The sequence below is a fragment of the Seriola dumerili genome, unplaced genomic scaffold, assembly GCF_002260705.1.
Source record: "Seriola dumerili isolate Sdu_G_001 unplaced genomic scaffold, Sdu_1.0 BDQW01000017.1, whole genome shotgun sequence".
Lineage (NCBI taxonomy): Eukaryota > Metazoa > Chordata > Actinopteri > Carangiformes > Carangidae > Seriola > Seriola dumerili.
The window spans coordinates 4381486-4646539 of NW_019174272.1; the positions used below are offsets into that span (position 1 = coordinate 4381486).

General features: G+C 40.2%; 17 protein-coding genes and 2 long non-coding RNA genes across 32 annotated transcripts in view; 9 read left to right on the forward strand and 10 right to left on the reverse strand.

The window, feature by feature from the left end:
* Positions 1–3108: 3108 nt before the first annotated feature.
* On the forward strand, positions 3109–9064 carry egr3 (early growth response 3). Its single transcript, XM_022756393.1, has 2 exons — positions 3109–3585; positions 6348–9064. The coding sequence occupies exons 1-2, from the start codon at positions 3432–3434 to the stop codon at positions 7424–7426; spliced, it is 1233 nt and encodes a 410-aa protein (XP_022612114.1). The 5' UTR covers positions 3109–3431; the 3' UTR covers positions 7427–9064.
* A 3380-nt stretch (positions 9065–12444) lies between these two features.
* bin3 (bridging integrator 3) lies at positions 12445–41097 on the forward strand. The gene is made up of 9 exons (XM_022759037.1): positions 12445–12536; positions 19076–19124; positions 20170–20210; positions 24818–24879; positions 26544–26680; positions 31151–31191; positions 35858–35999; positions 37080–37214; positions 39619–41097. Exons 1-9 carry the CDS (start codon positions 12529–12531, stop codon positions 39763–39765), a joined length of 762 nt encoding a protein of 253 aa, XP_022614758.1. The 5' UTR covers positions 12445–12528; the 3' UTR covers positions 39766–41097.
* Positions 41098–41559: 462 nt separating this feature from the next.
* Positions 41560–52635, reverse strand: LOC111231784 (long-chain-fatty-acid--CoA ligase 1-like). Its single transcript, XM_022759025.1, has 20 exons — positions 52555–52635; positions 48245–48495; positions 48020–48134; positions 47722–47786; positions 47541–47642; positions 46833–46932; positions 45671–45849; positions 45523–45555; positions 45265–45316; positions 45035–45108; positions 44636–44713; positions 44418–44552; positions 44165–44299; positions 43495–43663; positions 43296–43384; positions 43093–43209; positions 42854–42997; positions 42645–42746; positions 42480–42551; positions 41560–42371 (listed from the first exon to the last, which is right to left on the reverse strand). The coding sequence occupies exons 2-20, from the start codon at positions 48491–48493 to the stop codon at positions 42231–42233; spliced, it is 2151 nt and encodes a 716-aa protein (XP_022614746.1). The 5' UTR covers positions 48494–48495; positions 52555–52635; the 3' UTR covers positions 41560–42230.
* A 1042-nt stretch (positions 52636–53677) lies between these two features.
* On the reverse strand, positions 53678–58976 carry LOC111227168 (cGMP-dependent protein kinase 1-like). The gene is made up of 16 exons (XM_022752592.1): positions 58921–58976; positions 57229–57334; positions 56899–56962; positions 56574–56651; positions 56283–56374; positions 56058–56123; positions 55849–55926; positions 55652–55748; positions 55418–55557; positions 55219–55308; positions 54862–55003; positions 54594–54757; positions 54371–54493; positions 54017–54079; positions 53866–53932; positions 53678–53761 (listed from the first exon to the last, which is right to left on the reverse strand). Exons 1-16 carry the CDS (start codon positions 58973–58975, stop codon positions 53678–53680), a joined length of 1509 nt encoding a protein of 502 aa, XP_022608313.1. The 5' UTR covers position 58976.
* Positions 58977–58978: 2 nt separating this feature from the next.
* On the reverse strand, positions 58979–60020 carry LOC111227179 (cGMP-dependent protein kinase 1-like; the record flags this gene model as incomplete). Its single annotated transcript, XM_022752604.1, has 3 exons — positions 59953–60020; positions 59574–59740; positions 58979–59034 (listed from the first exon to the last, which is right to left on the reverse strand). Coding segments are annotated over exons 1-3 (258 nt in total), but the record flags the coding sequence as incomplete, so codon positions are not given.
* A 2268-nt stretch (positions 60021–62288) lies between these two features.
* Positions 62289–65983, forward strand: LOC111230038 (ubiquitin-like protein 4A). Its single transcript, XM_022756579.1, has 4 exons — positions 62289–62480; positions 63679–63784; positions 63903–64111; positions 65357–65983. The coding sequence occupies exons 1-4, from the start codon at positions 62433–62435 to the stop codon at positions 65462–65464; spliced, it is 471 nt and encodes a 156-aa protein (XP_022612300.1). The 5' UTR covers positions 62289–62432; the 3' UTR covers positions 65465–65983.
* Positions 65984–66269: 286 nt separating this feature from the next.
* Positions 66270–73776, forward strand: LOC111227186 (dynamin-1-like protein). Of its 2 annotated transcripts, XM_022752616.1 has the most exons (18): positions 66270–66415; positions 67005–67131; positions 67332–67473; positions 67776–67814; positions 68041–68087; positions 68188–68259; positions 68353–68439; positions 68616–68778; positions 69330–69450; positions 69630–69968; positions 70386–70506; positions 70693–70848; positions 70957–71046; positions 71152–71250; positions 71443–71559; positions 71648–71757; positions 71885–72044; positions 72178–73776. In XM_022752616.1, the coding sequence occupies exons 2-18, from the start codon at positions 67030–67032 to the stop codon at positions 72232–72234; spliced, it is 2022 nt and encodes a 673-aa protein (XP_022608337.1). In that variant the 5' UTR covers positions 66270–66415; positions 67005–67029; the 3' UTR covers positions 72235–73776. The 2 variants fall into 2 exon arrangements, with proteins under 2 accessions (XP_022608337.1, XP_022608344.1); XM_022752623.1 differs by lacking the exon at positions 67776–67814.
* Positions 73777–74812: 1036 nt separating this feature from the next.
* On the forward strand, positions 74813–87122 carry disp3 (dispatched RND transporter family member 3). The gene is made up of 22 exons (XM_022755679.1): positions 74813–74876; positions 75115–75216; positions 79378–80382; positions 80493–80712; positions 80842–80978; positions 81105–81239; positions 81819–81979; positions 82155–82294; positions 82414–82505; positions 82628–82792; positions 83131–83292; positions 83383–83529; positions 83619–83755; positions 83873–84045; positions 84139–84269; positions 84582–84766; positions 84885–85011; positions 85513–85658; positions 85759–85918; positions 86022–86135; positions 86252–86424; positions 86598–87122. Exons 3-22 carry the CDS (start codon positions 79386–79388, stop codon positions 86952–86954), a joined length of 4059 nt encoding a protein of 1352 aa, XP_022611400.1. The 5' UTR covers positions 74813–74876; positions 75115–75216; positions 79378–79385; the 3' UTR covers positions 86955–87122.
* Positions 87123–100049: 12927 nt separating this feature from the next.
* LOC111227713 (bone morphogenetic protein 1-like) lies at positions 100050–130664 on the reverse strand. The gene is made up of 20 exons (XM_022753377.1): positions 130433–130664; positions 122114–122227; positions 118854–118979; positions 118122–118239; positions 116486–116664; positions 115892–115997; positions 110694–110818; positions 108914–109029; positions 108040–108142; positions 107525–107641; positions 107012–107157; positions 106739–106934; positions 106378–106503; positions 105169–105329; positions 104804–104984; positions 104555–104680; positions 104226–104353; positions 103550–103763; positions 102942–103192; positions 100050–101521 (listed from the first exon to the last, which is right to left on the reverse strand). Exons 1-20 carry the CDS (start codon positions 130575–130577, stop codon positions 101387–101389), a joined length of 2913 nt encoding a protein of 970 aa, XP_022609098.1. The 5' UTR covers positions 130578–130664; the 3' UTR covers positions 100050–101386.
* A 2263-nt stretch (positions 130665–132927) lies between these two features.
* On the reverse strand, positions 132928–134405 carry LOC111227821. The gene is made up of 2 exons (XR_002665359.1): positions 134305–134405; positions 132928–133622 (listed from the first exon to the last, which is right to left on the reverse strand). It is a non-coding gene; the product is annotated as an uncharacterized LOC111227821 (long non-coding RNA).
* Positions 134406–134712: 307 nt separating this feature from the next.
* Positions 134713–146099, reverse strand: kansl3 (KAT8 regulatory NSL complex subunit 3). 4 transcript variants are annotated; one of them, XM_022753510.1, is made up of 20 exons: positions 145996–146099; positions 144383–144658; positions 144026–144196; positions 143789–143879; positions 142455–142640; positions 142205–142333; positions 141967–142083; positions 141771–141869; positions 141224–141295; positions 141025–141099; positions 140732–140889; positions 140585–140648; positions 140251–140439; positions 138527–138683; positions 138075–138152; positions 137546–137725; positions 137001–137088; positions 136661–136788; positions 136153–136259; positions 134713–135540 (listed from the first exon to the last, which is right to left on the reverse strand). In XM_022753510.1, the coding sequence occupies exons 1-20, from the start codon at positions 146037–146039 to the stop codon at positions 135304–135306; spliced, it is 2646 nt and encodes an 881-aa protein (XP_022609231.1). In that variant the 5' UTR covers positions 146040–146099; the 3' UTR covers positions 134713–135303. The 4 variants fall into 4 exon arrangements, with proteins under 4 accessions (XP_022609231.1, XP_022609248.1, XP_022609239.1 ...); XM_022753527.1 differs by having other exon boundaries at positions 145876–146079; XM_022753518.1 differs by lacking the exon at positions 138075–138152 and having other exon boundaries at positions 145996–146098.
* Positions 146100–148970: 2871 nt separating this feature from the next.
* On the forward strand, positions 148971–151091 carry LOC111229483 (beta-microseminoprotein-like). Its single transcript, XM_022755819.1, has 4 exons — positions 148971–149084; positions 150451–150532; positions 150695–150803; positions 150906–151091. The coding sequence occupies exons 1-4, from the start codon at positions 148980–148982 to the stop codon at positions 151033–151035; spliced, it is 426 nt and encodes a 141-aa protein (XP_022611540.1). The 5' UTR covers positions 148971–148979; the 3' UTR covers positions 151036–151091.
* Positions 151092–154145: 3054 nt separating this feature from the next.
* LOC111227202 (anthrax toxin receptor 1-like) lies at positions 154146–175976 on the forward strand. Its single transcript, XM_022752636.1, has 18 exons — positions 154146–154303; positions 157074–157145; positions 157253–157324; positions 157910–157991; positions 158184–158217; positions 158920–158999; positions 159677–159745; positions 160353–160433; positions 161323–161383; positions 161896–161994; positions 165328–165397; positions 165509–165587; positions 165951–166046; positions 167618–167659; positions 169174–169269; positions 169549–169716; positions 170505–170585; positions 174745–175976. Exons 1-18 carry the CDS (start codon positions 154146–154148, stop codon positions 175168–175170), a joined length of 1866 nt encoding a protein of 621 aa, XP_022608357.1. The 3' UTR covers positions 175171–175976.
* A 4783-nt stretch (positions 175977–180759) lies between these two features.
* Positions 180760–195910, reverse strand: LOC111227996 (glutamine--fructose-6-phosphate aminotransferase [isomerizing] 1). The gene is made up of 19 exons (XM_022753765.1): positions 195823–195910; positions 193611–193718; positions 192976–193083; positions 192724–192849; positions 192505–192563; positions 192280–192414; positions 192132–192193; positions 191969–192048; positions 191743–191851; positions 191430–191593; positions 189440–189535; positions 188903–189000; positions 188588–188708; positions 188095–188252; positions 185373–185487; positions 184801–184928; positions 184506–184673; positions 183860–184021; positions 180760–182709 (listed from the first exon to the last, which is right to left on the reverse strand). Exons 1-19 carry the CDS (start codon positions 195827–195829, stop codon positions 182665–182667), a joined length of 2049 nt encoding a protein of 682 aa, XP_022609486.1. The 5' UTR covers positions 195830–195910; the 3' UTR covers positions 180760–182664.
* A 954-nt stretch (positions 195911–196864) lies between these two features.
* On the reverse strand, positions 196865–201070 carry nfu1 (NFU1 iron-sulfur cluster scaffold). The gene is made up of 8 exons (XM_022754318.1): positions 200980–201070; positions 199362–199462; positions 199124–199259; positions 198456–198522; positions 198244–198361; positions 198095–198158; positions 197822–197996; positions 196865–197270 (listed from the first exon to the last, which is right to left on the reverse strand). The coding sequence occupies exons 1-8, from the start codon at positions 201036–201038 to the stop codon at positions 197232–197234; spliced, it is 759 nt and encodes a 252-aa protein (XP_022610039.1). The 5' UTR covers positions 201039–201070; the 3' UTR covers positions 196865–197231.
* Positions 201071–201110: 40 nt separating this feature from the next.
* Positions 201111–203865, forward strand: cunh9orf78 (chromosome unknown C9orf78 homolog). The gene is made up of 9 exons (XM_022754393.1): positions 201111–201265; positions 201445–201504; positions 201610–201661; positions 201761–201831; positions 201966–202043; positions 202411–202608; positions 202733–202869; positions 202963–203067; positions 203297–203865. The coding sequence occupies exons 1-9, from the start codon at positions 201189–201191 to the stop codon at positions 203392–203394; spliced, it is 876 nt and encodes a 291-aa protein (XP_022610114.1). The 5' UTR covers positions 201111–201188; the 3' UTR covers positions 203395–203865.
* Positions 203764–207789, reverse strand: med22 (mediator complex subunit 22). 3 transcript variants are annotated; one of them, XM_022754404.1, is made up of 5 exons: positions 207698–207789; positions 207294–207450; positions 207054–207134; positions 206049–206257; positions 203764–204594 (listed from the first exon to the last, which is right to left on the reverse strand). In XM_022754404.1, the coding sequence occupies exons 2-5, from the start codon at positions 207414–207416 to the stop codon at positions 204402–204404; spliced, it is 606 nt and encodes a 201-aa protein (XP_022610125.1). In that variant the 5' UTR covers positions 207417–207450; positions 207698–207789; the 3' UTR covers positions 203764–204401. The 3 variants fall into 3 exon arrangements, with proteins under 3 accessions (XP_022610125.1, XP_022610136.1, XP_022610147.1); XM_022754415.1 differs by having other exon boundaries at positions 207294–207461; positions 207698–207781; XM_022754426.1 differs by lacking the exon at positions 203764–204594 and having other exon boundaries at positions 204963–206257.
* Positions 207790–208293: 504 nt separating this feature from the next.
* On the reverse strand, positions 208294–231012 carry LOC111228449 (AP2-associated protein kinase 1-like). 7 transcript variants are annotated; one of them, XM_022754330.1, is made up of 21 exons: positions 230159–231012; positions 226136–226254; positions 225393–225501; positions 224802–224944; positions 224525–224646; positions 224362–224443; positions 224116–224248; positions 223886–223989; positions 223358–223437; positions 223110–223273; positions 222038–222228; positions 220804–221025; positions 220065–220252; positions 219584–219777; positions 219416–219484; positions 219139–219228; positions 217332–217436; positions 216989–217090; positions 216191–216361; positions 215732–215821; positions 208294–210950 (listed from the first exon to the last, which is right to left on the reverse strand). In XM_022754330.1, exons 1-21 carry the CDS (start codon positions 230316–230318, stop codon positions 210103–210105), a joined length of 3486 nt encoding a protein of 1161 aa, XP_022610051.1. In that variant the 5' UTR covers positions 230319–231012; the 3' UTR covers positions 208294–210102. The 7 variants fall into 7 exon arrangements, with proteins under 7 accessions (XP_022610051.1, XP_022610059.1, XP_022610068.1 ...); XM_022754338.1 differs by lacking the exon at positions 220804–221025; XM_022754380.1 differs by lacking the exons at positions 208294–210950; positions 220804–221025 and adding an exon at positions 215039–215150.
* Positions 231013–255817: 24805 nt separating this feature from the next.
* Positions 255818–265054, forward strand: part of LOC111231452 — a 13172-nt gene continuing 3935 nt past the window's right edge. Inside the window, exons 1-3 of one of the 2 annotated variants that reach the window (XR_002665499.1) lie at positions 255818–255901; positions 256303–256414; positions 258158–258344. This is a non-coding gene — a long non-coding RNA (uncharacterized LOC111231452). Of the gene's footprint in view, positions 255902–256302; positions 256415–258157; positions 258345–265054 lie in introns of those variants that run through there. The other variant, XR_002665500.1, reaches the window with a different exon arrangement.

The following is a 265054-nucleotide window of genomic DNA, read 5'->3' on the forward strand; positions in this document are numbered from 1 at the left end:
ATTTCTCATGTCTTGCTGTAAGCGCTGGAAGCTACACAATCATAATAACAATAGAAAAAGTGATGTAAAATAATGGATGTAAAGTCACTGTTGGTATAATTAGGAACACGTTATCTTTATAGCTCTTTAACCAACAGCAAGGAACAACAACAATTTTAGCCTTCCCCATGAAGCTTGGAAAAAACAAAACTAATTTGACTATACATCCACAGTGCCTGGGCAGTTTTCCACGGTGCTTTAAAATGAGCTGATGCTTCCATGGAATCCCCATATGCAAAGGAGCCGGGACACTGCAGTCAAAGAGCTCTATCGCCGCAAGCCATCAACAAACACTGCAGGCCTGCCCCATGTGACCCAGTTCACAGTCGAGGAAATAAGCCTGCAACAGGTAGGTGTTCCAGATGGGCTGGCCAACTTTCCAACCACAGAGCCACACAAACGCTTCCCCCGAGCAGAGACACTATAGTACAGTCAGTCCTCAGCCTGTCCTGAGGGGATCCTCTCATTGGTTTGGAGCCATAATCACGACAGTTGAGACAGCATTTTCCACGGATCTCCCACTGCATTGATCAACCTGTCCAACTTCATAGTGTGGACAAAATAACAGGAACAACAGACAATATAACACAATCTGATGCAATAATCCTGAAATAAATACCTTTGTTTTTTAAGCTTCTAATATTCTTTATGTTTAAACTGTAATTTACGAGGGCATAGGTCATGGCATTGTTTTGCATTATATTGTACTGTCAGGCGTTCCTGTTATCTAGTTTGGATTTAGCACACACAATCAATGCAGAAAAATAAGGTATGTGCTATAAGCAGACTGGTTTCAGAGGATATTTCACCATTTAACAGTGGAATATTCATTTGTTTCTGAAGCAGTTTGTGTGACAGAAATGAAACTTTTAATATTCTGACCATAACAGTTGTGTCCCTTCTAAATTATGTTTTGTATCTTTACATGAATTTATGTTGTAAATACATATATGTAGCACAACATTAAGAGCCTCTTATAAAACACATACATAAAACTGAATTTTAGACAGATTTGAAAGTCACTGTGTCACAAGCTACTGTATACACAGGGACAAAAATATTCACATACATATAAAATCACTGAATCAGTGTTTGAATAAGGCCCAGTATTAGCTGTACATACAGTATGCAGATAGACACTGTGCAACTTTTAGCCTCAACTCTGACAACACAAACACAAGACATGACAATTTTAACTTGTGTTGCCTTTTGACCTGCACTTATGTGCAAAAAATGATGCAGAGAACAGGCTAAAGGAGTGAGTCAGTATGAGGCAGAGGATGAAGTCGACATAAAAAATCTATCTTTGGTCAGACAAAAGAGATGTTGTTCAACTTTGAATCAAGTCCATCAGGAACATTGTTGTGTATTTCTCTGATTCAAGAGACAAGACTGGGAGAAAGGCACCCTGAGAGGACTCTGCTCTGCCCGCTGGTGTGACTGCTACTCTTAAAACACACACAGACATACACACAGAGGACTTGCCTGTGGTAATGAGACACACAAGATCACTGGCTGCTCTGTTTGTCTAAGCCCCCTAAACACCGAGCATGATTCAGACTAATTCTCCCACACACTCTGTTTACACTTCTGGTTCATTGAGGTACTATTAATTTCTCAGGTCTGAATATTCAGGCACTGACATTTCATTCAGTATTTTCTGTGGATTTCGCAAAAGCCTGTGTTTTATATTGCCACATCTTCGGCAGAAAATAGAAAATGTTCTTACCAAAACTAAGCAAAAGGAGTTCAGTGGGAGTGCAAAAGCTAATAAATATGATGTGATAGTGAGATACATGTGAGATCAGTAAGTGACCCCAGAGGCTTTCAGTCTTTCTTGGATTTCTGTGTAATAAAACAAATTACAAGGCGTTTTTTTTTTCAAATCGTTTTAAGGCAACCAGAGGTATTTTTTCACAAGTTGGTAAATTAGTGAAAAGCGAGCCATGACGCTTTGTCCACTGTCATCTCTTTAAACGTCTGTGGCTTCCGATCACTTTTCCACTACCACTTCACCCGGAACTCACATGTCCAAATAGAGACATGAAGGGGCGGGGCCGGACACTGCCTTATTTGGAGTTTCCACTTAAGCGATCAAGTTGAGTTCCAAGTCAAAGCAAGCCTCTGGATTTACTAAGCCCTTGCAATATTTACAAGCGATTAAGTCCGTCAATTAGTGTCTTTGTAAGACCGTATTGCTGCATGAAAAGGGGGAGTTTGAACCGGTGTTCTGCAATATACAGGACACAAGGTGTGTGTGTGTGTGTATGTGTGTGTGTGTCTGTGTGTGTGTGTGTGTGTGTCTGTGTGTGTGTCTCTCTCTGTGGTGTGTGTGTGTCTGTGTGTGTGTGTGTGTGTGTGTGTGTGTGTGTGTGTGTGTGTGTGTGTGTTCACCAAGAGCCAAGAACAAAATCAAAGCACTTGGGCTGCAAATTCATTTTTCTATCTGAGCTTCTTTGGAAAAAAGAAGCTTGAGTGTAAAGCCAAAAAATAAATATATTCCAATACCGAGTCAGTAATGGTGGACTATTAACAAACAGTATGTGGGCCTAACTTATGAAATAAAGTAGTCTGTTTTATGAGTAACACCCCCTGTAGCCACAATACACTCTCCTCACTCGCCCTCACACACACACACACACACACACACACACACACACACACACACACACACACACACACACACACACACACAGCCGCATAAAGAGCTTGCAATGTACCTGTTAGTCTATTAAAGACACCATAATGCCTGACAATAATAAAGATAACGCGCTGTTCAATCACTATAATGTTTTCCACAATGACAGAGAGAAAGGAGAACCCCCGGCTCATCCCGAAGAAGGACACAGCTGGAGGTGACATGTGGATTTTTGTAAACTTTGTAGCTACCTATCTGTCGGAGCCTTTTGCCTCCACAGTAGTTTCCACCGACTGACGCGCGGAGAGCCTGGTGCTGGGCGCTCTGTCCATATATGGTCATCTACGTCACGCAAATGTTCCATCCCCCTATTTAATACAGGCAGACTGGAGTCCCCTATCCAGCTCCAATAGAGCAAGTAGAGCCGCTCTTGTGCAACCAACACCACCACCTCCTCCATTGATTCACAGACTTCAAATTCCCCCACAAGCAGCCCATCAGCTTCCACAGTGATCAGATTAATAACAACAATAGCCTGTGATCACACAGGAGGAGATAACCGGCGCTGCTCGTCCTCCGCGGGATACTTGGATAGCTACAGCAACAGGATCCATCCCTGCTCCTCTCTGCTGTCTTTTTTCACGTCTGATCTACACCTGTGTTTTCCACTTTGAGAACACCCGCTGTTTTTTTGTGTAACTACTTGGATACCTGCGCGTTGTCCTTTATAAATGTCGGACTGAATATAACTGCTATGACAGGGAAACTAGCGGACAAGCTCCCTCTTACCATGAGCAGTTTAATAAACACGATCCCTGACAGTCTCTACCCAGAAGAGGACATCCCGACGTCTATGAATATTTTCACCAGTACGGAATCTATTAACCACTATTCACAGATGAACACAGGTAAGATTTTACTCTACTTTCGGTGTGTGTGTGTGTGTGTGCGTGTGTGTTTTGATTAAAGTGGTTCAAACTGCGTTGTGCGCGGAAGGCAACAGTTGTCTTGGGGCTTGGAGCACCTGTTTGCGCTCTGGCTGTTGCGCACAAAGGCAGATTCCCGTCCTGAATACTTTTTCGGGGTCAGGTGTAACACACCCCACTGTGAATTAGATACACATTTGAAATAGGGAACTTTCAATTCGGCCGTAAGATTTTTTTTCTATTTCTTTTTTCTTTTGTCCGTAGCCGAAATGTCAGGATTTCAAACACAACGCGAAAAGGGGCAACTGTAGGCTACTCGTTTCAAAACTTAAAAACAAAAACATGGGCATAGGATATTGCATTTAAGCAAACCTGCTGTATTTATAGTGATTCTGATTCTCCAAAGCTGAGGCGTATTTGAGGAAATGTCTGTGATGTGACTGGTTGTGGAAAAAGGCTGTTTTACGCACTGATCATTAAAACGCAAACGGCCAGTGATTTAAACTGAAATATGTGGAAATGTATCTAATTAAAAGGGTTCAACTACTAATGTAATTTATTAATCTAACATCTATCGCAATGACGGCTCAACTTCTTTAGACAATGACTTTCATTCACAACTCTATTAACATGTCACAGATTGGATTTTTGTAGGCGTGTGTAGCTGTTTTTTTTTCCTATATGAAACATGATTAGACGCCAGGCCGGTGAACCATCTTATATTGAGTAAAAAGCGAGGCCGGAGGTATTGATAGATTTATTGCTTAGTCCAGAACATGTATTTCTGATGAATTCAGACGCCATCATGAAGCTGACTTGTTGGTTCGGCTCAGTGTTGTAGATTGGCATTAAATCAATTACTAATTGTCTAGACTCACCTTCAGAGGTGATGGGTCAATGCTTCTCGAAAAACTCTAAATCTTTAGTTTCCTGATGTGGCTGAGAAGATCAGCACGTGATGCAGTGAACAAAGATTCACGTTCACCTTGTTGAGCTTTGTTCAGTTTTTATGTTTCAGTTTTTTTTGTTCACAAATTAAAACAACACCTGGGTTTGAATTAAAACCCGAAATATTCCCCCTGATTTAGCGAAGAAGTGTGCGTTTAAATGATCTCAGCGCCAGCTCTTAATAAAATAAACAGTATAGGCTATAATTATTTTTTACCTATACGTATATATAGAGTCTCGATTAATTAAATATAAGCGACTTTTAAGTTTATGACATACATGTGTTATATTTCATTTTTCTATAAACATGGCAATTAAATGTATATTATGTGACCCCTGACAGGAGATATTTAAACAAACGGGATGAATATGGGGGAAAAAAAGATGCTGCAGAGTACAACTGTGTGTTGCTGTTTTAATTATATCTGCTCTTGGTGAATTTCACATTAAAAACAGAATATATATATATACAATTTTTTCTGCACATATGCTTTTTTTGGAAATAGTCACTGATATATTTTTGTTAAAAGTACCATGCTGTGATTTAACAGGTGGAGCAGGTGTGTGCTGGTCTCCTCAGTACTGAAGTATAAGAAAAGAGTGATGACTTTATTTCAGGCCCCTCATTCTGTTTAAATATCACACTACTCAGATGACCTCCAAAAGACTAAAGATTCAGACTAAAATGCATTCATGTCAGCTCTGACTTCTTTTCTTCATGTCATACACATAAACAAAATTATGTCATTGTGAATCATTGCTTGTGTGTTGAACAGTATTGTGCCATATACATAATTTTGGTTTTGTTTGTTTCATTATAATTTGCCTTTAACCAAATTCCAGCAGGCTGTAATTAGTGGGAGTGAATATATAAGCACCCTTGTGTATGAATTCCTGCAAATGAAAAGTGACGTCTATTTTAACTTATGTAAGAATTCTTATCAAATGTCTCACATTTAACCTTCAGAGCATGATCAGCACATAAATGTATCTCCGTTAAACACATCTGCACTTGATGCTTTTTATGGCGTCTTTGGAATAAGTTATAAGTGTGTGTGTGTGTGTGTGTGTGTGTGTGTGTGTGTGTGTGTGTGTGTGTGTGTGTGTGTGTGTGTGCGTGCGTGCGTTCGTGCGTGTATGTGTGTGTGTTTGGTGAGAAATGTAGGATCCTGTAGAAGTATAATATCAGGTAAATTTGTTAAGCTAACTAAAGCAGAGATTGGATTGACACTTAAATTTTTTCCCCCGTTATTTGCAGATGTTCTTTGCTGCAAATGTGTTTTGAATCCTTGAGCATGATAGATGTGGCGTCTGCCTTATAATCCTCCCCGCTGTAAAGAAATCAGATCTTGCCATTCAGTTTGGCTGTACTCCTGAGGGACACAATGACTGGATCAAAGGGGGTGTTTAGGTCTTGATTTTTGAGAGCTTGTGGGATCTGAGAGAGAGAGAGAGACACCACTGTCTCAGATGCAGCAGTCACTCACTTAACTTACAGGTCTGACAGCGCTCACATTTCTTTATGAACTGTGTTGGACTTCTTGTATTTTTGATCTCTTGTTGGCACACTATTGACAGAAATATGCAAAAGAGCTGAATTTTGGACAAACCCAGGACTGTCACTGCAACTTCACATAGGTTGACAAAGTGAATTTTCTAGACTTTTTTTCATAACTTGTGCCACATGATCACTTTTACAGGCTTTTCTTCTCAACTGAATGCATTTCATATTCATGTTTGAACAACCACGTGGATGATTTGTTCATGATATCTGTTTTTTTATTTGCTTTATGTAGATAATATCATGGATCTGGGCATGGGAAGCGAGAAAGCAACCGCAGAGATTCAGTATGGATCCAGCTTCCAGTCCAACCGCAGCGGGCAGACTGTCACCTATCTGGGGAAGTTTGCCTTTGACACTCCTCCGTCAGGTGGCATTGGTGGCTCTGGCTGGTGCTCTGATAACAATATCATAAGTCTCGTCAGTGCAGGGATCCTGGGTGTTTCTCCATCACCCGGCACGGTAACAACGCAGACATCATCCTCCGCAGCCAGCATGGGCGGACAGACGTCAGATATGGAACAGGTATATGGTCCACCATTGCCTGCCTATTCCACATGCAGTGACCTGTACCAGGATCAGGTCTCCTTCCACCACAGCCCTGCCACCAGCACGGCTCTAGCCTACCCTGGCAATGACTATCACTCCACATCCAAAGCCTCCATGGATGGCAGCCTTTTCTCCATGATCCCTGACTACAACCTTTTCCATCATCAAGGGGAAGTTGGTGTGATGGAGCACAAGCCCTTCCAGACCATGGACCCTATCCGAGTCAACCCTCCACCCATCACACCCCTGGAGACCATCAGAGCGTTCAAAGACAAGCAGCAAATTCACCCAGGTTTCATCGGCGGGCAGCAGCACCCTCCTCAGCACCACCCACCACCACAGACTCTCACCCTGAAACCCATCCGACCACGGAAGTACCCCAACCGTCCCAGCAAAACCCCTGTCCATGAACGGCCGCATGCCTGTCCGGCAGAGAACTGTGACAGACGCTTCTCACGCTCAGACGAGCTCACACGTCACCTTCGCATCCACACAGGTCACAAACCCTTCCAGTGCCGAATATGCATGCGCTCCTTCAGCCGGAGTGACCACCTGACCACACACATCCGCACACACACGGGCGAGAAACCCTTCTCCTGTGAGTTCTGTGGACGCAAGTTTGCCAGAAGTGACGAGCGAAAGAGACACGCAAAGGTTCACCTGAAACAGAAGGACAAGAAGCCAGCTGACAAGAGCAGTGGGGCAGCTGGGAGCCACAGCTCGCCACCCAGCTCCTGTGGGGGGCCAACAGTGGGAACATCATGACCGTCACTACGTGCACTTGGACTGAACCCTCACCATGCCCCATAAAGAGACTTAGGAAGAAGGGATCACGTCCACTATGAGATAAATAGGTGACTTTTTTTCCTCTCTTTTACATCCCCTGCTCCTTTCGGTTGTAGTCCTTCTATTTTGAGATGGATGCCTTTAGTTTAATTAAGAGGGGAAAGGCTGCTACGCCCTTCTCTTTCAAGCAACTCAGAGCCTCAGCTACTGTAACACAGTGCCAACACAAAGAAGGGCACCTTGGCACATTCTGTCCAAAAGGCCACTGTGTATCTATATCTTTATCTATACTTTTAGGGTGGATACACTTTTGTAAATTTTACTGAGAATTTCTAAATTGGACGGAAGCCAGAATCCATCATAAGGGTCGAAACACACAATTATAATGGAGCTTAGCTAAAAGATGAGCTGTCTGGGATGTATGCATTAATTTTATTAGGCTGTTTAAAAGTGCAATTGGTTATATTTGTGTACTGTCATGGATACCTTATTAGTGGCACTTGACTGTCTTTCTGTTGTTTTTGTTGAGGTGTAGTGTTTTTTTTATTTTCTATTTGAATGTTGTTTTCTGAAAAAGAATGTGCCAAATGTAATGTGGTGATACAGCCAACCTGGTTCATATTATTGTGCCTGACATTTGCCAAACATAAAAGTGATATCAGCTTAGCACACACGTTGAGTTCAAGGATTCAAAGATCAGATTCAAACACCGTATCTTAGATTTAGATTTACCTGAACAGTTTGGTTAAATCTAGATAATGACAGAATGGGTCACACAAAGCAAACCAATGTCTTGTCCTGTTACCTGTACTTATAAAAGGAAACATGCCTGCAGCAATCAATGCCTTTGCCAATACTTATTTATTTGTAGTCACTGAGAGACACTGTGTATATTTGTTGCCTTTTTATATGGTGGCTTTTGTGGTGTTACCAGATATAATTTCTGTTGCTTTTTTTTGAAAAGCTCACCAATACTGTTCATTCTTTCAGTTTTCTTGAGTTCTGCAATTATATGCAATATATTCATGACATGTGTCACCAACCCATAAATCAAATTATCTAAGAGCACAGTTAGACAGAGTGAACTACTTAAATAAATGACACTGGGTTGAAAACCAGGAGTATATGAAAGCAAAGATGAATAAGGAAAAAGATGAATGAGGCCCCATGTCTGTGCTTCACAGTGTAAAAAGACTCAACTACTTGTTTAAATCAACAAAAGATGAGCAACATATGGTAGAAGAAAAATTAAAATTTCCAAATCCATGTTTACATCTTTTCTAATACAGAGAGACTGAGACTGAGTTGTAAACTAAGGACTTGTTTTTGTACAGTACAAATATGTATGCAGGTAGCTATAGTAGAAGTTTCACTTTTGTACTCAAATGTCAAATGCACCATAACTCAGTATTAAATTGTGCATATATGTGCATGCCTTCATGCACACTATGTAAATACAAATGTCTGCATAAACAAGAACTTTCAATTGACTGAATGCTTGTGCGGAATGTGTAAAGCTTTTAGTAATGTAGTTATAATACAAATATTTTGTTGTCATAGGTCATTGCAAAAATTTTTGTAGCACTAAAATAGTGCCAAATATGGTGTGTTATCTTCCATTTAAAAAGAAAGAATAATAGCATTTGCACCATCTGTACGCTTTAAAGTGGTAACTGGTTTAAGGAAGCACTAATGTGTTCTCTGAATAAATTACAAGATTTTTTACATTTCGTGTATCTCCATTATAGTTGCAATCAATTATTTCAATTAACACATCTTCCCCATTGTATAGAAAACAACGGTTGTTTCTCAGTAGATGTTCTCAGAGACTAAGTGATTGAATCCTTTCTTAAGCAAAATACACTACAGGGCACCGCAAATATTTTTCACATGTGGCTCCTTACTGATCTTTGTGCTGACAGAAGGGAATGCCTCATTTATCATTCAATGAGGCACTCTGTATAGGCTCATCTCTGCCATTGGCATCTCTTGGGTCTTAAGTGTATTATAATTATATTGACAACAATTTTGATAAAACTTTTCTTTATCTCCAAAATGTTGTTTTGCTTTACCTCTATAAAACCAGAAAGTTTTGTTTTTCAAGACTGTCTTATGGTTTTGAGGAGAAAAAAGTAATAACTGAGATATTAACATTGCATTTTCATCTCGTACTCTTTTGGTCAAAAACTGATTAAAAATAAGAAAAATGAATGAACAAGACTAATAATATATTGAGGTATGTACTTCTGTCAAGGCTAGCACAAAACACAGATGGCAAAAATATTGTTAGGGACCACACCAAACTCATTTGCATTTATTCCATTACTGTTTAAGGAGCAATAGCCTTGTCAATGTAGTCAAATAATTTCAGATTCTATTACAATCTTTAAAGTCTTTAACCCTGCTTTTAAAAGAAACATTCTTCTCTCCATCTAGTTTGACAGAGAGTATTTATGGTTATTGGCTGTGCTCTCTGACTATTAAGAAGTGTATTGTGTACGTGAGTTAAAGAATTTATATAAATATTGTTATCTGCTAGGATAAAAATATTGTACCGGTCAGCAGACACGGCAATAAAGAGAATATCGACTGACAAATGCAAAGGCCAAAAGAGAGGTTCAGAAAAGCAGTGCCACAGAGAACACAGTGCATACAGAAATGAGTTTCCAAGGCCATGCTTTCCCTTTCCTGTAACAACCAGTTTTCACTGCTGTGCTTCCTGGCAAGTGTCCACTTATTTTCCAATTAATTTGGCCTCAGAGAGTCTTTTCTCAACTCATCTACATGGTTAAATGAACAAACCTCCTAGCACTTTTACAGATAGTTTAAAAGTTCACACACCCTGCAATATCTAACTGTAAATCAATAGTTTTGTATAAGAAAAAATACATCATTTTATTGCATAGATGGTCATTGACAAATGAAAGTTTTCTGAGCTTATCCCAATAAAATGCAACTGAAATGAAAACCGTAACTTATCAAACACTTGAAATGTGAACTTTTTACACATTACATTACATAGCATTATTTCGGATCCCAGGTAATTACCTCTAAAACATTAGATTGGGATTAGCCAGGTTAAATCTTGCAATGAGTGGTGGCCTCTATCTTTAACGTCCTTAAGATGTGCATGGAGTCAGAACAAAATAATATTTGTAGTAGATGAGGTAATAAGAAAAACAAAATGTTTATCTTTATAATGTTTACCTAGAATAATTTGCTGTTAGACACTTATCATTATAGACTCGATCATTTTGACTTTATTTGACCAAAAATTATGCTCTTGTGTGCTCTAGATTTGACACTTTGCTGGTGAGAATGTTTTTTTTTTTTTTTGTTAAATTATAGCAGGTTATGTAGAATGTGGCCTCCTTTAAGAGAAAACTGTGTTTATGTTGCTTTGTGTTAAGGATTGATGCAGAGTAAGGCGGAGACTACACCAAACTATTTCCACGTCTAAATGAAGCCATGTAATTACAACTTTGCAAACTCAATATTTCATCAGTCATATCATCTGACTCTGTCACTTTTCTTCTGTGACATTTTTGTAATGGACGGATAGATTTTGTAAAATTTGTATGATCCCATTCCCTCAATATAGTTTGGTGGTTGAACAACAATACAGGATGTTCCTCTGAACAATAATCCTTCTGTTAAATGTATGAATGCTATAGATATATGTCAGTGACTTGTTAAACAAACTCAAAAAACACCCCCTCCTAATAATGCTTCTCAAAGAATTATTTATTTTTATGTTTTTTATGTTTTACTGTCCAAAAGTGGGCAGCTGAACGCTCTGAAATTGGAATTTGCCTCATCCTCGTTCTCTGCTCCATGTTGGATCTGAGCCAACATCAGCAGCCATCTTTGTGCCAAACTGGGTTGCAGGGTTGGCTGATCAAAAACAATACGTGATGAGAACTCCACAGGAGCAACAAATCATAAATGTGACCTCAGTCTGCTTGCAGTTGAAGGCAGCCTTGTGCTAATGTTTGTGTTTAACTGTTTAATTTAGTCTCCGTGAAGTTGGCCTTGGGCAAGGCAATAGGCTCGGGCTCACTCATGACACAATAAAAATTACAGGATTTCAAAAAAAAGAAAAAAGAAAAAAAAAGGACAACTCACGTTTGAAAAGATTTCAATAATGTGTAGATATTATAGGCTACTCATGTCATCTTATGGACTACAGTGTGGCTTCAGGGATTTTGTGGTCTTCAACAGTGACACTATGGTGTTCAGATGGAGTCAATACTCACTGTTTTCTGTTGTGTTGTGTTTCCTTTTCATTACAGTATATCCTCATGTTTGCATGTGCACGGAAATGTTCCGAAGTGCTACCTTCAGATGCTGTCGGTGGCGCTCATTTCTTTATTATGCATGAAAATAAAAGTCACATTGGGTGAAATGGGATAAATCTAACAACAACTCAAGACAGACAATTGGAAACACACACTGGGATAACTGTTCTGTTGGCTTTTTTTTCATTTTCTATTTTTATTTTTTTAAGAAAACAAGGGGTCTTGTTTAAAATGTTGTGGATGTCTTTAGCCTATTTCATGTTTTTATTACCTTATAATAAGGTCCTTTTATGATGAGCTGAATATTGAAATGAATTTTACTATATCCTTGTGATGGGGAGATGTACTCCCCTGTTTACTTGGCACTTCAGTTTGTTGTAATGCAATTGTTTTGTTATTTCTATGTAAGTACTTGAATAAAGAAAAATATCACTTGCCTTCAGTTTACTTGGGTCCCCGCGTGCACGCGCTCGATCGCACGCCCGTGCGCGTACCCAACACAAACACACAAGCAAAATGAAACCAATAAACATTATTTACGAACGTTTTAAGAAAACGTTTTACACGTGAGCATTCACCGTCTGGTATTATTACATTAGCACATGATAGTAACTATTCACTTTGCTCGTTTCTGATAAAGAAAAAAAAACTCCTGAGAGGAAACACGAACTGCTAAGCTCCGGACTTCCTGTTCAATGCTCTACAGTTGACTGGTAGAAAGGGATGAGGTCCTCGGAAGATAATAAAACAACCCTATGAAACCGGAATAAAAGTTCACTCAAAATGAGCTGGTATGTATTCTGGTTACATCATTAAATTAAGGTACTAGCAAGATAGAAAAATATAATTTGAAAACGACACATTCATAATAACCTAAAACTGACGGCTCGTCGTCCGGGCTCCGACTATTTCCCGGAAGCGCTACACAAACAGTAATAGAACAGGAGTTAGCGCTAGCTTGTTAAACTCACGGATGACGAAAAAAACATGTACATACTTTTCAGACATACTCGTTTTATAACATTTCACATGTTGATACTTTGCCCAAAAGTGGTGTGTGTTTTATGAAACAAAGCAAAGCGGTTGCAAAGCGACCGTTGTTGCAAACTTCGACCTGTTTGGTAAAGTCTTCAGCCATCAGTGGCTAAGCTAGTCAACGATAGTTAGGTTGGAAGGCTGAAAACATTAATGAAGTCATCTCCAGAAATAAAATTAGCTACTAGCTGCTTGTTTATACTGTTTGGCTATAGCTAGGTTTATTATAGAAACACAATATAGTTAAATGTCAGGTCAGCAGGGTCAGCAGTGAAGCCATTTAAAGGGAAATGAAGTTGACAGCAGTCAGTTGTCTCTGGCTAACGTTAGCATTTTTGAGAAGCACTTCTGTACCACTGAGGACGATTTCTGTTATTATGTCTACTCCTGTTCGGACATAGTTTTGATGTGGTGGCGTTGTATGGTCTATCATCTATGTATGTAGCATACAGTAATGAAGAATTGATAGTATTTCCTTGAATATAGGTAGATGTTTACTGCGACAGATCTGTGGGTTTCATCAGGTATATTCTTGGACACCCATTTATTTAAATGTGTAAAGAAATGGCTTTCTTCCTTCCTTATACATGCCTTAAGTTTGGGCTAATAAGCCACATGTTTGAAGTTACTTACTGCTAATGTCAGGTTTTAAGGGCACAGTTGACATAGTTATGTCTGCAGACCCTGACTCTGACCTGTGTTTACTTGGAAGCACCTGTATTATTTATCAGTGTAGCCCGACAACTAAAGTCACTTTAATCAGTATTACAGTGGAGACAATTAGTCAATGGAACAACTAGATGACACACAAAATCAATTGCAAAAAATATTGATGACCAATTATTTATTTTTCAAACAAAAATGCCAATCATTCTCTGATTCCAGCTTCTCAAATGTGAGAATTTGATGCTTTTCTTTTTCTTAAGTAATAATTTGGTCCAACTGGTTGGACAAAGCAATCAATTTCAAGATGTCACCTTTTGTTCTGATAGGCAGTTTTCACCATTTTGGTTGTTATTTCATAAAAATTAATAGAGAAAATAATTGGAAGATTATCCAATAATGATAATAATAGTTTCAAATCTAATCAGCAAGGAATATGAAAATGATTATCAGTTAATTGTGCAATATATATATATACACACACACACAGTACATACTTGGGTCCCTTTGAAGATTTGGACAGTGTTTACTGTCAGAAGACAATGAAATTAACTAAAGTAAATGACAACAAGTGGAGTGAACAGTTGGTCTTATGACATAGTCTGCATGGATGAGCTGCACATTTATTAACTGAGTCCTTGAGTCTTGTAGTCAGAGATCTTCCTTCTCGCTTGCAACCTCCCTGAAAAGTGAACAACAGCAAATGAGGCTGTGCCATCATTTTCAGCCAAATGGCAACAGGAAAAAAAGTATTTGTTCACAACAGAATATGTTTTGTGCATTTCTGATTCGTGACTTCTCTCAGACAAGGTATGTTTATTTAGATAATGTTTCAACATGGCACAATATGTAGCAATTAGCTTTACAGGCCTACATCAGCATTAGTTCTGACTCTAGCCGAGTTTTCCCTGGAGACAAAGAAAAACTCCCAAAACCTTCGCTTGTAAGAAAAACTTTGCTCAAGGGTGTCTGAGAGTTTATTTATCATTGGCTCCACTGTTTCTCCTCATTTTGACTCTTTGTGTAAATAGCTAAAGTCTTAGACTGTAACAATTGTACATACATCTGTACATTGTATTCTTTACTGTGGTAGGACTGTATTGTCTTGTCTTCTTTGGCAACAGGTTGTTTCATGTTTCCTGGGAAAGATTTGTTTTCTGTCACTGGGAAACAGGTTTCCCACCAGGTCCAACAAGGTGTGTAACCTATTCCCGTGTCACATAGGGAGTGAAGTGTCATTGTCTTTGATAGCGTGTGTTAAGTGTTGATGAGTTGGGACCTTTTGGTTATTTGACAAAAATGTATGCAAAAAGATAGCCACTGTTACTGACAGTAATAGTTAATTTGGTATATCTTCCTGTCATTTTAGGCTTTCGAGCTATGCAGGCAATGAAGCTGGGCTTGGTCTCTACTACAACATCTAGGAAGTTTGCAACCCAACAGCCACGATAGTTGTATTCTGTCTTTTCCTTTGGACAGTACGTTTTGAATTTCACTCTATTACTAAGGATTCAGCTATAACTATAATTGATTTATTTTTTAAGTATAGGAAAGTTTGTCATACCAGTCCTCAATTGTGCATGGCTGTTGAGTTTAAAAAGAGGTCTGCGTAAAGTCAGTGCTTGTTTCTAACTATTCATGAATGCAGTTCAAGAGGAAATGACAAACTCCTTCAATACGCCTGTGTATGTGCATTAACTGGCTTTATAATAGGTTACACATTCATAGTGTCATTTTCAAGGAAGACCGTAATCAAGTAAGCAAGATGGCGTCACTCAGTTCAGTCAGACAGTAAATAGCTGGCAAGGGATGCTTCCACCAGCACGCACTGCCAAACACAAGGTCAAGAGTGGGGTGCTCGACCAATGAAAAGAGTCTTTTATGGGCTCTGCTGACTGATGCATTCCAGCATGGCCTGCACACTTGCTTCTATGACGTGAGAGCTTTGACTTTGGGGTCATCATCAGAACAATTCCACTTCCCAACATCTTCAACCAGCCTTCTGTGCTCCATGGAATATCCAAGGTCGAATGATGCACTACCCCTCTAATGGCATACACATTGGCAGTTTTAGTGAAAAGCCATTGGTTCTTCCAGTCAGTGCATAATGTGTCCAGGATAGAAAAGACTGTTATGTCTTTGTTCATGCCTACGTGCTTGCTTGATGGCAGTGACGTGCAGCCTATTAAAGCAAAGATCAGATAGCTCTGTAAATGCAAGTTGACCAACTTGTTGATAATGACAGCAAATGTGTAACAGAGCAGTTTTTTTATGCATCTTGGACTCAAGTGGGCATTGATTGAATATTACCATTTACCTCTCAAGTTACTGTGATTCTCTAAAAAAAATCTAATTCCCGAAAACTTACATATTTATATATCTCTTGAGTTATTTGTTGGTATTTACTTGAGTCAATGGTTAAGTGACTATTTAGATTCAAGTACTGTAACATTTAGAATATCAGCAGATTATATCAATCAAATTGTCCAAAATATTGAGTAGAAAGTACCAGGCCAGTGTTCAGCTGAACTACCCCACACCTGTCATCACTGGGCTTAGATTTCTTTTCATAAAAATTTGGACTTCAGTTTGTATAAAACACATGTTTTCTGTCTTGTGGCCGGATCTCTGCCATGTCAGACACTAGTTCTGGGTTCACAGGACCTGATTTACCAATGTTTCTAAATGTGACAGCCCCTACAAAAATATTGCTGTGTGAAGAAACATTAGAAATGATTCTCACAGTGACTACCATCCTCCCTCTTTCTCGTTCTCTCCCTCCGGTTGCCTGCTACATTTTCCCTCTCCCTCCCTGAAGCACACTTCACTCCATGTGTTTGCCAGTTCTCATGAGCAATTGAAGAGACTGACCGCTTTCCTTTGGCTCTTTGTAGAAGTGGATATAATCTGAATCTATAACATTAAGGACTCTCTTCAGCATTTTTTTCCAAGCAAATATAGCCTTTGGTACATTAAAGGGAAAATCCACCCTTATATAGTTACACTTTGAGTGACTCTCTTGATGTCATCGTGAAACAAATCCTTTCAGGGCTAGCTCTGCCAAAATGTAGCAAAAGAGAACATTGAAAGCAAAAAAATAAATATATATATTTAAATATATGTTTCATAATGCATTGAAGGCTGCTTGGAACACTGCAATGTTTATCCATAATGCTTCAATTGGGTATTAGCTGTGGATGTCATGATTTTCTCCCCGACACACCCACCAAATGAGAGGAAACGGCAAAAGCTGTTGCTGTGCAATGGTGGTAGAAAACCAATTGTCCATCCAGAGGGAAACAAATAGTAAAATGCAAAATTGCAAAATCACTTTGGATGCACTGCTGTTGCTCTCCAAAGACCAAATCGATAGTGAAGTGATAATGTACTCGGCAGTTGTCTTTAAATACAAAAAAATTGGCTGCTTTAGCACTGTGCAGCCGCTATGTTTCCTCTTTTTACTTAGGAGTTCTGTTATATTCCCATAAATTTCCGTTATAAATTTGGTTATTGTTACAATGGACACGCACACACTGCTGTTTTACATATTTGTTAGTAAAGCTTTATTTATTCAGCAATTTCACTCAGCAAAATCACTGTCAGTAATATGTCTCATCTTGTAAAACAGATCTTGATTTTAAGATTACTGACAGTATATATCATAATAAGACAGTCACACAAAGCCATCATCACACACAGTCACATTAAAACAATCACAAATATTAGCAAAAAAGCATTTAATGCCCCTCAGGTGAGTGAGTGTCATTCACTAGAATGAGTTCTTTCTAGGGGTACTGTGCACTGGTATCTATTAGTATATATGAGTCATGCATGTAGTAGTGTGTATTTGTAGTTTATACCGGAATTGCTGTTTCATCATTCGCAATCACTGCAAAATGATGTGGTCATAAGGAGAAGGTGATCACCCACTGTGAAAGTGTTAATGGGATATATACTCAATACGAGAAACTAGTGTTAAGTCAGGCAAGTCATAAACTTTTGGTGATTATTTGTCTGACCAGACTGAATTGATTCTGAAGTAGTTGTTTTCAGACTTAAATCTCACTGATAACCGCTCTTGCAAGATGGAGTCTGACTGTGTGAGGCTGCTGGTTCTCCTTATTTTAGCTTTGGGAGAACACAACCTAAGTTTACATCCAAAGAATTTTCCATTCAGTTATGCTGCTGTTGTGTTTTGGAAAAAGAATTCCCAAAAATTTCAAAGACAGATATGTACGTACGTGTTGTATTTAATGTGACGTTATAGTGTACTAATCAGGTAATCATAGAAAGGTGAGTCACATTCGATGGAGCTGAGTAAGTTCTGTGGTTATTTTCCGTGATGGCTCACCAAGAAGATGACACAGAGGGTGAAACTACTTTCCTGAGCCAAAAGCAACAAAATGTTCTTAGGCATTTGTAATAGGCTCAGATTTGGATGACTTGAGTTTGTCTTCAAATCTTCTTTGAAAGCAAGGTCAAGACTATTGATATGTTATACAACCTAAAGAACAGAAACAACACAGAGCCACCAAATCAAATGAAATCTATATTCCTGAGCCACTGGTGAAACCTGTTATTTATTTATTTATTTATTTATTTGTTCTTCTTTCTGTTGTTTTTTTTTTTTTTAAACTAGATTAATATTGCCGTTATTTGACCACGTTGAGTTTTGTGATTGAGCTGTCATCAAAAGGATCTTCCCCACACATCAGTAGCATTCCCTGGTTGCACAACGAGGCCCTACATCACACCCTCTCTTTTCCATCTCATTATTCTACACACCTTTCTTTTGACGCAGCTGCTGCCTCACCCTGCCTGTCAGCAGCAACTGTCCATCATATAGCTTAGATTTCAGGCCATTAGTGCCACATCAATGACAACTTGCAGCCAAGCACATTGGCAAGGCAGTGTTTTCTGTCTCATGGATTCTCAAGGCACTCTGATGCTCTGTAGCAACTTATTAAGGCATAGGCAAGGGTTTGAAATGGGGATAAAAGATTGTTTTAACTAAGAGGGAACAGGTCTCGTTTTCTTTTACCAAAACTATAGTTGCGATCTCTGTGTGTTTTTCTTTCAAGAGTGAGGAAAAGTTTGTATTTCATTCTGAAAATTAGGTGCAACTACTGCAGTTACACTAAACCTCATGGCATGTTTTGATGTTTATCTTTTACAGGAAAGTCAGTGTCCTGGTTGTATCCTGCTAAGTCCCTATATATGATGGTGTCTACCTGACACTTTGAAATAGGTTTACTATTTTCCTTATATGCAGTATAGCGAGTTCATCTGTGTTTGAATGTGGGCTAGGGTCATGCAGGAAACCCACATTGAGAAGAAACGACAACCGCTTCTGTTTATTGATATCCGCTTGCAATTGGAGCCAGATTTTTCAGTGATGATGTGAAGTAAATGTACATGGCTTTTATTGCATACTTGAGAGGAGCAGGCATTAACAGCTTCACATTGTCTTTTTCAATGATCTTAGAGGCGCTTGCTCCCCTTAGGACCTGTAATGACCTCTAGTCAGCCATTGTGCAACCAATGACCATCTAAGCATTCATTAATTTCAGCTTTTAGGTAGTCATTTGCCAGTTGCGTATGTCACCTACCATTTCTTTTTGTGCCATTTCAGGATTCCCTTCAAGATTGGACAACCAAAGAAGCAGATTGTCTCTAAAACTGTAAGTCACGAGACCAAACATACACTCAATTCACTCATTCACTCATCACCGAAAAAGATTTAGGGCAGAAATTTCAAACAAGTGTGTGTAACTTTTAAAAGCTTGCTCTAATGGAGCATTTGTAAAAAGATGCTTTTGTGAAAGTCTCTAGTTGTTAAGCTTCATGAATGATATACAACATGAATAGTAGTCTGAATAATGTCATCAGTGTGCCACAGTCAAAAGGGGGCAGAGGTGGTTACCTTGAAGTGACAATGAGTGGGTGCTCTCCTTGCTGGAGAAAACCACTTCCACTGTAATAGGTCTGTGGCCCGGCAGTCACTGTCAGACTGTTTCCAGCTTCCTGTGCCATCCTAAGCAAAAACCAGGGAGTGGGTTAGAGGAAGCCCAGTTAGATGACCCGCTAGTGACAAAGTGTCAACTGCCTCCCTCAGAGTTTTGGCCTCTGTGTTTAAATCCAGGAACCCACAGAACCACAAGACAGGAACTCCTGTGGTGTCTGTAACCAGCTTGACATATTTTAGAGACATGGTTGGACAAGCTGTCATAGCCCTTGTTCACTCTGGGAACTTGATATATTTCACCTGCATTTCAGCCACTGGAACCCATCTCCAGCTATAGTTTTAGTTATTGTTTATACCCCTCAAAAAGTCCCAGAGAAAGGACATGACTCAGTAACTTTTCAAGTAAAGATAGTAGTATGTGTGGTCAGTGGTCAGCCTTGTGACTACAACAGCTTATATGCAGAATTTATTCAGACTACAAACCCGCAGTGGTTGTTGTGGGTATGTATTAGGTATGTATCTTAGACTATGTGATAACTACGTGATTACCATGTTCATTTGCCTTATCATTCTTCAGATAATGTGGAAATATAATCCGAAAATTTCTCCCCAAATCAGTGACAGACTTACATATTCTCAGGCTCCGTGTTTATTGTTATTTGCTTATTGTGTGTCCATGCCTATTGATTAATAATTTTCTTTAATTAAACAAATAAGATGAACATACATGTTAAATAATGAATTTACTTTTTGTTTTTTAGGTTGAAAGAGACTTTGAGCGTGAATATGACAAACTCCAAAAGTAAGTTTTACATTTTGAACCAAGTTTATAATGTAATAAATATGATTATTAATATTACTAATATACTACTACCACTTGTATGTTGGAGGTCCATGTATGCATGTGTGTAAAACTTTTGACGTCAGTTTGGTGAAACATGATTTCTCCTACACTATATCTGTGCCCACATAATGCATTTTCAAATTTTTCTCAGAGGTCTCCTTGTGCCAAAAATTAATTAATATTCTATTTTTAGCTTTTTTAGAGGTAAAATGAAACAAGAGAAATAGTCTAATGAAAAGTGTTTTTATATAAAACTGAAATTGTAGTATAATAGATTTCTGTAACTTCTACTATGATGGGTATTTACTAGCCTGGTGCTGTGTTAAGAACAATGTGGGTTGCATGTTGCAATTTCCCCTTGTATTCCTTTGTTAAGTATTACAATAAGAAGTATAAAAGAAGTAAGAAGTATGTACCCCCAACAATGCAATAAAGATGTTGAAACATTGGGAGATCTTTTCACAAATGTATGTATGTTGATCCAAAATTAGGTTGTTGTAGTTGTTGTTGTTGTTGTTGTTGTTGTTGTTGTTGTTGTTGTTGTTGTTGTTGTTGTTGTTGTTGTTGTTGTTGTTGTTGTTGTTGTTGTTGTTGTTGTTGTTGTTGTTGTTGTTGTTGTTGTTGTGTGGTGTGCAATTGCTGTATAATTTTACCTACGATGTTGGTATTTTGGCTTTACATGTTTACAAAGCACTCTGAGAAACTCACACTTAACTTGCTCCTCATTGTACGGTACAGTTTCTTTGTCCCACACAATGTGTCAATCCCTGCTGTGTTTGGTCACTTTTTTTTCTCAACGTTGAACTGTGAAAGAACCCGCATTTGAGCTATGGTGGAAATTAGAAATTGGGAAAGAGAGCTTACTTTCCATCTGATATTTCTCTCAACCTTGGATAAACCTAGCTTTAAACTAAAAGTTATAATCTTACGAAATTTCCTGTAATTGTATCATTAGTGTTCACAAATTCAGAAAAAGCTTAAATGTCCAAGTATTTGATTAATTTGCACACAGTCATTCTCAAAGCTCTTTATGGGTAACTAAGACACCTAAAATAAAAAGTAAATACATCAGCTGTTAACTATTTAACAACCCTATTTGAAATAAGCAACATCAGTGTTTCCTTGAAACAAATGTGAGAGGGTTTCAGAGCATTTAAAAACCCAAGGCCTAAAAACTCAGTACATCCGGGCCTTGTCTTACTGTGAGGCAGAGGTTATAGAAACTCCCCGAGGGCCCTGCAGAATGAGTGGGAGCACTATTTTCCTCTCAGGTTTTGTTGAGTAGGAGGGCCCTTTATCGGGAAGGTGTGGTGCCAATAGACCTTATAGATGAGTCAGAGCAGCAGGCATGTACAGACATTTAGGTTCTCCACCCTAGAGATCCACATCAATGCATCATGGTCTATCTGTGGCCCAAATATACTTGGTAGGCCTAAACCATGAGACCTGCTTTTGCATTCTGTCCACCTAACTAAAGACATGAGGTGTAATTTGTCTTGTGTGTATTGGTCATATTGAATCTAAAACAAATATAATAACCATGAGCTACACTTAGCTCATAGAAACACACAAAACAAAAACATGCAATTAGTATGTGACAAGTCACAGACTGAATGCTAACCGTCTCTTTGACCATCAGTTTATTTGCCTATTGGGGGTATCCAACCAACTATTCTGATTGATGCACACATGCCAGGTTGTGTAAATATTGCAGTGGTCAGATTAATTGTACCGAAACAAAAGAACTCTAGGTAGTAAATAGGTTTACGCAAGGTCTGGTATAATTTTTTTGGTTTTAGCCGTGATTTACATGGAACTATAGTGCCTGACTCAGTTCTTGTGTGAATGGCATTAACCAGGTATTTACCCAAAAGGGAGAATGTGGTGTGAGCAGTCAAACATGGTTGAATGCCTGTTCATTATCTAGTGTCATACAAAGGCTTTGTGTGTGAAAGTCATGTAAAATGCTGAAGGGTCTTTCCAGTTTTCAATAGGCTATGTGGATAGATGATTGTGGCTGCACAGGCCCAACATTAGGGCACTGGAGCAAGGAGCAGCAGCTGTTCCACTATGTCGCTCTATTAGCACCTTTTGGAAAGAGACTCCAGGCTCACCTGGCACTTATCCAGAATGGCTCTTTCACTGTCAGTGCTGACAGAAGATACAACAGCATTGTGTAATCTATTTTGAAGTAGGAGGTACTATCCGGAACATGAGTTTCACATGCACAAACAAGCTCTACAAGACCACATCACGAGTGTATAGGCATTGGTCTCAGAGCATGTTAGTTTGTTTACATAGTGAGATGCTTTCACCCACTATCCTGAAAAAAACGATGTCCATGACTGGCAAGGTTTTACTGTTATACTGTTATTTTCCTCATCTCATATTTGCCTCCTTTCATTACTCTCAAGTGTTAATTGTGTCAGCCAATTTACAAGACACTATTTTTGTTTCAGTTTGTTTTACATGATGGCCTCCATTAATTATACTGGCATTCAGAATTGCGTTCAAAACAAAGTCTAGTTATGTAGTATGATTTCTCAACCGCTTCTGCTTGCTGCCATCACAAAGCCAGAAATGACAAAAGTGGCCACATATCAGTATTTCCAGATGTTTATAACAATGTCAGAAGCAATTTTCTAGTTGCAGGTGTGATTCAGAACAGAATTGTAATATGATAGCTGCATGGAAATATTGTCTTTTAGGTCAGCTTTTAAATGCTCTTTCAAACAATACAAAAAAACTGTTCCGAAATCTTCACATTCAGCTTATTGTCCTGGTCTACATGCACACTGAAAAATGTATTCACTGAGAAACCTATGAAAACAGGAAGGAGCCCTCTAATTATTAGATACTGACTAAATCCTGCCTGAAGTATTGCTGATAATATTGACTATAATGTGTGTAGCATCTGTTGCAATTAGAAATGACTATTTCTGAATATCTGAAATGTAAGTGTACAGTTTGATTACTTTAGAGGAAGGCTAATATAGCGTATGAGAACCAGTTACATCTAATTGGTGAGAGGGATACAAGAAGTTACTGTGGAGATTGTTCTGACAGAATGTTTTTTTCCTGTGGCGTGAACAATAAGGGATGAAGTTACATCATTTACTGCAAATGACATTTTTGGAACAACCTCCATCTGGTCGGTGGCGATTCAGTATAAAATCCTAAAAAACGTCAAGGAAAACAAAAGCATGTAGACGACAAGTTATGATAGAAAATAATTAATGATTTTTATTTACCCTTGGACCCTACATCCTCAGAGTCTGCTTGCACTTTGTTATGGAAACAAACACAAATAAATGAAATTGCAAAAACAGATCATGATCTAAAATCAAACCTGCTATATGTCCAGTCTGACATATGGTTAATACCACTAAATGTTTTTAGGTTTTTACCACTGAGCTTTCCAGGACTCCATGTACTATTTTGTGACATGTATGAAATGCCTATTGTTATGATTGAAGTTTAGAAATGGCTGGCATTTAGTTATTTTGCTTCTAAACTCTTGGGGGAATGCTGCACAAGTTATTTGGGGTAATTTTATGATAACAAAGTATGTTGTCCATTGTTATTAGATAAGTAATAATAATAACTAATACTGATTTGAGGTGCATTATGATTTTGACAACCTACTGCTTGGGTTTAACAGTGTTAACAGCGAGTGTCAGGGCAGCAGAGAAACAGTCACATTTATGTTTGGTTCATGCACCTATGGCAATATTGGAGTAACCTTCTGTTTGTTTTCCACTGCAACAATATATATATAAAAAAAGAAACTCTGCATTTGGAGGCAGCTTACTTTCATTTTTGGTTTTCAGTTCTCAAATAGACATATGTGTGATACCAATGTTGTTTCCTCTTGTGGCCAGTGGCCATAGTGCCCCCACCAGAAGTCCTATGGGATTACACATCTATTGTCTTCCTAGTTAATATAATCCCTCAAAGCAATGATGGAAATGAAACCCCACCACATTCCCCTTTTCAACAAACCAGGAGAAGTGATATGAAAGCAGTCTCAGGGGACGTTCTAAACCCCTCATTTGCCTTAATTGATATAATGAATGGCATGTGTTTTCAGCCTCCATAGTCTGGTAATTGCCATTTTTAACACCCATCAATGGAATATGTGCAGTGGAATGATTGAAGACATTAATGCTTTTGAGCGCAAATGTAGTTGACAGCAACAAGAAGTATTCCCTGTATTGTTAATTAGCTAACAGATGTTATAATAACATTTTATGTGGAATCAATGAAATGTGTAATTCCTTCTTGAACCATGTTTTTATACACTCATTTCCTTTTCTAGGTTTTTGGTTTGGTGCTTTCTTTGTCCATGTCAACATGTCTTGAGTGAATTAAATAGAATTTGAATTATGTATAGATTATTTGTAATTATGTACTTTTTTCACAGTTTTTCCTATTCTGTTTCTGTCTAATGCAAGTGTTTGTTATACATTTCAGTTCATATTTCGCATTGCTGTCAGTACTACTGATGCCTTACTGTATTACAAAACCAGAAGCCGGCTGATAATCATTCCTCTTTTGTCCTACAGGCTGGAGGATCAGACAAAAAAGCTTCACAAGGACATGAAGAAAAGCACTGAGGCTGATTTAGGTGTGTTCTGCCACCAACCTATGTGTTACCGCCTGGTGTGCCATTGATCTCCACTTGTTCACCAACATACTTGATGTTGCATGGCAGGTTTTTTCAGGGCCAGAAAGATGTGAAGTTGTCCTGGTTTGTTTGGTTGTGCGTCAGCTCTCCGAAATGAGACAACTGACAATTGAGAGGAGAGACTGCAAGCATTTGCCTTAATCTTCTTTTATAGGTTTTTCTAAGCTAACATTTTTCTAACAACATATCTTTTTGTGCAATGTTCAGTTAGGGCTCGATTTGTCTACCATCTCTGCCTACATTTATTCATGCATTTTTCGGCCACAGAAACCATGTTTACCTACTTTTTATTTGCTTATTTGTTGGTTTTGGAGTTGTGTATTTAGGAAGTAGCACTAGACATGGCCTGTGGTAAGTAGTCAGTTGTGGGGGTGGAGGAGCGGGGACGGATGGAGGAGCGAGAGGCTTCTTCATTTCCTCTCCTTTGTGCTCTGGAATATGGATGTCTGCATCATCAAAGTGTCATAGCTGTCAGGCCCTCATTATCGTTAATGGATTCCATCTGTCACACAGGTCCTGTCTCCACCAACTGCTACCAAACAAAGAACTGGACCTACTCTGCATGTCAGCACTACGTTTAATACACTGCTTTCTATATTGGCCACCATTTATCAAGTCAATAGCGGTGATATGCAAAAGTCTATTGAACTCACTTACAATTAGCTGGTGAGGGACAAAAATATCTTTTAAGGGCAGCTCCTGTTCACAATTTCAATTAGGCTAAGTAAAAAAGTGGCAGGTAGGCAGGCAGATAACTGCTTTTCATACTGAGAACTTATTTATCTTTTATCAGGCCCAGGTGATGACAAAGGACACAAGTTTCACTTATTTGCACACCACTACTACAAATGATAAAATCGCTACCCTCATGTCACCTTTTGATTTTCATAACCTTAAAATCAACATGTCTCTCAGTCATGTCAGACAAGGTCAAATCAAGCAATTTGTTACTTGTCAAAAAAAAAGAGATGCAGAAACACTATACAACAATAATTGATTGGTTGAAAATTGGTCTTGAGAGAATCCCAACGGAGTGTGAAAAGAGACCAATGATTGTTCTAGATCTCCATGAAGCCCATTTTCACCACAGCCTCTCCTCTCAGCTTGTGTCTCCTCAGTGCAGCTCATTTATTTTGACAGTGAAGCCATAATCTGATATGTGCTCTGTGTCTAAACAAAGTGGCATGAGTGCAGATTAACAGTAATTGGTGCTGTCAGTGTAGAAACATTGCAAAGATTCTTGGTGCACTGGTGAATATTCAACACGGCAGGCAGCCCCACCACCCCCTCAGATTTTTACAATGGGGGCAGCACTGTGCCATTCTGCTTTTGCTCTTTATTTCTTTCCCAAAAGCTCACTTTTGAAGACCCTACCACATAGAAACACATATACTGATGAAACGCTTAAAGCCTTAGTGTAATCCACAGAAATTGCCCCCATGGTTTAAGAAAAATGTAAAAATCTGGCTTTTAATTGGATTAGGATGTGTAGATGAGGACATTTTCAGAAACATTTAAATGGGCTGTAATTAACATGACAGTCTTTTCACAAAGTTATTTAAGTTTTAACAGAATCCTCTGCTTTGTGTGTGTGTGTTTGTCAGCCATGTCCAAAGCGGCGGTGAAGATCTCTGCTGACCTGCTGAGTAACCCGCTGTGTGAGCAGGACCAGGCCTTCCTGGAGTCCATGACTGCTTTAGATACAGCCATGAAAAGAATGGATTCCTTCAACCAGGAGAAGGTCAGACTCGTTCCCACAGTCTTCCACTCTTAAAATATTTAGTGTGGTATCTCACTCTTTTACTGTCTTTCTTTACTTTGTTTTCTCAGCACTTGCCATGGGTATTAGATTGGTATCAGAGGAAATGTCTTTCCTCAGACATACAAAGTAGGAAACTAGATGAGTTTTTGTTGAAAATGCATGTTTTCGTATTTGTCAATATTGTGCAGCCTGTGGACTAAAAACTATCCGTATGTCTTTCCTTCTGCTGCTTTTCAAAAGCATCTGTGGCATCATCCTCTATAAGCTCAAGCTACTGGTTATCAGCTGTGAAAACTGATGCATTTGTGACTCACTGGTGTCTAAAATAACTCATACAATGGAAAGGCCTTTTCTCAACAGGAAAATATCCCCTACCACAAAATCCACACAAGTAACTCTGTTCACAGCCTGTGTAGTGGACAAGTCTATTGTATTGCTTACATTTCTAGTTGAAACAAACATTTGGTTTCAGTTGAGTTTTAGTTTGACAATGATGGTTCACACCAAATAATCTGGAAAGGTTGTAGCAAAACGTTTGTTGTTAGAGCAACTGCAACCATCTTGAATTTATACTTCCATCACTCCTCAAATCCCACCTGCAGCATTGCATTTCTGTTGGTAACACTTGATGAAAGAAGAAGCAGGGAATCACCTAAGTTTCAGACCATGCCAACAGACTGGCAGGCAGACCCAACACGGCCAGCCATAAAACACGGTCCATCACATCCTTCACCTACATTTCCTCTGTTGTTGCATGTTTTGTGTATTTTGATATGTAGAGTATTTGTTGATTTGGAGAGTGTTTCTTGTAATGTTTGTGCTTTTCACTCTTGTATTTTGTCCTAAGGGGCAACCATAGATATGCAGGCATTTCTTTACAGAACTGTAACAAGTACAGCATACTGTTGTCCGCTCTCACATAGCTGTACTTTGTTAAGATCTCTTCTTTGGCTGTCAGGCCTCCTCAGATTATTTGCCGGGTGCACTTCGGTTTTTGATTAGAATCATTGCCACAGGTAGTTATAATGTGAATCATAGTGGCACCGCATGTGTGCATCCTCAAGGCACTACGCTGTGAAGGGTAGACTTTTAAAGAGGGAAAAAATACAGGAGTGAACACAGGAGATCACACTAAGGCATATACCGATTGACTTTTTTCCATCTGTGTTTTCTTGACTCATTGCCCTGCTGTTAGGTGTTCTGGGCTTTTCACATTTGTTGCCTTAAAATATTCCTCTTTCTCTTCACATTTTGTTGTGAACCAGAATGATTTCATAACCTTTTCCTCAACAGCATTCTAACAAGGTGGAGAAAATGAATACCTTTGTAAAAAAGAAAAAAGAAAAGTGGTCGTTTTTTTTATTCCATAGTAAAATTCTAGTGTAGTATCTCAGGAATGGCAAACCATCTGGAAATGTACATATTAGGTTGAGAAGAGTCGATTTATATTTTCTGTGAAACCTCATGAACTAGACTCAATTTCCATAGAAAATCAAACCATGACCTTTTCACCAGTATATGTGAGTGAAGCAGTGTCCATGGTATCTCACAGAAGTGTTTTGAAGTCCTCTTTTGAAATGAGCTTATTGTCAAACTAAGTAGTGCAAGTAAGAATCCGAATGAGTCTCACCACAAAGGAAGTTGAATACTATGTTTGTATTTTAGGCACAATGTTCTGTCAAGAACCTTCTTTCTACTTTGATAGAAAGTGACTCAAATGTCACACAGAGTAGGAAGATTATTGTATTGATTATAAAATATACTAAACATGTGAGAAGAAGTTTTGAGTAACTGTACTGTAGAAGTCACTTTTGTTTCTTTCCTTTCCTCTTCAGCTTTAACATACCAGTCTTTCAGACTGGCTTTGCTCACAACTCATCAAATTTTACAGGAGCCATTTTGAGTGACCAGACAAAGTAGAATGTGGGTTGGACTGAGCGTGTGGGTTTGTGACCCCGGGTGCGTATGTTCCAGGACTTGGCTTGGTCGAGTGCCCAGGAGAGCACTCCTGCCAGTTTGACTGTTTTCAGGATAGAGCAAGTTTTACATTCTTCAGATTTTATACAATATCAAATTTGTTTTTTTTATCTCATTTTCACTCTCATTGAATTTGGAAATGAAGAGAAATTTTAACCAGTGCTGCCTTGCACATTTGACTGTCAATGGAAATGTTGGGTACACTAAATCCTCCTCTTTCTTACCACATAATTTGAAGACCATAGTTTGACGGTTGACAGCATCAAAGTCCTCCTTTTTCCTCCTGGTTATTGTTGTCATCTTCATCTCAGGCCAGGCTGTCCTCAGTACCCTAACCAACTCAGTCATCTCTCATTTTAATGTGATTTTGTAGTAGTAGTAGCAAAAGACACAACTTGTTTATATAGTGTATAGTAGTGGATCTGTTTTCTGGCTCCATGGTGTGTAGTTTTCCTGTTTGGCTCTGTGACTGGGATGTGTTTGACAGTGATTCAGCCAGGCACTTTGATCCCAGCACAGTTTCTCACTTGTGGAGGACAACAGTCACCAACTGTATTGACGTGGTTGTATTTTTTTTTAACATACTTTGATCCAGAGTGGATTTTGACAGCTAGGTCACACCTGATTTTCTCTGCACTTCTTTCAGTCTTTCTAAATAAAAATCCTTGTGCTTGAACACAATGCTCAGTTCCAGGGTTGGGCTGTGTTGTGTGGCTCCTTTTGCAGAGTGGCTAAAAGTGAGCTCAAGGCAAAATAGTGAGTGTGCGCACTTTTTGGTCAGTGTGCTATGTGGAATATCACCAAGGGCTTGCTAGGTGTTTAAAATCCAGCACAGCTCACTCAAACACTACTCGAGCTTCTCCCTTCAAGCCGACTGTTGATTCTGACGGCACCAACAGCAAACCCTATTGCTCCAGCAAAACAGACACAAAAGCTTCCACCCTTTGCTCTTCTCCGTGTTGAGACGAGATGTTCTGCCGCAGGGCTCACAAGTGAGAGAGCCAGCAGATAAAACGTGCAGCGATAATGAAGGCAGCAGTGGCCCAGGTCTGTGTGTTTATTTCTGGGGCTGAGGAGGGCGCACAGACCCGCCGGCACACTGCTGCCGAAGCTGAGCCCCAGTGTAGATGGCGGCAGCACAGTAGAGGATGCTCCGTTTGGAGGGATATTGATTTCCTCTGCGATCTGTGTGTATTTTTGGGAGGCCTGTGTGCCGGGATGGCCTCTGCCCCGTGACTCACTGATGGAGACTGCTGCTTGAGCGCCAGCCTCAGGCTCTGCAGGGCCTCCAAGGAATAGCTCCCCCCCTCTCTGTGGGAAGGGGCAGAGGGTAGAGGGCACCAGCATGCTTAAGCAAATCTGCCGCTGTTGTTCTCCCTCCTCGCTGCATGCTCTCACCTTAGAAGCAGCAGCGCAGCTCAAGTCGTGGAGAGGGGGGGGGTGGTAGTGTGAATATGTAAAACAAAGAATATGTGAATTCCCATGTATATATATTTGTTATTGGTTCTCTGTTTTCCCTCAAACCACAATCAACCATTTTGTACTTGGAAATCTGCCCGTGTGAAGCAGTGAGTGTTGCTGTATGTTCTCATAGATGGTCAGGGCATTTTTTTACAAAGCACAGCTGCGATCTTGCTTCCTTGTTGTTGTGTGATTGACTGTCCTTCCAATAGCAAGTGAACATATGATTAGTGGAGCTTCTCACTGTTCTCATGCAGCTGTCACTTCACATCTCGCTGCTTTAAATTCTCCTTTGCTGCTCTTAGCATTTACTCTTCACTTGACTCGATTGCCTGGTTAACTTCGCATTCTGTTATGCTAGGAGATCCAGTAGTAAAAGTCATTTTGAATCTGCAATGTAAATGATGCTGGAAACTTTATTAATTGTGTGCCAACTTCTGTCAATGAGACTTGGTGCCGGGGCTGGAGGCCTCAAGATGAGATGTTCATTTACTTCCATTTAACACCCCCCTTCCCCTCTTTCCCTCCCCTGTCAGTTCTGGCAACCAGAAGGAGAATGCAGGAAAATATAAACTGTTATTGTTAAAATGTTTGTTTGCAAAGAACTTTCATCTTGTAAGGCAGCCCACCCTCCACAGGATTTGAAATCAGTTGGGCTTTGCTTTCATGTCCGTCCCCTGACAGTTCCATCCTTTTGTATCGCAAGCTCAATGAATATTCAGGGGTTTCTCCTCAGGGCTTGTGTACAATAAAAGAGTCAACGTCATGAAAGTTTCTTTGCAAACCCCCCTCCCCTTTTTTTCTTGAGTACTCTGTTTGAAATAAACACGATTGTTGATGTTTGTGCAGTGGCATTACTTTGCAGCTAATGAGCGAGAGATGTAGAAGCTGTTTTGTTCGTGGTTTAATTTTGATGTAACTCAATTTGACAGTGAATAACAATTCATAATGTCTCCTCCTTAATATATAGGGGCTGATTGCTTACATTAACAATTGTTCTTTTCATTACAGGTCAACCAGATCCAGAAGACCGTTATTGACCCTCTGAAAAAGTAAGTGTCCATTTTGATTTCTCATCCTCTTGAATTGTTTTCTTACTACTGTATTTTAAAGGTTGACTTTAAATGGTCTCTACACCAGACCAAAATCAAATAGCTGTCAATAAGTTTAACATTTGTTTGGACTAGATGCATTGCAAAATCACAGGAAAGTCTTGTAAAAGCAATTTAGTTTAGTTTTGTGGCTTAATATTCCTGATGTGGTAAATACATATGACACTCTGGGCAGACTAAGTCCAGTGCCCCATAACATTTTTATTATTTGACCTTGCTCTGCTCTTCGCACCAGTAGGGTGGAAAGTACAGCTGCAGTGCATGACCACAGGAAGGCCTGCAGTGTAGTAATACAGATTGTAAAAATGAACTGTGGAGTGAGCTGTGCTGCTGCGGTGGTAGTGTGTCTGGAAGAAAGTTTATTTGGTTCTCATTCCTAATACTCGCCCCCATTGAGCAGCCAGTGAGTGCTATTCCATTCCTTAAGCCTCACTTTTTCTAACACGCACACACGTGCACACACACACGCACACACACACACACACACACACGCACCACACCACACCACACCACACATAGTGTGCACACGTACATGCAAAGCAGAGGTACTGGAGGGAGTGGTTGGACTATCCCACCCGTCTTCCGGAGCGCTTGTTAAGGTTTTGCTTCCTCCACCCGGCTCCTCCCAGGAGATTAAACATATGCTTTGTAAGAGAACACTGCATATGTTTCTTTTGAAAGTTTATGTTGAACTTTCTTACCCATAAACTTGTCATTTTTTCAAGTAATCAATGTGAACAGATTCCTCTGTAAAACATGAAGAGGTTAGGTCAGTGTCTGTGTTTGTGTGTGTGTTAAGCCCTCTCTTCCTTGTGTGCTATGGTGGCGGAGCAATGACAGGATGGAATGGTTCTAATTTCCTCTTCCTGGTGGGCGGCAGGCGGACGTGTGGGCAGGCTCAGAATATGGCAAAGGGCCCAGCTTCCTGGGCCCAGAGCCGTGGATTGGTTGAGGAGGAGAGCTGTCTCAGGACAGTGCACACTCTCACACAAACATACATACAGATACACAAACACCAACCCAGATTTTGGAGGGGGCACGGTCTCACAAAGATGGTATTTTAGACCATAAAGTTAGGCATTTACATGATTCTGAAATAGAGCAGAGGAAGTAAGTTCATAAATGAGTTTTAAAGCCAAGCTAAACTGACCTCATCATTAACTTTTTTCCCCTCCTTTAAAATACAGCACTATTATTTGTTAGTTTATCAAAGTGTCTTGTATAGAAAACTGAAACACAAAAGCTACTGTACTTTAAAGCTTCCATTAAGATTCCATTAGTCCTTCACTAATGAATATTTTTCATTTACTTAGTCTCAAAATACTCTATTGGTGATCTTGTGTCATTCTAAGGAAAATTAGAGAAAGAACGTTAATGTTAATGGAAGACCTTGAATGGGTTTTGTGTGTGTGTATGTGTGTTCAGTACATGATTGAAGTGTCCAAGTGTGATTGCTATTTAAAATTTTGGCATCCATCCTTAATACTTAGTGTGGTAAAATGTACTATAAACACATGAAAAAGACCCCCCCCCCCCATCTATTTCTCTCTCTCAGGCCCAGACGTGAATTTCATCCACTCAGCGGGGTCACTGAATGACATCACTGTGTTTATGTGAGGGGAGGGGAGTGCGTGGGCATTGTGGAATTTGTGTTATCTAGGCCTCCTAACCTAGCCCTTTCTGCTCGATTGCTCTTTTGGGTGAGACAGAAGTCAAGCCTGTTTTGAGACCTCTGCCCTGGGTTCAGCTATGGCTGGACAAGCTACCTTCACCCCTCTCGATCAGAGGGAGACCCTGCCCCTGGAGCAGGTTGTGAGGCCTGAAGCTGACAGTTGTATCTCGCCTTAGCTGTGGGGCTTGGTGTAATTTTGGGGTGGGAGCACTGATTCAATTTGTTGTTAAATTTTGGAATCAAAGTTTTTCTTTGTAGCCAGGATGTTTGTTATGAAGTTATCTATCTTTTTTCCCGTCTTATCTGGTGTATCGTGTATCCAGGCTGCGTGAGTTGTCGGAGTTTTGATCAACAAAGCACAAGGCAAGTTGCAGCAGATCAGACTCCTTCTGCTGAGACAAAGGAGGTTCGGCATGTACGTCACACGCACACACACGTTCCCATGGCCCACTGCTCTTAAACCATTTATACAACAGGTGGTAGTTATTTTAAATTCACAGCAAGCATATTTGAACAAGACTTGCCACATGATGTAAACTTGTCTGACTCTCTTAAGTCTTCATCTCAGACTGTGACACATTGGAGGTGGTTATTTGCACATAAACAATTCCCTTTCCTATATTTTTAGTGGTTTGCTGTGTGTGTTTTGCAGTAGTGGGTTATGTGACAGTGATAGTCAAGAGGAACAGCCAGCCTCCTAGACTGAGGGTGTCTAGACCAGACTTGGGCTTGGCTGACGGGTCAGACTGGCCTGTCTGTGGATTGGCAGCTGCTCATAAACACACTCTCTGGTCCAGATGCTATTTCTATTCAGCCTGTTTACCACACCCTGACCTGTCACATGGACAGTGGTGTGCCCTTGGCCCCCGTGCAGCCCTCAACCAGCATAAGACCTCATTCAGGCGAGGCTAACCGCAAATTCAGAACTAGATGACTGACCGGTAGCTGTCCAGCCAAGGCCAGGACATCGAGGGAAACGTCCAGTGTCTGGACTGTTATAGACCAAACTATCATTGCAAAGGATGTATAGTCACTTTCAACCACGGTCATATTCTGTTGCATATTTTTTGTGTGGGAGCATTTGACACAGCTGAGTCACTGTAACTTGTAGAGCCCTGAATGTAACAGTGAGACATCAGCATCCAGCATGGAAAGGACAGGAATGGGTTAACAAGCAATTGGCTTTGTGTCTAGCTCTTCCTGATTCTTCCACACCAGGAGAGCAGTGGCCCTTGAGTCTCTCAGTGTGCTGAAACATGGCAGTTGCTGGCAGTGTTGTGCCACTTTAGAGGAGTACACCGTCATGATGTGTCAAGAGGAAATTGCATCGTTCTGTCAGGTGAAATATGCAGGTGAGAATGTGATCAGCCTTTGTGTCGTCTGAAAGTTGGCTTGCTGCTGCGCTGTCAACAGCCAATAGGATTGTGCTGGAGAGCAGTCATGCCTAGGGGGCAGTTACATAATCCCTTGGCACTTGAAGTATGTGTACACTGGAGCAGATAGTAGACTTGAGGATCGGCATCCACCCCTGCCATAAACTGGGCCAAAGTGGTATTTTATAAATAGTGGTAGAGCGTGGGCCGTGGGGCTGGGCTGAGCTGAGCTGAGCTCTGTGATGTCACTCAAACGCTACAAGACCACTCCTTGCTTAACTTCCTGTCGGAAACAAGCCCTGCTTGTCTGAGGCTGAGCCTCAGTTCACATCATTTTCTACCCCCCGCCCCCACTCTCTGGTAAGGTGCACAGGCAGACACAACTGTAATCTAGGATTTCACAATCAGTCCACAGGTTCTCAGTGGCTCCCTCATCTGCTGCAGGGAGCAGGGCACGGGTTGGCATGGAGAGGAACGTAAACCATGAAGCCCACACATTTTGTGGCTAATAACACTATAGGCAGAGACACACATTAAAACTATTGTAGTAGTGTGCCTACACACTTGATGAAATGCTTTAAATGAGTCATTCAAAAAAGCTGCATCTGACTCTTCATTACAATTGTTTTTATTTCTGACTCACTTTTAGCAGACACCTGTGTGAATAATATTGTGGCCTGCATTATAAAAACACTGCCACTGGTTTGTGTTTACATGTCAGAAAGGCCAAAACTTAGTTTCTTAATTGTCATTGTCATTATGCTTATTTTGCTTGCTATTCATTTGTTAAAGACTGCTGGGATTTTAATAACAGCTTTCTGGTGTCTTAGTTCCCCTTCACACTGTGCTGTATTATTTGTTGTATATTGTTTGTCTTTTAAAACTAATGAAAACAAAACAGAACTACCTCAGTTTAAAGAAATAATATTGGGCACTTACTGCATACTATATACTAATGCTGCATACATTCGAAGATACTTTAATCTTTTTATTAAATATTATTAGGTTGAATATAATACTGTATTACAGTATTCCTGCTTCCCATTAAAAGCAGCCACAAAACCAGTGCAACAAGTCCCAGGATGAAGCTCAGACTCCTGTTGCTAAGTTACAGATGAATGTTTTCCTATTTTTAGTGCTGAAGACTAGGATTCTCGTTGCAAGAATATATTTTCATTTGGAATATGATAATTGTCACAAAATGAATTGTTTCATGCCATTTTGAACTACAGTAATTAGATAATAGATTAGAGGAAGCTTAATGCAGAGCTGTCCTCTGGGGTTTGAGAGTACCTCTACAATAAGATGTTGAGGAGAGGGATTTTATTAATTCATAATGACTGCTATTAAGATGGGATGCAATGCAGAATGCATGCCTACATATTTCATAGAGCAAGGAAAGCTGTTTTAATGATTTCAGTAATTTTGGTTTCTTTGATAGTCTTATTTTTTTCCTAACCATTTGAGTGCTCTGAAGTGTGTGTGTGTGTGTGTGTGTGTGTGTTACTTTGTGTCTTGTTTGTATCAGAGATGTCTAAGGTTGTCTTTACCTGTCTTGCAGGTACAGTGGCGTCTTCCCCAGCCTCAACATGGCAGTGAAACGTCGGGAACAGGCACTGCAGGACTACAAACGGCTGCAGTCCAAAGTGGAGAAGTATGAAGAGAAAGAAAAAACCGGGCCCGTTATGGTCAAACTACATCAGGTACTGTGGTTTAAAGCTTGGATCGGTGCACGTGTTGGTCCACTCGAATGCTCCCTCTATCTGCAGAGGAGCAAAGTTCACTTGCTCTTACATGTTGCACGTATTGTGAATTGAGCACAATAAGTGGAAAAAGACAAATGCTGACTGGATATGAACAAAAATAGTTGAGCACATGCATACTGTACATGTGCGCTCCTTCACCCACGCAAGCTACCAGGCTCTCAAGTAGTGCCTTTTCAAAAAGGCAGTGCTGCACATCTACAGGCACGTAATTGAGAATTGTAGACACACACTCATACGCACACACACCATGAGGCCAATACAGAAGCGTACACATTCACAGATAGCACTGCAGTGTTGCCTATGCTATTGCCTCTAACACATCCTCACATGGTGAGCCACCCACACACATTGAGAAAAGCACTGTCAGGGGAACAAAGCCTTGAAGAGGCCCCTACATCCCTGCCCTTTGAATCCCAGTGCACTTAAAGAAATGATCTTGACAAAACACTCGTATGCCATTTCAACTGGCATGTGTAAAGAAAACCAACTAAGGTGAAGAGACCATACCATTATGCAGCAGATAAACAATATGTTGTAGTTTGAATGTAGCAACTCCCCCCTTCCCCTTAATAAAAAATTCTCACCCTCTCACACATATTCATTGTGCATTCCATAACTCCATGCCTACAGTAGACTACCCACTAATACATTCACACACAGATCAGTGGTGCTGGAGTCCACTCACAGCCAAGTCTGCCCACATTACCCACTCCTCCTCACTGTTGTCGTGATTACAGCCTTTTTTTTGCACTGCTTCTTCGTGGGAATTAGGCAAATATCATTCTGAACAATAAGAAAAAGGACACTAATGATGGCTCAGTGCTGAATTTACTTACAACTAACTTGTTTTTCTCCAGTGTTTAGCTCCTTGTACCTTGTGGAAGAATTGTCAATGTGTAGTGTGAATCATAACATGAACTGACATGAGTGAAAAGAGGGATGATCTGTAAAGTCAAAACTTAATAGTGACCACTGGTGACCTGTTCTTTTATTTCCTCTCTCCCCTCCACACCCCAGGCCAGAGAAGAGCTCCGACCAGTCAGGGAAGACTTCGAGGCCAAAAACAAGCAGCTGCTGGATGAGATGCCCAAGTTCTACCACAGCCGCATCGACTACTTCCAGCCCAGCTTTGAGGCTCTCATCCGGGCGCAGGTTAGTTACCCCCCTCCCTGGAGATGAACACACAATGAGGCGCTCACGCATGCAGGCGCACACACCCACCCCAAAGTGTGCTGTTACGCCCTGTGAGCACTGGTTAAACAGTGGATAAAGTGTTTGATGGAAGGGAGTGTGTAATCCTGGCAGTCTGTCTCCCTCCACGCTGTCCTAATGTGATTAACCCCCAATGACGGCCCACACTACTGTGTTTAGCCCAGGAAGGCCTCATTTGTCTGGCTCCACTGCTGCCCTGCAAGCCTTCCTCTAACCTGAAGCTTCTCTTAAAGCAGCTGGGTGTCTCAAGTTAGCGCCACCATGTCCCCCTCCCCCACCCCAGACCTGCCTGGCCATGTCATTTCCTCCTCGGGACAGCCACTGGCACACTCCTAATTAGTAAACTAGATTATCCCAGACCTAATGACAATTATGGAGGTTCTATGATGTACTTTGAACTTAAAATTAGCAAACGGAGCTATTAACTATAACCAACATAAAATATTTCCACAAATCTAAGCTCAGATCTTTCTCTTTTGAGGTTGCATCACATTTTTACCTTTTACCTGAGTTTGTATGTTGCAAGCGCTCCTATTAGTCACACTAGCTATTTACATCATCATCTTTATTCATGTAGCTCACGCACATGAATGAGCGTTTATACACACCACACACACACACACACACACACACACACACACACACACACACACACACACACACACACACACACACACACACACACACACACACACACAGCCACACGTGGGTGGCCAGTGGACCAGTGGACCTTATCCCCAGCCCTGCTGCATGTGATCGGTTTCATCCTCCACTCCCTTCTCTCCCAGCCGCTTGTTGCTGTTCAGCTCCCAGCGGCAGCAGGAAAAGGCACAAAGGCTGCCTTTGTTGTGAGCCTTCAGCTTCACTACCACAAGTCCTGTCCAGCGACTGTCAATGGGACACACAGCCTGACCTGTCCACCTGTACAGATGTTGATGAATTGAGACATTGTCTTGATATTTTTTCCCCCCTCAATTTTGAATTCTCTGTTGCATGTGTTCATTTTAAAAAATACTTAAAAGATTACTTTCTTTGTCTATTTTTTCCAGTTGATTCTCTTTGTCTCCAGAAACAGTGGTCATTCATTCTTTAAGGACTTACTGGACTTACTTATTTTTGTAGGTGTAACCTCTGTATAAACATTAAGTAGCTGGGACTATGGTATGTTAAAATGCTTAGACAGAAGTCATGTAAATTAAAGCTCTGCTTTACCCAAAGGCTGTTTTTTGTATTGTAGGTGGTCACAGTTGTGTGAGGCTGCGTTTACTCCTCGTGGTGACTCAACTAATTGGAATAGTAGTGTGTCTTCGCTACAGAAGGCACCCAGACACTGATCTGGTGTACATTATCATCACTGGTCATATGAACATTTCCGATGGCCATTTCAACAAGCCACTTTTGGTATAAAAAAAAAAAAAAAAATATCCGCTTTACCCCCACAAACCACAGTAACCCAATACTTATGGCCCACTCATGTGGCTTAGGTGGCAAATATTGGTATAAACATACAAAGGTCTTTCAGACTGAGAACTTAAATAAAGGTTTAAAAAACTTGACTTTTTTCCCTTTGGCTGACAGTGTCAAATGCTACTCTTTACAGAGGGAGATAAATGTTATTCCTATTTAAGAGATTTTTACTTCATTTCCAACTTGACCTAGCCCTCATTCTGCTGTGACCCTTAGCAAACACTGGTATCTTGGTTGGTCTTGCTGTTTCGGCCTACAATAGGACACACATGCAATTTCTGAGAAGCCAGCGATGCCCCCTTAAGAGCATGGTATCGTATCCATCGTTGTGTGAATAAATATTGAGATGTGTGTGTGGGTTTCAAGGGGTTGTATTTCCCAGTACTTTTATTCTCTGCCTACTCTTCTGGAGTCTTGTAATGTGATTAAAGTCTATTAATCATCAAAGCAACTCTCTAGGGAGCCTGACTCATGAACTAAGGGGAAGAAGCAGGGGTGGGAAGTGTCAAAAAAGCTTTCAGTGAACACTCTCTATCTCTTGTTCAGATCGGGAGAGAAAAGCAGGGTCACTACCCACTGAAGTGCTGGGTTTTTGGGGCTTTGTTGGAGTTGTTTGATATCTGTGGGCTCCCTCTTCTCCTCTCGAATCAGTTCTCATTAGCAAGGTTGAAGAGGTATGAGACCAGCAGCTTCAGACTTGTTTAAGTAAAAGCAAGGTTAGATTGTGCAATGGAGCAGTTTGGACATGAATTTGGAGTTTTTCCTGAGAAGCATCTAAGAAAGGTCTGTGGATTGACAATGTCTTTACATCAGAGGACAGACAGGACTATTTTTTCTGGTATGACAGCTTTTTCCTTTTTCCTTCCTGCCCCCTCAGGTGGTCTATTTCACCGAAATGTACAAGATCTTCAGCGAGTTAACAGACCAGATCGACCAGGCAGGGTTGACTGATGAGCAGAGGGAGAGGGAGACCGAGGCCAAGCTCAGCGAGTTGCGTGCACTGTCCATTGTCGCCGACGACTGAGGGAGGAAAGCCGAAAACCGGGAAGGGCTCCTTTCATGCCTCTCTGAATGGATTGCACTCTTTTCAGGCTCCTCCGCGCAGTTCAAACGGACAGCAATGGCCTTAACCTGATTATCAGTTTGTTTCCTTGCGGCCTCATCACCCCCCCATTCCTCTTGCACTAAACTCCCATGTTTCATTCTCTGTACAAAAACTCTCTGCAACTCAGAGCAGCTAAAATGCCACATTAACAAAGCCATCAGCCAAGTGCAACATTATAAGCCAATATGTTTTTTTTTTGTTTTTTTTTTTTAGTAAAGGAATCAAACAGCTCTCGTCAGAACTAATTAACAAGGTTACACTTCTTGGTTTCAGTCTATAAGCATTTCTTTCTAAAGTAGGAAACGAGCAAGGAAATGTTTTTATTCATTTCTGCTTTGTTACCTACAAACTGTGAAACATCGTTTTTATTGCCCGACTTTGAAATTACAAACACTACAGAGTGAATGTTATGTAAGGTACTGTAGGTTAACGGCAAGAAAATATATTTCTGTATTCTGGCCTTTGTTGGTTATCTCTAAGTTTAGCTCTGTGCCATGGTGTGTGAGGGCTTTTGATGGGGATTTACAGGATGCTACTGGTAACATGACCTGTGCATTATCTGCCTACATTGTCCTGACTGTGGATGTAACATGAAAACTAAGTTGTGTGAAGTGAGATTGTGCCTGTGCAGCAGTGTTGAAACATCGACCACTCGGGCTGCGGAGAAAACAAGTCGCCATTGAAATCAAATTGCTGTCCAAAACAAAGGCTGGTGCTCCCTCTAGTGGGAAATACCGATCATGACACACAATTTCCTTTTATTCACACCATCCATCCTTTGTTCTATTGTTGGTGGTTCAGTTCATCTGTTAGCAAAGAACCTCACACATTGTTGGCAGTCTAGAGAAAGTCCTTTCTCTGTTCCCTGTTCACCAGGGTTGGAAGCCAAATGTTTCTGGCTTTCCTTGATTTTGGACCAAATCATACTGTCATTGCACTCCTTTGTTTCCACCTTTATCATCAGGGACAGCTTCAGTATGATGACCATGCTCTGGTTAATGGGGCTATATGGTAACATACACACACTGATTGCTCCCATATCACATAAGTGGATTTTTGGTGATGTCATACCAAGAAGTTGACTATTTATTCTTCAACAGTCCTGTTTTGATTGTGTAATTATTTCTTTGTGTCCTGCAACGTGTAACTGTTAGAGTTACATGGAAAAAAAGTGTATTAATGAAGGTGTTTTTCTAAATGAGTAAGTTGTAGTACAGGTTGATTTTTTTTTTTTTTTTTTTTTTTTTTTTTTTAACATAACTAAATGAATACTTTAACATTAGTGTTGGTTTTTTTAGATTTTAAATGTATTAATACCAGAATCTGTTAAAAGACAGTTTTTTCAGCTGTCGTCTCAATGTATACTCAATCATGAAATAAATTAACGGTGACAATAGCAACCATGTCTACAATCTGCATTGTTAACCTGTTACTTTTATATTGTTGCCTTGATTACTTGATGTTTGATTATCCACTGCATATCTCTCAGGGTGAGTGCAGGAGTCGTGTCCGAGTGCCTTGCAGGGAATCAAATGTGCTGTAATTTAATCACACAAGAGTTATCAGTTACTAATCTTTATTTCTGTTCAGTTTTGCTTTACTGGAATTAGTCAGTAGTGTCCGGTCGACAAATCTCAATATAAGCAGTATTTACAGTACAGTCTCCTCTTTTTTTTTTTCTTCTTTTTTTTCTTTTTTTTTTTTTTACACAAATCATTGCTGGTTGAAATCCTCATTAGTTGCAATGGTTTAACATCAGGTGAAGGATTACATGCTCACACTGGCTTAGGAAATCTTCCAGAACCAATTAGAAAAATATGACCATCGAGCTAGGATCCAGGATGTTCATGAAATGCTTACATGTTGACCCATCAACCCTTAAAATACACACCTACAATTAATGCAAGTTCTAACGGCCTCACAAGTAGTTTCCCTTTAAAATTCCTTGCTTGGGAAAAGAACAGGGCAGTGTAAATAAAATATCTAACTTAGTGTCTGTGCAGATTGCTTCCTAATAACGTCTGTGATTCTTCTCTCTACAGCTACACAATAATTTACATAACAGTAAAATCTCCCATTGAATCAACATTGAATTAGTGACAAGGACAACATAGAGAGAAATAAAATGGTTTGGGCCCATTCTGTGTTATTTTTCATGTGAAGAGTTAATGTATTACACATATGTGGACGGAAGTGGATGTAAATTAAAACTTCTTTGAAGCAAAATACCAATATTCCAAAATATATCCAATTGTATATTTTAGATGAGGCACTGCTGGACGTTAATTTAATTTTTTCTCCCCCAGGTTCCCGCACTTATTTTTTTCCCTTATTGTACACCAGTAACCCTTGGGTGTTGTGTGTGAATTACTGAGTAGAGTCTTTTAAATGGTTGTTTTACTGTACATGCTTGATATCTGTTCCTGAAAGACTCTACGGATGTCGGCACGTCTACTTTTCAGGGTGGGTGTGAGGAGGCCGTTGGCGACACTGAACGTCTCTGGATGCAAGTGAAGGTCCTTCACCTGAAAGGAAGAAGGAGAAAGGAGAAGATATGACACACAACCACAATGAAAGTCAGTATTGGGAGGTTTGTAGCTTCTGAATTTTAACCGTCAGCAGAGATTGCTCACTTGTTCAAATGACTTCAGCCCTGCTTCTTTCCCCACAGCTTTCATGTCCTCTAATACTGCATTCTTTACATCCTGTAGGAAGACAGATAGCCAAGTACATCTTTTAGAATCCATACAGTAGTGTGAAGTAGTGATATTAAAGAGATGTTTGGAGATTTGACATACAGGATTCTGGCACAGCTCCTCATAGGACCCCACAAATCCCCGCTCTTTAGCCCAGTCAACAAACACCTCAGGGTCAGGCACGACTATGCCTATGAGATAAGACTGGTAACAGGAAATACAAGAGAAAAATCGATTATTTAACTTGCGCTGCGGCAGATGTTTTGTATATAGATAAAATGAATAGGAATCACATCATATTAGCATTGTACCTGTAAACTATCTCCATGCACGAACACCTGGAGCACAGGAACACAACGCATGTAGACGTTTTCTATCTTCTCCGGAGCGATGTACTCTCCCTGGGACAACTTGAAGATGTGCTTCTTTCTGTCAATGATGCGTAGTGTCCCGTTCTGATGGAAGAGAAATACAAACACAGACATTTGCTCACTTACAAGAAACAATATATGTGTTTATATGTCACTCTGATTATACTGTCTAATCTTACTGGAAGCCACTGGCCCACATCCCCGCTGTGGAGCCAGCCGTCGCTGTCTAGGGCGTCAGCTGTCCTTTCCGGGTCCCTCAAGTAGCCTCTGAACACACTGGGGCCACGGATGCAGATCTGATGCAGGATAAAGCCGTGAGAAGTGTCAGCAGGAAGCACATTGTCTGGTAATATGTGTAGCATGACCACATGTTTAGACTCACCTCTCCCTCTCCATTCTTTGCATAGTATTTCATGTCAGGAATGTCAACCAGCTTCACCATGGCGCAGGGTAAAGGAGCACCAACGTGACCTAACAGACACACAAACATACCTGCTGAGGACAGGAGGAACCAGCACGGGCACAAACGCACAAGCAACCGAGAGAGAGAAAAAAAAAAAGGTAACACATCAGTTTCTTACCTGCGCTCCAGTCTCCCGGCATAGAGAAAGTGCAGCCTGCAGTGCACTCTGTCTGACCATAACCCTCAAATATCAGACAGCCCAGAGTGGCTCTGAGGAAGGACAGCACTGTGGGGGAGATGGGTGCTGAAGCGGTCAGAGCAAAGCGTAGATTACCTCCTAAACTGGCCTGAAACAGAGGTAGTGCAGGCAGTATTTGTGTAAAATATCTCAAACACTATCATATTGTGCTAATTTCCATTTTAACCATTTTCAACTTCGGTCATATTTCCCATCTGCATTGACAATACCGAGCCAGAATCTTTCAGCTCTTGTTTGCCTGTGTGCGCACTTCTCCAATACACTCCCACAGGGCCAATATGCTCTGCGTGATTTTGGCACTCGTTGCTGGAATAGTTGTGCTTCTCTTGTAAAGTTTGGATACAAATTTGTTCTCTGTTTGAAGGGCTGCCGGTACCACTGTGTTAACTACTACAAAACATAAATAGTTAAATCCTGATTTACAGAAAAGATGTCAATTAAGACTGAAAATCAATGTCCAGTAGGTCTTTACTAGGGACACATATGAATGTACAGCACTGCAAAGCAATGGAAAACAAAAAAACTCAATTGCAACAACATGGGAAAATATGATTCAGGCAGAAATAAAATGGAGCTTGCAGAAACTGACCTGAATCCTGTTGAACACCAGTTTGTCCCAAAGACTGTTGTTACGTACAACCCCGCTGCTGAGCTCCGCCTGCTTTCTCCTCACGGCGTAGTGAAGCAAAGCGCGTCGCAACGGAGACGTCACAGAACCCAGGATCTTTACAGGAATCAGTGAAAATGGACATAAACATAAAGCCAGGTTTAAAATATAACCGACCAAGAGTTATCCCCTCTAAGTGCCGTTTAAATGACAAGATGTGGATATATTCGCCGACCTTGTCATAGATGCGATTGAGTAATCGAGGCACAACAGGAAAGAAGGTGGGTTTGAGAGTTTTAATGTCATCCATAAGAAGAGAAATGTCCCCTTGGTAGAATCCTACTCTGGCCCCATGGCAGAACATAGAGACCTGTTGCAGAAATAGACTTAATTTAGGGTTTACACATAAACACACACTAGAAAAAAAAATATATATCTGAGAAGATCAACTACCTGAATCATCCTCTCAAACATGTGGGCAAGCGGCAGGTACGAGATCGACACATCCTCTTGCTGGATCACAAACGAACCCTGAGAGGAAACGAGACATAAAAATGAGCAAAGCACCAGGGAGAGATAAAGTTCAGGCAGCAGCATACGGTAAAGCCTCGCAGGCAATCAAACATGCTGTATGGCTTTTCCAGCAGCAGTTAAGATAGCTGAATCTTTATACGGGGGCAATTAGTTAAAGTACCTTGCAGCGACAGGGGCAATCAAACACCCAATTAATCATACCATTAGACACAGCAGGGAGAGGGACAGCTTTGAGATACAGAGACACAAGCAGATGGGAAGTGATGCAAGCTATGAGGCTGTTCTCAATTAGACAAGGAGGTGGAAGTGTAGACAGACCTCCAGGATCTTAATGACAGAGGAAGTGTTGGAGGCGATGTTGCCGTGGGTGATCATGGCTCCCTTGGGCTTCCCTGGATAAATAAACAAGACATTATTGCAGTGCTCTGCACAGCAAAGGAAACTATAGCGGTGCCACAATGAGAGGTTGTTAGTGGGCACTGAAGGACACTTCTCTAATGATGTGAGTGAAGGATAATTATGGAGAGACTTATGAGATCAGACGATACCTGTGGTTCCACTGGTGAAGCAAACCACGGCCAGATCCTGGGGCTGGGGCGGCTACAGCAGGCAGCAATAAAATATGAGAATATGACAACGGGCTTCCTCCACTCTTAATTTAAGCCCTGTTTACAAGTGAATGTTAATGATATCTTATGGGACAGGAGCAACAATAAAACTGTCAACCTAGCATTTAGAGGGGGATTAGGTATTTACTGGAACCAGTTTGATGCGGTGACACAGCAGCTGAGAGACGATAAACTCACCACAGGATCTTTGAGGTTCTGCCTTCCCAGGTCCTACGATGTGGACAAAGATGAGTCACTCATATCAATTTACACATCAGCATTGATTAAAGGGGAGAAATTTAAATGAGTCTGCATTATAGGGATTTAGTCTTTCCACCCTGCTCACCATGAGCTGCTCCAGTTTCAAAACCTCCACCTCGCTGGCCTTCGCCCTCTCCACAAAGGCTTCACTGAAGTTGTTAAAGAGAACCAGGCAGGAGAGCTTCGGCGTCACGCCTTTCTCCTTGTTCTCTAACAGAGACGCTGCCTTCTCCTCCCGGTCACAGATCACCAGAGAGATCTCCGCTGAGAATGCACCACGACACACAGATGGGATAAACTTTACTGACCCCATGCAGGAAAAATCAAGTGTGATTGCAGCAGAGGTACAAGAGCTTATATGTTGATTTGAATAGTATATACATTATTAAATACCTTTTACTACTATCTATCTACTATATATAAATTAAATATGAAGAAAATTTAAATAAAAAAGCTACTAAATACTATATACAGTAATTATGGAAGGTAAGTAAGTACATTTACTCAAGAATTACACTTGTATGCATCACTTTCTCCTACTTTGTTTTTACTCCACTCAGACACTGTGTATCTGACTGCCATGCTATTTTCTGTGATTTTGTAAATTTGAAAAGAAAAGATTATAAATTTGAATACATTGTTAAAGATTAAATCAGTGGTTCATAACCTTTTTGGGTTTTATTCCCTTACAAAAAAGTGTCTGAGAATTGAGCAGTTGAGAGAAGTTTAAAAAAAGAATGTGAATTAGTTTTTTGCAGAACCAGCATATTTACTTCATTATTCAAGGACATTTAGCTCTTAATAGTGTTCTTTAGAGTACTGTGAAATCAGGACTTCTTTTTGTAATTAAATAATTTACAAATACTTGACCTTAAGTAAAGAGTCTGAGAACATAATGCACATGTAACTATCTCCTATAGTTTTTTAGATCATATACTGTATTTGCTATATGTCAGTTACACATACAGTACCAGTCAAACGTTTGGACACACTTTCCCATTCACTTAAGTATGTCAAAACTTTTGATTGGTACTGTCTGGTAATAGTCTCTAGAACAATATTGTGTGAGAGGGGTCACTGTGCATTAACCACCACAATGGTCTTTCACACAATCAAATCTGATTTGATACAGGAGGCTGGAGGACACACCAATAATGACCACATTTATATTTTGTGCACTGTTCCTTTAAATATTGATAAAATCTCATCAACATTGTTTTTTTTTTTTTACATGAAGGTTTTCTCACCCAGGTTGAGTATGTGGACCATGGCCTCCAGCCCCAGGGTGTCATAGAGAGGCACCACCGCCATGGAGTAAGTGTAGCAGGCCAGTTCTGAGATTATCCACTGTCACCAGCAGAGGGAGACAGAGCAGGACTGTTAGACTCATTTCCAAACTTCACCCATCACTGTGTACTTGCCGAGTCAGATATCTAAACATTAGACACTACATTACACGCATTTCATATTTACAAAACAAATAAAACCACATAAAAAAAACACCACCCAGTGTGTAGATCGGTCTGATCATAAAATTGTGTTTCACCTTCAGACTACACGGGAATGCCAAAAAAAGGCCTTGCCTAATGGATATGATAAAAATGAATTTGGGAGCAGACATGTTCCAATATTAGCTGCCCTGGAGACCCACTTTCACCACCAGCACTTTGCTCTCAATACGAATAGAGGAAAACACACTTTCAGGACAAAGACAAACACAAATCATATTTTAAATGTGAAAACTCATTAAAAAAAAAAAGAAGAAAAATTAAGTTTTAACCTGGTGAAATATTATTTTGAATTATAGGGCTGTTGAGAGGTTTAAGGATCAATAATCTTGATCAGAGGCAAGAACAGTTTGTGTCTTAGAAGTTATCTAACCGACTCTAAAGCTCACAGGTGATCCACCAGTGCGGGAACACATTTTATACTACAAGACAGTGATGAGTTCATACCTCTGGTCTGTTTTGTGCAAATATCCCGACAAACTGCTGCGGGTTCGGCTGGCAGCCTTTAGCCAACAGCCCAGAGCCCAGCACCTGCGCCTGCTCCGCCACCTGAAGGATCGGAGACACACAGAGTCACATAACAGAAAAGCGTGACGGCCGGAGGATCAAAAATACTAAAATGTCAGACCTCAGTGTAGGAGATCCACTGGTAGGGCTGGCCCGGCTTCCTGAAGCCAAGGCACGGGCCATTTCCTGAAGGACACAAGACAGCAGTGTCACACCAGTGCAAACATATGTACGATTTATAGCATGGTGTCTGTGATAGCTTTCTTTTTTTTTTTAACTAGGGACCAAGAACAAGTTTTACTTATGATACATCAGTAAATTATATTTGGTTGTATAGATATTCATTTTGTGCTGTTGCTTGGAATCCTTTTAGAGGGTTGAATGAAATGTGTTGTAATAGAGGTGCCAGGTGTCATCACCTGAGATCTTCAGGCCTCTCTGGAACATGTCATAAGCCGTCTTGGTGTCATCATAGTAAAACTCCAGCAGTGAGTCATCTTTAAGAAGAGCCGATCTCCTACAGCTTGGATCTCCCTACGACAAACGCCACCATCAAACACCTTAAAACACTTCTTCCATAATGATGCATGCCATTTATACAAGTTTAAACACAATCATACCAGTGGTGACCATGATCCACTCACATTTACGGCTACAGACTGGGCTTGCAGATCACAGGGAGGACGCATGGGTCGAGGACGGGTCACCAGCCAGTACGCAGTGAGAGAGGCCAGGGCTCCTAAACCCAGCAGAGAGGAGGACGACAGAGACAGGGAGGACAGGGAGAAGGAGGACAGAGGCAGAGACGGCAGAAGACTCCAGAAGTCCTCTGATTCAGAACCTTTGAGACCCGCACTGGAGCGAAGTGACCGTAACCACTCCTGGAAATGCATAGCTGAGGGAAGAGGACAGGAAAAAAAATACCCAGTGAAACAGAGGAAAATTACACGGTGCATTCACATCACAAACATTTCTTTGTGCAGCATCTCCTGCACGAAGCACCGCAACAGTAAACACGTGGCAGGCAACAGATTCAGGGCCCAGCTCATTTTTAAAATACACTTTTCTTGCTGAAGCATTTTTAATCATGTTTTATAATGTGGACAGTGTTTGTGTTATTTTACTGACAAATTCATTACTTTGCCCCCCCACCCCCACCCCCCACCCCACTCCTGCACGAAGCACCGCAACAGTAAACACGTGGCAGGCAACAGATTCAGGGCCCAGCTCATTTTTAAAATACACTTTTCTTGCTGAAGCATTTTTAATCATGTTTTATAATGTGGACAGTGTTTGTGTTATTTTACTGACAAATTCATTACTTTGCCCCCCCACCCCCACCCCACCCCCCACTCTATCACAGTAAACCCTGTTCATACACTACAATCTACTTTAAACACAGAACGCAACCAAAAAGAAAAATGTAAATAAAAACATCACTCCACTTGTGAAAGTGTAAAATAGCAGTCTGAAGAGTCTGGTTAAAAGACTGAATCACATTGGATCACAGGCTTGGTACCGCACACGGAGAGAGAGGAAGAGAAGAAAAGGCCTGAGCTGTTCAAAGGAGGGTGGTGGATGGGGGGAGTGGAGAGACACCAGGAAGTAATAATGATTGGCTTAACAGAAACAGGCACCGAGGTTACTCTAAGGCATGTTGTGCCACTCTTTCATCCAACAGGGAGCGAGAGACTCGGGGTGCGTACAGTAGCGAGGGGCTGGTGGTGAGATAGGGTGAGGGGAAGGACTGGGTAAGTCCACCCCCATGAGCCCCTGCCAGAGACTTTATTGTTCATATCAAAACTGAATGAAAGAGGGACAAATAGGGAGGGGAAGGGCAATTTGAGAGCTGTGTCTACCCTCCAAACAAACTCTGACAGTGTTTGCTCACGTGCAAACTGTAAAACTACACTTCACCCTGAAACTGCTCATTTCACCCCCTCCAACAAACCACTTCGTCTTCCACCAAGCGAGGAATTCACCTCACTCCTTTCCAACATCCATTCCCCTCCCCAAACACCCCTCAACCTCTCACCCACTTTCTCCCCCAGTACCCAATAGGAAAGGGGATAAAGAGTGATATCATACCCCTCCCTCCTCTTTAACGGGGCTGATCCTGAACTGCCTCCCTTCCCTGCATGGGCAAAGCGATGCCACACTTGTCTTCAGATGATTTATAATCTACTTTAAGCATCAATTTATGTGAGTTAAAGCTGCTCAGTTGCCACTTTTCACCTACGGGAGTAACAAAGCAGCTGGTGATCCCCTTGAGTCATTTCACTAAGTAAATAAATGGAAAGCAAAGGGCTTTATGAAATGTGACACATCCAAATAAATGACAGTCAGCCGCGAAGAGAGCTTCCTGTAGCCCCTTTCTGTCTCTCTCCACTGCTCCCTCCTCTCTCACTCCCATTCATAATGGCTATTGTCAAAGCCCAGACTGAGACCATTGTGCTCCCAGCTTTTACTCCCTGGAAGACATGAGACAAAAGAAAATGGCACACACATGTGAAAATATACCGAAGGGAAACAAATGCACCTTCACAGCCTGTGCCAATCTCACTGGGAGAGAGAAACCTGAATGTTCCAGCAGTTCACACCTGACTTTATATTAACAGTGAAGACTGCATAGCAGGACACACGATCAAGTGAAGTAGATTAAATTTATGTTTGGTGCAAATGATGTAAATATGGAAATAAACTGACATCCTGCCACAGAGTGAACAGAAAAAGCCATAAAACATCAGAATGCAGGTTCACAGGGAGACAGCAGGCATGTAAGAGAGAGCCTGAGGCAGTCTGCACGTCTGTACACATTTACTGCTGCTGACAAGCTGAGACAGAGCTGAGAGCACAAGGGATATTCAGAGCTACAGTATAGTGTGTGATAAAAACAAGAGAGACACAAACAAATACAGAAACCAGAAACTGGTTTTGAGAAAGGAATCTGGTGAGAAATCAAGGTGTCAAACATTATTTGGGAACTGTATTTTGGGAACCTTCTCATAAAGTGAGCTATGATGGGTGAAAAATTAAATTAATAACATAAAAAAAAGGGAGATTAAATTAAATTAATTAAAGTGTTTATAATCTAATTTTAAAAGTATTAATAGTAAAACATTGTCTTGGATAAAATCAGGGCTTAAATATAGGCTATAAATTATGAGTTGATGTTTTGCATTATAAGTTTTTGGTATGTTTTTATAAAGAAGTATAATGTCAGTGTTGTCTGAAATATATTTTGGCAACATCTGTCAGATAAAGTCTTCTTGTATAAACAAATAAAAAGGAGCCAGTGCAGAGAGTTTCAAAGTGGAGGAAAGTGAACTCAATTTCTTGTTCTATTTGAAATTCTGGCAGCCAGACTCTGTTCGTTTTAAATTATTTTAAAGGCTTTATGGTCGAACCTCGCAGCATGAAAGAGCAGTCAATGTTGCTTTTAAGAAATGGAAGCAGAGAGTTTTTCTTTTCACAGGCAGACAGAAAAGCACTAACATTAGTGATGTTCTTTAAGTGAGAGAGTGCTGTTTCTGACACCTTCCTGTTATATTAAACTTTAGAATATATATTTGGTCTAATAGTATTTTCCCCACAAAGCAAAGATCCAACGCAGAATGATTGCCTGAATGAGAAGAAGCTCTGTACAGTAGACTACAGGGCTTCTGTGTTGATGGGAGCAATGCTGGGGAATGCTTCCCCCTGACCCAGATAACTACAGGAGGTGACACGAAAGGGGGGTGACAGTGTTTTGTACCCACACCACCAGCAGCAGCAGCAGTAGCAATGAACTCTGCACACTTTCCATGTGCCCGAAGTAGTGAATGGTCCGATCAAGGGGAGATGAGGAGAGAGTTACAGGGAGGACACGTGAGGCTGGCCGGGCAGTGGGGGGAAACCAGCAAAAGAGAAAGAATGAGACTGAGGGGTGTTTTCCGGCTGTGATTCCCAAATGAAGCGTGAAGAACACAGACACACACTTGGTCACAATGACGTTTTTCTTGTTGAGGAGGAAGGACGTGAAGAATGAATGAGAAAGACCACGCATCCTGCACGTAGGAATCACCTTCACTTTCCACAAGCCGGCACCGAGTCTGCCACCAGTCAGGATTCTCACAGACAATGAAATATTTGTGCATTTTTTTCTGCAGCTTCAAGTTTTCAGTTTCATGTAACTAAGCAGAACCAGGTCCAAACATCACTATGCAGGGGTAATCTTCCAATGTTTAGCTGAGTACCACACCTCACAGGTCACTTTTGAATCAGTGAGTGTTTTTGTGCACCAGGGCAGATCTTCCAGCCGTGCACAGCAGGGCACACACGCCTTAGTCATACCATACTCTGTAACTGTCAAACACTCATAGTAGATACCAGAGAGCTGGAATCTGGCCATATGGACAACTTCAAGCATGTTGCATGGCCCAAAATATCTAGACATGCAAAAAAAAAAAAAAAAAAAAGCTTGGCTTGGCAACATACCACAGCACTGTGCTTAAGTTGACAGTTACACATTAGTTCACTCCAGTCCTTTCAAAGAATTTGAAAGCACACTGCAAATATATCTACAAAACTTACGGTATGTGTATCATGAAGTGATTCTACAAACAATGCAGTAAGACAGAAGCACCATGAGGTCATTATAAGTTATAGCTTCAGTTGAGCAAAGGCAAACTGCACAAAAAGCTCATATAGAGCAGCTATTATTGTGAAGAATCACTTGTCTGTTTCTCATCAATGGATCACTGAAAACTCCATGCAACAGTTTGTTAACAGGTTGATTCACCTTCAATGTGTTCCTCAGACTTCAGCAAACTCTCAACTCGTAGCCTGAGAGCCTCAGCGGGCTGCAGTAAAACTTTTCTCCTTTTTAGATCGGAATCTAAAGTCTTCGGGGGTTGAGCGGGACAGACTGAAAAAGAGCCAATAAACAAAGACAGAAAAACCAAACGGAACTTACCTCAGAAAATCTCAAACCTCAATTTTTTCCTCAGATTGCACTCCTAAATCGCTACTTCATCAGCAGATCCATCGAAATCTGTTCACACGTCAAGCTAGAGACTGTACGTCATCATATCCTGTGAAAACCTTCAAAATAAAAGCGAGACTGATGGCAGCATTGTGCGCGTCAGAATTAAGTTTGAAGTTAAGTTTAAAGCGGAAATGTTCATCTAGAAATTTGGAAAAGTGGAATAATTATGTTACATTAGTACCCCACATGCAATTTCAAGCGTTATAGCAAAACATGGAAATCTTAGAGGGGAGCAGAACTGATTAAAGGGGAAAATACAACGAGTTAAAACAGACTATATATTGTGATAAAACCTTTGTGTGCCTCTTTTGGTATTTCCTCTTATTATTTGTCGTTTACTGTTAGACTTTATTTAGCTAAAAGGCAAAGCAGTTATGAAGCATCTCCATCAAGCCACACTATTCATCAAATCACAGTTTGTCACATTCTTTATAACAACTTGAGTTTCCAATCATATTTTCCTCCTAATCAATTAATGTCAATATAAAGTCATTCTGCTGTGTTGTTCTCAATAGGGTAACGTTTTGACATTTTCTAAGCGTTAATTCAGTTACTTTAATTTGAAGGTAATGTCACATAACTTCCTGTATTTGTTTTTGTCCCTTTCTGTGGCTTGATGCTTTTCTGCAAGACTCTGACGTCACTTCTTAATTGTATGCATGCATTTGGGGGAGAGATCAAATAATGACAGAATAATAGCAGAGTCCCAAAGAAGTGAAAGTCACGGTGAGGCTGCAGTTCGAAGAGGAAAGCAACAGTCTGATGCAGCTTATGTGTTTATTGAGTTACATTCATCTGCAGTGACATTACTGAACTCCTATCATTATAAATCTAAATCGAGATTCTACATCAAAAACAGTCTCAGCTCAACGCAGTAGGCAGCCTGGGTCATTTATCAAACAATATATGCAGTTACTGATACAGTGGAAAATATTTCTTGTGTGAAAATATAATTCATTCTTGATGGTAGTAAGACTGAGAGCAGTGAATTATTTATGAGGGCTAAACCTGAAAATGATGAAGTATTGTCCCCCAGCTCACAGCTGATAGCTCAGAAATCATCCCAGTTTGTGCACAGCTCCACTGGGTCCTCAGTGTAATGACCACATGCACTGCTGTCCAAAGGATGATTAACCTGAAAGACAGTGTAACAGGAAAAAATGTAATACATCCTCTCATTGAGTTATTACAAAAATGATAGCCTAATAATAATAATAAGCCAAATTTAAAGTGTCTTACTTTGGGAATAACTGGTGGGTTTAATGTTCTTTTACAAAGTCCGTCCCAGTCGAATCCTTCAAACCATCTAATGAAAACAGAGAATCACAACCTGTAAATCCATGTTTTCCAGCACACAGTGTTTTCCAGTGTAATAAATCTGTCGCCTTACTTGTGCATCTGAATGTCCTTGGCCCCATTTCTCAGAGTGCCCAGTCTCTCCGAGGGATTGCTCCTTGGTGATGGAGAGCGAAAGAGAACACCCAAATAAATAAACTATGAATTAATAATCAGATTCTGTCATTCAAAAAGTGGTGTCAAAGCACAGGTCATGTCCAATACACCTGCAGTATTTCCAGTATCTGTATGTGTGTGTTTTGGGCTGGAAGAGAGGTAATATATCACACAGAGGTGTGTGGCTGGAGAATGGTTTTTATCTCTGAAGAAGCATTACAAAATAACGAGACAAGTGTCATTAACTTTCACATCATAATTCATGATGTCTAGTGGCTCATATTTACAACACCTGCACAGTTTCTTTATGAGACTGGAGGCACTTTTGCTGATGTTTTTCGGGAAGTCGATCTGATCGATGCCGCAAATGGTTGCAGTGAGAATCTTCAGAGGGTCAGAGCCACTGAATGGCAGTCTGCAGATGACAACATGAACCTATCATTATCACTTTAATCTACAAGTCAAGACATGAGCCTAAAAAGTTCTGCCTGACTGCACAAAACTGTAAAACTTACCCACCGCTCAGTAGTTCAAACAGAAATACGCCTAGGGACCAGAAGTCTGTAGATACACTGTGACCTTTGTTCAAGATGATCTCAGGTGCGATATAGCCCAGTGTACCGCAGAATGTCCAGGTTTTCTTACCCACCTCAACCTTCTTTAGACATCTGGAGCCAATCTACAAAGAGCAGGTATTGGTACATTTACAGTAACTTTTGGTAAAAAAAAAATTCAATAGAATACTCAAAATGTGGATTTAAGTTTGTGACCAATAGTAAATACCAGTTTGGCATAACCATGCTCATCCAGAACAATATTTTCAGGTTTGATGTCTCTATAGATGACACCTCGGCCGTGAAGAAAGGTCAGTGCCTCAACAACACAAGCTATGTAGAACCTGGTGCTGCATTCATCCAAATATCCCCTGAAACAGTACGAGAAGTGCTGACTTAAACATCACAGCAAACAAAACTAATGTATGATGCAAACAGATGTGAAACATCAGACACTGGTCAGTCTTAATATTGAACTGTGATGAAAGCTTAGCTCAAAACACAGTGGTAGGGTTATAAATATTTTATCAGTGTGATGACAAAAAGTGCTTTGAATCTTAATTTCCTTTAGTCCAAAAACACTTACTTATCTTTAAGTAGACTGCATAAATCCCCACCAAGACAAGCCTCTGTCAAACTGTACAGGCACTCAGGGTCTCTAAAGATTTTATGTAGCCTGTAATCATTAAAAATACAGAAACATGCTAAAGATCTTTTTTTTTTTATCATTAACATATTATGTAATCAAACCAATCCTAATTAGATAACTGTTGAAGAATGGGCACCTGACTATGAATGGACAATAAGCCTCCATTAGGATGCGCCCTTCTCTCAGGACGTGCTCTTGCTGACCATTGTTGAGGATCAGCTTCTTCTTGAGGACCTTCATGGCAAAAAGACATTTGATGTTGCTCTTTAGTTGTACCTGGCAGAGGTGAAAATCAATAGATTACATTACAGAAACATGGAATCTCAAGTAGGCTGCAGCACAGGAATCACAGGGTAATATCAACCCTTACCAGGTCTACGTGACCAAACTCCCCAGCTGCCAGAGTGCAAATAATGTTGAAATCACTTAAGGTGGAAGATGAAAGGACAGCACAATCCTTGTCTGACCTGCTCACAAGAAGAAAACAGGGTGAGATGATATCTTGTGTTTTCTATGAGTGCAAATAACAACAATTCTTGTAGAAATTAGAATCGTAATGCTCCTCACTCGACTTTGGATTCATGGCTTTGCGGCACCTCATGGCTGCAGTCAAAAACAAACCCATCAATGATGTCTTTGAAGGTCCTGAAACACAGAAGCATGAGATTCTCCAAATCTCTGAATAAGCACAACAATTTACGAGCAAATTAGTGCAGCAACTGAAACAGTTACATTTTCAATGTCGTTAATCTTATAAAAACAAAACATCCACTTACTGTCTGTCTATTACCAAGCAAGTAACTGCACCAGCAGCAACTACATTCACAGTCTGAACGTCCTCTCTAAAGACAAGGGTCATGAGAAAATCAAAACGTCAAATATCAAAGCAGAGCACACAATGAAAAAAGAAATGAAATTGCTGTTTTCATAAAAGTTGCTGAAAACTATGCATCATTTTCTTTACAGCCTCTTACGAAAGTGCATTACTTCCTTCCTCTTACCCCCACAGAGCTTTTTCTCCAAACCAGTGTCTCTCAGTGAGCTTAGAGAGGACTATCTCTTCATGCCCTGGCTTCATTTCTGTCACTTTCACCTGGCAAATCCATAAGAGAAGTAATGAAAAAGAGGGAGCCTAATGGTGAGAGAGCAATGTAGGAAACCGCCAAAGTCAATTATCACCATCATAAAGCAATTTCTAACGCTGTGCTGACATTTTGTCCTCCACATTCTAAATCTTTTACCCTGAAAGCCTCGTTTTATCTGTGCAGCAAGCAAAGAGCACAAAACTTTACCTGGCCTTTGCTAATGATATAAAAGGTGTCTCCTGTGGCCCCTTGTCGAATGATGTAGTCTCCTTCATTGTAGTGTGTCTATGGAAAACAAAGGACTGATAAAGGAGCAAACAGTGGAAGAGGATGAAAAGAGAGGAAGTAAAAGAACCAGCTCTCTTACAGACATAGAGATGGAAATAGAAAATGCAGAGGGACCGCCTGTAAACAACCGTGTTTACACACGTTCCGTCTGTCTGCAAACATAATCTACCCGCTGTTTTCTGTTTGAAGGATGAGTGATGTTTACACAAAACCATGCTTCAGATTTTAAGAACTTAATCTGTACCTCCTCCATGAGATCAGACATTTTCATGATAGCATCCTCTGGCAATGACTGCAGGAAGGGAACGCTGCAGACACACAGGTACAAAGGAGCGAAAGGCTTAGTTATCATCCACGATGACAGGTTTGCAAAGGGTTTGATTTAATTTTTACATTACACTAAAACATGTCCTGCACGTTGATATTGCACATGACATTAAGGCAATGCTAATGCTCCCTGCATGCAGCATCGTGGTGACTTGCAAACAATATGACCCTTGTGATGTTGTGGTGAAGGCATTAGAATACAAAGCGGCTTTCCATGTCAAATCAAGTGTGCCGTTCTGACATTCACCTGCTAAGGAGCTCCATTGAATGAGAAAGGCTGTTGAGACCAGTCTGCATAAGTATGGTCTGGTAGCTCTTGCTGTCAATAACCCACAGCTTGCTGTCCGTTTGTGCTGCAGATCAAAATACAGAGGTAGAGAAAGTGACAAAGGTTGTGTCAGTGACACTGGAGCTCAGGTGGAGCCATAATCAAGAGGAAGGTATTGAAACAGCTCTAAGTGGCATGTGTAGTGAGTGTGATGGATATGGATGTACAATGCAGGTTCATCAGCTGCAGCCTAAAGAGCAGACAGTATAAGCAGGTCGGAACTTCATTAGAAATGCTCACCAGGTAAAATGAAAAGAAGTGTGAGCGCTTATTTTCCTTACAAAAGACTTTTAATATAAATCTAATCTGGTTTCCTTAGCTGTAATTACCCTCTTTCTCTATAATAGAGCTTGAAAAAGTTATTATAAATTAATAATGACCCATATTGATTGGTTCACTGAAGCTTCCTGCAAACGGAAGTAAATGTCCTCTAGACAGTCTAATTAGATCCACCATCTGATAATATGGTGCAGGCTTTATATCTCAGTTCCCCCATTTGGATATACCCCATCGATTTTCACTTGAGCACCACATGACACACAATTCATCATCATGGCTTTTTATATGCTTCTGAATCCTGTGCAGACTATCTTTAAAAATTAAAATTCTAGTCTCAAAGGAGGATTTTCTGACATCTTCTTCAGTATATCCTTTGCCACCCTGAACTTCCATGACCTGATGAGGACACCCTGTTTTCACCGGCACCTTTATCACTGTCACAGTGAGAGAGACCACATGAAAAGGAAAAGCCTTATTGATGGTCTCAGATGGCAAGAATGAAAAAAAAAAGTAATTTCAGGTCACGACAGAGATGAACACAGTGGGTCCTGAGCAGAGCAAAAGGAAAGGGCTGACAGAAATGGATATGGAACAAAAGACAACAGACTGCCGACATGAGCTGAACATTGTGTGAGATATATAGTGTAGAACAGTGCATTGGAAAGGCTGACTGCTCGCAAGATAAAGAAAGCAGCATAAACAGAATGAGATGCTTAGAGCCCAAACAAGGTAAATAGACAGATTTTTCAATTTAAACTAATTCTGGCTGTTTCCACAGACTGTTCATTTGTGAAACCAGGTCAGACGCATGTGACGATGGCTGCAAAAGTTTTCCCACAGGACTCTGTGATCAGACGCTGGAAGGAAATGATAGCACGCTTTCTATTTTCTAAGGAATATCACAAATTCTTACACCAGAAATGAATATTTGACAGGTTATGATCGAACCACGAGAAGAGTGAATTGAATGCAAATGAGCTCTGAAAACATTATTTGTAAATGTTTGTGAAAATTCAGTTAATGCATGCTAGATTTCAGGGAGGGGATGTGGCAGTCAGACAGAAAATGTTTTAAATTCCCCACATCTCTGAGAAAACCGTTTGAAGCTGTGGTGTTGTCTAAGATTTCAAAAGGTCTTTGATTTTAAATTCAACAGACGTCTTCTGTCTAAGACCACTGCCAGAAATCTGCCTGCTTGTGACAGTCTTTAAAACAAGAATTTTTTTATATGCCGACCAAATCAAAACGAATCACAGTAAAACTCCATCAGTGTTTTGGTGTGACAGTTATATGCAAATATAAAAGCAAGAAGCCAGCACATTGCTTTGATACCTGAGACAGAGTAGGTGTGGATGCAGTTATAGAGGAGAGCCAGCTCTCCAAACATGTCCTGTGGCTCGATTGTAAGCAGCTTCTGTCCATCTTTTGTCACCTCCAGCCTCCCCTCTGTTAATGAACACACAGTCAGTGAAGAAATATAGCACGTACAATACATAGAAGTGTTAGGTGCATGTTTTTTCGTGTCAGAAAATAAAGAGGGACTGTCAAGAACCATCCACATCATCCAAATAGGGGGCAGCCGCCCTCTGTTAGTTGTCACATTACAAATGCTACCAAGATTCCAGAGGACAATCGAGCACCGATGAACTCTGCAACCAAAGAAAAGCAGAACCTTTTTTTCTCCTATCTCTTCAGGCTTAAGTTGACATTTCAACACAAAACATCAATGTAGGTCACTTGTTATTCCCCAAAGTGCCTCCTCTTTTTCCTCGCTCAACCATGCAATTGTCACATCATTGTGCTTGAAAGTAGTGTCAGATAATCTAATCAAATTGTGAGCCAGCAGTAAAACTGATAGGCCAAAATATGATAAAATCTATCATTTCATCTGACCGTCCTTAAGCACCTGTCATCTCAAGGAAGTCTTAATAAATACCCTCTCAAGTATGATTAATGTTAGCAGTTGTAAGAAGAAAATGATTTACCTTCTAAAACATAAGCCTGAGCCCCGCTGGTCCCCTCCTGGATGACATAGCAGCCTTGATTGATGGTGGTGGGATACATGCAGGCTATGATGGCTCTGATTTCTCCTTCGTCGTGGTTCTTCAACAATTCATTTTTCAAAAACGCTGCCTGAATCAACCTCTGAGACCTGAGGGCATGAAAGCAGGATACTGATGTAACATTTAAAGGCATTTAAGGGCCTTTAATTCTGTGTCATAGGCTGCAGTGACTGAAAATGATTTGGAAATATTTATTGATTCTGAGTCATGCAGAAAGCAATTGGGGGAGGCTTGAACACTTGAGAGACTGATTTTTTCAGTTAGAGCAGGTGGGAGCTGAGAGAACACTGTGTGCTCTTACTCGTGGCTTTTGTCACAGCTTCTTTGTGAAACCATGGCAAGAGTCACCGGGTCCAGACTGAAGGGCTCAGAAATGACTGTCCTCCTTTTGGCTCTCTGCTTGTCCTCAAACTGAGCTGAACAAGCTACAGGACAGAGAAAATACACACATGCAATAAGTCAAAAATGTAGCTCAGGTTTAGGGCTTGTGCTCTAAACTCTAAAACATGACATATAAAAGCAGCATGTTCTGTACCTGCACTGACTGCAGAGGGTCCTGGGAGGGAGACTGTGGCCCTGTAGCGATCCAGTTCTTCCTGTAGTCTCCGAATGAGTTCATCCTTTGTATCCAACTCCAGCTCTAACTCATCTATTAGTGTGTCCCTCTGGCGGAGCTCCTCAATCTTTAATTGGAGGGCAAATTGGAGGTCCCGAAGTGTACCCATTATCTGCAAATACCAGTTGTCAAGACAGCAAATTATATCTCTTTCTACACACACACATTCACATGGCATACAATACTGTACATAGAGAGAGTGGGTCCAACTACAACAACAAGATTTCTCTCTGATTTTGCTGCTCAGCTGACTCAAGGATTGACAGTTCTTCTCTAATTAATTCCTGTGATTACTTATATTAATATTAATAAAGATAGATAGATAGATAGATAGATAGATAGATAGATAGATAGATAGATACTTTATGTATCCCCTAGGGGAAATTCATGTGTCCATTAGCTCACTGTTTATAATAATAATAATAATAAAAAATGTGATAGATAGATAGATAGATAGATAGATAGATAGATAGATAGATAGATAGATAGATAGATAGTCTAATCCAATGACACAGTTTCCCATGCAATAAAAAAGAAGACTACATTCTTCCTTTGCACTATGAGCTTGCAGTCCTTACAGTGGTTGATTTGATTTACAAGGTTATTGTACATGTGCAAATGCATTATAGTAACAGTGCAGTCAGTGTATTTGTCTCTTGGTCTTTATCTCCCACATCTTAATGAAAAAAAGAATTCAAGGACACTTGGCACATTTACGAGAAAATAAAGGACAAGAAAGTAGAAGTACTATGGTATTACAAGAGATAAAACTCTGATTAAAAAAGGTCAGTACAAACTCAGTATTGAATCCCAAACACAAGTCCAAACAGAAATGAAATATAGATGTTTTCATTTTGAGTCGCAGGCGCACCCGTAGCTGCATGCACTGGTAAATAGCTTTTGTGATACATGAATGAATTGGTAAAATCTGACAACAGCGTGTTATATCATGCATCTGTATTTACAAACTGTGTACTAGTCCTGCTAAATATCAAGCCGTACTGTACTTCACATCACACACAGACATCACTTACCACCTCTAGGCTGTGGGGCGTTGTGGAAGTCTTCCTCACTTGTCCTGAATAGGTCTGCTCTTGTTAAGAAGCAGACAGCCCATTCGACAGGTGCAGATCTCACCTCCCTCCCCTGTCGAAGATGCGCCTCTCTCGCTCGGGGCTGACCGGGGCTGGGCGTAGACAGCAGGCAATCACATGACCGAGACAGTGGAGACCATCCGGGAGGGTGTAATGAGGAAATGCATGGACTGGATCCCAACTGGGTCAGAGGGTCTGTAGAGTATTTCCGAGCCCTGGGGAAATAGGTGGGTCTCTGGCAAACTGAGCGATGAACATTAATCATTTTGCTCCCGTGTGTCTAGAACATGAGAAAGAGATGAAAGTCTGGCTATGTGCATTGATCAGACAGTAAAGTGGCCTATGCTGGTTAACAGCTGTAGCCTATATTGTAACATTTGTTTTCTCAATGGCCGACACTTACATGATGATATATATGTTAATAAAAACACGTTATTACAAAATAACGTCTAAACTGTGTTCAGGAACAATGACAGTGTTTTCTCATTATAGTTTTTTTATACTAGTTGTGACTATAGTTAGTGGCCATAATAAGTGATTTTAATTTTGATAACAAGCTATAGTCACATTGGCTGATTATCCAATTGTGAATGTAAATAGTTAAAGGGAAATAAGTCAGCCTATAAACTGTGTAGCACGAAATAGAAATCAAAATGCAACTTAGAATTTGTAATCACAACAATGATAATATTACTGATAACTACAATGATTGTATGTTTTTAAATGTCTGCCCTTATCGCTTCTAGATTCATCTTCCTCTTTCCTATTTATATTTAATTATTGTCTAATTAATGGATTATTCACCATCTCTTTGTTTATTTGGGTGGAATTATCCTCCACGGAGGGTAGTCCTTAATGGCCGTACCACACCCGAACAGTAGGTGGGAGTAGTTCTCCCTGAGAGCCGCAGCAGGCTGTCCGCAGCTGCCGGAGAAGAAGATGGGCCGTTGACAAGAGAAGAACTGCTGTAGCTATCTTGAGCTAGTTAAGTAACGTTACTTGGGCAGCGTTTGTCGTTAAATCTTAAACGTATTGCTGAGTGGTTGTGTTTTTTTTGGGCCTTCGTCGAAAATGATCCTTACCGTGAAACCACTTCAAGGAAAAGAGTGCAGTGTACAGGTGAGTTAAGCACCACAGAGCTAGCTAACTGCTAAATGTTAGCTCGCTAGCTTAATTCGCAACATTAGCCTTTACAAGGAGCCTAGCTAGTTAGCGGTGGTCCTGTCACATGCTGAGCTACCTTGAATTAACTAACCCCTCATATACTGCTCGGGCCTAAATTATTATCATTATTGAATATAAAGCCTGTTAAATTAGGTTGTTATGTTTCACACATTGTCTCTTAAATTGAGGTTTTGAACAGACGCATCGTCGTCTAGGTATGAATTGATGTTACTGTGGCTCGCCTGTTGGGCACGATACCTGCAACGATTTAGACGTTTTGTGGTCCTCTCTCTCCTCTAACATGGGTTACCACTTTCACACACACAGGCTGAGTGAGATTTCTGTAAGTCCTTATTTGGTAGTACTTGTTGGAGAGAGAAAACGCTTGCCTAATGCGTCTGTAAAGCAGCGTATTGTGAAAAAAGGTTTTGGTAAGGCCGGCACAGCAGTATAACTAATTATCTTACACGTTTCTAGTGTTATTTGTCCCACTCTCAACAGTGATGTTATTTGCACACTGTAGACTAGTCCTAGCCCCAGTTTGTGCCTCTCATGTTTTGATGTGATAACGTTACTGTAAGGGGCACAAACTGGGGTCACATATGCGTAGAAACACTGACAGTAAAGGAGCTGAGCGAACTTTATCATATAGCATGTGAGTGTAGAGACCAATAGTTTGTAATATTATCAGATAGTATGAGTATTTGATGTGTGTGTGTGTGTGTCTGTTTGTGTGAAGTATTCGTCAAACTGGACTAAATTTGTCTTCAGTGGAAGACAAGTTACTCTTAAAGCTTATTTTAAACTGGGTCAGTGATTAAGATAATGCCATGTTCCTCCAAGTGCTGCTCTGAAAGTAAAAAAGTGCCTGCCCACACTCTAACATGCTGGTTACATGGTAAGTGAACCAGCTGTTATTTATTTATTTATTTATTTATTTTTTACTGGAAGAATTTACCAAGGTGAGAAAGAGAGAGAGAGAGAGAATTTCTCATTAATCGTTGGTTTTATGCAAAGGTAATGCAAAATAAGAATTTCAGATTAGCTACACTCCTCTGCAGTTTGAATACTCTTCAGCTAAATGGAAAGTGAGACTGCTTGGTGCATTTTGATCACAGACAGTGACTACATCATCATTTTTTTGATCTTCCAGGTGACTGAAGATGAAAAAGTCTCCACAGTGAAGGAACTTGTGTCTGAACGTCTCAACATACCAGCAAACCAACAGCGGTTGCTCTATAAAGGGAAAGCACTTGCAGGTAGATTTGCCAACTGTCAAATGTTTCATAACCTCTGTACATAACTGTAATTGCTTGATCCATCAATATATTTTCTACATGAATCAAATGTTAAAATGTTTAACATTGCTTTCCTCAGACGAACACAGACTGAGTGATTACTCCATTGGGCCAGAGGCTAAATTGAATCTGGTAATCCGTCCACTGGGGGAGAGGACTGGAGCTTCAGGAACAGCTGCCAGCAGCAGCAGCGGCACACATGGAGGAGTGTGGCAGAGTGTTTCCACCATACTTGCTAGACACTTTAGTCCAGCAGATGCAGCAAAAGTCCATGAACAGCTTATTAAGGTATTTAAATGCAGCATCTTTGCTGCATCATTTAATATGATCAAAGCTAAATTTGTGCTTGCCCATTTTGAGTTGTGGATATGTACACTTGCTGAACAGCTACAACTAGTGGAGGCTGGAGACTAAAATTATTAATGACTAATGCATCAAATGCAGCTTTAAAGGGCTTAGATCCATTTATGAATGGTTAATGAATGTGTGGATGTGAAGGCAAGATAATAATTTGATATTTATTGGAAATTTGAGAATATTAATATTTGACAGTCTTTTTCAGTTTACATCTAGTCTTTTTCCTCTTGCTTTTATAAGTGCGGCACGTCAATTTCAAGACTGGATCCTCTCAAGTCCTCATTTTCAGTCATAATAGATCACAATAGACTAACAAGGACAGTTTCATTTTATGTCTCATCCAAACATGGACAAGAAGTGCAGTCCTATATGTCCAAATTCAGAGGAAACGGAAAGTTTACCCTTTTAAGCCTGTGTCCCACAATCTGATGTGTGGTGGTCATTTGTTTAAAAGTGTTAGGCAAGCCTCATCAAGCCATAACAATGGGATTCAGCATGTTCAAATGTCATTTTTACCAGATATTTCAGTTGAGGGAGTGATGTATCACTGGACTAGACCAGAAGAAGAACACAATTTCCATAACCCACTGCAAGGTATAAATAAGGAAAGCAGCCAGCCAACATAAAATTGTACAATGTGCAATTCCTTTTATGGACCCTGTGAAGTTATATGGATATCTTCCATTGACAGTTGTCCATGATGTATTGAAATGAATCCCCAGCTCTTACTGCTTCCCACCAAGTTGCTTAGAGCCTCTCATTAATGCACCAACAGTTTGCTCTCTGTGAGAGGAGACCCTCTCATTTTGGAAGGAAGCACAGGTAGATGGATCCAGCTCCTAGTTTAGGATGTATCACAAGACTTGACATGTTGGGTTAATGTGACGGAGCTCTGTGCGGTTAACATTACCTCAAATTCTTGAAATACTTATCTTTTGTTGTCATTTGTAGCCGCCATTGTATGAAATTACCTGATTTGGCTTCAGGTCTGCATTACTCCAGACTAAACAAACTAAAAATTTAAGACATTCAAGAGGGTCATCTTTCCTGTCCTCTGTGCTTCATTTATCATAGAGCAGTATGCCCCCAAATATAATATGCTTAAAATGAGTTCAGTGGAATATTTTTTTCAACCTGCTGTTTCTCAATATTATTATTATTTTGTTTTTCTTCAAGGACTATGAACGTTCACTTCGACAACTTAGCCTGGACGACATTGAGCGCTTAGCAGGAAGACTCCTTCACCCAGACGGCGAGGGCATGGACACCTCATACATGGACTAAGAACACCAAGCTGGAAGTTGCTTTTTGTGATTGTCTTTCAAGGGGTGCTCAGTGTTCTAGATGCATTCAGTGTTTAGAGTGTGAGGCATGGAAAATACAGTATGTGCCTAATCAGTGGCTGAGTGAACACGGATAACACTGACTGTCTCAGCAATAGGGTTCTTTCTTATCCACGACCATAGGACTTGGATAAGACCAAAGGACTTGGATAAGAAAACTTTGCCACTTTGAATTTGTCCTCGTCATTGATTTTGCTGTCATGACACAAGACCTGATCACATAATATTTGTATACAAAGGAATCCATTTATGCTGTTTGTTTCACATGATCTCTGGCTGCTAAAACTCCCAGGGGACACTAACTTCTACTGGAGGGTATTTATTAGTAATGTCTGTGTTCGATGATGACTGGGTGTTTTCTGTAAATCATCCATGTGAAGGTAATATGTGTTTTATCCCATAAATAACTGATGGTCATTGTATGATTTGTAAATATGTTTATATATATACAGACATTAAAACACAGAAAAAAGACTTTGTGTTTCTTCTTGTGTTGTATGATGGTATTTTAAAGGATGTTCAGAAGCTTTTAAAAGAAGTGTTGACTGGGAAGGGATTTCTTTTAGTTCAGAGCATAAAAAGTAGAAGTGGTTAGGAAAAATGAAGGGGTGTTGGTTTCAAGGGGGACTTCACAAGGCGGGACCAAACGATGCCTCGTTTACATGTCGACCAATCAGGTGACAGGAACACTCGTGATTCATATTTTACGACCAATCAAATTGATGGAGAGTAATGTGGGTACCGCCTATGTGGTAAATTCACGGTTATCTCTTGCTGCTAGTTTTGGATTTCAATTCGGTAAAATGCGATGTTTTTGACGCTCGCCTGGTTTTCTTCAAAGTATGAAAGACAGACACATTGGATGAGGAGGGATATTTTGTGCTGAACATCGGTAAGGTCAGAGAGGAGATTCGGTTGCACTAGCTGCTAAGCTAGCGCTACCATAAAGCTAGCACGTCTCTCACTTCCTGCCTTTACCGATTAGCTTCATCCAGCTAACATTATCTGATAATACTAAGCCTTTCGGCCTGTGCTGCTACATCATTTGTTGCCATGTAACTTTGACGGTAGGTCAGTGCCGTGACTTGTAACTGAGAGCCAATCTTCAAGTTGAAATCCATAATTTAGCGTACGAGGATTAGTCATAGTGGTGGTCTAACTGATGCTTAGGCGTTACACCCCTCTCATCAGGACCACTCTCCCTTCGGCGAAGCAATACTGTCTTCTTAGGGGAATAACTTTAACTTATTTATTTTTCATATTTGTCAATTGGAATTGCAATTATTCAACTCAATGTTATGTTGACGTTAGAGTAGATTGTAGCCAACTTCACTGTCACTGGGCTTTTGGGAATAACATTGTCTGTAGCCAGCCTTACTTCTTTAGAGTTATTATAGTTTCATTGTGATTCGACATCATCTGATTTACTTTGCTCTACTTTCTCTTTGTCCATTCATGTTTGTAATGTTTTGTCAATTCAGTAAGTGTCCCCAGTTTATTGGAAGGATGGAAACTCTGATCCCCACCATCAACCGGCTGCAGGAGGTCTTTCTCACAGTGGGCGCAGAGATTATACAGCTGCCTCAGATAGTCGTGGTTGGATCTCAGGTCAGACAAGAAAAAAAACAAACACACACACACACAATGAAAAGCTTCATTATAAACTTAGCCATTATGTGTAACTCTTTGCTGAACTTCACTGCTTTTACTAAAACTCTATGGTCTATTTGAGTTTGAGTTTTTGATTTGATCAGAAATTGAGGATATATTGTCCATTGCTGAATTGGTCTCGTTATGTGCTACAACAGAGCAGTGGAAAGAGCTCTGTGTTGGAGAGCCTGGTTGGACGGGATTTCTTGCCTCGGGGATCGGGAATAGTCACAAGACGACCCCTGGTGTTGCAGCTCGTTAATGTTGCCCCTCTGCAGGAGAGACTGAAGATTGAGAATGGTACCCAAACATTGATGTGTCTTGTTATATCTGTCAGAGTGAAGTTGCCTTAAATATCCTTTTAAGTACACAGTCAAATTTTAGAAGTTCTAATCTGCAGAATATCAGCAGGTTAAAATAGGGCAGCAGGTTTGTTATTTCTGTCTAGGCATGGAGTCTGCTTGCAGTAGTTAATGTGTGATTAGCACTTAGGCATGGCACTTTCACTCACTGTTTGAACTGCTAGCTGCTCCTTGTAGAGCCTTGGTCTGTCTTTGCTAACATGCAGTCTTTCTTCCTCCTCTTCTTCACTACTTTTTCAGGAAATGGGGTAAAACAAAATGCCCAAAACAGCTACCCAGGTCTCTGTATATTTGGTCTGCATGGACTCATCTTTGTTTAGCCTTGTCATTTCTTTTGTGAACTCTAAAACATTTCGTTTGTTCTGATCTTCATCTGTCCAGCATAATATAAGTTCATTTGCAATCTTTTCAGTTTACATTTTTTCTCCCCAAACCCTAATTTTATTGGTACTCTACATTTTGGACGCAACACTGTGAAATTACTTACACTCACTCGTTTGTTCAGGTGTCAAAGCTGAAGAATGGGGTACATTCCTGCACTGCAAGAATCAGGTACATTTTTCTAAGATATTCAAATGATGTGTTTGCTGCCTTTGTCCTCTATTATGTTCAGTGTTTAGTTGATGCATCATTTTCTCACCTTTTTTGACAGATCTTCACAGATTTTCAGGAAATCCGTCGGGAAATTGAAGCAGAGACTGAACGCAGTTCAGGCGACAACAAGGTGAGAAGAAAGCGTTGATGTAAAATTAGTGATGCCTCAAATTTAGCATTACACTGCATTCATGAATTTCTTTCCTCGTTTCACGCCCTCCAGGGAATCAGTCCAGAGCCCATGTATTTGAAGATTTTCTCACCCAAAGTCCTTAATCTGACTCTGGTTGATTTACCTGGAATTACTAAGGTAAACTCAGCCACTTGACAAGGATGTTGATTTTGTTTAATGTTTGCAAACATAGCGACACTAGATCATGATTAATGCTGATTGCATTGCATATCTGAAATCATCACAGATTCACAGATGCCCTGCATCTGTGCTGTGCTGACTATAACATTGGCTACTTATTGTTGTCGTCTCAGGTTCCTGTTGGGGACCAGCCAGAGGACATTGAGGCTCAAGTGCAAGAGATGATCTTGTCCTTCATCTCCAATCCAAACTCCCTCATCCTCTCAGTGTCCCCTGCCAATTCTGACTTGGCCACCTCTGATGCACTGAAATTGGCACGTGAGGTTGATCCAGATGGTAGGACATTTTGTACATAGGCTCTTCTTCGCATTAGATTTCATTTTAATTTTCTCTCCTCTCGAATGGTGTTTATTAAATAACATGCTTCAAGTAGAAGTTTATTTTGAATTATTAAATGTGCAGGAAGAACACATTATACTCAAGTCATTTCAGGCTATTGGACTTGTCAGTCTTACTGTCAACAGCATCCTGGCAGTTAACAGTTGCTTAGAAAATTAATGTTGCTACCACGATCCATTCTGAAGAATGGATTGATCAGTAATGAGAATCTCTGCCTGTGGTAATTATCTGGGAGGTTGGCAGTATGGCCTAGTTATGCCTGTTGTGCACACTGGATGAATAGTCGGATATCTGTATCTGGGCCCAAATTTTCCCCAGCTGGCCTGAAATCCTGTCCCATCCGAGTCTTGTTTCCCATTTCTGTTCTCTTATGTTCCACTGTAAGATTTCACACTGGCTTTGTCAAAGTAAAAAATATTAAACTAGGGGGGTTTGTCTGCTGTCCTTAAAAAATAAATGATCTCATGCTGTGTTTGTTTGTCTGCCAGGTCGTCGAACACTGCTGGTGGTCAGTAAGCTGGACCTGATGGATGCAGGGACAGATGCTCTGGAGGTCCTTTTGGGTCGAGTCATCCCAGTCAGGCTAGGGATTATTGGGGTGGTTAACAGGTTCGAAGCAATAGTAAATCTACTTTTTATGTTTGGTGGTCAAAGCCTGGCTTTCTTTGATTTTACCTATGTAATGTTTTTTGGCTTTTATCGCAAAGTAAGGTGCTATCCTTTTAGTTCCCTTGTTATCAACAACATCTAACTACACTCGCTCTCTCCCTAATTGGTGTTCCTCCTAGGAGCCAGCATGACATCAATACCCAGAAGAGCCTGGAGGACTCAATGAAGGATGAGCAGGCCTTCCTGCAGCGCCACTACCCCTCGCTCGCCTCCCGTGCCGGCTCACACTATCTGGCCAAAACTCTCAGCAGACTTCTCATGCACCACATCCGGGATTGCCTGCCAGATCTCAAAACCCGAGTGACCGTGTTGAGTGCCCAGTACCAGGCAAGGCTCAATAGCTATGGGCAGCCAGTAGAGGACCACAGCGCCACCTTGCTGCAGATTGTCACCAAGTTCGCCAGTGATTACTGCAACACCATTGAAGGAACAGCCAGATACATCCAAACCTCAGAGCTGTAAGTCTGACCTCTCTACAGTAGCAGGAACTTTATTGAATAGTAGCTGCTTTTATGACGTCAGTAGCCTTTGTTTCACAGCGTGATGAGTTGTCTCTAATTTTCTCAGGCTGTCATCTAATTCAATACTTTTGCTGCACAACTCAGCATTTTACTTAAGACGGTTCACAATGTATGTCATGGGGGTAATGTCCTTGGGATAATGTAATCATAAATTAAAGTGGTATCAGCATCTTCTTTTGGCACCTTCATCTCCACAACTCTTTTACCACAAGGCGATTAATTCATGTAAATATGTAGGGAGCAAATATTGACCTTTTTTGGTTGACTGCATTTAATTTTGGAACAATTAACATTGCTGACACACAGCACTGAGAAACAACGTTGATGTGACAGCTGAACCCATCTCTCCTGCAGCTGTGGGGGTGCTCGGATCTGTTACATATTCCATGAGACCTTTGGACGCACTTTGCAATCCATCGACCCCCTCGGGGGACTGACTGAGCTCGATATCCTCACTGCCATCCGCAATGCTACGGTAAACATCTCTTGACTTCTATTTATGTAATTTATTTAATCCAAATTCTGGTCAAGTTCTCTTGTTTATAGGAATAGCAGGTGAATAGTAGAGCTGGTGTGTGTGTGTGTGTGTGTGTGTGTGTGTGTGTGTGTGTGTGTGTGTGTGTGTGTGTGTGTGTGTGTGTGTGAGTGATTTGCCCTGCAGGGTCCACGGCCAGCGCTTTTTGTGCCCGAGGTGTCCTTTGAGTTGCTGGTGAAGCGGCAAATTAAGCGGCTGGAGGAGCCCAGCCTTCGCTGTGTAGAGCTCGTTCATGAAGAGCTGCAGAGGATCATCCAGCACTGTTCCTCCTTCAGCACACAGGTTAGCCAAGAGGCGGTGATGCACTTTACACATCACTGAATTCCTAAAATAGTGCTGCAATAATTATGATAGCACCATGTTAAGAATGTATGTCTTCTTCTTTGCAAGGAGCTTCTGCGATTTCCCAAACTGCATGACTCCATTGTGGAAGTAGTGACTGGATTACTGAGGAAGCGCTTACCAATTACTAATGAAATGGTAATCCACTGCTTGCCGAAAATGATCTTTCATGCTAATTATAATAACCAACAGCCAAGTCATATTAACTCTCTGAGACCTTTTTTCCCACTTTTTTTTCTTTAGGTACACAGTTTAATAGCAATAGAGCTCGCCTACATCAACACAAAGCATCCAGACTTCACAGACGCTGCGCAGGTCTCAGCATCTGTCAACAGTCAGCAGGTAGTTATTTGTCCCTTACAGCAGGTACTCACATTTATCATTTATTGTTCTAGAGTAAACAGCTGAAGTAGTGTTCTGTAAAGCCTTAACCATTATGTTTCACATACAATCCATCTCATAGCTTGTAGTGGAATTCCAGGCTCAGCCAAAATTGCTTTGACCCTCTGACTTCTACGGATTTCTTGCTGTCAGGCAGAGGCCCTTGATGGAGGGAAGCGCTGGAAGAACGAGAAGGTTGCGGAAGAAAAAGTCCCGCCTGCAGGCTTTGGCAGCCCCAGCAAAGGCCAGGCCATTAACCTCCTTGACACAGTGAGTGGTGGGATTAGCAGTAGGACAAAACACTTAGTAGTGAATTCATTGCACACTGTCAACATTTTACTTTGGGTCTCTCTGCCAGGCAGTGCCCGCATCCCGCAAGCTGAGTGCGAGAGAGCAGAGGGACTGTGAGGTCATCCAGCGTCTCATCAAGTGCTACTTCCTCATTGTCCGCAAAAGCATCCAAGACAGGTTCGACTGGAACATATCCAGAGCTCCTTGGGGCACTTTCTCTCCCCATTTCCCCTACTATTTCTACTCTTGAGCTCAGTTGTTGTTATTGATGCTGATTTTCTAACTCGGGGCTGTCTGTCCGCAGTGTGCCCAAGACTGTGATGCACTTCCTGGTGAACTTTGTGAAAGAGCATCTGCAGAGTGAGCTGGTTGGTCAGCTTTATAAACAGCCACTGCTGCAGGAGCTGCTCATTGAGTCACAGGACACGGCACAGCAGCGGACCGAGGTTGCTCAAATGCTTGAGGTAAAATTGGCTGATGCTTTTGTTCTCTGAGTAGGTTCTGAGCAACAAGAAAAGCAAGTGCTTTCTCTTTTTTCTTTTATCTTTAATTTAAGGCCAAGGATATAACTACTATCTCCTCTTATTCCTTTCTCAGGCTCTCAAAAAAGCCAGTAACATCATCTCTGAGATCCGGGAGACTCATCTGTGGTAGCCAGAGGACACGAACAAATTCCCTTGTCATAGAACAGCTTTGAGAGTATGAGAGTGTATGTGAGTTTACAGCACAGAAAGTCTGTTTGTGTGTGTGTGTGTGTGTGTGTGTGTGTGTGTGTGTGTGTGTGTGTGTGTGTGTGTGTGTGTGCTTGCGTGTGTGTGTGTATGTGTGTCTGTAAATGTGTGGCAGTACCACTCTTTTCTCATGGACCAATGACCATAGCACATATAGATTTAAAACAGTACACTGGGGCTGTTGCTTTTCACTGTGAACGTTGTGTAGTGATGGAAATTCATTCAACACTCAGGCTGAAAGTGTTATTGCAAAGGTGAACTATGAAAGACACAGCCGCGAACAAAATGTTTATGCATCATTTTGTGTTGAAAAGTTTGTTGGGTCGTACGATTGATGCTGTAAATGTAAAATGTAAATTATATATGGAGTATTTAAGTTGTTCTCTGGGGTGTTTTTTGGATCTATATGTCTTCACACTGTACAATTTCACACTTTCCAAAACCTGGGCTTCTTCCGAGCCCCTTCAACAGGTGCTAAAAACTATGTTAGATCAGGCGTTCCAACTTTAATCCCCTTTATTGGATCCCTCGCCAGAGATTGAAATTAAGTGGAAAGCCAACTCAGCCAATGCTGATTGCAGTGCAACACTGCACCATGGTTATTTGCAGAAATTACAGGATGAATGCAGGTTGTTTTTCCAGCTCTGCAGTGAAAATCAATATTAGGTTTATTTTTCAGCGTTACATTTACATATCAGCCCATTTATAATGTTTGCTGTTCATGTGAGGATTTTAGGAGCCTCCCACGTAGAGGCAGACAGCTATAGTATGTAGTGTATATATACTATGGTATGAGTGAATTCTTAAAATGTTTTTTTTTTTTAAATGTCAGGAGATAATGTAAAAAGGGTAGATGGTATGATTTAAATGTTTCCATAAGCTTGTTCCACATTACTGACCCGCTCCATACATACAGACCAACTGCCTGCAGGAAAGAGAGACTCAACACGCTTATACCCGCAGCATGAATTTATTTGCAAACTGTGAACTTACATCTCAAGTTAGGCAGAACCATTTCATTGTGTAATATTGCTTGGTATGTGTAAAATTATTCATCTTTTTATCTTTTTCCATCTGCTGATTCTAATGTAGGTTGATGTTCAGGTAGATTCTTCCCCAAATATATCAATCATTTCCATTAGCCAAAACAAATAGTTCTAAAAATGAGGTTTTTCAGGAAGACCTGCTTTAACAGCGCCATCAAACAGTAACTCTGACTTCTTCTGTGTCTTCTTCTTCCAGACAGCCTGTCTTTCTGAAAAGCCTTTGCAAGTTTGCATGTGTGTGTTCAGTATGCACGTGTGGCTGTATGAATGAATGGTTTGTGTATATCATGGACTATTTAAATGTATATTGTTATCATGTTTCAACTGCCTCTGAGTTCTTGCCTGCCAATATTTGTGATACATGTTTACTGAATGAAGTCTGTTCTGATTGGAGGGACTTATTAAACCTTAACAAAGGATACTGAACAGACTTAGTTTGGGTGTTATTGACAACATGCAGTTCTAACAATTCATCATTTATCATAAAATCTGTTTGTTTGTTTCCCACAGCGCTGCAACAATAGATGTGATCATACTTACTCTGCTTCACCTTATTGACTAAAGTGACTAAAAAAGTCTGTTGGTTCAGATAGGTCTATCGCAGCAGCACCAATGGGATAAAGACAAAGTGTCCTGATGGGTGCCAACACCACACACATGCTTGAAGTGACACAAGCTCCAGTCTCCAAACCTCTTGTTTCCTAGATGTTTGACTCTTCACTGCACCAGCTACATAGAGTGAAATTTCGCTTCAGAGCCATCCTCTCCCATTTAGATGATGGATTATTACCTTTTGATGTCGAGGCAATCCAAGTTAAACCTGAACAGAGGCTGAGAAGTGAGGTGATGGATGAGTTGAATGTGCTAGTACGGATAGAGTGCTGGTCATAAATGTTAGATGAGAGTGAGTGAAGGCACTACAGTCCAGGAGAAAGGACTATTGGCACAAGGCAAACATGACAAATCAAATCACCCCACTATAAGTGGTGCTGTACACACATACGAGTCAAACTGCATCCACAGCAGAAAGCAGATGGAGTACGAGCACCATGCTCCAAAATGAAAATGAACCACAAGATAACAAACTCTTACTTCAAGTGATTATTTTAAATTGCCTGCACTTGGTCTCACACTGTAGCCAGTTATTGTGATCACCCTCTTATAACACACCCCACCTCCCCACCAACTGAGACTAGACTAGACCATACCAACTCTGACAGGATGGGAGGGGGCTCGACAGCAGCATCGTGACAAACTGCATAATTTTGGTTTCATAAAAGCAGCTGAATTAAAGTGGAACCAGCTCAAGACACCCTTTGATTCATTTATAAAATCCCTTTATGCTTTCTTGCTTTTCCGCCAGAGGAGCGCGCGCGGTTTCGGGCTGTACTCCCCTCCTCATCTCTCTTCCACCAGTGTACCAGTCAGCAGAGCAGGCTGAACAAAGCCATGGGAGAGAGAGAGAGAGGAGCTTCTGGGAAGAAATGTCTCTCACTGACTCTGTCGCCTGGACAACCGGGTAAGAGAGGAGGGGAGGGAGCGCGAGAGAGAAAGGACCAGGCAGCATAAAAGGAGAGGAAAACAACACATTATTAACTGCTGAGATTAGAGGATTCCTGTAGAGAGTGTGTGTGGGGGGGAGGTTGATTTTTTTGTGTGTCATTCGCTTGTGAGGAGTCCCTTGGTGTCTCTTTCTCCTGATGAGTTATTAAGTATGACAATAAAGCAGTAAATGATTTTTTTTTTCCCCACACCAGAGCACGGAGGAGATGAAATTGCAGAGCACAAGTTCAGCACATTACAAGTGGACCCAGTAGGCCTGAAATCTCCACCTGTAATTCTTGTCTAATCAGCCTCAGGTAAGTCTCCCCTCAATGTTGGAGGCTTTTTCTTTGATATTCTGTCTTTGCCTAATTATATATATTGATACAAATATTAATTATTGAAGGTTGTACAGTGTGCAATTGTCTAGAAAATTAGAAAGAAAGTCAAGAAATTGCTTTTTGAATCAATAAAGGCTCATCTTATGTGCTTGCAGGGAGCTTGGGGAGCAAGCATTGTTCATCAGAGTAACTCTGAAGCAGATAAGTTTTGGAAAACAGGCTTCATTATCTGTTTGAATGTGTTGTTTTCACATTTTGTATTACACTGCCAGACAGCAACTACCTTCAGCATAGTGTGAGGCTTATTTATTCCATTTTTATTCAGCAGAGTGAGAGAAATTGCATGGAATATCCCCAGGATGCTTCACACAGCGTTCACTGAGAGAGAGAGAGCTTTGCGCGTCCTTCGGTGCGAGCAGAAATTCATCGACAATAAGAAAATTAACACTGTTGTTGGGCGCAAATGGATCTTGAGAGTTTGACTTGAACTGTGGACTCCAGCTTCTCAGTGCGAAAAGAATAGAAGGCACGTCCGCTATAAACACACTGCTGAGCGCTCATGCATAAGGAATATATTCATAGAGCAGTAGTGGTGAAATCAATGCCCCTTTAAATGAGCTGGTATGCTGGCTGAGTTTACAGCAGGCTGAATATGTGTGGGGCAGGAGGCAGCATGTGATATCCATATTGGATGAGATGGAGACTAGATAAACTGAGGAGGGTAGTGGTGGTGGTGGTGGTGGTGGTGGTGGTGGTGTTGGGGGGGGGGGTTATTTTTAGCTGCTGTCAGTAATGAAGGTTACAAATCTCTCACCTTTGTGAACAAGACAGAGATGTGGAGGAAAAGCAGCAAGATTGAAGGGAGAAAAAGGGCAAGAGATTGAGGGATGGAGAGTGAAAGGAGGATTGAGAGAGATGATGATGGGTGAGGGGTTCAGGCTCACAGCATGCTGGGATTGCTCGGAGCTCCCACTTCACCTACCTGACACAATCCAGAAATGTAGTGGAGGGTAAAAACGCTGACACTGGTCTTACCCACGTTTTTATCGGAGAGAAAACATATACAGGAAAATTCTGTCTGGCTGAGTTTACAGTTCACCCTCCTTTTTGCTCACAACACGCTGAACACAGCACGTGAGACAGGCCAGACACAGCTATATGCTGCACAACACAGTCCAACAAACAACAAGCCCGCAGGTGTGGCATGACCACCTGGGCTGCACTTGTTTGAAAAAGAAAAAAATGAAAAAAAATGGGAAAAAAAGCTACAAATTCCAAGTCCAAGGTTATCCAATACACAGACACACAGCATCCATAATACAAGACCAGGTTCATTTTTTTCAACCGATTAATACAAGATTTCATACCTCAAAACCTGCAAAATAGATTTTGCTTTGATCGTTCATTTCAGGCCTCTCTGCATTTTTCTGTTTCAACTTTGAGCCTAAAAAACTACGTTACAGACGAAGACACACGTCCTCACTATTAGGAACGGCGTATCTTTAATATAGACTGAGCCATATGGGAGACAGCTTTTATTCCAATTTATACAGAAAGCACAATGCCAAATTAGACTCTATTTTTAATCCACACCTGCGCAGGCTTTAAACCGACTGTGTTCTCCTAATCTTTGCAGAAAAATAGCAGTGTTGAACAATTCTGGCAGCTTGTAAACACATTAGTTATACCAGGCTCTGCACCGCTCGCAGTGCTTTGCAGATGTAGACCGCTCATAATTACTGTACATGAGGTGCAATGTTCTTGGATGCGAAGAAGCGCCCGACTCATCAAGACGAGAGAAAAGGATGTGTCCCTGAGGCCGTGCATCACTGTAGTTATCTTTCCCCCACTGTACCTGTGTGCTGACTGTTGCAAAGTACACAGTAGGTGACTAGAGCTTTAGCATGAAGCACAGAGCTCTGCCTCAGTGTCTTATAAGCACTATGTCTGTCAGTGTCTTCAGTGTCTAATGAGTTCTGTGCTTCTGCAGCGCTAATCAGCCTGTGTTGATGTTGAAATAGACACAGAAATGAAGCTGTGAAGATGTGCTGATAGTCCTCTCATTTAGATTTTCTTCCATGAATATTAAACAGCACAATTTCTTTTCGCAGATGTTTGAGGTGCTGGTCGTTTGTTTGAAGGGTGACGGCTCTGGCGTGTGCGACTTCAGTCATTCCCCAGGCTTTTTCTTGAATTCCTCCTTTCCACTTCTTTCCTCTCGTCATATTTCCATGGCTGTCTGTGTGCCTCCTCTCATCTTCTGTTGATGAGAGTGCCATCATCAAAACAAGCTGGAGAGGCTGAGATGAAATGTAACAGGATTACAATAATCTAATTACCAAAATTAGCAGCTGAGTTTCCATTTCCCTTAAATGCCTGATTATATCTCACACATTTCTTAAAGATTGGTCACATAATTGGTCATACTGCTTCAATAGAAATACGTTTCAAGTGGAAAGGCGACTTGCATTACAGTATTATGGAAAACAACCTAATAATGCTTATTTTAAATAACAGCCCATGATAGGTAAAGATAACCTGCAATACTCTTCAAATGATGCCAGCAAATTGTAACAAATTATTTTCCTTGTTTTTTTGGAAAGAGACAGCACTGTAATTCAAAAGCAGCCTGAAAATAATTAGATGATTTTGATGAAACTGCATATTTTGTTCTCTGTTTTCACACTTTAAAGGTAAAGTACCCAACACCATTGATGAAGTGGTCCTTTAAAAGAGCAGAAAGTTCACATTCACACTGCGTGGGTAGATGCTGGTCAGCTGATCTCCCATTAAAAGGTGCACTGGTGTCCTTGTCTGTGCAGCGAGATGACATGGTAATTAATAAACCCAAGTGTTGTGCAGATTAAAAATTAGCCTCCCTTTCACAGAATATTAGACACAGTGTGGAGCTCTTGGTTTCCAACTCGTCTTCGTCTCTTTCATAAAAGGAAAAAAAATCCACCATAAAACTGGATTAGCGTATATAAGTCCTGTGGACATTGAGAACATTAAAAACTGTCTCTCAGCAAGTGAGCGACCGTAGAGTTTAGACTGTTAATGATGTTGCCATGAACCACATCCATGAGCTGCTCCATTATCAGTGAAATGGAGAATGACTTTGTGGACGCAGTGACCGCACCTGAGGTGATTTTCTGCAGCAGAGATGAGCGCGTTTTCTGCTTTAACACATTGAAATAAAGTTTATTCAGGTGCGAGAGCAAAAACAAAAATCCCATGAATCAACAAACCTCCAGTTAATTCTTAGCTTGAGGGTTTGTCTCTCAAAAGTCTTTCTTCTCTGCTTTCTAACTCTAGGAGCTTTAATCATTTTACAAATATTGATTAAACGGTGTAATTTATGAATTCTTTTTTATGATGAATTTTCACTTCAGCTACAGAGCTGAGTGCAGCTATCTTTTGTCTTACCTGGCTGACCTTGTTCCAAAGAGAACAGATAAATTGCTGCTGTTAGCAGGCTCACTGCCACTTGAATGCAAACTGTCTGCACTATAGTGTGCGTAGAGGAGCGGAAAAAAGTGGGACCTATTGACACTATTAGTCAAAGGCTGCCCATCACAGGAGATAAACCCTCTCTTATTCCTCGACTCTGTCTAATATCTCACTCACTCTTCTTGTCAGTAATTAGAGAAGTGAGATGATTTACTTTGCTGCTGTGCAGACACAGCTTCGTCGATTGCTGATATGTAGAAAGCCACCAGGAGCCTCTCTCCGAGTAATAATGGCTTGCACTTTCTGATAGAGAGAAGAATTTGAATCTCAGCTTTTAGCCTGTCTCACCCCCCAAGCTCTTGTGATCAGCATCTTAAAGCAGGACCCAGCAAACCATTTTCTCTTATAAGCCCTTGAGAAAAAAAGGTTTCCCCCCTTCAATTTTCTCCATATGAGCTGCCAATGGAAGCCCTTCGTTGACAGCTGCTTGAGGACAGACTTAATTCTCATGTCCTTGCTCACTGAGCAAAACTTTGGAAGTTGCCTTGTCCTTCATTTTGCCTGATGCTTATGTCAGCTGCTGGTAGTTCAAACATCCATTGTGAGCTCCTGTTCACCTGCCTGAGGAGAGAAAGTGGTGATACTTTAAGTGAGTGATGATCAAGTGTTGTTATGTGTCCCTGACAGGTGCCAGCATGGATGTGGAGGACGAGCCGCTGCTGTTTCAGACCAGCTGGGGAGGGGAGGAGGAGGAAGAGGAGGAGGGGGAGCAGGAGGAAGAGGATGGGGTAGTACACGCAGCAGGGCAGAGCTGTTTATTTGGGGATGCTGGGATGTGTGGGGTGTGGAGGGTGGTGGGGTGGGTTTACACACAGCCCTGGGCTAGTGGAGTAGTCTTAGGGGTAGTTGTACTGCTGCCGTGTGCCCTGTTTGCCTACATGCTTCTCTACTGCCCTCCTCTGGACATAGACCTCTCCTACAGTGCCTTCGAGGTTCACAGTCACTTCTCTGCCGAGCGCTTTGATGCCCTCACCATTGCTGTGAAGACTCAGCTGGGGTCCTGGGACAGACGTAGGCGAGACTTAGATGACAGCGATTCGGAGGCCCTGCGGGAGCTTCTGCTGGAGAAGCTGGGCACACAGGGAGTGTTCAACAGGACAGATAATGAGGGCATCAGGTCCTCCACTTCTCAAAATGACCCTTTCCAGGCAGGAGATGATCAGAAGAGAGAAGCTGCAGTGCACAGAGATAAAAGGACAGTGCCTGATTTGGGTCAGGAGGAAATGGGGAAGCACAAGAGCTCAAATTACAGAGCGATAGAAAAAGAGGAGAGATATCGGGGTGGAAATTCCACTTTGTCGCTCATTAGGAAGCGCAGGTTTGCTCCTAATTATTACTTACAGAGCCAGGCTCTGTGGAGGATCGAGCTGGTGTTTGTAGCTCAAGGGGAAGGCGATCGCAACATCTTTACCCCAGGACGTCTGCAGACGATTCACCATGTGGAGCGCCTGCTCATGCAGCACCCACAGTTTCATCAATTCTGCTGGAAGCCTATGGAGGTGCTGAGGGATCTGCCACTGGGACCGTCCTACTGCTCCCCACCCAGCTCACTCCTGTCTTACCTCTACCCCAGCGAGAGAGGCGGGAAGATATACTATGATGGCATGGGCCCGGACCTGGCGGATATTCAAGGTGAGTCCACAGTGAGAAAGTTGGGGAAAATTATGATATTCAAGGATTAAGAACTACCTTCAAGAGTCCACCTAACTGTGCTGATTTGCCTTGTATGTATTGTTTTATAGGTTCTCTGAGTCTGGCCATCACCCACCCACAGTTCTACTGGTACGTGGATGAGAGTCTGTCCCCTGAGCATCTCTCCTCCTCTCTCTTACGCAGTGAGATCCACTTCGGAGCTCCTCTGCCATCCTACTACTCCCTGCAGGACCGAGCAGACGAGCAGAGAACACGCTTCAAAAACTTTGTGGTTCAGTATGCAGACATCTTGGCAAAGCAGTCCACCAGGTCAGGTCAAAAAATTACTGCAATATTGACCATTTATTATGGTCATCATCATCATTCCTTTTATAGTCACATTCTTTACATATACTAGACTTTGTTGATGTGATTCTGTATCTGCTTTCCTTGTCCCAGCCAGGTGAAGGTGCTGTATGGGGGGACAGAGCTGTTTGATGATGAGGTGAGACACACCTTTCACAATGACATGATGCTGGCTGTCATCAGTGGAGCCTGCATTACAATACTCGTCTATGTCCTTACCTCCTTTTCTGGTACAGTATGACTATGTTTTGTATTCCATTTGTATTAATTTGTGCCTATCTCATTTTTTCTCTCTGTCATAGCGAACTGTATGTGCTTGCTGATGAGGTCCTTGTTGTTTCCTTGTCTCTGTGTAGTCTTTCTGACCTTCTTTGGGCTGGCCAGCATTGGACTGAGCTGCCTGATGGCTCTTTTCTTATACCATGTTGTCTTTGGCGTGAGGTACCTGGGCATTCTCAATGGAGTGGCAGCCTTTGTTATAATCGGCATTGGTAACGGAAAAGAAATACACCAGATTTATTCTAAAGGCATAGTTGAACATTTTGTGGAAATTCACTTTGTTTCAATGTGTTTTTCTTGCAGAGATTTAGTTAAGAAGGTTGATACCACTCTCACGTCTGTACATCAAATATGAAGCTAAAGCCAGCAGTTGGTTAGCTCATAGGGGGAAACGGGAAACAGCTAGTATGGCTCTGTGCAACAGCAACAAAATCCATCTACCAATATCTCTAAAGCTCCCAGATTAACAGGTTGTATCTTGTTTGATTAATCCGCAGGAAAACAAAAATGTAAAAACAACATATTGTGGTTTTATAATAAGGCTTGTGTTGGACTAATTTTTGGCAGGAACACTAGCTTCCTTAAGTTATGCCATCAATATGAGGCAACCAGCGGAAACTCCAGGAAGGCCAAGAAATAGTCCAGCACATAAAGCTAAGCCAATATATGTAAAGCTACCAGCTGCTGTCTGTAGCTTCATTTCACCATACAGACATGAGAAAAACCTTTTTACAGTGCATTTATCACACTATATAATAAGACGACGCTTTTGTTTTCTCGTCATCTCTCAGGGGTGGATGATGTATTTGTGTTCATCAGCACCTTCAGACAGGCGTCCCATCTGCGTCAGCCGCAGCAGCGAATGATCTACACAATTAAAACCGCTGGCCGTGCTACTTTCCTCACCTCCTTCACCACTGCAGCTGCCTATGCTGCTAACACTTTCTCTCAGGTAATCATAGAAGAAAAATTCAGCTGTTAATAGGATCTGTACAGGAAGTATAAATGACTCCCCTGCTATGGATGAATAGAAGTGCTTCTCTCAGCAGACAGCTATTTTCGTGCGATAAGCACAAATTGAATGTTTCAAGGTCCTTTACACTGTGCTTCGTTTAAATGACACTCAGATCCCAGCTGTGCATGACTTCGGCCTATTCATGGCCCTCATTGTCAGCTGCTGCTGGCTTTGGGTATCCATCCTGATGCCAGCCGCCCTGTGTATCTGGACTCAGTGTGTTGAGCCCCACGAACATGCCTGGATGAATTGGTGAGATGTTACTCTCTTACTTTTGTGTGAGATGTTATTTGTGAATGCTGTGCGACACCTCTGGTGAGTTGTAATCCCTTCAGCTGTCTCTCTGCCTAAACTGCCTCCTCCCTCTGAAGCTGGAAGTTGTTTTCGGGCCTGTCAGCGAGCCACAGCCCTTTGTCAGATGAGGATGATGATGTGGCACTTCTGTCAGTGGAGATGGAGCCAGGTGAGATTATTATCTCCTGAGCATAGAGTGAATGACGGAGGGAGAATGGGAAAGGGAATGAGTCCAGGCTGTAAAACGCTTCTGTCCAGCACCAGTAAAGTCCCTCTGTTTGTCTCGACCAGACTCATGTGACACAGACGGTGATGCAGCCATTTTGTCCCTGTCAGTGGAGACACCTCTGTCCCCTCCAGGACAGCAGCATGTGGGTGTGGTGAGCACAAATCTTCAGTGGGCCCTCAAGCATTTAGTGACAGAACCAGCTGTGGAGCAACGAAAGGCCGTCCTAGGTGAGATTTGATATAAACTGTGAGAACTCAATAGGATTCCGGCAACGGTTAAACTCAATTTATACCTTAAGAAGATCAATGTGGAATTCTGTAATTTGGTGTTCTTAGATATTGTCAGCTGAGCTTTTGATGTATGATTCAGAGTACAGATGATTGAGTATCCTCAATCTTAAATAAGAACTACTGAAGAAAGAGGGGGATTCAGGCTGTCAGAGGAAGAGTAGGCACCTTTCATGAAGTATTCATCTACATCTCAGGAATGACTGTAATTGATCCTTGGTACCACTCCATCAGACCCTCCTCTCTGCCAGTTTATCACTGTCTTCCTGTGTGCGCAGGTGTCTTCCTCCTGATTCTGCTGTTATCTGCTGGGTGCTGCTGCCTCCTAAGGCCGGCCACTCACGCCCCTTTACTGTTCCGCCCAGACACAAACCTCCAGACTCTGCTGGCTCTGAGGAGCAACCTCAGTGGTCAAGGCATCTCCTGCCCCATGTGCTCAGGTGAGACTGTGGCAGTGATGAAAAACTACTCACCAGTTAAACTTAGAGATCCAAAACAAATATCTGAAATGTTTGACCTATGTCCTGCAGGTGTGTTCATGGAGAAGCCCCACTCTTTGTACACCCACACTTCTTTATCATCATTTAAGTTTTCTACACATCAGCAGACCCCAAGCTTAACAACCTCCGCTGCTCCTCGGAACTCGGTAAAATCAAATTCAGGCACCAACCAAACAGGTAAAACATCCAGCACATACAAATCCTCCTCATCCTTATTTAAAGCGTATTCCATGACTTTGAAATATTGCACTTGGTGTTGTTTTTAGGCTCTATGCTGACAGTGTACATATCAAAGCTGGACCTTGGAGCCTCTACAACCCTTTACCGTTTCTCCCTTAACATCAGCACTCCCTCCCCATGGAAACTATGCAGCACGCAGCATGAAGAGGTGTCATCATTTCAGGTTTGGGACCAGAAAAAAGTCATCTTGATGACTTTTTTTTTATAATTAGTTGTAGAGTTGTGTCTCTGATGTGTGCCACTAAAGTGGCTTATAACTAATCTTGTTTTATCTGAATAGGCTTATAATCAGCCCCACAACAATTACACCACCAGAATGACAGTGTGTGTTTCCCATGTGTACCACTCGTACCCCAGCTGGATGATCACATCTGGCTCATGTGAGCTCCATCATGGCTGGACGCCAGAATTTTCCTTTTATGTTACATCGTCTCCACAGCAGCAGAACAGCAGGTGAAATCAAAAAGAAGAAAAATCTGAGCACAATTTAGATGGCCTATCACCTTGTTTTTTATCTGTCACTTAAGCTCTGCTCTCCCCTCTTAGGAGGCTTTACTTTGCACAGCACAGCCTGAGACCTCATCCCAGCCGAGTGTGTGTCAACCCGCCTGGCTGTGGCATCAGTTCTGGGCCTGATGGACCCACACAGGGAGCCTTTTATACTCCTCTTCCCAGTGGTGAGCAAGGCATTATCACAATGTCAGAAAGCATCATTAACATAGAGACAGTTTGTTAGCCCATCAGGAAAACTATTTTTGCACTGCATGTGTCTGCTCAAATGTCTTTTTTTTTATGTCATTTATTCTCAAGTTGAATCTTAAAAATAGAGAAAATGCAATGACACTTTTTTTTTTCTCAAATACACCCTCTTAAAGTTGCAGTCTCTGAATCCACTGGAGGATTTTTCCACAGTACTCCAGTTGTACAGATATTTTTACACTGTATAAATAAATGCCCTAGAGAGATTTCTTTCTGTTCTATTTTAAAAGATCCCTCGTCTGCTGCCAAAACAAAACCATCCAAAACGTTTGGATTCAACCCATGCAGTGGCGGTGTGTGTGGCCACCCAGCGGTGCGTCCCCTGGTCGACACCGGGGCAATGGTTTTTGTTGTGTTTGGGATCCTGGGAGTGAACCGGACTGAACACAAGGACAACCATGTTATTGGTGATATGGTGAGGGTCACACCTGTGTCATTTGCGTATATCTTAACCATCAACAGAAATGATGCAGAGGCAGATTTTTCAAAATGTTTTCTCATGGTGTTGACATGTTGTTTCATTCACTCCAAAGGGCAGCATTATATTGGATCCAGACTTTGATATTTTCCAAGAGATGGGGCATCTCTGCAAAATCTGTAAAGCTGTTAGTGCAAACAAACAACTTGTGAAGCCAGGAGGAGCACAGTGTCTGCCTTCAGGTAACACCCACACATAAATCTGCATGAAATCCTATCACAAGTAATAATATGAACCATATAAAGTTGGAAACACATAGTTGATTGATGGCCAAATAAAATAATCAACAACTACTTTGGCAATTGATTAACTGCTTGAGTCATTTTTACTAAACCCTCAAATGATTTATTATTCTTTTAAACAGTAAATGAATATTTTTGGGTTTTCCACATGACATCTGATGGTGTCATTTTGGGGTTTGGGAAATTGTGTTTTTCACTATTTTCTGATATGTATATCAATACAAATAAAATCATGGCAGATTAATTCACAATGACAATAATCAATAGTTGCAAAGCCGAAACCCTGTTGTAATAACTGGGTAAAATGGCAGCGACACTCAGCAAATTAAATTCTTAACAAAAAGAAAGTAAATAAATGCATAAAAGTCTAATGAAAAAAAATCATACATAGAGGATAAAAGTGCTTTAAAGGTTGTGTTCTTTCTCCTGTTTCTCATTCAGGCAACAAGCTGTCTTCTATTCTGCCTCTGCTCCATCCTGAGTGTCACTCTCTCCCCGAACCCAACCTCCTCCCGGGGCAGTTATCCCATGGAGCGGTGGGAATGCACGGAGGCAAGGTCCGCTGGCTGTCCATGGCCTTTGAGTCTGTAAGTCTCTTCATCTTTCAGCTTTTCATCTTCACATATCAAAGAGCCACACATTTCAGAGCTGGAACGGTCTCTAATGCTCTACGTCTGCTCTCCCAAGACCACATACAAGGGGAAATCCTCCTTTCAGACCTATTCTGACTTCCTTCAGTGGGAGAACTTCATCCAGGAACAACTTGCCAGCCTCCCGCAGACTTCCGCTCTCCAACGAGGTTTCCAGACCTGTGAGCACTGGAAGCAGATCTTCATGGAAATCATAGGCAAGTGAAAGGTGACATTTCCTGTAAAAGAAAGTCTTTTTTTCCTGCAAACTGCAGAGGGATTAAAAATGTGATAAAGCAATGCTCTCTGGTCTGTTTGTAGGTGTGGAGAGTGCCCTCTGGAGTCTGCTACTGTCTCTGGCCATCTGTGTGGCAGCTGTGTCTGTGTTTACTGCACATCCTCTGCTACTGCTGCCAGTACTCATAACCATTCTAGGTAAGAGATGAAGCTGTATGTTCAGACAGGGAAGTGACTTGATTTGAAAAAACATTTTTAAATTGAATATTTAGGCTAGCTTTGGGCTGTAACTATGAGTTTTTGGCCTTCAACAGGAGTGATCTGTCTGGTGGTGGCGGTCATGTATTGGCTGGGCTGGGAGATGGGAGCAGTGGAGGCGATTTCTCTGTCTATACTGGTGGGATCTTCAGTGGATTACTGTCTGCACCTGGTGGAGGGATACCTGCTGGCAGGGGAGACCATGCCCTCCACGCCTGATCATAGCTTGGTATGGGAGTGTAAATTTGTTTTACAGCTCTAATGTATTTTACATTTTCTGTTTACACACATGCTAAAACAAGTTAATGACTAACATTTGGGGTTTAATAACGCGAGGAGAGCTCTGGAGGCTGATGAATAAAGAGGAGCGGCTCGTCCCATTAATCTGTATTTCGTTTGCAGCAACCTCCGGCCGAGAGGCAGAGGCGGACCCTGGAGGCAGTGAACCATGTGGGCGTTGCCATAGTGTCCAGTGCCGTCACCACGGTGATCTCCACAGTCCCTCTCTTCTTCTGTGTCATTGTGCCTTTCGCCAAGTTTGGCCAGATAGTGGCCATTAACACCGCCGTCTCCATTTTGTTCACCCTGACCGTGACTGTGGCCATGTTGGCGTGCATGGCCCCCGCCCACTTCAGCAGACCCCCCGGCGCCGTGCTGAAGGCCAGCCTGGCCGTGATGGCGGCTGCAGCCTTGGGAGCAGCTGTGTGCTGGGTGGGAGGGCAGCTGGGAGTGTTGGCCTGGCTGTCGATCAACACATAAACACAACAGTCCCTCAACTCACACTGATGTCAGGTAGAGGAGTTCCTCTGGATGCAAAATTATGAGAACTATAAGCCGTGTATTTTCCTTCATGTTTAGGAGGAATATCAGATCTGTGAATGATCTTGTACTTTACAGCACAAAGATGTCAGAATCAGCTCCAGCAGTTTGTCATCACAAAATACTTTTTTTTTTCAACTGTATTGATCAGTTGTATTGTATTAGAAAAAAAAAACCTCAGCGCTGGGTATCTCTTCTAAAATGTAGTGTAACTGACTATGTGACTCATAGTAGTGGGTTGACCTTTCTTGGTTGAATTGATGATTCAGTTTGAGGTATTTTTTTTTTGATCTGGTATCACCCTCAGCATAGAGGTGGAGAGGACTGAGTAACGGTTGGGAAACACTGGCTGAGTCATAGTTTTCATTAGTGTAACTTATTGAGTTGTGAAAAGCCACTGACTGTGCTGTGACCTGCTGTTGTGAGCACCAACAGGGCTCTGTGCTCTGACGTCTGTGAAGATTAGTGTTCACATGATTCATGGCCTTGTGAAACATCATATTTGTTTAATTTTTTTTCTGTTTTCTTCATTGCGTATTGAATGTGATTTCCTCAGCCACATTTGAAACACAAGTTATGATGTCCTGCTGTGGCTTGATTAAAAGTTGTCTAAGCCAAATTTATACTGTACACAGTTTTATTAAATGTAACGTGTGATGTAAATGTCTCAGTATGCTGCTCTCACACATTCTGAACTGAACTTTCGATGCTGCCAGCACACACTTGTTCTGAGGAGCTGTGTATGCCAATACTTACCACAAGCTATCATCCTCTTCTCTGACTCTCTCACATGTTTATATCTTAGATCTCAAACTGCTTCTAGGTCTTTTTGTCATCAGCACCAATTGAAAGAGACCTCTTGTCAGCTCCTCAGGTGTACCCTCTGCATGCCCTCCACCACACTTGTGGGCACTCAGTGTAACCCATTCGGCTCTTGCACAGTTTAAGAGCACCACTCAAACACCCATCAACTCTGGCTCCGCTCTACCCCACAGTGAAGGTGAGGGCCATTTGTCAAATCACGTAACACAGTAATGGTTAGGGAGAGGGGACTGACTCAATTGCGGTAAGAGCAGTAAATTTCTGTTTTATGTGTGTATGTGTGTGTGTGTGTTACTTTGGAATGTCAAATAAAGCAGGTGCAGAAAGCTTTGGGTCTTTTCTTTTGTGAAAGCTCAGCACTGTTTCCTTCTGCACTGTTATGTAACGGAGCAGTGGAGCGGGATGAAGGCTTGTCACTGTTTGCTTACAATCACATAATTACTGGGAGAGCTGCAGTAGACAGTGTCACATGTCTGCGTGGCTGTCATTAATTATTCATATGGAACGGCTCAGATTTAACATTGAATAACACTGCATCAATGTTTCATGTTGGTTATTAAACAACAGTAGCTTTCCTGTTCATTATGAAGGAAACAGAGGTATGATGATGTGAGCAAATATTTTGAGTAAAAGCAGAAAAACCTTAGTCGACTTTATTTTGCAGGGCTCCCTGTTTATTATTTTACTGAAGCAGCAGCATGGAGGTAATTTGTTTCAATATTATTTATGTGAACAGATCGACAATCTGTGCGTAAATGTGTCATCTGTAAGTACAAAATGCTTTTCCACAAATACAAAAAAAAATTGACAAATTCAAAAAAATTTCTTGCAATTACAAAACAGATTTGCAAATACACAAATTCTACAAATAAATAAATTATCTGTGAATACATTCAATTAATTTACAATTAAATGAAAATTATTTGTGAATACCTTTCTAACATTTGCAACTTTCAAACAGACATTTGTGACTCAATTTTCTATTTGTGAAGTATAAAGGCATTTGTGGATACTACGTGGATTTCAATTTAAACACACATAGTTTCGAGACTAACTTTCCCCCAGTCTGAGTCAAAATCTACTGGTATCTCTCGGCCACTTTGGAAAACACATGATAATCTGCTGATAACGCATTTTCAACTTTTCGAGGTAAGAGCACATAGTCCTCTAGGCTTGTAATAAGGCGTAAGACTCAATTAAGACTCAATTAACCAAATGTGCATGTCAGTGGACTGCGGGAGGAAGCCAGAGAACCCATGGAAAGAACCCATGCAGACGTGAGGACAACATGCAAACTCCACACTGAAAGGCGCCAGGTTCGGGGTTCAAACCCGGATGCTTCTCACTGTGAGGCGACAGTCCAAACCAATACCTTATTATTTTTTTTATACCTTAAGATACTATGGCAGTTTTTTTATGGCTTACTATAGTATGACTTAATGACTTACTATACTAGGACTTTTTTATGGCTTACTATAATATGACTTTTTATTTCTTACTCCAATATGTCGTTTTTATGACTTACTATAATATGATGTTTTTATGGTTTACTATACTGTGATTTTATTATAACTTTATTATAACTGCCTTAGAATGCTATGAATTTTTATGCCTACTGTACTATGACTTCTTATGCCTCACTATACTATCACATTTTTATTCCTTTCTATAGCATGAATTTTTATGCCTTACAATACTATGACTTTTCATGCTTTACTATGCTATCACGTTTTTTGATGCCTTACAATATTATGACTTTTTTATGATTCACTAAACTATGACTTTTTATGCCTTACTACTATGTCAATTTTATGCCTCACTATACTATGACCTTTTAATGCCTTGTTATCATATGACTTTATGACTCACTATAATATGACTTTTTTATAACTTACTATCTTGTACTTTTTATGCGGCAGCACGGTGATGCGGCTGTTAGAGTTGTCGTCCCACAATGAGAAGGTTATTATTATTATTATTATTATTATACTATGACCTTTTAATGCCTTACTGTACAATGACAATTTTATGACTTTCTATACTATGACAATACTATGACCTTTTAATGCCTTACTATACTGTGACTTTTTTAGGCCTTATTATACTATGATATTTTAATGCCTTACTATACTAAGACTTTTTTTTAGCCTCACTATACTATGACATTTTAATGCCTTAGAATAATATAACTTTTTATGACTTACCATAATATGACTTTTTTATGCCTTACAACTTTATTATGCCTTACTATACAATGACTTTTTATGCCTTACTATATTATGATTTTTATTAGCCTCATTATACTATGACCTTTTAATGCTTAGAATAATATGACTTATTATGACTTAATGAAATATGACTTTTTTATGCCTTAATACTTTATTATGCCTTACTATACAATGACCTTTTAAAGTCTTAATATACTATGACTTTTTTATGCCTCACTATACTATGACATTTTATGCCTTATTATACTATGACCTTTTAATGCCTTACTATACTATGATTTTTTTATGCCTCATTATACTATGACATTTTAATGCCTTACTGTACAATGACATTTTCATGCCATTCTATACTATGAATTTTTTTATGCTTCACTATACTATGATTTTTTTTTATGCCTTATTATACTATGACCTTTGAATGCCTTACTATACTATGGCTTTTTTATGGCTTACTATACTATGACTTCTTTATGCCTTGTTATACTATAACCTTTTAATGCCTTACTATACTATGACTTATTTTAGCCTCACTATACTATGACGTTTTTATGACTTACTATGCCTTATTATACTGTGGTGTTTTTATGCCCTACTATACTATGTCGTTTTTTTTTACTTTTTATGCTTTAGTATATTGTGAATTTTGATTGATCACTTCTTGTTGTCTTGGATAATTCTTCACTAGAGTCTCTCTATACCTCATTTCATGCCTGTTCCGATGCTGCTGCCTGCTCCTGCTGTAACTGACTGCTGTGCTACCATTGTCGATACCACAGACAAAGCAGTATTTGAACCATAAACTAACAATGACATTTTCATGCCTGACTATACTATGGTGTTTTTATGACTTTTTATGATGATTTTTTGACATTTTATGCCATACTATACTATGACGTTTTTTGGCATTTTCATGCCATAGTATACTTTGATGTTTTTTAACATATTTATGCCTTATTATGTCATTCCGTCCCATGCCTTGCCATACTACGACGTTTCTAAGACCTTTTATGCCTTAATATACTATGATGATTTTTTGACATTTTATGCCATACTATACTATGACGTTTTTTGGCATTTTCATGCCATAGTATACTTTGATGTTTTTTAGCATATTTATGCCGTATTTTGTCATTCCGTCCCATGCCTTGCCATACTACGACATTTATATGACCTTTTATGCCTTAATATACTATGATGATTTTTTGACATTTTACGCCATACTATACTATGACGTTTTTTGGCATTTTTATGCCATAGTATACTTTGATGTTTCTTAGCATATTTATGCCTTATTTTGTCATTCCATCCCATGCCTTGCCATACTACGACGTTTCTAAGACCTTTTATGCCTTAATATACTATGATGATTTTTTGACATTTTATGCCATACTATACTATGACGTTTTTTGGCATTTTTGTGCCATACTATATTTTGATGGTTTTTGTCATTATTATGCCTCATTATATAATTTTGTCTCATGCCTCGCCATACTATGACGTTTATATGACCTTTCATGCGTTAATATACTATGATGATTTTTTGACATTTTATGCCATACTATACTATGACGTTTTTTGGCATTTTTGTGCCAAACTATGTTTTGATGTTTTTTGTCATTATTATGCCTTATTATATAATTTTGTCTCATGCCTCGCCATACTATGAGGTTTATATGACCTTTTATGCGTTAATACACTAAGATGATTTTTTAACATTTTATGCCATACTATATTTTGATGTTTTTTGTCATTATTATGCCTTATTATATAATTTTGTCACATGCCTCACCATTCTATGACGTTTTTATCACCTTTTATGCGTTAAAATTTATGATGATTTTTTGACATTTTATGCCATACTATACTATGACGTTTTTTGCTGATTTTATGCCATAGTATACTTTGATGTTTTTAATCACATTTATACCTTATTATGTCATTCCGTCCCATGCCTTGCCATACTACGACGTTTACATGACCTTATATGCCTTAATATACTATGATGATTTTTTGACATTTTACGCCATACTATACTATGATGTTTTTTGGCATTTTTGTGCCATACCATATTTTGATATTTTTTGTCATTATTATGCCTTATTATATAATTTTGTCACATGCCTCGCCATTCTATGACGTTTACATGACCTTTTATGCGTTAATATTTATGATGATTTTTTGACATTTTATGCCATGACGCTTTTTGGCATTTCATGCCATACTATATTTTGATGTTTTTTGTCATTATTATGCCTTATTATATAATTTTGTCCCATGCCTTGCCATACTACGACGTTTACAATACCTTTTATGCCTTAATATACTACGATTATTTTTTGATGTTTTATGCCATACTATACTATGACGTTTTTTGGCATTTTTATGCCATAGTATACTTTGATGTTTTTTAGCATATTTATGCCTTATTTTGTCATTCCGTCCCATGCCTTGCCATACTACGACGTTTATATGACCTTTTATGCCTTAATATACTATGATGATTTTTTGACATTTTATGCCATACTATACTATGACGTTTTTTTGGCATTTTTGTGCCATGCTATATTTTGATGTTTTTTGTCATTATTATGCCTTATTATATAATTTTGTCTCATGCCTCGCCATACTATGAGGTTTATATGACCTTTTATGCGTTAATACACTATGATGATTTTTTGACATTTTATGCCATACTATACTATGACGTTTTTTGGCATTTTCATGCCATAGTATACTTTGATGTTTTTTAGCATATTTATGCCTTATTATGTCATTCCGTCCCATGCCTTGCCATACTACGACGTTTATATGACCTTTTATGCCTTAATATACTATGATGATTTTTTGACATTTTACGTCATACTATACTATGATGTTTTTTGGCATTTTTGTGCCATACTATATTTTGATGTTTTTTGTCATTATTATGCCTTATTATATAATTTTGTCACATGCCTCGCCATTCTATGACGTTTATATGACCTTTTATGCGTTAATATTTATGATGATTTTTTGACATTTTATGCCATACTATACTATGACGTTTTTTGGCATTTTTGTGCCATACTATATTTTGATGTTTTTTGTCATTATTATGCCTTATTATATAATTTTGTCTCATGCCTCGCCATACTATGACGTTTATATGACCTTTTATGCGTTAATATACTATGATGATTTTTTGACATTTTATGCCATACTATACTATGACGTTTTTTGGCATTTTTGTGCCATAGTATACTTTGATGTTTTTTAGCATATTTATCCCTTTTTATGTCATTCCGTCCCATGCTTTGCCATACTATGACGTTTATATGACCTTTTATGCGTTAATATACTATGATGATTTTTTGACATTTTATGCCATACTATACTATGACGTTTTTTGGCATTTTTGTGCCATACTATATTTTGATGTTTTTTGTCATTATTATGCCTTATTATATTATTTTGTCTCATGCCTTGCCATACTATGACCTTTTTATGACCTTTTATGCCTTAATAATCTATGATGATTTTTTGACATTTTATGCCATACTATACTATGACGCTTTTTGGCATTTTTGTGCCATACTATATTTTGATGGTTTTTTATCATTATTATGCCTTACTATATAATTTTGTCTCATGCCTCGCCATACTATGATGTTTATATGACCTTTTATGCGTTAATATACTATGATGATTTTTTGACATTTTATACCATACTATACTATGACGTTTTTTGGCATTTTTGTGCCATAGTATACTTTGATGTTTTTTATGCCATACTATATACTATGACGCTTTTTGGCATTTTTGTGCCATACTATATTTTGATGTTTTTTATCATTATTATGCCTTACTATATAATTTTGTCTCATGCCTCGCCATACTATGACGTTTATATGACCTTTTATGCGTTAATATACTATGATTATTTTTTGACATTTTATGCCATACTATACAATGACATTTTTTGGCATTTTTGTGCCATACTATACTATGACGTTTTTTGGCATTTTCATGCCATAGTATACTTTGATGTTTTTTAGCATATTTATGCCTTTTTATGTCATTCCGTCCCATGCCTTGCCATACTACGACGTTTATATGACCTTTTATGCCTTAATATACTATGATGATTTTTTGACATTTTATGCCATACTATACTATGACGTTTTTTGGCATTTTTGTGCCATAGTATACTTTGATGTTTTTTATGCCATACTATATACTATGACGCTTTTTGGCATTTTTGTGCCATACTATATTTTGATGTTTTTTATCATTATTATGCCTTACTATATAATTTTGTCTCATGCCTCGCCATACTATGACGTTTATATGACCTTTTATGCGTTAATATACTATGATGATTTTTTGACATTTTATACCATACTATACTATGACGTTTTTTGGCATTTTTGTGCCATAGTATACTTTGATGTTTTTTATGCCATACTATATACTATGACGCTTTTTGGCATTTTTGTGCCATACTATATTTTGATGTTTTTTATCATTATTATGCCTTACTATATAATTTTGTCTCATGCCTCGCCATACTATGACGTTTATATGACCTTTTATGCGTTAATATACTATGATTATTTTTTGACATTTTATGCCATACTATACAATGACATTTTTTGGCATTTTTGTGCCATACTATACTATGACGTTTTTTGGCATTTTCATGCCATAGTATACTTTGATGTTTTTTAGCATATTTATGCCTTTTTATGTCATTCCGTCCCATGCCTTGCCATACTACGACGTTTATATGACCTTTTATGCCTTAATATACTATGATTATTTTTTGACATTTTATGCCATACTATACTATGACGTTTTTTGGCATTTTTGTGCCATACTATATTTTGATGTTTTTGTCATTATTATGCCTCACTATATTATTTTGTCCCATGCCTTGCCATACTATGACCTTTTTATGAACTTTTATGCCTTAATATACTATGATGATTTTTTGACGTTTTATGCCATACTATACTATGACGTTATTTTGGCATTTTCATGCCTTACTATATTATCGTATCTCATGCCCAGCCATACTATGACCTTTTCATGACCTTTCATGCGTTAATATACTATGATTATTTTTTGACATTTTATGCCATACTATATACTATGACGTTTTTTGGCATTTTTGTGCCATACTATATTTTGATGTTTTTGTCATTATTATGCCTCACTATATTATTTTGTCTCATGCCTTGCCATACTATGACCTTTTTATGAACTTTTATGCCTTAATATACTATGATGATTTTTTGACGTTTTATGCCATACTATATACTATGACGTTTTTTGGCGTTTTTGTGCCATACTATACTTTGACGTTTTTTTGTCATTATTATGCCTTTTTATGTCATTCCGTCCCATGCCTCGCCATACTACGACGTTTATATGACCTTTTATGCGTTAATACACTATGATGATTTTTTGACATTTTATGCCATACTATACTATGACGTTTTTTGGCATTTTTATGCCATACTATATTTTGATGTTTTTGTCATTATTATGCCTCACTATATTATTTTGTCTCATGCCTTGCCATACTATGACCTTTTTATGAACTTTTATGCCTTAATATACTATGATGATTTTTTGACGTTTTATGCCATACTATATACTATGACGTTTTTTGGCGTTTTTGTGCCATACTATACTTTGACGTTTTTTTGTCATTATTATGCCTTTTTATGTCATTCCGTCCCATGCCTTGCCATACTACGACGTTTATATGACCTTTTATGCCTTAATATACTATGATTATTTTTTGACATTTTATGCCATACTATACTATGACATTTTTTGGCATTTTTGTGCCATAGCATACTTTGATGTTTTTTAGCAAATTTACGCCTAATTATATTATTTCGTCCCATGCCTTGCCATACTATCACGTTTACATTAACTTTTATGCCTTAATATACTATGATGATTTTTTGACGTTTTATGCCATACTATACTATGACGTTATTTTGGCATTTTTATGTCTTACTATATTATTTTGTCTCATGCCTTGCCATACTATGATCTTTTTATGATCTTTCATGCCTTAATATACTATGATGATTTTTTGACGTTTTATGCCATACTATACTATGACGTTTTTTGGCATTTTTGCGCCATACTATACTATGACGTTTTTTTGTCATTATTATGCCTTTTTATGTCATTCCGTCCCATGCCTTGCCATACTACGACGTTTATATGACCTTTTATGCCTTAATATACTATGATGATTTTTTGACGTTTTATGCCATACTATACTATGACGTTTTTTGGCATTTTTGCGCCATACTATACTATGACGTTTTTTTGTCATTATTATGCCTTTTTATGTCATTCCGTCCCATGCCTTGCCATACTACGACGTTTATATGACCTTTTATGCCTTAATATACTATGATGATTTTTTGACGTTTTATGCCATACTATACTATGACGTTATTTTGGCATTTTTATGTCTTACTATATTATCGCGTCTTATGCCCAGCCATACTATGACCTTTTTATGATCTATCATGCCTTAATATACTATGATTATTTTTTGACATTTTATGCCATACTATACTATGACATTTTTTGGCATTTTTGTGCCATACTATATTTTGATGTTTTTTGTCATTATTATGCCTTACTATATTATTTTGTCTCATGCCTTGCCATAGTACGACGTTTATATGATCTTTCATGCCTTAATATACTATGATTATTTTTTGACATTTTATGCCATACTATACTATGATGTTTTTTATGCCATACTATATTATCTTGTCTTATGCTTTGCCATAATATTACGTTTATGACCTTTTATGCCTTATTATACTATGACCTTTTAATGCCTTACTATGCTATGACGTTTTTATGACTTTCTATGCCTTACTATACTGTGGTGTTTTTATGCCTTACTATATTATGTCGTTCTTTTTATATTTTTTATGCCTTACTATACAATAACAGTTTTTATTACTTTTTACGCCTTAGTATGCTATGAGGCTTTTGTGATTTTTTTCTGTTTTAGTATAGTGTGAATTCTGATTGATCTCTTCTTGTTGTTTTGGATAATTCTTCACTAGAGTCTCTTTATACCTCAGTTCATGCCTGTTCCATTGCTGCTGCCTGCTCCTGCTGGAACTGACTGCTGTGCTGCCATTTCCAGCCACCTCACTCACCTGCTGCTCCCATTCAGACAACTCACCTGCTCCATGCCAGCCGTCCACCTCCACACTCCTCCTGCAACAACCCGGACCCTTCCCCCCCAAATCTCCCCCAGAACGCTCTCCCTTACTCACTGAACAATACCCAATAAAGATTTGTTATTACTACACTACTGGTTGTTTCTGTTTCTGAATCTGCACTGGGGACAAAACAGTATTTGAACCATAAAGTAATTACGCCTAATTATATTATTTCGTCCCATGCCTTGCCATACTATCACGTTTATATGACCTTTTATGCCTTAATATACTATGATGATTTTGTGACGTTTTATGCCATACAATACTATGACGTTATTTTGACAGTTTATGCCATACTATACTATGTTGTTTGATGCGTTACCATACTATGACGTTTTCATGACCTTTTATACCTTAATATAATATGATTATTTTTTGACGTTTTATGCCTCCTCCTATGAAATTCTGTGCCTTATTACACTATGACCTTTTAATACCTTACTATGCTATGGCTTTTTTATGCCTCACTATATTATGACTTTTTTATGCCTTATTATACTATGACATTTTATGCCTTATTATACTATGACATTTTATGCCTTATTATTCTATGACCTTTTAATGCCTTAGAATAATATGACTTTTTATAACTTACTACTTTATTATGCCTTACTATACAATGACACTTTTATGCCTTTCTCTACTATGATTTTTTTATGCCTCATTATACTATGACATTTTTATGCCCTACTATACTATGACCTTTTAATGCCTTAGAATAATATGGCTTTTTATGTCTTACCATAGTATGACTTTTTATTTCTTACAATACTATGACTTTTTTAGGCTTTACTATACTAAGACTTTTTATGCCTTAGTATACTATGACTTTTTATGCCTAACTTCATTATTTTTTCATGTCTTAATAATAATAATAATAATAATAATAATAATAATAATAATAATAATAATAATAATGTTTATACTTTTTAGTATGAGGTGTTATACAGCTGTCACTGTAAAAACTATGAATGGGATTTCTATAGAGGTATCTTTGTTATACTGTTTGTCTCACAAATGGACTGAATGATTACAATAAACTCAATGGTAAAGAAATGACACCAGTTAGTAGTTAACATTAGTTTAGCCTACATATTAACAATGAACAATAAAATTGCTATACGTCATTTCTTAACAAAAAAAATATCAACAGCAACAGCACTTCTTGCCGATTATTTTGGGGAAAATAACATCACATAAAAGACTACGTGCTCTTACTTTGAAAAGCTGAAAACGGCGTCGTCAGCAGGTGATCACAAGTAGTCGAGTGATACAAGTAGATTTTTGTTCAGACTGGCGGAAAGTTTGTTTCAAAACTCCGTGTGTGTAAAATTGAAATCCACAAGCGTAGAATTGAGATCCATAAATGTTTTTTCGCTTCACAAATAGAAAATTGATTCACACGTCTGTTTAAAAGTTGTAAATGTTAGGAAGATATTCACGAATTCTTTTCATTTGTATTCAGATATTTATTTATTTTGGAACTTGTTTGTGTATTTGCAAATACGTTTTTTTATTTGCAAGAAATTTTTGTGAATTTGCTAATTTATTTTTTATATTTGTCGAGGGTGTTTTATGTTTACAGACTACACATTTACGCACGGATTGTCGATTTGTTCACACAAAACAATGCTACCTCCATACAGCAGAATCAAATTTATTATGTTGCATTAACATTTCCACTTTCAGTGGAGGGACTTCTTCATTTGTTTATATGTGAAAGTGTTTTTACAGAGATCACATTTTCACCCAGATGCTGTAGAAGGAAATAATGTTCATTATATAGGGTAAAATGTTTCCTGATCCAGAAGGAGTGAAATACAGTCTGCCTTTAGTGGAGCAAAGACACTACTCCTTTCAAACTATGATTGATGGTTTCTGCTTTAATATTGTTATTTCTGCTCATGTCTAAATAGCAGTCACCATTTTCACTCTTGACTAAAATGAGAGAGGACAGATTTCACTATGTTACAGATAAGTGTTGTAAAGGTACCTCAAATTACACAAATCCAAAATATGCTGAATAACCTAAATGATACCCTTCTTGGTACCTGCACCATTCAGGAATCTTTATCATTTATTCATGAATGTAAAACATGTCTTGGTCCTTTTAAAGTGTGTTTACCCAAACTGTTTCTCACCCAAACTGCAGTGTTGTTACATCTGCATGTATTTGGCAGTACGTTATGATAGGTTAAGTGGCACGAGGGCTCCACTTTCAGGTTTACCACGCTGCCAGTTTTCGGTACAGTGATACTACTATGCTCCCTGTGTTTTTATGAAGAAGCATAATAGGATAGTAATGGAATAATTGAGGGAGAGCAAGGTTACATGCAAAAGAATGTATATGTAGAAAGGTGGAAAAGGAAATGCTTTCCTACTGTGGTCTGAAATGACAGGCTCCATCTATAAATACCGAACCACAGATAAGATGAATAATGGATATTTATATTTGGCTTAGATAGTTGTTTGTGTTTGCTGGGTGTCAGGAAAACATCTCAAACACAGACCAGTGTGCCATTTAAGTCCTCGGCTCTGTTACTCCTACACTCATGCAACTCAGTCAACGCAGTGCAGCACATGGTTTTAACTTATACGGCATAAAACAGGTTTCCTGTAATCTGTTAATATTGTGAACAAAGGTCAGACATCAAACAGGTGTGTCAGACTGCTGCAGTTTCACACAACATTACTGCCATTGTGTTGGATGAAAAATAAATGGAGAAAAGGGATGAGTGAGCAACATAGTATATTCAACATAAACCAATGGCTATACATTAGAAGGCAATTATAGGGCTAATTTCAACAGTACCGTTCCACCTTTACATCATATATGTAATTACTATAACAATAAATACCCAGGCTCATTTGGTTCTTGAGAAATACTTCATTGTACCAAGAAAAGGCATTTTCTCTGGAGAGAAATTATTTTACATCAGATCTGTAAATCAACACTGAAACATATCATATCTTTATTACCCCATGTTACAGGGCACACACAATGTTCAAGTATGCCTGAGGAACTAAATGGAGCAATTAACAAAACAAAAAAAACAAAAAAAAAACAATGAAGAATAAGAGAGATAAAATGCATTTAAAAATAAGTGAACTGGCATTGCATTTCACAAAAATTCATAAGCTCATGATTTTGGAACAATTCACTGTAAAGTGCTAACTGGTTTGAGCTGAGAAAAGCACATGTTCCCTTTGAAAGATCATACACATTACTTTATACATGGAGGTACAGTAATAGCCAGTCATCAGGCAAGCAATTACCAACCAGAAGACATGGACCACATTTCATGTATTAGTCCTTTAATAAGATAACTGCTTCCTTAATTTCCTTGTTAATGGTAACAATGAGAATCTTGCCACTGGTTGCCAGGACAATGCCAATTACAAATGCTGGTGTTGTCACTGTACAATTTTCCTTCTTTCCTTGTAATTACATGCAATTGACTGACATACAGTATCAAAATCTCAAGTCAAGTCCTTCTAATCCTTTTACGGATTGGAATCCTTGAACCAAAGGGATAAGAGTGTAAGGAGAGAAGAGCAATTATTGAGGAGTGCAGGAGACCTTCCCATACTCCTCCTCCTCTTCCTCTCCTCCCCCCTGGATATGGTGGGCTGGCCCGACAAAAGCAGGGATCTGTCCAGCTGATGCCTGCCTTCCTGCAGGTCCTGAGAATCCACTGTTTTCCTTTGTGCCTCTTATTAGGAGGCATGTTTTAAAAAAAAAAGAAACAAATGAAAAAAATATCTGGAGGGGACTGGGTCAATAAATTTTCCCCTACTGTCCGCCTAAAGCGGACGTTCACCCTCCCACCCCAATCCTAACCATAAAAAGGTAAAAACAAGGTGTACTGCAGAATGGCTTTACTCCTCACAGTCTGTGGGGGGAGCTAGAGCCCCTAGGAGCTGAGGTGCGGTTGGTGGTCTTGCGGCTGTTCTGTCGTGTCTGATTCATCTTGGTGGCCGAAGGTTTCCGAGCGTCAGGCTGGCGCCTCCCCTGGGGGCCCCTCCGTTTGCCCCTTTGCCCTGCACGGCCCCTTCCGGCCCCCGCTGGTCACTTGCGTGAGTGCAGTGTGTCCTGGAACTTGGTGCTGGTGTAGCGGACGTGAAATCCTTTTTTGTTGATGGTATCGTCAGAGCGGAACTTGATCACAATGGAGTCGCCGGCTGAGTAGATCTCCTCTGGAGGCTGTCAGGACGGACAAAACAACAGATTCATTTGTGGCTGTCACTTTCTGGTTCTTTGACTGCACTTCAATTAAAACTAAATACTTCTCACATGCTGAAACCGGAGTCAAATCAGTGACCATGAGGAATGGCTTCTAACTACAAAGGACAGCTAGTTCTGTAACAGCCAGGGGCCACATAAGGGTTTGTGACCAGGACTGGCCCTTTCCAGCTTTATTCTGATTCAGGCTTTGGCTGCTATTGAAGTGAGGATAAAATATACTCTGATGATTAGTGCCAGGTGCACCACTGCAGAGAGAGCTCTTTTCTTCCCTGAGCAAAACCATATACTGCACAGCAGTTCACATATTTCTACTGTCTTGAGTATAAAGTCAGCCAAACTGTTTCCAGTGAAACAAATGAGGAGTTAACTGTATTATGTGAGCACAGAAAATATGCAACACTTGACCTGGCTGTTTGTCAGAATAGTGGTGTCACATGAATATTAATTCAGAACATCATACTGAAAAATAATTAGTTGGTTGAGGTGCTCTGGCAGCTGCCCTGTGGCTACGAGAAAGACAAGTGCTGCAACGTCAAAGCAGCCAAAGCTTGTGCAACCAAGTGTAGAAACATCAGACTGTTGATTAAAGCTGCCATTCATAACATGAATAATATATCCACTATAGCACATAAGTCTTGGTTTAATGGCAAAGGGATTTAAAACACAAGGAGAAAGTGGCCTGCAAATTTTATTGTAGACCCAGCAATACGTAGTCTACTATTTGACTGAGAAAAGCCCTTGGGCTAAAATTAAGTCTCCCCGCACTATAATGAGTTTTCACCCTACTTTAGGCTGAATTGTGTCAGTTTATTTCGACCTGTTTTATAAAAGGAAACTTGATTGAGAAGCCGTTCCCCGGGGTTCCCAGGGTGTTATGTCCCCTCCAGCGAATGATTCATTGGAACAAGCGTGAGTAAAAGGCCAGAGCTTATTACTGAAGTGTGCAAATGAAATCAAGCTGTTCTCTGACCTGAGGAAACTTGTGTTTCTATTCCCTGCTGCTCTCATTGTTCCAGACTTCGGCTGCAGCCTCAGCATTGGCTGATTAATTTGGAGTTACAACCCAATGCCAGAGATTCTGACAGTCTAGGGAGTGACGGCTTGTGTCGACCTACAGCTGCCTCCACAGCAACACTCCCAAACACGTCAACTTTAACAAAGTGATTAGAGTGTGAGTATGGACCGGAATCAAACGCTGCAGGGCAGTTCACAAAGTCACCCTATTACAAACTGCTGGCAAGGGTTGCTCAACAGCAGCACTAATTCCAAAACTATTGTCTCAACACTCCTGCTGTTATACTGTAAAAATGAAAAAGTGCTGTGACAAGCCAGTTGCAGTTGTCAAAGAAAATAGTGGTTTCTCTAAAAATATTCTCACCCCTGAGCCACAGTAACGTCCCAGCCGTGGAGACTTGGTGTCATCTCCATCAAAGAGCTCCATGTAGTCATAGCCACAGTCTGCCTCCTCCTCAATCTCAAAGGTCTGGAAGATGAGCTCCACGCCGTAGCCTTTCTCTGCTGAGATCACCCATTCACAGTCAGAGGCTCCGGGGTAGTTATTGTCCCCAAACTGGGCATGGGAGAACAGGTCCTTGGTTTTGACTTCAGCCTTAAGATGACCTCCACATTCTGTGGACAGAAAAGTTGGGCCGAGGTGGGTTTTTTTTTTGTAGACAGAGGGCAGAGTAGATAAGAAATAAGACCAGCTGCTGTACTTGTTGGTCTGTGGCTCATTTGTGGTTTACATCGTCATCCAGATACAAAGCATTCTGTAATACACTCTAGTTATATATGAGTCATAATCATTCTCAGACAGGGTGGTTTAACATGCAAAGTTTAACATGTGATTAATTGACCGCAAATGAACTCGATCCCCCAAAAACATGAAGCTTTAGGGATTTTACTGACATCCCTTTTAGGTACTATTGTGCTTTTTATTCAGAAGGAACAGAAACCGAGTACTGTTACAACAACATCCGTTCTTACCTGCAGTGTGGGAAGCTTCAAAACCTTTCTTCTGCACAGAATTATCAGAGAAAAAGCGAATGAACAGCTTGTTGCCACTAGACATGATGGGCTGGGGCTTCTTGGTGCCACAGAAGCGACCCAGACTTGGCGCTTTTCCATCACGCCCATCGTAAATCTCAATGTGGTCATATGTACACTCCAAATGGGCCTCCACATCAAGCTCATTGAAGGCCTGTGACAAAACAAAATGTTGACTGAGTAATGTTTTTTTTTTTTTACTAGAGATCAATAGAAATGTATGGACTCAACCGTTTTAGGCTTCTTTTTAAAATAAAAAGACATTGGTTTCTTTCAGGATTCTCTCAGTGAACAGGCACACTAGAATTTAACAGGAAATATCTGACTAAATGATATTCTCCAATTTTTAGTTTAGAAACAGAGACATGTTTTGATATTATAAGTTGGTACTGATTTTCTTTAAAATAATCTACTGTATGTTACAAAAATGCAAATACTAACAGAAGGGGGAGTTGCACATCATTGTTAGAGACCCATAACAGTTTCTGACATCAGCACAGTAAACACAGATGGCCTTAATAGATTTAACAATTCAATTACACAAATGAGCTACACGCAAATAAATACATGACTGACACGTGAAATTATACACAGGGCAGGAAGAAGTGGCACATACAATTTTAATGCGGTGGCCTGGAGTGGTGGTGAGTGCCCAGGTGCATGCCTTCTTGCTGGGGTATTTATCCGGCCAATTGGGGCTGGTGATGATACCACTCACACTATTCACAGTGTGATCACAGCCAGCTGCAAAAAGACATCACTGATTGAACTCTGTATCATCCTAAAACCGAAGAGGCGAGCGCTTGGACTGCACTTGGAACTGTTTTTGACACAAGACAGCGTGCACACATCAGCCCAAATGGCTGCTCTGATCACAAAAGATAAGTCAAGAACACAGATAATTGTGACACCGTATCAAAGAGACAAACATTTGAAGTGAAATACCTTCTTTACAGTCGTGTTTGTTCTCATGCAGCACAAAGCCACTCCTGCACTGACAGCTGTAGCTCCCAAAGGTGTTAACACACTCATGTTGACAGCCACCGTTCTCCTTAGAGCACTCGTCTTTGTCTGAGGAAGCACAGAGGACACAACCTTGGTGACTGTTCCCTTTGAAGGCTCATAGATTTCAGCCCTGAGTGACAGAATGGAAATACTTGAGATATTCCGATTGAACTCTACCAGAGGACTCACCTGAGAAGAACTGTGCTTTAAAGCCCTTTTTGGACACTGTATTGTCTGATTTGAATTCAATTCGCATGTTGTTGTACTGAGAGGTAATAGCTTCGGGTTTCTCTGCCCCACAGAACTTCCCGTGTAGCCTTGAATCTGCCGAAAGCCCGCTGCGCACCTCCACGTAGTCATACTTACAAACCTGGGCAGAGAAGCAGAGCATGTGAAGAGGCTGGCTGACATTTTATTTGGTTTTAATTATGAGACATAAAGGGGAGGAGGACTTTATTTGCTATGAAAGTGGAAAGATGTGGGGCAGTGACAGAGAGAGAGAGAACACAGAACAAACCCACCCCGTGCCGATTCATAATAACCCCAGTGCTCACGTCATTGCCCTCAGTCTCAAAGACGTCAAAGAGCAGAGTGATGCGGTACTGCGTGGGGGCAACCAGCTGCCAGATGCAGTTCTTGTTTGGAGGGTACTCTCTAGGCCAACCCGGACTGGTGATTGACCCATTCAGCTTGGTGATGAAGCCTCCACAGGCAGCTGTACAGAAAACACAATATGGGAGGTGACAAGGACAAATAGTTAGCTTAATACAGATGCAAATGTGCTGACAGAAAATAAATTATATCACCAGGTTTCAACAGGATCCAAATGTTATATTACAAACCATACAGTTAAAATGAAAGCTCTCCGAAATACCCTTTCTGTGTCCTGAATAAGCCTGATTACTGCCCAACCTGCCTAAGAGGACTAAGGCATGCTTTGTATCAGTTACGCAACACACAACATGTTAGAACAACTGGTGGTACCCGTTCCCGCACCTGACTAATCTTAGCTAAAATGAATGTGCAGTGTTGATCACTGCAGTTAGAAAAGATTGTTAAGTTATTAGATGTGGATGTTATAATAGTTACATAGTAAGGTACTGGTTTGTGACCCATTTTATTTTTTCACAGTAAAGTAAATGCAGTTAAAAAAAAACACAACCTTCTTTGTTGTTTTAATGTGCCATATTTTTACTTTCTTGACAGTATATATATCTTGTATAAGAGCTGATTGCAATGTCGGTGTGAGAATATTGCAAAGATGCATAGGCTCTCTGTCATACCGTTTATGTACCAATGGGATTGTTTATGTGAGTGCCTATGCCATTAAATTTGTTGCGATTACCAGCCGTTCTCTTCAAATCTTATCTGAGCTTGCATTATTTCAATTTAACCTGCTTGTCTTTCACTTTTACAGCTCTACATTTTCTACAACAGCAAAAAGATCTACTGCATAAGCTGAATATTGGTACACATTGCGAAGCTGTAGTGATAGTGGACGTCCTCTAGGGGCGAACAGTGGTTACGTGGTGAACCAGATATTGTACAGCTAGTAGTTGGATCTTAAACAACAACAACATGTAATTTGAGATAAAAATACTTACATTGTTTTGACTCAAATCTTTCAGCACAAGCATCACGGTATCCTTTCTGGCTTTTAGGAATGACTGTACTTATTGTATTTAGGTGGCTAACTGTGTTAAGGGCTTTAGCATGTAAATTACATGGTGAGCAGGGCTGGTAACTTTTCTCCCTGTACTTACCCTCACAGCTGCGCTTGTCAGCAGCCAGCTCGTAGCCTGGGTCACAGGCACACTTGTAGCTGCCTAGTGTGTTGACACAGCGTTGCTCACAGCGACCGTTGTCCGGCTTGGAGCACTCATCCATCTCTGAAAACACAAAGATATGTTGGGACCCTGTTAGACGGCCCCCTGGCTTGACGGCTTACAAGGGAAACCCTCCAAAACAACAGCGCAGGCAAGCGAAGAGGGTCGCAAACAATCCAAAAGTGCAAGTGGAACAAAAATATCTGGAATAAACTGCTGGAATACTTCAAACATCATGACAGACAGAGCAATTGCTGGAAAATTCTCTCCGAAGAGTTTACAACCCTTAACCCCTCACCTTTGAAGAAGTTGGCAGCGAAGCCGGCCTTGTTGACGGAGCCATCTGAAACAAATTTCATCCACAGGTGGTTGGAGCTGGTTTTGATGTCATCTGGCTTGTCGTAGCCACAGAAGCGGCCCAGCAGAGGGCTGTTCTCAGAGTTCCCATCACGCACTTCCAAGTAGTCGTAGGCACAACTGTCATGTCTCTCAATCTGAAGAAGGGTAGACGGTTTGAGGTTAACAAAAAACATGATTTGATTTAATAAATTGCAAAGGACTGGGGTCTTACCTCAAAAGACTGGAAGGTAAGGCCAACATGATAGCCCTGAGCTACAGAAATCTTCCACACACACACTTTGTTGGGCCTGTAGTCATCAGGGTAGTTGGGGGACTGGATCTGGCCATTGTCCTTCTTCACCTCCCCGCCACAGATGGCTGCATATGACAATAAAAAACAATACTGAGCTCCCTCGATAGCAATATCATGAGCACATGCCTCTGAAAAAAAAAGAAATCTCACTGTTCTGATTTACGCAATGTGGATTAGCTGAAATGCCTCCACCTCCAGCTCCCACACACACAAACACACATCATCCTTTTGCATGGTCTGGAAACAATGGAGCTGAATGTGAAGACTGGCCAAAATCTGATTAATGCAGTGTAAAGTGCCTGACACATCAGCAGTAGTGGAGCCAAAAACTGTGGATATTAATGCAGCTCCTAGGCACATTGTTAGATGTGTGACTGGCCATGCGTTCAGTGCTGGAATGGAGTACAGCGAGGTCGTGGAATAGGTGCTTACCCTCATAAACAGCGGAGAAACCTTTTCCCACCCAGTTACTGCTGCTGCGGAACTCAATCCACAGACGGCTGTCGGTAGAGATGATTGGCTCAGGCAGCTTATCACCACAGAAGCGACCTGGGTCACAGGTGGAGACACACACACACACAGACCAAGATTTGATCAATTACACGATGATGATAAGCGAGTGAGAGAAGTGAGAGAAACCATTAAAAAGAGCTAAACTTACAATTGGCATCTTTATTTTAGCATTTAACCTTTGGTAAATTCATATACTGTATGTCCTGGGTTTGATTAGCTGACACTAAAGGACTACTGTAAATTCTTGTCTCAATAGCCCAGAAACAAATTCAACAATAAATCAGACTGGTTTTCTTTTTCATTCGTGACAGCAATTCTGGACCATTGGCTGGAAAAAACAAGATATTTAAGGTGAATTAATTGAGAAAATAATCAATAATGAAATTAATACAGTCATTGTGGCGCTAGGAAAGTGCTGTTCAGTTAAAACTTACCTTTGAGTGGTGCCTTCCTCCAGTATCCATCTCGGATCTCCACATGGTCATACCAACACAAGTGACTTCTGTACAGGTCCATGGAGGTGAAGTTCAGAATGATCTTAAAAACCAAGAAAGAGTGATTATTGACACAATATGGGTCAAAGGTCACATGCTACTAACGCTCAGACAAATAAGAAGTAAGAGAGGCCGCGCTCAGGCCTGGCACTGACTTCTGTCTTGGTTGAAGTTCAAGTGTGAACGCATCCAAGATGCATTGAGGACGCATTTGAGATGAGATCACTCAGGCCACATTTGGAGGTGGTCTGGGCCACATGTGGCCACATTCTTTTAGCAGTGTGAACTCAAATGTGTCCTGGGCCACACTGAAGGACTGCCTACTCAACTGACGTTCTCTGCCACAGTGTAATTAGTCCTGCCACAGTTTCACAATGAACTGAAAATATATTTCAAATGGCTAAAACCTCATTTTATTGTAGAGCTGTGCGCAGTGCATTGATATGCTCAACCCCTCATTGCCTCTCTCTCTCTCTCTCTCTCTCTCTCTCCCTCTCTCTCTCTCTCAGAAACACATTGACAACAGACCTGTCTGTCATAGTCGGATTGACTAAAAACAACAACGCATGCAAGTTTATTGGCATATAGAACAGGAAAGTGAGATCTGATCACAAGTGGTCAATCGGAGAGGCATTTGGAGACACATTCAAATTCCAAGTGTTAACTGACCACTTCTGATCGGATCACTGAAGATGCATGTTAATGCCAGGTCTGAACAGGGCCAGAGTCACCAGAGCTGCATTGGTATATGCAGTCAGTGGTGCTTGTTTTGGGTTGTCTCAAAACTGATCTGGCACTTTCCATATGCTTATACCTTTTCCCCTGGCGTGACTGATATTCTCCAGATGCAGTGCATGTAGGCTGAGTATCCATTGGGGAAGCCAGGAGAGGAGAAGTTCCCGCTGCTGTCCTGCAGACTGTCCCCACATCCTGTGAACAGAAACAAACACACACAGACCGGCATGTAAGATGTGAGCCGTGAGCACGATGTACCACCAATTAGTCTCTGCCTGAAAACAACTAAACCACTAATTCAAGCTATATATACACATCAGCTCTGAAGTAAAATCCCTGAGGTCTTGCTGCAGAGACAAATGCTTGATGCTGGACTTATAACACTGAATGTGAAGTAAAGGGCAGCTGTTTTATGTTCAAAGGCACATCTGCTGATAATATTCACCCACAACCCCACGCCTCACCCCTCCCCTCCCCCACCTACTCCAGATGATGATCACACAAAGGAATAGAGAGTGTGAGACACTTTCTCTGAGCATCCTCTGAAAATAAACCTGGACCACTATAAATAAACCAGCCCTCTGGAGGATGTGATGCATTATGTACGTGTTGCCAGTGAAGAACCACCCTTAGTTTGACTGGCAAAACTAAGTGTGCAAGTGTGTGAAGACTGATTCCAAATACAATATACAGCCTCATGGAACAACTGAGGGAGGCTCCTGCCAAGTGGGGGAGAGATGTGTTTAATTAAGACAGAGAGGAAAAGATAGAGATCCATCTTGGGAACTGTGTATGCATTCATTATTACCTCTGTGTTATCTTTACCTTGGGCTGCATTTAGCAGGAGTAAGGAAAACATCTCCCCCAACTGTTTGCGTTTATTGCTTCCCTCGAGGACTGTGTGTAAGCAATAAAACGAGGAGCCCTGAGCTACGAGTTGTGTGTAATAATGCTTGGCAAAGGTCTGCCAATACTAAACCATTAACAAGCACTCAGGCACACACCGGGGGTGACAAACACTCCCAGGAATGTTGCATGAATGGAAGATCCGTGGCTCTTTAAGGATTTCTTTTTCCAAGAACACGTGGAGAGACTCACTACCTCATCCCCCACAATGTGCGCCACATCATCCAGTCTTCCGCACGAGACAGAGACTGCCGTGAAGAGTGAGACAGAACGCTTTCACAGACACATATAGATCCATTTAAGGTTAAAACTTCCAGCTCTACTCTAAAACCGCACCGGCTGGTCCATCTCTGGTGCCCCATCTCCATGTTTATTCATTGAGCTTAAATGCGAGGCTGACAGCTCAGCTATCCTGGCCTGACCTACAATTAACTGTCTGACATCAAATCTATTCAGCAGAAGGCTGCTCTCGATGTACATCTGTTAATGTTATAAATTCTGTTTAATTCAACAGCATGAAATCCTTTCTCCTCTCTGGAAGCATAAACAAAGTGAGTGGTTCGGAAAAGTGCCAGGCTTACATAACTCTCCTTAGTGTATAGCTGCACAGTTAACACTGTACATGATGTGATGTGTGCGTTGATTCCCAACAATCATTTTAGTCATTGTCCTCTCTAAACCAGCTGTTCTTTTGCTTCTATCTGGGAAAGAGTGATGACAAACTTCCTGTCCCTGGGTAGTGTTTACACTCCACCCAGCTTGGGACTCTTGGACGCTGTAGCCAAGGAACCACACCACATCAATAGTAGATGTTTGGCTGTTTCTACACAGTGTGAGCTGCATCTGGGGAAGGCAGGAGGAGCTGCAGCCTCTCTCTCAGGGCTATGTTGCGCACACATGCAAAAATAGACAGGAAAAACCCATAGCAGACAGGATCTGTCATTTGGACTTACTGGAGCATTTGTAGAGTTTGCGTGCCTGTGCGATATCCCCTTTGCTCAGTCTGGTTCTCTGGCCAATGGGTGGTCGCACTCCGTTCACATCGTAGCGTGGAAGGATGGTGTCCAGGAAGATGCCTCTGTAATTCAGTCAGAGAGACTGATGTTAATGTTGCTTGAAACCCAGATGCACAGAGTCTTGCAAACTAGTCCAACATGCATGCACCCCACAAAACATGTTTGCTCAAGGATTTAGTGACTTACCATCCAAGCAATTCAATCACTGTCAACATTATTATTAATTGTTTCTGACGGATTGAGACTTCTCAATACCATGATGAAAATGAGTACTGCCAGTCTTGACTAAGCCAAACAAAATGTGGTTTTATAAAAAAATAAAAAAATAAAAATACAGAAAATCCAACTGCCAGGCAAGAGGGGCATGGGAGGCTCATATTAAGTTTGGATTAGCGTTTAAAAAGATGTAGACATAGCAATTCAGAAAAACAACATAAAACACTAATGTACATCTGAATAACATACACGAGACTCCTGTAAAACCCACATCTAATAAATGAAGTCAATATTTCTTCCAACTACAAGAGTGCTTGTAATGACGTGGCATCAGTTAAATCAGACAGCATGAAGCCTTCTACCTGCTGTTGACCTGCGCATCAGCATGCACACCCATGTAGACACAAGAGTATTATCATTTAAGATAAATACCCAACAGCTTGTACTCTTACACACAATGGATCATTAAGACCACCTTTCTCACAAACCTCTAATCTCTGAATAAACACTCTTTTAATATGTAACCATTTAGAAAGTGGTTGACACACTGTAACACTCCACCAATCCATCTCTTTTTAATAGGGTACATAAAAGCTGTGATGTTATTTTAAAAATGCACAGTCTTAATTCTCACTCAAGTGTTTTCTTTCTCTATCCCTGGTATTTCGTTTGCCATTTCCTCCACACAACATCTACCGACAGAGCAGCGTGTGTATGTGAAGGTTTTGAAGGTAGTGATTTTTTTGGATCATGTTGTTTAAAAAGTCATTAATTTTTACTCTTTGATTCTTTTAAATCTACTCTTCTGTGGCTAAAATGCAACAGATGGACAGTTGCAGTCAGTTTCAGGTCGGGGTCACACGGTTTGTTTCTGAGGTTAACACTGAAATCATTCTTTGCACGCGTCTGCCCTACAGATGGACCCAAACTAAAAACCTAAGACCTTCTGCAGAGTCACAGAGCGTTCAAAATAAATTGCATGAGCTGTGAAGGTAGGAACGTGAACAACAGCCACATTTCTTGTTTGGCTTCAAAGTCCAAAGACTAAAAAACAATCAGGTAAAGCATCTACATAGCTTTTTTTTTTTTTTAAAAATGGCAGAACACAACAGTTAGTCGAGAACAACTCTTTTCACACTGCTGTCTCACTTGACACTTTGCTAGTTTATCATCTCCATTTTTCTAAGTATTGGCGAGCAATGGCCTGGCTCCCTCGCTGTTCCCATGGTGACATGCCTATCAACGCCAGGCATGTGCAAACAGAGCAAACTGAGCTAACAGTTTAGACTCTGCCTGCCTGTCTGTCTCTGAGCTTCCAGGAGCCCGTATGCTGGCTGTCCGTGAAAAACGCCACTCCAGTCGGTGTCAGACCAGACAAAGGGCACACTGGCAGGTCTCTATTTGAGTTGGCACTACTCCATGCACCAGTCTTGAAAAATATCTCTGGAGCAAAGGAGGGGGCAAGCTGAGTTGTGGGTCGGATAACACACCCCAGACAAAAAGCACGGGGATCAGCCCTGCTTGTCCCCAGGAGACACAGCAAAACATCAAGACAAGCCATGAAATCTTCCGAACAACACCCGCAGCAAAGGCCCTGGCTTCCCACGGTGATTTACTGTAAAACACCGAGCAAACACACTAATAATGGGGTAACACAGAGAGACACTGGCACAGGTAAATCAGCCAATCAGCGCTCAAGAAACAGTGCTTGGAATGACTTGTGGAAAGCTAACAGGAGCCCCTTGTCTACTAATACAAATCTGTGAAACATTCCCCTGCAGTGGCAGCGAGTTCTCTCTCACATCTAAACAGTCTTATAGATCAACACAGTTCCACGAATTAGGACAGCAACAGAGTCGGAGCGTAAACAGAGCGGGGCGGATTACCCGACATAAACATACTTTGGGGCTGGGCTGTTCTATTGTGCAGCAATCTGTACTGCATACCAAATCCAAATCAAGACCTCAGAATGATAACAGCTAAATGGAGATCCTGTGTTTACGTGCTGAGTTGACTAGAATCCCAACAAGATAAACCCATTCATCCAAAACTTAAAAAAAAAAAAAAAAAAAAGCAAACAAAAATTCATCAGTCGCAGTGGACTTTATTCAGGTCACCAAGGTGATCCTGTAAACCCGAAATGAAAGGTTGTTGTTTGTATAAAGTAAAAGAAGTTTTGGAGTATGATGTTATATTTCATACCATATGTTACTTTATGCCTCTCTGTTCCCTCGTGTTCCTGTTGTCCTATACAGTGTTTAACACGAAAATAAAACAAAATCTAATCCTACAAACAAAAGTGCTCTATTTCAGCTCCATTTTGTTCGCAGTGCATTCTTGACCTAAAGTTTGGATGCAGCCAGACAGGCATTTCTGTACATTGGCCTACACCCAGCCACTGCCTCCATTTAGACAAAGATTCCCTCTCTGCTTCCCAGAATCTGTTTGCCGCATGGCAGTTGATTTGTGAAGAGGCCCATACACTGAGAGAGTAACAGCGTATGGGAGAGCTGGTGGTAGGAAAAAAAAAATCCATATACAACTGACACAGAGGGCCAAGCAAGAACAAAAAGACAGCCGACAGCTGGTTCTCATATCAGATTGAGGTAGTAATGATCATAGTCTGGGCTCACTTTTTCTTTTTTTCTTTTTTTGCTTTGACTTACGCGTGCCCAGAGATCACATTACATCCACTCTGACTTACTGAGGGCTGTCAAAACTATTCCTGCTGTAGGTATAACACTGCATATTTCAAGAGACTGCTCCTGCAGCTGTCTTAAAGGTTCCTCCTTATTGTTTATCTATGCAATAGAGGCAAGGGTCAAACCTTAAGTTTTGATACACAAAACTGAAGTCATATCCTGCACACGACAATAGCAGGTAACCATAACATTTACATGACTTAATGTAAAGCCCCGTTGAGGCACTTTACAAAATAATATAATGTACATGGACAGGTTGTGAACAAGCCACTTTGCAATGAGTGTAGTGATGCTTTTGTAATTGCAATGATGACTCAGGCGCTGAATCTGAGTCAACTTCTCCCAAGAGACCTATTTTGGCTTTGCCAGCTTTACCCAGCTGATAAATAACACTTCAAATTAACCACAGCATAAAATGACTAGAGTAAGATCAGTGTTTTTCATAGGGCTATTTCTAGTACGGTTGTTACACCGTGCTACAATACTCCTGTGCAGTGCTGAATGTCAGCACAACATCTGGGAGGGCTTCCTGTTGCATACAACAGGGAGAAACAAATGAGGTCAACAAGCGACAGATTTTAGCGTCATTTTCAGTATGACACATATGCAGTTCTGCTATTACAAACAGAAGTTTATCTGTGCAACATGTTTCCAGTCTCCTACAAATTCAATACCAAATATGGTTTCAGCTGGGCCTCCAAGGTTTATCTATTTATGCCTATTTATTATTTGTGTACTGTCCAAAATCTATGATAAACATATCTAAAATAATGTGATTCTTTTTACTGTGGCTGGGGAGCATTAGCAATTAGGCAAAACTTTACCTTCATGTGTAAGGGGTACATTAATTGAGACGATAAAATTTCCACTACTCCATTTTTAAGCATGTGTAGGTGATTATTAAGGCTTGACCTAAATTATGCTTGGAGTGCAAAAGAAATTTAGTAGAAAGGCTTCTATGATAACACCTGTGTGCTATGAAGGTACTAAAATTCTTTGCAGCATACACCTCGGAAATGAATCTACAAGTCAATGCGGTAGCCTAGGGTGAATATCACGCTACTAATCGTTAAAGCCTCTTCAAAGAGCCTTTAGGAGCATAATGAGGTGGTTCACAACTTTTACAAGACGCTTCACATAGCCTTGAAAGTGGCGCACAGAATTTTTGTTGTGATGAAGCAGGACTACTGTTGCTGGACCAGCTCAGCTCCAGGACCGATGCTGCTTTACTGGGGCTGCTGCTGCAAAAGCAGCAGGAATCGAGGAGAGGAGCCTTAATTTGAACAGGCTGTGGGAAGGAACTGGCATATCGCAGACAAACACTTTCACTATGGCTACAAAGACTTGGCTTTCACGTTAAAGATAAAATCTATAAAATGTGAATCTATTTTACGTTCATAATAATTTTAAAACGCTGCTCAAAACACTGTAAAGTGTAGAGGATAATGTTTTGGATGCCAGAACGAGCAAAACCTACAGTATTAAGCAACAACTCAGCTAAACATGAAATAGACTAGACTTGACCCACTCTTGGTCCTAAAGGGAGAGGCTGACTGGAACTAAACACGTCAGATTTCTTCCTACAAGTTACTTCATAAGCCAAGTGTATCATTTTTGATCCTCAGTGGCCCCAATACAGCAATTTAATCTTAAAAATGACATAATTTACATTAGTACTCATCCAGTCTCCCAGAAGCCCCACGCCCAATTGAATGTGAAACTTTTTTTTAAGTCAAGCCAAAAGAAACTTAGACAAGAGGAAGAGAGTCCTCATTTCCAAATAGAAGCTTTTGTATTAGCTTCTTTATAAAGATCCACTAAAGACCCACCTTCTCTCAAGAAACCAGTTTCTTTAGTAAGAAAACAATTCAGATCCAAGACAGACATTCAAGTGACAGTGAGGCTTTTCAAAACCTGATGTCCTCAGGCTGCATGTTAGTTTTCTAGTGATGTGTTACAAGGGAAAATGGAGTGTTTCATTCTTTCTTCTTCCCAAGCTTTGGGAATCAAGAGACATGACTCAGCAGCGGCAGCAGCCCATATGAACAGACCTGGTGCATCACAGATCTATACAGTCATAAAACACTCTGAACAGAAGTGGAAAAAAGATGACGGATTAAAAGGTTGCATCAGGGTGGAAAACACTCTGGCCTGACTTGATCTATAGCTAGTCTTCATGTCTCGAGCGTATGCAGTGCAACTTGGTTTGGCTCTTACCTGGAGAATGTATTCCTGGCATAGTGCATGATACTGTCAAAGTCATAGACTTCTCCTAAAGAGTCCACCTCCCCTGGCTCCATCTTCAAGAAGTTATACTCCTGTCCTGTGAAAGGAAAAGGGGAAGGGGAAATATGAAGCCAAGTCAGACTGTGAACCCTATTGTATGTATGTCAAAGGTGAATACAGCAGATCTACTCTGTCTGAAAAATGTATCAAACAGTGACACAACAGATACAAATGAACCACTAGTATAAGTGCCAGACACAGCTGGTTTGCCATGGGTTTAACTTACAATGTTTTACAGCCTGTTACAGTCTGTCAAAACAAAAAAAAATAATTTTAAGTTGTTCTGCCGACTGATTGTCATGATTAACTGAGTTTATATGTGGTTTGATAGATATAAAAAGACTTTTTCACAGAAATCTGGAGGAAGATGAAGATGAGTATATATCCTACTAGTGTTTTTTGTGTTTTCACAATCTTAGCCCAGCCCACTCTGTGTGTACAAATATGTGACTTTTATTATTTTCTCTCCCGCTGTGTCTCTCCAACATTATTGCTGAGGGATTGCTGTGAGTCCTGTGCTCCTACCTGGTTGAATGTTGTCCCTGATAATGCTGACATGTTCGTCTCGATCAGGTCGCGTGTGTTCATGCCAGAAGCCAATCACATGACCCAACTCATGCACCACAATGCCAAACTTGTCACAGTTTTTCCCAATGGATATGGCCTGGGGGCCTCCTCCACGGCGACCCACATAGGAACAGCACCTATGAATCAGCAACCAGACACGGAAACACAGAAAAACAGTGTCACCAAAGCCAAAATATAGTGACTAGGCTTATGTTTTTATAAATGAAAAAAAATTACTAACAAGCGAGTGGAAACTAGAGAGGGAGGCCAAAAAAAGTCATGTTTCCGAGGGGAGAAGAAAAGGGAATGTGTCTCTGGCTCTATAAAGTGTACTAGCTCCTATATTTCAACATGCTCTGTATGTATATAATGGAGGTCATGACAAGAACGGCATTATCTCAACAACCTCTGGTCTCTTCTACAGGAGATGTGTACAAGGCGACCCGTCATCCACACCTACAGCAGTGACATTCATTCATCCATCTGCCAATGCAAATGCTGAGAGTGGTGGTGGAAGCTGGCTGACTGCAGCCCTCCATCTCAGCGTGACATGAAAGGTTCAGTGTGGGAGTCTGCAGGACGGGCACACACATCACGGCCCTGTGGGCCAGACAGCCGCTCTCTAATTACTGCCGGCCCAGCCAGGCTCTCCTGAGACACGCCTTGAACTTTGCACAGGACAGATGGGGGTCTGCTGAATATGCAGCAGAGTCAAGCGTTCCCACTGCTAACCGCTGCCGCCTGCGTGGATAATGTCATCCCTGTTGCTCCAGAGGCCAGTTACCAGGCTAAAAATGGCTATCAACAGTTGGCTGGAAAAAGTTGTGTTTCATGAGCTGCTTCCGCTTTCTCTTAAGTTGTTTGTGTTAAATGATCATATCAGTGGGAGAGGTACATTGTGTGTAATGACATAATGCTTCCAGCTTGCGGTCTAAATCTGTGTGAGGTTAAAACATGGGAACTGGGAACATTTTAAGTTTGTGTGTCCCCTGGGAGCCTCTCTAATACCTCTCCTAACATCTCTGACCTCCTTTCCTCAGAATCCTAAATTAATAGGTTGGACTGGTTTGTGCTCCCAACAGCAGCAAATGTTTTAATTTAAAAATATTTCATCATCAAATAAAAGAGCCCTGCACGTTCAAACAGGTTGTCAATAGTCGCTTAGCAACAACAAGAGCCACAACCAGCACTTCCCCTGTGTTTAAGGAGAATTGCTGAGTGGACACTGAGCATAACTTCAGTGGAGTGCGGTAAACAGAGTTATGGAGGGGCTGAGAAAGTCTCTCCCTTGGGTGCAGTTCTGTACACCATGTACAACACAAGTGCTCAGTGAGTGATGCAGTGTGGTGATGAGGCACAGGAAACATTCCTGGCCACTGAATGGCCATCTCTTACAGGACTGGTAGGGGGCTGAAATAACAACTCACACAGAGACTGTGAGAACAGAGAGGATGAACAATGGTGAAAGGCTGCTGAGAAGGAGGCAAGGAAAACTATCAAGGCGTTAAATAATTAGCTGTAGATAACAAAGATCATCAGAGGGTGGTCATTGTTCAGTTCCTTCACGTGGGAGCTAAAAACCCCACTGACTCACCCACATGGTCGGTAGGTGAAGACAATATAGCTCTCCTCCTGCGTCCTCTCAATAAAGGTCACACAGGTGTGCTTCTCCCAGTGCCGCATGGCTTGGCGGAATATAGCCCGCTGGCTGCCTGAATAGGATGACAGAGAGGGTAAGATCAGCGGAGCTAACAAAAACACACTCTAACACACAGCATTTTATAGAAATGGAGAGATGAATAGAAAAGTGGACAGCTGGCAACAGCTTGAAGATGTTCCAGTTGGATAGAGCGTTACTGGAAATAAAGATGAGCAGAAGAAAATGACGTTTTTGACCTTGTTAACCATCATGTACACATTTTGAATAATAATATTCACAAGGTTTCTTAATCTTATTATATGACAATGGCACTATAATGCATTTTATGAAAAAACAGAACGAGTCCCATCATACACACATTTCTAGGTGACTTGACTAGATGACGTATTAGTAGTGTATTTCTTTATATCATTATTTATTTTGAGAAAGTAAAAATTAGTCAAAGATGATGCCCCAGCACTTTATCCTTACCAACATTTCAACAGAAGCAAGACACCATCAACATGTTGTATTCTTGGGATTTTAACTTCATCCAGGAATAATGTTTTAGATTTTTGAGAATTTGTGCCCTTTAAAGGATATAAAGTGAAACTTCTGATTGTGCTACATTACATTTCATGTGACTGTTTTGCTTATAAGGAGGATCAGTAAATCATTGTTACTTACCACTAAAGTTACCACTGATGACATAGGGGATAACACCTTCAGGCCAAACGCGTTCAGGTCTGGAGGTGGCAGCCCTTTTCCTGCGATGTGAGCCTTGCCTATTTTGGCTACTCTGATTGGTTGATCCTGAGCATTTCCAATCAAGACAACAAAAACAACAAGATAAATAATTCACTACATTTCTGGGTCTGACAGAGCAAATGTTTCTACAACTTATGCACAAAGAGCAAATATGCCGTACCTCCGGATACTTGCTCGGATGACAAATGAGGAAATTATTCAAGGTTTGATGCCATTCAGAAATTCTAATAATCATTTCTCATTTAAGAAATTACATTTACTTCCTCAAAGACGCATTTGTTCAAACAGCATTGTTCAAACAGCATTGTTCTTCCTTTTTTGCACAAATGGATTTTATTGAAGCCGAATTCTTTCTTCCTTCAAATTAATTTCAACATTAATGTCACTCAAACAGACATAAATGCAGAGTAACCATGGAGACTAAGCTCCCACCTAACCCTGGTGATTATAATAAGAACCGTCCATATGTGAACCACATATAACACAGTCACTCTACTGTACTTCATTATGTTGCAGAACAAGCGTGTATTAAATTGAGGCAAATATAGATAAAACCTGGTATCACCAACTTCAACTCTCAAAAGTCAGCAATGAGTGTCCAAAGAAAGTATTACTTTACTTTTAATTAGCATCTGATGATCTGCATTAGGTTAACAGGACAATATTTATAATCTAGCTTCTCATGAAGCTAAAATGTCAAACAAACATTTAGATTTTAGTTCTAGACAATCTAATTATGGATTGTATTGCATCCGGAAATAAAGTGATGCTTTAGTGTGTTTTATGCAGCAAAATCCCCTTTCACAAGGAAATATGGTGACCTAGCAAGGCACTTTATCTGATTACATGATATGTTACAACATCATACAAAAATATATCCTTTGTTAAAAAAGCAGAAGTGAATCCATCCCTTGTAAGGAAGATCAGTGAAGCAACTGCAGGAGAGAATACTTTGGCAATCTGATGACTCAGGCTGAGATTTGCTGAAAAAGACCTTTACATTTATGCAGTGTATGAATTTGATGAGTGTGTTGGGAAGACGTCATGATTTTAACAGAGTCATACAATTACAAATTTGTATAAAAAGACAATGTGCTGTCAGACCTTTATATGTTCCTTTATTTCTTTTTTCATTTGATCAAATTGAGAGCGATGGGCAACTCTGATTTGCTATTAGAGCACTGGGAAACTGCTATCAGAGCGCTGGAGGTTTTCTCTCCAGATAAAGCTGCCAACAGCTGATTTCACTCAGTTTCTCATTTTTGGATGAAGGTTTTTGACTTTAATGAAATTCAGCAGAATCCCCATGGTACATTGATGCGTGTCATTGATTCAGGATTCATAAAAACACTGATTTACCAAGTCTGAAGAGTTCAAAACTTCAGTGTCTCAACAACTTCACTTTGAGACATCACCTGGATGACCCTGGTACAGGCCACAAGGCTCAACGCATTGGTCTCCCAATAAAATTGGTCTTTACACTACAAGTCTCACTGTAGAGACAAAAACAAGTACATCTGGTATCAAAACATCCTGTGCACTGCCTCTTGCTCCATAATAACACTCAAAGCTGTGCAACTACAAGTCCTCATCTTTTCTAACTAAATTTAATTAACATGCATGCCACAGTTTGAAGCAAGTTTTTCAGTTTTTTAGTTTTTTGCCGGAACAATGTGTTCTGTAAATTTCAGGCTGCAGGAGTAAATCTTAGCAGCCTGGCGAGATCAATTAGCACGTACACTTGTGCATGTGTTGAGGAAAAGTCTGATAACAGCCAAATCTGCTCAGTTAACTGATAAGGAGTACTGGGGAGACAAAACTTGTGGAAGATGTGTTAATTACAATAATATGATTAAATCTACCATCTTCATTCATAGTTACACAGGGAAGGTTTTTTAGGTTTAAAGGCTTAATCGCTTGTTATTTGGATTGTGTTATTTATTTAACAAAGTGTCCCTGCACTTTGGTATATGTAGGGCATGAAGGTTCACAGACAGGGAAATAAGATAACAGACTAAACTGGTGTTGACAAATGTTTTGGATCCACAAACTGAATTCTTTGGCATGATATCGAATTAATGAAAATTGTGAGTTGAAATACGGATGACCTGTTTAGTAATCAATACTGTTGAATGATTTGTATATACTGAGAAAGAGTGGAGTGGAAGGTGAACAAAAAGAAATTAATATTTTACTCTACTGCGTTGATTCATAACTATATATTCTTGGACATTTAATTGGCTTGTATGTACATCAGACATTTGTTACCTAATACAGCGAAAACAACCATGTGTAAACGTTATCTCAACTACTAATTAGGAGCCTTAGGAAGATACATGGGAGAAAAACATTAGAGAATAAATGCTGCACCCATGCTTAATGTGTTTTTAAAGAATGGTCTTATGTAATACCACTATATTAAAAGTGTTTTTCATTTTGGACACTAGAGTAGCCTTTCTACTGCACAACAATTAGATATGCTGTGACTAACCTGCTCAAGTGGAAAAATGAATATTGAGAGATGAGTGTGTACAGACAGTCTCCTCTTCACTTTCTGCCTCAGAGGTCACCATTTAGTCTGATAATTATTCTTGCCTGGTGGATATTTTAAGAGCAGTTTAAATGTATTTTTAATCCCGCAAAAACATTTCTTTTCCTTAACATGCTCATTAACTCAAGTGGAAAACAGCAAACCGATACCATTCAAGCACAGACAGCAACATGCGCATACTTGTTGGGTCATGCTCACCTATAGTTTATGGGATTGCGAAGCCTATCGCTTCCTGCTGACTCCCAGCTGTTGCTTAAATACTGCCTTTCATTTTAAGAACAACATTTACCCTGACAAAGCCCAGCAATTACTGTTGAACATGGAGATACAGGTGTAGCAATGTGTAGTGATAACATGATAGTTGTGGATATAAACATTTAAAGAGAGCTCAAACACAAAGCTGATGTCAGACAGGTGCTGCTGCTGAGACTCAGTTGAGGATGATAGAGAACAAAATACTGTTGAATATATTTTTTTCCAAAATGAGAGACAAAATGTGGGAACTATGTTAATTTCAGGTGTTTTGTTGCAATTCTATCTACAGTGACAATCCAAAAACACTTCCTCAAAATGATGAATTTTCACCAAAAGTTGTAATGTTTGAAGAAGTGTCTTCTGTTGTTATTACCTGCATCTGTGTGATTGACAGTATGGACAGTTCTCTGAGCCAGATCTATTATTCTGTCTACTTTAAACGACAGCAGGTCCTCCTCATCCAGAGCGATGTCTCCCAGAAAGGCAGCTGAAACAGACAAACAGAGATGGCACATGTCAGACGACATGTAAGGCAATTTCACTATATGGAGCATCAGTCTGTGCCGCCCGGTAGCCTCAAGCTTTTCCTGCAGCTCAGACTGAGATAGGCTGCATAGACGCCCAGTCAAAGCACTAGAGGAAGGCCTAGAGTTTGTAAAACACATATGCACGCAAACACACACACACACACACACACACACACACACACACACACACACACACACACACACACACACACACACACACACACACACACACACAAAATATATATACTTAATTCCTTCCTTGACTCTGTTCTGTTTACCATTTCCTTGCAGTCAAATAGAAACAGAGTTGGGAAACAGCAGTATATCTGTTTGGATAACAGGAAGGCCACTTTGTCTCGACTGCAAACTACAGGATGCAAATGTAAGCAACAAATTGCATATGGCTTGTGAAGGTTCATGCAATGAGGAGAGAGTATGAACTCAGAAACCTGACTGTTGATATGATTAATTGAGCCAAGTTCAGTCCAGATGTTACCAAACAACAAAACTCACACTGTGCTTTGGCGCCCTTGGACAGTTAATGAGAGCTATCAGATATGATACAGTGAGACACTGACACTGCCTCGATGGAGTAATATGGGGCACCTTGAACGAGTAATAGCTCTTTAATGAGGCCAAGGAGAGGGAAAAATAACCAAACAGTCCCACTTTATGAGGAATGTGCTTTATGGGATTCCTTACTAAATGCCCCATTTCTGTGGCGGATAAGCTGGGAGTCCTCTCCGCAGGGACAGGGCGCTCAGTTTTACAGGCTTTTAACACCAGCACGTTTCCAGAATTTATGGCCCGGCTTGTGTGCACGAGTTGGGGGGAGAGGAGGAGGAGGTGGAGCTGCTGGAGGTGATGGGGAGGTTTGGGAGAAGCAGAGATGGGAGACAAAGCAAAGTGGTGGTACCGTGACCCATGTCTGAACAGTAGATGACAACGAGACAGGAAGGGAAGAGAGGAAGAAGGCATATCCCCTCTGCCCACACCGCAACTCTGAATAGAGAAGACAGATGTGGAGCAGAACGAAAATGACAGCCTTCTGGATGTGTGTTCAGAGGTTAGTGTGGTGAGGAGAGACCAACCCTAAAGGATAAGAAGCCGGTAGAACCATTAAAGTATAGAGTTAATGGGAGCGATTTACAGTGGTTGTTTGTCGAAAGTTTGAATCTGTAAATCTTCACTGTGTCACCCCAATACAAGCTACCCTTACTGTGAATTAACATAGGAAAATGTTAGCTTTGAGGCAGTACATACGAAGCTTTGTTCATTTAAGCACACAACAAAAACATACACTGTCTTTTATCTCCTGCACTTGAATTAAAAATTCAACAGAGGACTGAGACAAGAGAGAAAGGGATGAAAAGCTTAATAGAAAAAAAGATAAAAACACTTGGCTCATGTCCTTATTCACCAGAAGAGTATTATTTAAACAATCTGGAGTTGGATTTAGTGGATGAAGGCCAGTCTTCTTCGACTGCAGGTCGTAGAGGATACACAGCAGAGTGACTGTGTTTGGGTTTAGAGGCTAATGACAGCAATAAGCAAAGATGTAGATCACTGCCGGCAAGACTGGGCATGCACAGAGGACAGGTTTAAATTCCAGAGGTCAAAGGGATCCTCTAATTTGTGCCTGCAAAAAACACTAATTCACTCCTACGAAATCCATGAGACACAAAACAGACTACTCACAATCAGCAGTCATACTGACAGCCACTGCCATAAACACCACTGATAAGGGGAAGCTACCAGATGTCGTGCAGTATAGGACGGATGGGCTGACTACAGAAGGACATTTTTCTCTTTTATCGTCTCATTTTTTATTTGATTCCCAGAACTGGCGGAGCATGGAAAAAAAAAAGACAGTACTTGAGCAATTAATTCCAAGTTTCTGTCATATAAGACCATATTCAAAACACTTCTCAAACTGTCTTCTCAAACAATAATTGGGGGACCTTTCTTTTCACATGTAGTGTTAATTTGCACCATATTAGCAGTGTTATGTGCAGGCCGTGACTAAATAACGAGGTGCAGACCCCCCCCCCCCCCCTCCTCCCCTCCTCCCCTGTTGTTCACAGTGGGCTGCGCTCCCTGCCCATGGCTGAGTCCCAATCATCCACCACTGTGCTGGAGACAGGCCGGTTAATCCGCAGTGTCATTGTTCTCAGACAGCAGTGGAGATTGAAGTGAGCAAATGCACAGCCCGGCAGCATTAGCACTCATTTCCCCCGGGCGCAGCAGTTGTCCTGGAGACGCTGTTGCAGGTTTATGGAAAGACTCGCAGGGATTGTGAATTAATCCCTTTGTCTCCTGGCTTTAATTATCCACAGACACATGGTTTTAGGAATCTTTTGTACACAACTCTGTCCTGGGATTGAGGAAAGGTTATGGAGAAAGGTGATAAACTCATCTAGATACCGAGTGCTGTAATGATATTAGGACAATCACAGAGAGACGGGTGTGTTGTGCTGTAGATTAAAGCTCACTGAATGTGGCAGATGGCTAGTGATCACCATAGAGTACAGTGCTGAATCTCTTTCCAAACATTATTCATTACCTAAATGACAACAGCTGCAGTGATGATACTAATATCTACACAGAATAGTTAGGTAATAGCGGCAGGGTTTTTAGTTGCTGTTCTAGCTCTCATGTCCCTTTTTAGTCCGAAAATAACAACAAAAAGTAACCATTTGAGTTTAGGTGAAATTTTATGTGAGCATATTAGACAAACTAATGTGATTAAACTGAATATATGACAGAGATGCTGGATGAAATGTTGGATTGAATAAATTTGAACACTGATAACCTCTCGCCATCACTGAATTTTTTTTTTGTTAATCTAAACCATCATAATCCTTCTCATCTCAGACTGTCCCCCCATCAATCAGTGTATCCAGTCAGATTATACATGAGATCTCAATCAAATTAATCCCATTGATTCGTGTAATGCCCTAGCCTCGACCTCTGCAGTGACAAATATACCACAACTATTCCCATAAATCTCCTTCTGTGAATACCAGACCACGACATCTGCCACTGAAACATGCACAAACATCAATACTAAGCCTATACAGACACTAACACTAGCCTATATTTAGCGGGTCAGCTCCACTACAAGGCCAGTATACTCCTCAATGTGCTTACAGAGACATTTAGACAGCCTTTCCCCATACAAGACCTAATGATGAGGGCTGAGAAAGCCTGGCCAATATGTAAGCCTGGATTGTATCACAATACCCTGGCACCGCCTTTCACAGCCTGTGTTTGGTAACAAACGCTGCATTTGAATTCCAATAGAGGCCAATAGTGTATTGCATTAAGGTGATTACTATCTGATGACAGTGTAAGCATCACTTTTCAGGTTTCCTTCTGTACCAGCCCATTCTGCCTAATGCTGGCTGTAGCCATTGTCCCTCCAGACACTGTGTGTTTAAAACAGCAGAGAAATAAGTAGAAAAGTAGCAAAGGCAGCGCAACATGAATATTGAGACAAACTGTTTCTATGAAGAAGGAAAAAAACGCATAATCCTAACAAAGGAATGGTGAATTGTATTATGCAGGTCTGTTGTCATGTAAATACTGTACCTTTCTCCTCTGTAAAAACAACACCAGTTGTTTCTTCAGCAAACGCTTACCTTGACATTTCCTAACACTGCAATTTGAGCCCAAGGTGGGAGAGAGAGAGAGAGAGAAAAAAATGTCAGCTCATCTGCTCATTTGCAAAAAGGTAACTAAGGTATAATTAGAAGCGAGGTTCTGGAGAAGTCTCCAGCTACAGCCTGAGATTTGAGTGATTATTTTCCAATAAAAGCCTGAGGTCTCATCAGCCATAGCTGATGAAGGCCGAGTTACTGTCACCACATTACAGTTTCAATCTTATTGACAAGATGAGAGCGGCTTCAGCTGCAAAGGGCACACAGCAAGAGACTGCCGCCCCTTTAGCATTTCACACTCCATCAAGCCCATTAGCAGATTGGATTTCCCAGCTCATCCCTGCCACTGATTACTGATATACCCTACTGCCAGTCTAACCACCTCTAATGACTCATCAGCTCACCAGCCATTTGTCTTTTTTAATGTCAATGGCACACAGTGTTTGAGATCCTTAGATAGATGAATAATTCTTTGCCACACTGCAGGGATTTTCACCTTTGACAAAACTTATTTTGAATATGCAGACTTCTTATTTTTGGTTTAGACAGCAGAGTAACACATACTCACACAGTCTGGCGTGAGGAAACAGCAGGTTTTCTCAGAACAGATGTCCAAAGCAAAGTTTAAATGGGTTTGTGGATGGACTAAATCTGGAAGAGATTCAACCCTCAACACTTTCCATAAATAACAGCTATCTGTGGCTGAAGAAAACACCGTATGTATTCACTACAGGTGGAGGGAGCAGAAAAACAGTTCTTCCAGATGAACAGCAACATAGCAGTGATGAATTATTTAGAAAAAACACACTGTGAATAATCAAGAAATGACTGTTAAGCTGCTCATTATTGTAGGCTAATTGGGCATCCTTTGAGCCATTCAAATGAGCTTTCTCCCAGTGCATTTGTTGTTATTTCGGCTCTGAACCCAGACTCTGTATTAATGTAATGCAAGATTAGTTATTACTTAACTCTGACAACAAACATATTGTTCCAACTAATGCACAGAGATTGTGCCAATAGATTGGCTCCCTAATCACCCGAATCCCACAGAGAGAAATGGTAGGGGTCCTGTAACGTATAAAAAAAAAAAAAAAAACACCCAGTGTGGGCTCGGCTATGCAGCCTGAATTCCATGATAAAAGAAAGGCATCTGTTTAAGTGTTGCTTGAAGGCCCAATCATGAAGTACAACAGGCCCATCACATTGCCAGAGCAGGACTGAGGGATGGAGCTGGGTAACGAGTCTCATCTGTTTTGAGCTGCCATGAACAGAACACAAAGATACAAATAAAACCAAACTTTACAATTTTGTGAAAGGATGCAAATTCACAAAAAACCTGGTCTGGGTCAACTTAATGTTAAAAACTCTCCTGGTACACACATGACTGTCTAATGAGTAATTATGATGTAGAAGGTCACAGTAGCTTAAAAAAAAAAAAAAAAAATGTAATCAAAAAGAATCCAGCTGTTGTATTTTACATGACCAAATCAAAGTCAAGGCCCGACAGAGTGGCGAGAGGAATCACATAAGACTCTTTTGACAGCAAAAAATTCTTCAAGGGCAGCAAGCACACTGGGGATAACCTACCAAGCCCCCTCATGAATGGCCTGCACTCACCTCACCTGGGCTGGTGTGGCACAGAGTGACTGGCCTGTGCTCCACCTTGCAGCCGTGCTTTCCCTTGGCACAAGGTGAATGACCTACAGTCTGTGAGAAGTGCTTGAACCAGTCAGAAGAGAGAGCTGGGGGGCCCAGGGAGATGAGAAAACCACTTGCATAAGAGGGGACAAGAGATGAAGGGTGTGTTCAGGTTGCCCTGTCTGCAGCTGAGGCCACAGCATGTACTCTCAATTTGAGCGTGCTCGACCGGTTGACAGACAATGCTGTCACAGGAGTCTGTGGTAGATAAAGATGTCTGCTTCATGAATTAATGTATACGTACACATCAAACCAGTGACTTCTTTCATGATTATAATTTAAGCAGAGAAGACAATGAGCGTGACTGGTTCTCATCCATTTTTCATTTTGAAAATGAGTGGATCTAATCTCAGTGGGTTGTTAGAGTCTTAAATGACTTCCTGGGACGCTGCCAAGTTTGGAGTTCTGCAAACTAAGGAATTTTCCACTGGTTAACTTCCTAAATAGATGGCATTACTTCAGTGTTATTGCACTGCTCACTCCAATCAATGCACATTTCTATCATGTCTGGTATATTGAAGAGTTATTTAATCCTTTGTAAATGTGAATATTTTTGAGGGATTTTTTTTGTTAAACTGGGGAGGAGTAGCGTACATGAGTTGTGGTAAGAAATGAAGAACTCCCTAAGTGCATTTTTATAAAGTACTGAGGAAATGAAATGAAATGGTCACCACTTGGTCAATTAGCCAACTGATTAGCCATCACAAATTAGTTGAGTATGAAAACACATTTCTCCCGTCGTCTTGTTAGTCATAAGTACCTGAATGGGAGTCATTATATTCACTTCCAAGAGAACATCAGAAAAACAATTTTACACTTGTTTCCCCCAATCAACTGCAAAAAAAGACCCTGTCATTGAAACAGTGTTAAGCAAGGACAGCCCTACAGAGGACAAACCTGAAATGCACTCCTCACAGAGCTCCTCTACTGCATTAGAAACTCCACACGGCTGTAAGCATTTTCCTGAGCGGAAGCAGCGTGACACAAAAATGCTGATCTCAAGGCCACAGAAAGCGATCAAATAGAAAAAAAAAATCAATAACCCACAAAACATCTACTCTTTACCTGGGTCTACTGACGCTAGTATGGAGTTGACTATAGTGGAAAATTTAGTCTCTGGTGCATCAACTGAGTGAGGAGGAGTGAGGAGTAAAAGGGAGAGCTGAGAGATCTTGGACATTTTGCTGCTTAGTAGGAAGGAGAAAAGCAGGTGGGTGTTGGAAGAGCTGGAGACTGGGAGGGTTAAGAGAGTAGGAGTTTGTACTTGTGACCGTCTCCCAACCACCTGTCTGCAGACGGTCCCAGAGGAAACCATAAACAAAACTATGCTCTATTCAAATGACACTTAAAATGGGATTTCTAATAATGATAACATCCTCACAGACAAGACAAACACCAGTCATGACTGGGGATTATTGAGTGGGACTGTCCCTGCTGAGACATTTCCACTTATATCAATGATTTCTTGAGAACAGCATAAGAGTAATATAAACACATCGCTGTCAAACCTTCGTCAGTTTAGTTTTCAGCCTTAAGGAGTCATCAGAACACCACGTCAGCATCCTGTAAATTCATCATAATGATGTAAAACAACCTGGTTTGACCACTTGAATGAATCAGTGTAAACAGTGAAGTAAAAACAGGAAGCAACATCTTCACTGACTTGTACTTAGGGCATGGTTCATCTGCAGTCTGACCTCTGTCATGTTTATGTAAACCCACAATACTCCTAAAGAACCATTTTTGCGTCTCCCTTGACACTTCTCCTCTCACTTCTGCAGGGGAATGATGAAGAAAACAGATAGGTGGGTAGTTGAGAGCTGAAGAACTGAATTGTGCTTTATAATCGGCTGCCACATCAGAAATTGTCAAATGCCAAATCAGTTTGTACTTCCAGGACTGTAGAGGTCATTTTGACTCAAGCCAACTCTCTGTATCTGTAACCTGAATACTTTCACCAGATGGAAAACACAATCTGTTCAAACTCCCCCAAAGGGATTTGGCAAGACAGTGAGTTCACAGTACAGAAAAAAAAAAAAAAGATTACAATGACAAGTCTGATATGCTTCGGCCAAATACTGGGAAAATATGCAGGTCTCTCCACAGCAAAAAGAAGCAGACATATTTATACTTTGAGCCATAAAACAACCGCCAACAGAATAATGTGTGCATAATTTCTAAGCTCCACTGTACTCTTCCCTCTCCCCTCCTCCACTTTGTTTTAGTGGCTGTGTGAACAGCCGGTGGAAAAAAAGACTATTTGTGCAGTGACAAAAAAAACAACCAGAAAGGGAGCAGAAGTCTTAAAATCAAAGTGCAGTAATCCTTTGTTTTCCCGGCAGCTCAGACTTTTTTTAATAATAGCTACACAGGAAAAAGCCAGCAGGAACTACATGATCACGTTTTGAAGAATAAAAAGTGCATTTGCCGCAAATAGAAGGCTGTAACTTTTCAACAAGCACTTAAGCCAAAACTTTTTATGTCTCGGGAAATGTATTCAGAGACTCATCCCTTTTTATTTTCATTCTTACAATCCTTGCAGCCACTCTCCGAGCTAGGTTATTCTAGGCGACTGTGTGCTTCAAATGTTTCAAACTGCAGAAACTATGTCACTCAGTATAAAACAAATGCACATTATGTTCTCTCAAACCTTTTAAAAACTACATCCACTACTGTCATTTCTCTAAAAGCGTTTCTGTGGCTGATCTCAGCAAGCTCCACAAACAGATTCGTGGCATGTTTCTACCTCCACATAAATAAGGTAAATCACACAAGCGTACTACAAAAAAAGAAGGGGGGAAATCTCACCAGCTTTGCAGGGATCCTTATAGTCGATCGCCTCTGATGTGGCAGTGGGCTCCACATAGTAGCCTGGATCAATCGCCTCCAAATCGATCGCCAATATCACGCCGAGACAGGACAGAAGGAACAAACATCTCGCCGTGAGATCCATGATTGTGGTGGGGGAAACGGCGAAAAGCGAGGGATAAAGGTAAAGGAAGAGAGAGGGACGAGAGAGGGACAGAGGTAAAGAGAGAGAGAGAAGAGTGAGAGAGAGAGAGAGAGAGAGAGAGGGAGAGAGAGAGAGAGAGAGAGAGAGAGAGAGAGAGGGAGAAAGAGAGGGAGAGAGAGAGAGAAAAAAATGGGAGGTTTTTAGGGGGAAACGAGAAACCTCCGGAGGGCGGGTTTTAAATGCAGCCTCTCTCCGGTGTCTTCTTGGCTCTGGGGGCAGTGATTTCTCTCTCTCAGCCGGAGCTCCAGGCTAGTGCAAGTACTGCCTGAGAAACTTTGATGATATGGCAGCTTCACAGGGGCGGTGAAAATGCCCCTTTATTCGGTGATGCCCGTGTGCATATTTATTGCTCTCTCGTTGGTTCATCAGGGGTCCCTGAGGAGCTTCAGTGGACTAGTTTGGTTCACTGTGTCTTTGTTAAGAATGAAAACTGTGGTGATATATTCCCCTTTGCTGTCTCCACGGCCCTGTTTGCACTAGCAGACCATATTTCAATATTAAATCGACCGGATTAAAGATTGAATCATATTTAGCTCCCTGGGTCAAGGGCTTGTGAAAAATGGAGCCGTTGTTCTCATTTTGTTAAGTACGTAAAATTCAAAAGTTTAAATTAAACTGTACTTAGCTACATGACAATTTCATGTTATTATTTTCCGGATATTTTTACACTTTAAATTCTTAGCTTTCCTTTTTTTTTTAAACACACACGAGCGCACGAGACAACCTAGCAGAAACGCGCACTGCTTACGCACGCACAATTATTCTCACTCTATTCTATCGCTCTATCACAAGCACACGCGCTCACATAAAATAAACAAACAGACTGCGCTTGACCCTAAAAAGGCTTTAACCACATACAAGGAGTCTCGAGCCAGTTGAAGAGATTACAGCGCCACTTGTAGGCAATTTACTGAACTTCATACGCAGAGATTGTAAATCGAAAGGTAGGTATATGTCCTGATAGTCTGTTTGTTTAATAATTTAGTAGTAGTTATTTTCTGGCAGTGCTGTCTCAAGATCGTCATTTAACTAGAATACTCACCTGCGTTTGTAGCCTACATTTATTTATAACATTAATTATATATATAATTGGTGAGTCTTTTTTTCATATTTTCTTTACTTTCTGCTTTTATTTTGTACTTTAAGATATATTGCTGAATGTATACAAATAAACAGTGCCCTGTTTTTGTTTGTTATTGTTTGTTATCAACTCCTGTGAGTATAAACATTGAATGTAGTTAGATCTAGTTTAATGTAGTATATCACCAGTATAAACACTGCAGTGTACAGTATATTCAGTGGCTTATGGTCTTACTTTTTGGCTCCCCCTAAAAGACTAGTAGTAGCCTATATTCAGATACAGAAATCTTACTTCACAAGGTGAAAAATATTCTAACCAATCTCACCCGATTCCATGCACATCAAACTAATTTCTGAAGAAAATAACAAAAACTGAACAGCAGTGGAGATTGGATGGAGAGAGTTCAAATGGACTGCTTGAATATCCACTGGTGATGATGACAGGAGGCTATGCCAGAAGCTCTGTTGTTCTCTGTCTGGCATCAGTTATCCTGTCCCCTCCTTTTACATACAAATTCTGGCTTATATAAGAGGAAAGCGACACACTTCTCTCTTTATCTTATCTGACTGCTGCCTATGTGAGGAATTTAAGGACAGGATGTCTGCTGAGATGAATGGGCTGTATTTATGCTTCTGCTGTAAACACAGGAGTATAACTATCATGCATGAGAGTAATCTCCATTATATTTTGAATAAGAGGAGTCACTCAACTTACTCAATGCTACAAGGGTTGAACACACAGAACCAAGTTTTTAGATTAGCAACTGGGAACAAAGCTGACTAACTTCTGGCAAATCAATTTTTCTTACTTTGGCAGTTTAAAACAAAAAGTCCTAATACAGTGAAGTGATGACACAGCGCAGATGGGAAACACTGCCTTATACAGTAGTTTAGACTATGAGACACAAGGCTATAGAGGAAATGTAGCAAATACCATTCATCATAAATACTGACAGCCATGACCTGTTCATGTATTGCAGCTTTTTGTGTGCATAGTACATATTATTTAAAGTGAGCATTGCACAGGTGCACAGTCAACGCCAGGTATCTTTGATAATATACTGTAGCTTCTGCAATCACATGATTATGACCAATGGTGACCTGAAATGTAGTTCTTACTCAATGTCGTTTTAGGCATATCATAGAGTGAAGTTGTTTGTCATGGTGAAAGAGAGCTGCGACACAAAAAGCAACTATTATGACAAATTACTATAATGATGATGATATAATTACTGTGATAAATAATATCAAAGCAATGACTAACATTCAAATTTAGTTACTTCACAAATACAGGGATATTCAGAAATATCCAGCTGTGACATCAAAATGCTTGACACACATTCATGTTAATCATAGATACTGTAGCAGAGATGGTGGGAAAGGGATTTTAACTTAATATACAATCAAACAGCATTTTGTTGTTGCAATACACTGTTGGTGTATAGTCAGCACCAAGAGTTGCACATCTGTCCTTTTACAGTTGTATTATCACAGTCCAGGGAGGTTGCAGTTTATCCACTTATGATATTACTTCTTCCCTAAAGGATAACATGTGACCATGCTGTGTATCTGGCTGTCAACATTTTCTTATCAAAGTTAAGGATGAAAGAAGAGAGCACAGATTTTGGCGAGTCAATGCTACTCATATGTACACAGAGGTTAAGCATGGTAGCGGCTCATCCACAACCGACAGTGACTCCCAGGCTTTTTTCAAGCATCTCGACAGGAGAGTACTCTGGAGGATGTGAGGCAGGTGTTCTGCTCGTTTTGGCAGCGTGGTGTGTACATCATTACAGGGAGGGTACAGTCTCATCAGCAGGCTGTGGCTCCCAGATGCCTCTGGCACAGCACCAGCTTACATCAGGTGTATCACCACATGGAAACCGTGATCTGAGATTTTCACTGCTGTAAAAGGGCACAGTAAAATTAATTAACTCAAATCTACTTATATTAAAGTCATAAGGAAAAAGAAATGCTTGACATGTACTACACAGTACGTCTTTGGTTGTAGAACTGAGTGAGTATGGTATTTTTCAGTAATAGCGAGAGTATATTTTTAGCCAGATCAGATGAGCATTTTCAGAGGAGCAGCCTCCTTTTGTACAAAGCTTCCTATTAAGACAGATTAAGATAATACTTAACTGAGGAAGTCACTTTTACTCTGCAGTCATGGCAGGTTTTTAATGCAAATTCTTATGATTTCAAAATATGAGAAATGACTACTTAACTTTAACCGTTCTGCCCAAATACTTGTCACTTTAAAATAAGTGGGATCTGAGATGACAGCTGTTCAATAAAACAAGCTCATAGACTACACTTAAATATTGTCATCAGTGTCATTTTAAACAATAAAAAACAAACCAGCTTTTGTTTATTCATTTACAATCCTCAGTATGTGCAGTTATAGCTTATTTGTGTGTCATTTACAATGTATGCTAATTACAAAGACGATTAGGCTATAGAGCAGCTTCTTCATTATCCATTATCCAATACACTAATATGTGCTATCACGTTAGAGATAACAGCAAGTAAGCAAATGAAACGTTCCAAGTAAAATGTGCCCAATAGACACTTTAATGAGACACACCTTGGGCTCATGGGTACGAGCTGGCGTCACAACCTCACCAACTTGGCTGAGAGATCCCACTCTACTCGGCTGCGCTCCTCGAAGTGTCACTGTTATAGAAGTGGGGGCTTTCTGCCCTACTGACAACACACAGACAAAAATGCTCAGCAGTAACAGCTAGACATGCTAATCCCCAAAATACACTAAGATGGACTTGAGCATTTCACTTTGCCACAAAAGTTGTGATGGAATGTTAGAAAAGTTTGCTTTGTGGTTAGAATAGCAAATTAAACACAATAGCAGGGCATTGGACAAGCAACACAATGAGAAATAAAAGTAAATTTGAAGATTTAGTTGGGTGGGGGGTGGGGGGGGTGAGAAATACAACTGATTCACACTAAAAGAAAAAAAATACAGGAGCAATGAAAACATGTTTGATTCCAGTCTTTATTGTAACAACAATAACAGAGCTTGGGTAAGGCCATACTAACTAATACTGTTATTGCTTTTCAACACTTCTCTGGAAGAGGTGAGCATTCATCTTTATGGATATTATAAGCAGGTGATTGAATGGAAGGGTTTGCAAAAATGTTACCACATGAAGAGGCAAACAAAATCAACACAAATATGAAATGACAGCTTGGTTTTGACTTAATTTCACAATGCTTCTGTATGAAATGGTTTCATACATTTATATTTTACATTTTGCATTTTGCATCCATTTCTACGTAAACATTATGTGTCAAACATAAGCTGGGAACTCAAAAATCTGACCTTACATTTCCCGTAAGGTTCTATTTAAACATGAACACAAAACATTGTTGTATGCCGCTGATCTGCCCTAGGATGCTGTATAGCTGCACATCTGACCCCGCAAACGTTACAACAGTTCCAGGCAAACTATCTACAGACAAGTCGACAGAGCTGTCCTCTACGATCCTCTACTGCAACAATCCTCCCTGGCCTACAGACGTCCTGATCTAGTGTTTCCAAAACAAAGGAAGAATGAACCCTGGGCATTCAACGTGGCCGTCGTGTTTTGGCAGTTCGAGACATACCAGCAGTCTGATTGGTGATGTGCGCCAAGCCGGGCAAGCTGCTGGCAAGTTTGGCCAACCCGCCATTAGTGAGCAGCTGGTGGATGGCAGTGGTTTTAGCCACTCCTCCTGCGGTGACCACAGGCACCGCCCGGAGCAGAGTACTGCTGCTGGTACCGACAGAGCTCAGGACCTGACCCTGGGGCTTCCCACAAACCGCCTGGGGATGGAGGAGGAGAAGACAAACAAATAGTTCAGGGTTTCCTCATGTGGATGGATTTTTCCTCCCATCAGTGAGAGTCTGCACATTTTCATTAGGTACACCAAGATAAAACTGCAACGTATTTGTAATATTTAGTCAACCCATATTGATGTAAATGGAGTGGGCAAAATATCTGAAACCACTCTCTAACAACAAAGTCTAACAACACAATTCAACAGTACCACAAGCTACACAAAAATTAAAATAAGGTTGAATCAAGACCTCCTTAAAACACTACACAAAAACTGTGCATTATAACCTTAATGAACTGGGAACATGGACTGGTGTATTTTTTTTTTTTTTTTTTTAGCTAGGTGAACCTAATGAACTGGCAACTGAGTCTGTAAATAAACAGAATTATGTATTTACTGTTGTAGATGTACTGTACAGTATACTGTACAGATACATGATACTGTATCTAATGTTTATTCTCCCATACACACTATTTACAGGCTCCAATCAAACCAGTGTTTCCCCCCGTTTCATTATGAATGGACCTAAAAAAAAAAAAAAAAGCAAAACTTTCATTATAGTCCTTCAAACCTTTATGTAATGTACCATGTAATGTACCTGGGTGCTGCCTGTGTTCGCTGCTGTGGAGGGCAGGCTAGGAGCTTTGGTGATAATCTCCTGAAGACTGAAACTTAGGCCTTGTAGCAGACTGCTGGCGGAAGGCGCTGTATACAAACACAAAGACAATCAATGAAGCTGAAATTCAAGTAAAAACAATACCAAGGACATATTACACAACAAATCCTACTTTTAAAAACTGCTCCCACCCAATCCCACCCACAGGCCTAAACTAGATGGACACACACGCGCGCACAAACACACCATATGAGTCATGTCCAAAGGGTAAGGTTTGGGACAGCAACAGACAGCAATGGCGCAAGAGGTGATCAATGACAATGTTTGCTTAATTATGTTGTCCTCACACACTGTTCTCATCTGGTGTTCAAAACTTTAATCTCACTCTACAAAGCGGTTAGAACTGCACTGTGTTGAGGCTACTGCGCTGAGATTAGCTGCACAGTTGAGAGCGCAAACAGGCGTGCAGGGCAGGACAGGACAGAGATACCTTGGGCAGTAGCCGGAGCTTGCGCCTGGACTGGTGTGGAGGACCCTGACACCATGCAAGGCTGCACGCTGTTGAATGAGCTGGAGCCTGGGGACAGGGCACCAGACACCTCTGAGAGACTACCAGACCTGCAGTGACACACATAACCACCAATCTACTCAGGAGCTACCCCAGCAAGTGCTGTTTGGCCATCACTCAGCTCCCAACTCTTGAGTACACCACTCATCAATCCCTCTGCACCAGTCACACTTTTGTCCAACAGGGTGAGAGTGGGTGTGGGTTAGGGGTTTAAGCGCTCTACACTGAATGTGCCTGTGTGTAGAAAGGCCGGCTAGCTTACCGCTGGCCTGTAAGAAGTCCAGAGAGCTCCTTGGCTCCAGCCACAGTCTGTCCCATTGTCACTGTTAATGGCTTCCCAGAGGCACCCACTGCATGGAGAATATCAGGAGAGTCAGTTATTTCTCTTTGGGGAAAAAGATACATCAAGTGATTGTCTTTGGATGCTGGCTAGTCATGCATGACAGGTACCATCCTTTTCAAGAATTCGTGGTTTTGAAAAGTCCTACTTTCACTTTATATTGCATACCACAAAAAAACACATTGCTCCCATTATCATTCCATAGATAGAGATCTGTATGAATGTGAGCTGCTCAAAAATTCAGACTTTTTCCATCCTGTCTGGCCTGGATTGATTTTATCAAACCACAAGACAACAAAGAAGGACAGACTAGGACAGTATCTGTTTACTCAAACCACTAAAAAAGCCCATACAAGTTTTCTCAATATTTAAAGAAGACAGAATTAATCCACTAAAGTATGTATCAAACTGCTGATTAAACAGTCTCATATGTAGGTAATGAAGTAACAAGGAACCAGGTTTTGTACCTTCCTGTGCAGCAGGGCTGATGGCGCCCCCTGCTGACTCGCTTTGGGAAACAATGGTGACCTTGATCTTGGCTCTCTTGGAGGCTTTGCTTGGCGTGGGACTAGGTGTTTGTCTCCTCTTGCCATGGGACCTCAGTTCATCTCTGTCAAGGCCTTCCATCTGATCGCTGGTCACTGGCACTGCACCACAACACACAAACACACATAAACACAGATACTGAATAGACTGCTGAGGTGATGTAAACCTTGGGGCTCTTATCCTTATGTAACCCTACCATTGATTTTAAGTCTTACATTTTTACAAAACTTTCCATTGTCTTTAATGTAAATCTGCTTTAAAATGAGCTCTGCAATATAAAATTTACTATTCAGAGTTTAAGAAATGTAAAATTCCAAGCATTCTGTTTAGGTGTTTTAGTGCAGTGGAGTGTTTTAGTACGCAACATTCATATAAAATTAGAGCAATGGAAGAAAGGAAAGGAGTGAAAAGAGACAGAGGAAAGAGAAAGGAAGAGGGATAGACACTTACCAAAAATACAAGGAGGGGTGCCAGGAGGAAGATTTTTCCTTACAAGCATGTTTTGTTTCATAAAAGCAGCAAACTGAGCTGGAATGAATTGGAAAAAAAGCCGGAAAGGAAAGTTGTAGGAAGAGAAGAGACAAGAGGATGAGAGGAGAGTATTTCAGTCACGTTGCATCTTGCCCCATCAGATGTCGTGACATGATAATCTCTTAAAAAATATATTTACAATCATTTTTCACATCTCACACACCACCCCCGCCGGCTCAGCTTGCACGGCTTTTGCGAAATTCAGCAGAAGTTGAGGTGAATGACTCATTTAACAAGTTTACATAAACAATTGGGGCAAATGTGAGAGTTGTGTACACAGGTACCAAGACCACTGTGCACATGTAGGTGAACGTGAATGCTCACAGTCTGTTTCCAATGCATACAGAGTTGAGGTGTGGCTGTGAACCAACCTTGAGCCTGTTTGTGAGTGAGAACTGTGCCAGAGCGCTGCATGTGTGTCTTGAGGAGCTGTGTAGCTGTGATCAGACTGGACTTCTGTGCAGGAGACAGACCAGACGTCTTGGGTTTGGGACTAGAAGTGGGACTGCTACAGACACTAGACAGATCCTGTGGACACAGTAAAGAGGGAGATCGCTTGATGAGAAATGATTTGTGTCAGTCACTTCACATATAGACAGCAGAAACCTATTGCTACTATGTGGCGTTTAATTAGTCTTAAAACCCGCACAGATGAAAATCATGTGCAAGCACGTGATGTGAGTGGAACAATCAATCAACAACCAGAAAAATTTCTGCTCCACGTGCACAAATGTTGTCCTGTGAGCATGGGGCTGTGATGAGCGTTTGCAGAATATTTCAGATATTCACAATTTTTCCTGTCTCAATTTTCTTTTCAGATATCACTCTTCCTAGGACAAATGATGTCACTTGCCATTCATGTGTATCGGGCTGTCAATTTCAGATATCCACAGTTACAGCATATTTTTGATATCTAGAATGCAATAGAATTCTTACTGAGAAAAACTCACATTTGAGATATCTACAATCCAATTGCTAAAAGTCATAATTTTAATATCAGATATCCAAAATGAAAAACCATTCCAGATATCCATAGTGTAATTCTGAATATTCAAAAATGCATTATAACTATTAAAAATGGGATCCTGGCTTCTCTCCAAACTGGAGACTATGGGTGTTGAAAGTGACCATTCAAAGGAGTGGCGACATAAGCCACTGTGTCCGTCTCCAAAGTCAACTTGACAAGTGAGCATTGCGTAGTTGCAAGCGTGTAGCGAGGGGTGAGCTTGCCCTGTGCTCACAGGACAACATTTGTGCACACAGAGCAGAAATCCTTCCTCAGGAGGATGGGTTTCTGCTTGTGGATAATGTTCTCTGCATGTCCATCATACACATGCACCTGGGGTTTTTTTGTGCAAGGGCATTGAGACTAATTAAACCCCAAACTGTTAATATTCATGAGATAAGATACTTTAATTTGTACGGTCTAAATGAGGTCTGTATAATAGAATTCCTCCAAAATGCAGTGTACAAAATTATAGATAAATATAAATGAAAACTGAAGAATATGACATTAGCATCACCATGCAGTGAACCAAAGATACAAATACAAAGACATAAAAAAAATAAATAAATAAAATGAAAAAAATAAAAAGATTTCCCATTTTATAAAATAATTTTTCAGTGTGCTTTTGAGACCTTTTCACTGATATAAAGTTGGCATGGCAGAGAGGTAATAAATCCACTCAGTCAAAAAGCCACTTTACAGACTTTAATCCACTACCGACACTCTGCTGTCTGGCAGATAACATTTTTATATTATCTGGCAGATGTGGCATTATTTGCACTCAGAAAAAATGAGAAAATGTGAATACATGTCAGATCCTTTTGAGGAACCACTACCAATTTTTCTTATTTTCCACCATTTTTCCATGAAGTCTATAACTTTACAATCTCTGGGATAAAAAGCAAACAAAGCAATCACTAGATGTTATGCAACTAATTGCAATCATTTCATGTGGTATTCAACTCAGAAATATTATTTATTTTCCTAGTATTCCTACAGTAATAACCAGACGCAGCCCTGGTCGTTCATCTAAAAGGCTAAAAGTAAGTGACATTTCAAACCCTTTGAAAAAGCTTGGTACTTACTGACCTCTGAACCCGATGGTGAGATAGGAACTCTAAGTGCAGGGGAGGAAGGTCGTCCCCTCTCCATGTCAAAGGGAAGCTCTCGTCGAGGCCTTTTCTTCTTCTCTGTGTCCAGGTCTCTCATCTCCCCTGAGCCATGACCATGGCCCTCTGCCCTTGTGAGGACGCCTGACAAGAAGTCAGCAATTTCATCCTGCAGGTCAGTAAGGAAAGAAGAAGAAAAGCTTTTGTTATCAACATCATAGTCGTTTTTGTATTTTCAAAAAGGAACTGCAGAGGATGAGAAACATTCCAGAGAAAATGGTGTAAATGTGATATTTCCAGTTACAAGGATCAACCTGAATGCAGCGGTCAACCATGGTCTGCGTCAGTCCCTCTGATTTCATCTTTGCTGAGTTGATTCTGTGGAGGGATACCAGTTAGCATTACCACTGATTGACCATAAAATCCTTACACTCTACAAGAAAGAATATGATATTACTGACCTGAGGTTGTCGTCAGCTCCTCCCACTACCACCATGCTGTTGTCTGCCCTTAGCTTCTCTCTGAACTCCTCCATGCCTTCTATACTACACTGTAGAGCATTCTGGCCAACCACAAATAACACTGGGGTCTTCATGTCCAGCAGCGGGTCATCCACATCCTGCAAGACAGTAGCACATCAACAGTAATCACAACTAGAGGCCAAAGTTCAGTATTTGTTGAAGAAAAAATAATACAAGTTTTAATAAATGAAATGAAAAATGCATATCAATGGAGGATAAGGCATAGGTCTTACCCCTCTTGGCCCATTGACTGTTAGCAGGGGGAAGCCAAGACAAACGGCAGCAGTCAGATACTCCATAAGGGAAACCTGTAATTAAATAACATTAAATTAACTTATGATGTTTTGAAGACAAGACCATTAGTGTTTTTTCATGGGAGAAAACTGTTCAGTGTCACAACAGACAACACTAATACATTATAAGAAGTCTTACGTGACAAGCGATAAGAGCACCAGCATTCCAGCCAACCAGGATAATGGGTTTATGGGGGAAGTGACTATGAACCTGGCAGTTAAAATCATAAGACAATCAATACAGCTGCAGACACATCACATACAAAATCAGACATAATACAATACAGAATCTGTATTCTACCTGGCTCTATTTCTTTCATTTTGCCTTCATAGACATTAATCAGTAAAGTCTTAAAAGAAACTGCTGAGACAAGATACATTTTTTTGAGTAATTAATTTTGATAAGAGACATTTTAACACAAAAATGTGTAGTAGATTAGATTGTGGTGATTGTGGAATGTGCATGTAGTGAACACTACCTTTTCATAGTGCACAAAAAAATAAGAAAGTACACTACAAGGACTAAGAAAATTAAAAGAATGAAGAATCATAGAATGTAGTATTAACATCAGTGACTTTATCCTCAGACCAACCTGATGAAAGAAATGCTGCTGTCTAGTATAGGAATTACATTCAGTTATCATCATCATTGTAAAATTACTACTTCAAAAAACATAACAGCCTACCTCCATGACCTTGGCCCTGACAGTACCCAACATGTGCTCTAGACACTGGGTAATGCCAATGTTGGCGCTGCTGTTCACATGAGTGTGCACTGGTATGACCTGACATAGAAATAGCTGTTAAAGGCACTTTTCTGAGAGAAATAACACCACACTCTTGATAACACACATAGAGATTTAAATGAGTGACTGTTCAAACCTTTCCCAAACAGGAGAGCTGTGACTGCCAGAATCTCATTCGCCGCGAGGTAGAGAGGGCTGGATTGGTTGGGCTTGATGGTGTAATTAGGATGAGTGGCGATCCAGGAAGCTTACTCTGAAACATGTAAGAAAACAGTCAGGGATCTGGTCTTCAATTGTAACAGGTCATGAGGAACAAAATGCAAAAAGTTTTATTTCTATTAAAAACCACTCAAGAGTGAATGGTTTAGCTTTACCGGTTTGTTTTGAGATAGAACTCCAACAGCTGGGTCCCATGGCCGTTTCAGCAGCAGTGACAGAGCCTCTGCACTCGGCGCTCCAGTCTTTGCTGATGGCAGCAACATTCTGTCAATCAGCGAGGGCAACTTCCCAGACACAGAGAGTGGGGTAATAATGAATCCAAGAGCTTGCACAAATGCTGTAGCACATACTGTAGCTGATACAGAACACCAATTCTTACTCCTCATTCAATTACAGATATAATACCTTGCTTTTGAGAGTCTGCAGCACATCCAGGTAAGCAGCAAGCATGGGAAGGCTTAAGGATTCAATCATGGTTGTGTGCAGCCACTGCGTCAGTTTGGTGTCCCAGTTCACACTGGCTAATGCATGCCGCACCTTTCTGGCACACTTGTCCACAGCTACCCTCCGCAAAATTGGCTCATTGGAAGCCTAAGGCAAACAAGATCACACAAAAGACCAATAGTATTTCAATCATTTTAAATTAAATAATAAAAAAATATTCACAGGCATGCTAGAATTTAATCTATAAAACCCTAAAAAGAGTATTGTCATGCCAACAATGCCCATTTACAAGTGGCTTTAGACGCATATCATTTCACAGGATGAAGTTATAATATAAAAATAACCCAGGAGGATTTAATTTGATGCTGCTGCAAATCCACATTGCAGAAGAGCCTGTGTTGTTATCCAGCTTGAAAGTCTTCAGGCACCAGAACCATCTACCCTCTGATTGAACTTGCAGTTTTTTGCTTTGTATCTGTACACCAATGTTCACAAAAGCACCTCTTTTCCAACAGTGTTTAATTTTTACAAATACAAACCTATCTTTCTACACATGCACAAACTTTAATTTCTTATAGGTTAACATTACTTTTACAATCTCAAAGTCTTATTGAAACTACTTAAACCAATAGAAATCCCACTGTGGCGAACCTAGGCTAAGCAGTACTTGTAAAAGGTAAACAGACTGCATTTCTGTAGTGCTTTTCTTGCCAACAAACTCTCAAAGCACTTCACACTACAAGCCACATTCACAATAATTCAGCACTTTTGTACAAATATTTTTCCATCGCACACACTGATGATACATCAGGGGAAATTTGGGGTTCAGGATCTTGCCAAAGGACAGTTTCACATGCAGACTTAAGGAGGCCCAGAACCCTCTGATTAGTGGACGACCTGCTCTACCTCCTGAGCTACTGTTTCAATTCAGCGATTACAGCTCAGTTAACATTTTTAAACAACAGCTGAAAACTTATTTCTTTACCTTGGCTTTTAATTAATTCTCTCATATTTTACTATTCTTACCGGTTTGTTTTTATTTTCATTTACATATTTTATCATCTACTGTCTTTCTAATGTCTATTTTCATTGTCCTTCAATTCATCGTTATTCTATTGTAATATTTTAATTTTAAATTTGAAAGCACTTTGAGCTACATCTCTTGTAGGAAAAATGCTCTATAAATAAAGTTTGTAATTATCATTATTATTATTACATACGGTGCTTAAGAACTTACACAATGTATTACATTTTAGGTCTTGGGATCATAATTAGATAAAATGAGCACAACTTACATTTTCATTGGCCAGACGGGCAAGTCTTTCAGCTTGTAGAGCTTTAAGGACTTTATTGAACAGCTTGTTCTGGGCCACTGACCATCCAGTCCTGAAACAGAATGATGATAATGTTAAAAAAAAAATGCATTGTCACTGACATACTTTCAATTATAACATCCATACTTGATGAGCACGGGTGTGAAGTATCACAGTAGATAGTAAATGAACAGTAGATCGCTCCAGATGACTGATTACTTGTTTAGATGTTCCTCCCAGTCTTCGGGGGGTGGAGGGCTCTCAGCAACAGTGCGAGCAAACAGGACATGCCGCTCACACTCCTTCATCACACTAAGAGCTTTCTGGTTATCATATAGAGGAATGGGTGTTGGTGTGACCGTTTCCACGTCAATTACAGAATCAGACTCTCTGCAGACAAAAGACAAAAAAAATCAAGTTACTGACACTTACAAAACAAAAACAATATTTCAATGACCAAATGACGACTGAATTTTATTAAGAAACAGGGTGGGGGCTGATGACAATCTCAAACTGTATTCTGTTATGTCTACTGTAGTTCAGTTACAGCTTATGATTAGGAGCTTTGAGACTCACGACAAGGCTTCAGGCTGGCGACGAGGTGTAACAAACAGTGTCCGTGTGGGCCGGGCGCTGCTGGCATCTGGGTGGGCATTCCATGGCTTGGCATAGCTGTGGTCCAGAAACACCAAATCCAACTCTCTTTCATGAGCCGAGAGTTGGAAAAGCAAGGATGTGCCCATCTTTCGTGCCGATATCTGGAAGTCCTTATCCCCACCACGATGCATCCTCTTCCTGGGCCCCAAAGGGCCCTGGGAAGGGTTCAACAACTTGTGTGGAAGCAGACCAAAACTGGCAGGGAAGAGGGTGTGAAATGTTTTATTTTATACAATGAATTATTTTCTTTGCCTCCCACCAAAGAACTTTATGGCAGATTTTACATATGAAGATCAGTTTACTCATCATAACATTTAACACACAGCCTGTAAAAACATTAGGGCTGCAACTAATGTTTGTTTTCTTCATTCTTCATCACAATTACTCTCTCAATTATCAGTTATTCAGTCAGACTATGAAATGTCAACAATCAGTGTCCATTCATGGTTCCCACAGCCCGACAGTGACATTTTGAAATCACATGATTTGTCTGTCCATCAGTCGAAAAATCAAAGAGATTTCATAAACAATCACATATGACAAAGACAAGCAGCAGATGTTGAGATTTGAGAAGCTAAAGCCAGCAATGTTTGACAATTGAAAATTTGCCTAAACTATACATAAAATATATATAATCTAAGAAAAGTTGCCAATCAATTTTATTTCGACTAATCAATTAAGTAATGTTTCAGCTCCAAAACATATGTATAATACCTTCAGTGTCTCTAGAGGAGTCAAGTCAGAAGATCGGTTATCTCAGGTTGGCCTTATGCGGGTTTTTTTATTTGTATTTTGTGAGTCTCCTAAATTTATGTACATCCTATACTAATCCACAATAGTACTCATTTAAATGTATGGGACAATTATATATAGCAGCAATTCTGATAATTTGAGTAATTTCAAAAGCTTAGACTGGCTCCTGCTTCTTAATGTAAATATATGCTAGTGTCGTAACTCTGATGCATGCCTTCTGTTGGTCAAAACAGGACATTTGGAAATGCTACCTTGGAGTCTGGGAAGTCATGGACATCATTCACTGTCTACTGAAATTTTTTAGACTAAAAAACGAACCGATTTATCAAAAAAGTAAGCGGCAATTAAATCGATAAGGAAAATAATCATTAGACTGACGTTCAAACCCGCAGGTGCTTTGTCCACTGTGAGCACCACCCATTATTGCCATGCATTGGATAATGTTGCCTTATATTACTATAGTTGACCTATTTTGGGTCGAGTATAACTTCTAAACCAAACATTAGTACATCTGTTGTATAGACAGACTCACAAGCATAACATATATATTTAATATTGAGGCTGTGTAAAGCGAGTGACCACTGGCCTACCATGCTAACATTAGCATAGCAAGCAGAAAGCTAACCGACTGGCGCTATTGCTGTGCTCTTGCTGCTCACCTTCTCGCTCTGTTACTCCATCTTTGTCGTGACGGTTAAAACTCTTCTTTTGAGAAAAACAGAAACCAAAAAGGACCTAATGCCTAGTAATTACGAGTTATTTAAAAGGCAAACATTTACTGCGTGTAAGCCCCACTTCCTCTTGTTGTGTGATTCGTTGCCATGTTGGTCTCTACATCCGCCCTTTTCTGGCCAGTAAAAACAAGTAGGACAGTCAGCGCTGCATTTCAACCGAACTGGCAACCTTGTTTATGGCGCGTCAGTGAGTAACGCAAAACCTGGGAGGGATTTTAGAAGAATGGATCTGGATCATTTAGGTTACTCCCTCCACAAAAACTCCACAGTTATGACGTTATTATGAAACTGATATATTTCAATTTTCTTCATTCTTAAATGCATTCCTGTTTGACATACAACTTAATTCAATGTTTTTTAACTTAACTCTAACATAACTTCATTTAAATTAGATCCCGAGCTGATAAAAAATAATACGTTTCAAAATGCAATTTAGGAAATCAAACATTGAGCTCAGTTCTTTACTTCAGATTAACTGAAAAAGAACTTCGGGCAGAGTATGAGGGGTCAATTGAGGGCATCTGACACTTAAAATGGAATCTGATATCCCAGTTTGGTCTGTCTAAAAAATGTCACTTATTCTTTTAAAAGTAGATTTGACTCAGAGAAACTAAGTTGCATTAAAATTAATCTGAATCAACTTAAAATGACTTTTTTGTGCACTATATGTCCTATTTGTTATTTTTTCTGTGGTGACCCCCTCTGTTAAACTGACCGCTCCTCCCCTCTCCTTATTTAATTCCAAAGGTCCTTACAGATGAACTGTTTAAAAGAGAGTCACTCACTAAAGAATCAATATATTTTAACCTCCTACCCAAACACCTTTCAAATCTGTCAAGTCTGACTGCCACAATGGTAAGTTTTCATAGTTTAATTTTGATGGTAGCTTTTTTGTGAAATTCTTGACAAGATTTGCGAATCATGGAGATAGAGTTATTTAGTGTCTTACACTGGTATCACATTAGATCCCTTCCTAACATGAGGGGATCTCTTCATGGATAGAAGAAACGTTTACAGCAATAAATAACGATTTCATAGTAGAAATGGGAATTTGATGTTTGTTTTAAGATAGATTTGAAAAAATGAGACTAATCCTTTAAAACTGATGTTCTTTGTTCCTCTGAAGAAATTCTTGGCTCTGGCGTTGCTGCTCTGCAGTCTGCCCTCACTGTCAAATGGGGCTTGTGAGTCATGGCTTCCACACTCTGGTAAAAGAAAACAAAAAAGCAAAACAACACACACACACACTCTCGCACACACAGCCATACCTTGTATTATCACATCATCTTCATTATATTAAGATCAAAAACAATGTAGTGCAACATTAGGACTGCATGGAAAAATACTTACCAGCTCCTTCCCACCTTTAGACTGGACGACCCATTGTCAGGATCCTGTGGATAAGACATGGCATGCCATAGGATCTAAATGGAGAAACAGTCAATGTATGGACTGCACTTGTAGTGGATGTTGTGATGCGTAAGTATACATAACACAACATTAAAGTGTTCAAATGTAACGAAAAAATATCTATCTGTGTATTTACATGTTTACTGTCTACGGTTTCCTGTGTGATTGCAGATATTCCACCCCCCGCCAGTTCCCTAATGACTGTGTGTCAGTGTTTGACTCAGAGGCATGTGTATACAGAGTGCACAAGCGGGACGACCCAACAGTAGAATGTCCAATTTTTGGATCAGTGGGGAAGTGATGCAGTCATTGTTTTGAGGCGTCTGAGGTGGGGTGTGAGGGGGGGTTGCACAAGCAAACACTGCCTGTTTTGTTGGTTTTGTTGTTGCGCAGCTGCTGAAAACTGAAAATAAAACACTCATATTAAATACTAATACAATTTCAAATGAATAAATAAATAAATACATTTCTTCATGACTTACTCTCTTTTTCTTAACTTTGTTTATATGAGAAAGAAGAGAATTTCAATTTTAAAACAGAGAAACACAAACCATGTTAAAGGTAAACTCCACCAGTTTTACTTATGAAATACTACTCTGAATGTGTTACCAGTTGTATAATGTCTTATGAGTTTAAATGCTTATAATTCAATGTCAAATGAATAAATAAATGTTTATGTTGGACAAACAAAAAGAGCTTTAAAGATTGACCTATCTGAACATAAGACTGCAGTATGTACAAACATAGATGATGCCATTGCCTAACATTATGCACAGGCTAACCACAGCTCTGCAGCATCATTAAAGAAAAACAAAATCATCAACTCACTGCTCCACAGAGCGCCATGTTGGTTTCACACTGTGAACAAGGTAGAGCCTTTTGGCATAGACAAAGAACTGGATTTTTAATGTTTCCTCTAATTTGTCATCCTCAATGGATGTTAGTAATTGTACGTTTTGTAATTTTATCCTTGTAACTTTAAGGGAGGTCTGTGTTCTTTTGTTCCTGACATGGTGTTAGCTGTCCAGCACTTGGACACTGACTATGGCAACTCCCAGCCTTTGATTCATTATCACACAGATTTGAACCCCTGTTCAGCCAATTATCCAATGACATTTGAACACCTGGCCTAGGTTCACTATAACTGTTTGCCTCATGTCCTTGTCCACTTTGATTCTGATGAAGGCACAGCACTTCTGACATATTTCACTCTAAACCACAAACCTCATCCTGATGTTGGCACTAAATGAAAAATCAGGAGATCACCAAAGTCAGGAGCCATTAATATTTGAACAAAAACTTCCATTTAGTAGATGTTGATACATTTCTCTGGATAAATGAATGTTTTCATCTGCTGGCATTGCTAAGTTAAATGTCATTGGCATTCATCTATTGGGGACTTTGGATGTCTGCACATCATTTCCTGGCGCTCCATCACAAAAGTGTTTACCTGTTTCAGTCTGGGCAAAAGTGTTGGCCCAACGTTGTGTTTTATGTAATGAGCCAAATCAAACAAGTAAATTGATAGTCAATCCTCAGATAACCTAAAGTGACTCAACTTTTTCATCCTAACTTACTGGAAGTTACAAAGGGGGCAGACCACCCCTTACTCTTATATAATGCCAATGGTTTCTGTACGCTCACATAGACTTTCCACAGAAATACGGTCTATTTTATGCTCTTACTCGACATCACTCAAATCTGACAAGACTGTTATCACCATGGTGAGTTTTTACTTTTGTCAAGAAATTCGGTGCTAAATTGTTGGTAGATGTTTGTCTCAATTCATAGATGAAGGGTTATTTCAAACTAATGTGCAATTGCATTTTGCTAAAAAAAAAAACAAATGTTTACGTATTTCATATTAGAGTCTTTTCATGAGCAATGAAAGCTTTTTGATTTTAAAAACTGATAGATGTTCCTGTAAGAGGCCTTTTGTAGTGTTAACACCATAATTTAGAATTTACTCTTGTTGAAAGGGCGCACCAGTCCTCTGGGAGGACAACAATGAATTACTTCATTGATAAATTTATCAGTCTCATATCAGAAGCCATGACTTCTCGATTCAATGGATCTCCAGTCTCTACTTCAAAAGAACACAACAGGACAACTGGGTGTAAATAAAGACTAATATCTACAGAGTAAATGCTAATAATCATAAAGATGAAAATAATAATGAAATGAGCTGTGTGATGAGTTGGCAATGGTGAGACCAAATATGTTATGGCTATACAGCTAATGATACTACGTCTATGAATGAGAATTGATGATTAAATATTACTATGTTTAGACATCAACCCAGTCATGAGCAGAGTGTTAAGACCGGCCTACTGTGAGTTGCGCTGTAGCTGGAGACCCTTGGCTGGAACCCGGTGGTTGTGGTTGCCGTGGTAACCCTGAAGACGCGGGATCTAGGCCGTGTCCCGTTATCACGATGACGGATTCTGCCGGTGTCTCAGCGGTTCAGCTCTGGTGGAGTTTGCCAGGAGACTTTCTGTCTCGGGCACTCTTGATTTCTGCTCGGCTTCTCTGCAGGCGGCCGTGCAGAGGTGTTATCTGCGGGCGTCTCTTGCGGGTTGATGCGAAATAAACTCTAATGCTCTTCACTTTGGCTGGATAACTTTAGAGGAGACTGGCGTTGACCAGATGACTCTAAAGTTGTCAAAATCTTCAAAAAGGAAAACTTGATAATAATTAAAAGGTACAAAATTACTCTGAGGCACTTCTGTTGTTTTGGTTCAGTTGATTTTGACTTGGCTTATGAAAATAAAAGATCGCGCATGTAGACAAAAAGAATGTTACTTGGAGCGCGTGGCAAAGAAATAATAAAGGATGCGGACAAAACGATCAAGTGCAAAAATGGCTAAGAGCCATGAGTTTGTGGCTAGCAGCTTAGAGCTAAGAGTTTACATGGCTACAGAGGCGAGCTTTTGAGCCAGGACTTTTGAGCGAAGTGGAAAATGGGAAAGAAACGTTTACAGAAATAAATAACGATTTCATAGTAGAAATGGGAATTTGATGTTTGTTTTAAGATAGATTTGAAAAAATGAGACTAATCCTTTAAAATTGATGTTCTTTGTTCCTCTGAAGAAATTCTTGGCTCTGGCGTTGCTGCTCTGCAGTCTGCCCTCACTGTCAAATGGGGCTTGTGGGTCATGGCTTCCACACTCTGGTAAAAGAAAACAAAAAAGCAAAACAACACACACACACACTCTCGCACACACAGCCATACCTTGTATCATCACATCATCTTCATTATATTAAGATCAAAAACAATGTAGTGCAACATTAGGACTGCATGGAAAAATACTTACCAGCTCCTTCCCACCTTTAGACTGGACGACCCATTGTCAGGATCCTGTGGATAAGACATGGCATGCCATAGGATCTAAATGGAGAAACAGTCGATGTATGGACTGCACTTGTAATAGATGTTGTGATGCGTAAGTATACATAACACAACATTAAAGTGTTCAAATGTAACGAAAAAATATCTATCTGTGTATTTACATGTTTACTGTCTACGGTTTCCTGTGTGATTGCAGATATTCCACCCCCAGCCAGTTCCCTAATGACTGTGTGTCAGTGTTTGACTCAGAGGCATGTGTATACAGAGTGCACAAGCGGGACGACCCAACAGTAGAATGTCCAATTTTTGGATCAGTGGGGAAGTGATGCAGTCATTGTTTTGAGGCGTCTGAGGTGGGGTGTGTGGGGGGGGGGTTGCACAAGCAAACACTGCCTGTTTTGTTGGTTTTGTTGTATTGCAGCTGCTGAAAACTGAAAATAAAACATTTATATTAAATACTAATACAATTTCAAATGAATAATTAAATAAATCTTACATTTCTTCATGACTTACTCTCTTTTTCTTAACTTTGTTTATATGAGAAAGAAGAGAATTTCAATTTTAAAACAGAGAAACACAAACCATGTTAAAGGGATACTCCACCAGTTTTACACATGAAGAGAGGAGGAAGCTTTCCAAAGTATGAAGTAAGTCATCCTGAATTAATCAGGGTTACATCAGCTTGGGCTTCAGTTGCATTATGAGAAATGTAGAATCCAGTGCTTTTGAAGTCAGAGCCAGTCAAAATATCTCAGCCTCTGCTGCTTCGGTTTTTACAAATAATTTTTTGTAAATGAGAAAATGACAAAAATGAGAAAATTCCGCAAAGAAAGTTGCATACACAGTCATATGACCATTCCTCAGAGAATGATATCATCAGATCAGGTTTTGAACTCCCTTGCCATTGGGGAATCAAGTGCTGTAGGCCTACACGCCTTCATACAAGTTAAAGCAATGACATCACATGTGCAAAACTGGTGTATTGTTGTTTGTTTAACCTTAAAACACTTAAAACAGCCAAAATGTTGGTGTGAAAGTCCTGAAAAATATCACCAAGATTTGGGGGCTTTGAATCCAATACTGGGCAAAAAAGAAAATGTTGTGCATATGTAGCCTACAGCATGACTAATACTGCAAACTCACCAAACACTGTTTGGAACACTTGATATCTACTTTCCAGAGAAGGTCTGTGTTAATTTAGGCAGCATTTGAATGAAGACTTGTGGAGATAGAGATGTTAACTGATTTTGTATATTTTATAAGATATAGTGACACACTTCTGAATTGACCAAACAAACTTTTGTCACCATTCAGTGGATGCATTGAAAGATTTAAAATGTGTTGGACATATGGTTGATTGATTTTAATTTAATTTTATTTAGTTTTTATTTTTAAGTTTGGAAGATGGAATGATTAGAAATTTAGATTTTTGTAATAAGTCATGGCCACGTTAATCAATTTTCAAATGGACCACTGCTGTATTGACATGGAGCCGTCTGCAGGGGGAGCTAGCTGAGCTAGGTAGAACGACTGTTTAAACATCAAGCCCCGGCATGACCTGGGTGAGATGAGGAAGACCGAGGGAAGAGGAGGAGAAATGCAATGTGGAGACTGGAAAGAGTACAGGAGAGGAGATGGAGGAGCAAAGTGGAAGCAGGAGGCTGAGAAGTGGAAAAGAAAATGGAGCACGGACACCGGAACAGAAGAGAAACAAAGAGATCCTTGTGGATCCTTGTGGATACTGGAGGAAAAAGATGAAGAGCCATAATGAGGAGGAGTCTAGCTGTGACAAAGATGTAGAGAAACAGAGGACATCTGAAAGAGATGAAGATGAGAGGAGGATGGTTATGGAGATTAGATTAGACAATATGTAAAAAAAAATGAATTATATAAGAAACTGGTTTGCATGACAGAGGATGAGTTGGTTTCCACACACAAACAGGATTGGACTCATGTGGAAAGTAACAAAGGAAGATAGACGACATGGCAGAGGGTTGGGCTGTGGAAAATGTGAAACATGGTAATTAGATTTTTTGTTTTTGTTTTTTCTTCAACTGTTGTCATTTCAGTTTTTTTGAAGATGACATTATTTGATTCTTTTGTTGATTTCTTTCTCCTGCCTTTCACATTTGTCTCTATGTAATTAAGTGAAGTCTACTGGAGGAGAACATAAGACATATATGGCCAATTTTTAGTGGAGCAGGGAGGCGATGGAGTCATTATTCTCATTATTTTCTGATTGACCTAGACAGTACTGACAGATGATGGCAGAATGATAATTAAATACACATTTTATGCATATTTTATACATATTGTGCTGAGGTAACTAATGTAAATGCATCATTAATGGATTGTCTCAAAATGCGAACACAAACAACCATTTTATTGTCAATAATAAACACATAAAGAAGCACAACTTTTTCTTTGGTGTTATCTGTGTTTGCTTGTTGTACAAATGTACAAACATACCTCAACATTGCACGTCCTCTGTGTCCTCTTTCAACTGACAGTAACTTCTCCCTGAAAATGCCTATAATTGGGAGGCCAGGGTTACTACAGCACACAACTGAAACTTCCCACTGATGTAATTTTAGGGCACATCAATGAATGAGAGATGATATAGATCACATGGGACCAAACTGTAAAGAAGCTGAAGAGACATAGTTCACCTACTTTCTGTTTCCAGTATTCAGTTCCCCATGTCTTTACATAGGGGGGATCAAAACTTCAGCAGCATCTCTCAATATAATGTCATCCAACACAACACCACAACGAGCCAACAGCCTGAATATTAAAAATAGAGATGAGTCAACACCTCTTTTACACAGTTTCTCCAATACAATCCCTGTACCGTTTCCCAGTATTCTGGGTCACCGAGTTCATATTTCTCATGATCTACTGGTTTAGAATCAGCCAGCAGCCCTGTATCACCACTAGGTGGCAGGACAAGCCAGTGTATTCTGGTGTTTCCACTGTATAGTCCTCATCACCTCTTGCTCTCTGGAGAGAGAGAGAGACAGAGAGAAAGGGAGAGAGAGACAGACTTGAAAATACAAGAAGAGTTTTGCAAAGACTCTTAGAGTTAGACATCCAGGGTCTGGGGATCTCTCTGTTTCATGGCCTTATCATTAACAAAAATCAGCATCTCATCCTTCTGCAAGCTGTTATGGACCCAGTGATGAGAGGGTCCCAACAACAACAGTGAGACCCACAACACTCATGCTTTCTCTCTCCCCTCCACTTCAACGGTTGAGTTACACTCACTGCTTTCCTTTGGATTATTGCATTTTTTTTTCAATGCTGAAGACGCCTGTGGAGGATTGAAAGAAGAATCAGCAACAAGGATTAACATCTCTTACGACCTTTTTTTTTTTTTTTAATTGAAGGTGGTTTTATTTACCATCTCATCTGTATGAGATTTTCTTCCACTGGAATAATGCCTTCCTTCTGGAGTAGAAACTCCTGGTTTGCAGTGGTGTTTGGTGCCGTGCTGGTTGTTCTTATTGAGGGTAATGCCGGACCAAACCTGGACAGAAGGCAGGCTGGGTCGTCCTCGTGCTTTGGAGGCTTTGACCTCTACTTTGTTTTGGACAAGTGAGTTACCTGACACACATTACCTGACACTAGTAGAGGGGATTGATGAAGAGGAGGCTTTTTGTTGACAAGTGAAAGCCATTCAAGTTAAAAATCTATGAGAAGCATTAGTTAATATATTGGGTGGGTTGAATAAGAACAGTATGTTATGTTATTTTTTAATTTGGAGTGCTGCCATGCTGCATTGTATTTATCTCCAGTGACTAAACCTGACTTGAATATTCCACCCGCCTGTCTCTGCTGACAGTCTTAACAAGCTATTATGATGATATACTGAACGCATATTAATGCATACAGTAAATATGCATCATTTCATATTGGTCTTGTGTTTCTCCCAGTGAAAGTCATTGTCTGCCAAAATGTTTTCATGATGTCATCACCATATCTGTTATCATAACGCCCCCTGGTGTCATGTCATGCAGGGATATGGATGGGTGGACTGGTACTCAGATAAACCTCAAGATACATTTCAGCATGGCATACAGATGGTAATGATTAGTGGTGTGTTAGGTGTTCCCCCATTCATCAGTCTGCTGCAGGCTGCGCAGATTATAAGAACTGGTGTTGAATGCTGTTTGGTGTTTATCCCCTTCAAATAACATACACCATGTGGGCAGAATTGCTGGCCAGTAAGTGCATAGTTCTTCTGCATCATTATGTGTCCTCATCTTATTGGAGTTTTAACATAATCTGTGTATCCCGAGTAGGACACAGGATGTTTGGGCTGCCCGCAAAGTCATTTGGATATATTGGTCTCAATTTAGAAACAGTTTCCATGTTTATCTAACCTGGTTTTTGGTGATCTCTCGTTTCCCTTTAGTCATGCAACATAGGCACCTGATCAAAGCTATCACAGTGAACCACAGTGAATCAAAATAATAACATTTTTGATGAGGCATGATATGGCCTTTAATGTCTTATTGTGGTTGCATTTTCATTTGCATTTGTAAACAAAACTTTAATTTCCGTGCCAAACAGGAAGTTGGTAATCTCATCAGCAAAGTCAGTCAAAGGAAAGCAGTTCTCAAAAATGTCAAGTGTCATACGTGAGTGTTTACTGAGTTTTCCTGACTAGGACTTGTAGGGAAAGAACTTTATTTTGTAGGTAAATATGCACACAGCTGCTCTGGCACTAACAATTAACTTACCCAGACTGTTGCCTTTGGACTGTGACAGAATATTTACCTTATGACATCTTTTTTTTGCAAACCTGGTTTAAAACAGCTTGTTTTTATTACTTTTTTTTTTTTGCCATGAGCCAAAGATGTTTTCCAACTAGGTCAACAACAAATTCAACATCCAACTCAGATTTTCTCTTATCTGGAAGACTGGAGTTGGTGGATTGCAGTCTGCACTATGTCCCTCTCTTATAGCTCCACAGTTTAGAGTCTCTACCTCCAGTAATGGTGATGGATTTTCCAGTTGTCCTACAGTTACATATCAATGTCAACTGCAGGCACACTGCTGTTCCTCTGAGGGGAAATTAGGCAACTGTATGTAACACAGAGTAATTGTTAGCATGAGCCATGTTTTAACAACACAGATTTACATTACATGCGTGACCTGACAGCATTTATTCAGCATTTATTGTTGGGCATCAGTGGAGTGTATTAGCTCGTCCTTTTACTTCCTTTTCCTCAGGCAGGAATTTAGCTTGCCTTTTAGCAGTGATGTCCTCCAACTACCCTCACTGTCCTCATGCAGTGTCTGCCTGATCTCTCCTCTCCTCTCTCTTCTCCATGTCTGCTCTGCCCTTTCTCCATTAGCTCCAGATGTTCCAGTGTTTCAGCCTGTTGGCTGGGCTGTTTGTGCTGGGACCTGTGTCATAGTAACAATGGAAAAATAGGTGATTTGAGAAATGTTTCAGTGGGGTGTGGGGTTACAAAAACACAGATTAAATGAAAGGCATTTCGATAAGCATCTGTACTGAGACACATACAAGCTCACAAACAGATCTTCATTAACCAGATACAACTGTACATTGACATCTATAGATAATTTGATAAGTAGATTTAGATGATAGATCCTAAATCTTTAATCCCTTTATCTTGATTTCCTCATATCAACAGAGGAGGGTACAGAGGACTATGTGGCCATTGTTATAAAGTCCAATAAAAACATCAAGGAAAAATGTGAACAGCTTAGATTTCAGTTCATTAGCAAAGAGGGAACAGAGTGCAAGATGATTAACATCCACATCCTTGGTTGCATGAAAGCTTAATGAGTATACATTCATCCAACGACATAACACTAATATAAATGCAGCTGCATTATAAAGATGTTAACAGTAATCTGAGGGGTACGACATCATTGCTAATTCTCAGAGTAAACCAGCTATACTTATTTGCTAATGCAGAACTATTCTGCATGGCTACTTCTGTTCAACTGTACCCTTTAGAAGCAGTCTGTTTCAGTGACGGATTACTGAATGAGCCCACTAGCTACAAGCCCAGGGGCCCAAAGGGTCAGGGGACGATGACTGCAAGGAGACAAAGTGACTACAAAGAGACACAAAATGACAACAAAGAGGTGCATCTTTTGTATTCATTTTATGTCTCTTTCAATCAGGGGCTTCTGCTACTGTGTAAAAGGGTGGAGGTCTTTTAAATGTCTGTACCCAGGGGCCCATTGTCTCATAATGTGTCCATGGTCTATTGTTAATTCGACAGCAGTCAAACAGTAGCACAGAGAAGAGGTCGTGTAGATTTGCTGCACAGCAGTGGTTGAAAAAGATCCTCACATTAATCGTGGCTTTTCCCCTCTCTCTCAGATCTGGGAGTGTGCAGAACCACTGGACCGAAATCTACCACTTTGTTGAACATCTAGCTCATAAATTCATAAGGTAAAAAAAACCCCCACAATTGTGTCATCATTTCTCTGTGGGAAAACATGTAACAAGAAATGATTACTAATTTAACAGAGTATATTTTTCTTTTCTCCTTGCCCCAGTCCACAGTTGCGGATGTCCTTCATTGTGTTCTCCACTGAGGGAAGGATCTTAATGAGCTTGACAGAAGACAGGTGGGTGCAGATCCCCTCAAAATTGCTTTTAATCCTTTACTTTTCTATCATCCAGCTGAAAGGAATGAGTGTAATACCAGATTTGGACAGTCACACACAGTCATGATCCCGCTGCATTTTTATGATCAAGAAGAGATTCCAGACAGATACTTTCCCTCGCTCTGATCTGTCTATAGTGTCGTCCGTCTGGTCAACTACTTCATCATGTGGTTTTCGATACATTGTGAGTAGCTTATGTGTCTAATCTTTCCTCAGCAGAGTGTCTCAGCAGCCACAGAATTTTTTTCACTGTTTCACTGCTTCCCTCATATCTTATTCTACAAAGGGCTAATTTCCTGTCTATCTGCGTGACAGTTTCTCAAGCCACTGCACACCAATACTGTCTCAGTTTATTCATGCGTTACACATTGCTGGTATTTTCTGCAAATGTTGCCCTTATGGAAACTGTTATTCTATTTCCTCGCCTCTCAGTGTCTGGTTTTAGTCAAAATAATGTTCACAAATGAATCTGACAAAACAAATATTTTCAATTAGATTTGATTATCAGCCATGTGGATTAACTCGTCTACTGTATTGTCTGCTTAGAGAGCGCATTCGTAAAGGTCTGGAGGAGCTCCAGAGGGTTCTTCCAGGGGGAGACACCTTCATGCATGAAGGCATCCTGAGGGTGAGCAGCCTCTTCATGTCCTACTGCAAACTGGCATCTGCTTTATCTCTAGAATCTGTCCGGGACAAAACAGCACTCGGCCCAGAGCACTAATAGACTGTTGTGTTGGAGCAGAGGAAGGGGTTCTTTCATTCACTGCATGTTACCAGATAGATAGTCTACTGTTTCAATCCAGCTTTTCTTTTTTCACAGGCCAGTGAGCAGATATACTATGGAAACACTGAAGGTAACATTTTTGCTATGCATGAAATTGTGCGTGTGTGTGTTTTTTAGGACATTTATATTTGACTATGATTCAGGTTAAACAACCTGACAAAGTACAACATGTTGTTTGTCAATTTCTCACAGCTCATAGAAATACACTCAGTGCCCACCTTATTAGGGACACTTGCACAATCTAATCCAATACAGCCATAACTTCTATCTTTACAAAGATAATGTTCAGTTTTAGGTGACCTTTTCGAAAATATATACACTGGATTACATGTTTATTATTGCAGTCATAGTTAAAGGTGTTGTTGTACTGGACTGACTTTTTGTCCTCCTTATTTACATACATGAGAGGACCAGAATATTAGATACATCTCTCAATGTAATGCACTCTAGTACAATCATCACTAACTATGAGCTCAATGCAAAAATATATGATTTAATCAACACTTCTGTGACAGTGTCAATAAAAACCGAACATTACAGGCATCATAAAAGTTGACTTTATGGCAGAACAGTTGTATTGGATTGTGTCTGATTGTACAGACATGCCTAATAAAGTTGACACCAAGTGTATGTAACCTTGAATGGGTGGCTATGAGTTGGCTTAGCATTGTCAAAAATAATTCAGGTAACCTCAATAATGCGCATGGTTATTTGCAAAGGATAAGAGAATAGATTAACTGAGCAGGAGAGACCAAATTCTTTCTGTCTGCAGGTTATCGCACTGCCAGTGTTATCATAGCTCTGACAGATGGAGAGCTGCATGAGGATCTTTTCTACTATGCAGAGAGAGAGGTGAGAGACCTAAAGAGAGGTTAAATGGGTCAGACAAATTATAACCAGCTGAAACATGTGACTGAGCACGTGATGGATCAGATCAAACACTGCCACCCTATACATCACCACTTTAGTTGGGAAAAATGGGGTCATAGCATCTGTCAGTTTTATACATCCGAGCCCAATCGCCTTCCTCACATCTGCACTGGGATATAATGATTTATTTGCTTCCCAAACCATTCGGGCACTGCAGGTGAAGGCGTGCGAAAGCCTGAGACTTTAATTCAGCTTTGAGTGCCCTCAGACACATGTTGAGGGCAGGGATGAAGTGGGGCTGATATTCACTATAGCTTGAAATGCTGCCTCTTGGCAGCTGTGGGAGGTCCTAGGTTGTCATTCAGTGTCGACACCAAGATCCACAGGCATTATTACTGAGAAATGAAGTATTTGACTCGTGCTCTGTTTGGTATTCAGGCATCTGTGTCACATTTCTATTGTCATATGACGTGTGAATAATATTATTCAGCGGGAACATGGTGTTGTCCAACTTCTTGTAAAATCTTTTTAGAGGTCAGGCAAACACAAGCCTGTTTTCACCATGTTTTGGATGATGTTGTGAAATGCTGAGGTGTAATTGAACCCAGGTGTTGAGCTTCTTCCTGTTTTTGCTATGAATCTGTGTGCATACCTGACAGGCCAACCGTTCCCGAAGTCTGGGTGCCTCAGTTTACTGTGTGGGGGTGAAGGACTTCAATGAGACACAGGTGTGTTTTTTTTACTGAGCTTTCATCTTTAACTTAATGTATGATGACATCTGGGCCTCAGGGAGTGAAAGTGGAGCAGATAGTATGGACAGCAAAACTGTACTTTGAAAACACTGAAACCAATGCATTAAGTAGCTATAAAGTGCTTTAAATGATCAAAGGCACAGTTCACCCCAATTTAAACATTCTGTCATATCCTCATATCAGTTTAAATTGTTTATACAACCATAAGACACACAAGTCAACTTTCAGGCTACCAGCTCTGTCCCTAGACAACTGAAGTTAACTGAGTTAAATGTTTCAACAAGGATATAAAATGTTTTTCAAATGGAGTGAATTTATATACCTTTATCCAAGTAATCGTTGGCCTAATCAGTGCAAAGTGAGTCAAGAAGGCTATTTACCTCCTTTGTGTGGTGTGAAAATTGTATTAGTTTGTCCTCTAATACAAGGAAATTAGGTAATTTTGTTAACTGTGAACTGCCCTAGTTTAATCAAATCTCAGACAATTTGACATCTAGGCAACTAGACAGTGACTCAAAAGAAGTCTTGGATGAATAAGTGTAACTGTGACTTGTGAATTTAATAATTAATTTTTCCTTTGTAGCTGGCTAAGATTGCTGATAGTAAGGATCATGTCTTCCCTGTAAATGATGGATTTGAGGCCTTGCAAGGGGTCATCGACTCGGTAAGCATTTCAGTTCTGCCCACAAACATGTTCAAATAGCATCAACTATAATCTGGCCTGATAAACAACTGAAAGGAAATCATCTTTTTTAATGTAATCTCACCCATTACTTCTCCTTTAATCTGATCAATCACTGATCAGTTGCATGCAGAAAACAAGACAAAATAGGTTTAAAGCAAAGGTTTTTCCATGCACGGTGCCTGGCCAGGGACAGAATTCCAGGAAAAACATGCTGTGACTCTGACTTTCCTGCTTTTAATCAATGCGTTTAGCCAAACATGATCAAAATGTGTGCTGTATCTCTTAAGACCCACATGATTGGTGTTGACTTAAATTTTTGTGTCCGCTAGCTTGAGAAATGAAAAACAGTTCATTATGTAGGGGGCTATTGTCTCTGGGATACGAAGTTTGTAGAGAGGAGTTAAAGGTCGAGCAGCTGACTGTCATCTGGAGCACATTAAAAGCAAACTGAGAGCTGTTGCTTCTTATTCATGTGAGTGGGGCAGTGGGTCATGAATCAGTCTTCTTCATCTAGAGGGTTATAGTGGGCATGTTCCTGGAAAGCAGAGATTCCACATCTACAGAGACAACTGAGAATAAATGGAAACTTTGAGCCGCGAGACGCCAGTTGCAAAAGGGTTATGAAAGCCATGGCTGTGGCTAAAAGCAGTCATTCAATTTAGAGGAGAATAGGTGACTACAATCTGAAAGAGACAGACACTCTACCAAATAACTACCAAAATATTATCCTTACATGGTAATGAAGCCGTAAGCAGAGACTGTCTTTAAATGTCTCCTTGTGCGCTTAAGGACACTACAAAATCTGAGATGTGCAGTCTGGCTGCTGAAAAGTATTGCTCTGATGATGACCTTCTGCTCCTCTCCTCAGATCCTGAAGAAGTCATGTATCGAGATCCTGGCAGCAGAGCCGTCGAGTATCTGTGCAGGAGGTAAGAAAAGGAAGATTTTCATCCCTTTCATCCTTCATAGGAAGCACAAACAAGCTGTCTTGTCAAGGCCTATGTAGAACATGCCACACACAGTGTCTTCGCTGGTCCAAAATGATTTAACCCAGACTGTATGCCAATATCAGTTACAGCACTTTGACACAAATCCTATCCTTGTTTTCCAGTGCTACTCAGTCATAACACATTGTTTTACAAAAGACACCATTTTCCTCATTGTAAATACGTTTCAATATGTGTGCTGGGTTTGTGGTATCGGTTCCAGTGGAACATCATGATACCGCATGTCAACTATTCTTCTAAGTCTTTCTGCCAACAAAATCTTTCTTTCTCTAAAGGCATTTCAAGTCAGTAACCACAGTGACAAGGAAATAGTAGTAGTTAAAGTGTTCAGGAGTTTGTGTATTACTTTGGACCAAAAGAACAAAAAACACTCCAATTTTAAAGTTATTATCATTTGTTGAGGTGACATCTCTGTTTCCCTTCTCCACACCCAGAGTCTTTCCAGGTGGTGGTGAGAGGAAATGGATTCCTCCATGCCCGTAATGTTGACAAAGTCCTGTGCAGCTTCCGAATCAACGACACCCTCACTAGAAGTGAGTGACTGAACATCACTGAAGTGTTGAAACATCACTATGTACATGCTCTGTTTCTGAATGCATGAGTGTTTTAACTGAGTACACACTGACAGCTGGCACAGTTCAGTGAGCAGGCTATTATAAAGTTCTTCTGAAATGCTTAGCTGAGCGTCCCAAACGTCAAACACAAAGTCAGCTGCACAGCTGGAATCCTCTTTGATTAAACACAGTGTTACCGCTATCATGGCTTTCTGTTTTAAACAACACACTGTGAACTTGTAATACATGGAAACCAGCCAGAAATGATACCTCACACGAGGCAGAGGGAAAGAAAAGGCCTCAAGGATACAAACAGTTTCCTCACGGTTCTTACTAGTGGCTCACTGTAATAGTTGTTAAAACCACTTCCTACCATGCTTGCCACAGGAGGTGCTGGTTTAATTACAAAGCAAGATATTCATTCAGAGTAGAGGCACAAACAAACTGTTTGGTCCTCTGGTGTAGAACTGATGAATAGACGTCACATTGAATCAAATATGGAATAAATTAATTGACCGTCATTCATTTTTTGTCAGTTTATCTATACTCAGTGACGGAGCCGTGGGGTGGCCTCGGGTGGCTACTGGTCTGGTCACCCTACTTGCCACCCTACATAGCACCATATTTTGGGTCACTCTTTTTTTCTTACATGGAAGCATTTCTCCACAGCTCTGGTTCAGCTCTGGATTTAATAATGTGAATGTTTTCGAGGAAGGGGAGTAAAAATTTGATTTGGTTGAAGACAAGCTCCCTCTGACTCTGTGCCCCTGTTTATGGCTGGTTTGTTGTTGTACAGGCTAATATTTGACAGGCTATGACACTAATGGATGATAAACATCTAATAAGAAACAATAGAAATAATAGCAGAAAATAAACAAAATTGCACCATAGTGGTCAGAAAAAACTGATGATTGTAATTTCGGTCTCCCCTATCTAAGAAAATTGTGGCCACTGTGTATATTGTCAACTCTCTTTGATGTTGTTTCTCTCCAAGTCTTCTCTTTTGATGGTGCATGATGGTTACCCATCTACTTTCTCATGTTTTTTTAAACCTCATTCATGGATATACTGCATAAATGTATGTATGTTACCACACGTGCAGTACTTACTTACCCAGAGGGGAGGTTTTCTTCACTTTAGTCATGGGTACTTTGGTGAGGCCATCAACATTCAACGCAGGCACGTTGTTCTTTAAATCCTATTCTTGCTACAAAGTAAAACAAAAAAAAGTCTTCTCAGCATTAATCAAACATTAACAATCCCTCTGAATCATTCTTATTTCTGCATGACACAAGACACAACTTCCTGCAGACAAACAAAGGACATGGAACCAATTTGAGTAAAATTATCTCCTTATGTCAATGCTGTACACTCCTCTTCCAGATTCATTCATTTCTCTAGAATGTTTACACACACTTCCCTGGAACTTGTTTACTTCCCATCGGGGGTAAACTTTAAATGAAAATAATTAGGGCACATTTAGCTCGCCGGGAGATAAAGTCTATAGTCTATAAGAAAACAAGAACACATTTCTCTTATAATACATCTGTACTTGCTCTTGTTGACTCCCCTGCTCCAGCCCTCAGCCTTCTTTGCAAATATGGTGAAATGGTAAAAAGGAAAACAACAATATGTAACTAACATGTGTAGAGCAGATGAATCAATGTTTGAGTTTGTGCTGCCAGGAAAAAGTAGCAGCAAATACATTCAGGTGCTTTGGGATTTGGCTGAGTCCCATCCTGAGCTGTCCATTGTTTTGGTGACAGACGCTGCAGTGGACAAAACTGAACTATGTGAATAATGAGAGACAAGTCCTAAAGGAGTAGACATTCTGCTAAATATGCTTTTTCGCTTTCTTGCCAAAAGTAAAATGAGAAGATGAAGAGTGGAAACAGGGGGGAAACAGCTAGCTTGGGTTTGTTGGAAGGTGACAAAATCCACCTACTAGTCCCCTCAAGGGTTACTAATTTGTTTAATATGTACAAAAAAGAAGGTAAGAAACTGACAATTTGTGGTTTGACCTTCTGGAGTCTTCGCTGGTTGAATGGAAACATCACATGACAACAAGAGTCCTGGAAGTCATTGCTTCCAGCCAAGAAAATGGCCGACTTATTTCATAATCCATAAAAACAAAATTTGTCTCTTTTTTTTATGTGATTAAGCAAACAGATATAATGTGAGCTTTTAGTGAGTTTTAAAAGTGCTGTTAAGCAGATTTTTTACTTTAGGACAGAGCCAAGATAGCTGTTTCCCTTTGTGTCAAGTCTTCATGCTAAGCTAAGCTAACTACCTTCTGGCTGTATGTTAATATTTTACCGTACAGACATGATTAGTCATTAGTCATTAGTCTGATAAGTTAAAATAGCTTTACACAAATTTGTTAAACTTGCCACCAATCAGTCCCAATGAATTTGATTGAATGCCATCTTAAACAATAATTCCAAATAATTAAAGTTGAACTCTGGGTAACTGTCTGCACAGGAAAACATGACCATTAAACAGTCCAATAAAATATTGTGACATGGACAAGGGATATTTGCCATCAGCTCTAAGTAGATCTTTAGTTTGTAATTTTTGTCCTACTTTCATAGTGTGAGGCCATTCTGAGTGAGAGGTGGGTGCAGAGATGAACTCTGAGTGTGACCATATCTGGCCCAGTTTGTATTGGCGCTCAGCTGTTTTTGTCAGAGTTGAGCCCCCCCCTCCCGCATGGTGTTTCAACAGAAGAGAAGTCACGACCTATGCGATTGATTGTGTTGATTTGCTCAGTTCTGGGGTATGCTTGCCCCTCGCCAGGATAAACAGACGGGCTTGGGCGAAGATGCTTGTTGGAGCCACTTTCCTAAAAGCCAGCTGGATGAGACCAGGGCCTAGATTTTGCCTGAAAAACAAAAGCTGTGGTGAAATAGTTTGTAGCGGTGTATCTGGGGAGGATACAGATGTCTTCAGACAGCAGACAACAAAGCAGTTTTTTTTAATCTCTCATCTCAGATGGTTTGTTAATCGAGTGAAAGATGTGACATCAACTTCTGTGAACATGGATGGATTCCCTTCTCTGCTTTCTCAACAGTTATTGAATTAAAATGAAGTCATGGGGCGTTAATTCATCAATAAAATAATCTTTCTGTAATCAGGCTAAACAATGACATAATCTTAATGGTGATTCGGGTCATGATTTGTGGGTCAAACTCCTGCTTCAGGAGCTTTGTATGTCAGTGACTCCTACTGACTATTAACATAAGACAAGACTGGAATGTTTGGCTGATGCTTGCACTGTTTTTTTCTATAATCCATTTCCCTCTTCTGCTTTAGTGGTGAAGCCTTTGATTGTGGAGGATACCTATCTTCTCTGCCCTGCACCAGTGCTTCAAGATGAGGGGATGTAAGTCCTTGCATTTATTCAAATGAATGTGAGGTTTCATATGACACCATCCACGGTTTTTCTAAGACGCTGCATAAATGACAGCTGAGACATTTTCTTTTTCTTTTCCAGGGCAGCAAACCTTTATGTCAGTATGAATGAAGGTCTCAGTTTCATTTCCAGTTCGGTCACAATTACCACTGTGGGCTGTGTGAGTACAATATAATGTACCATAATTTAGCTTTGAACTTGGATTCTTTTGAGGTCATGGTGCATTGCAAAAGAAAAAAAAAAACGACTAACAACAGACAACAAACCAGTGAAAGCAATCCAAACACTAAAACTAATCCAAACAGTGCAATACAAACTTAGAAAGATGTCTAAATGATGGATGAAAATTAATTAGAGATTTGCAGGATAAGCAGATACTGTCTTTCAGTAGTGATTCCATGGAAGATGAAAGCAAAACAGCCTCTTTGCTGCATGAAGCATAAAGCCTAGAGAATTGGTTTACACGGATTTATTGCTCTACATATTCAGACTGTCTGTGTTGACGTGTCTGTCTCTGTTACAGTCTGATGGGACCATCCTGGCCATAGCTCTGCTCATCCTCATGCTGCTCCTGGTCTTGGCTCTTCTATGGTGGTTCTGGCCTCTCTGCTGCACTGTGGTGAGTTTTCTAAAACACTAATGCAATAATAATATGCACACGTTGCTGCTCTACAGATTGCCACTGGTCTACTCTTCTTCAAATTTGAGATGGTTTCAAAGACTTTTGGAAAGCAGCAATGTTGTTTGTGGACAATAACAACAGAGAGAAATGTCTTTTCCAGGTCTATCTTGTCTGGCTAACTTAAGCAACACTCCCTGGTGAGAAGGTTAGAATCTGTGAGTCAATAGGGGTGTATGGCTCCTTTGAATCCCTTCAGCTGAATATAGTCCACAACCAGAAAAAGGTCAAGGCCACTGGGTGAACGTGTGTTTAAGTAATTATGCTGCTGTTGAAATAATTTGCGTTTCCAAAGGTCACAGCAGGTGACCTTTGAGTATCACCTCTCAATGCTCCCTCAGTATGTTCTGAAGGACTTAACAAATTCTTCCACCAATAATGGCTCGGAGTAATTTGAATTTCCAGCTAGTGATGTGGGAACAAGAAACCCACATAGGCTGAATGTTTTGGTTGGTGTCTTTGTTACTATGAGATTTTTAGAAGCAAGATAACTCACCAGGAATAAAAAGGTTTTATTTAAAATTGTTTTAAAAGTGTTTTTTATGACAGTCGTTTGCTCTGGATACAGTAAAAAGGGGAAATGCGTCTGGAAAAAATATACCTGTGCCATGATTTAGACAGTGGTCAAATTGCCAGCATCACATTATTTCAAAAACTTTCTTGTTACCAGCTGCTCTCTGTTATAATCTGCATTTCTCCTTTCAAATGAAAAGTGGAGTGTCTCTTCAAAATCCACTGCAATGATTCCAGGGCTGGAAACAGGAAAGCTGTGAATTGCCAGAGAGAGATGTCAGCTTTTACAACATGGCTGTACCTCCCTTTACTTTTTCTGTTCTTGTCCATTTAGTTGCAATTTCAAGTCTGTGCAGCGAGTCTGTTTAGGAAAGCGATCCTAGGTTACCATGGGGAATCATTTCGTGTTCCAGGCTTTGGAGAAGCATGGAGGAAAATCACAAATAAGATTCAGGATTTCTTAATTTGCCAAGTTCATTCAATGTAGAGGAAAATGTCTTTATTACACTGGTGAAAAACACACTGACAGCTCATGTGGTGAGATATAATCGGGCAAAAGGGTACCAGGGTATGACACAGACTAAACTGTAGATGCTTAAAAATACATTGTCTGTGTCCAATGACGCAGCTGTATGACATACTCTGAAAATGGGACTAAATGCACAAAGAGTAAAAATCAGCAACATTATAACATAGCTCCATACAGAAAATAAGAGCTGTATTTATGAGCCTGTTACTCCTCTCTTTTCCTAATCAACAACTTCAGGCTGAAAAATCTGGATAGCAGATTTCTAGGTCAGTGCATTGCTCTTGTAAGTAGGAAAAAAACAATTCCTCAGCCATGTGTTGTTGTGTAACCATCTTGCTGCACACAGTTGACACAGTTACACACATTGCTCTAACATAGTGATTAAAAAAAAAAAAAGAAAACAATTTTGATACATGTGTTTATGCCTCATCTTCTGAGCTCATTTTCATTCTTTCTCCCCCCCCCCCAGATCATCCATGAACCCCCACCGCCGGTTGTGGAGGAGAGTTCGGTAGGAGCTGCACCGTCGTCACTTGATCTGTTTCTTATGACTCAAAAAAAAGCTCTTTATTTAAGATGTAGACAGCTGCCAGTGTTTAGGTTGTGTAATTACTGAGTTCACTCTGACAATTTAAACCTCAGTCAGCATCATTCACTCACTCCCTGGCACAAAACTCTGATTTCACTCGTTTAGCGATTCATCAAATATGATGTGAGTTAACGCCCTCTTAGAATAACAACAAAATCCTGACTTTTACTGCTCTTTTTTTCCCCTCTGTCCTGTTTTAATGGGGACTGTCTCGTAATCAAGATTTTAATTCATGTTTTTCAAATCACTTCCCCTGGAGCTGTTTGGGCCCTCATGGAATATAATGTGAAATTTAACTGACTAATAACATTATTTCACATGAACGTGCTCAACAAATTCATGTTATTAAAATACCGCCCAAACACTCGATGCAATAACGGCGAGCTAGCATGCAACTGCGGGGCATATCAAGCTGCATTTATATGCACCAATTAAACTGAAAATTAGGTTTAACTGGTGAATTTATTTCAAAAACAGACTCCAACCATGGCCTCAAAGACAACTTTTAGACTTCATTATGCCTTCCTCTGTATGACATCCTGGTAGATTATGAGTCAGACAAGGGTGTATTAAAAAGCATTTGTAATTTCTGACAAGCAGGGACAGAAATGAGGGCTGGGGTTAGAGTGGGGTAGAGCAGATAGAGACATATTTACTTCAAAAGAACTACCAGGTGACCTTTGAGAAGGCGTTTATACCCGGTAGCTCCAAGGTGTTCAATCGGTATGTGAAAAAGAGAAAATAAAACACAAATAAAAGGTTAATTTACCTATTTGTTGTGCTTTAGTTGCCGCTCAGTGGTGGAATGTAACCAACTACATTTACTCAAGTAGTAGGCTGTACACTTAGGTACAAATTTGAGGTACTTGATCTTTACTCAAGTGGTTCCATTTTATGTCACTTTATACTTCTACTCCACATTCAGGGGCAAATATTATACTGCACTACCTTTGTCTGGCAGCTGTAGTTACACATTTTCATATCCTCCCTGTCCAGTGAAAACCATGTATCTCCAAATGTGTTGATTTTGAATTAGATGTTCCTTTATCTGTCAAGAAAATCCTCCTACTTCTTAAGCTAAATAAACAATTTAAAAACCCTCTCGGATTTGCTGGAAAATGCATCGTCACAAAGCTGAAAACAGGGCTGTTTCTCTGAGCTTGTGAAAAAAATGACTTTTAAGAGATACATGGTTCTCACAAGACAGCAACACTACAAACATATACAAACTAGTTGCAATTAGCTCAACTTTAAACATCAGCAGCAGTAAAACACACCATACCCATTGATGCAGCAGTAATATTAATCCAAACATAACATATATAATGGTAAAACAGGGGCCGTTTTACTGCACAACAACTGTATAGCATACTTTACATATGTTCTGCTGATCAGTGTATTACAATAACACTGACTTCCTCATCACTTCCCCATAGGATGATGAGGACTTTGAAGCCCCTAAGAAGAAATGGCCGACTGTAGATGCCTCCTACTACGGAGGAAGAGGAGTTGGGGGAATCAAAAGGATGGAGGTGAGATCTAGTAAATCTCATGCACTCTAAACTATATGTTGCGTTAAATAGCGAGGATGAGCCTCAAAAGTAACCTGCCTGGCCAGGACCGCAACACTTTCAGTTCAAATATCTTTACGGCTCTCACTTTAACTGCACTTTTGCTAGAGCATCTCATCTATGCCTGACAGATTCACAATTATACATACCTGACCATCTTTTTCTACATTTGCCAGTGATGTAAAACATTAAAAAGGTAGTGTGTGGCACCATCATGGATCTTGGACTCTCTATTATCAGGTACGCTGGGGTGAGAAAGGCTCCACAGAAGAAGGGGCAAAGCTGGAAAAGGCCAAAAATGCCAAAGTGAAGATGCCTGAGCAGGAGTATGTTCTGCCCCCCATGCGGGTTCTCAACAATGGCATGCACAAACCCCCAGGGCCACGCAAGTGGTACTCACCAATCAAGGTACCAGAGTGAGGAGCCAGGAGGAAACTGTCTGGGGAGCACGTTTGGTCTGCAGATGCTCTTTCAAGTCTGATTGTTGATGACAACTAAAAATGGCAGCCATATAGGAATTATGAGTTTCATCTGTTTGACATAAAAAATAAGAAATGCTCGAGGATTTGCGAGACATTTGTTCAAGAAATCTGTGAATATAGCTCAGCTTACATTTAATTTAAAAAAGCAGTTGTGATTGTTTAACAGCTCTGCTTGGGGACAATTTTTTTTTTTTTTTCATTTATACTGTATAGATTACAAAATCTGTTACAAATCACTCCATGTTAATCTGGCTGAGGATACATAAGTAATAGCATTATTAAAATGTCGTAGTGGAATTAGCATGAGATGTGTGAAGGTAATAATGCTTAGGTGACTACTGGCACACAGTCCCTTCCTCCAGGGCCAGCATGGGGTTAAAGGAGTCATTCTGAAGCCTTCCCAGTCAGCAGGGGATTGCTAATAGAAACCAGACTCCTGTTGGACTGACCTCCAGGGAGCAGGGCTGCACAGCCAGCAGTTTTGTGAGGAAAAACAGCTGCATTTTCTGCTCTTATCCTCAAAGTATTTGCTGTGTTTAAAACTATGAAGAGTCAGTTCACAATGAACTGAAACTATTTCGGGTTGACACTTTGAAATGAATGCAGGAATGGAATAATACTGGTCATTTTAATTTGTCAGTTGTTTCCTTAAGGATTACGTTAATTTAAGATAACTGTAACAGTAATGTTTTGATTTCTTCTCTGTTTCCATAGAGCAAACTGGATGCACTGTGGGTACTTTTAAGGAAAGGCTACGACCGTGTGTCTGTAATGAGACCTCATCCAGGTGACAAGGTAAGAACAACACAAAAGCCTCACAGATACGCATTAAAACATGCATCATTAATCAGCCCGTATTTTATCAACTGACGTAAGCGCTTGGCTGTGAATTAGCATTTGGCAAACAGGCAGATTCTTTTCTATCTGACAATGTTGAGAGAATGGACCAGCTGTGAGCGATGAAGTGTGCATAGAGAGACTCATGGGAAAACTTGCGGTGAGTTGGGGTTTAGTCTTCAGTGCACTGCAATGTAAAGACGTCTGGCGGAGTCATTATGAAAAGGCATGGGGGGGGGGGGGGGGGGTGACCTCTGCTGTTGGCAGCTGACATGTAGTCTGACTGTGGGATCTACAAGTGCTGAAAAAATGCAGCTCTGTATATAGAAATCCCTCACCTACAAGAGTTTATGTAATATTTAATTTTTCCCTGAGTAAAACAGAAAACTGTCGATCTAAGAGAAACCCTCAAAGTTGAAAAAGATCTTTAGAAATTTGTAAATTCATTTCTGCAAACATTTAGTTTCTAGTCAAGGTTACTTGTTACATAACTGTTTTTGTGTAATCTATAGTGTATTTGATATAAACTTCAGTTGTGACTGTACAAACAACCCAGACAATTATGTCCACTGGTTTTAAAAAAGGCCTTCATATACACATAGTCTGGGGAACAGTTGTTCCTATTATCAAGTGTTGCTGTTTCAATTGGCAGTAACATGAGTTGAGAAGGATAACCGAGGCCCAGGTAAAATGTAATTTATTTGAAACTTGTGAAGATGCCAACTACAGTGTGTCAGACTACTGATGTGGAAATGTGTCTTAAATGCTGAAAAGATAGAAAAGATATTTTCATCTGAGGTAATGGTGCAGCCATTAAAATATGAATATTTCACTCAGTGGAGCGTCAATGAGCTGCACGTGGTATGTGATACTGTATGCCGCAACAAACTGACAGAAATAATCTGGTCATGGAAGATTTGGGGGGTTTACAATTCAAATACAACATCAGCAGAGCCTTCACATGTCTGTTGATCTTCTGATTCTGTCAGATTGTCAAGTAAACAAATGCGTTCAGTGATTTTTCTAGCAGTTCCAGTGTAATGCAACTTCGATCAAAGACTCTCCAACAAGCAGATATGCTTATCGACATTGAAAATATCAAACAGTCTAAACTGAAGATAGTGTGGGAGCTGGAAGAGCTCTTTTTTTATTAATATCTATCATCCACAAATGTTTTTAGATTGTAAAAGCTGTCACCCTCAGTTGATAAAATATCTACAGCAAGAGGGCAGATTGTTAGTCATGTCTGCAGCCTGCCATTACACCCCCTCTCATTCTGGAAAGAAATACATGGTGTGGATTATTTAATTTGTACTGCACTAATTCTAATTATTAGAGACTTCAAAGTCACCAAAGACAATACGTTTTTTTTTAATCATCTGCACACGATTTAAGAAAATATCAACTTTTTTTAAAATAGATTTTACCACCAATGTGTATATCAACATTAATTTATGTCTCCACAAACATAAATTTAAGATCACACGGTGCATCACACATCAAATATCACGAGGCACCTTCTCATTAACATAAGAATAGAAAAAATACATAGCTCTACTCCCTTTTTCCCAAATCCCTAAGTTTGGCTAAATAGTATAAAAATTAGTTTGTAATCACATTTAACAATAAGTAAAATAAGTCCTTATCTGTAGCCTTTTATGCTTGAGGCCTATGAATGGCTCCAGAAAGCCTGCAATAACAAAATGAAGTCTTCCACAGAAACAACCAGGCCCTGTGTCGAAATAATGAGACCTTAATGCAACACATTGAGAGTCTCTACCCGACCACTGCAGAACTAGAGAGAAAACAAAGCACTCCGCAGAGACTATGAGATCCTTCAGGCACAGTTCAATGACTGTAAAAATAATACCGAGCTTTTCCACAGTGAGCAGAGTTTGAGGCCTGGGAGCAGGCATGAGGAGGGGGGAATAAATGTCATGCTCCAAGGCGAGGATGCCTCTCAAAAAGAAATTCTCAAGCCTAATTTCCAGTGTGCAGTAGAGACTAAAGACGCTGATGAGCAGAGATGGAAATAAGACACACAAGGAGGTGAAGGAGAGTGGGAGCTTACGGGAGGACAAAGATGAAAGGAGAAAGGCTTGAATGTCTGTGACATGGTCGTTGGAGATGGAGGAGGCCATGTGAAGATGCTAACAAGACTCTCTCGAGATAACGAAGAACATGACTAGCTATGACTTAAGCTTTGGCATATTTGATTGATCAGATTGATCCAATGAACTGTTGTTTATTTGTGAGTCAGTCAGTCAGCAAGGCCAGTTTATGTTGCCTTCAGGTAACTCAGCAGCTTGATACTGAGGACATGCATATATATGTATATCTAACACACCACTCTGTAATTAGAAGTGTGTGAGTGAGCCTTCCTCACTATAAAGCTCTTCATTAGTGCACTGGAAAAAAAAAAAAAGTTTGGGTCTAGTATCCTTTTTGATTTACAGTAAACAAGCTTGTTCTGCTGGGAATTAAGGAGTCTCTGGTCAAAGCCTTGCTTTTATAACTTCCCCTAAATGAATGCAGAAGTGGGAGGGAGGCGGCCAGTCGATCCTACAGCCTCCCTGAGAGAAACTCAAGTCAGGTTCCTGTAACGTCTAATATATTTCTGAGCCCCTAAAGACCGCTGTGTTCTTTGTAATTAGTAAAGAAATCAACATCAACGACATCAGATATCTTAAAAGACTTTCACACATATTTTCTCCAGTGCTGACTAATTCTGTAGCAGTGATTATGATACAAGTGCAGTTCCAGAGACACAAAGATCCATGGCATTCAGCGTTCCACATGCACTAAAGGAATAAAAAAAATATTGGTTGGATTGGTTGGACTTGTCAAATGTTGAACATACATCTTTTTGCTTGGTTTGGTCTCAGAGGTCATTTCAACCCGGCGGTAATGAGAGCAGAGCTGTCATTGCTTATCAGTACAATGCAACTCCTTGATCCCTTAGTGCAGCTGCTCCAGGGGTGTAGCTTGTTTCTGGAATATGATAGTCTCTCTTGCATGACCTCACTTCGGAGGATTTGGATCGGGGAGAGTGATGGCAGGTTAACTTGCTCAGCTGAGTAGAGCATATACACATAATTGCCTATAACTAAAATTGCTACAAAAAGTGATTGAGAATTACATCATATGTAGGTCGAGGTTAAAAGCGCAGTCATGTAGCTGACAATAGGCAAGGCTACAGTATGAGAGTCCCAGTACTGTCTGCTCTAGTCATCAGTCCATCTGATTGGTAACAGAAAGCAGCAAGGGACATTTTTATATCTTAGACTAATTCATCTGTTGGAACAGAACAAGAACGAGAAAAGTAGGGTAGAGTTTTTTTGTCAAAGAATTAAGATTTAGAAAAGCAAAAGGTCTACAGCAAGGATGTCATTTTCCAAGTCCAAAGTTTCATTACAGACATTATAAGAAACAAACTGTTAAAACACAAGAGTTTATACATAAATGCTACAGCAGTATGCCATACAATATATGTACAATTAACATGATGTGCACTGGGTATCTTCATTTAATGAAGAAAGTTAGTATCCCTAATACAATGCAAAAATGACTTGAGTTACTGCACTTGCCAGGGATGATGCAAAGTTACAACCTTTCATAATTGTCCAATATCTGGATTTTCTGCCCACTATACAGTAAACCACTGAGGGTCCGTTGGGGAGTAAATGAGTGAATGAGGGAGTGATTTTCAGACTCAAGTAGCAACACTATGCTCAGTCCTCCTGATTGCTCCTCTGATGTTACAACTCTCTCACACCCACACACACACACACACCCCCACACACACACACACACACACACACACACACACACACACACACACACACACACACACACACACACACACACACACAAACCCTGGACCAGTCACTTCTTTGGAAATGAATGGACATGTCCATCTCATTATATATGCATCATAAAAATTGGAATGTGGCAAGGAAAATATTCCCTGCGCAGGGAAAATAAACCTTTTAGAAGGAAAGGAAACCTAAGTGAGATCATCTGAAGTGAAACAGAAGATACATTTCATTGTTCATACAATATGTTGTTTATTATCACAGTATGTCCCTCTAAAATCTGGTCTGCTTTTAAATTTCAGGGCAAATGCATGAACTTCACTCGCATAAAGTCTCCCCCTGCTCCTTACCCACACTACAGCCACCAGCCATCTCCCATCTACAACCCCCCTAGCCAGAGTCCACCTCCGCCGCAGGGCACCCTCCCACCGACTCCCAATAGCCCTCCATCATCTCCGTCTTTCTCCTCCTCCGCTCTTCCACCACTGCCTCCAACACCTCCTCCCACCTCCGACACTCCCTCTCCTCCCATCACTCCTCCACCTTACACGCCACCTCCAAACCGGGCTCTTCCTCCAACCACCCTGCACATACCTGCCTCGCCAGCGCTCCCACCCACCCCTCCACCCTCTGCCTCCCCAACTGGCTCCCTGCCTCCTCCTCCACAGGGACCTCCTCCCGGACGAGCCCCTCCACCTGCACGCCCACCGCCTCGCCCTGGCCTGTAAAAACTCTGGCAGGAGGCAGGAGAGAGTCCCACAAGTTTGAAAGAGGGAGTCCCACCAGCGATCAGCACATGACCATCCTTGATTGTACCTGCGAGCGAGGACATATGAGCACCTCATGCCACGCTCAGCAGGCTGTGGCCTTTCTGCCTTGTGAGGGGGAGCAGCCAGGACTCGTTTTCAGCTATTTGTCTACAGTGACTTTTGTACACATCTAGCCCAACAGTGCAATTGCTCTGATGCTTGAATTACACAGACATTCCCTATAAATGAGGTCTTGCAGGCCGGCTCAAAAACATTTGCCTCCATGGTCCTCTGAGCTGCTTCAGGCCCTGCTCTCCCCTCCACGAGGACACAAGATTGGATGAACCCTAACCAGCTTGTACGAATGCCTCTGTACAAAGGCCCTCAACAAGGAGCACAGTCGTGTTCAAAATGATCATGACACTAAAAAATGTGCCTATGTAACATTCCTATCTTTCCTGATAAGAGATAAAAGATGTTTTATAGGAATATGAAAATCCCTGTTTTTGAATTCTTGAATGTTGAGCAATTGCATGCAATAGTGTTCGAGTCAGTTTTGTTCTTTTGATAACATTTCTACCTTGTTTTATACAACATAAACACATTTTTTATTTGTAGTATATTTGTTGAATAGATCACATTTCCTGAGTTTGGATTTTTGAGGTTAGAAAAAAAAACATTGCTGATAAACACATGTACAGTAATCATATTGAAACAGCAATGCAACATATCTGAACGTGTTGCAACTTTTGACTTCCATGCCGTATTAAACCAGCCTAATGTCACTCACAGCTAGCCTATTTTTTGTGCACATCAGAGTAAACAATAAACTTGGAATTAGAGACTAAACTAGACCTATTACTATAGCCAAGATGACTGTGCTATAGCATATGCTCTGTCTATCAAGATGTGGACAAAAATACATCAGAATCAGGGATTAGCTTTGCACATTGTCTTGCTCATCCAGCCACGGACTTTTGCAATAGCTGGGTTTTATGTAAATAATCATTTTGATATAACCATGTGTGTTCAGATATCTGTGTGTGTATGCGTGTGTGTCAGAAATTAAGAGAGACTAATGTACTAGATGTATTTGTGACAGCCAGTCCCGCAGTTGCCAGTTTCATCAACTTTAACAAAATTATGTTTTTTTTTGTTTTTCTTTTTTTTGTATGCACAAGGTGCTTTCAGTTCCTCAAAGCTTGGATCATGATAAAAGCATGCCGTTTCATGGCTCATATTAAGTTCACTGTAGATCAAATCAAATTAGAGGTTAATATGAAGCTGTTCTTTGATGGTGATCAGAGGAGTCTAAGCAGAATTCAAAGCAGATTGCAAGGCCATCTTTAGCAATCAGTAAGACAGATTGTAACTTTCTATCAACACAGTATGTAGACGCCTATGTCTATTCCATTGACAATGAAAGTAAACAATTTCAGTGTATAAAATTGGTCTCCGTTTTTGTTCAAATACAATTACTGACTTGTAAACTATTGGGATTTACCTCCTGACAAGGTGAAAACGGCCACTGAGCAGTAGTTTGTTCTCTAAGCTTTCATCAAAAACCTATAAAGACTTTATGGGTTTACTCCCATATTTCCTTTGTTCACTTTTTATGCACGGTACTCCTCCTTCTCCCCAACTCTACAGAATGTCTCCCACATGCCACTTATTGTAGTATATTGTATGTTGAGATATCAAGACATTCTGTAACTCCAAGATTGAATGTACAACGTTTTATTCTATCCTCTTTGATTTAACAGTAAGTTGGACAACTGATATTGCCACAGGGATCATTGAGGTCACACAGTGGAGAGCAACTGAATACAAAAAGCACAGTGCACCTCACTCACTCCCTGTGATAGGGGGGAAAAAAGAGAAAAGAATATGCAGCGCATGGCTAACTGATTCCAGATGTTCATATGTTGCATTATGTCACATGCACGAATGGAGTGAGCTATCTTGGAAAATATTAGACACCATCTAATCCTCAGGAAATGTGGACAGGCTGCAGGAAAGGCGTACTGGTGCTAATCGTTCGCGACATAATTTGGGGACAGGACAGAGTGAAATAACAAGCTATAGCTTCTGAGTGAGTGTCTCGAGGAAAGTGACTTTGATTAAGATTTGAAGTTTTCTCCTGTCACTTGTAGTTGACCAGATGCAAAGACATTTAATATTTTGGCTGTTTACAGGGAATTTTCCCTGTCAGGTTTTTCTTGAGTAGGTTTCCAGGTTTTGGTTCCACTTTGTCTAAACCACGGCACAGATGTCTAACATATGCATATATAAACATTACATCATAGACTATAACTATTACACAGACATCTCCCCATATTATAAAAAAAAAAAAAAAAAAAAAAAAAATCAACAACAATAGGCATTATGAAACTTAAAGATCAGAGATAATTTGTGACTGACAGTTTATTGGATTTATTCTTGAGTCTGTGTCAGCACTATAAGTGAGGCCAGGTTTATCATGAACCAACATTCACTGGTGTCTGGCCGACATAGATTACATAATTGAAAATCATCTTATTGTACTCTGATGTCATATAGAAATCTGTGTGCTTATCAATGTCTTAAATGATTCATCAGCTGCTAGTGAGACTTACTAATTAAACAAGCTTTAAAAAACACTGGATTTTGCTCCTCAAAAGAATCATATTTGTCAAGAAGCTTTACTTTAAAATATAATAAATACTGAATGCTGTTCATTATAAGTCTTTAGATCAGTGTTCTGTTAATTGCATTTTTTTTTTGAAGTAGGATGTCACAATTTTTACTTTGGTCATTTCTGTCTTTTCATACATTGTCCATATACAAATGTCTTTTTGATTGGTTGTCTCCAAGTGGCAGCCTCCAGGGCTGAGAAATGAAGCCAACATGGAAGTTCCTTGAATGGCCACTTGAGGCTGGCTCGGTCAATCCTCATGGACTCACATGTTAAAAAGCCCAGCGGCAGAAATAAACATGTTTACAGCAACAGTTTAGAAAACAGTTTTGGTCTCTATAGCTGATTTCCAATTTATACTCACCTGTGACAGGTGGGTACCAATAACAGTTGTCTGGCAGCTAACTGTCTGCCAGGCGTCACCTCAGCTAATGTGAGTCAATGAACGTGACCTCTCTGCCATGTTTGTGGTGTTGATGCTCCTGCTTCTTGAGGTGAGTAGTATTATTTTATAGCTCGTTAAGTAGCTAATTAGCCAGCAAACTGATTAGCCTTGGGTTAGCCTTCAAGCAAGACTCCCATCTGACTAGCTGTGCTCTGATGCTGACGGGAGCATATGCTTGCCACAGTTATTAAGCATGCACAGAAGTCTAGGCTCCACATACTTCCCACCTCTTTGCAAATTTTTGGATTAGCTGGGAGCTAGGCGTCAGTCAGACACTGCCAAGATGGCAATGGCAAAGCAGCCCTCTCTTAGCTTCAAAACTGCTCCTCAGAAACATGTGGGTGATTCCCAAAAAGATTTAAGAAAAGATCATGATAAAATTTTGTTTAGAAAAACCTTTCAGGATGGAAGACTTACTGAATGGGCCTACAGGGCACACACCCAAGCTCACAGGGGGTCAGGAACCAGTGCCTTTGTATGTTTGAAGTGAGTGTTAACATTTGTTTATGGAAAGTAGACTACAAAGAGATGCAGAATGACTACAAAGACATTAAAAAATGACCAGAAACAGAAGCAAAGTGACCACAAAGAGACTCAAAACTACGAGAAAGAGATGCAAAATGACTGTATTCAGATGTGTCATTTGTAAATGTTTTGTCACTTTCAGTTCGGGTGTCTTGCTCCTACATAGGAGAGGTGGGGGGGTAGAGGGCCTTTTTACATATTTGTGCTCAGAGGTCCATTGTCTCATTATGCGTTCACACCATCCAAAACAGGTCAAGTTCATAACAACATGGTTTAGCAAGAAGACTCGCATCTAAACACACATTTAATATCCACTAAATATCTTACACCTGAAGTATTTAAAGGTTCTATCACTCACTGACTCTACTGGTATATGACATAAATATCAGCGCATCTCCTGGTGACTAACTTATTTATTCTTAACAAAATTGGATTTATCATAGGCTAGAGCTGCACAATTAATCAAAATATAATTGATATGGCAATATGCATTATCCAAATACAGGAGGTGTAATTTTTTAGATAAAGGTAAAATGTGTCACATTGTTATGCATTGTTAGCACCATAAATGTTGTAATGCTACAGAGATGCCCTGGCCTACAAATCATATTCCCCAAACAGAAAGGAACATGAATAATTTTTTTCAGGGAAAATGAAATGCAAATTGCTATTGCATATTGCAATATCTGCCAAATATAATCACAATATTATTATTATTTTGCATATCCTGCAGACCTATAAAACGCCACAGTTTGTTTAATTTACCTGGCTCCGATCCAGTCAGGTGTTGCAGTTCAGGCTCCTGGTTTTGTCCGTGGTGGGTCACTGACATGGCTTCCTTAAAGACAGCACAAACATTGTTAATGTTATTGTTTGCATCTGTGCTTTTCTTGCTGTGTAAAATATGCTTCAATCAATTAAAGTCACAACAACAGCTGTTAATGGTTATTTAATTACATTCTGAACACCTTGATTAAAGCAGCTGTGGTTCCGGTGAAGAACTTGGCTGGTGCATCTGCTGCTGCACAGAGGATCGTACATGCTTTATGTGACGCCCTTTTAGACGAATAACTATCCACAATGCTCCCCATGGTTGGAGAATGGAGACTGTCTTTGTTAAGAGCCACGGCTGTCTTCTGTAATTACGCCGCAGCTGCATGTGAAGCAATTGTTGTGGTCAGCCAGTGCAATGAAATCCTTCTGAAAACTGCGCTCGTCTTCACCAGCGGCTTAACTTTTTACCTGTCAACCATGCTGAGGCTGAACATGCTCCTCAGGCTGATGATGGCAGGTGTGCTCTACTCACGAGAGGAGTTGGACCGACATGGACGCTTCAGCTGCTCTGCCTGGCCTTCATCACAGGCGTTCAGAAACGGCGGCTGCTCTCCTCTGTGCTGTGGAGGGAGATCTGTGAAGTGGCTGAAGTCCATCCAATCGGTGCTGCATGTCGTGCCTGCGCTCTGCCGATGTTCATTGTCAGCTTGCATGACCATGTTAGACCTCGTCCACGTGGCACTACCAGCCCTGTCAGCTCTGTGGAGGAACTACAGACGCACTGTCTACACGATTGTGACTTTATGTGGATGCATCAGATCAATACTGCTCACCTTGCATACTGCGACTGGTTACTCCACACAGGCACTTAGCATTGTTTGGGATCTGTCATCATTATTCTAAGCACCCACTGAACGTTTCCTGTACCTGAACACTTTGTATATAATGTACATAAAACTAAGCGAAAATTATTCTTAATATTATTCCAAATGTAAGTCAATGACTAAATTTCTATTGCATTTTTATTTTAATAAAATAATTGTGAAATATTTGTTGAACAGTCTAAACAACCACATTTATCATTGTCAATTTTTCAAGATGTGTGGATCCCCCTTCTCATCCAATGACCTCAGACACTTCAAAAACGAGAACTACTTGACACTTTATTGCATCAGTTTCACTAATAAATAGTGCCCCACTCCCTCAGTAACCCAACAGCTTCCAACAGACGTCGCAAGGATTCAGTGCAGCTCCTCAGTGCCTCCAGTCAAATCAATTTCTGCTTATGTATGAGTTACAAAAGTACCTGTCACAACATTGTGCAGTTTTCAAACCCTTTTAACTGGCTCAGGAAAAGCTCAATGTTGAAGAACAGAAATAAACAAAAAATCCAAGTTAAGGCCTGATTGCAAAAGCAAGATAAATATCTTTAAACCTAAAATATGTGATGAACTAAAAAAAAAAAAAAGCAGCTCCTATTTCTTCACTAAACAACTGTGTGTGTGTGTGTACAACATCACTCTTTCCTTGGCTTCTGAAACAAAGACATTTGGGATCAGACACACACAGAAACACACACGCACACACAGCTGGCATCTGACTTTCTACTAAATAAACATCTACATTTCTGCCATGTAACTGTGCCTATGCCACCTTTAGGCCTCCAAGTGTCTTCACACAACAAAATCTAGCAATATGAGTTCATGTTTGGCTACAAAAACAACATAAGATGAACATATAAAATATATATGTTTTGGTTTACAACTGCCAAAGCCATTGTACAGATTTTTGGTTTGACAGGACATTTTAAATGACAGTGACATTCATATTTCTAATCAAAGTAACATCAATAATATAAAATAATTTTTTTTGAAGAAAATGAAAAAAAAAAAAAAAAAAAAAAAAAAAAAAAAGAATCAAGAAATAGCTACCAATGGTCCCATACTGCAGCAGTCATGGTGGTAGGGTGTGGGCTGGCAACTGGGGCCTACTTGTACTTCCGGGTTAATAACTTCATCTCTCTGGAATTACTTTAGTTTTTAAATTATGTGCAAACAGGAGACCAGAAATTGGCAACAAAGTCTCTTTTGAGCATTTAAGCAACATAAGAATCAAACACTAAATTGTGCACAGAGAGCTTTACAATTAGAGTATCATGTACAGAAACTAGTGAAAGCAGCATGGTAACAAAACAAAAACCTCACTCTGGTGAAGGTGGCTCAGTAAACAAAGCTTTTTCTCACTAAATGAGAAGACCAAAACCAGAGTTTGAAATCTGAAACAAGGTTTATACAAAGAACACGTTTTTGTAACGTACACCAGATTTTTACACATTAGTGTATTCACAGGCTTTTCTGTGATCTGACTTATGATGCTGTTCCTACAGAGAGTCGTGTGACCTCAGAAGAAAGTCCAACAGAGAGTCAAAACTGGCAAACTGTGCTATAATTACAAAGAGGCGATGACCTGTGGCTTGGAATGATTCAAGACTGTCATTTACTTCAACTGTGGAGTATAGACACTTCAAATGATTAGCTGCCAAAGAAAAATAACCCCACTAAACTACAAATCATTGCACTATAGAAAAAAAGAGCCAGTAAAGGTCTTTAAAACCTAACGTCTGTCAGTCAACAGCTTTAACATTCAGGTTCCAATCAGGGAACATAAACATGGAGGGCTTGCTCACACGTTTTGAACATTGATGTGAACAAACCCAAATTGTCACTGTCAGTTGCTACAGATTCACAAAAAAGCAAAAAGAGTGATGACGATATGCGTGTGCCAGCCCAGTCCCTGCCACCATGGACGAAAAACAACTTCTGTAACAATAATATAACAATGACGCCAAAGGTTTCTGAGAAAATAGACAGTGAGATACAGATAATATGCAACAGTGAGATATACGACTGTTGAGAAAAAGGTTGCATTAAAAAGAGCTGAGACACGTTAACGGGACATTGTCTTCTCTTGGTTTCTGCATACAGACGCTCCCTCGCCATCTCTGCTCAAATATGTGTCCGCCAGGCTCTTGTTGTTAGGTGATGAGTGCTGCAGTTTACTCTACTGTCACAGACTTGGCCAGGTTTCTTGGACAGTCCACCTGTATTTAAACAGAAGACGTCAATTGGCATATAACAAACAACAGCCATATAAATGCACAACAGGTGATAAAGGGCTTCTGCTTTTGACTAAGTGCTACTGTCAGACTTTTAACAAAAACACAATGTGCAAGCCAGTGATATGACAGCTTGACAGGGCTGCTCAAAAAACAGGAGAAAAAAATAAAAGCACGGTGGGTGTGGGAGGAAGCTGTGTGCACATAAATGTTTGCTTCTCTGTCAGAACAGCAGCACATCTTGGCATAGTTGTGAATACTCATTGACATAAAAACAAGAGCTAACTGGGCTGCACTGTCAGGACATCCCTCTGAAGTGAAGTGCTTTAAAAGCTGCATCAATACTGGCTATATTTACACTCCGTACTTCAGTTAAGCTGTTTACTTTGACCTCTCGAACTCCTGCAATATAGCAAAGTGACTGAAGTATACAAAGAAGCAACAGCCAGTCCAATCCTGTTTAAACACTAAACTGTCTGTAAAGCTGGAGAAAGAAACAATAATACCAATAACACTAATGCCTGGTGGTCTTTTGTTGCCATTAAAAATAAATCTGAATTTATTCACAGGCGGAGGTATTGACATGTACTTGTAATCCTTTCAACGTGGCAGCCAACCTCACCATCAGTATCACCTTCACCACAGTGTTCTGGTTTAGGGAGTTTACACGCTTCCACTCAAAATCAGGTTACTTGTTTAAGTGAGTTAGGAATACTATGACTTGCTCATATAAACACTGCATGTTGTTTGTTTCCGGTGGTGGGTTTCAGTGCACTTGTCTACAAAGCAGTCCAGAGGTATGCTGCCAGATAATCAGGCACACTGAGTTTATAATAACACTGAGCGTAAAAACATCTCCTTTATAATGGAGGTGCAGCATCTTTTGGGAAATTCACATCTAAATGTCAAAATTCTTCTCACTTGTGTGCCCATATTTCAACTTTATCTCCCCCAGTGAACATGTGTACATATAAACACTGGCATATTGGTGATACTGAAGGTTTTACTGCAAATTGTGGATATGTGGGACTTGAAACTGAAACTACTTTTTAGTGCTGCAACTGTCGAGGTGGTAAGTGTTAAACAAAACACACTTATTGTCATTTCCTGTTGAGCCTGAAGGGACAGTACTTACGTCGTAACCTCGGAGGACAGCCAGGTGGAAGGACAGCAGCTGCAGAGGGATGACGCTCAGGATGCCCTGTAGGCAGTCCACACAGTGAGGCACTTTAATGGTGCGGCTTGAGTTCTTGATGGTCTCGTAATCATCTTTGTCACAGATCACAATAGGACGGCCCTGTAAAAAAAAAACATAAAAGGCTTTAAATGTCAAGTACATCGTCTGTTGATGTGATCCTAAACCGGTACACCAGTCACAAGAAGCCAACTATTTCCCCCTCATCTCAGTTTAGTTTCACACCTCTTAAGTTCACATCTGCTGCAGATTACTGACAACAATGATGTCACACTGAACCCACCCCTCCCTTGTTTTTACTGAGGTGAAGGATCAGAGGTGTGGCACAGACAGGACTCTGAAAATTAACCTAACATGCAAAATGTGCTGTGTTTGCCCAGTGTTCAGGTGTTGTGTTTAAACTTCACATGTTCTGGTTCACAGCACTAAAGACAGAGTGTGTTTCGTGACCATTTCAGTGAGTAAATAAGCAATATTCAGGGTTGATCACTTTGCAATGAAACAGGATATTTAAAACAGGGTCACAACTTTATGTATCAATGATTGGTAAATATGCATTAGATAACATATTTGGGGTGTGCGTCACCTGGCGGGCGACGACTTGTTGCAGGGCGTTCTGACATTTGGTGTAGGTGTGGTCTCTCATGATGATCATGATGACCGGCATGAGTTTATCCACCAGGGCCAGCGGACCGTGTTTCAGCTCTCCGGCCAGGATGCCCTCTGAATGCATGTATGTGATCTCCTTGATTTTCTACACAGGATGAAAAAAAAAAAAAATCACCCACAGGTTAAGAAAATCTAAGCTTACATTGTAGTCATTATGGTTTACATTACAAAGCATAAAGCCTCAGTCAACCAAGAAGGTTGTACTTGCTCACCAGTGCTCCTTCCAGGCAGGTAGCGTAATGGTAGCCTCTACCCATGATCAGTACACTCTTCTGCTGGTACAGTTCTGTTGCCATCTTCTGGATCTCATCATCCAAACTGAGGACCTCCTTAATCAGGTCTAACACAGAAAAGCAGATATGACTAAGCCTTAAAACAACTATGTGTAATCTTGAATAAAGCACTGTGTAAACATGCTGCTGCTGTCACAAGCTCGGATCTGGACTGAACTGGGTCATAATGTTGGGCAGGGAGTGGCCAGACATTCATCATTAGTTTCCCATTAGGGACATGCCTTCATATGTTTTAGATCCAGAGCAGCATGCAAGGGCTTACAGCCAACAGATAGTCCTCCCTCCTCCTCTTGCTCTTTCTTCTTCTGATCCCACTCTCATCATTAACTTCCTCTTCCATGAGGATAGTTTGAACAAACAACAAAAATGAAGCAGGCTTTGGATGTACTTGATCTTTGCTCCAAGGGCTGGCTTTCCGTCCCTATACATTTTAATCTCACACATGATCAGGATTTCCCTGGCTGAAGCAGAATACTCGTGGCTTGATTTACCTGGAAGCACTCTCAGGCCCTGGATTATCTCTCGCCGTCTGGGCTGCATGGAAATCCTGTCATCGCACATCAAGAGGGCAAACATGATCAGGGCCACAAACTGGCTGGTGTAGGCCTGCAGAGCAAGAAGTCAGAAAAGTGTATGTTTTATTAAAGTCAGCACAAAACAGAGGTAGAGAGCTGCGCAGTTTCTGAGTCAACTTTTGAAATTTCTCATTGACCGACTTATAAAGAAAACAGCTGTCTGATGATGTGTGCACACATGTAGAAATGGTCACAAACTCCCCCTGGACAAGGCAATATTGCTTGTGGTGACCCAATTACAAAAGGTAAAGTAGTTTTCCTGTTTTGGAGAACAACACTGAAACTAAATAGCAGCAAATAGATCCTAACTTTAGTCTCTCAGTAAAGTTTGTGGAGTCTTGTGCTTCTTGTCTCTCAGTTTTGATAGTGAACTTTGTCTCCAGCTAATAATCTGCACCAGATGAGACATGGAAGGAGAGGTAGATTTTAGTACACGGCAAAGCAGCATTAAAATGCATGCAGTTGAGCTCAGTCAAGCTAGCACTGCTCATCCTGGAAAACTTGACACACACACACACACACACACACACACACACACACACACCACAACATCACATCACATCAGGGAGCACCCTCTCTGATCATCTTGGAAATGTCACCGCGCGCAACCTCAGCACATCTGAGACTCGATGCCTGTCGTCATCAACTCCCAATCTCTCTCTCTCTCTCTGTGTTCCTTCATCTCGGAGCACGTTTGGAGACCTTCCATGCCCATTTGGGAGATTTAATCAGTGTTCAAGTGAAGCCAAGTCATTTCACGGGACCCTCCGGACTCAGAAATGCCAGTGTGTGAGGCCAAGAAAATAGCGGTAAAACCTTTACAGTGTGTTTTTTTTCTTTCTCCTGACAGCACGATAACCACATTCACTCAGAACTCTGATAGTCTGTGCTGTTGGCCTAGATGTGGCAACATATTTAATCCACATAGTAAACTTTGTGTTTCTGTGCTCATGTCACCAGCTTTAGTGTTGTTCATGCAGAACATGCCAACTGTTACCCTACAAGGATAACCAACATACAGCAGGAACAGCTGGAATAAGAACAAACTTCTCTTGAACCGAAACAGTTGTGGAATAGAAAACGAGCTTTGTACCCCTGTAAATTCCCAATGGATACTGTTATTGTCTAATTCTAGCAGGCTTCTTCCATTTACAATAATTTGATGTGCCAGCAGGATTTGCCTTTTGATAGCATCAAAGTATTTTGTCTTTAGTCTCAAATTATTCCATAAATCTTGAATATGACTAAACAAACTGGAAAAGCTCTCTTCTTTTTCTCTTTTCCCGTTAACAAAAAAAACCCCTGAAATTTGCATGAAACTGAAAAACATGGGGTCAAGTAGATGAATTTGGAGTCATTAAGCATTTGGGTGCAATACATGTTCTCCAGTGATTTGATGAGCTAGGTTGTGCAGCATTTGGTTGAGCTGGGTGTGGGTGTGTGGCCCAGCCAGCCAAGCAGTAAATGATGGCGTCTCTGAGACGTGCTCTGGGGCTTTGGAGCAGCGCAAGAGTCACTGAGCCAAGCCCAAGGGCTGGGCCAGGGAGGGACCTGCTCCACTCTCTCTCTCTATGCTCACTAGCTGTGGCTGGGGCTCCACTAATTCTCTGCTCTGCTCTGAGTCCAAACTGGCAAGCCCTTTAGGTTTTTGAGAAGAAGGTGGGGGTGGGGGTGGGGAGGGCAGAGACCCAAGCATCCTGACTTTACATGAGTTGAGATGAGAATATCAGGCTTCTTCAACTCCCTGTGGTATCAGAGTGGAGGAAAATGTCAGCTTCTAAGAGGCGGGACCAGACTCACAATGAAGTTTTCATCTGGGTTTCATTCAGTGTCAGTGGGCGTTGAGTTCATTTATGAGATGATGCAACAAATTGCTGCATTGTTGCTTCAAGCTCGGTGTCACAGGGTCAGTTCAACCAAAATACAGAAAACATATGTTTCTACTAACTCAGGTGTCTCAGGTGGACAAATGTGATGACAGAAAATGGACACATTGTTTTTTTGGGGCTGAGCAATAAGTTATGCATAGCAGTAACTGCTAATGAAACATACAAATCTCTACCAGCTGTTTACACTCACTTCAATTGTCACCAAATGGTCTGTCTTGTCCAATTGACAGGAATACATAAATTAAAACTAGAGTTGCAACTAAAAATTAATACGCTATGATTAGACTAATATGTCTACTAGTCATAAAATAGTGTTAAGATGAACATTACAATTTGTGCAAGCTAGCACTTTATCCTAAAAATCCCTGCCCTGCAATCTTTGTCATTGGTATTCATTTATATACACATGATAACTTATAACCAAGCTTTTATACAGACTAATACGAAATCTGCCCTGGGGGCTCAAGTCTGTAACAACAAGCTGAAAATACACCCACAGCATTCACTTGTATGACTAATGCGACCTGACCAGCCTTTCAGTCTGGCTGCTGACACAACGATGATATAGTGTAAATATTTCTCAAATATTCCAGAAACGGTTTGGATGAGAAGATGGTAATGAGCAAGTATACTGTTGCAGTCACTCAGGCTGTATGAGACACTGCGTGATAAATGTACGTTGTAGTAAAAACATAAGGGTTTGTAACTTCCACGGGCCAGTTTAGGCAAAGAGAATTGTCATGGCTTACCTTGGTGCTGGCTACTCCAATCTCAGGCCCAGCGTTGATGTGAACTCCACAGTCAGTCTCCCTGGAGATGGAGCTGCCCACTGTGTTGGTAACACCCACAGTTAGAGCCCCTCTTTCCTTACAGTAGCGCAGGGCCATAAGGCTGTCAGCAGTCTCCCCTGGAGGATTGGCAGAAATGGAAAACATAACAGTTTGTGCAATGTACCAGTTACTTTTGCACCATACAGGACTTAGATTTGAAACAGCTTCAGAGAAAAACCACAAGGTTCACCACAAACATATCACATATTGAAAAAAAAAAGTATGATACAAAAGCTACAGCAGAGCGTTCAGGTACAGAAAACTCATATGTACAGCAGAACTTTGCTAAAATTCAAGCAGCGCACAAGAAGAGATTAATGAGGAAGAACCACAGCGGCTGCACTAGACGGAAACTAGAAGACAAATGAGGAATGTGCACCAGATCAAGTCCAGATGGCACTGGCCTCCCCACCTGACTGGCTGATAAAGAAGCAGACGTCGTCTCGGAAGACGGGTGTGTTCCTGTCCAGGAAGTCACTGGCCAGCTCCACCATGACAGGTAACTCGGTTAGCTCCTCCAGGACCTGCCGGGTCTGGGAAAGTAACAGAGGAGAGCTCAGCATCATTCCGTTAAACACAAACCAGTCGAGCAAATGTGCTAGCGCACAAAGCTCATACACCTGTGTCCATGATACAGACATCACATTTGCTATTTGTCTGATGGACTCAATGTAAATGATGTGAATTTACAACAAAGCAGAAAAGCGTTTGGTAAATAGCTACTCACCGCTACTCCAGCATGGTAGCTGGTACCGCAGGCAATAAGAATAAGTCGCCGACACCTCTGGATCTCTTTGATGTGGTCCTTCAGTCCACCCAGTGTAACTGAAAAGCAAACCGAACACCTAATCCATCATTTTGCTCTATTGTTTTCCACCTTATTTTAAAAAAGCCACAAAGAGTGCATGACAGTGCTGAGAAAGAATGTTTTGCTTTTTTACATGTATGTAACTCTGCTTCATTTTTTCATGCACGAGAAGAAATTAGAAAAAAATGGTGAACTAAGATTATTATGACATGTAGTGGCATGCAACTGAAATAAATCAGTGTGTTCTCATGTGCTTTCCTGAACTAAAAACATCTGAGCATGTGTTTGGGCAAAATGCATGAAGGAAAAGAGTAACTGTTTGCACTTTTAGAGGTTATTCAAATTTTGGCAATCCCAGAGTTATAAAATGTGAAGAGAGAAAATGGGGACAGAGTGGAAAAATAGTGTTATTATATCAATGCTCCACTGAGAAAACTAATAAGACATCTCTCTAACCTGTGTTGTTGTCGAAGTTGACTCTCCCTCTCATAGTGTTGACCACAGACTCTGGCTGTTCAAAGATCTCCTTCTGCATGAAGGAGCTGTAGTTGCCTGTGGTGGGAGGATCACAAATCAGAGGAACATTTCCAACACTAGTTTAAAAAAAAGAGAAGGTAAATGCCATCGGAGAAGGGTCTTGTTGACACACATGAAGCTCCTGAAAATGCAAACCACAGCCTCGTGGAGGAGCAAGAAATATCTTAACAGTGATTTTTGTTGCTTTATCAAAAAAAATTAAAATAAATCAGAGCCACAGTGATAGGTCATTCCTTAAATGAAGGAAAACAAACATGAGGCATCAGGGAGATAGTGTTTTTCCATCCATTACAAACTGTGACAGTGAGATATGCAAGAGTTGTTTCTCCTGCCTCTGACAGTAATTTGGGTAATGAAAATTAGGTTATTCAGCAGAAAGGCTCCAGAAACTGAGACAGAGGAGAGAGGCTGAGTAATGACAGGACCACAAAGGAATGTCAAATGCAGCCAGCGTCAGTTTACCTCTGCCCTCTGCTGGATTACTGAGGAAGAGTCAGTGGAGGAGAAGAATAAAAAACATTCACAGACTCAAAGTCAATAAGTTATTGGGACAGTGACACATTTTTCATTGTGTTGGCTCTGTAGCCCAGCACATTGCATTTGACATCAAACAAAAGTAGTAAAAGTGCAGGCTTTCAGCTTTAAGGGTGCTCTAAGGGTGCTCACATCCATATTGGGTGAACAGTGCAAGGCATGTCAGCCGTTTTATACTCAGTTCCCCAATCTAAGGAGATAGCAGCATGATAATGCAAACAATCTTAATATGACCAATACATTTGGTCCCCTTTAGAGCTGCAAGGATCAGTTGATTAATCAATTAGTTGATTAATTATTCAGGAACTATTATGATAATCATTTCAGTCATTTTTGTCTTATGTATCAGTTTTTTCTCCTTGTTCCTGTCACATACGACAGTAAAGAAAAATATTTTTAGGACTGTTGGTCAGAGAAAACAAACTATTTAAGGACATTACTTTGGGATCTGGGAAGTTGAGATGAGTGTTTTCACAACTTATTTATGTTTCATAGACTTGATAATTGATCAAAGAATTATTTGGCAGATTAATCAACATGAAAACAGAGGGATAATGTAGCTGTACTTCATTCAAAGGAATAGTTCGGCATTTGGGAAATACATTTATTCACTTTCTTGACCAGAGTTAGATGCGAAGACTGATAACACTTTCATGTCTGTTTGATAAATATGAGGCTACAGCCAGCAGCCGGTTTGCTTTGCTTAGCACAAATACTGCAAACAGTGGGAAACAGTTAGTCTGGCTCCTTCCAAAACTAACAAGATCCACATACTAGCACCTCTAAAGCTCACTAATTAACATGGTATATCTCGTTTCTTTAATCTGTACAAAAACTACAATTTGTCATTTCGTGGGAAAACGCAGCCCCCCATTAAACTGTTGAATAGATCAGGCCATTTTGTCACGCTAACTGGCTGTAGCTTCATATTTAATGTACAGATACGAGATTGGTATTGATCTTTATGCTGAATCTGCCATCTATAACTCGGAGGCAGATTCAGCATAATTTGCAGAATGTCATTCTTTTAATTTGGGGAACTCCGTGTAAATGCTCTCAAATCAAAGCTGGAACTTACACTTTAGCTTCATCAGCCTTTGTTTGGGTTAGGGTTTTAAAGACAGTTGCTTCCCTGGGGGTGCAACTGAGCCAGCAGGGCCGTAACTACCTGGATGATAACAAGGATAGCCTCAGGGCTGGGTGTTAAAAGCCTGTTCAGTGATATAAGCAGCCAGTCTCCTATTATGACTTACACAATAATAACAGGGTACTGGAAAAAATTACAAAGTAGAGTACAAATGATTTATCTTCTAATGTGGCTTGGAGTAATTCATGCAGAAAACGTGAACACAACAAAGGCTGACCCTCCACTCACCCTTCATGATTTGCTGTAGCTCCATCTGCAAGGTCTGGATGGCGCGGGCTGGGTAGTCTCCAGCCCTGCGCTTTATCCTGTGGATGGACAGCCGGCCGTCCATCACGGCGGCCACATCGTCATCCTCCAGGAAGATCACCCGGTTCGTGTGTTCAATCACTGCACTGTTGTGATGAGAGAGACAGACCAAAAACCACATCAGACGTTTGATTTACACTCAACAGACAAAGCTGAGACAAACTGGGTCACATGTTTCAAGGAAAATTTGTAAAGCTGTAAAAAGGTGGATACAAAGACATAGCTATCTGCTTACCTTGCATCTGAGGCAAAGTAGTACTCCACAGCTTTCTCATCCACAGGGAACAGACAGGTGTCCTGGTCTGTCCTGGGTAGGGCACTGCAGCTCTTCTTGTCTTTAGCAGCTGAGAAAAAATAAATAAATACAAAAGAAGGTGGGCCTCAGTCACACTTATGCAGTCACATGTGAAAAAATTAGAAACAGACATTCCACACATTCATAAACAGAAATATAAACTCACAGGAGCGGTAGAGCACAGGAATATGATCTGTGGACAGCTTATGATCACTCCTCACGCCAATCAGCAGAGGACTTCCCCTCCTGCACAGCAACATTTTAATGAGCTCACAATGCTTTTATCTGCAATGACTAAAAACAGTTTGACAGCATCAGTGGTGATGTACCTTGTGCAAACTGCCTCTCCGGGGTAGTGGACACTCTTGAAGACCAGGGCAAAAGCTCCCTCCTGGCAGGTGGAAGAGGAAACACGTCAGACAGGCTCTTTTATCTGTTGATCACAATGAGCAGTGGAGTGCATAAGCAGGTCCTTACCAGCTGCTGGGTCACCCGTTCCACCAGTGTGGTAAAACTGATGTCGTCACTCTCCCGGTTGTCGTACATGTACTTCACCAGCTTGGCGATGGTCTCTGTATCAGTCTCTGACTCAAACTCGTAGCCTTTGCTCTCCTGTAGAGATGGAGGGAGAGTGTAAGTGCCATCTATAAGTAACAATGATGACAAGATGTCTAGAATAGTCTATGAAAGATATTTGCTCACCAGGAATTTCCTCAGGTCTTTGTAGTTGGTGATAATTCCATTGTGAATGACAATGAACTCTGTGGACCAGACAGATTATCATAAACTTCAGGATATCAAAATACCTGCACCCAGGTAAAAAAAAAACAAAAAAAAAAACAGACTGAGCTGTTGTGGACTACGAGGTAAAACATTTCGCTGTCTGGAATGAGTTAGCGTTCTATCTTCAACACAACTGACCGTTGCTCTTGTCAGATCTATGTGGATGGCTGTTGACTGGGCTTGGTACACCGTGGGTGGCCCAGCGGGTGTGAGCAATGCCGAGGTGAACATCAAACTCCACATCCAGGTCAATATCCTGCTGTTCTAAAGGTTGAACAAACACAAGCCAACAGACAATATTCAGTATTCCAACTGTACCGCAGTATACAGGATGACAAATCAAGTCTAATGACTCATTCTTGTGAAGTGAGGAACTTCATCTCAGCTTACTGTGGATCTCCTCGTCAAGAGCCTTCACTTTTCCGCGTTGCTTGATCAGTTGGATAGACTTGGCATTGGACTCCCACTCCTTGCCGTTACCTCCATCAATTCCCACACCTTATGAAATTTAAAAAAAAAAATAAAAAAAAAAGAGAAATAGCAAGAGAATTATAGGGATCATAATGCCCTTGAGTATCAACAGATTTAAAAAGTATTATGATGCTATTGCCACTTTGCAAGTCATGTCCTGTTTTTGGTCTAACATTAGAGCAGAATTTCAACATAAGATGCTGCTACACTCAATGAGTGAATGCACAAATCCATAAGGCTGGCTGGAATGCAAATTAAGCGAACATAAAGTAAATTAGTTCCATTAATGGTGCAGTAAGTCTAGCCCAGCCACATGTTAATGGCTGTTAATAATTAACAGCGAACATTGTCTTGCTTTGAGTTCCCAACTCATTAAAAAAAAAAATATAGAAAACATCAAATGTGACTGATAAAGAAGATTCCTATGCTGCAGTAACATTGTACTGGACAACTTGGTGGTGATATCAGGCAGACAGTGAGGGGACAGAGAAGGAAAAGGGCCTGATAAAACAGGCAAGGGCATGTTGGTGATATGAGCTTTTTCCATCACTCACCGGCTGAGTCATAACCTCTGTACTCCAGACGTCGCAGACCTTTGAGGAGGATCTCAAGGATCTCACGGCGAGTCCTTGGCACATGGTAGTTGAGATAGGCAAAGATTCCTGGGGAGAGGGAAAAAAAATTCAAGATTCAAGCTGTGTTTTCTATATAAAGAATTTTGGTCTGCCAATAATATTTTTTTCTTCTTACTTTCTACTTTAAACGTCTGCTTAGAAGGGCAGCTTAAATGTCAGGTTGATGTGAAATGTCCATACTGGTACAACTACTTGTCTGATAATTCAGTTGATGTTCAAAGCTTAACGTACTCCTACACACACACAGTATGAACCAAATGAGTCTGTACCAATGCATGTGGATTTAAGACACAATTATGACAGTGGCAGGGTATCAGGCCTGAAATGAATAGCACAATATTAATAAGAATATTTTTTCAAATATATAAAAGTATGTAAAATGTTGTTGTTGTTTATTACATCAGACAAAATTCTCCACAGATGTCAAACAAACCCCGTACTCACGCTCTTAAAATTTCCTTGGAAACATTATTTTGGACAACAGGATTTCATTAAACAAAAACTTATTAGGATCATGTTGTTATGATTCCACCGAGAGTTGATGTATGATCATTTCTGACCAGACCTAATAAAGACAACAATGGATATGTCAAGATGGCTGAAGAAGAATGTAATTTGATTCCTTCCTGGAAATGTGGGACACACATTACTTAGTGATGTTTACCTTTATTATTGAGGACTCTGTGTCAGAAAGCTGGTAGGCAATGCATGAGAAACCCGTTTTGCGAGAGTCGTAACCAAAATAAAGCAAATATCGTTCTCAGTTACAGTAGTAGGACCTGCTATGATGCAAATGAGTGTATCTAGAAACCTGGTGTTGAGCTGGTATCTCCTGCTCAGGAGAAGGGTGGGGTAGGAGTCATTGTTGTAAGAGAACTCGCAGGCAAGATGTTGACTGCATGGCTGCATGTTTAAACTCTCTTTGAGAGATCTGGTTGTGTATGATTACCAAACAGACTCAAAGACTATTATGGCACAATGATAGGCCCACATACTGTATATCAAAACTAACACTTAATTGACAAATTTTTGCTATAATCAGCAGTTCTTCTTGCAAACGATGGTTTCTACAGCCAACCCACTGACTGACAAACAATGAAAGGAGTGTCACCTTTAACTGGGTAAAGGGGAGACATGAAATACTGCCCTGTTACATAGCTAGGCACTGAGAAGTAAATGCAAATGTGGAGCCAGAGGAAAGACTGGTTCAACAGAGGATTCATTGAGAAGAGCAGGGGATGGAGTGAGGGGCAATTCGCCAGGGAAAAGTGCTGCAGCAAGGGGGCAAAAATCATAAGACCCATCAAGAAATGTAGAAGTTTAACAAGGGAAAATATTTACGTTACGTTATAATGACGTCTTATTGTCCGGGTAGGTATAACCAACAGGTCTATTTGGTCTGATTGTTGTACTTAGAGATTGTAGTGACAGTGATGGGAGACAGAGAGGCATCACTTATCAGTCACAAGTGAGAAAGGAGAAGAGACAGGGGACAGTGACCGATACTAGCAAAACACCTCAAATAGATTTCTCAAATAGATCGTAACCAAATGCATCCCTTTCCGGGATTTCTCTCAATGAGAGTTTAACGTTAGTGCCTTATGACAGCGATATATCAGTGTAACACAGCCAACACGCTTTCATTTTTAAGCAAACAAAGCATCTGGACAACTCCAGCTGAAACATGACGACAATACTAACTCACAGCTTGTCCAAGCATGTAGATCAACAAACCAGAGTGACAAGGTTTAGTGGAAAGTTACGCGATTTGCGTAATATCACCGAAAAACCACGTTAGCTGTCTGTCTGGAGTTGGCAAGAAGAAAGCAGCTTATCATTTTCACGTTACTTCCAGGTGTCGACTTCTTGTTTGACGAATCACACAGAGAACATATTGAAGAAAATTTAATATTTACTGGTTTATATTTAGCTGGCCGACAGCATCAACACCAGTTCATGTTCGCTAACTCAGGTTAGCCACCCCTAGCTAATTTCAAATGACTTGTGCCTTCAGCCTTAACTAACGATGCCAGCAGTGTTTCGAATCTGATTTATTTGCTTTTTTGGTAAACGGGGAATAACATACATTTCGTACTGAATGATATAAATGTAGAATATATTCAGTACTCACCACACATGTCTTCAGTTTGGATGCCAGTTACAGCTACTCCGGTAGCTGGGAACGCCTGTCAAATAAGTTTCTTCCCCCTCTGATCTCGCCGAATCAGAACCAACCGCCTCTTTTCATGGCGCCTTCTGATTGGCGGAACAGCCTGTCAGTCAGGTTGCACCTACCGACGCAGACACTCCTGACGTGGCATCAGGATGCAGATCCGTGGCCAGGACCGACAACAGATCTTGCTGCTGCTGCTGCTGCTGCTGCGATCATCCAGCAGTTAAAACCAACAACACCGCACAATGGCAGACCTGTGCTCTCTACCACAACCTGGTACAACAGTACAGGACTGTAACATTAATCATTATTGTTTGATTAATTCATGAATCATTTTAGTCAATAACATGTCAAAAGAAGACAAATGCACTTATAGTTGTCTATGCTCTATGTCTATGATGTGGCCCGGGTTTTAGTCCTCCAGCCAGTGGCCAAAGAAATATGTAAAATGTTCTGGGTATTTAACACAAACAAAACACACAATTTTTATTTATCTTAATATTTATCTCCTACATTTTTGTATAAATTGCATTTCAATGTCATCTTGAATCTTTTCCACATTAAATGTATTTAGATTCAAACTTTAAGATATTTATTCTAAAAAGAAAAACAACAATCAGAATACGCCTTAAAATATGTGATGCAGAGAATGAAAACTCATCTTCACATCATTAACCCCAAAACTCCCAGATATATTAGAGTACATGACCATGGCGCTCTCAATCCCTACTTCATTGATATTTCTAAAATTGTTAACCCAGACAAATGGGGTATTTAATTTATGAGGACAGTCTACAATGAACAGCAATATTTCTACAGGGAAAATGATGATAAACTAATTTATCAAAACAACAGCTGATGAATAGTGATTCTGACTGTGATATCTAACACTTGTAACAATGCAAGTTTGCACTGGAAGAGGCTTGTAAAAAAGCACAATTATGCAATATTAGTGAATAAAATGAATTAATAAAACATAAGCAAGAGGTACACACAGTTATAAAATATTTCAATAAACTTTATTTACAAACAAACAGCACTGTATATATATTTTAAACCTACAGGCTGTTTTGACTAGTGACTGATTCAGAAAATGTGTAACAGTGTTAAATAATAAGCTGAATTTGTTTCAGCTCTATAGTCATCAGTTTCTATGGCTGTGTTCTTCTGTCCCATATTTTGTGAAATACTGTCATTTTACATAAAACAGCTAGCAAAATCAATAATCACATCTGGATGAATGATGATGACAATGATGATGAGGTCTTTCACACAGCCATGCTATACAACAGCTCAATTTACTGCAAGTCAAGCAGGTGACCGGGGGAGAGAGGAATGTGTAAATGTGGTTCTGGTTTCCGTGTAGTTCAACCTTGAGCATCCCTCTCCTCTTCCTCATCCTTCACCTGTGGATAAACATACATTTAGTTTTAGTTGTTTATTTTTTAGATTCTGTGATTGTCTTCGGTACTCGGCCTGCGGCCTATGAGTGAATTACAGCTGTGCTGATATTCAGTACAACACCACTCCCTCATGTGGTAATGTTTAATTGAAGAATTTGGCTGAGGAATGAAAACCGACAAGGCATGTGCCAATAACAACAACTGTCCAATCCTTAAAAATGAATTTAAAGGCACAACACTTAAATGACTAAATAAAATTACAACACAAAATGTATTTTTAAAGTCTTTTGGACACTCCACAAGGTAACAAGTAATTGCAACAGATGGTTTATGCAATAAAGTTGGTTAGAGTGATAAACTAAACCTGTTGCAATATGATTACTTTTAATGTTTTTAAAAAGAGATATAACTGTTCTCTACTGCTATGAACCAGATCACTTCACTCAGCAGGTATATACAAAATATCAGTGAGGAAGTGAGACCAAAGCTGTGCGTATGTGTGTAACTAAATTAAGCAGCGAATTTACAGATTATGCTCTGGGAGGAAAACAAACCTGCTCCACTGACTCAACTTCGGGGACGTAAAACTGCAGCATGTTTTGGATTCCACTTTTCAAAGTAACAATGGAACTGGGACAACTGGTGCAGGAGCCCTGCAGCTTCAGTTTAACAATGCCGTCCTCAAACCCTCGATACAGAACATCACCTCCATCCTCCTGCACTGTTGGTCTGGAGAACAAGATACCAGGATGTGTGAAAAAACAACAGAAAACCACAGTGACAGGGACCAAGCATTGATATCAGAGTGCATCTTCACAAGCAGCTACCTTATTCGAGTATCCAGCAGCTCTTTGATCATGGCAACTACTTCATCATCGTCATCTGATATTGCTGAAAAGAGAGTTGGAGATTTCTTCACAAACAACCTTCCTTACCTGTTCTGCCCTACACTGATTGGCTGATTTTTTTTTTTTACCTGTATCTGCATTAGGTTTGCTGTCCTCACTGACAACAGGAAGTCCAGAGGTGAAAAAGTCCATAATGGCAGCATATACATCAGGTTTGATTACTTTCCATTCCATGTTTGCATCAGCCTAAATGAAGAGAGAAAAGAAAACAAGTTATTCCAAGAAATGCCATTATGCAGTGCCACACTATGAGGTTCACATAAACTGGAGCTGGTTTTACCCTTGTTATGGTGATGAAGTCGTTGCCCAGGAAGACACTTTTGACTCCATCAATCCTAAACAGCTGTCTGAAAACAATACAGAACATTACTGAGGTTTTATTTAATTTGAAAAGTTAACTTTACAATTAATATAGTATAAAAAATGAAAACTGTTAATGGGTATTATGCTTAAATTTGAAAGATAAGTTTGCATATACATCATCAGACATGCCTTATACATATATAATGTACTGAACTAAGGTTTCAGTGATATAGTGATGTAATTGTTTAGAATTAGTTAACAGTATTTCTGTTTACAGCTGTTAAAATTGAATGATTTAAAGCTTGATTAGACACAATTATTAAACAATTATTTAAAAAAAAAAAGACTCAAGAACATGCTCAAGAACACAGAAAACTACTGTTTCAGTGCTTCACACAAATTTAAACTTATTTTTTTAGAATATTTTTGGGAGTAAGCATTGCTTTTGTTCTTAGACTACTGGTACAGCAAGCCTAACTAATGAATAATAATGGCTGCATTCTATTTATGTTTGAAACAGGAAGATAGCCACCACTGACATCATTATCTAATCCTGTGCTTTTCCTGCTGGGCCATACCAAACTGCCTCCTGTTAAAACATTTTTTCAATTTGTTCAGTAACCATAAACTTGAAAAGTCATGTACCTGGCTAAGGGTGAGCAGAATGCATCACGAGGGCCGGCAAAATTCATAGTTCCTGCTTCAAGAACTGTACGACCAGGCAGAAACTTTAGGCTGTTTGGATTTGGTGTGTCCTGCGTCTGCACAAACATGGTCCTTCCTTTGAACAGACAAAACACAAAGAGCAAGAGTGTAACATCAGTCATTATATAGTGTTTTCTCCAAATTAAAAAAGCCACAAGAATGTTGCAGGAATACAAACCGGGAACAACCCATTGGGGGTTTTGTGGCCATATGTTTGAGATTCTGGTGTTGTGTGAAGGCCAGTGTAATCCGGCGCTCTGATATCCACAGCCAGCAACACTGAGACGGCACATAAAAAATAGATTTGAATGGTCACTACAGTGAAAATTACAGTAACTAAGTAATGATGATAAAAATCTGAAAATTTAGTGCCCATGGTGGCCATTTTAATTTCCTCAGTAGTAGATTGAAAATGTGAAGGATTGTGTCAAATTAATCTATTAGAAACATTCCGTGCACAATCTTAATTTAACATGTAATCCATTTATGGATAAAATAATACAAACTCTTACATAGGTGAGGTAGCCTTACAATGACTGGTGCAGCACATACTATATTCTAAAGTCAGTGTTTATGTCTTATCCTGGTGAGGGAGAATGTACAATTCACATCTGTATTTGAATTTATAATATAGTTGAACTTTTCTACTATAGAAACGTTATCTTGCAAAATATAGAATTTTATTATTAATGGAATTAAAACACATTCAGATATACACAATATGACATTAATTATCATATATCCACAAGCATGATGCAAGACAGGAAAACATTTTCGACAGATTATGTTCATAGATAGTTATCTGGTCTAATACAGTACCCCTCCTTCTTTTATTGTTTTACCACTTAATCTGTGCTTTCTTGACAAGCCACATTTTAACAAAGATCAATCTGGTATACAAAAAACCCAAAACATCACATAATTGTTTATCTCCTTCATAATGACAAACCTAAACCATCACTAGTGCAGCCTGTTACTGGAAGTCACATAATTAGTCATTTGGAGATCACCAGAGTGTAATGAATATAATAAATAAGACATAATAAATATGTCTGTGCTTGGATTCATAGTAAAGCCACATGCCAAACAAATCCACAAGAAAGTTAGAGAAATGCACAGATGTAATGATTGATGTCAGTGAATATCCCTCAGAATAAAGTTAAATTCTGTCATAGAAAATTGCAATTATTTGACACAGCTGTAAATGTACTGTTTTGATATAACAGTGTATACAGCAGATATAGCTTAGAAACTAAGAAAAATTGTGACTTGCAAGGACATTTATTTCCCAACAAGACAACAGCTCCAAACATAAAATCAAAGTCGGAGTCAAGACCTCAGCCCAATCAAAAATTTGTGGCAGGGTTTACCGGTTTAGAAAAAATAACTGCTGAAACTGTCTCACATGAACACAATGTTATAGTTAACCAAACTCTGACAGGAAGAGGGTCAAACTCTTATTTGAATGTTGTGTATTTATTAATGAACATAAGTTAGTTAAATTTGTAAAGAACTGCTTGCAATATAATATTAAAGAGTATTTTTTGTTGAATATGGCAAAAAAAAAGGCTTTTAGATCTGATTATAATTTAAAGAGTTAAAACACTAAAACAAACGCTATCATCTGAGCAGTAATAATCTGTCTGCGTCACTCTCCGATTTAGCTAGCTAGTTAGCCGCTAGTAGTTAACGTCAGCCGAACTTTCATTCCTTAGAGGTCAGTGCATTCATACAAGCATTAAAAATTAAAATGAGAGGACATCACAGCTTGACAACTAACAAACAAGTTAACTTACGGACGCGTAAGTCTTGCTGAAATAACCAACAACCTGCCGACCTGCCTGTAAGTCGCCATGTTTGTTATGGTTACCTAAAAAGACCGGAACTGGTGTTTCTCCTTACGGAAGTGACGCACTATTATTGGGGGCTTGTTTAAGTCTTCCCTCATTCACACAACCATCTGCTATCGAAATTAAGCTAAGAAATAACATTAAATTGTATCAAAATGCCGTGTGGCAAAAACTTTAGAAGGAGAAGGGACTCGTCAGATGTAGAGGAAGAAGAGACAACTGAGGAAGTCAGGTAAAGTACTTTATTTAAATCAAGTGAACAAAAGTACCATCAAGAGTAACGCTATGCTAACGTAGTCAATAGTGCATCGAAGTTAAAAACGACAATCACATGTTTTCGATTTAAGGTGTATTATAAAGAAGGTACACAGCCGATGTGATTTAATTTATATGTATTTCTTGGTCTTTTAGATCAAAAGTAGAAGAGGCTAAAGAGCTTCAGAGTTTGCGGAAACGACAGAACGGAGTCAGGTAACGTGAATGTAATGTTGTTACGCTGCTTTTCTCCGTCAAAGTCTATGAAGTATACTTAGACATATGAGATGACATTAGTATTCATAGTTCTCTTTTGTTTAGTGTGACCGCACTGTTGGTTGGAGAGAAACTGCCACCAGAGGCTGAAATTGATGTAAGTTACTTATTTGAATTTTCATTTATTATAATTAACCAGAATCTGTGTTTAAGTGGCTGTTGCTTCGGTGTTATTGAAAGTAATCCTTTCTCACAGAATGACCCATTCAAACTAAAGACTGGAGGAGTTGTAGACATGAAGAAAGTCAAAGACAGGAACAGGGACATGTAAGTAACTCTGTGGCGGCTTTAATTATCTTGATGAAGTGTATTTAACACAATGTGTATGTACTATTATGTTATAAATTGTGAAATGTGTGTTATCCCATATGACGTTGATTTGACCTTTGTTCCACTTGCAGGACAGAAGACGAGACAGACCTCAACCTGGGCACCTCTTTCTCTGCTGAAACTAACAGAAGAGACGAGGATGCAGACATGTATGTACGCCTCTTCCACTTGTGACATACTCTGTCGCATTCGTGTGGAGTCTGGATAAACAGTGGTCAGACTTCAGTTAGGTGATCAGGTTAATCCCAAACCAAAACCTCAACCATGGACCTGTTCTTTGATTTGTTTGCATGAGTATATCTACATGTTGAACAGTAATATTCAACACCTGCTTTCTCTAAAGGGCCAGCATGCTTGGTTTAGATTGTTCATTTTAATTAAAAAAAATAATTGAATTATTTTTTCTGCAATAGTTATAGCACATCTAAAATTACATAAACAATGTTGTAAAACCTAATAGAATGCAATTATGGATACTCACACAGCTGTTTCATAGAAATGCATCTCACCTCACAGGATGAAATATATTGAGACTGAGCTGAAAAAGAAGAAAGGCTTGGTGGAGGCTGAGGAACAGAAAGTTAAGGTGAAGAATGCAGAGGACCACCTGTATGAGCTGCCTGAGAACATCCGAGTCAACTCTGCCAAGAAGACCGAGGAGATGTTATCCAATCAGATGTTGAGTGGGATCCCTGAAGTCGATCTTGGCATTGAGTGCGTATAGGAAAATTTCAAAATGATCCTATAGATGCAATGTTCAAGATTAAGACATTCTACATCGAGACATGGCAGTGAGTAACAGAAAGAAAGGATGTAACTGCTGTGATTTCTTTCCTAGTGCAAAGATAAAGAACATTATCCAAACAGAAGATGCTAAAGCCAAACTTCTGGCAGAACAAAGGAACAAGAAAAAAGACCACGGCACATCATTTGTACCAACCAACATCGCTGTCAACTATGTCCAACATAACCGCTGTGAGTTTTGTCAATCTGTAAACACTGGGGTTTATATAGTGAGAGGTAATGAGATGTGAAAGGTCGGCTGATCGTGCTTATTTATTCTCTCAGTCTATCATGAGGATGTGAATGCACCACAGCGGCATCACAGACACAGAGAAGAGCCCAAGGCAAGACCGCTGCGTGTGGGAGACACCGAGAAACCAGGTCCAGAAAGTAAGAGACTGCACACAGCCCAGTCACACACTGTTCTATATGGTGTAGATGTTTTAAATCACCAGACTGTATTAGGCATAGGAGCATTATTTGAAAAACATTGTGTGTTTTTATGAAATATTTGGAATTAGGTATCATTTTGAAATATATTTATACAAATAATATAATACTTACACATGATTATTTTTAAACCTTCTAAACTGATTTATTACTTCCTTTTAATGAACAGCATCATCGCCGCCTAACTACCGCAAACGTCCAAACAACGAAAAGGCCACAGATGACTACCACTATGAGAAATTCAAGAAGATGAATCGACGATATTGAGGAGCTACACGTTCTTTTGTTTTTGTTTTTAAGAGTTACTCAACATGATGCCCACTTTTAAAGAAATTGAGACATAAAGATAACTTGTAGACTAGTTTCCCAAAGCAACTGTTAGGGACAGAACTCCCAAGACACTGTTGTACTTTGTAAATATTGTATATAGCTCCGTGTCATTATCTGCAGGCAGTACATCTACTTTGTAATGTGTTGTGTTAATGGACAATTCATCTAGAAGAAATCATGTAGGCTCATTTTGTTCAGGATTGTCTGATAAAAATGAATTCAGACAAATAAGACCATAATGTTTTAGGAAATACAGGAAGGACTTGATATATGTCAAACTAATTGATATTCCTGCTCTGAATTTAGTTTTTTTTTTTTAGTTCACTTTGAAGTCTCAACTTTAAGTTGGAGATCTGTGTTTTTCAGGCTTTCAAAACAGTTTTGATTAAAAAGATAAATCCAACAACATTGAACTTGTTCTTTAATTTGATCAGTGCTTGGTGGAGTACAAAATCAGAAATAAAATATTCCAAAAGCTTTTACAAAATAAATGTAAGAACATACACTCATTCAATACTTGAGCTAAGTCCAACATAGGAATATAAAAAAGTATATCTTTATTTCAGTGCTGCAAAGGTACACTAAAATTTATTGTAGTTTTAAATGTTTTTATTTCAGTAGTGTATACAGTATATAGTGTATGCAAGTTTTCTATTCATTTTGAATAGTCATTTAAACTGAGGGAAATGTTACTTTTGATCAGTTTTTCAGGCTGTTCTTGTTCAATAGTTTCTTAATTTCACTATTTTCCTGCAATATATGTTAATGCAAAAAGAAAACTACCTCAATGCCAAAGTTTTAGTCTAGTTTTAAGGCCTTAACACAAAACTGTGGCAAAACCTAATCAGACACTAGTTCACAATGTGTAATGGAAACTAAATTAGCCAAACTGCTGTTGTCCAAACTGAGCACAAGTCTATACCAGTCAGTGTCCAACTTCCTCCTCATGGTTTCTCTATAGAGGCAGTCCCATGTCCATTGAGGTGGTGTTGGGGGTTTGTCTCCTGTGAGGGAGGTCCGTCCACATCCTCTCTGTCGCCCTGGGTAGAACTGCAGCTGCTGCCTGGGGAGGCCCAACTGTCCCGCTGTCTGTAGGCCTCACACAGTGGCAGATCAGAGCTGTCCCACTGACTGTAGCTTTGCAGAGCAGAAACCAGTAGGAGGCAAAGAGTCAGCGCAGCACAGAAAGAGAGAAGCAGACAAGAGCAGGAGGTCAGAATAAGCACATTCATACACATAAAGGAGCACATGAAGGCACACATACGATAGAAGCATGGAGGTTATGCAGAAGCAATGGAAATGATTAACCCATAAAACGGCTGTCTGTTTAGAGGTATGACTCAAGATCAACTGTTGATTTTAAGTTCAGCAAAAAGGTGGGATTAGTTGCTCATGGAGAAGAAAGCAGAGCGAGTGCAGCGAGGAAGACCCACACCCAGCATGCACCAAACAGGACTGAGAGACACTTCTTCATACTTTCTCACACAAAACAAGACAAACTACTATTGTGTTTTGTCTCTACTTTATTTCTTAATTATTCTGGGTCTATTGGAACATCTGGACAAACCAATACACATGTAAAACCACACCATGTGTGACTGACAACCACTTGCATGGTTACAGCTTATGGTCTTAGGACGGAATCAATAAAATAAAATATTTCCTAATTGCTTTTACAGAAAACATCTACTTGAGAAAGTCTTAGTAGCTTTAACTTTGACCTATTGTACAGTCTATAACAAACATTCTTCCACAGTCCATCCTTAAAATGTAGCATATAGGGCGCCACCATTATATTTATGGTTTAAATAGTACATATAAATAATCTTACAATGAATTATATCTTTTAATAAAACCTATACTTTGATATAGTTTTAGATCCTTTAATGAGTAATTCTTGTCAAGGTTTGTTCCCTTTACCTACAAAGCTTTGCGTTACTTCAACTTACAATATTTAGTTATTAATGAACTACGAGGCCTCATTGTTTACATTCCACTAAAGCATGTGTCTCTCCGATGTACCAGACAATATTTGTTAAAACCTCTCTCAAGCCTATTGGACGCTACAGACCAGGAAACTTATAAGTGTGATTACTCTTTAGAAATACACCCAACAGTGAATTCACACTAGTGCTTTTTGTTCAGAAAAGCTCTAGAACTGCATCAGAAAACTGCAATGATTGCCCAAAAATACATGCTGAACTATTGTAGTTCAAGAGCTTGTTACATTTACAATGCGGATTTTCAGTGGTACACTCCTTTAATGCTGAATTCTCCTCCACTTTGATCAATTATGATAGATGTCATAGAGCAGAATAAAAAGTCAAGGCACTTGCTAATCAGTAAAAATGTCACTTAGTGAGATGAACTCTATCACAGTAACCCTCAGCAATGATTTGCGCTGATGAAAGGTACAGTTATATATGACAATGAGATAAACTCAACACAAAAGGTGTCAAGTTTAGATGTTGGCTGAACTACACCCTTCCTTGGGCTCAGCAGTGAATGGTAAAAGGTGAGACAGTACATGGTGCTGGGCATGGGACAGCAGAGAGGTGGTGGTATGGGGACAAGTATGAGCCTACTTGTACCTGGAGGAGTAATATTCTTCCTCTAGCTCATACAGGTCGATGGCGATCTCATCACGGAGCGAGGTGAGCTTCTTGTCACACTCCTCCTGCAGCGTGCGGAGCTGCTGGTTCTGGAGGCTGATGGCGTCATTCACGGAGGGAAAGTCATTCAGAATCAGGAACTGCTTCAGATCAGACACCAGCTTCATCAGAGACTCTCCGGCACGTACCTGATACAATAACACAGAAGAAGGAAATGGATTTAAAAATAAATGATTATGATGTTTCTGGTCCTACTTATGGACTCCAGACATTACCAAACCATCAGCTACAAACACAGTATATAAAACAATCCCATTTACAATCTCTGAAACCTCAATGTTCAACCAGTGAAAGTTATTAAGTACAAAAATTTTGGTCAAATCCAACTAACTTTATCTTAAATTCTAGTGGAGATCCAAAGTTTAAAAAGACGTCTAAAATGTTTAAATTTGACAGTTCAGCCATAACAAACATGAACTCTTAGGTGTGGATATTCCACTCAGTGCAAAATTCATAAAGCTTGAATAAAGAGTTGGAACAAGTTAACACAGAATACACTGTCAGAATATGATTTTCCCAACCTTTAAACTATTTGGAGGCAAATTAAATGGGGAAAAGCAAACTTACAAACTATATCCTCCAAGTAAATCACCAGGGATTACATTCATTAAAAAAAACAACAGACATCAATGGAAACATGGTGAAAGGTTGGTTTCAAGGGGTATTATGTGCTTACTTCTAAACAAATTCACTTGGATGACTTAATATATGCTATCACCTTTAATATAGTTTAACAGGATATGAAATGTTACTCAAAGTGTCCAGACATCTAGAAACAGATGTGACAGGTGCTTCCTGCCCCCCCCCCAATTTTAAAAAATACAAAGTGGTTAATCCTGCATTAATTAATATTTAATATTTAAATATTATTTAAAAAGAGTACATTCATTATACTCCGGACGATTGTGCTCTGTTGGTACTTACAATGTTGGCTGCTCTGACATGCATTTCATAATGGTCTTGCTCTGCTTGAGTTGCTCGAGAAACCTGCGTCTCATCCTCTATCTGGAGAAAGAAAACGGTGTGGGAACAGTTCATAATTCGTGTATGAAGGGCAAGTGACAAAATGTGCAGAAAGAATGAGGAGCATAGAGGCTGTGATAAAACATAGGGAAAAGTGCTATTCTCTCAATAGTGATAATGCCCTCCATTGTATCTGTGTACCTTTGCTGTTTTGATGATTTCTGTGAAGTTGTCCAGGATGGACCTGATGTCATCTTTCAGTCTCTTGTTGTAGTTCTGTAGCAGAGTCTCTTTGCTCTGAGGGAGCACTCTCTGAGTAGCCATCGTGCTCAGGAAAAGGCAACACGGCACACGCTACCTGTCCACATCCAGTTAACACACAGAATTACGTTCAGCTGATGAGATTTATAATAAAATTACAAATAATTAAAAACAGTCAATACAAAACGAAAACATCATTCACGAGCGAGGAACTAGCTAGCATGAAAAGGCGGGTGCTTTCAGAACAGCAACGGACGAGATAAACCTATACCTAATGTGGTTTTCATACCTGTGTACCGATATAAATATATTTTATCACAAATTCTGTAGTATTTATCACTTACTTCTTACTGCATTCTTTGTAAACAATGTCGTTACTGTGTAAAAGGAGAGCCACTATGTTTGCCACTCTTCTTCTTCTTGATGTTTAATGGCGGCTAATACCCGGTGTGTACATGTATTACCGCCCTCTAGCGCCCTCTCTTATTTCACAGTGAACAAATAAGTCTCTACAGGAACATATTATTAGTCTCTGAAAAAGAGCCAACTTTGGTGATACCACTTTATGTTTTCATGTTCAAAAAACAAAAAAACAAAAAAAAAAAAAAAAAAAAAAAAAAAAAAAAAAAAAAAAAAATATATATATATATATATATATATATAGCAACACTTGAATGTTGTAGCTGGTCAAGGTGAATGCATGACAAAACTAAATCTGGTAAGTTGGCTGTCAGATAAATGTAATAGAATAAAACATTCAATAAAATGTAGTGTATTAGAAATTACCATAATACAATAGCATAAGTGCCTCAAAACTGTATTAAGTTACAGTACTTGAATAAATAATATACATTGTTACGTTCACAAATGGATGTTTCAGTGATGATAAATAACTACCAAAATTGCAATTTTTTTTACATTCATTTAATATTTTGTTTATGACTTACAACATGGTTTTCAAAGGCAGGCTGTGCAGCATAACAAGTGTTTCGAGTGCTTTTTTGTCCTTTTTTGTCCAACAGTATCATCATCTGTTGAATCCTCCAAAGATTTCCTATGCAACACTGCTCAAAATAAACTTTACAGCTGTGTCACAATCAAAACCCATTCTTAGAGAACCCTGACTTTGTGTCAGTGACTATGTGCAACCTTCATGTATACAAGTTGGGTGAGAAAAGTGAGCATTTATAAAAAAAAAAGAAGATTGTACACGTCAAAAAGAAAAGAAAACAGGATTTTACATTGCAACAGAGGAATACATGATTTAAACTTTGGGTTGAAACAGGTTGGATCCCCTTTCTTAAAAGTGCCTTGGTGGGAACCAAAAAGTGTTCCATGATTTGACAAAGCACAAAGACAATAATAAAATATTTCCAAATGATGATGGAAATAAATTCAAAAGGAATGTCATCATTCAGTCACCATTCAACATTTCACTTACAATATACTACTATTACAATCCCTGACTGGAACTGCGAAGCATAAGTGCTGTAGATATTTGTGTGACTGCAGGAAAGCATTGTTTTCACTTCGGTTGTTTGTAAATGTGAGTCACAGTTGTTGCACATTTGGAAGTTACAGAGATGTCTATGATAGATGAAATGGAAATCTTGGTGCATATGCATACTGCAGACAGCAAATGGAAGTTGTACATGATTGTACACAAGTATTTGGTGCTGAATGCAAGTGCAATAAAATGATGTAGGCCTAAATGCAGCAGTTTTTCAGGAGGGCACAAAAGGCAAAAGTGATTTATACTGTTCGATGTGGTGGGAGGGAAGTACTGTAAGAGTGTAAGGCTTCAGCGATATCATCTCACAAAGTAAGGAGAAACAAATTAAAGTGGATCTAATACATTTACATAACATAGGAACTACTATTATGAATTTTCTATGCCTAACATTTATATAAGGTTCGTACATTACATGGAGCAAACACTGATATTCCATTTTCATTAGACAGGACAGTGACCACAAATTAATACACATGACAAAAAAATGCAAACATTTTGGATTGAGAGAGGGAAAAAAAACATCTCATATCAACAAATGTCATCTTTGAAATATCTATGCATCATTATCCAGCATCTGACTTTGAGGGTACAGTTGTAAGACCATTTACAAATTTCATGTTTGATGCAATTACAGATGAATTCCTCATCTTGTCACAAAACTCTCACAATAGTATTCAGAAACTGCAGATCTGTGTCACTCACTAATGGTGCTCTATTGCGTCTTTTCCTCTTCCATGCCTCTGTGAAGTTATGAACTAATATAATGGAGAAATGAGGTGTTATCAGATCATAGTTTCACAGTAAAGCTCAAATATACAGGAATTAAAACTGCCAAGGCCTCAGGCGAACTCCCTCACTGTTGTGGTGTTTTAGCGCTGACACAAAAAGTAACTGAGGTAGGCAAGAAAACAATCAAATACTTGACCACCATATCGTCTATGTGTAGATGTACGTACCAAAAGGATTAAAGATAATTCAAAAGGTAAATGGGTGTGATGGGAAATAAAATAAAAAGTGACTAGGAGTCTGGGAAGGATGTCAGTTTTCTTACTCTGATGGAGCATTCAAGTGTAAAGATGACCTTGCACTATCAGATCTAATTGGAGCCAGTTGAGAATGAGATCCATGCAGGCCTGCAGTCCAGCTGCAGCGCTGGTGACAGCATGCAGTATGCCTGTTGTAGTTTGCATAATTCAGTGGCGCTGATGCCCGCTGCCCTGACCTCTGAGTGTGCCTTCAGGGCTTTTCTTGCGGAGCCTTGAGGTGAAAGGGTGCAGAGACAAAGGGGTCTACAGCGCTCACTTCTGACGTCCATGAGTGAAGAGGTCCAACAGGGACTGATGCCACAGCGGCTTGCCTGCTCACGTTAGACACTACTCTGTGAGCTGCTACTAGCTGCTGGGGTACAGGTCCCTCAAAGTGTCGGGAATATTTGGCCAGGGCTTGAGGGCGGAATGGTTGAGGGGGAACTTGTCCCAACGCACCTTGATCAGGGGTTACAGCATGAACTCCAGCTGCATGAGGGTATGAGGTCTTAGGCAGAGCTCCTGTAGCCTCCTTTCTTTTTCCAAAGGGAGCTTGAGAGAATACGTCGAGCTGCTGCTGAGGTGCAAGGGTGGCGCGAGGAAACGGAGCATTGGCAAACACGTCAGACGCTTCTTCTTGCGCAATCCGGAAGGGGGCTGTAGAGAAGACATCTGCAGCAACATCTGTCCCCTTAGCTGGCTCGGGTACATGCTGGGTATGATTCTGAGCTAAGGTGCTTGGAGTAGGTTGTTGGAAGGTAGTAGATGGTTGTATTGGTACTGTGCTGGATTGCGGAGATGAGTGGAGGGCTAACTGAGGTCCTTGTTCCTCTTCATCCTCAGACTCCATCAGCAGAGGTCTGGAGCCGCTGCAGTCATGGGCTGCTACGTGACTCTCAGTGGTTCCCTCATCCTGCTGCTCCTCCTTATGGACTTCTTTCTCCTCCTCTTCATCACTGGAGTGCACACAGCCCTCGTTTATTTGAGAACCTCCTTCTGGAGGTTCAGTCTCTTGTCCCTCCCCAAGCACAGCGTAGCCATTGCTCTCCCCTTGCAGATCTGTGTAAGACAGCAGAGATAAAGAAAAGCATATCAAAGGTGAACAAAGACGTTAGGCAGTGCAAATATTTTCAGTAAAAAGAACTTCTCCCATCTGAGGTCCAACTGCCTGTTTATCTGGCAGGCCATCAAATCTCAATCAAACACAACATACTGTATGACCAATGGATCATCTCTAAAATCTGTGAACCACTCATCAGTGAGAACGACCCAACAGTGAGGAACCAGCAAAAGACTCCAACAATACAGGCACATTCTAGTCTGAACAAGTCACAGGACACAAACAAGACTACCAGCTCTACTATTACAACATCAATTAACCTTGTTTCCACAAATTGGTTTCAGCACAGCTGTGTTAGGGGAAGCAGTTTGCTTTTAGTTAGGATTGATTACGTTGAGGTATAGGGAGCTCAGAGGGAGTCAGTAGTTCTGTGGAAACAAGGACTAAGAGCCTTCATGGCAAAAGTAGAAGTGGTTAGGGACAGACAGGTTTGCACAGATGAGCAGAGACAGATCAGTCTTACCTCGGCAGCGTTGACAGCAGCTGTTAACGAGCAGCTCTTGGGAAGATGTTAGTTGCAGCCATTAAAGGAAAACACCAGTTTTGTTTTACTGTTTCAGGTAATTTCCCTCATCACTCAGTATTTTAAATTGTTCACAGCACATTTCCAATATTAGAGTTAATCAAACTGATAAATTACCTTGAGATCATCTCACTGGTCAGAACTGACTACCAAGCACAACAGTCAGTGAGACTTCCCATGTAATCATGTGGAATAACAGCTATCCATCCTTCTCCATACAACTCAATGACTCTGCAGTCTGTCTATGGTACTACCTACCAAGCAGGAGCACAATTCAAGGACCCAAAGTCCTTTACCAAAGTTTCTGGCCTTGAATCACAATGTGATTTTAAAATACGTGTCTACTAACATCCATGAAGCATAGAACAGCTACGATATGAGGGGTGATGAGAAAAAGGTTTGAAAACCTAGAAAACACTGATAGTTTCCTTTAAATCTGAGAAGGAAAGCTCAAAATGACAACAGCACAAGTTGTCAGGCAGACGTGTGTTTGATGATGCTTGTATTAAAAGCTGTAAACATACTTCCAAGAGGCAAAGCACACATTAAATAATGGTTTAATATTAAGCAGAAAAGCATTACAAGATACCATAAAGTATCAGCAATCTAATTTGGTTCCCAGATGGAAAAATGATCTGTCAGCCGATTAAAACAAATCTTCAGACTGTCGATAAAGTCAGCTAGCTCCTTTGCTCTTTAGAGTAAAAATCAAATAATGTGACCCAAAGAGACTTAATTTATATTCACATTAATGCGTTTTATTCAGTGTCTCTCTTTTTAACCTTAATTCATAAAAATAGAAGTACACACTCGATAATGATCCTGCTTTGACATATGGACGTCTGCTGCCAATTCAAGTCAAACATTTTGATATAAACATATTAATTATTATGCCTGTCACCATTTCAACCCAACCAGCACAGTAAGTACATTAGTTTCACACAGCAACACAAGTAAAACTCTACGGCCAAGGCAAGAACTCTACAGGATACAGCACTGTAGTGTCTGATAAGAACATGAAGCATTATTGTAGGATTGCATAGATTATCCACACAAATGCAAATGACTTAACTGAGCAAGACGGAGATAAATAAAATGAAAGCATAGCTCTGTTTACCCATGGTAGTTCTAACAGTACTGTCAATGTCTGTGATCACCCTTCAAAATGTCATACAGGCCAGAGGAGAAAACTATTCATGCCCCAAACCTTATGCATATATACCAGTGATGGCATATCAGGGTAAATACATTGTTTCTTGTATGTATGTAAATATATAAGGTGATATGGACCTTAAGTAGAGCCGTGTGCCTATGCAATGAACCTTCCTTGGCTTGAGAAAATCCAAAATGAAAGCTAACACTTGGTGGGATTTTAACATTGAGAATGTAGTTATTGTGAACACGTGTACTGTAATACAACAGCTGTTTTACCAAGCCAAACAATTCTTCCTTTAATCATCAGCCAAATGAAAGAGGTGAAAGGTGCTACAGAGATATCAGGAAGTAAATTCCGTCATCAGCTCTGTTTTACTGTCTGTTGGATAAAATCTGTCCCAGTAACATACAGTAATTTACAAGTACCAGTGCTATGTGAAGAAGTTGAGAGCTGAGAATACTACCCAGTCAGGTAAGTCATAAGCACTTTGTTTCATGTATCAATGATAACATCTCAACCAAAAGCACTGGCTGAATGCTTGACTGTGAATGGAGAGATAAGACAAAGGGACTTTGGACACAGGGTCAACATCTTTGCACTCTTAAATACAGCTTCATACACATTTTAATTCTATATATCCTTATAAATTCTACATATTTTATAATGGTACTTAGTTCATACATTCATTCTAAAGCACTATCAATAATAGTCACATTTTTTTCATACCATGATAGATGAAATGCTTTTAAATATTACACACTAAAAAAATCTACTTTTACCAGTTTTGACATGAGCAATAATGAGAAAAAACTGAAAAGTGATTTTATGTACATATAATGGATTCTTCTGAATATCTCCTCTAGCTGAAATGAAGGTCACATTGGCCGAGTGACCTGAAGGTACGTGGTAGGAACGGACTGGCTAGATAAGACAGAGAGGATGTCAATGGGAGAGGGAGATTTTCATGTAAAGCTTATTTGTCAGCCCAGAAACACAAACAAAATAACTATGAAATCTACAGTGTACCTCCCTCTCTGTATCAGTGCTTTGCTGCTAAAAATCTGCTCATCTTCACTGATCCTGAGAGCAGACCAACACATGACAACTACCACATAATAAAATCTTTCCACTAGCTTTGGCATGGACTCATTTCATTCCCTTTTATTTCTGCTGTGCATATCATGACGTGATGGTGAGGTCATGACCCAGCACATAAAAATATGTAATTATAAAATGCACACATACCATTAATGCTCTTCCTATATGTTGTAGATACAGATACTGCTGACAGTGAAAGCATCCTGCTGTGGTAACAGAGCCGAATTAAACAGCCATGTTAACACTGACTTCACCAATTTCAGGATTTCAAGACATCATCAGGACTGACAGATTTATAGGTGTTATTTGGGAGAAATAATACCCTGTTTAACATCCAGAGAGAGGTGACAATATACAGTTATGCTGAAGCCTATGGAGCTTAATACATGTACTAAGTTAGCTTAGATAACTAGCAGTTAAAAACATGGTTACTGTATACTATATGAGAAAAGTAGCACAGAATCAAACTGATTTGACTTCCGAACATGGTGCAGACTCGACATGTGCAGTGAGATCATATCCAAACAAAATGTTTGAAAGATGTGGCCTAATTCTCATCGCACAACCATGAACCACAACAGTTTCAGAAATCTGTAAAAGCTGACATGTTTTTCCCTTCACAAACTGGTTCAATCCGTGCAAACAGCTCTCAGTGGTTCACTCAGGGTGTGTCTTTGTTTGGTCAAGAGTTTAGTTCAAAGCTTTCATAGGAAAGTGCATCAATTTATCCAGGAGGTCTACAGCATTTTCACTCCTCACTCTGTTGTCAGACCCCTGACACAAATGAGCATGCCTGAAGGTGGCTTGTTTAAATAAAGCTTCAACCCTGAACAAGCACACAAAGTGAGCGCAATGCAGCTGTGATCAAGCATTTTAACATGTGCATATGATGACAGTTGATCACCATGGCAGTGCACTCATATGAGGGATATTAATGCAAGTATGAGGAAAGCATGAGGAAAACCATGGTGTAGGCGGGACAGAAGCAGACGATATGCTCAGGCATTAATGAAAAGATTTTTACCAGCGTGGGAATGTCAACAGCCAGCAGAGATATATGAAACCAGCTAATCAGGCAACTAGAGATGGAGTTGAGGCCACTGAGGCACATAAAGAGAAGGTTCCACTGAACCGATCTATGCTGGCTCCACTGTTTCACTTCATAAGGTGCTACATTAAGTGCCTCTGCTTCCCCATCTCTATCCCCCACCCTCCCCTGTCCCTTCGTTAGGATTGCACACTGCCCCTTCGACCTCTCCCACCCCCTCTAGAGGTCGATGAGCTGATCCACCAGCAGAAGGGAGCGGGCCAAGTTGGGGATGCTGGACTCTGAACTGCCACTGTTGCTGCGCGAGTGACCACCTGAAACGTGCCAGAAACAGAGAGAGAGAGAGAGAGAGAGAGAGAGAGACAGAGAGAGAAATAGAAGAGTCGAGGGAGATTGTGAAAGACAAGCAAAAGAATAAGTAATATTAACAGAGGTTGTATGGAGAAATTAAAAGCGAGGAGTTGATGAGGATGAGGGGATAATGATGGCAGAGCAGAGAGATGCATGGACGGGGGCAGAAAGAGAAAGAGAAACAGGCAGAGAGTGAGCTGGGATTATTTTATACAGCTGCATCATTACAGGGGGAGAGTAAGGGAATGCAATTCTAACATGAGGAGACTTTCAGGATAAACTACAAGGAGCCAAACACCTGCAAGGCGGAGAAGCACTGGGAGTATAACATTAGACATAAAGGAGAGAAAGATGACTAATGTGAGAGCTTGATGGGATAAAAAAGCCTTAATGTGACAAGCACACCCATACAAGACTTCTCACATCAGCAGCCACAGGAATGAGCTACTATGACTGGACTAGGGGCTAAATCTTTCATCTTTGTGGCTCACAGTCTGGGCTTCAGGGGTTGTAAGTGCTCATCTCGGGATTCTATTAACCTTACCTTGATTTGAGTTTTTGGAGATGAGCACAGGAATAGGGTCAAACTCGTCGTCATTGCCCTTCTCCCCACACGACATGAGGAAAGCAGAGTCTGCGGTGAAGGAAGAGGAAGTGAAGGAATGATGGAGGGGGAAAGAAGTTAACTCAGCCAAAGAAAAGAGCAAAAAGAAAGGAGGATGCAAGTAGATTAAAAATAGATGGAGCCAGGGCAGTCACAGTATTTAAAAGCCATGCATTTTAGGTGGCTTTTGGCTCTTCTACAAATGAGTCAAGGGTCTGTTGAAGCTGGCATTTAATGTGTCTAATTCCATGTCTGTATCACATGTGTAAGTTTTTATTTTCTCTGTTTGAACAGGCCCTGTTGTTATGGAAATGCTCTGAGGTCTGCGATGGTTTCATGGGCCAAAACCCTTGGCAGACATAAGGCTAGCTGAGGGGTGCTGCAAGGGGGAGGTCTTACCAGAGGCTGTCTGACCAGGCGGCAGCTCCTCCAGACAGGATCCAGAGCCGGAGCCAGGAGGAGCAGAGGAGCAGGAGGAGGAGGGGAGAGCAGAAACAGACTGGTTTCCATGAGGAGAAGTACGAGATAACAGATCGCAACCCAGCAGAGTGTCTTCCCCAGTGAGAGAGTCTGAGACAGCATGACAGGATGAAGCAAAGCCAGAGGGACAAGGGGTCACAGTAAAAATAAGATTATTAGCTGAAGGAGCAGAGGCAAATGCATTTTGTTAGTAAGACAGTTTATTATTTTAGCGCTGAAAGCATATAATCATCAGCATTAAAAGAAGGTCTTGGTGCATATTCCATAGAAAATATGCTACAAAATCAGGGGCAGTAGCAAGTCCAAAACCTACATGTTATCTACAGCTAATATTGATCATTACAGAAGAATGTAGACTGTAGGTGGATTTTGGCCAAGATTAGCATTGATAATTAAAGATATGTTCAATGTTCTCATTGAATAGACTGCTTCACACCCAGAAAACATCACGTCACTGTGCTACAATAAAGCAACTGCTACAGTCACTGAACTTAGAAAAAAATAGTTTGTGTTTTCCACACAAAAAAATAAAGTGACTGCAGCTGTAAAAAAAAAAAAAAAAACAAAACAAAAAAACCCTCAATAAAAACCTTGGGTCAAGATGACATCAACGAGTGACAAGGGGAACAGGATCATAACTGGAGATAATTATTCTTTGGTGAAAATGCTACAGAAAATTGCTCTTAGATTTCCTTTTATGTGGCCCAGGCTGCTAACCTGGCATGCTGGCGGGGATGAGCTCTGGCTGGGCTGAATGTCGCTGGGCCTGGGGGGCTTCCAAACCAGGAATAAGTGAATCCACACACACCTGAGCCTTTGCTACATGGAGACATCAAATGGAAAGAGAAAGGCAACACAAAGAAATTATTAGTAATGTAAGAGGAAAATGCATTGTCTAAATGGGGGTAGAAGTAGTGAAGGCCTTCTTTACTCCTTTCTCCAGTGGGTCTTTCTGACTTCATGACCATGTGAGTGAAAGAGGAGAAGGAAGGCAAGAAGATGCATGCAGAGCAGATGGGGAATTTTAGAGCAAGGCAGGGGACAAGAACAGAGCTGGTACCATTGGTGGAGCTCTCTGCAGAACTATTGAAGGGGTCGGCCAGGGTTAAGAGGTCGGGGAGCAGCAGAGAAGTTTCAGGGGACTTCAGTCCCTCAATCAGCTTCTCTGTGAGCGAGCCAAAGAGAGAAGATGGAGAGAGGTAATGGACAGATTGCAACAGATAGAAAAAGGCAACGAGGGAGGATTTTGCATACAAATAAAAAAGAAGCAGAAAAACTAGAAATATGAAGCTATAGCAATGGGAGAAAATATTATATATTGACAAAATCAGTGAGGATAGTTACAGTTTTGCATGAAGACCAAAACATCAACATTTCAAGGTAATTTCACATTCCCATGACTTGAAAATCAGGTTGCTTGCAGGGTGAAAAGCTATAATGTTGTGATAAAATAACTTAATGATGTGTTAGTTTACTTCGTTCTGCACACCACACCTGTATACTTCAAGATGTGTTAGTGGAGTGAAATCTCATGATTCAAAGGAGAAATAAACTCTATTTGTTACCAACATTATCATGCCAAACTAATGCTGAAGAAAAGCTGTTTCCCCCCACACACTGTTAAATTACGAAACAGCAAACATTTAATTACATAAACAAGCCACAGCAATCAGCGAGCTTCTCCACAGTGGACAGTGACTGTCCCACTGCACTAGACTCTGACCACATGCCAACCCTCTCAACTCATTTTTGGACCAGTGCAGACAAATGAGCAGAGGACATCTTTATGAAGTTGGCTTTTCCCTGTGTGTGAAAATTATTGTCAAGGCAAAGCTTAAGACTGTAAATTAGTACATTAATTACGGATTTGATGAAGTTGAAATACAGTCCATGCGTGAATCGAAAGATGACTGACTTTTCACTGCAGCTCATACTTACAGGAAACTGCAATGGGTCAAAATGGGGTGGGGGTCTTAGACAAGGAATGTGTTGGCTCAGAAAATGGCGCAGCAGATGTGACCTTTTGCCCTCTTCACTATAAGAAAGAGGCCAACACTGATGAAAGCTTTTTACAAATCCTAAATGTCACCAAGCTAATTCTCCCATTGAAGTCAATAGAGAACATGTGATATTCAAAATGCTTTATACAGTACGCTACATTTTTTTTATTCTAAATTCAAATATTCTCTCTCTAAATGCTGCTCAGCTGCTTCTGTGTTTACTTGTGTGCATCCTATTTGAATGAGTGATACACAGAGAGTCAAAGAGACAGCTTAGGCTGGGTTGAGAAGATTAACCACACCCTGATTATGTAACAGCCTCAACATTTTTATCCTTTCAGTTCAGACCTTAAACAACTACACAAAAGGAGGTTACACAACTAAGAAGCATACACTTCCAAACAGAGCTAAACGCTAAACTGAGGAGAACATAAAAGGCTGGGACATCATTTTAACAAAACAGCGTGCTGAACTTTCTCTTGTTCTTAGTGGTGGTGGTAAGCAGGCTCCTCCAGCAGTAAGGCAATCCAATTAACAAAGGAGAATTTGTCCTTCACGTTACCAGGCAACAGCAAAAGCACAGATCTGCAAACGAGATTCGATCTAGCTGTAGCTACGGCCTCTATTCATGGAAGCTGACAAGGAGCCACTGTGAGGCTGCTTGCTATGTCAACAAGATAGGACTGTGTACAAATCCCAACCACAAAACTAGCACTCATACACTCCCCTCTGGGAAGTGTGATGTCCAGGAAACTACCTCAGTAAATAAAAACAGTAAGCTCTAGGAATTTATTTGTTCAAGAGCCCAAGGCCTGAGAGAATCAAAGGCATGGCTCGTACTCTGTCATGTTGTGACAAGAAAATTACCTGTGGTGTCAGAGAGTGAAAGGGTATTAAAAGGGTCCGGGACAGTCAACAACGCTGAACCTGCGTTCATGATGTCTGCAGATCTTTCAGCTTAACATTGCACAGTGAATATAGATGGGAGAGGACAAATGAAGGAATGTGAGAGCATGAACAGAAGAAAAGAACAGGTTGGACTAGGCTATAAAAATGATTGATAGATCAATCAAAGAGAAGACTCCTGGAACATATGGTATCTCCAGGAATGAGACATACTGAGGGGAATTAAGCAAAGCCTTACCTGGAAAAGCATTGAGCCCTGGAATAAGATTTTCACTGGAGCCTGTGATCTTCTCCCCTGGTGCAGCAGCTGTGCACAGACAAACAGCAAAGTAACAATTATTTTTACATTACACAACTATTTACCGATGGTGCAGGTGTAAGTATGCAGTCAACAAGTTGAACTTACTCTCAGCTAACTTTGCAAAGTCTTTGTTGAGCAGCTCCTCCGCCGTTAACTTGGAGAAGTTATCATCCCCAAAGGGGTTCCAGCTGGGCTGAGTGTTGGGTGCAGTGAGGGTTGACGGGGCGTCACCATCACCTGGATGATACACACTCTGCTGGGACGAGCAGGGGGAGCCAGAAGGAGTAGTGCTGGCTGATCTGCAATGTGCAGAGGTGCAAACACAAACAAGGGCACAGTGAAATTTGATCATGGGTTTTTAGACTGTTGGCTCTGGCCTACTGATGTATGCAAATAAGAGTGAGTTATTTAAAGGCTGAATTAAGTGATTCTTCTCAAGCTGGATTCTCTGAGATGTAAAAGGGCCGTTTATCCTCCTTTGGGGTTCTGTCATATGAATGGACTGTCTATTGGCCTTCTGAGCTCACTCAGTGCCATGAAAGGACAGTTCATCCTCAGATCACTGAAGGGAGTTAATTCTGCTCACTTGGACTTGTTGAGGCTGGCCTCAGCCGCGGCTGCCTGAAGTAGCTGGGTGGACTTGCTGACTGGAACCCCGAACACGGCACTGTGGGTGACATCGCTCAGGATGCGTCTGTGGCCACTCTTAGGGGCCATCTTTGGCGACGAGGGGGGTGTCAAGGAGCCTACTTTGTGAATCCCTCGGGCAGCCGTCTGTAATGAGAAGATAAAGGCTCAGAATTGGAGACTACGGAAAACTGATGCTAGAGAATCTGTTTAGTAGATGAAAGGACAAAAAGCCCAAGACCAAGCGAGATCAGTTGGAAAAGAAAATCTGAAGACAACGATGTATCATAAATACCTCCAAAACCACAACTCAGAGAAAATCATGTTATGGAAAAGGGAAGAGAATATTCCCATTATAAAGATTGGACAGAAACAGATGCACCTCATGATTTGAGTTAACTGAAAATACATACAGTAGGTGAATGAAAGAAGCAGTGTAGACTGCTAAAGTAAATCATTTAGTTGTAACATGATTTATACAGTGTCTATGTAATAATCCAATGGCATTTTTCTAATAAAGACATCATTAAAGAACATTTGTAGCTACACAGCATCAACACATTTATATTCTAAGACCATTCCTGCTAAGAAAAGTTGAAAAGAGTAAAAATCTGGGTGTGATTCGTTACAGACAAACTAATAATCAGCCCCAACCCAAAGAGCAGCAGACGGCAGCAGGAGTAGGATGTTACCGCAACCTCTGGGTCAGCTGCAGGACCAATGACTGCAGACTCAGGGATAGGTGTGAGATGGGGAGCTGCTGTTTCATGGACTACATGCTGCTGCTGCTGCTGTTGGTATTGCAGTTGCAGAGTAACAACTGGATGAACAGGTTTAGCTTTGGACTGCAGCACAGTAGACGCCTGAGACGCTGTTTGTTGTTGCTGTGGTTGGTGATGGAGGCTCTGTACCAGTTGATGCTACATAGGAATACCACACAGCCAGTCATGAGGAAGGCTCTGTTTCAAACTTTGGTCCAGTTTAAATACATTTTTTTTATCATGTTTTATTCCTCTTTGACAAGCACAGCAGACTTATATAGAGTGCTTCTCAGTGTTTAGTTTTCAGTACCAGTTTAGTTTAGTGATTACATATGAAGTACAACTGAATTTTAATCTTCACTGAAACTAACTGCAGGTTTTACAAAAATACACTATAAACCAGGAACATTCATGGAAAATTGAATGGTCTGTTAAAGACTCACATTGAAAACATCAAACAAAAAAAGCCACACAGATAGCATGGTCAAACAGATGTGCAGAACGTGTTTGACCGTTTTTAGATTATGACTCATTACCAGCGCAATACATCAGTTTGCGTGTGGTATCACATTGTGTGTGATATTGCATGGACAACGACTACGAAATGAATAAAGAATAGCTGAACAAACTGATCATCCAAACTGTGTCTGTACTGCTAATTGAAATAAATACATTCACAATACCTGCAACCACGGTGTCACCGTGCACCACAAGTAGCTTCCCTTTTGTAAATAGTCAATTACACAGGTCAACATACAGGGCTTTTCAGCTACAAGAGCTTTTCTAGAAAGCAGATGGACTCCTGTACGCTACCTTCAAATATTTTGATAAAAATCATATCTCAAACCAAGCCATCGCTTTTTCGTTATGGGTCTAATTTGTAATCTGTAGAAATCTGTGGAAAATCAAACATGTCTGTGCTAAAGAAAGCAGGAATATTCTGTGAATGAAGCTACATTTATTCCACAAGTTAGCTCCAAACATTGTTCCTGGAACTATTTGCCCAAAAGGGTCTGTTAATGATTTTAGTTTGAAAATTAGACCCTTATGCCTGAAAACGTCTCAGCATGTGTGCATAGCACTCCTGAGTGAGAGTTAAACACACAATGCAGCTACAGTACTGTAAAGTACTACAACAGTACTTCCATTCTTGTTTTGCATGGATGCCTACCTGCTGGTTACTCTGTGGACTTAAGAAGGCCGAGGCTTGCTGCTGCTTCATGAGGAGCTGGTGATGCTGCGGTGTAGCCTGTGGCTGCATGCTGGCCGCCTGGCCTGGCTGTGATGCAGCCTGTGCAGCAGGGCCCTGTTGAGCAGGTTGGACAGCAGCTGCAGCTGGAGGTGGGCCACTGATACCAACACCTGGAAAGGAGACAAAAACTGTCATTTATCACTTCAAAATTATATTTTTAAAGTTGCACCCACATTTCTGATGACGTGAGGAATCTGTGCAAATAACAATCGCACAGATTCTCGTTTTCATACAGCTGCCACATACACAAACTCTTGACATATTGTAAAAGCATGTGTTTGTGTGTGTGTGTGTGTGTGTGTGTGTGTGTGTGTGTGTGTGTGTGTGTGTGTGTGTGTGTGTGTGTGTGTGTGTGTGTGTGTGTGTGTGTGTGCGCAAGTATTCGTGTAATTGTATGTTTCCCTGAATGTCAAAAAGGACCCTCCAAAAAACATGAACAGTTTTTCAATAGCTGGTAATATTTTGGTGAAGTGATACTTTAAACCTTGTCTCTATTTTCATCTGAAGTCAAAACCAGGACATACTCAACAACATTTTATGGTGACAATGAATGCATTTATTTTGCACAGTTAAATATTCAAATGTTTTTGATAGTGTCTATTGTATTTTTTGCTTTTCATTTCAATAAATTAACATTTTATCTCACAAACACTACTAAGATGGAGATGCAGCAAGTGCATGAGCTGTATGGGAATATGTTGTTGTAAGTAATGTAACATCAGGCCACCATCTATTCTGTCTTTGTAAGTGGGCCACAGATGGATGGTCCTGTCAAACTGTCACAGGGCTCATAAAAAGACAAACAAAAGCCTTTTAAGAACAGGTTCATTGAACCAGCAGGAATACAATCCTGGACCAGTTCATTAAGTCCAATACATTCTTTTGCAAATATTAGTATATTATCACCAGGATAACCATCATCATAACTGCACACTTCTATCACCAATGGTCTTAACACTGACATATTGAGATATTACAGAGCTATGTATACCTATGGCCTGGGACGCTCCAGCTGGCACATTGGGTCTCTTGCGAGGAGTGAGAGCTGGCTGGATAGGGAGAATGCCCGATATCGGCTGGGGCTGAGCCTGGCCAGCCTTGGGTCGTTGTCGAGGTGCAATTGAGGTTTCCATGGTAGGAATGGGGTCTGTAAGTCTGATGGAAGGAAAAAGAGAGAACTGACGGGTAAGGGTAGAGTGTCCTATAATGATAATAATAAATGCTTTGCTTGCCACTCACCTGGCTTTGGTTTGACTCTTTTTGGCCACTGCTTCACTGGCTCTGATGGGCTCAGGAAGTTTTGCAGGAATGGGCGAATTCTACAACAGTAAGAGGATTTCCAATTTATCAAAGACAATCAAACCAAACAGTTTAAAATTTTTATATCAGTCAGGTATTAAGAAAATATTTTGGGCGTCACTGCTAAACTACCGTATGGATTTGCAGCTTCCATTAATGCAAAGTAATTGCCCACTTTAATAATACTTTGGCAGAATTTGGCTGAATCAGACGTTCAGGTGCCAAGCTACTTTGTAAATACATTAGAAAAGGGCATGAAGAATGGAGGGCAGCCAACTGGCAAAAGCTAGAAAGCGTAGCTTCTCTTCAGTATCATTATAGCCTCGAACTGTGTTCTTTTTGGAAAGCAAGGAGACAACTGAAACCATCATACACGAGATATATAACAAGGCCTACATTATCAACCATTAACCCTTTAGTATATTCTTCTCTCAAATTCCTGTCCTTCCTCTGGCCATGCTGACTTACATGTACATTTGGGACTGGACACTCTCGTCGAGCCAGTTTAAAGGAGAAGTAGGATACTTGGTAGATGTCTGGTCTCTTATCTGGGTCAGGTTCCAGCATGTATCCTGAGAAGTAAATTTTATTTTGAGTCAGAAACATGAAAATTCATAGACAAAGTTAACTGCACATTTACAGGGTAGATATGCAGTAAGTAGGACAGTGAGTATAATCTGATGATCAAGGCTACTCACTAATGAGACAGTGCATGTCCTGGGAGTAGCGGGAGTTGTCTGGGATTGTGAAGCTGCCATCACAGATAGCCACTTGGCTCTCCCCAAAAGGAAGTGTGAAGTAACACAGCTTATAGAGTAGACAACCCATGGCCTATACAGACAAGAAAATCAACACACTATATCCAGCATGTCATTAAGAAAGTGAATTTATGTGATCGTATAGTGAGCATAATGTAGCATAGTAATGAACACAGTCCTTCTCACCCAAATGTCTGCCTTTGTTGTGATGACCTTTCCACCATAGAGGTTGACCATCTCTGGAGCACGGTATGACAGAGTAGTGTACCTGGTGTTGAGAGAAGACCAGTGAGCTTCTGAACTTTAAAGTTAGAGAAAAGGATATAAAGAAAGTATAAAGAAAACTCACTTTTTGATTTCCTCCTCTACGACTGGCACCCCCTCTGTTTGAGGGTTTTGGAAGCGGTTGGTGGCACTTCCAAAGTCACAGAGCACGTAGTGCCCCCGATCGTGCAGGAGAATGTTTTCCACCTTTATGAGGAAGACAAGATGAGACTTGTAAAAACTGATGGATTATGTAAACAGCAATGTCACAATAGATTTCTTAGAAATAATTTGTGTGGCTATCAGTTACCTAGCCTTATGCAGCTATAGTATGTGCATATTGGGAAATGAATTAAACTTACCTTGAGATCTCGATGGATAATTGGAGTTTTGCACTGGTGGAGACGAGCGAGCGCCTCACATGTGTCACAAAAGATCTGTAACACCTCGGGTTCAGTGAAGCCTGTCTGTAACCGCTGGTTCATTAGGTTAACCACCTGCCCACCTACATAAAATAAATAGGTCAACTAAGAGACTATTAAAAGTAGTGAACAACCACATAAACACTGCCATAACCGGATCACTAACTTCCATGTAATTTCCTGTTTGGAGGTTATAGCAAGTAATAAAATGATTTCTCAAATTTTTTTTAACGTCTATAATAAATACAAAAGCGTACATTCAGCAAAATTCTTTCACAGAGTTTTGTTTTCTGTCAACTTTACTCTGTAGAGGCTTCAACAACTATACAGTAATGTTAATATTTGAACTTTCTATTAACAACACCACTCAGTTATGTATCGACTGACACATAAGTTCTATCGACCACGACAACTGTCGATTGAACATTTGCCTTTGAACAGAACAGGATGCTGTGAGAAGCTGATGGTGATGTGAATTCAACAGAGACAGGAAGGCGCAAGGGGGGGTGGGTGGGTGGTGGGCCAATTTACCTCGACAGAAGTCCATTAAGATTAGGACTTCCCAGACATCACCAGCTCCAACTGCAGTTATGCTGGAGTCCAGGAAACCAACTATGTTTTTGTTGCCCACTAGGTCCCTCTGTGTAAACAAAAACAGAAAGAGCAACAATGACAAAACACGGAGATACAGTTTTCACAGATTTTACAGTCCAAAACGTTTGGCTTGGTAAATTACAAAATACATCCATGTTTTTTAACTATTAAGTCTATTTCTATCTAAAGGTCTGGAAGTAATAATGATAACAATCCAGTAATAGCCAAGCCACCCAGGGTGTGGTTGCTGGAACTGCTTAGTTTAATTTACAGTAAGGACTGTAGTTGGGAAATGGATGAGCAAGGGAGTATAGATGGCAAAGTGCCAATTCAACATTTTCAGCTGAATTCCTTGCGTTACATGGGCATTACCTACAAACCAACCCTTGAGCTCCCTTCCGCTGCCATCACTATTCCTGGGTCAAAGAGTATTTTCAGATAATTCTCAGAGTTTGTACTTGAAGTACATAGGACTTCAAGCATTAAGACTTCAGACAAAAAAGTTCAGAAAATCAAAGAAAATATGTGAATGTCAATTCTGTATTTCTCTAGTTATATTATATTATTTTCCTTATGCCTGTGATTCCACTCATTTCAACACATTCAGCTCATAAAAGACCACTTCCTAGTAAGTGTAGTTTGCTGAACTCAGCAGTCAGTTACTGGACTATCTTACTCACCATAATCTGTATCTCAAGTTTGCAGACCTGCAGATCATGTTCATTGTTGACATACATCCTTTTTAGTGCACAACGTAAGCCCTGATGAGTCCGCACCAAAAAAACTATGGCAAAACCCCCTGCAAATGAATAGAGGGATAAAGAAAAGAGAATGAACACATACATTTCAAGTTGAAAAACTAACTTAATAATGATAATTCTGTAATTGCATTGTGAACTTTAAGCAACAGGGACAGTCACGTAAGGTTATATTGTTTGTATGTTGTTATATTGTTTTTTTGATTTTACATTTAAGATGTGAAGTGATATTAACAATGGGTTCATTTCAATTTAACTACAGTCACTGTCAGTTGTTGATATTATATAGATCTCCTCTAGTGTAACCAAGAAAGACTCCTGACCAAAGACTGTAGGTCATTAAAAGATAATTCTGACAGAAACATAGATACTAAAGTTTAACTTTTTTAAAAACAACTTTTAGCCAACCTCCCCTCAGTTGTGTTGTAAACCAGATCAGACATCTCTTAATACTAGCAGCTGAGGCTGACTGATGGATTAATGTCATTGGCGTTTGCTAAACTAATATATTTGTACGTATTTCATGTTATCATAGTCATGAGGCAAGGAAAGAAGTGCCTATATGCATGCAGTGCAAGGCTGACAGGAAAACTGGTAAGAGGAGCTTGAAACAGCACCGTGTGAGTCAGCAGTTGTGCTGAGGGGAAGGATGGAAAAAGTCGACAAAACTGACACAGGAAGTGAGAGAATTCATCATCCCACCTTTGGTCAGAGTGATGCTGACACATAAGAAACACCATAAGATGGTTGTGTCCATCAATAGCAACTGAAACCACCAACAACCACAATGATAAATATAGCAAATGTATCTTTCAACAGATATGCATGGATATTTCTATTATTGTACAGTACAAATTGTGTATTGGAAAATACACAATAAAATTGGTGAAAAGGTGGACAGCTGTATTACACCAAGTCTTTATCTTCATTGACTTCTAAATATGAACTAGCCTCAGCTTTCATTTGGCACTCGCTAAATTTTATATCGAGAGCATCTAGCTGCTTTCACATTAAAGGCTTGCATTTTGTTGTTACTGTAGCTCTTCTGATCACAGTTTTTTTTCTCTCACAGCTTGTGTTAATGCCATGCACTGGGCTGACTCATCCAGCTGGCATCACTAAGCCAAGGACAGTTCCATGTGATCGGTCTGGTTGACGTTTGATTATATCTGCATTAGGCTACATCACTGTGAGCTCTAAATAAATGAAGTACAAAAAGATAATGGGAGTCAGCAACATTAAATCGTTTTTGACAGGCTTTCCTAAATAGGCCAATAAATACAATAAGCCCACTTTGAAATCATGTGTGTTTCAGTGCTCTGCCCTGTCAGTAACAGTGTGGAGCCTGGTCATTGTGGGTGATAACAAATCACATTTACTGATGTCATCAACCATAAACTCAATGATCGGACATTTCACATTGAAGTGCAAAAATCTGCAAAGGGATGCTGCACCAACACACACGGTACTGGCAGAGCACAGGCTGGCTAAGTAACTAGTGTTATTAGGACACAGAGAAGCAATGTGCTTGAGACGTGGAGTAAATAACACAGAGTCTGAATACAGAGCGAAGAGAAACACACTTCCTGAGCACATGAGACATGGGTCTTGTATGTGTGTGTGGTCTGTCAGAGTTCAGACAGCGGAACCCCTGTTGTCTCGCACAGTCTAATCTGAGATGCCTGTAAGAAATGAGAAGGATTAGCAGCCTTCTTAAGCAACATTTAGCAGTGGTCTACAATCTCAGTAGACAGTGTGACCAAATAACTGTAAGTACAGCTACAAATAGCCACTGCCCCTTGACGTAACTGACTGTCAGGATTATACCACTCTAGCTTATGCATACACGCTAATGCAAATGCACACAAAAATACACCTTTAGGCACCGCTATGAAACGCTCAGTGAATGGTTACAGTGTTCACTCATCATTTGTCATCAGTGTAATGGAACTTGGACACTGGGCTTTAGACTAAACACAGCACATGTCCTCACGACTACTATGCTGTTTACAAACATGCTCTGCGAGGTTACACGACACTGCAATGACGGCAAGAATTACTATCACAACTGATCTACAGGAGACAAAATTAGCATGGACAAATTGTCTTACTTAAACAAAGTTTTAGCTTCGAAAACTGGATGATTTTGTTTACAGATGAGAGAATGACTTACTAAAGCTCCATGTTATGTAGTCTAAGAGAAAGAATTGGGGACACATTCTCTGTCACAATGCAATATGTTAGATATGTCATATGTCATACTCTTTATGGAAAAAAGAAAAAACATTTTGTTGACCGTAAAGACATAAAGCTTTGTCTAAGAAAATCCTCAGTCAATTGGTTGAAAAGAAATCACAGACTTAAACCCAAATGGTTAAAATAAAAAACTACAAAAATGAGATGATTCCAAGCATGCAACTGTAGGCCTTCAGCTACAAAAGCCAGTATAGAGACTTTTTATAGACTCTTTATATCATGAAAAGTGTGTTTATTGCAGCTAAAGGCAACAGAGTTCAACAATGACAACAAAGGGAGGAGGCAGAGGCAAAAAAGATCATTTCCAAATGGAGCAGCAAGCTAACAGAAACTAACAGCCCAGGCTACAACCAAAACCATCTGAATAAATAGGTCTGGTGACACTGAAGGGAGTCAGATTGCAAGCAGTAGGTCCACTGCCCAAGCAAGAAAATATCATCTCTAGAAAAACATTACAACTAGCGTTTTGTGAAAGATTTAGAATCTTGGAGTAAGTATTCATTTTTACTGTCTGCACAAAACCCTGTTTATGAGGCCAAATAATAACCAATCCAAAAGGTGCCTCTCTCAAGTGAGTGTCTGCATCAAGGCAAAAGTTTATCCAGAACTCATAAGAAAACTACCATAGTCCTCACTCACAGTGCAGGGCAGGACAGAGGTTAGATGTCTAACCCATTCATAAAGCCATGGTGTGGTCAAACAGATGGTGGCCATCTATAGTACTGATGAATTAATCAGTCTTCTTTCATCTATTTTTTAGTAACAGGCGCTCTTACCTAACAGAGCATGGAGGACTCTCATTGCAAAGACAAATGACCATAGGGAACCTGTTACGCTCATCACAAAGCCTGATTAGTTATGGTCTGGTCTACCTTAGTCTACCCTATATGTTAACAAAACATTTCTCACCCTTGAACTTAACAGGTTGGATTCCCCTGCAGCTTATCAACATGAGAGATTGTTTAACATGTTAAGGTCCGGGCCCCCAGTATATTACGGAATTAGGTGGGAAAGCCCCTCCTTGTCAGGAGTTTATGTTTTATGTGGCTGTACATCCTAGTAATCATTCCCACCTTATAACAAACAACAAATTGTTCATCCAAACGTCTTGAATCTACATTTGAGATTTGTCACTCCCTGTGTAAATATCAAGACAGATGACTCAGCTTGTCATTGGTCCTTTGCAACACAGTAGAAAATCCAGTCATACCATGTTCCTCCCAGCCTTGAGGTAAAGAGTGAAGTCATGCAAAGAGAAGACAATCTAAATAAACAGTTTTATAACACACCTTCTCTCACATTTGAATTTTCAACCTTGAAATCTTTTTTTCCCACTTTTATGTTTATTGCACAGGAGCAACCAAACTCAGGCCACAAAAGAAAAGTGTGGCTGAAACAACTCGTCCTGACAAGTAAATGAACATCAAAATAGCAGCCTGGGCTGGCCACAACTGATAGTGTAACTGCTATAGCCTTGTGTCAACCGCTGCCTGTCCCACCAATAACATGTTATAAAGGTGATAGTGCTGGTAATCTAGCTGGGCCACAATCCAACAAAACAGGCCCACTCATTTTATGTTACTTGACTCTCCATCCTCACAACAATGTGGTGAAATTCAGATTGCAGATCTGGGTAAAAGTGGTTGTGTGACAAGTTTGTAATCCACGCAACAGAAAGCTATAGTTCACCTTCTGCGACAATTTCCTCGACGGTCACTTGATAGCGTCCTATGGTGAAGACCCGTCCGATGAAGCTGCCACCACCGCCGGAACCAGCGCCTCCTCCACCGGCTCCGGAACCAGGCCCAGAGCTCACCAACTCCCGGCGAGAATCAAAAAATTTCTTCATTTCCCCCAGATGTTGGCCACGGCAAGGTCAAGTCCAAAAATGTATCAGTATCCTAACAAAGACTATGGTTGGATGTACCCAGTCCCTATCCGCTAAGGTGTTGTTGTTAACGCTTTAGCAGCTTTTCAATAATTGAATGAATGCAGCTAGCTAGCTCCAAGCTAAATGCTAGGAAATGCTGGATTTCAAAATATTCCAAACACTGCTCTCCGACGCTCCTTGGCTAACTCATGATTTGAACGGCAGGCGGAGTCAAATAATCTTGAGAAAATAATAAAATCTAGCGTTTTTGCGGGAGTCACTGATTTCCACTCTGAACCGAGAGCAGCGCTGGCTGGCTAAATTAGCCAGGCTATGAGCCCGGAAAAAAACACTTGTTAGCCGTTAGCTCACTTAGCCAGCTAGCTGAGCAGCTAGGTGCGGTGACAGCTGTCAGTTGATAGACAGGTAGCCAGGTAGGTTCTTAGTGTCCAATGCAGCTTATGACACATCTCCACTGCTATCATCCACCCGAAATGTTTCTTCGTTCGCCGACTGCTCTACTCGTCTGTGTCGTAGTGAAGATGACAGACTTCCAGTGCTTTAGTGCGTCCAGCAGGCTGTGAAAACAAGGCTGGTCAACTAACTTAATGACAGAGCTAACGTAGCTACAAACAGAGAAGGTGCTATTGGGAAGAGTCCTCTCCAGCTCCCCTCTGCAGGCTCCATCCTGCTGGACTTCTCATGATGTGATTGGTCAAATGAACAACCACTTCCTGTCAATCTTCCCTAGTCCCGAGGATCTAGTCCGCACAGTAAAAGCTAAACGGGCCGACAGTGTGAGCAGCTCAATGCTGCACGGATCCGTTGTAATCTCAAAGTTGCAGTAGTTACAAGTAGTTTAAAGTAGCTTTTGTTTAGATTTCTGCAAAATGTAGCTGGTCTTTAGGTCTTCCCCATGCGATTTAAATCTGATTTTTTTTCAACCCTAGTAAGGTGTACATTGGTTTTGAACATTTCAAACGAGATTAGATTTAGTTCTTTACATAATATACATAGGGTACCCATGGATATCTAAATGTTAAGGGGGTAAAATAGTTATTATTATAGTTCATTTTTTTGCCTGCTTAATGTAATAAATGCAGGCACTTTGAGACAAGAAGAAAAAATATAGTTGGACCTGCAGGCAGCTAAAGAAGGCTCTCTTTCCTGTGTGATAAAAAGAACAATACATCATATTTTAGTTGTCATACGACACTGTCAAAACCTCAAGACTACAAGAGTTGACAGTAATTCTGCAGAATTTAAGGCTTAAGCTGAGCTCCTCCACAACAAGTGTGAGAGGAGAACTGTGTCACACTGACCCTGATTAGATACAGAGATTCAGAATGTCTGCAAGACATCAGACAGATGTAATGTTCCTGTTTACAGTGTAGCAGCTTTTGAAAAACAGATTTCAGATTTTTTGGAATTCAGGATTTTGTTTTTTAGGTAAAACAAATTATATAAAACTATATATATATATATACTATAAACTATAAACTATATATATATAACTTTACATGCATACATTGCCATGCAAGTTTTATAAATGCCACGCGTATCAGGAATTGTAATGCAAATGAAAACAAAATGTCATGGGAATCCTGCTGAATCCCAATTGTCTGTGGTGGAAAATGATTGAGTAGATGTAACTGTGAGCTGTCATGTTTACCAGCCTTTTATTATTATAGCATCAGTTGAGTAAAGAGGTGATAACAACCCACTCTAGCCAGCTGCAAAACAATTTGAACAGACAATCCACACTCTATGTGGATTATCTTCCTTTTTCTTTCTTTTCCTTTCTTTTGATAGGTAAAGGTTGGACGAAGCAGTTAAATAGATCCTTCTCTTTCTTGCCTATATTAAGTCAAACTTACTGATATCATTATTTGCAATCTTACAGCAGAGTCAGTCTGTCGGGAATGTTCAACTTTATTTGTAACCTCACTGGAATGTACTACATCTGTGCTTTTATTCAAAGGCATCCCATTTCAGTTTTCATTATCATACAATAGGTATATGAAAACCACTCTGAGCACACAGTAGACTTCTTGTCTAAGATGAAAATCCTCATCATTTACATACACTCTGGGATCTGGTCTGTCGTGCATACATGTCTCCTGATACTGTAGCTTCAAGTTTCTCCAGTCTTTTGCATGCCTGTTTCACCACTGACTCTGTTGGTCTCTCAGTATTTAAAAAATATGGAGCAAACAAAATCAGAATATCACTTTTACAGATCTCCTGGAAGCCCATGTGGACAGGCAATAAGCCAACAGGAGGTTCCAGCCTCAAGCTTGAGAAACTTTGGGTTAGAATAAAACATCAACCTCTATCTTTGTTGTTGCATCAAAAGTCAAACTCACCAAAAATAGATTTAATTTATCAGATTAACATTACAAAATTTCTAAGTAAGTTTTAAAATTGATTGGAGGTCTTGGTTGGCTGCATATTTATGACAGTGTGAGAATTTCTCCTGCAGGGGTCACTACTTCATCACTAAATAAATGCATCTACCCAGATCTTTTTTTTTTTTGCTTTTTTGCTTTTCACTTTTACAACAACTTTACAAAGCTTGATTCAAGGATAATACTATCAATATTCATCCATTACCTCAACGGGAGAGTTGTATTTGTCTGTCTGTGTGTGTGTGTTTGTGTGCGTGTGTGTTTTGAGGAGTCACATTAGGCTTTGGAAAAAACTTTGACACAAGAACTTTCTTGACCTTTTATGGATATTTTTATTAATTGGTAGTCAGTAAAATTCCACAGGAGACACTTTCCATATTAATTCCCAAATTCCCGACTCTCAGTATCACCTTTAGTGTTTGAAGCACAGATGATTAATCAAGCATGTGTTTTACATTTCCACTGTAAGTGGTTTACATACTTACTTCACGTACGGATTATGCATTATGGAACAGTTTAAGACACATGGCTCTTGATTCATATTATGCTCTCATATCTCTCTTTGTCATTGTATGTGTGCATGATTATTTGTTTACAGAGTACAGAACATTCATTCTAGCACAGCTAATGCCTTGGAATCAACGTAGCCACACTTTTAAAACATGTGGTCACCATTTTGCTAAAATAATTGAGCCATTAAGCTATTTGAGCTGCAGAGTTGTTAGTGCTCTGGTGATAAATGACAAAGCTCTGATGCATTCTTTCCTCTGTGTTCATCTACAATATGCTAGAGCTTTGCTTACCCAAAACCTTAAGGTAAACATACTTAACTCTCATTTTGTGTGGTCCCTTGAGAACTAAAACCTACTTAGGCCTACAATTTGGTGTCCGGATTCAGATAAGGTGAAATGGCAGGGTCAAAAAAGCATTGTAAGCATTATATATGCATACCAGCGAGTACTAGAACAGAGTCTAATAGTGCCTATGAACTGAGAAGAGCTACAGTTACACTATTAGAAAAGTTGAATCTATCACTTTGAAAAAGTTCTCACTACCTCTGACATTAAACAATTTTGTGTCTTTAGTAGATTTCACATTTCACACTAATAACACACCTGAAATCTCAAAGATTAAAATAATTTTTAATCGTTCAAAGAAAGCTGTAAAACATTTAATTTCTCACTAACAAAGGTCATTTGCTTGAATTGTGTCAGTTACAATGGATTCCAAAAAAACTATATCAACACACCCACACGTAGGCACTTCTTAAAGCTCTCATGTCTTAATGTCTATTACATAAGTCATAGTAGTCATAGTTTTTGTAAAAATATATAATAATAATAATCTTTATTTATGCAGCACTTGTCAAAACAAAGTTTCAAAATGCTTCACATGGTTCAACCAGGATTAAAATATTTCAGGACTAAGGCAAATAAAATCAGGAACTTAAAATAATACAGAAGTGAAATGGAATTTAAAAAACGATAAAGAGAGTATTATAATAATAATAATAATAACAATAAGACTGATAAGACATTTGGTGATAAATGGTGTGCTAATTGATAGAAAGCTTTTTTTTAATACATTTGAAGAAGTGATTTAAAAAGTGTCCCTCATTCTAGGATATGACATAATACTTTGTTTCCATCAGAATCACAAGAGAGCACAGGAGGTGTATCTCTCTAAAAAAACAGGTCTGGAAACATCCCAACTGTGGATTTTAATTCTTCATGTGTGAAATTATCCTTAAATGATACAAGACAAAATTACATTTTCTTAATCTTTGGGGATCAATGGGACATGAAGATGGCATTAATGTTTTCACTTCTTTGCCTCACTTTTTTGTGGTAGTAATTTTAAAATAACTGAAATGAAAACAAGGATTCATTTAATGCTTTAACCTCAATTTCATCACAATGCCTGCCTGAATCCTCTTAGATTGGTTTAGTCCCCAAATACTGCAAGCTTTTGTTAAAACTGTCTGAGCTCCTGAGCACACTAAAGAAAATGAAACCACTTACCTTTAATGACAAGGCCTGACCTTTATCTTTCCTCAATTCCAGATAGCTGTTCTCATCAAGATGGCCTTTTTCATCTTGGAATGACCTTTCATTATATTTCCATTGTTTTTAGGGTAATGTCACACAGTCTATTGTCCATTGTTTATTGTCTAACTGTCACAGCCGGGTGTCACAGTTAACTGTTCAGATGTATTAACTATTAATTAAGTAAATTCCAGTGTGTGAGGCAATTCATACAAATATTCCTCTCCCCTGATGTTAATTTAAACTTTAATGTTATTCATAAATGTAGAATTGTAGAAAAATATGGCATGTCCACACTTACTGCAGATAATCAAAGACACTCCAACCAGCATCCAAGTTTTGATTAGATATTCCATCAGGCTTGATGAAAACAGAAGAAAGTAGTCATGTAGAGATGTCTGCGTATATTAAATCCCAATCAAAGCACCTGGATCCCAGCTCCTGATAGATGGTAGTTTATTTTTGAAAAACAAATCTCACACGATTGTTAGAAGAGGAACCGTCAGATTCCTTCCTATCTGCCGGCTTTTTCTGGCATTCATTACTATTTTAGAGTAACTGATTATTAGACTTTTGGAGTGTGTGAGACATAACGTACCCACATGTGAGAACTGGAGTGCCTTCTTTCACTCCAGTAGCAGACACACTACACATCTGGATCTCATCCCCTGTAAGGGAAAGCCAATCATCACATACCTGAGCAAACACTCTTGACTTTCTTGGGATTCAGCATTGGAGAAGTTCAAGCCTTAATTACTGCACCCATTTGTTAGAAGTGTAAAGATTTCCTTAGGTATGGTCCAAACTCTGACATTATATTGAGATTCTGGATTGTAGAAGTCAAGCAGGCACATTTTGAAAGATTTTTGGCTTGGTAAAGATTACTGACACTGTGCAGTAAAGTGCATCTTGAGAATCAAAGGGAAAAATTATAGAGGAATAAGATGATCGCTTCCTTTATACCATAGCTTTGTGCAGGTCATGGTTCATATCATAGAATATTGTTTTTTTTTAACCTGAACTCAATCTGTCCCCACACTCTCTGCTTCAGTCTTCACACTCCTCACCGTCACCAGGGCCACACATTTGCCTCAAATCCCTGCTGGTAGAGGAGAACTCTTGATCCATGACTGGATCCACAGATAATGATAGGGGCCCTTTACCGGCCTATATCTGAATGCCTTTAACAGAATTCTCCCAACTTTTCAACCATGTTGCACTGAATCCATTTCAGAAAAGGGAAACACGGAAAGTAACAGTGCAGAAAATTGAGAACAGATTTCCCTTTTGCATTTTAAATTTGGCTGTGATACGGATAAGCTTCCTGAAATGCCTCATCGCCAGCCAGTACAAGCTACTTTTTTTTTTTTTTTATTTCCCTTGAAGTGCTAATTCAGTTGAAATTATATTTCAATACCCTGCAGGTTAGAAACATCTCTTCACTTGTAAATTGTCGAGGTGGGTTGTATCTTCTTCTATCTATTTATGTAGGTGTGTGTGTGTGTGTGTGTGTGTGTGTGTGTGTGTGTGTTTTTTGGGACATCATTATGAGAAGTTTCACATTATTTGTGTCATGAATTACAAGGAATGTGCAAATGTTCATTATACCAAGAAGGAAACCTGGTTTTGCATGTAACACATCTGTCAAATATTTACAGTGCCAGTCAAAGGTTTGGACACACCTTCCCATTCAATTGCAGCAGCCATTCTTTTCAAAGTCCATAGGCAGCAGGAATGAGGAGTAATATCCACAGGCTAACACTGGGTCAGCTGTCTGACTCTGGTACATGAATGAATCTGGTGAGCCTTGAAACTCCCAAGTGGAGTCGTGCTTATTTTTCGGTGTACGGGCTGCAGTTCGGCAAGTACGGGAGGTGTCGATGCCAGCAAGTCTGTTTGAGAGCTGGGCTGTGGCCGAAAAGTAAAAAAATGCCCTTTCCTAACCGCTTGTCCTTGACCTCGATTGGAAACGCCACGTAAGATGTGAAGGAGAATTCATAAGGGCTTAGGAAAAGACAACCACAGTGCTGAAGAATCAGTCTGCCCTTACACAAGGCTGCATAATTATGCATCGATGAATGTTATTGACGTGGAATGGTGCGTCACTTGAAATGTTACTGCCGCAAGGAATTGTGGGATGGCACTATCTCCTTTCCTTTCGTAAACGATGGTGCAGTCTACCCTATGCTGAAGGAGGTAAGAAAGGAAGTATTGAAGCATTTAGATTCGACCAGCTCTTATCACGGCTGCTACTCAGATACTTCCGGGTCATTTCACTCAGTTAGGAACATTCTGAATGAAAAGACTTTCTGCCAGCAGCAGATGAGTTGAGCTGAGCTGAGGTCTGTAGTGGTGAATGGTCTTAGAAGCGAGTGCGCACAGCTATGGTAAGCCCCGGCGGGAAAACATGTATCAGACAGTCACCACCTGCACTGCTTCAGCAAGGTAACACTATTAATGGTTGCAATGCTTTATGCGACTAAGAGTTTGGTAAACCTAACAGCTGAATAGGTGGGAGGAGACGAGAGCTGTTGCCATGTTGGACTTTGGAGTGGAGGATATGGCTATTACTCACAAAAGTGCCAGTATAAAAGATTAGTTTGTTTATTTTTTACCTGCAAACCGTAATTTGTGTAATGTCAGTTGCACACCGCATGCCACCTTTGAAAGACAAATCTGGCAGCTAACATGACACATAAAGAGAGAGGAACATCTGCTAAATGTGGCTATAACAAGGTTAGCTCAACAGGTAGAAATAAATGACCTGTGTGTGTCCAAACACATAAGCCGTCAGCACAGATTAAACCTAAAAACAAAAACACATCATGCTGTCTGCCTGCCGCTCAAGTTAACAACACAGGCTCGCTCATTATTACAATCTGAACATTAGCATGTGAGAAAATCCTGCTCTTTCCTCAAAATATACCAGGCACTGGGTTTATGCCAGATGTGCTACATTAATGCAAAAGCTCACATGTGAGATGACTGCAGTGAAAAGAGGCAGAGCTTCACTCCTGAGAAACTGTGTCAATACAGGATTATTCAGTATTACTGATCAGTCACAAGTCCACAGTATTGTAATCCCACATCACACAACAGTCTTGAGGACAGTTGCAAGTCATTAATATAAGAATCTCTCCCATCTCTGCTGGGAATGTGGCGTTTCTAAAATCCTAGCTACAGGCCTGTCTGACATACAGGGGTCAGCAGGCAGAAAAACACTGGCACAGATAATCACTCATATTCATCAATCCACCTGACAAGAAAGGGATGTAGAGGAAAGCCATGCAGGTAGCATGTTGTGGGGAAAACAGCACTTAGCTCTGAGCCACCATGATAATGGCTATGTTCTCCTGAGCCAAATTTTGAGTATGTGTGTGTGTCAGCGAGAGTATCAAAGACACATTCACCTGCTCTCCAGCAAAGTATTGAATGCACGTACGGTGTTTGTGGCACTGGGACGTGCTTCTTCTCACAGATCTGTGGTGACAGGCAGCTATTCTGTCAGCCACGGACAATGCAGCAGCAGATTTTGGATTAGTCTTCTGATTGCAGTGGCAGCAGGTGTGCTGACTGAGAGTGGATGGTGTTGATGGCAGTGGTGAAAAATACCTGACCTGCCTGGAACAGTCACGCTATCTGGTGGAACTAGTGGCAGCTGCTATAACAGTGTATTTTTTGGAAAAGTACTGTAAACTGTTTCTGGATGGAGTTTGAAATGAATGTGCAGAATGAATGTGTGTGCGTGTTTGTGTTATCCTCAGGATGGGCTAGTGACCTATCTGTGCTTTCCTTGTGCATGTGGTGTACATTATCATTTCTACTTGTTTTTTTGTGCTTTTAGGAATTTTATCATAACTTATCTCTGGGTGAAAAAGTTTCACACCACTAAATGTCCAAAGGTCTCCTCTCCTCATTAGCATCTCTTATCTGCCCACCCAGCCAACAGTAATCAGTCAAGATTGGTTGAGTCAGGAAGAGTGAAGGATGAAGGGAAGAGGCGACGGGTAAACTTCCTGTGGAATGTGCCTTTTTTTATCCAGCAAAGGGTGGAGTGCTTTTTACAAACAGAAGAGGGGAGCATTTTACCCTATTTCTTTTTTTTTTAATTATTTGTGGTCACAGTACACTAAGCAAGAATACTTCCCTGTGTTAGTAAACAGATACAGTCATTTCGGAAGATAAGACTTTTTTTTTCAGGGGTGAGGAAATGACCTTGTGATGTCAAAGCCTTGAGTGAATCAGAGTACATTTAACTCGTTGATAACAGTGAGAAAGAGGCAGCAGTTGGCTGTTATGTCAGAAGGTTATTTTCATTTTAATGGTGTATTTCATCATGTATTTTGGCTGCCATCTGGAGCAACGGATCTGTGTCAAGAGTGGCTCAAATTGAGAAGCCTTTAGATGCAAAACTTGAAATAAAATAACTAAATAAATCCAATTTTTAATTAGATTTTCTAATTTTTTTAATTAGATTCCATGAGATCATAGGTTGGTGTGTGCAATTGATTTTGTGTTTACTTGAAGTCAAAGGAGGATCTTCTGCTCTCTTATGTCCTCTTTGTTGAAAAAATTTTCACTTCCTCATAGCGTGACATCCATGCCTTCTTGTTTTTAATAACTGTCCACTTATTACATAATTGGCATGTGACATGACCAACTGCTGATAACAACAAGTTACACATTCAAAGTTGTTACTGTAGGCACATTCAGGAAAAAAAGCCTTTAAAAAAAAAAAACCTGAATGATCAGGCAGTGGTTGAAACATCATGCAGGCCTTGTTTGGTGAATTGAAACATATAAACAAAATTAAATTACCAGTGTGGATTTAAGCAGACAGTTAGTAAGAATTAAAAAAATCTCACAGAGAAAGCAGTGTCCATCAAGTGTGCAGCGACCAGACTTATTTTTAACCATTCAACCAATGTCTAAAATGTAATGTAATGTCACTAAAGTTGAATATATTTGGTTAGCTGATCAGAGGGGATTCTTCAGATGACCCTGAGATCACTGTCCCAATGGGAAAACTGTCAAAGTAAAGGTCATTTCAGTTTTGATCTAGAGCAACTTTCTCATAAATTAAGACAAGTGTTTAAATATCTGCATCCATAAAGAATTCACTATACAGCAAATCGACTGAATATGCCCTCATCCCACATATCATTGATAACAAATGATACCACTGATGCTTATGAGTGGTTCAGCACCAGTTATATTTTCATTGGTTTAGGAAATAAAATGAGCAATTTGACAATTCCTTTATGAATCGTTTTTTTTTATTTTTTATTTTTTTTATTTAATTTCCTTTATTTTATCATCAAATTATGAAAGTGCAGACCATCAGCTCAAATAAACTCCAGTTACTGCTAACAGATGATGCCAATACTAAAAAAAGCTAGAAAGTCAGCAGTGGTGATTATAACAGATATTTCCACAGCTTAAAGCTGAGATGTGGTTCATTTTGTGTAGAAAGTTCACGTTACCGTTAGACACCACTTTCTGTGGATAAAAATATAGCTGCTTGTTCTCAAGAGTGACCGGAAGATCTCTATCTATTCCACTTTCATCATACCGCCTGGCACAACAGAGTGCATTCATCAAATGTACAAAAACCCCTGGTGCCTTGTACTACCACACTAATGAGTAGTCAGCAGAGTCCTTGGGCCTGACCTCAGATTCCCTTGAGGACAGTGAGCAGCAGTAACAACAGCAAAATGGATATGATGGCACTGCGACACACAGATGGTTTCATTATTTCCATGTGCGACATGGCTGTTTGGGAGAATGGGCTGTAAGATAAGTGTCACCTTTCTCCATAACGATGGATCAGGCAGTGGATTACACATTTCTGTCAACATGAATACCAGCCCTGTTGTCGAAAACCTGCATTTTTTTTGTTGAACTGCAAAAAACAAAAGGCTTCTATCATGATACTTATAATTAATAACAATCATATGATGTCATAAAAAATCTAAGCAAATCAAAATTTTTACTGTTCTCAAGGAAGTAAAAATTTTAAAATTCCCCTCCTTTCTAGCTGTGCTCAATGACCAATTTCCTCATACATGCATTTACACTCACATACACAAACATTAGTGAGATTACATTTTTTTTTTTTTTCCCAACATTTCGTATATCCTTGTTCATTTTTGATGACAGATTTGACTCTCCTGGCAATGGATGATACCAGTCTTTCACAAATCTGTGGAGAGATGTTTTGCCATTTTTCACAGATGATTGTTTTCAGCTGTTTTTTGTTGGAGGGGTATTGTTGTTCTGTCTTCTGCTTTAAAATACTGCAAATGTGCCCTATTGGATTCAAGTGAGGGCACATACTTGGCCATGTCATAGTTTTCCCTTATTTCTTCTTTAAAAACTCTTGTGTGATTTTTTCAGTGTGTTTTGGATCACTGTCATGTTGGAAAATTCATCTCCTGCCAAGCTTTTTGAGACTGGGATTCATCTTTTCATTCAGTATTTGTGCAAACTTCATCTCCACTACAACTTTTTCACTCATGCAGCCTCATATAATCATACTTGCACCTCCATGTTTGACTGTTGGCCCTATGCAGTCTCTGTGGTAGTCTCCTGTGCAGATCCACTTCAAACATGCCAGACCCCATCTGATCCAAACAATTTTGTTTTTAGTTTCATTTGACCAAAGAGCATGCTACAAATTTTCACCAGGCTTCTTTTATGTTCTTTGGCAAAGTTTAATCTTGTTTTTTTTGCTGTTTTTGGGAGCAATAGTTTTCTTCTTGGACATCGTCTGTAGAGGTTAATTCATGTTATGTCTTCGCACTGTCTGGTTGGTCATTGAAACACCAATTTCCATAGATAAAAGATAATATATGTGCAGAAGCACTTACCTCTCTGTTTTTCAATGGTAGGTTGCATAAATAAATTGTGTGTGACATCATCACCTCCTAACCACTGCTGCAGCTGTGTTGTGGTCCTTATCTTGCTGGACATATTAAAAGCCTTTGACAAGGTGAACCACCACATTCTGCAATCTGTACTCTCTAATATGGGCAAAACACTTTCTTGGGTGAAGTTCTATCTCACTTCGCTCCTTCACTGTGTCTTGGCAAGGACAAACATCCCTATCCCATTCCCTCCCCACAGGGCTGCCCCAAGGATCGGTACTGGGGCCTCCTCTATTTGCAATAAAAACCACCTCCAATTATCTCCTTGCATGGCTTCTCAGGTCACTGCTACACAGATGACACCCAACTATACCTGTCATTCCCTCAAGACGACCCCATGGTCTCTGCACAGATCACAGCTTGTCTCTATGACATATGCACATGAATGATGCAGCACCGCCTTCAACTAAACCTCTTCAAAACTGAACTCTAACTCATCCCGGTCAATCAGTCTCTCCATCATGATATCAATATGAAAGTCGCCTCTTCATCTCTTATCCCAACCAAGGTTGCGAGAAGCCTGTGTGTAATATATGATGAGCAACTATCCTTCTCTGACCATGTTGCATCTGTCTCCTGGTCGTGCTTCTTTGGACTATACAAATCAGAAAAACCTGACTCGGTACAGCACTCAACTCTTGGTCCAGGCCATGGTTATCTCTTGCTTTGACTACTACAATGCCCTTCTGGCCGGCCTCCCTTCAAGCACAGTGAAACCCTTGCAGATGGTCCAGAATGCAACAGCGCGTCTGCTCTTTATTTGCCTACAAGGACATGTCTCTCCACTGCTCATTGACCGCCACTGGCTACCCATGGCCACCTGAATCAAATTCAAGTCACTATTGCTTGCCTTCACAGTGAGTTCTGGTTCTGCACTCATCTGCTTGAACTCAATCATCTCTTCAGGGAGCATCTCTTCTCCTTAAAGAAAATCCTTTATATTGCATTTTCATGTGGTCTAAACTGTTTGCTTTTATACATACACAAGATCGAAAACTATACACATCAACTTGAAAATAATACAATTATTGCAAGTGGTACAATTTTCACTCATTTATTTTAGTGATAGTGAGAGAGAATATAAATAGCTGTATAAATGGATCTCCTGTAAGCCACTTCATTTTAAAAGGAGCATTATTTTTGTTGACACTATGACTTAGAGTTTGTTATTCATTAAGATTCATGATGGATCTATATTTGTAAAAAATAATAGCAATAGTAATTTAGAAACTTTTGGCATGAAATTTATCATATTTTTGTACCTCTCCTGCACTGTATGATGTGATGATGTTTTCAATTGAACACATTAAGATTTAGGTTATAGGTTTTTATGTCTGTATATTTTCATTGCCTGCTAAATAAATGTTTGGTTTTGTCGTGGTTTCTTTGAAGCACCTGGCAGAAAGAGGAAAAGTCTTCCGCCACAAAGGAACTGATGGATTTAAAGTTTCTTGCAGTAGCAGAAGCTTGCATTGAATGACAGGGGCACACATTCACAGAATTAATATTGGTGACAAATAACCAAAAACCTAACTTTCATCAACGGAAAATCCACTGAAAAGCGTTTTAGTGACCCACAGAGAGGTAGGTAAGAGTGCTAAAAAAGGAAAGAAACCACTTCTGAGCCAAAATTGGAGTGAACATTGGCTTCACCTATGAGAAGGGACTGGCAGGTCTGTTGTTTCTGAGCAACAGGCCACAATGAGTCATTTGGTTTTAAACTGCATCAGTGGCAACCTGGACTTTCAGCCTGGTATAATTACTTTTTATATATTTCTACTGCCAGAATTACTGAATTCACTTTTTTCTCCACATTATTGTTGAGTATTTCCAGCCATCAGTCAGTGCAGGTGAGGTTCTAGAGAAATGTAATAAATGACTGATCACATGTTACTGTTTTTTTTTTTTTACTTTTTAAATGTTTTTAAAAAAAGACTATCAACAGCTATCTTAATGTTAGCTTCAAATGATCAAAATACACATATACATAGACATTTGGAGGCTGTCATGATAATCTGAATGACGCATATGCATTTCACCTGGACTTGGGTCTTAAAAATAAAGAGTGCTAACAGTTGTGAGGGTCTGCGATAGATGTATCACTGAACCTTCATTGTGTACGTGCAGATCGGTGTTCCCCCAAGAGGAGGCTCAGTCAAAGCCTGCTTCATGCTTGGCTGAGGGAAAAGGTTGACAAACATAAGACAAATGACCAGTCACTGTAAAATGAGATGGATGGTGTGAATTGACGCAGGCATTAAGGGGGTTGTCATACGCATCAGCAATGTTTCCTGAGCCTGACTACTCATCTCTGGTCTCCAAAATAACACGCAGGTTTCTGGCAGGCAAAACCCTCCAGATTGAAATAACAAACTGAGAGGCAGTAGGAGGATAATGCTTTCTCCTGCTTAGAGCCTCATTTCAGAAACCCCTTAAGCACCACTGCACTTTCATGGCAGATTACTGTAAAAGTGGACAAATAACATGCACGATTTAGCCTTCAATTTTCCAATTTCAAAAGACTGTTTCACTGGTGCTGCTTTGAAACCGGCAACTTTCATATGTAACTTATTATTAACTATTACATATTTATATTTATTTGCTTGTTACCCACCATCTGTTTGTGTTGCTTTAAGGGACTCCATTCTAGCCCTGCATCCCCAGATATCAACAATTAGTGAAAGTTGAAAAGGAAAGTGTTTTCATTACCAACAGCACTGATGGCCATAACTATTAAAACAGGACTAAAGTTATGCAAAGAAAATGAATTATTTTTCATACAGCTGTTATTGTTGCAAAAAAATGTTCACAAAGATATATTACATTAAGCATAGTTACCAATATACAGTGTAATGTCATTCAACAGATGTCACACATTAGATATATGAGAACTGGTGACCTATCCAAGGTGCTTTCCAAACTGCCACTCCATGTACATGGTTTAAAGAAGGATTTGGGTTTATTACAACAGTGGTTCTCAAACTTTTTCACATGAAAGACCCCTAAACTGACACAAATTAGACCATGGACCCCCATTTGATAAGGTTTTATCCCAGGGTCCACTATCTGGTAAGGTTTTTGTTTTTAGATGTTTCATTACAGAAAGTGTTTGAAACCCATGACTAAAGTAGTCATACATTCTGTCATTGTGCTATTTATGGTTGGAATTATAGTTAAAATAAATTATTCCCCCTTTTTGCTGGGAACCCCCAAGTACCCCCTCAAGGACCCCAGTTTGAGAACCACTGTATTACAACATACTGTAGGCCTTATTTGCACAGTTTTGGCCTTCATTCTACTCTGATAATAGCATTGTGCTTACCAAGTTTGCTGAGTTCTGGGAACAGGATCACATTGCTAAACAGAGGTCAGACAGGGTAAAGAACATGATCTGTCAGATGATCAGTCAGGTATGAAACAAATGTCCTGACATTTTGGGGTTCTATCTAAGTGGTTCAGATTATCTGGCAAAACTGTTGGCTGCCTGATCAGGTTTGACTTTGTTGTAGCGATGTTGCTGTGTTCCCAGCAATTACTTTGGTGACTACAGTGTTACCATAACTGATATACAAGTCACGGCGAACCCAAAAACCAATCTTATCCTTTCATTTCCATCAGTGAAGGACAAACTACTGTTCGGTTGCCCATTAACAAAGCTGTATTTTTTTCTCTTCTTGAACTGCTAAGCATAAAGTCTTATCATAGTGTCAAAGCTGGCTGAAGAATCAGACTAGATTCTGATGTTTTCATTAGAGGCGGCACAGAGAGGTGAGTTTATAAAGCCACTGAGTAACTGCTTACCAAACAGAAGCGATTGACTGTGTTCAAATAACAATAACTTAGCGTATGTTATTGTGGCCATTGTGGGAAACTGATTACCTCAGCGCTTGGCTCTGTAGCGTGAACCTGAGTCTCTGGAAATGCGTGTTTGTCTCCATGTTTTTAAGTCATTTTCATCAGCAGGACAGATAAGATTGATCCAGAGGAAATATGGAAGAATACTCACTGGCTTTTATAAAAAGGGGTTGGAAATAACTGGAGGGATTTTGTTTCTGTCTCTGTCGACCCAATTCAATAAATCATTGTCTCCGACTATTAACTACCGTTTGATAGAGGGATGTGTTTGTTTCCTTTAGAAGTCAACAGACGTCGTCAAACTAAACCATGCAGATGCAATTTCCTTGTGTTTTTCCTCGGCTGTGGTTGGTTATAAATCACAGTACCAGATGGGTGGGTAAAGTGGTGACAATTTGAAATAACCCTTCTTTCAATAGATCATTTCTGGTAGGCTGCATTGGGCTGGGAAAGAATTAATGAAGTATGAGATTGGGCTGAGTGCCCTGCACCAAGTAGAAGCACCACAGACACACAGCACCAGAAAGTTTACTTCACCTCAGAAGACACAACTCGTTTCACCCCACTGTATCTGCTGGCTGACGAATTGATGCAGCACATCATCACATCATCACGTCATTAATGTTACTTAACAGTCTAAAACCCAAAATTGACTGCCTGTCTGCACTAACAACGGCACCTTTACAAGGCAATTCAGTGTCCTCAGAAGGCCATTTCCCAATCTAATCAGGAATGCCTAATGTGTCCTGTAATCATGCCAATTATCATGAGGGAAGAGACTGGGACTGCACGGTGGCAGCGTGCCAATATGTCACTGTCGACAACAGCTGTGAACTCCCATCCATTAATGTGATGTAAACCCAAGGCGCTCTCAGCCTCTCTCCTGAGATTTGACCATACTTGAATAAACCACCATTATTGGTCCAAAGTGCAATACACTGTGCTTCCTTTATCACACAAACATATGCATAACATAATATGCACCTCAAAAGGCTCTTTACTGTATTTCTTATGAAAAATTGATTTTTCTCCCCTCTTCTCTAGATAGATAAAGTCATAACTGATGTAAGAAAGTGAAGCAAAGATTGTCCATGACAACAGAGGTGCTTGCACAGCTACAGGTGTACATTAATTCTTATATCATGGCACCAGCTGAAAATACAGAGAACACTTTCTGTGATTTCAGTAAAATTCTTTCAAATTAGGTAAGTAATGAAGTCATACATTCCTAGTAGGACCTCAGTATGAACCAAGAGACACAAAATTAATGAGAAAAAATGTGTCTAATTAAGGAAGATCCAGAGTTAATCAGGACGGATTCATTAAGAAAGTGGCCAGTATGCAGATTCACAGATAGGAAATAATCATGAGACACTGGATCATTAACATTGTATCCAGCAGTCTAATTAACAACATTATCAATTATTTAGTCTCTGATTCAGAGTTATTTAGGAAGCAATTATTACAAATGATTACCAATTACTAGATAACAATATGTTGTAGTTACGCTGCCGGACAAATGAGTAAACCAGAAGTCTGTTTGAACTTAAAATAAGTTTGATAAAACTATCTTAACTCAGAGTCCAATTAGTAGTTTTTTGTGGAGCTTTTAACCATATAATACAGTTTAATAAAGTTTTATTAGAGATTGTTATGATTTCATCCGCATCAAAGTTATTAATTTATTGTCTGTGTTGGCTTAAAAGTTAGTTCAAAAATTATTTAAAGGAATAGTCTGACGTTTGGTAAAAATACGTAGCTGGGGACAGTAGCTGTTTAGCTTAGCTCTGTCCAACAGAAACAAAATCTTCCCAACCAGCTCCTCTAAGGCTCATCTAACTAATCCATACAAAAACCAAAGTGTTAAAATGTCAATTTGCTGTTTTATATACTGTCTTTGCATTTAGGAACAATCTGTTCAGCAACTCTGTCAGTCAAAGTGCTGATGTGGTACGTAATAAAATCTGAACTATATTCAACTGTGGCTACACTGCAGCAGGGGCTGACTCAGGGGACGGCTATGTGGAGGGCCTGAGAACAAGACTGGAATGTCAATGCACCAATTCACAAGAAACTAAACTTGCACTGCTGAGCCTAAAATAAACCCCAGAGACATCATAAATAAATATATAGGTTTACGCAACTATCTCTTGTTTTCCTGTTTAAAATCTATACATTGGGTCACGAGGGAAAGAGTCTTTGAAGAGGATAATTATACTGACAATTCCCATTAGTCTGAGCAAAATTCCCACAATGAAAAGTCCCATTGGCCATGACTCTCCATGGGTGTGGGTGGGTGTGTGTGTGTGTGTGTGTGTGTGTGTGTGTGTGAGAGAGAGAGAGAGAGAGAGAGAGAGATTAATCATGCTGGCATAAGGAAATCCAGACTTTTCCAAGTTCACAATGGTCTCATGTACCCCCACCCTTCACTCCCACTATGCCCACCCCAAGTCCTCATTTCCCATTGTCTCCTCCAGTAAAAACAGCCTGTGTTATCTCCTGGATTGCTGATAATGCTAGTCGCGCAGATGCAACACTGTTTGTTCAGCCATTATGGCTGCCACTATCGGAGTGAAACTTATTACCAAAGTCTAAAAACAGATCTGTTCCCCTTGTAATCCATCTGGGCCAGCTGTGGTGAGGCTGCTCCCTGCACTGGAACTACAGCTTCATAATCACAAAAATCAGAGTTTCATCATATCTTCAAAGTTGCATAATTTATGTACTGATAAGCATGCAGCACTGCGGTATGTCATGATGTCCAATCAGCTCAGAGTTTCTCTAACGCTGATTCATTTCTCTCCTTCAAACTGGAGAGCAAACAGGTTGCAGGTGGATGTGAGGTTTAGGCCAGAAGGTGAAAGGTGAAATGCAGGTTCATCTGATCTGGAATGAAAGCCTCAAAGAATCTGATCATCTGATGTAATGTCTGGATTTACAAACGGCGCCTGACTGAAGCGGCATACCATCCCACAGACCTAGGTCACTCCCTAAAGCCCCGGAGACATGACACAGCGAGTGCAAACACAATACAATGTTTAGGGGAGAGGGGCTTGTTCTCAGACCACACACTACAAACTACAGCTGTGTCTGTGTCTGTGTGTGTGTGTGTGTGTGTGTGTGTGTGTGTGTGTGTGTGTGTATGTGTGTGTATGTGTTTTTTTCTTTTCTTTTTTTTGTTTTTTTTTTATGGTGGATACCATGTTGCCTGATCAAAGACTTGCTATTTCTGCTCACTCAGACATGCAGGACATAATGTCTCCTTTTACTGCAGCTAAAGTTAACATCGATGTTATTAGATAAGCTGACATCATCTTTTTCTTCAAGTTTTGTGCAATTTGTACAAAGCTTTGAGTCACCTCTGTCAAATCAATCCTTGTAATGTATATGTTATGATGTCCTGTGAAAGTGTTCAGTGCTGGAGCGCATTTACTGAACAGCTAGCCAACCTAATCACTCATCTACTCTCTTACCAGGATGGCCAAGAAAAGCAACACATAATCAGTCCAAAACAAGTCCAACTCTTCCCTTTACTGCGGCTTTCATGCACAGTGAAATACTTATCTTTGTGATGCTGTTGGTTGGAAGGTTTCGGGGTCAAAGCGTGGTCAGTTGCAATCCTGCCATCTGGGCTCTACCTGCTTTAGGAACCACAGATGGAGGTCGAGTTTACATAGCACACACGGCAACACCATTCATTCAACACGCTGACATGCAGCACTGGAAATTTCCTTTGTACCGTGATCACATCGAGGGTTAAAAAAAGCTCAGTGGGGGAAACTTGATTCACTGTGGTTCTGGATATTGTCAATGACAAGCCTGAGAGTGTGCACCTGTTATGAATTAACACATAGTTTGATACATTAGTCATACAGTGCTGTAGTGTTAACAATTATGCAGCAGTAGCAGCAGCATTTTTTATTTTCTTTGATATTTACTAGGCACCTAAAATAACACATCCTATTCAACAGTGTAAAGATACTGTATCAGAGTGTATTGCTTATTTAATGTAATGTTTCTATCACTTGTTTTTCAGACAGCATGTAGAGCAGCTCTGTTCTTCTACCGTGGAGATAAGTGATACAAGATGGAGACAGTGCACAATCTAAAGTGAGATCAAATGTGTCCCACACCTGTTGAAGAATGTGAAAAATGTCATCAGGTAGTGAGCTGTCACCTCAGCCTGACATTGATCTGACATTTCAGATTCATATGTATGTTTCCGCAGGGATAATGTAATGCCAGACTATACCTATACAACATCTGCCAAATCTGCCAAAAAGAAAAAAAAAAAAAACTTAAGGAAAGAAAACAGAATACCCTTGGTCCCTGTTGTACACTGTTGTAACACTCAGTCTACCTCCCAAGCATCAAATTGTCTTTGGCCTAAGCCTGGACCTGCCCTCCTGGCATCAGGGATCCATCATGGTGGGGGGAGGATAGGGGAATGCTGGAGAATGAACCAAACAGGCAGCAACCCAGGAAACTCTAACTTGAGAAGGAAGCATGATTTCGTTCTCAGATAAATGAGGAATTCAATTAGAAGACACTCTTTGAGATAACTGAGAAAAGTGAGAATGCAAACAGGAGGATGAGACAAGAGAGGCAAGAAATGAAATAGCCCATATGTTTTTTTCTGCTATGTAAAAATCTGTATAAGGCTTACAACAAAAACAATTCTGACTCCCCAGCTATGAATTACCAGTAAACTTGCAGACTCAACACAGGGAAAGACCAAAATAGATGAAGTAAAACTAATCCAATCCAATCCAATCCAATTCAGAAAACTCTGCCTCATGAAAGAAAAACTCTCTTGGTTTCCCATGGCTCCCTGCAGATGCCTGCATTGACTGTCTCCATTCAAGAAGAGGAGTGGGTGTTCCAAAAATGCATGAGAAGTCACTGAGGCACATTTAATGAACTTTTTATTTGTGGTATTAACTCCAGCTGAACTCAACTCTTCCAGTGCACTCTCACAAAAGCATTAGTAAACACAAGCTTTATCATCCACTCTATTAAGGCTAAGTGGGTCATAACAATGGATAGGATAATCAAATAATTTAATATGATTTAAACTACAGTCTCTTGGCAGCATGTAATACCTCTGCCTCTTGGTGGGAAGGACGTCTGTGCAAAATCACACAGTTTCATGATGAGTTACCGAGCTCAGCCCTCCTCTGTGTGTGTCCACATCTGTGGTTCCCCACTTGGAAAACTGGCTCATTTCAACACAGCATGGAAAAATGGTCTATGAACAAATATTTGTTTTCACTTTAGCTGCTTGCATCCTTCATTTCGCAGCACCCACAGACATGTCTCACTTGGCACACAGGGGGCAAACCATCATTAGAAAATGGTTTGTGCACTTGTTTTTCTTTTGCACATCAGACACATACAGAAACATGCAAGAATTTGCGCAAACACATGCACATGCAGAGCACATAAATTAATGGACAAAACCTGTGTGCATGGATGCACATGGCATCACGGTCTGCTGCTCAGCTTAATCTTTGACCAGAAGGTACTGTGAAGTGCTAGATGAACCTGCATCAATCTGTTATTATAACCATATTATTTATTTATTATTCCAAACTAAAGTGAATGTAGCCATGGAAAAGCACTGAATTAACCCTCAAGTTCAATGTAGCAGTTCGCTTCAGTTCCAGGTAGCTGTTCAAACACTTTTCATGTTTCTTGAGAAACGGCATGTAACAAAAACAATGACAGTCAATCAAGGAAAACAGGTCAAGGCTCAAATCCCATGAATCGGAAACTGCTGGAGGCATAAACATGGAAAATAAAGAATTTATTTCTTACTTCAGTCCAATAAGAGAGCGATATGATACTGTTGACTGAGCTGATAGGGCATCGGATACATATAAGGAGTCACAAGGAGAGAAGGCAGTTGCTTCCATATCTCACTAAATAACTTCCTCTTGGCTATTAAGTGCCCATTTGGCTATTTAGTGACATTAAAATAAGTTTATAAGAGGATAATTCTTCTAGTATCTCCAGGTCTAATCTGCCAGCATTAGGTTGCAGCAGCAATGGGAAGGGGAGATTTCTGCAGCCGACAGGGTGAAGGACAGGGACACACATTCATAAAGGATTAAAGTAGAAGGTGAGAGTTGTTTGTCAGAAACTCAAACAGCACTATATAAAGGCAAGCATCAATAAGCGGCAACATCCTATTTAGACAAGTTGTGGTTGCTCTGCTTTTAAGTCAACTAAGCCACCAAGATACCAACATAGCAAACATGTTATACATCTTCATAAGCATATTACAACTCAGGCTGCCAAGTTTTTAAAGCTGCTATGATCATTTTTTTTATATTAACAATGAATTAAATTACTATGTGTATGTGAAATGGCTTTCGTGCAGTGAACCGACACAGACACAGAGTGTTTTAGCATCTTTGAAATTCTTGTTTTGTATTTGCATCTCTGAACTGAACTGTTTTGATTCAGTCTCAATGGTCTCAGCGTTGTTTCTAGATGCAGCTGTTTTCAGTTAAAAAGCTCTAAAAACCCACCCACAGTATGGTATATTATATTTTTTATTAATAGCATCAATTGTGTTTTTTTTCCTGATATATAAATAAGTATAAATATGTATATAAGTATGTGACTATGCAAGACCCGGCTGCTGCTCTGTGTATAATTTACAGGTCAAAACACCAAGTCTCAGAGCAGTGAAGTCCAAATAAAGACTCAAGTCCTTGTCTGTGTAACTGACGTTTCATTCAGATCCAGGGCTCTGGGCTACTACTATACTATATCACTACTATAACTGGTGTCTATCCATGCTCACTGCTCTGTCTAGGAAGCAGCTAGGAGCACTTCATTTTTAAGGAACCTATGTCTTAGTGAGGTCTTTCAAACGACACCAACTTTGCCCGCTCGGTCATTCCCACTTCTGGTTTGGTCGTTCCGTTCTTTTTAATCTTGAGTACGTACTGTGTGATATACACAGATGTACAGTAATGTGGTGAAGACGCTCTGGATTCACTAAACAACTCAGTTGAATCAGAGGTGCATAAGTGTAGGGATGTCACGAGAACCGATACTTCCGATAAATCGGTACGACGGTGCCGTACATCATGTAGCTACTGGTGATGTGATTCTTCCGGGGCTGAAAAGAGCAATCTAATAACCCTAAGACTGTTCTAGTCTGACAACAAACTCAGAGAGAATAAGAAGGCAGACACTGTAAACAATAACAACAAAACATGGAACGCCACGACTTGTGGAAAAAAAAAAAAAAAAAACACGGCACCACTGGTGTATTGAGATATTTAGTATTTGATGTGGATCATAGACCACGAGAAGCCAGTGTGAAAACGGTGCCACAGGAGAAAACACAGCTCAAAGACAGACAGATCTGTACACAGAATTCAGGGTGAGTGAGTTTCAGTTGTTCATTTTATATTAACATGTTATCAACATGTTCACGTCCTGAATTGTTACTGTTATTGTTTTTTGAATTGTGACAGCTGACATCTGTTGTAATGTTCACAAAGGCTAACGTTAGCTTGTTTAGACGTTAGTTAACATTAGTAGGCTGCTGTCATTACCGTTCAGTCTTTCAAAATATAATGCTGACTTTTTAAATGAATATTTTCACCGACCATGGGTCTGTCACCTTGTTAGTCAATTTAAACTACTGCACCCTGACTATACGGAGGCGTGTGCATGTGCGTGTGTTAGTACAGTTTGTGTCCAGCAGCCTCTATTGTTTTCAGACTTTTGCTGTGGTATTGAATATCGTATCGAATATCGTGGAATTTCATTGGCATTGGTACCGACTACCAAATTTCTAGTATCATGCCGTCCCTACTTTAGTGTAAGTCTACTTTGCTACTGTTTCTAATGGAATAAGCCTAAAAAGAAGCATCAAATACAACAACAATAACAGCACAGTTGGCAAGATGTGAAGATGCCAAACTTTGCGCACAGTGCTCCAGAGAAGTCAGGTAATAATTCTTAAGTACAAGAAAATGAGCAAGTTGGCATCTACCTCCCACAGGCAGTGTTTGCTAACAGCCAGCTCTACATAGCCTTCTCCAGGGGAACGAGAGCCACCAACATTACTGAAGGAAATGAGGAAGGAATAACAGACAACACTGTATAAGGAGCTACTATAATTCTGTATAAATAACTGTAATTTGGCAACCGATGTCATATCAACTGTCAATAAACCCAAAGGTTTTGTTTTCTTTTTTGTTTCTCATTTACTCTTTACCTTACAGAATGACATGAATATTTCTATGCTTCACCTTATCTGTTTGCACAAAAGAAGGCAAATAATATATGTGTATGAAAAATATTAACTATGGCTTAAATATTCAAATATATAATATCATTACTCCAACACTATCTCATGACAGTTCTGTGTCTGTGTGTGCTTTTTCAAATACATGCCATGCACCTTTTGCCACCTCCCACCATTAGTACTGCTTCAGACCCTTGCACAAAACATCTCTAATGGGTAAGACAAGAAAAATCGACAGAAATCAGCGACACCGGTGGTAAAAGCAATAAAAAGGGCCACAGGTTAAAAAGTCTTCTCGGTAGGGTGACAGACGCATATTGCAAGACCCAAAGGGAGCTTTGTTCTACACCTTAATTCTCTCCATGCTTGCCTCTAGTTTATCAAATTGCTCCGGGTTGATCATTTCCAAAAAGACCACAGACTGCTGCTTAGTACAAGGTTTTGAGTGATCAGATTTCTATCTCTGCATCACCCAGCACCACACATTAATATTTTCTGAACAGCCACATAGAAACACACGGTGGGGGCACTGAGGTAGCCCTGCCCCCACGATCACATTGTCATCAGCCTGTTGCTGATAAGATACTAATAACAGGAGCAATCAAAGTCTCAGTGACATGTAATTTCATTAGAAATCTGTCCCACTGTCGTAAACTGTAATCAACACTGTATAATCTTGCTTCTATTTCCCACTTCTCTACCCTTTGGCTGACCTTGTTGACACCGCTTGCATCAAACCGGCTTCACTAACTGGATGAAATGAGCTGCACAAACACTTGTGAATCTATGCAGGAGATTATGAAAGAATAGGCAGGTGGATATCCACATAGATAAAATAGAAAATCCACCAGACACTTGATGGTTTATGGTTTTATTGAGGTGTCTAATAATGCAAGTGCTGGTCTGTGTAGTGCAGAAAGCAAAGGTTGAGAATTCTATGCCAATTTCTCTAAAAAAGGTAGCATTTACTGCCAATTATTCTGGCTCAGTAGCAAGGCAGTTTCTGTAATGACTTTGGTATAACAAGGCATGTTTCTACATCCGTGTTGTTTTTTTTTCCCTTCATAATGAGGAATGGTTTCCCCTGAGCAATGAGATGTCCTGTTTGCATTTTTGGGCTGGTACTTGACGGGCCTTGCTGCAAAGGAAGAGCCAAACACAGGGACCGGCTGTTCTATTTTAAAAGTCGGGGGAACAGGTCTAAGCTCGTCGACAGCCTACATATACCATTAGCAATGCGAGCAATGTTCCAAAGCAAAAGGAAACCGGCTGAAGAGATGGTATCGCAGGGCGCACTCTCATGTTTTCATGCCATTCATGTCCCTCAGCTGTCTCGATCTGAAGCCTAAAACCTGTCCTACCTATCTTCTCCTTCAAGCTTATCCTCCATACACCCACACATTCTGGCATTAATATCTATCCTCTTGCTCATTCTGTCACTCTGTCTCCCCAGTGCAATTCAAGCATAAAGTGGCCAGTCAAGATTCCTCCAAACATACCGGTAAACAGGCCATGTATCTTAAAAAAGTGGCGTTGAGGTGTGTCTTTCTAATCTTAGTCTGACTGGCATCGGAGGAGGTGAGCATGTCATGGGACTTGCGTGCAGCACAGGAATTTTAAGAACAAAGGAAGGCAGATGCCGCCTTCCCCCAACTGGCCTCTTGTCCCTTTATCTCTGAAGCCCCTTGGGATAACCAACACAGCAATTAGAGATGCTGTCATGAAGGTTTCCTAAAGTAATAACACAGACAATGATTTTATTTTATGAAGCATAATCCAAAACAAAAGTGAAAACAAATAAAAGTCATAATACTACAGCATGTTGTTCTTCTCAATGAGGGATCATTCAGTAGTAGATTACACAACCCAGTTCCCTTTCCTCTACATTTCCTTTTCTCAGCTTTATCTTCAATCAGCATGTTAAGCCTTATTACAATATGCTTTACATGGCGCCAGGGGCTGAGCCCACTAACAAAGTCTTAAAGATGCAGTCACACTAAGAACCAGTGAATATTTGCTTCACCTCTTCTTCACTTAAATGGGAAATTACAAAAAGGTGAGTAAACATTTTCGTTCCACTTCTGAATGTGCACAGACAGCCAGATGTGCATGTTGACCTCTGAGACGCAAAGCTGCATAGCTCTGATTGAATTAAACCTAACTGTATTTGTAAGCGTGATTCTTTTTGCTGCATCAGCAAATACTCAAGGTGCTGCACATCAGTTGTGTTTCTGGCCACCTGATGAATGTAAGTCCAGTATTCATCTGGCTCTTTAGCTGCTAAATGGTCCACTCAATTCAAAGCGAAGCTAAAATGACTCATAGAGCTGAGGAGAACTGCAGAGTTGGGTGATAATTCTCTGTGTGGTCTGCATACAAGTAGTCCTGTGAACCATATAATTGTATTAGAAAAAACACATTGATATAGCTTGTTCAACACCTTTTCCCTGTCTCAAGAGTTCAAGATTTACAGGTGTTTTTCCACCTCAACAATCTCGCCTGCTGCAACTGACAACAGAAAACGACCAGATACAGCTGTAATTGAACTCGCAGCGTTTCTTCTAAACTGGTAAGTAAACAGCTCTTCATGCTAACACTGGCTATAAAAAAAAGCAAAAATAAAAATAGCTCCTATAATGAGTGGCAACTTGTTAGCTGTAAGCCACACAGCAATGTTGACTAATCAGTGCTAATCAGTGTCCTGGTTGAACGAATGTACCTGTAGTTCACCTGGTTAAGTGCTGAGTCCTTACCACTGCAGCAGCCTGGGCCCATTGCTGCATGTCATCCCCTCTCTCTCCCCTGCCTTTCCTGTGTCTATACAGTCCTATCAATAAATGAAATTTGAAATGAAATGGCCAAAAAATATCATTTGAAAAGAATAATGCCATAATGGCAAAAATAGGACATTCAGAGAAACTTGAGAATTGACCAAATACCCAATTTTTTTTTTGAAGGAAAACAAAAGTTTTACAATGAAGAGGAACAAACACAGCATTATGTTGGCTCTAAAATACTTCTGACTACTCCACAAATACCTTTGGACCTGACCCTGGGACCATGTCAATAGGTTCTCAGCATTTCTGATAATAACATGCTTTTGTAGTAAGCTTGTGTTGTTTGATGGGGCAGTGATAGGCAGAGGGTAAGAGCTAGCTATTAGAGTTGAAAAGAAAATACCTTATAAGGATATGTTAGGGGCCTGCAATTAATAAAGTGAACACAAACAAAACTAGGACTCTATGTAAAAAGCAAAACAAAATGGCAGTGATCATTAGGAAGGAATTCCTCGACAAATTCTTGAACCTACAGTATCCTGTATGCTAGAGCGTGCGGATGTTATAGGCTTAATAATGCAAAGCTTCCTGGCAGCACAGATTTCTACCTTTTGTGTAATTATTCTGTCGCCTGTGTATCCCTGTACTGTTTGAGACATGCTGATTGAATGCTGACATCCACTTGATGACCACCACATGTAAATGCTGGTGAAGTCACAGTCCCATAGTTCTGCTAATCAGCCAATAAATGTTGTGAAATAAAAACCAGTGCAGTCCCTGCCACTCCTCTGGGGACTTACAATCCAGCCTGAGAATATGCTCAACAGCTTGGACACAGTATAAAAGTTAAACTGAGGCTGAGAAATCAGTGACATTTTGAACAAACAGATGCATTCAATAACGGAGATAGAAGGGAAGAATGAGAGAGGCTCCAAACCCAAACTAAAAATGGATTTATGCTCTTAAAACATGTTTATACAATATGCTTTATTACTTTGCATATGTGATATTGCTACGCAGTGATTTACATTTGTGTGTTTGGGAGATTTTCTGAAGAGATGCCAGGAACTACTAACAAAACACATTCAAAACAAACAAACAAATTTCATACAAAGAACGGGGATTAGTAATTTGGAGGTTAAGGATGCATCCCAGGCATTATTTGAGACTGTACCGTCATTTGAGTACCAGATTGCTCGGTGTTTCTGAGCATTAGCAAGTCACAGGCTCCAGCACATCAAGCTCTACAAGGATATGACATTAAAGGAGGCTGACAGAGACAGCAAAACAAATGGCAGCTGAGTATTTTATGAATGCAGATGTCATCTCCTATCTCTCACTTCCAAATCCCTGTCCTGCCCTTATACTAAAATAATAAACAGATGTGTCCATCTCCAACAGCTTCTGGCAATCAAAGCTTCAATCATTACTACCCCAAACCACAACTGTTTGGTGCTGTACAAAGATTGCACAAGGTGGGCAGGAGAGTTGAATCTTATGTTTCACTTTTCTTTTTTTTTTTCTTTTTTTTTCAGGTTATTTCTTCAGACCTTCCCTCAGATCCCTGCAAAATAACTTATTTCTGCATCCACCAATTGATTTTGATTGGAAAAACAAAGCCCTGGAGACAGGACTGTTGCTAAACATGACCATTCCTTTATTACATGTAACCAAACTACTTTATTCCTTTAATACTGTACATGTCATCATACTGGCAAGTAAACCCAGATCTCTATCAATCGAGGTGCAGCTTTCTGCACCTGACAGTCTGATACATCTGACTGAATATATTAACAGTTATAACATAACAGTTTTTCCACTTGGGGTAAAAAAAAAAAAAAAAAAGCCTCTGACAAATCTTTTCAATCTAGAAGCTGTATTTTCAACAAACAACATGGCATGGTGCTGTATGGATGCCAAGATCACTTCTATTCGTTTGTTATTTCTAATTGTTATCTCAATATCAAAAAGATTTTCTTCTTATGTGAACATAACTGATCATATTGTGTGTGTGCAGAAAGACAAGGCTGGTAGTGTACTCCAGATGAGATAGAATTTGACACGTTCACGCTGGTATAATAGCGAGTTGGCAGCAGTATGCCCACACTGTTTAGCTGAACTTGTAAAAATCTTTGCACAGCTTTGTTCCCTACTGCACTGTCACCACGCAATTTATGAAAAATGTGATGTGATCGAGGGCTAAATCCTCACTCAGACTTTTTTTTTGGGGAGTGGGGAGTGAGACTGTGTGTGTGTTGTTGCTCACCTCAAACCCACATCGTATCAGTCCGCTCTGTCTGCCTCTATTGCCTCAGTTGTCTCTTTTTTTATGGTGGCCCTGAGAGCTCAAAGCACTGCACCTTAAGAAAACACATGCAAATAGACAAAAAAACAAATTCAGAAAACAACCCTAACCCTACATCAATTTGACAACAAGTGCACCGCAAATACTGACAACACAATGGAAGTGTTTCCAGGGGACACTAAAAAGTGATGAAACTGGCTGGGACACACTTGTTCAATGCTTTTAACTTTATTTAGATTTAATCTTAAAATTATATTAAATATTTTTTTAAGAAAAGTAAATATGACAAAGTTCACAAATATTGCTGTAAATCTGGTAAAAAGCAACTTCAAAAATTCACACCACTTTTTTTACATTATTTGGAGCTAAATGTGGTGAAATGTTGCTGTTAATTTCAGTATGCGGCACTTAACAATCATCGCCCCATAAACTGTCTTTAACTGAACTGTAAGTAATTTAAAGCCCATGAAAAGTTGTGAATGGCCAAAATGCTAAGAATGCCCTTTTCTAAAAAGAATAAAGCAAATAAACAAACAAAAATGTTTATCAAGTTACTGTGTGTGCGTTCTGCCTCCGTGAAGCTTGTACTGCTCAATTTGTAGTTTGTGGAGTTCAGTTAGAAAAAATGTATAATATATTACATGAAAACACATATCAAACATATTTTACTGAAGTACAGTTTAAAGATAGAAAAAATACATTTGTCTTCAGTTCCAACCCTTCACTCACACACCTAAGATTATCTGCTACCATCTTCCTACTTCCCAGTTGCCCAGCATGTATTGACCCGCCCGCCCAACTACGCCCCGTCCTGTCTCGTCGACACTACTGTTTACCAAGAATACACACTGAATATACACTATATATAGCTTTTGTGTAAATACATGCATACTTATGTGTGTGTGTGTGTGTGTGTGTGTGTGTGTGTGTGTGTGTGTGTGTGTGTATATATATATAATAAGAGGAATGTAGTACATAAGGGACTGGGTTAGTATAAGTATTAAGATTAAGTGATGAGGGTTCAGGTTAAGGTTAGTGATTAAGGTATGAATAGAAGTCAGTGTAATATCCCCACAAATTTGAAAAGAACAAGGATGTGTGTGTACTAGTGGGACTGTGGGTGTGTTTGCTTCATCTGTTCTCACAGAGTCTCCACATGTTAATTGTAACGGAGAATGTCCTGGTTACAGGTCAAATGACCTGTGGCCTCACCAGATACACCGCAGCAGCATGAAAAACAGCATTTTGCAAGGATTATTCAGAGAACTTTCCCACTGACCCTTAAAATACAATAACTGACTATCTATAATGAGGCCACTTAATGTGGGTGGTGTGGTGCAAAGCAAAATACAATGACCTGCCTTGAAACACTGTGGCTAAGAGTACTGTTCACCCAAACGTACATGACAAGTTGGTGGAAACATTTGGTTACTGCAGCATGACCACTGAGGATGCAGGCCAGTCCAAAGCAGTTCTGTGAGACCAAATAAGGACTGTTTATGTCTCTAGTACCAAAAAAAAAGAAAAAAAAAAAAAAACATTTTCAGGCTGATTGACGGGCTTCTCATGTCTTCGTTATTATACAGTGGACTTCATGCAGCCAAAGAAAATGGGTGGTACTCCTTGTACTCCTTGGTACACCTTGTTTATTAAGCAGGGCCCAAACTACTCACTCGCTCCGGAGTGGGCTTTGACATTAGTCTGGAAAATGAGTGTATATCTCTCCCTCTTTCAGTGTGACTGTACAAACTGTGTATTGGAGCAGCACCTCATTGCAGGTAATGTCTGAAGAGTGTCTCATTTTTCACTAATGTTTGGATAATTACAGCAGGGCAGTGAGAGTTTGTTGGGCAAAATGGCTGCGGTGGATACAAAAGTTTTTGCCTGTAACGCTTTAAACACTCTTGAATATACAAACGCCGTATAAAAAGACAGAACGAGAGCATCTGAACGGGTTTAAATTCTGCAGGGTGCCATAACACAAAATTCTCTCCAGTTTCTGAGATCATTTGGTGGATAACTGGTGATTCTAAGAACTGCCCATATCTTACCATCTTGAACATGATGTTCATTATGTCAAATCTGTTCAAACCTGTCTCAGTTTCACAACAATTACTCTGCACTGGGCTCATCATTCAACAACTAATGATGTACAAAGTGACGAAAAGAGATATGTTGTCCTGAAGTCTGAGGGTTCTCAGGGACCTTTTGTCTCTCAAATAATCATAATTGTCAATATGGGAGAAATTAGGGGATTATAGAAGCGACCAGGCCTCGCAGCAAGAAGGTTCAAATCCACCAGCTGGCTCCGGCCTTCCAGCAGAAATTCATTTCTCCTGGTTTCCTCCCACAGCTCAAAGACATGCATGTCAGGTGAATTGGAAACTTCAAACTGTGAATGTGAATGGTTGTTAAATGTTAGCTGTGTGATAGACCCCACCACATGTCTGATGTGCTAGGATAGTCTCCAGCCTTCCCTAACACTGACTTGGTTATACAGATAATGGATCAATGGACGTAGACTGTGGGCTGTTTGTTGGAAATAACAAGACAGGAGCATGGCCCTGTGGAGTTTATGATCTGTGCCCGTATTGTCTGTATCTTACGTTCAGAACAGGCAAGGTTGAACTGCCTGCAGCAAAGTGTGGTAAAAGACAACAACTTAGCAAAACAATCACACTGACAAGAATCCTAATGATGACTTCAATGCGGGTTTAAAAACATGCAAAAGTATTGATCATTAAAACAAATGACCACTGACAAAAAATGGACTTAGTTCTAGTTGCTGCATTTTCAATGATAACAGGACAGTTCTCTATTATTGTAACAAAAAGCTAAACAATAATTAATTGCCTCCTTTTTTGTCTCAGTATTTGTTAATAGAATGACAGAAATGTGTTTGATACATAAATGTGCACAATATTTTACTAGACTGCAAATAAAAAAATGAATCTGCCATTGCAGTGAACTGACTAGTTTACTGTACATCCATCCGATGACCATACATACAGTACAGTTACATAAGGAAAACGTGATAACCTACGAGTGCCTTCTTTTTTCTGTTTTTAAACATTTGCAGTTCTTAAGGTCGATCTATAGGTCTGTTTAACGTAAGATATGTTAAGTTTGCTCTCCCGTATTTGTGCTGCGCTACTCTCGTGCCCCTATTTAACTTTTACGCGGTCAATTAACAGCCTGTTGTTTTGTCTCACATTCTTCTTTTGTACTGACAAGACTGATGACTGACTGTCATCAAGATTTCCCATCAGGCTAACCTTTATCTTGCATCTTTATCTGACCGAGAATTTCACCTATACTGCTGGATCTCACCCGGACTGCCATCAATAATTCAGTGGGATAACAGGTGGTAATGAGTAATCGCAGTGATTAACGTCAACTAAACTCGCAATGACTGCAGAGGGCAAGCACGCTGCTGACACTGGCTGTAGTCATTGATCCCCCACAGGACCAGATGAGAGTTGAACCAGGGCCCTTCTTTCTCTCAGTCTGTGTGTCTCTGTCTCTGGCGCCAGCACCCCGTGCTTCTACCTTCCTCACTCTGACACTGATTCAGAGGATGATCAGAAGCAAACCACTTCTTTTATTAAGATATAGAGCCCGTGTCAACCTCTGACTCCAATTTACTGTTTGCCTTGACGCAATAATGGCAGACCTTGTGGCTGTATGGATTTTTAATAGCATGCTGTAATGGCTATCGTCAACAGCGTCAGAGATTTACTATCTTGTAACAACCTGCTCCTATTGACCATGATGTGAATATCACGGGCAGCAGGACATGGCAGGTCACATTTATTTTTGTTTCAATATTTACCAAATAGAAACACCAGCATGTTTATGATCCATAATGTCCCGTGACTGTGTTTTGTTTTCAAAGCTAGCCGAACCAGATTTTCCAATTAACTGGCCAGCCACCTGCAGCAGGTCTCCTGTTTTGTACTTATGGTTCATTGGGATGGTCATTAGATGCTGTGTCCTGTATGGGTGCTCTTCCTAACTATAGGTAAGCTCCCTACATCCTGAAGAATGGACTTTTAATTCAAATGTTTCCTCAAAGAGAAATGTTTTGCAGGAGGATTCCCCTCAATAACCTGAGTGATAACTCCAAGGACTTGAAATAATCAATCTCCTCTGCAGACGTGTGACAAACATCCCTGCATCACCATCACATGTTGTAATACGTACTGTATGCATTAACAAATTTCACTGGTGTCCCACACAGGCAAACAGTAAATCACTGACCAAGCAACCACTGTAACTAAGTTAAGAAAATAAACCACACTTCAACATGATCACAGCTCTGGGATTCTCCATGACCTGGAACAGGATGAGTGGCTTAGAAAAACAAACATAGGGGTACAAGTCATGAACTCTGACTTGTGCCACTGGATCTGTAAATTATGAGAAAAGAAGTATTACTGTTAAGACATACAGATATATAATTTTCCTTTTAAAATCAATCACAAAAGAGAAAAATAAATCTACTTCCGTTTATCATTACAAAGAACATGAGCTTGAGATGGGAAGCATCTGTATGCATTCAGGATGGTTTTCACTATGAAATATTCAAGATGGTCCCAAAAATAGCCTGACATCAGTGTATGGAGGGACAAAAGCCATCAGTGTCTTAAGCCCCAAATATTCCCTATATACCGCTTCAGAAAACCTCAGCATGTGGTTCCACTCAGAGCATAATGAGTGCGATTTACCCACGACATGATAGTTGCGGAAGGCTGAAAAGCTCAGTCTCTAAACCACCCTCCTCTCACCTCAACACATGGTCTCATACTACACATCCACTGGCAGAGGAACTACTTTTGGGCTTTATCGCCCACAGGATGCAAGCATGTGGAGGAAATGTTCTTTGGTCAAATTTCTGTGATAGATTTTCTTCACATTCTTGATGTATATTACATATTATGCATATTATTATTATATAATACATGTTAGATTAAGTAGAGCCATCATAAGCACTCTGGAGTCTGAAGTTTTGTTTTGCATTTGCAGCCACTCCTTCCTCCTCCTTCTAGTCTTGATTAGCCTCTCCAGCTAATGGAGAGTTTCCTGCACAAAACGAAAAAAAAAGCACCAAACAAATTCACAGGAGGCATTCGTAAATATCTGATGTACAAAAAAAAAAAAAGTCACAACAATCCAAACTGCACTGAAGGGGTGGGGTGGAAAGAATGATTTAATCTGGATTTCGATCACAGTCCTTAAACCTGTAGGATCATGAACATGTGACAAGAAGAGAGATATCACAGCTCTGGGATTCTCCGACCGGAACAGGAATGAGTGGGCTTAGAAAACAAACATAGGGGTAAAGTCATGAACTCTGACTTGTGCCACTGGATCTGTAAATTATGAGAAAAGAAGTATTACTGTTAAGACATACAGATATATAATTTTCTTTTCTTTTAAAATCAATCACAAAAGAGAAAATATAAATCTACTTCCGTTTATCATTAACAAAGAACATGAGCTTGAGATGGGAAGCATCTGTATGCATTCAGGATGGTTTTCACTATGAAATATTCAAGATGGTCCAAAAATAGCCTGACATCAGTGTATGGAGGGACAAAAGCCATCAGTGTCTTAAGCCCCAAATATTCCCTATATACCGCGTTCAGAAAACCTCAGCATGTGGTTCCACTCAGAGCATAATGAGTGCGATTTACCCACGACATGATAGTTGCGGAAGGCTGAAAAGCTCAGTCTCTAAACCACCCTCCTCTCACCTCACACATGGTCTCATACTACACATCCACTGGCAGAGGAACTACTTTTGGGCTTTATCGCCCACAGGATGCAAGCATGTGTGGAGGAAATGTTCTTTGGTCAAATTTCTGTGATAGATTTTCTTCACATTCTTGATGTATTTACATATTATGCATATTATTATTATATAATACATGTTAGATTAAGTAGAGCCATCATAAGCACTCTGGAGTCTGAAGTTTTGTTTTGCATTGGCAGCCACTCCTTCCTCCTCCTTCTTAGTCTTTGATTAGCTCTCCAGCTAATGGAGAGGTTTCCTGCACAAAACGAAAAAAAAAGCACCAAACAAATTCACAGGAGGCATTCGTAAGAGTATCTGGATGTAGCAAAT

What these genes read in the sequence shown, in the direction of transcription:
- nfu1 (XM_022754318.1), bottom strand. Translation starts at nt 201,038, where the DNA reads ATGGCGACTTACAGGCAGGTCGGCAGGTTGTTGGTTATTTCAGCAAGA. An exon ending in CTGCTGGATACTCGAATAAG is followed by an intron (nt 197,997 to 198,094) that starts GTAGCTGCTTGT and finishes CTTGTTCTCCAG; the next exon opens with ACCAACAGTGCAGGAGGATG. An exon ending in AAGTTGAGTCAGTGGAGCAG is followed by an intron (nt 197,271 to 197,821) that starts GTTTGTTTTCCT and finishes GTTTATCCACAG; the next exon opens with GTGAAGGATGAGGAAGAGGA.
- kansl3 (XM_022753510.1), bottom strand. Translation starts at nt 146,039, where the DNA reads ATGGCAACGAATCACACAACAAGAGGAAGTGGGGCTTACACGCA. An exon ending in TCAGGGCCAAGGTCATGGAG is followed by an intron (nt 141,296 to 141,770) that starts GTAGGCTGTTAT and finishes TTTAACTGCCAG; the next exon opens with GTTCATAGTCACTTCCCCCA. An exon ending in GGAGCTGACGACAACCTCAG is followed by an intron (nt 140,649 to 140,731) that starts GTCAGTAATATC and finishes ATCCCTCCACAG; the next exon opens with AATCAACTCAGCAAAGATGA.
- egr3 (XM_022756393.1), top strand. Translation starts at nt 3,432, where the DNA reads ATGACAGGGAAACTAGCGGACAAGCTCCCTCTTACCATGAGCAGTTTA. An exon ending in CTATTCACAGATGAACACAG is followed by an intron (nt 3,586 to 6,347) that starts GTAAGATTTTAC and finishes TGCTTTATGTAG; the next exon opens with ATAATATCATGGATCTGGGC.
- LOC111228449 (XM_022754330.1), bottom strand. Translation starts at nt 230,318, where the DNA reads ATGAAGAAATTTTTTGATTCTCGCCGGGAGTTGGTGAGCTCTGGGCCT. An exon ending in CGAGGAAATTGTCGCAGAAG is followed by an intron (nt 226,255 to 230,158) that starts GTGAACTATAGC and finishes ATTCATTTGCAG; the next exon opens with GGGGTTTTGCCATAGTTTTT. An exon ending in TGCAGAGAGCTCCACCAATG is followed by an intron (nt 217,091 to 217,331) that starts GTACCAGCTCTG and finishes GTCTCCATGTAG; the next exon opens with CAAAGGCTCAGGTGTGTGTG.
- LOC111230038 (XM_022756579.1), top strand. Translation starts at nt 62,433, where the DNA reads ATGATCCTTACCGTGAAACCACTTCAAGGAAAAGAGTGCAGTGTACAG. An exon ending in GAAAAGAGTGCAGTGTACAG is followed by an intron (nt 62,481 to 63,678) that starts GTGAGTTAAGCA and finishes TTGATCTTCCAG; the next exon opens with GTGACTGAAGATGAAAAAGT. An exon ending in TCCATGAACAGCTTATTAAG is followed by an intron (nt 64,112 to 65,356) that starts GTATTTAAATGC and finishes TTTTTCTTCAAG; the next exon opens with GACTATGAACGTTCACTTCG.
- LOC111229483 (XM_022755819.1), top strand. Translation starts at nt 148,980, where the DNA reads ATGCCAATGGTTTCTGTACGCTCACATAGACTTTCCACAGAAATACGG. An exon ending in GTCATGGCTTCCACACTCTG is followed by an intron (nt 150,533 to 150,694) that starts GTAAAAGAAAAC and finishes TCCCACCTTTAG; the next exon opens with ACTGGACGACCCATTGTCAG. An exon ending in TGTAATAGATGTTGTGATGC is followed by an intron (nt 150,804 to 150,905) that starts GTAAGTATACAT and finishes GTGTGATTGCAG; the next exon opens with ATATTCCACCCCCAGCCAGT.
- LOC111227713 (XM_022753377.1), bottom strand. Translation starts at nt 130,577, where the DNA reads ATGGATCTCACGGCGAGATGTTTGTTCCTTCTGTCCTGTCTCGGCGTG. An exon ending in CAGTCACGCCAGGGGAAAAG is followed by an intron (nt 108,143 to 108,913) that starts GTATAAGCATAT and finishes TTGGTTTTTAAG; the next exon opens with ATCATTCTGAACTTCACCTC. An exon ending in GAGGAAGGCACCACTCAAAG is followed by an intron (nt 107,642 to 108,039) that starts GTAAGTTTTAAC and finishes CCTGTGACCCAG; the next exon opens with GTCGCTTCTGTGGTGATAAG.
- LOC111231784 (XM_022759025.1), bottom strand. Translation starts at nt 48,493, where the DNA reads ATGCATTTCCAGGAGTGGTTACGGTCACTTCGCTCCAGTGCGGGTCTC. An exon ending in TGGTGTTCAACAGGATTCAG is followed by an intron (nt 43,664 to 44,164) that starts GTCAGTTTCTGC and finishes CCTCTGTTTCAG; the next exon opens with GCCAGTTTAGGAGGTAATCT. An exon ending in ATGTGGGCCAGTGGCTTCCA is followed by an intron (nt 42,998 to 43,092) that starts GTAAGATTAGAC and finishes CTCTTCCATCAG; the next exon opens with AACGGGACACTACGCATCAT.
- LOC111227186 (XM_022752616.1), top strand. Translation starts at nt 67,030, where the DNA reads ATGGAAACTCTGATCCCCACCATCAACCGGCTGCAGGAGGTCTTTCTC. An exon ending in GCAGTTCAGGCGACAACAAG is followed by an intron (nt 68,260 to 68,352) that starts GTGAGAAGAAAG and finishes CACGCCCTCCAG; the next exon opens with GGAATCAGTCCAGAGCCCAT. An exon ending in ACGTGAGGTTGATCCAGATG is followed by an intron (nt 68,779 to 69,329) that starts GTAGGACATTTT and finishes TTTGTCTGCCAG; the next exon opens with GTCGTCGAACACTGCTGGTG.
- bin3 (XM_022759037.1), top strand. An exon ending in TTATGGTCAAACTACATCAG is followed by an intron (nt 36,000 to 37,079) that starts GTACTGTGGTTT and finishes TCCACACCCCAG; the next exon opens with GCCAGAGAAGAGCTCCGACC. An exon ending in AGGCTCTCATCCGGGCGCAG is followed by an intron (nt 37,215 to 39,618) that starts GTTAGTTACCCC and finishes CTGCCCCCTCAG; the next exon opens with GTGGTCTATTTCACCGAAAT.
- LOC111227168 (XM_022752592.1), bottom strand. Translation starts at nt 58,975, where the DNA reads ATGTTTGGAGAGCTGGCTCTCCTCTATAACTGCATCCACACCTACTCT. An exon ending in CCACACCTACTCTGTCTCAG is followed by an intron (nt 57,335 to 58,920) that starts GTATCAAAGCAA and finishes TTTGATCTGCAG; the next exon opens with CACAAACGGACAGCAAGCTG. An exon ending in TATTGTCCATTCATAGTCAG is followed by an intron (nt 55,309 to 55,417) that starts GTGCCCATTCTT and finishes TAATGATTACAG; the next exon opens with GCTACATAAAATCTTTAGAG.
- LOC111227202 (XM_022752636.1), top strand. Translation starts at nt 154,146, where the DNA reads ATGCCTTCCTTCTGGAGTAGAAACTCCTGGTTTGCAGTGGTGTTTGGT. An exon ending in CTCTACTTTGTTTTGGACAA is followed by an intron (nt 154,304 to 157,073) that starts GTGAGTTACCTG and finishes CCTCTCTCTCAG; the next exon opens with ATCTGGGAGTGTGCAGAACC. An exon ending in GGCCTCTCTGCTGCACTGTG is followed by an intron (nt 166,047 to 167,617) that starts GTGAGTTTTCTA and finishes CCCCCCCCCCAG; the next exon opens with ATCATCCATGAACCCCCACC.
- cunh9orf78 (XM_022754393.1), top strand. Translation starts at nt 201,189, where the DNA reads ATGCCGTGTGGCAAAAACTTTAGAAGGAGAAGGGACTCGTCAGATGTA. An exon ending in AGAGACGAGGATGCAGACAT is followed by an intron (nt 202,044 to 202,410) that starts GTATGTACGCCT and finishes CTCACCTCACAG; the next exon opens with GATGAAATATATTGAGACTG. An exon ending in CGAGAAACCAGGTCCAGAAA is followed by an intron (nt 203,068 to 203,296) that starts GTAAGAGACTGC and finishes TTTAATGAACAG; the next exon opens with CATCATCGCCGCCTAACTAC.
- disp3 (XM_022755679.1), top strand. Translation starts at nt 79,386, where the DNA reads ATGGATGTGGAGGACGAGCCGCTGCTGTTTCAGACCAGCTGGGGAGGG. An exon ending in TGTCCTTACCTCCTTTTCTG is followed by an intron (nt 80,979 to 81,104) that starts GTACAGTATGAC and finishes GTCTCTGTGTAG; the next exon opens with TCTTTCTGACCTTCTTTGGG. An exon ending in AAGAGGTGTCATCATTTCAG is followed by an intron (nt 83,756 to 83,872) that starts GTTTGGGACCAG and finishes TTATCTGAATAG; the next exon opens with GCTTATAATCAGCCCCACAA.
- LOC111227996 (XM_022753765.1), bottom strand. An exon ending in CAGAGGTTATGACTCAGCCG is followed by an intron (nt 193,084 to 193,610) that starts GTGAGTGATGGA and finishes AAATTTCATAAG; the next exon opens with GTGTGGGAATTGATGGAGGT. An exon ending in TACTTTGCCTCAGATGCAAG is followed by an intron (nt 191,594 to 191,742) that starts GTAAGCAGATAG and finishes TCATCACAACAG; the next exon opens with TGCAGTGATTGAACACACGA.
- med22 (XM_022754404.1), bottom strand. Translation starts at nt 207,416, where the DNA reads ATGGCTACTCAGAGAGTGCTCCCTCAGAGCAAAGAGACTCTGCTACAG. An exon ending in ATGTCAGAGCAGCCAACATT is followed by an intron (nt 206,258 to 207,053) that starts GTAAGTACCAAC and finishes TTATTGTATCAG; the next exon opens with GTACGTGCCGGAGAGTCTCT. An exon ending in GAAGAATATTACTCCTCCAG is followed by an intron (nt 204,595 to 206,048) that starts GTACAAGTAGGC and finishes TGCTCTGCAAAG; the next exon opens with CTACAGTCAGTGGGACAGCT.